Source organism: Mobula hypostoma, chromosome 7 (assembly GCF_963921235.1).
Source record: "Mobula hypostoma chromosome 7, sMobHyp1.1, whole genome shotgun sequence".
Taxonomy (NCBI): domain Eukaryota; kingdom Metazoa; phylum Chordata; class Chondrichthyes; order Myliobatiformes; family Myliobatidae; genus Mobula; species Mobula hypostoma.
The window spans coordinates 140,995,704-141,239,496 of record NC_086103.1 but is presented as its reverse complement, the minus strand read 5'-3'; the positions used below and the strand labels follow the sequence as shown (position 1 = coordinate 141,239,496).

General features: G+C 40.6%; 2 protein-coding genes across 3 annotated transcripts; one reads left to right on the top strand and one right to left on the bottom strand.

The window, feature by feature from the left end:
* Window positions 1-3,351: 3,351 nt before the first annotated feature.
* cenpj (centromere protein J) lies at window positions 3,352-67,667 on the top strand. 2 transcript variants are annotated; one of them, XM_063054155.1, is made up of 18 exons: window positions 3,352-3,475; window positions 8,016-8,502; window positions 10,324-10,444; window positions 14,256-14,354; window positions 14,612-14,777; window positions 15,513-15,627; window positions 18,077-19,697; window positions 22,263-22,395; window positions 27,455-27,620; window positions 34,185-34,421; window positions 34,523-34,609; window positions 43,921-43,999; window positions 44,756-44,883; window positions 52,777-52,839; window positions 54,772-54,912; window positions 64,263-64,347; window positions 65,350-65,470; window positions 67,316-67,667. In XM_063054155.1, exons 2-18 carry the CDS (start codon window positions 8,095-8,097, stop codon window positions 67,509-67,511), a joined length of 3,966 nt encoding a protein of 1,321 aa, XP_062910225.1. In that variant the 5' UTR covers window positions 3,352-3,475; window positions 8,016-8,094; the 3' UTR covers window positions 67,512-67,667. The 2 variants fall into 2 exon arrangements, with proteins under 2 accessions (XP_062910225.1, XP_062910226.1); XM_063054156.1 differs by having other exon boundaries at window positions 3,441-3,529.
* A 2,294-nt stretch (window positions 67,668-69,961) lies between these two features.
* rnf17 (ring finger protein 17) lies at window positions 69,962-220,559 on the bottom strand. The gene is made up of 34 exons (XM_063054906.1): window positions 220,490-220,559; window positions 206,616-206,680; window positions 193,933-194,001; window positions 183,767-183,867; window positions 178,300-178,468; window positions 177,503-177,576; window positions 176,260-176,331; window positions 167,308-167,648; window positions 166,196-166,357; window positions 165,131-165,314; window positions 153,986-154,154; window positions 151,781-151,971; window positions 147,899-148,046; window positions 145,979-146,129; window positions 143,234-143,349; window positions 137,401-137,518; window positions 136,824-136,944; window positions 135,403-135,654; window positions 134,488-134,638; window positions 126,539-126,654; window positions 126,235-126,325; window positions 122,340-122,455; window positions 113,870-114,069; window positions 112,573-112,736; window positions 107,970-108,089; window positions 104,787-104,867; window positions 103,873-103,998; window positions 93,122-93,184; window positions 92,711-92,827; window positions 88,168-88,324; window positions 80,326-80,461; window positions 78,993-79,182; window positions 71,753-71,844; window positions 69,962-70,407 (listed from the first exon to the last, which is right to left on the bottom strand). Exons 1-34 carry the CDS (start codon window positions 220,557-220,559, stop codon window positions 70,380-70,382), a joined length of 4,521 nt encoding a protein of 1,506 aa, XP_062910976.1. The 3' UTR covers window positions 69,962-70,379.
* Window positions 220,560-243,793: the final 23,234 nt, after the last annotated feature.

Genomic DNA, 243,793 nt, shown 5'->3' with positions numbered 1-243,793 from the left:
TATGTTATTAACATTTTTTTCTCCTCTCAGCATCAAAGAATAATTTGCATATATGCCAAATCCCTCAGATACTGTATGATAAAGGTGGTGAATGCTTAGAATGATGGTTGGGCTATCAGTCAAAAGGATTGGTTTGGATTGGTCTGATTGGAACTGCATGCTTCTTGACAAATAGTTTAATTCATTACATCCTTGGCTAGATGGAAGGGACACATGTGGCCTGATGAGTCATTCAATATAACTAGATAATACTAGTATTTAACACTTTTAATTCTCATTTAGTGCTTTCAAAGCCACGTTAGTAGTCTTCTTGTTGTATTTTATCCAGCACATAAATTGGGGAAGATGGCATAACTAATTATCTCTTAATTAGAACTTCATTTCTCAAGATTTGCATACTAAATTTGTCCATCTTATTCATCATTGCTTCATATTTAATTAATGATCTATTAGGTAATTTACCCAGTCACATGAGCCTGGTGACTGCAGAGTGCCTGGCGATTGAAGTAATTGAATGCACAAATTTAAGTAATCATCCTTCCACTTTCTAGTTCTAATTTTTATTAAGAATTTCTACATTTATCAAATTGCTCCACATTTTTAATAGCCTTTATTTTCCAAGTCTGTAACACAAACAATTAATTACAAGTCCCACCACAGTTAACATTATGTAGTAACAAAACAAAAATCACTTGAGTACATTGTTTATTTGTAGATTAGTAAAAGCCATTACAATGCCAGGCATCTATGGACTTGATTTCCTACACCCACTGAAATCATGTTGCCTCATATACAAGTAAAACTCCTCAAATACCAAATTGTACATTGACCCTACTACATTGGTGATTAGTAGAATTTGGGGGTGGGGGAGGTGAGGTGAGGTGGATGAAGGCTAATGAGAATGTAGAATTTTAAAAAAATGCAATTAACATAGGATTAGTGAAAATTAGACACAGTGGGCCCTGTCTTGTGCTGTAAACCTCTGTGACTCAAAATCATCATGTATTACAAGTTGACTCCATTTTTCAAATATTTTTATCATTTGAATTAGCTTTCTTTTGTACAACTGGCAGCCATAAAATATTTAATGTTCCAATTGATAAATTATATAGGGCTTTGTCATTGCATGGTCAATACTTGTATTGCCATTAAGCTAAGACTGTATCACCTCCATTTCTTTTCTGTTGTGGATGAAGCTAGAAATTTTTTTTTAAAGAAAGCATAAATTTCTTTTTATACATTGACTTTTCCTTAGTTCTTGGATGAAAAGTCAACACATTTATGAAATCAGGAGTATAAAGGCTAGACTCTGAGGCAAAGAAAGAAATCTGCTGAGAAAAATTAGCAGGTCGAGCAGCATTTCTGGAGGCAAAGGAAGAGAATGTCAGATGAAATTATCTCCTTAATATGTATGCCATACAAATGATATAACTCCATCTAAAATAAACACTAATTACCAATCACAAACAAGAGAAAATCTGCAGATGCTGAAAGTCCAAGCAACACACACAAAATACTGGAGGAACTCAGCAGGCCAGGCAGCATCAATGAAAAAGAGTACAGCCAATGTCTCAGGCCGAGGCTTATCAGGTCTCCTGATATAGGATTTCAACTTGAAACGTCGATGACAATTCATTTCCTCCCACAGATACTGCTAGACCTGTTAATTTCTTCCTGCTGGTTATTTATGTGCCCCTAATTAATGATCATAAGACTATCTGACACATCAAATCTGCTCCTCTATATGGCCATGATTCACTTTCCTTCTGAATCCCACTTTCTTGCCTTCTCCCCATAACCTTTGATGCCCTTACTAATCAAGAACCCATCAGCCTCCACTTTAAATATACCCAAAGGATAAAGCCTCCACAGCTTTCTGTAGCAATGAAGTCCACAGGTTTACCAACATCCAGCTATAAAGAAACTCCTCCTTATCTCTGTTCTAAAGGGATGTCCTCCCATTCTGAGACTGTGCCCTCTGGTACTAGACTCCCCCACCAAAGGAAACATCCTCTCCATATCCACTCTAACTATGCCTTTCAATATTCAGAACCCTCTTCATTCTTCTAACGTCTAGTTAGTACAGGCCCAGAACCATCAAACATCCCCATATATATCTTCTGGGCCTTCTCCAATATCTGCCCATCCTTTCTTAGATATGTGGCCCAGAACTGCTCACAGTACTACAAATGCATTCTGACCTATGCTTTATAAAGCCTCAGTATTACATTCTTGTTATCATCTTCTGGACCTCTTGAAATGAATGCATTGTCTTCCTTACTATTGACTCAACATTCAAGTTAACCTTTCTGGAATCCTGCACTAGCACTCCTAAGTCCCTTTGCACTTCCATTTCTGAACTTGCTCCGGTTAAGAAAATAGTTTGTGCCTTTTTTCCTTTCACCAAAGTGCATAGCCGTAAACTTTCCTGTACTGTATTTAATCTGCCATTTATTTGCTTATTTTCTAACCTGTCCAAGTCCTTCTACAGACTCCCTGGTTTCTCAACATTACCTGCCCCTCCATCCATCTTCGTATTCCCTGCAAACTTGTCCACAAAGCCATCAATTCCGTCATTCACAAACAAGGGAAAATCTGCGGGTGCCGGAAATCCGAGTAACACACACAATATGCTGGAGGAACAAAATGCCGGGTAGCATCTATGGAAAAAAGTACAGTCGACGTTTCCGACCGACACCTCTCGGCAGGACTGGAGGAAAAAGAGCTGAAGAGTAGATTTAAAAGGTGGTGGTGGTGGGAGAGAAACAGCAGGTGATAGGTGTAGTAAGAGGGTTTCACTGAACTCTCGACGGAGGGTCGATTTAAACTTCTTCAGGGAAGGAATTCCATTATTCACATCATTGGTGGTATCTAACGTGAAAAGCAGCACCGATTCCGACGGAACTCCTGGATGAACCGGCAGCCAAACAGAAAGGACCACCCCTTTATTCCCACTCTAGTTCCTGCCAGTCAGCCAATCTTCTGTCCATGATAGTATCTTTCCTATAATATAACACGGTTTTAAAAAAATCTTGTATCGGGGCCTTACGTGCGGTACCCTGTCTGAAAAATTAGGTAAACAACATCCATTAACTCTCCTTTGTCTATCCTGCCTGTATTAACTCAAAGAATTGCAACAGAATTAAGGAAACCATACTGACTTCGATTATTTTATCGTGATTCTAATTAATAAAAAGTCATCTGAATGTCTCCAATATATGTAACAGAGGGATTCAACTTTCGGAAAAAGCTGCTCTCGTAAGGACTGTAGTTCCTACAGCGTATCGGACTACAATCCCAGAATGCCCATCGTCCTTGCGCATGCGGAGTGATGACCGCGGTTTAACGCTTCAAAATGGCGGTAGTTTTGAGAAATGTTTGGAAGAGTTGGGAATATCGTTAAACGCCTTTTCTAGGGCGTGTTGGTTAGGTGGCGGCTACGGGCTTGCTTCGGAAAAGTTACGGAGAATTAAGGGTAACGATTTAATGTTCAAATTGTATTAAGCATGGAATGGGGTAGTGCAAACAGGTTTGTTTTGATGATGAAAATGTCTCTTTTTTTGTTTCTGTTTTATCCTGATTGATGGTAGATTTTGTTAACTGCATTTTCTAAATATTCCAACCTTGAACTTTCGTTGATGTCATGAGGAATATTCGCAGATTTTAGACCGGAGAGAGACCTTGAAGTTGTGTGTTTATAAAACAACCAAGAGGTAGTTGGATGGAAAAGCTGGACAATCACAGACCAAAAACTTCATCACTGCTGAAAAATATTTGATGGCTAGACATAACTACAACATTGCAAAAAAGCAAAATTAAAAACACCAAACAAACTTATGACTGCTGGAAGTCTAAACTATGAGAACGATTGCTGGATTACTAAGATTGAGAACAGGTCCGACTTCATTACTTCCAGTGGTTCAGTTTTTAAATACGATTTGCAGATCGGGATCCTTTGTTACTGACGTTGTTTATGTAGACGTATTTTTAAAAAAAAATATGCTTCTTTTCATGAATGTTTTGAAATGGTGCGTTGGTATACTTAAGGACCAGAAAAGCAAAACACCGTGGTTGTAGAAATCCTGCTCAAGACAGGTTTTGAAGGGGGAGAGAATTTCCTCGTAGGCGAAGCTAGAACTAGGGTCACTTTTTAAAAAAGTTTTTTCCCCAATGAGATTTTAGAGTCTTAAAAGCTTTTTTAAAGGGGGAGGAGGAATTTGAGTTTTTCAATATTCAAGTGGAGAAATGTAAGTTTTTTTTGGGTGGGGAGAGGTAAGCAGAAATATGATGTTGATAATCACAAGAGTAACACATACAAAATGCTGGAGGAACTCAGCAGGTCAGACAGCCTCTGTGGAAAGGAATAAACAATCGAAGTTTCTGGTCTGAAAACCTACCCATTCACTTCCTCCCTCGCCTCCATTCAGGGCCTCAAACAGTCCTTCCAGGTGAGGCAGCACTACACCTGCTAATCTATTCTGGTTGGCTATTGTATCTGGTGCTCGCAGTATGGCCTCCTCTACATTGGAGAGACCATGTGTACATTGGGGGGACTGATTTGTCCAGCATCTTCACTCCATCCATAACAAGTAAGCTTTCCCAGTGGCCAGTCATTTTAATTCTACTCCCCATTCCCATTCTGATATGTTGGTCTATGGCAGTCTCTACTGCACAATGAGGCCACTCTCAAGTTAGAGGAACAATGCCTCCTATTCCATCCAAGCTGAAGGCATGAACATTGATTTCTCTAACATCTGCTAATTTTCTCCCCTCCCCCTTCCCTCTTCTTTCATTCCCTAGTCTGACTCCTCTGTTACCTCATCTATTCTCCTCACATGCCTGTTACGTTCTTTGGACCGAGACCCTTCGTAGTCCTGATGAAGGGTCTCAGGCCAAAACGTCGACTGTTTACTCTTTTCCGTAGATGCCGCTTGACCTGCTGAGTTCCTTCAGTATTTAGTGTGTGTTGATTTGGATTTCCAGAATCTGCAGATTTTCTTGTGTTTGTAACCTCCTCCTGGTGCCCTTCCTCCTTCCCTTTCTCTCATGGTCCAGTCGCCTCTCCTATCAGATTCCTTCTTCAGTCCTTTACCTTTTCCCCCTATCACCTCCCTGCTTATCTCTTCAACACCCGTTCCTCACCCACCTGGCTTCACCTATCACCTCCTTGTACTCTTTCCCTTTCCTTTCCAGTCCTAATGAAGGATCTCGGCCTGAAATGTTGACTGTTTATTCCTTTCCATAGATGCTGCCTGACCTGCTAAGTTTCCCCAGCATTTTTTTAACATGAAGTTAATGTTACAGTCACAGTACTTGTGATCTTATTAAAGCACAACAAACCTAATGGCCTATGTTTTTGTTTGAAATAGCACCTGCTAGGGATGCCATCAAAAGTGGAGATGAAGGCTGCTTTATAAAACTAAGAATGGGATCTATGACTTTCTAAAAAGAGACATATTCAGGATTTAAAAAAAACAAATCAAGCTAACCCTTAAATCATTGGATAGACCCAACTGGAGCATAGTGGTCCTGTTGGGCACCACTTTGCTGGAAACAATTAGCAGGGGTTCAGGAAAATCAGCAGCGGGGGGGGGGGGAAATGAAAATCATGGGACTGCTTCCTTGAGGGTAGCATGGATTTTTGCTGTTGTATGATATATGGGTTATGTATAAGGAAATTACTAAAATGGCACGAGATTTAAAAAAGATATATAGAAAGATTAGAAGCTAGAATGATTCATATTAGAACAGTTAAAAGGTAAATTTGATTAAAAATATTTACTATATATATAATATATATTTTTATTTGTGTATCACATGCTCCTTTTTTCACAGTGGAGCCCAAAAAAAGGGAAAATTGTAAAGCATGGTAAAACTATAAATTCAAAAACTGAAATGTCAGCATTTCAAAAGTATTCATCCGTTCTTGCTCGGCGCTTAGTTCAACCATCTCTCACAGCTGTTACAGATGAGTCTCTATTACCTTTGCACAATGTGATGAAGCAACATTTGCCCATTCTTTTTTGCTCAGGCTGTAGTAGGTTTATTGGAGAGTGGCGGTGGACAGCATCTTGAGGTCTTGCCAGAGATGTTTGGTCAGGTTAAGGTCAGTACTGTGGGCCACTTAAGGACATCAATTTTCTTCATTTGAAGCTACTTCATGGTTGTTCTGGCAGAGTGCTTTGGGTTGTTGCCCTGCTAAAAGACAAACTTCCTCCCCACGTTAAGCATTCTGCCAGAGGCTAGCAGGTTTTTTTAAAATCTAGGATCTCCCTGTATTTAGCAGCATTTGTCTTCCCATCAATCCAGACCAGATTTCCAGTCCCTGCTGCTGAAAAGCATCCTCATAGCATGATGTTATCCCCACCATACTTTACAGTAGGGATGGTGTTACCTGGCTGATGTGCAGTATTAAATTTATGCCACATGTACCATTAGTATTGAGGCCAAAAATTTCCACTTTGGTCTCACCTGACCACAAGACCTTCATCCACATCTTTACAGTATCTTCTAAGCAATATTTTGTAAAGTATATTTAGGCAAGGATATGCTTTTTTAAAAGTAGTACTTGTGTAAATCTAATACTGTGCATCAGCCAGTTAATACCATCCCTACTGTGAAGTATGGTGGAGATAGGTCATGTTCTGGGGATGCTTTTCAGCAGCAGGGACTGGAAATCTGGTCAGGATTGTTGGGAAAATGAATGCTGCTAAATACAGAGAGATCCTGGACAAAAACCTGCTACCCTCTGCCAAGAAGCTTAAACTGGGGAGGAAGTTCATCTTTCAGCAGGACAACAGGCCAACAGCTCAAAGCACACTGCCAGAGCAACCATAGACTGGCTTCAAATGAAGAAAATTGATACCTCTCAGAAGCTCAGTAAGAGTCCTGATTGATCATCTATGGCAATACCATAAGGTTGCTGTCCACTGCCGCTCATCAACTAACGCTCATCATGGCTTGAGCAATTTTGCAAGGAGGAATGGGCAAATATTGCTCCACCGCATTGTGCAAAGCAAATAGAGATCTAGTCAGAAAGACTCCTGCTTGTAATAGCTGCGAGGGGTAGTTTAGCTAAGTACTGAGCAAATGGGATCAATAATTTTGAAGTGCTGACATATCACCTTTTGAATTTTTCACACTTCACAATTTTCGCTGTTTTTTGGTCTCTACTGTGAGGGGAAAAGGAGCATGTCATTTGCAAATACAAATTCTCAGTTAAATCAATCAAAATCCCTGGTTGTAATACTCATTGAACAAGGGATTGGGGGCTGAATACTTTTTCAAGGCATGTATACAGTATAAAGAGAGAATTCACTGTTCAACCACTAGAGCTTTTCCAGTTTCTTGAAGAAATTGACAAGAGTTTCTCAATTAGATTTTTCTAAATCTAGAATGTTTTGAGAATGACCAGAGAAAGATAACTTGGTCTGGTTGAGGAATCTATCTCAAATGATCAACAATTTTAAATCCTCAAGTTCAGTGCTAACAAGGGCACGCTAGAACAGTGTCTAAGCTGAGGATGAGTAAGAATGGATTATGAAGTTGATTTTGTGAGCTCTTGGGAACTGGATTTCTTGGGGCTTGAGGAAGCAAGTGGTGATGTAGTGAGGGGTGTGGGTCTATCAGGTAGGTGCCTTATACAGAACTGCTATTAGCTAGATAAAGTAGGCATTCCTCTCCAAGAAACATCAAATATAGTTGCAGCATTTATTCAAGATGAAACAATGTTTCAGGTTAATGTAATTTCTGTAATTTTTAAAGATCTATAGTGCTTTTGCTTTCTTTATTTTACCTCATTCTTTGCACTTTATTGTGTTTACAGTAATGTTATGTTTTTGCACACTTCTTGCACAAAACATATTTCACATCACACAGGTCCACGATGATAAATCTGTTCTTTATTCAGCATGAGATAAAACATCTAAGTTGCTTGTTTGAAAATTTCAAAATGGTTTTTGAAACTTGGTTTGGATTTTAATTTTGAATTGATGAGTATACTTTAACTTTTGCAGGTAATTATTTCTCCTTGTGCAAAATAGTGAAATGCTTCAGAGGAAGATCTGAAGTTTTCTGCATGATCCGGGGAGTTTGATGGAGACTTCTGAAATGTCTACGATTGTTAATGATCCGGGGCAAAATTTCTTGGCTGAGTGGACAACAAATGTTACTCGTGCAGGAGTAATATTGAATCCTCCATTTTGCTTCAGTGATGTGTACAGCTCTCTTCAGGAGTGCAGAAGTATAAATGACTCATTCACTACTGAGTTTGCTCCACTTCAATACTCAAACAACAGCAGCTGCTTCAGCTTAGATTCCCTTTTGGAGGCAGACACACAGAAAGGATCTGAACAACCTGGTTTTGATAAGAATGGTTCATTGTCTTCAGATCTTCACTCAAATTCTTCCCAAAATGGTTTATTATCGTGTAACAATGTGGCAGGGAAGCAAGCCACTGAGAAAATTATTTATAACGTTGCACTTGTGCAAAGACTTGAACAGGTTTGTACGTTAAAATCTATTTAATCCATATCTGTATATTGCCGGAAAATGTGGGCAGAGAAATATCAGTTGGAATTTAATCTGAATGAGTGAGGTGTGGCACTTGAGGTGTCAGATATAAAAGGAAAGTTTTGCAGTAAGAAGCATTGGAGCATTGATGTACTCGGGTTGCAAGTCCATAGCTCCCTTAAAGAGGTAACGTGAGTAGACTGAGTGGTAAAGAAGGCTTGTCTTCACTAGTCAGGGTGTTTAGTATAAAAAAATTAGACACCATATTGACACAAAGTGCTGGAGGAACTCAGCACAACTGGCCTGATGAAGGATCTTGGCCTGAAGCATTGTCTATTCCCTTCCATCGAATGCTGCCTGACCTCCAGCATTTTGTATGTGTTGCTTTGGAGTATTGTGTGCAGTTCTGCTCACTGGATTACAGGAAGTATGAAGAGGCTCTGGAAAGGGTGCATAAGAAAATTGCCAGGATGTGACATAAACTCGGATTGTTATTTCTCGGGAGTCCCAAGAGCTGATGGGTAACCTGATAGGAGTACATATAGTTATGAGAAACATAGACAAGGTAGATGGTCAGCACCTTTCTCCATGGTGGAAATGTCAAATATTAGAGGGCATAACTTTAAGGTGAGAGTGGAAAGCTTAAAGGAGATTTAAGTGGCAATTTTTTTTTTGTCCAGAGAGTGGTAGGTGCCCAAAACACATTGCTGGGGGAAGGTATATGGATACATGAGAAGGCAGGGAATGGAGGGATATAGACCATACGCAGGCAGATGTGCAGTTTAATTTGGCATTATGGTCTATATCCTACAATGCACAGACATGCAGTATAGCACAGGAACAAACAAAGATGAACGTATTGCATTAGGAAATGAATTTCTGTAACTTTGTCCTCTTTAGCTATAACTTTGAAGTATGAGTCATTGTTGCTCATGCTTAAAAATCCCATACTGGAAGTGTGACATTGTGGTGCCATTTTTCTGTTGGTACCCAGTGAAGGTCCTGTCCAGTGTCATGATTATTGAAAAACTCTTGACAATGCTAGAAGATCCCATCAATATCTAAGTCAATGATTGTCCCACAACTGGTGTAACTAAAATGAGTGATTATTTATCAGATTGGTATATATATGCAAATTAGCTGTCAAATATTCTGTACTACAGCAAGTGCTGTCTGTAAAATATTGTCCATAAAGAATTTTGGTATAACTTGTCACAAAAGGTGCTTTATTCATGTTCTTTTTCTGTTTCTCTGAAACAATTTCTGTTAGCATATGATCGTGGCAAGTAATCCTATTTAGTTATCCAGCAACTCTCTTAATTAAGCATTATATTTATTAATATTGTTAAGAGTATTCTTGAAATTTGTCAACGAGTGAAAGGAAAATGGAACAAAAAAAAATGCTCAGTCGATCCAAAGAACTTTACAGCACAGTGCAAAGTCATTATGAAAACCAGCACTGCTAAATAATCTATTTTCCAGTAAATATTTGGGTTACTAACAGTCTGAAGGTGGTGGTATTGGAAATAAGTGTGCTGAACACATTGCACTATTATTAATTTATGTGTATTAATCAATATTTGTATGTCTGGAGCAAGAGATCTATTTCATATTTTCTGATGATTCTGCTTTTCTGCTCTTAATTTCTTTCCTTGCTTTTCACTCAATTTGATTTGATAGTCTTTTAGGACAATCTTCAACCAGATTACTACAATCATAGGCAGTCAATTATTTAAAGTTAAGAGCAATAAATTTCTTGTCTTCAATATTTCAAACAATGGTAATTAGATGCTAATTTGTAATTCTTTGAAGTTAAAAGAGTGGCAACAGGAAAGGCAAGAGCAACTGAAGAAACAACATCTGGAGCAGCTCCAGCAACTGGTAAATGAGCAACAAACACTACTGGGTCTTATTGGTACACAAGGATATGCAGGTAGGGAAAAAAAGTTTTCACTTTATTATGTTTATTTTTAGGTATGTTTTCCTTGCTAAGTAATATTGATTGTTTTCAGAAACATATCATTTGATTAATCAGCTTTAAATCTGTATTGCAATTAACACTGGAACTTACTGTTAACAAAATATTACAATGGAAAGAATAAAAATCAGTATATATGGTAATAGTTAATAATCCACTAAACAAAATGATGATTAAGAGAAATTTCATAGGGTGTAGGTGTTTGGAATTCTTCATCATAAAATGTTATAGAGATGGAGTTACTGACGACATCCAAGGTGGAGATTGTCTGACATTTAAACAGAGGAACTGGGTAATATGGGTGGTGGCCAAAAGATGTTAAGGCAAAGACTGGATCAACAATTTTTGTATTCATTGGTGGATTTGGTTTGAATTCGCTGTTGAACAGCAATGACCAATGGTAGGCTTTCAGTTTCCACCTGCAATGTCATGTTTTGATTAAAAGGTGTCAGTAGACTGTGTCTGTATTTTACGTTTTTTAGGTTTTATGCACAGTATAAAAACTATCAGCATTGTGGACGTGTTACGGCATTAGATTTTGATCAGTGCCAATCTCGGCAAACTCATCAATGAATTTCTCTGCTGCTTTGTGAATATTCAGCAGGCTGGTTGCAGGAATTTAAGAAAAGGCACGGCATTAAATTTTTAAAGCATCTGCTGATCACAATTACCTTCAATTTTCAGTTCTTTGTGAATAGATCTCTGCTTATTTCATGATCAACATGCCGTTAATCATACTGGCATATGTTCAAAGTTCAGAAGTTCAAAGTAAATTTTTTTTATCAAAGCACATGTATGTCACCATATACAACCCTGAGCTTCATTTTTCTATGGACATACTCAGCAAATCTGTAGAATAGTAACTAACAGGATCAATGAAAGATCAACCAGAGTGTAGAAGACAAACTGTACAAATACAAGTATAAATTAATAGCAATAAATAACAAGACATGAGATAAAGAGTCCTTAAAGTGAGACCATTGGCTGTGAGAACATCTCTATAATGGGCCAAGTGAGTATCCCCTTTTATTCAAAGGCCTGTTGGTTGCAGGGTAGTAACTGTTCTTGTACCTGGTGGTGGGAGTCCTGAGTGTCTTGTACTTTCTACCTGATGGCAGCAACAAGAAGAGAGCATGGCCTGGGTGGTGGGGATCTCTGGATGCTGCTTTCCTGTGACAATGCTTTGTGTAGATGTGCTCAATGGTTGGGAGGGCTTTACTTGTGATGTGCTGGGCCGAGTCCACTACCTTTTGTAGGATTTTGCCTTCAAAGGCTGTGATGCAGCCAGTCAATACACTCCCCAGTACACATCTATAGAAGTTTGCCAAAGTTTTAGATGCTTTCTTCTCAATTGCACTTAGGTGCTGGGTCCAGGACAGATCCTCTGAAATATAGTCCAATACTGATGAACTGACTCGTTCAGTACATATTTGAGATATTCATTTTTCACTTTATGCAGTGTTTTTCTATTTTTTGTCACCTTCTATTCGTTACGTATGTGAGGTCACTTCTCAGAACTATCCGCAGTGCATGGAGACCTGCGCATCACTTGGGAACCCTACCAGCACCTTGTGGAGTTTTCCATTTGTGGCTTGTCAGCGTTTTAAAAAAAAAAGGTTTCAGAGGTTTTCGGATTTTGGAGTTTCAGATGAGGGGTATTCAACCTGGGCAACAAAAATGCCATACAATTAGTGATTGGAAACTGTTGCGCAATACGTCTATTTCATAAAACCATTGCAGTTGGCATATTCAATCAGCTGGGACACTGTTGCAGGTCTGTTATTTTTAGTACTGCTGGACTATAAACACCCACAAATCTTCTAATCAGATTGCAGTTAAACCACTGACTGAAATCTGAGATGATAAGCTATTTGGGGAAAACAACCCATTTTAAGGCAAACCCAGTATTTTAAGCCAACAAACATCTGTACACAATATGAGCTGGAATGAACAAATCCCTTCCTCCGTGGTGAAGTTGTCCCTAGCTGCACAAGTGTTCTTGTTAGGATCACAACCAATTATTCTAGCAATGATTTAAATCTAGTATCACTAGGATGAATTAACTGTTAGTATATTTATTCAGAAATTGCTTGAATATTCCCATTATAACAGTGAGTACTAATATTCTTGTTTTGACAGACATTTGCAATTTCTTGAGGAAGCTAATATTCTTTAACAATTAGACTTTCTTGTTTTGAATGCCAGCAAAATTGAATAAATGATATAATGGCATCATGATTAGAAAATAGATTTGGCATTATTAAAGGGTGGAGATGATGGTGGTTTTCAGCTGGAGAAAGGATGAGGTATTTATTATGTACTTTAATGTACTTTAGTGAACTTGGTAACGAGCACTATTTCAAAATTTCGGTGTTGTAAACAATGAAGTCTGTGATGACCAAGGTGAGATACGTAGATTGGTGGAATGAGTAGTATAAAATTTAATACAATTCAGTTTTGAGCGAGGACTGAGGAAACTTTATAAAATAAGTGTAATTCCAAATTGAATGCAGAATCAAAAGAGAACCGAGTGTACATTACGTTTTTGTTATCTTTGAGGTATAGGGCCATAGGTAACAACTAGCACTTCTCCTTTGGACCTAATGTATCCCAAAATGAGCAAAAAAAGCCTAGTAATGTTCTTATAATATACATTAGTAAGCACCTAAACACCTAAAAGTGAGTTCATTGATGATTACTGGTTTAACTATTAGCTGGCTTTAGTTTTAAGCCAACAGATCATAATTAGTTCCAATGAACCATTTTAGTCTTCTCGCTTTTAAAAGTGATAAGTTCACATTTGAAGCTATAGCAAAAGTAATTCTCAAGCATGTCAAAAGGCAAGAATAAGATAACATTTTTCTTTAGATGAAACTTCTGTCTTTTAAACAGATCTTGAACACATTGTCTCTACAACAGCAAATCCACAGTTCTTTTTATTGTTACCTGTTCTGATTTTTGAATTGCACGATCTTTCATGTGATGTCCAATTATCTATGCATCTATCCACTTGGTAGCTTGCCATAGCCTTTTGAATTCACCTTAGATGTGACTGGAAATAGAAAGATAAATAATAAGTTGAATGAGGTAGATCTGGAATGAGTAGCTCTACTATTTTGAAGTGTTAGCATATCAGTTAATTATTTTATAGGGTATTATCTACCTATAAAATGGATCCATTAAGCCAAGTAATGCAAATAATAGAGATCATTCTTCATTTAGTACATTAAGCACGAGTGACTAAATATATGATTTGCAATTTGATGTTTGCTGATTAGCTTAACTAGGGGCTTTCCAGTAGACTGACTAAAGGTTCTTGCTGTTCAATCATTATCTTCCAAAGGCTCAATCCCTTGAATAATGAAAAAAACAGAATCCTTTAACCAACTTATTAAACACAATATTTCAAGATTTTCCAGTTATATTGTGTAACTTGTATTATTGATTCTTAAGTTTTTCTGTTTGCACTGGTAGTAGGTAATGTAGAGAAACATTGAATTCTATTGGAAAGCTGAGGTGATGGTGCATATTTGTGTTCAAATAATTCTTGTTAACTTGAATTTTTCATAATCTTTGATTTAAGGCAAGCAACAGATGGAATACATAAATTACAGTTGGACAGCACATTAAAGATCATGTTCATGGAATTCAAAAATCAAAACGTAGTGAGAAAAAATATCTAAATTTCTAATCTTTTGTTCTTTGACAGTATAATAATCAGAATAAACATTAAATATTTAGCTTTCTTGCTCTGTTTTTATTTTAGAGATTTTAAGTAGCTTAGATGATGTTGAAAAAAAAATTCCAGTTAAAGTAGTTCTGCAACAAGATGGACATGTGGCACAAGAGAATCCTGTCCTTGAGGGTAAGCAAATATACCAATCATTAGCCTTAAAGTTTGGCATAAATACTTATTGTCCCAAGATGTGTAATCTATGTTCTTGCATACTTGGTACTCGTCAATTGGTTCAAAAAGTTGGTAATTAAGTTAGAATGGTATTTTAGCCTTAAGAATAAATACATGATATTTAATACTAACATTTAAGTACAAGTACATGTTTTTTTAAAAAAAACTAACATTGCATATACTTACAAAATACATTTGTATAAATTTTTTTGAAGGTGAGACTGGAGTTCACATCGAAGACAGTGCTGCATCAACATGTTCAAGAGAACCTTTAAATAAACATCAAAGTAATAAAGATTCTACAAGGCCAACATCTGTTCAAAGCCCACCTGAAAAATCTTATTCTTATGATGCACCATCATTTACAACTCTTGAAGAAAGGTAAATGAAAACTTGGGAGAAAATTGATGGCATGAACATTGACTTCTCTAACTTCCGCTAATGTCCCACCTCCCCCTTGTACCCCATCTATTATTTATTTATATACACACATTCTTTCTCTCTCTCTCCTTTTTCTCCCTCTGTCCCTCTGACTATACCCCTTGCCCATCCTCTGGGTCCCCCCCCCCCCGCTTTTCCTTCTCCCTGGGCCTCCTGTCCCATGATCCTCTCATATCCCTTTTGCCAATCAACTGTCCAGCTCTTGGCTCCATCCCTCCCCCTCCTGTCTTCTATCATTTTGGATCTCCCCCTCCCCCTCCCACTTTCAAATCTCTTACTAGCTCTTCCTTCAGTTAGTCCTGACGAAGGGTCTCGGCCCGAAATGTCGACTGTACCTCTTCCTAGAGATGCTGCCTGGCCTGCTGCATTCACCAGCAACTTTGATGTGTGTTGCTTGAATTTCCAGCTTCTGCAGAACTCCTTGTGTTTACTTGGGAGAGCATGCCAAGTTTAAAATGAAAAGCAGTATTGTTAGTCATGTTAATAAACTGCCTGTCCTAAGCTTAGTTTTCAATGCAAATATAAAATTATTAATAGTTGTGCATTTTTTTTGAGGAATATAATTGAACTATTTTCAGTATCATGTAAGCAGGCATAAAACCTCTCCAAATTATGAACCTCTTTTTTTAAAATTGAAAATGCAACAATTCTATGAATATTATTTCTCCATAATAGACCCATTAAGCCTGGTGTAACTGGAGAAAAGGAAACCTTTGAAGAATTCCTGGAGAAGCAGATGAAAATGGAAGAACAGAGACTGCAACAACAACTTGAACTGAAACAGTTATCGGTTTGTGTTTGAAACAATAAATCTAGCACTCATAAAATGTAATATTTGAGATTTGTGATACCATAATTAATGTCACAGGAACAACAGCTGAATCTTGAATAATCTATTATTTCAAAGTTAGATGTACTCTGATTATCACATAATTCTGCAAAAGGTTTTTAGTAAGCATGGCAAGCTATTGTACTGCAGATTCAGTTCACTTAGGAAACTATTTAGAGAATGGGATATCGTAGCAATGTCTCAATGAACACAGAGTAACTTCCCCAGAAAATTAAGCAATTTGTGGGTCGTTAATATATTACATTCACGGAGCTCAACAGATATTTACAGAAAAATGATCACTAAACTTGATTGATAGGGACATGATTACTTCCAATCAGTTTTGCTTTCACTTGTCACCACATGCAGCTTTAAACTGTCCAAGTGATTAGATTGGGAAACTTGGCATACTTCTTTACTTAAAAACTTGCCTTTCACTAGAAGATTTCGGCTCAAGTTGCTGTGTCCAGTAGGTGAATATAGCACAATTAGAGACATCATCTTTCATGATTAAAAACGTTAAACCTAAAACCCAGCTGATTCTCGGTTCATCGTTGAACACAAGCTGACCATATATCAGTGAAAGAAATTTGTTTGCTTCTTTCAATGTCCATGCTAACATTAAAGCCTGGGTGTTAAGCTTATCTGATCATTATTGCGCTGGTATTTAAGGAACATAGATTGGCATTTCTGAAGAGCTTCAGCGGATGTTTTCCCTTAGGCGGTTTAGACAACCGCTTCCAAACCCATGACTTTGAAATACTGTTCCTTTCTCTTTTCTGAATTACACTTCAAAGTTCAAAGTAAAGTGGAATACTTGCAACACTGTTAGGAACTTTCAAAGAATGCAGCAACTCAGGTTGTCAGCTTAATGCTATCTTATCAAAGGCAGAATTGCCCAAATACATCCTGATCTTTCTGGTGGTACCTTCATCTCTTGAATATAAAATATTAAAATTAGACAAATGTTGATGTATGTGAAATGACAATTAAAGAAGCAGATAGAATGTTAAAAATTGGTTTTGGTAACGTCTCACAGAAGCCTACCATGTTAATCAGGGTAGACTTTGTTATTTTCTTTCTCCAGCTTATTAAACAGCTTTACAAATTATGTACTATTTTGAAATCATCATACAGGGAACAGCAAAGATGAATCATCAGTTAAACTAATCTTACTATATTCATTTGAGAGGAATGCTTGCCAGGAAGCTGTGAGAATTTATTAAGGAGCTGTGGTATTGCTATTGATATAGTTCTGTTTGTGAAAATGGAGAGTACTTCAATTTAGCTTAAAAGTTCAAAAATTGTACACTTATAGATGAGACATGAAGGACTTAAACACTTGGAGATGCCCTCCTAACTACTGTCTACCTGGAGTAAAAAAAATTAGACAAGGTGATCTTTCAGGTTGGAGAATTCGAAAATAAGTTAATCCTGCTGTAGAAAGTTGTCTGATGTTTAAATTCCTTGATTTATTTTAAGATTAGATGTAATGTTTTTGCTTAATCTACTTAATCTTTCTACTCCTGAGAAGCTGCACATGAAAATGTGAAACCGCATTTCAGCAGAAAGTAAATTATTTATTTCATTTGTAAAATTCAAGATTATTTTATTGCTTATTTTTCCTTTATCTTTATTTCTTAATCCAATATTGCATTTCCCTTTAATTTCTTTTTCTCTACATAATTTGACTGGTTTAAAAACAGAAAGTGCCAGAAATATTCAGTTCAGCCAGTATCTGTGGAGAGCAAGCATCATTTCAGTGTAAGCAACGTTAATTCTGTTTCTATTTCCACAGATACTGCCTAATGTGCTGGATAATTACAGTATTTTCTTTCTTTTCAAGTTTCCAAAATTTGCAGTAATTTGCTTTTAAAATTGATAGATTGTTCCATTGTTGTTTTCCCCTATTTCTAAAATCTATTTGTTGGATGGGTGGTGGTGAGACATGGAGTATCATTGTCCCCATTAGCTCATATCTCCAGTAACTGAAGTGGCACAGATGTTTTGCAAATTGAAAAGTACATGGTGGAAGATGAGCTGTGCTGCAGATGCCCTTCTTCAGTCATTCTGGTCTAACTTTTGTGTTTTTCTTTTTATGTAACATTTTTGATATCTTCTCACAGCTGAGGAAAGATCTAGAAATGTGTTCTGTGTTTTGAAAGCCACTTGATTATAACAATTTTCACATATCAGGAAATGTTGTGGTGGGGGAGAAACTGATTCTTGAAACAATCATTACATTCTTAATTAGAAACGAGAAAATCTGCAGATGCTGGAAATCCAAGCAACACACAAAATGCTGGAGAAACTCAGCAGGCCAGGCAGCCTGGCCTACTGAGTTCTTTCAGCATTTTGTGTATTGCTCACATTCTTAATTAGTGTTGTTTTACATGTATTGTTATTATAGTTACCTCCAGTCTTCGCTGAGGATAAGGGCAACCAGAAAAGGAAGTTTTTGAAGTGTGGTGAAGGACTAGCAAGATTTTCAAAAATCAAGTCGAGTAATCTTGTAACAGTCAAAGCTGATAAAGAAAGAAACCTAACCAATCAGGATTCTGTAAGTTTAAAGAAGGCAAATTGTCAACAGATGCAGCGGAAGTTGACACTATTAAGCAAGGAAAACCATAATACTAGCTCTTCCTGGCTTGTCAACAAACCAAAGACAATTGGTAAAGGGAAGAGCAACTCTGCATTATGTCTTAAAAAAGTAGCTGCCTTAGGAACCTGCAGTGAAGGTGCTGTCTTCCAGTCACTTCATCAAGCTGAGGAGATAACAAATGCTTCAGAAGGTCATGTTCACAATGCCCCTAAAACTGAAACTATTAATGTGGTTCAGGATTATGAACAAATGAAAAAACAGATGAAACAGGGCAGTGAACTTTTGCTTGAACTTGCATCACCGTGTAAGGCTGAGAGATTGCAGAAAAAATCAGGAAATATACTTCCCACTTGTCCAATTGATGGAGCCTCAAATGAAATTGAGAACTCATTTGAGATATCATTTCAAAAAAAGATGGAGAACTGGAATAAGGAAAATGAGAAGGAAATTGTTGAATTGAATGAATTTGAATTTTTGGAGCAGGCAGCTGAAGAACTTTCCTTCTCTAGTAATTCTTCCTTTGTGTTAAAAATGGCACACCAAGATTGGCAATACAATAAAGACCATAGATTGTCCTCCACACCAATAAAACTTTCTCAAGATGATCAAATGTTTGAAAATTCAAATGACCCAAAAAATAACAGAAATGTGGATGATAGTGATATGAAGAATGTTTATCTGAAAAGTAATTATGTTGAAGCAGAGGGAAAGTTCACAAGTGTTTTTGATCCACTGATCAGCAATGAAGCTGTAGCTCAAAGTGTCAAATGTAATTCTGAAGAAGATCAGTGTAGTATTTGTGATACCACTTCAGATTCAAAGATGGATCTTGATTCTACACTGACAAATGAATCAGAGAAGCAGTCAGTGATTTTTAACAGTAACAAGGAAGATGATCCTAATTCTGTGTGTGGTAAACAACCAACAGACAGTCTCAATAAAGATAAGAAAATGGACATTGATCTTGACTTGTCATCTGATGATGATGATGATGTCAAAATGTTGACTGTGATAGAGAATGATAAACTTGAGTTGAGCCAGAAAGAAGATTCCTCTCTGTTTAATTCAGAAGGAAACTTACCATTGCAGCAAGAAAAGGTTGAGTTTGACGATGACCAAACATGGACTGACCAAGAAGAAGGTGGATTTAATAAACTTGAAGATATTTCAATAGAGCCTGTTCATACTTCTGTATTAGTGACTCAAAAATTCTCTTCTGGTGAAGTTACTGAGGACAAATGTTTGAGAAGAAAAACTGCTTCTGCCAAGAAAGGAGATGTTGAAGGTGAAAAAAAACTGAAGTTTGGAGAATCACCACCTACATCTGATCTAATAGCAAGATTATTTCCTTCACTGAAACCCAAGGCAAAGCCTGCATTGCTTCAAGAGCTGGAACAGAAATCTAAAACAGTGAATGAAAAACCATTAGGTATGGTACATATGTATATTTTTATTTTAATATGTTAATTAGCATGTTATCATTGTTTGAGAAACTTGTCAAAAACTATGCCCTTCCAGGCATATCAGATTTAGAGAAAATATTTTTGATTTTCAACTGTCAAGACTGGATTGAAAAATCATTTCCTAACTGCCACTGGTTTTAAATGTTGCTCATCTTGTTCAATTCCCTTTTAATAGTTAGAGGGAAAATGCTGTTTATTTTGCTTAAGAACTTTATGATCTGTACTCTTTGAGGATACATTAGTCAAAGCTGATGGCATAAGGGATAGAATAAACATTTAAAGCTGTGAATGATAAATCATTATGTTTATTTGATTATGATTTAAAAAGGATCTGCCAGTAATTGAATCTTTTATTTTTCTTGATATTCACTGGTTGCAGTTCTTTCAGTCTTGTCTCCTAGCAAGTTATAGTTGTATGCATCGAAATAAGCCATTTGGGCCAATGGATCTCGGCATCATCTTACATTAATCCCATCTTCCAGTGTTTGGCCTGTAGCCTTCTATATCTTGGGTACTCATCTAATCATTTCTCAAATTCTGTCAGCAACTCTACTTTCACCACACTCTCCGCTAGTGTATTCCAGGTACTTGCCATTGAAAATAGTTCCCCTGAATATCTATCTCAATACCTTAAATCAATGTCCTCTAGTTTTATTCATCTCTAAAATAGGAAAAGTTTCCTGCTGTCAATGTCCTCTAGTTTTGTTCATCTCTAAAATAGGAAAAGTTTCCTGCTGTTTACATAACTATATATCTCATTTTATATCTCAATAAAGTACCTTCTTAACTTTCTCTCTAGTGTCTCCTCGTTACTTAAATGTTGCATCCCAGTCAGCAACTTGGTTAATTTTCTCTGCACTTCACCATCACTTACACTTTCTTACAGAGTAGTAACTAGAAATGCATGCAGTAGTTTGACTGAGTATTCCACGATCACTCATTTAAAAGTGAAGAATATGAATGAGGTGAATATAGAAAATAAGACATGTACAAAATCTGTGCATTCAGAACAGGTTAGAAAGCGTCTAACAAAAGATAGCAGAAATAGGTATGTCGAGATAGACAGTTTAAAAACCTAGTATTACCCATCTTAATCATATTGAGTTGCATGCAGCTTGTATCAGTGTATTGGAAGATGGCAAGGTGAATCCTCAAGGCTGTTAAGAGATTGGGTTGAAAAACAGAGGATACTTTGGATGTAAGAGTATTGCTGATTAATAATGTAGCTTGGCAGTTACCATTATGTCAGCCTTTCCAATTGAAAGCAACTTTTATTTGGATCCGATTACGATCGCACAGCCAAAATGAACCTGTAAGCATAAGGATTAGGAAAATTTCAGAAATTGGCAAAATAAAAAAAAATGACAGTAAAGCTTTTATAGATACGCACAAAAAAGATTAGTAAAAGCTGATATGGATCTTATACATAATAAGTAGTAATTATGATAGGGAATAAAAAAGTAGCAGAGAAATTAAACAAGAACTCTGTGTTTGTCTTAGAAGGCAGCTTGGAAAACCTCCCAGAATAGTGGAGAATGTTCGGTCTAATGAATGGAGTGGGGAAAAAAGTGATTGCAAATCTTATGCAGAGAGGTTAGATGGGCTAGATTAGGGGTTCCCAACCGTTTTAATAATGCAGTGGAGCTTTACCATTAACTGTGGACCATGGTTGGGAACTTCTGGGCTAGATACATGGATATTTTTTTCTGGTGGGAGTGGTATTGAATTTTTTTGATTTCTCTAACCAAGAGGTGGTGATGTTTATGACATTTAATTTGGATACATATTTTAATAAAAATGATATTGAGAGAGAAAAGATTGGTGCAGGAAGGTGGCAACCATGATTTTATTGAATGGTAGAGCAGAGACGAGTTTGAAAGACTTTTTTATTTTGGTTGTTTTACTCCACTACAGTCTACAATACTTGGAGCTCTGTATTGACCATGGAAGATTGCTGAAAAAAAGAAAACCTTTTGCCTTGTGTTACCACATATTTCTTTGTCAAAGGCCACAGCCAAGACAAACACATCCATTTTGCTTTTATTCTTCGACAAATTTCAAACTTTTATTTCTTTTCTGCATAGCAAAATATGTTGGGTCAAATTATTAGAATGAGTTTTACTGAACTACTATTTTACAGAAATATGGGAGAGTATATATTATTATAGTACCTGCATTGTTGGAGATTGCTGTTTTCTCAACCATCTTTAAGACAGTGCTGTGTATCTTTGGTTAGTTAAAAGTAACAAAAACCTTAACCAGTCACAAAGGAAACCTTTTTATTAGTAATTGTTATGTACATGAGTAATACTATACAACATTTAGCAGTATGTATATGTACATAGGAAGATGCCATGTATGTCTTTACCCTGCATGATTTAATGTTCAACTTGCAAAAATCATTTGATAGGATTGAAATGGAAATGAAGTTTCCTGCTTGCATTATAGGTCTTTGGCAACATTGAGGTTAAAGTTTTTCAAATTAGACATCGAGCAAATAAAATCATTAAACACATTGTGCTGCTTGCTAGGTAATTGTATCCAGTCCAAGTTGATGAAGGATAAGCTATTAGAATTGGAATCTGAAATTAACCAATTTCGAGCAGAAAATTCTACACTGGCTAAACTCCGAGATGATAAGGAAAAAGCTATGATGGAATTTAGGTAAGCATACATGGTTCTTTTTAGTGGAAGCACTGGGGCCATCTTTTTCTGAGTCCTAACCGAAATAAAGCTCTTTTGTCATGCGACATCAAAAGTTCAAAGAATAAAGCAAACTAATTTGCACCAATTTGTTACAAGTTCTGTTACGTGTGACAAATGTAGTACAACTTGACTGGCTAGCGATTGTGTGTCCGTTTTTCTTTTGTGATTCCTCTTTAAGAACCCCATTTCTGTTCAGGTCTGCATTTAGAAAGAACTCCACAGGTTAACAGAGGCTCAACGTTTAGGGTGAAATATTTATAACCCTCTTAAAGCTGTGAGTCTACCATGTATAACTTTTGATCTAACTGTTTCCAATATTTATTTATGGAGCTGTAGTAAGAATTTGAAGATGCATTGAACTGATCAAATTAGCCATTATCTTACTGAATGGCATAAGAAGCCTGGTGCTGTACAGACTACCGTCCCTATTTCTGGTTACCTTAAGGCTTTCGTTGAACATGGAATTGGGCTGCTGATTCACTGAGTTTGTGCTGACCATTAAATATGCAGCTACACTAATCCTATGTTATGTTGCCATCAACATAAAGTTACCATCAGGGCAATGTACAGTGGCCAATTAACTTACCAACCTACACATATGTAGTATTAGAGAGGAAACCAGAGCACATAGAATGAAGGTTCAAGCTCCACAAGATCACTGAACCCGGAACACTGCAGCTGTGTCGCAGCAGCTGAACCACTTCCATCACTGTCCATCAAATGTGTTCTTTTGAGCTGCAACCCACTAAACTATCCAAGATTTTGAAATTCAAACTCTGTTTAATAATGAGCTATTGTCAATTCCTCTTTCTTACTTGCACTATATGATTTTGTATGTTTTAATTTATCATATTCCTGTGAGTTCTATAGTTTTCTGGCAAAGAGAATTTCTTGGTAATCTCTAAATAAGTTCTTGATGTCTGTCACCACCTTTATTTTTATAATCCCAAAATCTCTCTTAATATATTCCATATTTGGGCTCACCTTCATTTTTCTCTTTATTGTTTTCCGCTTAGTTTTTTTTTGTGTGGGTTTATTTACCTCTTCTGACCATGCATGTATTGCATGTTATTGCAGGAAAAATCATGTTCTTCTGTTAATGGCTTTATCTTAGGGTGGATAGCTTGTAAGCTTAAAGCTTGAGTTTCTGAATTTTAAAAGCAGATTGACAAATTTTTTTTTTACCAATTATTTTTAATACTATTTGTGGCTTAAATTTACAGGAAAAGTCCATTCTATGATTCTAATTCGGTGTTAATCCCTAATTAACAAAACTTTATCGCAAACACAATATTATGAAAAAAAACCCTCAAAAATCCATATTCCAACATGTTCTATAGTTATCAAATATCCTTGTGTAAATACAGTATATAAACTTTTTCCTGTTCTGCCACTGGTCTGGATATTTCTAAACTTGATATAAATGAATTTTGAAATGAAAATACCCAAAATGACATTTTAGTCAAACTTTTATCTGGATGGACTTAAAAGAAGATAGTTTTTAAAAAAGTTACTAATCATGGGGATCTTGAATGTGACTCTGACATTTGTTAGCCTAGTTTTTTTGTTTAGAGCTATTACTTCAATATTTTCTGGATGAAAATAATGAAAGCACCAAGGTGGGTAATGTAATTTTTTTTGGCATGATCGTCTCAGAACTTATGATTTGTAACTCAGAGGATCTGAATAAACTGTTCATGGATAGTAGAATAATTTACTTGAATCCATTCATTCAACTGCATAAAATCAACCATGTTCCCCTGCTCTTTCCCGCATGTGCTCTATTAATCAAGTTTTTATCATATTTTAAAAGATGCATTAATCACAATTCTCTCAAATTTTGCAAGGATCTTTTAAATAGTAAATTCTTTTTCTATCTTCTAAATCCTTCATTATTTTGCACTAAACTTCCTTTTGCTTTTTCTACTGTAGTGAAAGTAATCTCAAAATATCAATTTTGCTTTTAATTATGGTTCATAATCCTGCACTACTTTTCAATGCATGCTATAGTTCCAGTACCCTTCCCAAAATGGGAAGAGCGTTTGTGCTACATTTGTAGCCCAGCAACTTGCGTAAATACTGTAATTCTCTTTGCTTTTGAAACCTTGTTAAACTTGAATCTTGTTTGCTAATGTTGTGATGCTTTGTGGAGCATGTTACCATAAGCTCATCCAAATCTCTACTATTTACATTCTAATTCTCATCAAGATTTATTTGCCAATGATCTTTCTGGTCTCAGCGGCATCCCCTGTCTGCCATTTCAATAACACAACTATTCAAAATTCTCATTGTCTATCAGTTCCCCTGAAGCCATGCCCTTGCCCTTTGCAACTTTCTCCAGCCCTTGAACACTTTCTCTAAAAGATCTCTGTAGTCGTCCATTTCTGGTCTTTTAAACATCGATGATAGAACATCAAACATGGAACAGTGCAGCACAGGAACAGCCCCTTCAGCCTACAGTGTTGTGTTGAACCAGCTAAGAAGCGAATTTAAAAAAACAAACTGTAAACTAATTCCTCCTATCTAGGCAATATCCATATCCCTTCATCTTCCTCACATTCATGTGCCTATCTAAAAGTCTCTTAAAAGCCTGTAATGTATTTGCCTCTACCAGCAAATCAGGCAGCGCATTCCAGGCATCCACCACCCTGAGTTTAAAAAAAAACAAACAAACAACTTACCCCTCACACCCCCTCTGAACCTACCCCACCCACCTTCAATACATGCCTCTGGTATAAGATCCTGGGGAAAAGATACTCCCTTATAATCTTAAACCTCTATCAGATCTCCCTTCAGCCTCTGCCACTCCAAAGAAACCAACCCAAGTTTGTCCAGCCTCATGATGGTACAGGGCCTCTCCAAAGTCTCTACATCTTTCCTATAGTGGGGGGACTAGAACTGTATGTAATACTCCAGATGGTGCCCTAACCGGAGTTTTTTTTATAATGTTGCAACATAATCTCTTGACAAATAAAAGCAAGTATTCCATAAGCATTAACCGCCCTATCGACCTGTGTATTCATTTCTATGGAGCTATGAACGTGGTCCCCAAGGTTTCTCTGCTCAGGAACACTGTTAAGGATTTAGTCCTACAGATTAAGGAAATGTGTAAAAATGTCATGGAGAATTTCAACTTCCCTAATATAAACTAGGACATTCATAGTTCAAGGGGTTTAGATGGGGCAGAATTTAAGTATATCCAGGAGGGCTTCTTAAATCAATAACACCTCTTCAAAAGTCTCATCTATAACTACTTCAGCCTCCCAGATGATCCTGAGTACATTCAACTCCAGCTCCAACTCCTTGACCTGGTCAATCAAGAGCTGAAGTTGGGTGCACTCCCATAGATGTAATCATCAGGAAAACCGTAAGGTATCCTGAATTCCCACATCTGAAAGGAGAAGCATTCCATGCTGACTAGTCTGTACAAAAAAAAAAGTTGCCTCTTTGTGTCTGTGCCTTTGCCTGTTCTTGCAGAAGCCTGTTAGGTCAAAGTTTTCCCATTCCATCACTAGCACACCCTGACAATGGCTGCTCTGCTTGACCATACCTTCCTTTTATATGTTGCTGACTTTAGGTCTCTGGTGCTTACATATATTTCACTGTTAATGGTCATATCTTTGGTGCCTTAACCTTGGGGTCTGGAACTCCTTCTGTAGTCAACACTTTCTTCTTCAAGTCAAGTTGCTTTTTATTGTCATTTTGACCATAAACTGCTAGTACAGTACACAGTAGAAACAAAACAACATTCCTCCAGGACCATGGTGCTACATGAAACAACACAAAACTGCACTAGACTAAGTGAGACAACACAAGGCTACACTAGACTATGTAAAAACAACAGAAAACCTACACTAGACTACAGACCTAAAGTGCACAAAACAGTGCAGGGCAGTACAATAAATAATAAACAAGACAATAAGCACAGTAGAGGATAAATTATAATATAATAAATGATGTAGATGTCAGTCTAGACTCTGGGTATTAAGGAGTCTGATGGCTTGGGAGAAGAAACTGTTGCACAGTCTGGTCATGACAGCCCGAATGCTTCAGTACCTTTTGCCAGATGGCAGGAGGGAGAAGAGTTTATATGAGGGATGCGTGGGGTCCTTCACAATGCTGTTGGCAGTGTGTGGTGTAAATGTCTAATGGTGGGAAGAGAGACCCCAATGATCTTAGTTGACCTCACTATCTGCTGCAGGGTCTTGCGATCCGAGACGGTGTAATTCCCGAACCAGGCAGTGATGCAGCTGTTCAGGATTCTTAACCTCTATATATGCTCTCTCAAGTTTTTCTTAAAACCCACCTGACAATGCTTTTCATTACCCAACACTTTGTGGACTGGTATCAAATTTAGTTACGTACGACTCGTATTAAGCACTTTCTGATATTTTGCTGTGTTAAGGGTACTGGCCTGTGTTTTTACCAAAATGTTTAATTGAATTTCATCTTCCATTAATCAATCCATTCTTCTGAAGTCTTTTCACTTTTTGCAAACATGTTAGCAGTAAGTTTTGATATTGACCTGTATCCAAATCAGATTGATGATATTATTAGATCTAGGATCCTTTTCCGAGTAGAACATTTGTAACCTGCCTGTATGAAAGCACAGTTGTACATTTCGAAGAGTGCTAATGAGCATTTTCAATTCTGACTTCCGGTGCTGTTTGTGTGAAGTTTCTATCTTCTCCATGTTGTATGGGTATTCTCTGGGTGCTCTGGTTTCCTCCCACATCTCATTGAAGTGTAAGCTCCTAGGTTAATTGGCCAGTCTATATTGCCTCTAGTCTGTACATAAAACCTGGGTTGCTGATGCTGTAATAGCAATACAATACCATGCCACTCAACCCTTCTCCACATTTTGAAAATTTCACAGACATCCAGATTAAAAATAAGAATCTAGCAAATTAATTTGTAGTATAAGGTTCAAAGTCAGATTCCATTGACTGTTCTTATCCATTTTGAAGTCTATGATACTAAATTTAAAAATATGCTTAAGATATTATTTAATTTGTAGGAAAGAAATTGCAGACTTTGAACGTAAGAAAGCTGAGGAGCTGACTCAATTAGAAGAATACAAAAAAGAGGAATTAAAACGACTACAAAAGGAGCGAATGGTTTTTGAAAAATATGCTGCAATAGCAAGAGCTATTCCGGACAAAAAGGAAAGAGAAGAAATTAAGGTGACATTGTTAACTCTTTGTTACAAATTCAGATGCACTTTTCATTGTTTAGGTTGATTTTACTGAGTTCTGCTTGGCGAATACCCTTAAGGAAGGAATTTGCAGTATAAAAAATTTACTTTGTCCTTTTCCTTTGATCAGTTTTCTAAGAGCTTAAGTGTATTTGTACTTGCTACATACTGCCAAGTGTAAGGATAGGATTTCCTGTAGAAACATTGCCCATGAACCAAGAAAAACTATAGAAATTAACTACAGATGGGGGAAATACATTATAGTTTGCAAACTAACATGATGTTGAAATATTGAAAAGGGGTCAGACATCAATAGTTAAAAACAAATAAGCAGGCTTTAATGCTACAATTGTACAGTGCTCTGATTTAAAATTGATGTGGAGTTGTGTTGCTTAAAAAAACAGTTTTGAAGTCCTGGAGTTTGCAGCCCCTTGGTAGAATAAAGAATGCCGTATCCAAAAATAAATCAATACCCTTGATTTTAAGAATAACATTTTGACCACATTGGCATTAAGTTATTGGCTCTTATTTAAAAAGGAAATGTTTTAGAATGAAATATTTGCGGGTTAGTGGAATTCAGGTAAGTTTTCATTGGAAATTCGTTTGTACTTAAAAGACCCAAGGATGCAAGAATGAATGGGTTGTGAATGATTTAAACAAGAAAAATAAATAATGAGCAGGTGTCATGAATAACAAATATGGATTGCTCAATACTTGAAATAATCTTCTGGGAAATGTAATAGAGTTAAAAATTAATGGTAAGATGGTTAATGGGACATACCTGGATGAAAGATGATCACACAGTGGACATCTTGTCTGTATTAAATATTTTAAATTTACTGAAAGTAAAATGTATCAAGTTGTTTAACGACTGCATGATTTTAAACTATACGCAAAATTGTTTAAGTTCAACATCAGGATGGCTTTGTCAAAGGCAGGTGATGCCTTATGAGTCTGATTGAATTTTTTGAGGATGTGACTAAACACATTGTTGGAGGTAGAGCAGTAGATGTAGTGTATATGGATTTCCGCAAGGCACTTGATAAGGTACCCCATGCAAGGCTTATTGAGAAAGTAAGGAGGCATGGGATCCAAGGGGACATTGCTTTGTGGATCCAGAATTGGCATGCCCACAGAAGGCAAAGAGTGGTTGTAGACAGGTCATATTCTGCATGGAGGTCGGTGACCAGTGGTGTGCCTCAGGGATCTGTTCTGGGACCCCTTCTCTTCGTGATTTTTATAAATGACCTGGATGAGGAAGTGGAGGGATGGTTTAGTAAATTTGTTGATGACACAAAGGTTGGGGGTGTTGTGGATAGTGTGGAGGGCTGTCAGAGGTTACAGCAGGACATTGATAGGATGCAAAACTGGGCTGAGAAGTGGGAGATGGAGTTGAACCGATAAGTATGAGGTGGTTCATTTTGGTAGGTCAAATATGATGTCAGAATATAGTATTAATGTTAAGACTCTTAGCAGTGTGGAGGATCAGAGGGATCTTGGGGTCCAAGTCCATAGGACACTTAAAGCTACTGCTCAGGTTAACTCTGTGGTTAAGAAGGCATATGGTGCATTGGCCTTCATCAATCGTGGGGTTGATGATGAGTAAGATCTGTAAAGTTGTGTTATTTTCACACAAACCTCTTTTTAAGTTGAGTCATAGAAAAATACAGCACAAACAGGCCCTTCGGCCCATCTAGCCCATGCCAAACCATTTAAACTGCCTCCTCCCATCGACCTGCACCTGGACCATAGCCTTCCATGCCCCTACTATCCACGTAGCTATCCAAACTTCTCTTAAACATTGAAATCGAGTTTACTGGGCTGGCTGGTGGTGCAATGACATCAGCACCAGACTCTGAAACGAAGGTTCCCAGGTTCGATCCAGTCGGGGCTGCTCCCAAGTATGCTTTCTGTCTGTGCCGGGTTGAGTGTCGAGATCGCAACCTGACCTCGTAAAATAAAGGGAAAAATACTGCAAAATGTCTGTGTGAGGAGTGGCGTGCTACACAGTCTCTCTTTCGCTCTGCGCTTTGTAAAGGCTTGAAAAAAGACATTGTCCTGCCAACATCACGCACGCAGGCGCACACGCCAAAAAAAAATCGAGCTTGCACCATTTGTTTAACACTCTCATGACCCTCTGAGTGAAGGAGTTTCCCCTCATGTTGCCCTTAAATTTTTCACTTTTCACCTTTCACTCTTAACCCATGACCTCTAGTTGTAGACCCACTCAACCTCAATGGGAAATGCCTGCTGGCATTTACTCTTATTTATACCCCTCATAATTTTGTATATCCTATCAAATCTCCCCTCTCTCTTCTACGTTCCAAGGATAAAGTCCTAACCTATTTGATCTTTCCTTTATACTCAGGTCCTCCAGACCTGACAATATCCTTGTAAACTTTCTCTGTACTCTTTCAATCTTACTTGCATCTTTCCTGTAGGTAGGTGACCAAAACTGCACACAATATTCCAAATTAGGCCTTGCCAATGTCATATACAACTTCAACATAACATCCCATCTCCTGTACTCAATACATTAATTTATGAAGGCCAGTGTGCTAAAAGCTTCCTTTATCACCCTATCTACCTACGTTGCCACTTTCATTGAATTTTGGACCTGTGTTCCCAGATCCCTTTATTCTATCACTTTCTTCAGTGCCCTACCATTCATTGTGCAAGACCTACCCTGGTTGGTCCTGCTGAAGTGCAACACCTCCCATTAACTTCCATCTGCCATTTTTCAGTCCATTTTTTCTAGCTGGACCATATCCCACTACAAATGCTGATGGTCTTCCTCACTGTTCACAACACCCTCAATCTTAGTGTCATCTGCAAATTTACTGATCCAGTTAACCACACTATCATCCAGATCATTGATATTGATGCCCAACAGTGGACCTGGCACCAATCCCTGCAGCACTCCATTAGTCATAGGCGTCCAGTCAGTGAGTCAACCATCTACCACCATTCTCTGGCTTCTCACACAAAGCCAAAGTCTAATTCAATTTACTACCTCATCTTCAATGCCAAGCAATTGAGCCTTCCTGACCAGCCTCCCATGCGAGACCTTGTCAAAAGCCTCGCTAAATTCTGTGTAGACAATATCTACTGCCTTGTCTTCAACTTTCCTGGTAACTTCTTCAAAAAAAACCCACTAAGATTGGTTAGACATGATCTACCATGCATGAATTCATGCTGACTATCCTTAATCAGTCCATGTCTATCCAAATACTCATTATCCAGTCCCTTACAATACTTTCCAATAACTTTCCCACTACTAATGTCAGTCTCACTAGCCTGTAGTTTTCTAGTTTATTCTTAGAGCCTTTCATAAATAGCAGAACAGCATTAGCTGTGCTCCAATCCTCCAGTACCTCACCTGTCACTAAAGATGATTTAAATATCTCTGGGACCACTGCAATTTCTGCACGCCTTCCACATGGTTCAAGGGGACACCATGTTGGGCCTTGGGGTCTTGTCCACCCTAATTTGCCTCAAGACAGCAAGCACCTCCTCTTCTGTAATGTGCATAGGGTCGATGATCTCACAGCTGCTTTGCCTCACTTCTACAGACTCTTGTGTCCGACTTCCGAGTAAATACAGATGCAACAAATCTATTTAAGATCTTTTCCCAACTCTTTAGACTCCTTGTATAGATTACCATTCTGATCTTCCAGAGGACCAATTTTGTCCCTTGCAATCCTTTTGCTCTTAACTTATCTGCAGAATCCTTAGGATTCTCTTCCACCTTGTCTGCGAGGGCCTCCTCGTGCCTTTTTTTTTAAGTCCTCCTGATTTCTTAAGTGTTCTCTTGTATTTTTTATACTCTATAAGTATTTTATTTATTACTACCTGCCTATACCTACAATGCCAGGGTCTTAATATCTCTCTAATCAATGTTCCCTAAACCTGTTATCCTTGCTTTTTTTTATTCTGGCAGGCAGATACAAACTTTGTACTCTCAAAAATTTCAGTTTTGAAAGCCTCCCGCTTACCAAGTGCACCTATGCCAGAAAAACAGTCTGTTCCAATCCACACTTGCCTTCTCCAATTTAGAATCTCATCACACGGACCATATCTATCCTTTTCCATATTTACTTTGGAAATAATGATATTATGATCACTAGATGCAAGGTGCTCCCCTACACAAACTTCTGTCACCTGCCCTGTCTTATTCTCTAATAGCAGATCAAGTATTGCGCACACTTTTGTTGGAAGTTCTATGTACAGATTAAGGAAACTTCCCTGAATACACTTGACAAACTCTATCTCATCTAGCCCTTTCACTGTATGGGAGTCCCAGTCAATATGTGGAAAGTTAAAATCACCTACTGTAGCAATCTTGTGTTTCTTCCAACAGTCTGCGATCACTCTACAAATTTGTTCCTGTAAATCCCACAGACTGTTGGCTTGTCTATAATATAGCCCCATTAATGTGGTCATATTTTTCTTATTTCTGATTTCCCTTCATAAAGTCTCACTAGACAAGTTCTTCACTCTATCCTGACTGAGCACTACCATGACATTTACCCTGACTAGTAATGCCACCTCTCTCTCTTTAATCCCTCCTGCTCTGATGCATCTAAAAAAAAAATGGAATCCTGGAATACTGAATTGCCAGTCCTGTCCCTCCTGCAACCAGGTCACACTAATGACTACAATATCATAATTCCATGTGTTGATCCATCCCCTGAACTCATCTGCCTTTTCTAAAATAGTACTTGCATTGAAGTACATGCAGCTCAGACCATGGTCAATCTTTTGATTCCTGACTTTGTCTGAGGTCGTAACAGCATCTGTATCCACAACCTCTCCACTATCTGTTCTGGCACTGTGGTTCCCACCCCCCTGCAATTTTAGTTCAATCTCTCCATGCAGCACTGGTAGGATGTTAGTCCTCCTCCAGTTCGGGTACAAACTGTCTCCCTTGTAGAGGTCCCAACTTCCGTGGAAGAGCGTCTAATGATCCAAAAATCTGCCGCCCTCCTCCCTATACTAACTACTTAACCACATATTAAACTGTATGATCTTCTTATTTCTGGTCTCACGAGTATAGGTAGCAATCCTGAGATCACAACCCTGGAGGTCCTTCCTTTAACTTAGCACTTCACTCCCTAAACCCACTTTGTAGAACTTCGTCCCTCTTCCTACCTATGTCTTTCGTACCTATATGGATCATGATCTCTGGCTGCTCGCCTCCCACTTAAGGATGTTTTGGACCCTGACACCCAGGAGGCACCCTGCCATCCGGGAATCTCATTCTTGTCCACAGAACCTCCTTTCTGTTTCCCTAACTAACGAATCTCCATCACCAGAGCTTGCCTCTTCTCCCCCTTTCCCTTCAGACTCCGTGCCAGAGACCGGACCACTGTGACTTCACTCTGCTAGGTCATCTCTTTCCCCCCACCGCCGCCTCTTCCCCCTTCACCCCCCCAATAGTATCCAAAATGGTATACCTATTTGTGCCTATTGTTGAAGGGGATGGCCACAGAGTATTCTGCACTGCATGTTTAACCCCTTTCCCTTTCCTTACTGTCACCCAGTCTCCTGTGTCTTGCTCCTTGAGTGTAATTAGTGCTCTATATGTCCTATCTATCACCCCATAGCCTCCTGAATGATCTGGCATTCATCTAGTTCCAACTCCTTAACACAGAGTGTTAGAAGCTGCAGTTGGATGTACTTCTTACAGGTGAAGTCGTCAGGGACACTGGAGTTCTCTCTGCCTTCCTACATTCTGCAAGAGGAGTATTCAATTATCCAGCCAGGCATCCCTACTGTTCTAATTGTGCAAATATAAAGTAGGAAGCAATAAATAAACTGGGGGAGGGGAATACATCTACAGCTTTTTTTACCTTCTCTCACTCGAGCCTCAAAGAGCTAAAGCCTCAAATAACCATTCTAAAACTGTCCACTCTAACAGTGGCTGCTCTGCTTACCTCTGCCTTATTTTTATTCTTGCCAATCAATCTTAATTGTTGATTGGCTGCTGCTGAAACTCTAGACTATTGCAAGATGATGGCTTGTGTACTCAATCAACGAACTTGAATGAGCTATGTCTTCTCATGCTGATTGCCACAGTTCAAAGTATATGTTCTTAAAATCTAAGGTATTAGTTTTCTTTTTTGGCAAAGGGCACTATAATTTTCTCTATACTTATGCAGTTCCAAATCTTATTCCAAAAGTATATTCCAGCCAATGTTCAGCAGTAACTTGGCACTCTGAGACTATTTTAAAAAAAAAGGATAAATCATATTATTTAAAGCAATTAATAACAATTCATCTCAGTTGAAAGAGGATTTGAGTAGAGACTACTTTCTCAGAGTATGGGGAGAATATGGAACTTATTATGCGAATAGTGGAGAATAATTCATTTTAAGAGCAGACTGGCAAATATAACTGGGTACCATGTAGAGGGTTTGAGTTTAAATGCCAGCATGGATTAGTAAGGTTCAATGAATTGTTTAGGTGCTTTGTGTTCTATATAATAATGTTTTGGCTACAATCATGCTCATTCAAAGGACTTAAGAATTATTTTTGTTTTTTTTGTGCTTAGGTTCTTAAGCAGCAGATAATAGACTTGCAAGAAGAATTGAAACGGAAGGAATTAAGGTGGTCAAGCACTTACACAAGGCTTCGAAATCAGATCGATGCACTTACCAAGGAAAATCAAGAGCTTCGAGATGAAGTTAAAGTAATGGAAAAACTTCGATTAGAAACCTGGAAGAAAGCTGAGATGGCAACTGAGAAGAAAACTGGAAACTCACTTCCACAGCTTATGAAAACTGATGGGGTAAGTCCTTTTGTAATTTATATTTTTACATGATGGCAACATTCCTGTTATTACCCATGGGACATGTGCATCTTGATTTTACAACTGTTATTTTGTAATAGATTCCATTAGAAGCTAGGAAAAAGGAAACTGATTCCTTGTTCAAAGACAGAAATGGAGGAAATAAAAGTTCATACAGAATTGAACAGGTAATAAACTTTTTTCAGATGTTAAGGAGATTTTGGAGTCTATTAGTGGAATTATGTTTGATTTGGGTTTGATATGCATCACTCTCACTTACAAATCTTATACTTATTTGAGCTAGCACTTAGCTCCAAAAAAAAACTGCAAATGGAACGTTGGCCTCTATCTTAAGAAGGTTGGAAAATGAAAATGATACTGCTCTTGTATGAATGTTTTGTTGGAATTTTTGAAATCCTGGTTGGGTTATATTAGAAGGACTGTTTATTGATTTAACATTTTGATCTTCAGTAATGTGGAGTTAAGACATTTAAATGGAAATGAATATAAATTAAATGTGACGTAACTGAATTATGAATAGACCCATTAATGGCTAAGTTTCTCAAATGCTTCAGGGCCATTCTTACCCAGAGAAGGCATAGATATTACTTACCTCTGAATCCATTTCTTTCCTTAGCAATTGTCTGAGACTGAACTAGACATGTAGAGAACTGTTATGTGACCTTATTCAATTTCTGATGAGCTTGTATCTATACTGTATGTTCATTCATATCAAGCCATGTTTGCCAATCACCCTTTGACCTATATTGGTTTCCATTTCCCCTTCAATTCAGATTTAACATCCTTTATGTTTTCAGATTCCACCAAGAAGCTTATATGTAGTTCGATAGATCAACAAGATATTTGCTCCTCATTCTGGTCTTTGAGTATTCATAATTCAAATCACTCTATCGTTGATGGTTGTAACTTAAGTTGCTCTGGAAGTGCCTCACTAAGACTGCCTTCTTTTAAGATTCAAAGCTATGTCAAAGAGTCTTCTGTTTTTGTCTTGTATGACTTTTTAATTTTGTCAATCATGAAAAGCATTTACACTTAATTCTAATATCTATTTTAGCTTAATGTAAAATGAAAGTTGATGTAGCAGATCCAGTATTATTTGCCTGCCTCTTCGTTGGTTATGTGGAACAGTCTGTGCTCCAAACCTATTCTGGTACTGCTCCTCAACTTTTCCTTCGGTACATTGATGACTACATTGGTGCTGCTTCCTGCACCCACGCTGAGCTCGTCAATTTCATCGACTTTACTTCAAACTTCCACCCAGCCCTCAAATTAACTTAGTCTATCTCAGATACTTCTCTCCCCTTTCTCGATCTCTCGGTCTCCATCTCTGGAGAAAGACTGTCCACTGACATCTTCTACAAGCCCAATGACTCTCATAACTACCTCGACTACACCTCTTCCCACCCTGCCACATGCAAAAATGCCATTCCCTATTCCCAGTTCTTCCGTCTCTGCCGCATCTGCTCCCAGGATGAGGCTTTCTGTTCCAGGACATCTCGAATGTCTTCTTTCTTTAAGGATCGTGGTTTCTCTTCGGCCGTCATCAATGATGCCCTCACCCACATCTCCTTCATTTCCCGCACTTCGGCCCTCACTCCATCCTCCCGCCACCACAACAGGGACAGAGTTCCCCTTGTCCTCACCTACCACACCACCAGCCTCTGGATCCAGCACATTATCCTTTGCAACTTCTGCCACCTTCAACAGGACCCCACCACAAAGCACATCTTTCCCTCTCCACCCCTCTCCGCTTTCTGCAGGGATCAGTCCCTCCGCGACTCCCTGATCCACACGATCCTCCCCATGGATCTCCCACCCGGCACTTATCCCTTTAAGTGTAAGTGCTACACCTGTCCCTACACCTCCTCTCTTGCCACCATTCAGGGCCCCAAACAGTCCTTCCAGGTGAGGCAACACTTCACTTCTGAGTCTGTTGGGGTCATCTATCGCATCCGGTGCTCCCAGTGCGGCCTCCTGTATATTGGTGAAACCCGACGCAAACTGGGGGACAGCTTCATTGAGCACCTCCGCTCTGTCCGCCACAACAGACAGGATCTCCCTGTAGCCACCCACTTCAACTCTGCTTCCCATTCCCATTCGGATATGGCCTCCTCTACTGCCATGATGAGGCTAAACTCAGGTTGGAGGAGCAACACCTTATATACCGTCTGGGTAGTCTCCAGTTCCTTGGTATGAACATAGAATTCTCCACTTCTGGTAATTCCCTCCCCCCTCCCCCCTCCCTTCCCCTATCCCTATGTCACTCTACCCCCTCCCCCAGCTGCCTATCACCTCCTTCATGGTTCCACCTCCTTCTACTACCCATTGTGTTTTCCCCTGTTCCTCCTTCACCTTTCCTGCCTATCACCTCCCTGCTTCCCCTCCCCCACCCCTTTATCTTTCCCCTTACTTGGTTTTCATCTGGAACCTACCAGCCTTCTCCTTCCCACCCTCCCCCCACCTTCTTTATAGGGTCTCTGCCCCTTCCCCCTACAGTCCTGACGAAGGGTTCCGGCCCGAAACGTTGACTGATCGTTTCCACGGATGCTGCCCGACCTGCTGAGTTCCTCCATCGTGTTGTGAGTGTTGCTTTGACCCCAGCATCTGCAGAGTGTTTTGTGTTTACAGTATTATTTGTGGCTTGGCCATTCCATCAGTTAAGTTTAAGAACATTCAGGACATTTTCAGCATCTATGGAGAGAGTTAACATTTCAGATTGATGACTTCCTGTCTGAACTACAATAAGATGGAAAACCAACACATTTTAAGCTGCAGAAGGGCAGGGAGAACAAAGAGAATGGTTATGATATAGTGAAAGTGTATCTTCAAATGGTAGCGGTGCAATTGAAAGAAGTTAGAGATTAAAGATGTGATGAAAAGGTATGGGGGTTGTGGGATGGTGGCAGAAATAAAATGATGAAAATAAGAGGTGTGCAAAATGCAGATGCTGAAAATGTGGGGGAAAATAATTGCAGGAAATACCCAACAATACAGGCGGCATCTGTGGACAGAGAAAAGCAGTTAATATTAAAAATGATTACCTTTCATCAAAAGTGGCAAGGTCTGACAACCTAAAATTCCTGGTTACCTGAAACTGTTGAATTCAGTATTGAATACTGAGGGTTGTAACGTGCCTAGTTAAAAAATATGTTGCCATTCCTTAAGCTGCTGATGTGAGGATGTTCTCTGATGGCAGTGTAGAGTTGTATCAGGAGAATACTTGGTGCCCTCTTGTTTGGTGCAGCATTGTCTCACAATACGTGAAAATATTTGAACTGTTGGGTCAACAGAAAAAGTAATTGGCTGCAATTTGCTAACATTGCGGACTTGTATGAATCTAGGACAAAGAAGTGGGCAGGAAATTCATTGTGCGCCCTACCTACCCTGTAAACTGCCTTTTCCAAAAGCTCCCTTCTGGGAAGCACTATAGGGCTATTAAAACAAAACAAATTCACTCCATCTTAAATGTTTCTTCCCAAGCAGTTAATCTGATCAACCATTATAGTTGCCCATCCCCCTCTACCTCAGACACTGCATCATATACACTGTAAACCACATTTTATAATGCTGTTTACATTGTAAATATATGCTGGTATTTTTATATTCATGCACATTTATTCCATAACCTCTAACCTTTTAAATATAATTCTTTATAATTGTTGCATGTCATTCAAACACACCACAGCAAGTTCCTAATACATACATGTAGCAGAGCTTTGGAAGTTGATCCTTGCACTGGACTTCATGGACTGTTACAGTGGGAGTAACAAAAATTGTAGGAGTTAAATGGAAACCCAGAATTGCTCTTGCAGGCAGAACTACCCCATTTTTTTTTTGAAAAGTGGTCACTCTGTTTCTTGTAGTTTCTTTGCTTGTCATGCCAGATTGATAATGAAGCTTACTATAGCTTAATCCAGTGATTTTTGGCTGACCAGCCTTTCCAGTTTGTTCAAGAACTTGTAAACTACTATGTTAACTGAGGATTTTTTTCTTTCGTCGCCACAAGCACCTGCTGGGTAATCCAGAGTTTTTCAGATTTAAAATAAATACTTTTGTATTAGGGCCAGCAGTGTTCCCCTGTCTTCACTCATCTACATCCATCTGTATCTCTTACGGACAGCAAAGGTGATTAACAAACTTTTGTCGCCCTTTCACATTCTAGCTATTATTTATGTAATCCAGTCTCTCTCATTTCGATCTTATCAGACATTCCCTGTTCTCTTCAACCTTATTGCAATTCAAAATGTGCGAGCTTTTTTAAACTTTATCTACCTCTGATGAAAAGTCATGGCCCAAATGCTTTCTTGAATATGCTGCTCAACCTGTTGAGCATTTTCAGCATCTGCAGTTTTTTCATTTGCTTTTTGACCATTTATCAGGTTGGCTGAGATGTAATGTGCATGGTTGCTACATGAGAAAATCAAAACTTGAATAGAATTATCAACTTGCACTCACAAATCTACTTGGGTAAGTCTTTGCAGGTTTCCATTAGTACTGGAGACTTTTTGTAAAGCTACAACATGTACCATGATGCATGCTCAGACATCCCACCCTGCAAAAACTCATTTCAGGGAGGTGGCACCATCAATTTGCGGGAGACTTCCGGGAGAGGTGGGATGTGTGCAATAGAGTAGCTCCTTAGCAGCTGGCCAGCTAGTTTAAATAACGTTAGCTATGCTAATGAATGAATGACACCTGTTAAACTCACCTCAACATGTCTTTTACAGTCTTAACTCACCATGGACAATAGAAAAGTCACTGTTGCAAACAGTGCAGCGACCAACACTGTCACTATTTTGACCCCTATTAGGCAGGGGTACATGGGTGTAGTCTGGGGTGACGTACGTTTTATTTTTTTTGGAACACTGCCATGGCGCGCTCTCGCTTGCTCTCTCGCTTCCTCGCGTGCTCTCGCTTGCTTCCTCTCTCACTCGCTCTCAGAAAAATTGATTTCTGTGATATTGTATATAATTTGCAGGCATCAGGGAGCCACTATTAATATGCGGGAGACTCCCGGAACTTCCGGGAGAGGTGGGATGTCTGCATGCTTAACAATGGAAATGTAAACAATCCTACCAATGAGTTAAGTCTTAAGTTTTTTTTGCATTTGCCACATGTAGTTTTGAATGAAGGTGAACAATTAGTGAACATTAAATGAACATTTCTTCCCTGATGATGAAACACTGTGCACATGCAAATAGGACTGAAGCTTCCACAATTATCTTTGGACAACAATGTTTCCTTGAGAATCTCACATTTGGTCAGTCAAGATAGTTGGCTGCATACTCATTTCTATCTCCAAAGGTTATGTGTTTGAGTTCTATACACATTTGGGCTGATTGTTTAGTGCAGGAAACACTGCAATTTCAAACATGCATTTTCCAGCTGGGATATTAAACCTATCTCAGGTAGACATCTTTTGATCCTATGGGTCTGTTTTGCAAAACAGAATTTATCTCTTTTGTCCCATCTTCCTCTCTTATGGCTACCATCGGGTGGGAACTGCAGGAATCTTGTGTTCCATGCTGCCAGGTGAGGGAGCAATTGTTGTTCTGCAACCACCTGCTTCATTTGCTTTGGAGCTAAATTGATCCTGCAGCCTGTGGACTCCTGTTTGGGGACTCTGCATCATGTTAGGTATTATTTGTGTACTTTTTTATTATTTGCATGATTTGTCCTCCTTTTGCATATTGGATGTTTGTCAGTCTTTGTTATGTGTGTTTTCTTTGTGGATTTTATTGTAGTTCTTTGTTCTCCTGTGGGAGTCTGCAAGAAAATGAATCTCAAGGTCTACTTCCAGGTCCCTCGGGTCGGCTGACTTGGGGCTCTTGGCTGTCCCGTGATCTAAATTTAAGTTCAGGGGTGACCGTGCCTTTGCTGTTGTAGCCCCTAGACTGTGGAACAACATTCCCTTCCCTATCAGATCTGCCCCATCCCTTGTCCAGGCTCAAAACTTACCTTTATTCACTAGCATTTGATTCTTCCTGATGTGGCTGATTTTTGGCTTGTGCCTAGGTTCATGTGTTGCTTATTTTGTGCCTATAAGCTGTGTGCCTTGTTGTTTATGCCTGTGTTTCTTGATCTTAGCTACCTGTTATGGTTTGTATAGCACTTTGGTCAACATTGGGTTGTTTTCAAATGTGCTTTATAAATAAACTTGACTTGACTATACAGGTGCCCCCCGCTTTTCGAACGTTCGCTTTACGAAACATCACTGTTACGAAAGACCTACATTAGTTCCCTGTTTTCGCTAACAGAAGGTGTTTTCACTGTTACGAAAAAAGGCAGCATGCAAAAAAGCAGTGCACGATAAAAGGCAACGCACGCCCTGAGCAGCCGCACCGTCCCCGAATTGGGAACCGCATTCTCGCCGGCATTGCTTAAACACATGCCTGTGAGCATCCGTTAGCAAGATGAGTTCTAAGGTATCGGAAAAGCCTAAAAGAGTTCGTAAGGGTGTTATACTTAGCGTAAAACTAGACATAATTAAGCATTTCGATCGTGGTGAACGAAGTAAGGACAAAGTGAGTTTGGCTTGTGGAAGTTGATGAAGATGATGTTGAAGAGGTTTTGGCATCCCATGACCAAGAACTGATAGATGAAGAGCTGATGCAATTGGAAGGGGAAAGGATAACAATCGAAACCAATGCAGTAGTGATTGGACCGAAAGTGAAGTCGTCCAGGAACTGAACGTGATGCAACTGCATGAGATTTTTGCTGCAATGATTGCAGAAAAGTATGACTTTAATTTTGAAAGGGTACGTCGGTTTAGGGGATATTTGCAGGATAGTTTGAGTGCTTACCAAGAACTGTATGATAGAAAAATGCGCGAGGCTAGCAGTCAAGCAAGCCTTCAGCAGACGACAAACCTCGACCTTCGACATCGAGGCAGGCAGACATAGAAGAAGATGACCTGCCTGCCCTGATGGAAACAGACGACACCTCAGTGTCCCACCACCCCAACCCCCAGGCCGCGGACAGATACTGATTCGCGGAGAATGCGGCGGTAGCCAGAATGCACCCAGCACATCTTTAAGAGAAAAACCGAAATAAGCTAATTAAATAGGTGCCGCCCGGCATGTAAATGTTGGCCCAGATCAGAGGCGACGCAATCGGCTCTGATCTGGGCCGACATTTACATGCCAGGTGGCACCTAATTAATTAGCTTGTTTATTTCGGCTTTTCTCTTAAAGATGTGCTGGGCATGTCCCGGCAACCGCTGTACCCCTGCATGCTTTGCGTATCGGTTGGCGGCCCCGAGGGTGGGGGCCACTGCACCACCCCAACCTCCGACAACTCAGCCGAACACACCATCATCAGTGTGCTCTGCGCTGTCTTCCTGATTTGGTAAGTGATACTACACTGTACATACATTATTTCTACTTTAGGCTGTGTATTTTTATGCGTTATTTGGTATGATTTGGCAACTTCATAGCTTAAAGGTTACTGGAGAGAGTGTTTTTGCCAAGAGTGCTTGCGCCGTGTTTTTGCCGAGAGCGCTTGCATGAGATTTTTGTTACGGAGAACAGTGCAGGCAATGATTGTAGAGAATTATTTCTACTTTATATAGGCTGTGTATTTATCATGTCATTCCTGCTTTACATTATTATATGTTACTGTTATTTTAGGTTTTATGTGTTATTTGGCATGATTTGGTAGGTTTATTTTTGGGTCTGTGAATGCTCACAAATTTTTCCCATATAAATAAATGGTAATTGCTTCTTCGCTTTACGACCTTCCGGCTTACGAACCGTTTCATAGGAACACTCTACCTTCGGATGGCGGGGGAAACCTGTATAGTATACCTACTTGAAAGATAAATTTACTTTGAACTTTGACCTCTTAACCAATATCTTGAGATGAGCAAATTAATATTTCATTGATACTTGTTGGAGTCGTCGTCGTCGTCTTCTCCTCCGTCTTGTTTTATGGCGGTTGGCACCCAGCTTAATGGTGCATTACCGCCACCTTCTGCTCCAGAGTGTGCAATAGACTTGCGTTCTAAATCCCTTCACCCAATCTCACACACACATACCCTAACCTACACTTTATCCTCCCGTCTTTGGCTATCCTAGTATCCTGTTCCTGCTTATCTGTCATATCCTATATGGAAAAAAAAAACCTGTACCCCTTAAGAAAGCTAAAAATACCCTGACCTGTGCTCTCTCACCCATGCCCAGCAACCCTTTTAATGTGAATTCCTGCACCCCCAATTCCCTTAGATTAATTCTAATCATCTCTCTCTGTATCCCATACTTCCTGCAACTCAGAACTATGTGTTCTACTGACTCCTCTTCCTGACATTCCTCACACAATCCTGTCTGGTGTTTCCCTATCATTTTCAATGTTTTGTTTAACGCACAGTGTCCCAGCCTTAACCGAGTCCACACAGTTTCCTCTCTTCTGTATCCACTACCTACCCTAGTACCTGCAACACTTTTCTGTATTTGATATAAATGCCTCCCTGTACCCTCCCTGTCCCATCTTTCTTGCCATATTTAGTTGATTTTTTTCCCAGATTACACACTTAACCTCTGCTTTACTGATACTAATGTGCATTTCTGTATTTTCTTTCTTTAACACCCTCTTTGCCAGCTCATCCACCCCCTCATTCCCCTTCACCCCTACATGTGCTGGAACCCATAGAAATTTTACCCGACCTCCCTGATTTGCAATCCTTGTGACTGACTTGAAGGACTTCATAAAGTACATCTTGCCGACTGTTTGAATGAAAAGACCTTAAATGTGCTAGAACAGAGGATGAATCTGAGCATATCAACACTTTGACTTGTCTAGCTTTCTCCACCCATTGCAACCAACACTGCCATATCTCCACTGTATACACCCCTAACTTATTAGATGTTCTTCTGCTGATTCCAATTTCTTTTGCTGGTATAGCCACCCCAAACCCTGTCACTCCTGTTTGGGTTCCTTAGCACCATCCGTATAAATCTGAGTATAATCACCATACTTTCCATCACATGGCAGTTATTGGAGTCTCTGTACAGAAATCAGCTGCCCTATTTCTTTCATTCATAAAATTACTCTTTAGAAGTAGTTCATAATGCTCAGACTATGAAACTGCAAGTTTGCTAAATCTGACATGACTAATCCCAGTCTTAAACTGGTTCAATTAAAGCTACATGACAACATAAAGTGATTGAGTGGAATGTGGGGAGTACAACAGCTTTAGTCTTTAACAATATGACTGCAATACTCAAATCCTGTGTTCAAACTGGCATCCACCTTCAGTATGCAAGGGTAATAAGAATAGATCCAACCTTGTCAATATTGACCCTATCAACATTCCTCTCATCAGTTACATAGTGATGTAACAATACTAGAATAGCACAGAGAGATTAATTGTTGGTATATCTTAAGCTTAATTCTGATTCTGATATGCTGATTGAGCCACTTTTATAGTTTTGATTGTTGTTCATTTAATTTTGGAGTAATAACATGCTGTTTACTATTGCAGTCTTCCCCAAGAAATATTAAAGTGAGCCATGCTGTGAAACTCTCAGCTCCTGGAATGACCAGAAATGGCTTGAAGGAAAGTGAGTTTGGATGAATTGGTTATTTTTATCATTTGCTGTGTCACCAAGATGATCTGTAAAGCCACAACAGAACATAGTTGAATTTTAAACTTTCATTTTAAAGAACAGGTTCTGAGTTCTATGTGCCAAAATTACAAAGTTCACTGCTGTTTATATTCAGGCCACATGCTAAGCATTCACCCAGTCCAGTAACAATAGAATGTTGTATTGATTTAAATACTAAAGGTAATTGCTGCATGTCATCCAAGTTGTACTAACTTTGGGGTGGGGGGAATTTCCCCTTGTGTGTTATTTATTTCAAAATAAACTGATGTGAATTGAGTGGGATCTGGGATCAGCCATGATGGCATGGTGTAGCAGGCTTGATGGGCTGAAAAGCCTAATTCTGCTCTTGTGTCTTGTGGCGAAAAGCTAATGAAAGGAACTCTGCGATTTATTTCAAGACTATACCTTTGCTGTAGTGCCCAGATTTTGAAAACTGGTTAAAAATCAAACTTAGATGATAGTTTGGTACTGTGCACAATGCTGTTTACTTTCAACTTTTGGAACTTTATTGTGCTACAAAAGAATGCAAAAGCCTGGTGGAGAAATGCAGGCAGATTTAATTGATCTGGAATTCCAGTAAACACCTAAAATGCTTTCAAAGGTAATTGCCCTTCCCCAGATGCCGGAGAATCTTTGAACTTGTAGGAATAGCAGTGTTATTGTTTTAATGCTACAATAAAAACACAATGATCATTTTGTTTATTGATGCAGGTTCAGTGTCTTTAGTGAATAATGTTGAAAACACTAAAATGAATAATACTGCGGTGCCTGGAATGAATCTTTCAATGTCTTATGAAAATGTTCTAAATGAAGAGCAGGTCTCATCGCCAGCTAGTTCAGTAAGTCTGTAATGAAGTGTGTATTTAATAAATTATATATAATTTAAGGCTAAAAGTTCAAAGCAACTAAACAGTAATGCTTAGATTGTGGAGCTTTGATACTTTTTAGGAACCAAGATAAGGATGTAATTTGATATTGTTGACCTGCGCAATCATCCAATTGATTTTTTCCAGTGAGTCACCAAACCATTAAGCTTTAAGAATTCCAAGGTAAGTAACTTGGCCTAAGTTGTCCGTGGCTGAAGTAGCCGGAGGAACATTGTAATGAGCCATGAGTATTCCAGTTTAGAGATTCAACCCAGTTTTCATCCTGCCGTTGCTACCCATTTCATATTCATAGTCATAGTCATACTTTATTGATCCGGGAGAAATTGGTTTTCGTTACAGTTGATAACCTAAATAATAGTAATAGAACCATAAATAGTTAAATAGTAATATGTAAATTATGCCAGTAAATTATGAAATAAGCCCAGGACCAGCCTATTGGCTCAAGGTGTCTGACCCTCCAAGGGAGGAGTTGTAAAGTTTGATGGCCACAGGCCGGAATGACTTCCTATGATGCTCTGCAAGCTTTGCAAGCATCAGCGCTTGGGTCTGATTTCCTCCCCCTCTTTGATTCTGTCATCCAGGCAGCCAGCCTGTTATCCATATCACTTACCTAAGTGCCCAGCAGGCAGACTATACAACAAGACCAAGCTTCACAACATTAGCAAAATGTTAAACCAACTAAGGAACTCAACTGTTCATTTAATGGCTACATTAATTCACGCTATTACAGAACTTCTCTTTATGCCACCCATTGACTTCCCAGACCTTCTCTGCTACCTACACCAATCTGCTTTATCCTTTCTTCTCTGTTTGATAAAGAGCCTCTGGCCAGAAGCATTTATCTGTTCCTCTTTCCACAGATGATGCCTGACCAAAGTCTTTACATCATTTTCTGTTCTATTTTCAAATTTCATTACGTTTGCTGACAATCTCCACCCTTATCTCATTTTCATGTAGTCAGTTCTTTGACTTTCAATTTCTGGATTTCTCCAGCTCCCTTTGAAAACTTCAACCTGCCCTCACCCCTTTGCCTCCTGGCCAGAGCAAGGTTAATCCTGAACAATCCCCTCCCAATAGACTGCATTCAAATAGATCATCCTTTACAAATTACCCTAGTGGAATTTTAGCTTTCCTTCAAATCCCCTTTCAGAATTCTGAAATACCATTCTCTTCATAGCTCTCCAGCCATCTCTAGTCCTTCCCTTCCCATGCCACTTTCCCATTCAGCTGCAGGAGATGAAAAATTTAGATTTCAACTTTATTTCACTGAGATAATGGCTAATATCTAACCCTATAAACTACAAACGTAGTATACTGCTTGATTTGTTTTGGCTATGTTGGTGCTCCAGTCTGAACACTCACACGTAGGTATCACACTGTACTTCCACGGAGAAATCTATTTCTGCTGCATAGTATTCTCCAGGGAACTGGGTGCAAACTCAAGTCTTCCCTGCTGTATACATTGCTCAGCTGGGAGCTTGGCTTGAATCCCAGTCCTCCACTAACACACTGCTAGCTATATTTCTCAGCTCAATGCGCAACTGCTGTTGTGAAGGACTAGTGGAGAGGCTGCTCGTAGCTGTTTCCTGGTTCATTCAGTGAATGAAATCCATTACTCTTAAATGCAACCTGTTCAAAAAGCCTTTGAGCTGCACAAATCATTGAAGGCTTAAAAACAAACAAGTAAAATAACATACAAAATGCTGGAGGAACTCAGCAGGTCAAGCAGCATCTATGGAGGGGAATCAACACATGACATTTTGGGCCAAAGCCTTTCATCAGGACTGGAAAGGAAGGGGGAAGAAGCCAGAATAAGAAAGTAGGGGGAGAGGGATGAAATATGAAGATGGGAGATAATAGGTGGAAGAGGTAAAGGGCTGAAAAAGAAAGAATCTGATGGGAGAGGATAGTGGACCCCCATGAAAAAAAGGGAAGGAGGAGGGACACAAGACTTGGGAATGGAAAAAGAGAGAAGGGAGGGGGAGAGATTACCAGAAGCTAGAGATATTGTTCATGCCATCAGGTTGAGGTGACTTGGATAGAATGAGGTGTTGCTCCTCCAACCTGAGTGTGGTCTCATGGCAGTGAAGGAGGACATGGACTGACAGATTGGAACAGGAATGGGAAGCCAAATTGAAATGGGTGGCCACTAGGAAATCCCATGTTTGCAGTGGATGTAGCAAAGGTGCTCAATGAAGCAGTCCCCCAATCTCTGGGGCTCACTGATGTAGAGGAGGCTGCACTGGATAAAATGGATATGCTGACAAACTCCCAGGTGAAGTGTTGCCTTAATTGGTGGTGAAGGAGGAGGTGTAGGTGCGGGTGTATTACTTGTCATGCTTTCAAGAATAAGTGCCAGGAGGGAGTAATATAACATTTGTTGTTATTTGTGGGAAAAAATTGAAAACTTCAACCCATGTACACAAATGCTTCATATCAAAGTTCAAGGAATATTTATTATCACAGTACATATACTATATACAACCTCGAGGAGAGCTAAGGTACCGGTGACCCCTGTTTCCATCCAGGGGGTCAGTGTGGACATGGCGGAGGATTACAGATACCTGGGGATACGAATTGACAATAAACTGGACTGGTCTAAGAACACTGAGGTTGTCTACAAGAAGGGCCAGAGTCGTCTCTATTTCCTGAGGAGACTGAGGTCCTTTAACATCTGCTGGACAATGCTGAGGATGTTCTACGAGTCTGTGGTGGCCAGTGCGATCATGTTTGCTGTTGTGTGCTGGGGCAGCAGGCTGAGGGTAGCAGACACCAACAGAATCAACAAGCTCATTCGTAAGGCCAGTGATGTTGTGGGGATGGAACTGGACTCTCTGACGGTGGTGTCTGAAAAGAGGATGCTGTCCAAGTTGCATGCCATCTTGGACGATGTCTCCCATCCACTACATAATGTACTGGTTGGGCACAGGAGTACATTCAGCCAGAGACTCATTCCACCGAGATGCAATACAGAGCGTCATAGGAAGTCATTCCTGCCTGTGGCCATCAGACTTTACAACTCCTCCCTTGGAGGGTCAGACACCTTGAGCCAATAGGCTGGTCCTGGACTTATTTCATAATTTACTGGCATAATTTACATATTACTATTTAACTATGGTTCTATTACTATTTATTATTTATGGTGCAACTGTAACGAAAAGCAATTTCCCCCGGGATCAATAAAGTATGACTATGAGATTCGTCTCCTTGCTGGCAGCTACAAAAAAAGAAACCCAATAACGTGTCTTAAAAAAAAAAAGACCATCAAACACCCAGTTTGCAGGAAAAAGAAACTAAACCATGCAACCAACAAAAATGAGCAATATCATTCAGAACTAAAGTTCACAAAGGTGAGTCCACAGTTACGAAGCCAGTTCATCACTGCAGCTGATTCAAAAGCCCATTAGTTGCAGGTCACAGCCTCAGTTCAGTGCAGAGATGAGTATTCCTCATGTAGCAGTGAGCTGAACCCCCACCTCTGGCCCCGACATCCAGACCTTTCCTTTCCATTCCTCACTCTCTGACCTGGGCCCACCACCTCAATTCAGCTCGTACTTGACCTTTTCAATTCACCCTGGCGCTTAAACTGGTCAAACCTTGGAGTCATTCCTTGCTTTCAGAAGTGGGCCCTGCTGCTTCAATATGCTGTTAGGCCTGAGCCCCATTGCCTTGATTCGGCCTGTACCCGACCTATCCAATTCGGTTTAGTGCTTTAATCAACTAAACCTCAGGTCTCTCCTCGCCCTCGAGCCCAGACTTGGGCCCTGCCACCTCTATTCTGCCTCGTGTCAATTCTGATGCTTCGAATTGCCTCCAAGTCCGCTCAAGCAATGGCCGATGGCTCATTCTCTGCTCTTAGGCCTGGGCCCCACTGCCTCAATTTGGCTCATACATGCCACACTGCAATTGTCCTGCACCTTCAAGACTTCAGTTCATGCCACAAAAATGTCAGGTCGTGCAGGTGGTTCAAAAGGTTAACTCTGAAAAGGAAGTTGCAGGAGATGGTGATCACAATTCTATCTCCTTTACCATAGCATTGGAGAGAGATAGGAACAGACAAGTTAGGGAAACGTTTAATTGGAGTAAGGGGAACTATGAGGCTATCAGGCAGGAACTTGAGAGCATAAATTGGAAACAGATGTTCTCAGGGAAACGTACTGAAGAAATGTGGCAAATGTTCAAGGGATATTTGCGTGGGGTTTTGAGTAGGTACATTCCAATGAGACATGGAAAGGGTGGTAGGGTACAAGATCCGTGGTGCGCAGAGGCTGTTGTAAATCTAGTCAAGAAGAAAAGAGCTTATGAAAGGTTCAAAAAACTAGGTAATGATATGAATCTAGAAGATTATAAAGCTAGCAGGAAGGAGCTTAAGAAAGAAATTAGGAGAGCCAGAAACGGCCATGAGAAGGCCTTTGGTGGACAGGATTAAGGAAAACCCCAAGGCATTCTACAAGTATGTGAAGAGCAAGAAGATGAGACGTGAGAGAATAGGACCAATCAAGTGTGACAATGGAAGAGTGTGTATGGAACCGGAGGAAATAGCGGAGGTACTTAATGAATACTTTGCTTTAGTATTCAGTACGGAAAAGGATCTTGGCGATTGTAGGGATGACTTGCAGTGGACTGAAAAGCTTGTGAATGTACATATTAAGAAAGAGGACGTGCTGGAGCTTTTGGAAAGTATCAAGTTGTATAAGTCACTGGGACTGGATGGGATGTATCCCAGGCTACTGTGGGAGGTGAGGGAGGAGATTACTATGCCTCTGGCAATGATCTTTGCATCATCAATGAGGATGAGAGAGGTTCCAGAGGATTGGAGGGTTGTGGATATTGTTCCCTTATTCAAGAAAGGGAGTAGGGATAGCCCAGGAAATTACAGGCCAGTGAGTCTTACTTCGCTGGTTGGTAAGTTGATGGAGAAGATTCTGAGAGGCAGGATTTGTGAACATTTGGAGAGGCATAATATGATTAGGAATAGTCAGCATGGCTTTGTCAAAGGCAGGTCGTGCCTTACAAGCCTGATTGAATTTTTTTGAGGATGTAACTAAGCACATTAATGAAGGTAAAGCTGTAGATGTAGTGTATATGGATGTTAGCAAGGTATTGAGCAAGGTATTGGACAAGGTATCCCGTGCAAGGCTTATTGAGAAAGTAAGGAGGCATGGGATCCAAGGGGACATTACTTTGCGGATCCAGACTGGCTGGCCCACAGAAGGCAAAGAGCGGTTGTGGACGGGTCATATTCTGCATGGAGTCCAATGACCAGCGATGTGCCTCAAGGATCTGTTCTGGTATCCCTACTCTTCATGATTTTTATAAATGACCTACATGAGGAAGTGGAGGGATGGGTTAGTAAATTTGCTGATGACGCAAAGGTTGGGTGTGTTGTGGATAGTGTGGAGGGTTGTCAGAGGTTTCAATGGGACATTGATAGGATGTAAAACTGGGCTGAGAAGTGGCAGATGGAGTTCAACCCAGATAAGTGTGAGGTGGTTCATTTTGGTAGGTCAAATATGGTGGCAGAATATAGTATTAATGGTAAGACTCTTGACAATGTGGAGGATCAGAGGGATCTTGGGGTTTGAGTCCATAGGACACTCAAGGCTGCTGCACAGGTTGACTCTGTGGTTAGGAAGGCATACGGTGCATTGGCCTTCATCAACCGTGGGATTAAATTTGAGCCGAGAGGTAATGTTGCAGCTATATAGGATCCCAGTCAGACCCCACTTGGAGTACTGTGCTCAATTCTGGTCACCTCACTATAGGAAGGACGTGGAAACCATAGAAAGGGTGCAGAGGAGATCTACAATGATGTTGCCTGGATTGGAAGCATGCCTTATGAGAATAGGTTGAGTGAACTCGGCCTTTTCTCCTTGGAGCAATGGAGGATGAGAGGTGACTTGCCAGAGATAATGAGAGGCATTGATTGTGTGGATAGTCAGAGGCTTTTCCCCAGGGCTAAAATGGCTAGCATGAGAGGGCATAGTTTTAAGGTGCTTGGAAGTAGGTACTGAGGAGATGTCAGGGGTAAGTTTGTTACGCAGAGAGTGGTGAGTGCATGGAATGGGCTGCTGGCGGTGGCTGTGGAGGCGGAAATGATCGGGTTTTTTAAGAGACTCCTAGATGGCTACATGGAACCTATGGGTAAAGCCTAGGTAGTTCTAAGGTAGGGATATTTTCGGCACAGCTTTGTGGGCCAAAGGGCCTGTATTGTGCTGTATGTTTTCTGTGTTTCTATTGATTGCAATGATTGTATACAAGAAAAAGTGGTATTAATAAAGTAATTTAAATTTTGTTTGTTTTGTGTTGTGCTTCACCTAATCAATCTTAAACTGGAATCTTGATTCGTAAATCACCTAACTCTGGTTTAAACCATACCTTTTTACTAGAGTTGCCAACCAGTGGTAATAGTTTCTCTCAACCTGTTCTATGAGATCCATTTTAATATTTTGTAAACGAAATCAGCTGTGACTTACTAACTATGTAGGATTATGTCATAGTTTTTCCTAAGGTCCTGAGCAGTTCACGGAACCCCAGATGATGTACTAGGTTGTGTATAACTAGTTCCTTGGCTTCCATCTCCATTTTGCATCAGACTGGGACATTTTATCTTTACTATTTCCTATCCTTCTTCATTATTTTAAAGAAAGACTGCTTTAGAATTCTAGATATTAGTTAATGAAGATATATATAACTTTGGAAATATCTTGGGTAGTTTTAAAGTTATCAAGCAACACATAACAAAAGCTCTTTGGCCCATCTAGTCCAGGCAAGCCTGTTCTTCTTCCTAGTCCCATTTACCTTCACATGGACCATCTTACCTCTCTCATCCATGTACCTATCCACACTTCTTAAATGTTACAATTGACCTCGCATCTACCACTCTGTTTCACACTTGCACCACCCTCTGAACGAAGAAGTTCCACCTCAGATTCCTCTTAAAATATTTCACCTTTCACGTCAAACCTATGACATCTAGTTCAATTCTCACCCAACCTAAGGGGAAAAGGTCTGTGAGCATTCACCTTATCTAATCCCTCATAATTTTGTATCCCTCTAAGAACTTCCTTCATTCTCCTGTGCTCCAATTTAAAAAAAAACTGCTAACCTATTCAATCTTTCCCCATGCAACACACACAACATGCTGGAGGAACTCAGCAGGCCAGGTAGCATCTATGGAAAAGAGTGTAGTTCATGTTTTGGGCCGAGACCCTTCAGCAGGACTGGTCAGAAGAAAAGAGATTGTGCTCTTTTCCATAGATGCTGCCTGGCCTGTTGAGTTCCTCTAGCATTTTGTGTGAGTTGCTTGGGTTTCCAGCATCTGCAGATTTTCTCCTGTTTACGATTGGCAACCTTTCCCCACTACTTCTGTGAGCATTTTCTTGGTAGAAAGCTGAGAAGTAGGGTAAACGATGAATGGAAAGAATGAGTTGTGTGGGAAGCAATAGAGTGAATTGGAATCTTGCAACTCTTACTCACAGCATAGGATGTTTAACAGTACCCAGACTTGCACTTGTGCTATCTTTGAAATGGGCAAGTTGTTATTAATTTTACTTCATTGTGTACAAATAATAGACATTCTTAAAATTTTGCTAATATTCAATAAAGAAGTTTACTAACTCACTGGAAAAACAACCTAGTTTGCTTTCCTCCCCCCCTTGTCACTGACTTAAAAAAGACATTTGCTCTTTCCATGTGCAAAACCGTTGGGACATCTTGCAGATTTGTGACCATTTTAAACATGCAGATATGCTGACTCAGCTAATTTGTACTTCGAGGAATCTGTTAGTAGATTTCGCTTGAGTAAATACATTATAATTTGATTGTTTATCTGAAATTTTAAAGTGTCTGGAATTTAATGGGGCCAAGGACGAAATTCAAGAGGAGATTAAATACCCAGATGGAAAGGTGAGATTTCATTCTTTTCATTTATCAGTTTTTGTACTTCCTGTTATTATCATTTTTCTCTCTTTCTAACAAGCCATGCATTGAATAAATGAAATATTTTAAAACACCATCCATTCATTTCTGTGTTCAAAGTTTAATGCAGTCCAGATTGTAATTGGTCAGTATTAGAATTGATTTATTTTTGTAAAGCTGTCAAGCAGCCAGCATAGTCAAAGATTCCACCCACCCAGAGCATTTTCTCTCATCATCTCTCCCATCGCATAGAAGGTACAAAAGCTTAAAAGTTCGTACCACCAGGATCAATGACAACTTCTACCATGTTATTATAAGATTATTGAATGCTTACCTAGTATGATAAAATGGGACTTTTGATCTTGCAATCTATGTTGTTATGATCTTGCATCTTATTGTCTACTTGCACTATACTTCCTCTATAGCTGTTTGTTTTGCATTGTTATCGTTTACCTTGTACTACCTCAATGCACTGTGTAATGAATTGATCTGTATGAACAGTGTGCAGGACAAGCTTTTCACTGTACCTAGGTACATATGATAATCAAACACCAATTCCACTGTATCTCAACATGCAATAAATGGATCTGTATTCGATCAGTTTTCTGGTGACCTCAATCTAACTAACCTAGTCACTATGGTGAGGCCACATCCACTACAGTTAATCATACAATGACTTACCTCTGAACTTCTAAATAGGGAGAGATGTCCTACAAGCCAGATGAACATTGCCTAACTAACAGTCAAACTTGTATCTGTTCAGCTATTCTTGGGAATGTGCAATTGTAACAAAACCCAGAGGTGGTGGCACAGTGGAAGACTGTTACGTGATAATCTACTGACAATAGATCCCATGAAGTCTTTTGATGTCAGGCCCAACCATTGGCAAGGTGCTCACCAGAGACAAACTGAAGTACAGCAGTTAATTATCTAGAATTGTTGGGTGGGGGGGAGGGAATAAATCAAAATTTGGAAACAGTAATCTCAAAATTTAAGGTGTCACAACATCCTCTGCTGCTCTTAGCAGCCACTCTATATTGATAACTCTTAAGTGCCTTCTGAAATGGCTCAGCAAGCTATCTGTTGTACCATGACTGCTGCACTTTCAAAGAGCTAAATTGATCACCTGATGTTGGCCTAGTTATGAAGTTTAGATATGGCAAAATCAGACCCCTAAGTATGATGACTGCTGCCCCACAGAGGGTAATGCAGTTGGCTCTGTCCAGTGTGATTGAGCATGACTTCTAATTTCTTAACAAATTTGGCAGCTCAATACTGCCCACCCATGATGTGCTCGGGCCTGGGGAATCTGCACTCTATCATTAAAGTCAGACCAGAATATCCATCCTGGTTCAATACAGAGTGCAAAAGGGCATGCCTGCTCTATCAGTTATATTTAAGATGTTGAATTTTAGAAATTTCAACATGGGCTTGTGTGTACAAACAGCATGCACTATGAACGTCTGCATGCTAAGCATTTCTACGTTTACTCAAGATGGATCAACTATTTCCCACTTCTGACTGGATGTGGTTATGAATGTTTCATGCTGATTTTTAAAAGAAGTACTTGAATGCTGAGCAAGTCCATTGTGGATTATGGGAATACTTTTAGAACTGATGTTTTTTGTCTGTTTACGTAACATTAAACTTACTATCCTGCAAGATCCAGTAATTAAATCCTCTTTAATCAGATTTGATTTGACTGATAAATATGTATATAATGAAGGGTGACAGGCTTGTGTATAATCAAAGATACTTGCATTTTTAGCATGGTGGCATTGTTGAAGCTCCCAAGTTATCCTGGAGATTCAGAAAGCCAGAATATTTTAAGAATTTTTAAAAAAACTATTGCTCTTTACAAATCCTACATTGGTATTTCCTATTCTTATTAAAATTGTATTATTTGAATGTATTTTATAGGTTGAGCAAGTGCTGAGAAGTGGACATCATATAATCATTTTCTGTAATGGTACAAGGAAAGAAGTTAGTGCTGATGGGAAGATCATTAAAGTAACCTTCTTCAATGGAGACATAAAGCAGATTATGTCAGACCAGACTGTAGTAAGCAATATCATTTTCAAAATTATATAAAATTGAACATTTTGGAAAAAGTTTAAAGTCTGTAAGCAATTGTTTCCTATTCTGCTGGTAGCATTTTAAAAAGTTGTTGCAACGTGAATTTTAAATTACCCATGTCGTTAAAATTCAGGAGCATTACATCCTACATACAGGCCTTTTGGCCCAATAAGGTCATCCCAACTATTGTGCCCATCTAGCTAGTCTCAATTTCTGGTTTTTGGCCCATATCCCTCTAAGCCCCATCCAAGTGCTTCTATCCAAAAGATACTATTGTACTTGCCTCAACCATTTCTGGCAGCTCATTCCATAAACTTATCACTGTGTATTTGGGGGGGGGAGTTGCCCTCAGGATCCTTTTAACCCTTTATCCATACACCTTAAATCTGTAACCCGTAGTGTTGGAGTCTTGGGGTAAAGACTGTTACCATCCACATTATAGATGCCTCTCATGATTTTAAACATTTCTGTAAGGTTATTCCTCATTCTCCTATGTTCCAAGGAATAAAAGCCTAGCCTAGCCAATCTTTCCCTTTAACTTGAGACCTCCAATGTTGGCAACATCCTCAAATATTTTCTGGACTCTTTCCTGTTTAATCACATCTTTCTCATAACAGGGAAACCAAAACAGTACACTGTATACCAGGTGCAGCCTCATCAACCACTTGTACAACTGCAACATAATGTCCCACATTCCATACTGTATGGCCTGACTGATGAAGGCCAGCCTGCTATGTGCATTTTTCCACCATTGTTCATAGTGTTAAGTCAAAAAGGCATCAGTTCAGACTTGTCTATGTTGAAATCCGTTTGCATCTGCTCGGCCCACTTAACTGATCAAGATCTCCTTAATCTACAATAATTTTCACTATCAATACTACCTCCTAATTTTGTGTCATCCACATACTTACTCATTATGCATTAGTGTCCAATTCATCATTATGATCTATACTTTTAAAAGATGGTATTCCAAGTACCACTGCATAAATAAACATTTGGGTACAAACGCAAACCTTATTGATTTTAAAGATAATATTTAAAGGTCTTGGTGTTTACATTCTAATAAGACCAAATCTTTATCTGTTTATAAAGGGTGAATATATCCAAAAACAAAACTTTAATTTTAAACTTTAATTGTTTCAACTGTTCCTTTTTCCAAGATTTACAATTTGTTGTTGCCCATAAGTTTCTTGATTTTTTTGTAATAATTGATCAAATTGACTATGGTACAATGTCTCAACTGCAAGATTTATAAATTTAAACCCTGAGGAAACAATGGTCATAATATGATAGGATTCTCCCTGCAATTTGAGGGAGAAGCTAAAGAAAGATATATCAGTATTATAGATGAATAAAGGGAATTACAGAGGCATGAGAGAGGAGTCAGCCAAAGTTAATTGGAAGGGAACACTAGAAGGGATGATGGAAGAGAAGCAAAGGTTGGAGTTTCTGAGAGCAATTCAAAAGGCACAGGGTAGATATTTCATAAAGTAGTAGTATTCTAAATGCAGCATGATGCAACTGTGGCTGAAGTCAAAGCCAACATAAAAGCCCAAGAAAGGGCAGATAATAGCAAAAATTTGTGGGAAGTTAGAGGATTGGGAAGCTTTTTAAAAACCAACAAAAGACAACTGAAAGAACCATGGGAGGGGAGGAAATATAAAGGTAAGCTGGCCAATAATGTCACAAGTGATACCAAAATATTTTTTAGATATATAGAGTAAAAGAGAAGTGAGAGTAGATGGTTGAGTCTTGGAAAATGACAGTGGGGAGATAGTAACAGGAGATAAGGAATTGATGGATGAACTGAATAAGTATTTTGCATCATTCTTCACTGTGGAAGACTACTTGTAGCATGTCGGAAATTTGAGATGGTCAATGGCAGAAGTGAGTGCAATTGTTATTACTAGGGAAATGGTGCTTGGGGAAACTGAAAGGTGTTAAGGTAGAGAAGCCACCTGGACCTAATAGACTACACCACAGGGTTCAAAAAGAGGTAGCTGAAGAGATTGTGGAGGTATTAGTAATGATTTTCAAAAATCAATAGATTCTGGCATAGCTCTGGAGGACTGGAAAATTGCAAATTTTACTCCAGTCTTCAAGAAGGTAGGGAAACTGAAGAAAGGAATTTGTAGGCCAGTTGGCCTGACGTCAGTGATTGGAAAGATGTTTAAGATGGTGCTGGTGAAGGTCAGTGACTACTTGCTGGTGGCAAATAAAACAGATTAGGTTCAATTTAATGTCAGAGAAATGTATACAATATATATCCTGAAATTCTTTTTTTTCACAAGCATCCATGGAAACAGACAAGTGCTCCAAAGAATGAATGAAAGTTAGATGTTAGAACTCCAAAGCAGCCCCCCCGCTCCCCCTCCCATGCATAAGCAGCAGCAAAGCAATGACCCACCCCTGCCATCAGCAAAAAAGCATCTGCACCCTCCACTGGGCTCTCAAGCGTGTGGCAAAGCATCAATAAAAACACAGACTTGCAGTACCCCAAAGACTATTCGTTCACGTGGTAAATCGATATACCACAGACACTCTCCTTTCCTAATAAAGGAAAAAGGGCTGTCCTCACTTCACAGCAAGAGGGGAGACATAACAAAACAATTTGCCAACTTAATGGTGTTAAGTCTGTTGCATCACTTTTCCTGAGTTCTGTGCCCAAAGATTTCAGGTCTCTGGGCACATAACCAGCAGCCAGCTCACTGCTTATGATCTTCTGTCTCCCACGACACACCAGTTTTCTGTGGCAGCACTGACCTAGAATCCGCCTGCCTCCAGAGCCACGAAAATCCGGCACCCTGAAGGTGCGCTAGTCTTCTAGACCACGTCCTTGGCATATTGAAAAACGGCCAGTCGTGAGGCCCCGAGAGCGGGTCCCATTCCTGCAAAGAACCCAAGTCAACATGCAACTCCAGGTCAGGGTCTTCAAAAGAACCCTGAAAAGGAAAAAAGAGATATTAAAGTTAGAAATAGAGCTGTTTCTGAAGGTGCAAGTAAAGGAGTTGCCGTTAGGTGCCATCATCCTCAGCTCTGCCCTTGAATACTTTATGAATCAGTTTTTCTGGTAAAAGATCACTGCAAACAATAGACTGTAACTTCCTGTCAGAGTTGAGCTTTTGAACTACTTGTACAATCTGGCATTTTTGTGGTGGAGAACGGTCATGGCATGGTGTATGTGGGCTGAATCAAGGCGGCGGAGTCCAAGCCGGAGAGCGGGGAATGGATGCTGTGGACTTGGCAATTTGATTTGGCAGAACTGAGGTGAGGAGAGTGGAGGCGATGCAGAGTCAAGACGGTGGGGCGCGAACCCGGGCCTGAGAGTGAGGAAAGACCTGAGGTTTGATTTATTTAAGTGTCGAGCTGAATTGGAAATGTTGGGTACGGGCTGAATCGAGGAGTTGGGGCATCGGCCTGAGAGCGTATTGAAACGACAGGGCCTGGTCTGAGAGCAAGGAAGTTGGAGGATTTGAGCGCTGGGCCAGATTGCAGAAGGTCAGGGTGTCCGGGCTGGAGGCATGAGATCGGCTGTTTCAATCACTGCTCTGCAAGGTTTACTTGTGTCTGAACCAAGCTGTGGCTTGCAACTATCAAAGTATAGACTCACTTTTGTAAACTTCAGTTCTGATTGCAATTTGCTTACTTTTATTGTTTGCACATTTTTTCCTCCTGCACATTGGGTATTTGATGGCCTTTTTTTTAAAATGGGTTCTATTGGGTTTCTTTGTTTTGTAGCTGCCTGCAAGAAAACTAATGTCAAGGTTGTATAAAGTATACATAGTTTGACAATAAATGTACTTTGATCTTCGATGTTGGAGTCGATTGTTAAGGATGTGGTTTTGGGGTACTTTGAGTCTTATGACAAAATAGGTCAAAGTCAGCATGATTTCCTCAAGGGAAAATCCTGCGTGAGAAATCTATTGGAATTAGAACATAGAACAGTACAGGCCCGTCGGCTCACAATGTTGTGCCGACCCTCAAACCCTGCCTCCCATATAAGCCCCCACCTTAAATTCCTCCATATACCTGTCTAGTAGTCTCTTAAACTTCACTAGTGTATCTGCCTCCACCACTGACTCAGGCAGTGCATTCCACACACCAACCACTCTCTGAGTAAAAAACCCTCCTCTAATATCCCCCTTGAACTTCTCACCCCTTACCTTAAAGCCATGTCCTCTTGTATTGAGCAGTGGTGCCCTGGGGAAGAGGCGCTGGCTGTCCGCTCTATCTATTCCTCTTATTATCTTGTACAACTCTATCATGTCTCCTCTCATCCTCCTCCTCTCCAAAGAGTAAAGCCCTAGCTCCTTTAATCTCTGATCATAATGCATACTCTCTAAACTAGGCAGCATCCTGGTAAATCTCCTCTGTACCCTTTCCACTGCTTCCACATCCTTTCTATAGTGAGGCGACTAAAACTGGACACAGTTCTCCAAGTGTGGCCTAACCAGAGTTTTATAGAGCTGCATCATTACATCGCGACTCTTAAACTCTATCCCTCGACTTATGAAAGCTAGCACCCCATAAGCTTTCTTAACTACCCTATCCATCTGTGAGGCAACTTTCAGGGATCTGTGGACATGTACCCCCAGATCCCTTTGCTCCTCCACACTACCAAGTATCCTGCCATTTACTTTGTACTCTGCCTTGGAGTTTGTCCTTCCAAAGTGTACCACTTCACACTTCTCCGGGTTGAACTCCATCTGCCACTTCTGCATCCTATCAATGTCTCTCTGCAAACTTCGACAATCCTCTACACTACCTACAACACCACCAACCTTTGTGTCGTTTGCAAACTTGCCAACCCACCCTTCTACCCCCACATCCAGGTCGTTAATAAAAATCATGAAAAGTAGAGGTCCCAGAATAGATCCTTGTGGGACACCACTAGTCACAATCCTCCAATCTGAATGTACTCCCTCCACCACCACCCTCTGCCTTCTGCAGGCAAGCCAATTCTGAATCCACCTGGCCAAACTTCCCTGGATCCCATGCCTTCTGGCCTTCCGAATAAGCCTACCGTGTGGAACCTTGCCAAATGCCTTACTAAAATCCATATAGATCACATCCACTGCTCTATACCCTCATCGATATGCCTGGTCACCTCCTCAAAGAACTCTATCAGGCTTGTTAGACACGATCTGCTCTTCACAAAGCCATGCTGACTGTCCCTGATCAGACTATGATTCTCTAAATGCCCAGAGACCCTATCTCTAAGAATCTTTTCCAACAGCTTTCCCACCACAGACGTAAGGCTCACTGGTCTATAATTACCTGCACTATCCCTACTACCTTTTTTGAACAAGGGGACAACATTCGCCTCCCTTCAATCCTCCGGTACCATTCCTGTGGACAACGAGGACATAAAGATCCTAGCCAGAGGCTCAGCCATCTCTTCCCTCACCTCGTGCAGCAGCCTGGGGAATATTCCGTCAGGCCCCGGGGACTTATCCATCCTAATAACTCCGACACTTAACAAACTCTGCCCCATCTAAACCCTTGGAACTAATCAGGTGCCAATCAATATTAGGGAAGTTAAAGTCACTCATGATAACAACCCTGTTATTTTTGCACTTTTCCAAAATCTGCCTCCCAATCTGCTCCTCTGTATCTCTGCTGCTACTAGGGGGTCTATAGAATACCCCCAGTAGAGTAACTGCTCCCTTCCTGTTCCTGACTTCCACCCATACTGACTCAAAAGAGGATCCTACTACATTACCCACCCTTTCTGTAGCTGTAATAGTATCCCTGACCAGTAATGCCACCCTTCCTCCCCTTTTTCCGCCCTCTCTATCCCTTTTAAAGCACTGAAATCCAGGAATATTGAGAATCCATTCCTGCCTTGGTGCCAGCCAAGTCTCTGTAATGGCCACTACATCATAATTCCATGTATGTATCCAAGCTCTCAATCACCTTTGTTCCTGATGCTTCTTGCAATGAGGTACACACATTTCAGCCCTTCTACCTTACTGTCTTTACACCGTTTATTCTGCTTCTCTTTCCTCAAAGCCTCTATGTTAGATCTGGCTTTACTCCATGCACTTCTTTCACTGCTCTATTGTTCTGGGTCCCATGCCCCTTGCAAATTAGTTTAAACCCTCCCAAACCATGCTAGCAAACCTACCTGCAAGGATATTGCTCCCCCTCGAGTTCAGGTGCAACCCATCCAATCTGTACAGGTCCCACCTTTCCCAGAAGAGATCCCAATGATCCAAAAATCTAAAACCCTGCTCCCTGCACCAACTCCTCAGCCACGCATTCAACTGCCATCTCCTCCAATTCTTACCATCACTGTCACGTAGCACTGGCAGCAATCCTGAGAACGCCACCCTTGAGGTCCTGTTCTTCAGCCTTTTGCCTAGTTCCCGAAACTCACACTTCAGGACCTCATTCCTCTTCCTGCCTATGTCGTTGGTCCCAACATGTATCACGACTTCTGGTCGCTTTCCCTCTTGTACCAGGATGTTGTGCACCCGGTCAGAGACATCCTGGACCGTGGCACCCGGGAGGCAACAAACCATGCGGGTGTCCTTCTCACGTCCACAAAATCTCCTGTCTGCTCCCCTGACTATAGAGCCTCCAATGACGACAGCTCTCCTCTTCTCCAACCCACCCTTCTGCACCACAGGATCAGACTCAATGCCGGAGGCCCTGCCACCATGGCTCACACCTGGTCGGTCGTCCCCGCCAACAGTATCCAGGATGGTAAATTTATTCAGGGGAATGGCTACAGGGGTGTTCTGCACTACCTGTCTGCTCACCTTCGCTTTCCCCCCTCTGACTGTCACCCAACGACCTACTTCCGACAGCCTAGGTGTGACTACCTCCCTATAGTTCTCATCTATGACTGCCTCATTCTCCCTTATGAGTCGAAAGTCATCCAGCTGCTGCTCCAGATTCCTTACATGGTCTTCCAGATTGCCCAGCCGTATGCACTTCTGGCAGACGTGACTCTGGGGGAAGAGGGGCATTCCCCCAAGAAGAAAGAACAATCAGGATAGACAAAGGAGAATTGGTGGTTGTTGTGTACTTTGATTTTTCAGAAGGCCTCCGATAAGTTGCCACACAAGGCTGCAAAACAAGATGAGATCCTAGGATATTACAGGAAAGATACTGGCATGGATAGAGCATTGGTTGATTGGCAAGAGGCTAATGACCATTGGTGTACCACGGGTCTGTGTTCGGACTGCTTCCTTTTACGTTTTATGCCAACTACTTGGATGATGAAATTGGTGTTGTGGCCAAGTTTGTGAACAAAACAAAGATGGGTAGGGGCAGGTACAGTGGTATGGGAAAGTTTGGGCACCCCTGGTCAAAATTTCTGTTACTGCGAATAGCTGAGTGAGTAAAAGATGAACTGATTTCCAAAAGGCACAAAGTTAAGGATGACATATTTCTTTAATATTTTAAGCAAGAAAACTTGTTTATTTCCATCTTTTACAGTTTCAAAATAAAAAAGGAAAAGGGCTCGAAGCAAAAGTTTGGGCACCCTGCATGGTCAATACTTAGTAGCACCCCCTTTGGCAAGTATCACAGCTTGTAAATGCTTTCTGTAGCCAGCTAAGAGTCTTTCAATTCTTGTTTAGGGGATTTTCTCCCATTCTTCCTTGCAAAAGGCTTCTAGTTCTGTGGATTCTTGGGCTGTCTTGCATGCACTGCTCTTTTGAGGTCTATCCACAAATTCTCGATGATGTTTTAGGTCAGGGGACTGTGAGGACCATGGCAAAACCTTCAGCTTGCACCTCTTGAGGTAGTCCATTGTGGATTTTGAGATGTGTTTAGGTTCATTATCCTGTTGTAGAAGCCATCCTCTTTTCATCTTCGGCTTTTTTTTTACAGCGGTGTGATGTTTGCTTCCAGAATTTGCTGGTATTTAATTGAATTCATTCTTCCCTCCACCAGTAAATGTTCCCCGTGCCACTGGCTGCAACACAAGCCCAAAGCATGATCGATCCACCCTGTCTGTGCGTAACAGTTGGAGAGGGATCCTTTTCATGAAATTCTGCATCTTTAACTTTGTGCCTTTTGGAAATCGGTTCATTTTTTATTCGCTTAGGTATTCACAGTACTGTAACAGAAATTTTGACCGGGGTGCCCAAACTTTTGCATGCCACTGTAGATTTAGGGAATCAGAGGGGCTGCAGAAGTACTTGGATTAGAAGAATGGGCAAAGAGGTGGCAGATGGAATAGTGTTGGAAAGTGTATGGTCATGCACTTTGGTAGAAGGAATAAAGGTGTAGACTATTTTCTAAATGGGGAGAAAATACAAAATCAGGTGCAAAGAGATTTGGGAGACCTCGAGCAGATTTCCTAAAAGGTTATAGATCGTAGATTACTGAAGTTGCCTTCATTCAACTTGCTAAACATGTTATCTTTGGACTTGATTACTCCAGTATTCCTTTTGCTTTCTATGTTCCGTAAAATTTGCCAAGCAACGCAGGGTTTCCTTTGACCCACCTCTCAACCTTCACCTGCAATCATTCTCAACTACACTGACCCTGTTAAGCAACACCAGTTGTAAAATTTTCATCCTCTTCATTCTGACCCCTGGTTCTAATCTCATTGGAATTGGAGGATTGCAGATAAAAGGTTTAATGTTCAGTGTCTCCAGCATCCATATTTTAGTGGACACAGCTCAGCCAATCATGAAAACACACCTCCACTCTGCAGACTCTGTCTACACTAAGCCTATCCAAGATCTCACCTACTTCAGTTATACTCTTTTCTTCCTCTCTCCCATTGTCTAGAAGATACAAGTTTGAAAGCATACCACCAGCTTCAAAGATCGCTTTTACAAATGCTATCTTGCTGTTGTAAGACTGGATATTTCCCTGATACATTAAGATGCGCTCTTGACCTCAATCTCTTGTTATGACTGCACATTACTGTCTATGCCCTGCATTTTCTCTGTGTTGTAACTCTAAATTCTGTACTGTTATTGTTTTATCTTGTACTTCCTCAATGCACTGCTGTAATGAATTGATCTGTACGGATGACATGCAAGATTTTCATTCATACTTCAGTATGTGACAGAAATAAATCAATTTACTTATTTAGTTATTACTTAATTGGTGACTTTGCCTCCCTCAACTGCTAAGGCACTGTCTTCTAGGACTTGTCCCCAAGACGTCTTCCCCTTTCTACCTTTTGAGACATTGCTCAAAGATAGGTTTTGTATAACAACTCTACTGTAATAGGGGAAGAATTTTGGTAGTTATTCAGTCCTTGTTTGAGATATTAATCCTATTTAAATGGGTCTTAAAATTATGTTTTAATCATCCACCAAATATTTTTCAGCTTTTCCATAACCTTAATATATTTTTAAAAACAGATATACTATTATGCAGATGCCCAGACAACACACACAACTTACCCTGATGGTCTTGAAGTTTTGCAGTTCCCAAATAATCAACTAGGTGAGTGACACTGACTGCTTAGATTTTAAGCAAGATGTACTTTAAAGCAGGGGTACCAACATTTTTTTATGCCATGGACCAATACCATTAAGCAAGTAGTGTGTGGACAGCAGGTTGAGAACCATCGCTCTAATGGAAGCAGAGTCTGAAGCAGACCAGTACAAAGGTGGAAAAGGTAGTCAATGATGGCATGGATGTTCAAACAAAAACTTAGCTGTTAAGACCACCAATTTCCGAGAACAAAGGTATTTTTACTTGCACATTTAATATGCCACTCTCTAGTCCAAAACATGCCCTTCAACTTTGTTTTATAATTAAAAATTATTTTTGTAGTATTGAAATTAGACATTACTGTATGCAACTTGTTTGAAATGTTTAGTTGTCCATGAAGCATCTTACAATGCTCCTGTTGAGGTCAATACAAGTACTGATATAAACACAATTTGGGAAAAAAGACCAGAGTATGATTCATTCTTTGATACATCATATCATTTTTTTTCCTGAGGGGTAATGTACTCTGCAGTGCTCATTTCTTTAGCAAACATCAGAAGAAACTATATTCTCTTTGCTTATCTTGGGAAATAATTGAATTTTTGCAGTTACTACTGAAATTGGTAACTTAGCAGTACCCCTGTCCCAACTATTTTGTGCTCTAACCATTTGACACATATTTGCATGATTTACAATTTGTATTTTATGGACAACATTTTGTGTAGTTGAGGGATTTTAGTTTCCACTTCTAGCAATAATTTAGATGGAATTTCAGTCAGTTGAAAAATGGGTGGTGAATGAAGAATTGAAAGCAAGACATTGAGTACAGTTTAGATAGATATAGTACAGGTTGAGTATTATAATGAAATGTGAAAGAGCAGAGTTCCTGGGGATTAGAAAGTCAACAATGAAATATTTATTGTAAATTATTGTAGTCAAATTATTTCAATGAATTAATTGGAATTCTAAAGCATTTTACAGATATTGACATGTGTATATTAATAATTTTAGAGAAACATTATCCAGATGGCAGAAAGGAAATCACCTTTCCAGACCAGACCATTAAATACTTGTTTGCAGATGGTCACGAGGAGAATGTGTTTCCTGATGGAACAATAATACGCATGCAGCTGTAAGTAAACTACCTTAAGTAATCTGCATCAATTTCAGCGATTCATCTAAATAACGAGTTAGTTTTTTTAAAACATTGTAATCTATGTGACAGCACTTCCTGGGTTACCAGTAATGAACATTCATTAAAAAATTTTCTTCCTAGCTTTTGATTATTCTTGCACAATTTAATAGGTTATTACCAAGGATGCATACACTAACAACATTAACAGGTGTAAACACAGATAAATATCACCACCTCTTCTAAATAGTATTGAAAATTTTAATATTCATCTGGATGTCAGCAACTCCCAGGATGGATAAGTAAACTGGTACAAATTTTAAAATGTGAAATCACCTGATTTCCACTGAGCAGAAGGCTAATAATTCCTTGTGAATATAAGCAGTTTATTCTCTCCCCTGCCTTTCCCCAAAGAATAATAAATCTTCAGTGAGTTGTACAAATTTGGCAATTTACTGAATATCTAATTCTACTCTGACTATAAATGAAGTATCTGGCTTCAAGCTGTACTTGAAGACACAAAGACTAAAATATAGTAGAACTGTTAATCTGGCACATTTGGGATATTGGTGGTGCTGGATTAGCAGATTTTCTGAACTATTTGATGTTATTTTCTCCTGAATGCATTCTTCACTTTGTTGTAACAAATTTCCAGCATAGTCTGGTTAGCAATAGTCAGCATGGCTTTGTGGGGGGCAGGCTGTTCCTCAGGAGCCATATTGGATTCTTTTGAGGAAGTGACAAACCAAATTGAAGGTAGAGCAATGGATATGTTTATATTTATTTTAGTCAGGCATTTCCTAAGGTTTATCATTCGGAAGGCATGGGATCCAGGGGAAGGTCAGGTGTGAAGGCAGAATACAGGGTTAACATAGCACATTTAGCAGTGTGAAACAACATGGGGATCCCTTTAAGTTGCTGTGCAAATCCTATAGAAGGGTCTTGTTCCAAAATATCAACTGTTTATTCATTTCTATAGATGCTGTCCGCCCTGCCACATTCCTCCCAACATTTTGTGTAAGATGCACAAGCTGATAAGGTGGTTAGTAAGGCATATGGTGTGTTCACTTTCATTAGTTGGGGGATTGAGTTCAAGATCTGCAAGGTTGTGTAGCTCTATTTAACTTTGGTTAAGCTACTCCTAGAGTACTGAGAGTTCGCATCCACTTATCATATGAAGGATGTGGTGGAGATTTGCCAGGATGCTGTCTACATTTGAAGGTATGTCGTGAGGAAAGGTTGAGCAAGCTAGGATTTTTCTCTTTAGAGTGAAGGATAAGATGCGACTTGATGGACATGTACAAGATGATAAGAGGCATTGGTTGTGGACAGGCAGCTACTTTTTCCCCAGAGTGGAAATGGCTAATACTAGGAACATAACTTTAAGGTGTTTGACATCTTTCTTCCCACCCCCATCATACTTTCCTCCAGAGGTAATTTTTTTAAAATATCGTGGTAGGTGCATGGAATGTGCTGCCAGGCGTGATGGTAGGACATTTCAGAGACTTGGATAGGCACATAGATGAAAAGAAATGGAGGGGGAATTGAAGGATTAGATTGATCTTAGTGTAGCTTAGAAAGTCAACAACTTCTATACTTGCTCTTCTGTTTAGTGTTTTATAGTATTCCAGTGATCAAAGTGCTATCTTTTGAGTGAGGTATAATAGCTCAAGAACACAATTTTCCTCTATCCTAGTGCCTATCAATCAATTCCAAGCCAAATTTTGGTCATTTGCTGGAGATAGTTTACCATATTTTTGTGCATGTGCTATGGTGAGTGTTTGTTTGAAAATTAAGCACATAAGTAAACGTTATTTTAAAACCAAGATTTTCCCTCTTGTGCAGTGATGGTACCAAGATAATTGAATTTAATAATGGACAAAGGGAAATACACACACCAAGCTACAAAAGACGCGAGTATCCTGATGGAACTGTTAAAACAGTACATCTAAATGGACAGCAAGAAACAAAGTACAGCTCTGGAAGAGTAAGAATAAAAGATAAGGAAGGCAATGTAATCATGGACAGTAAACCCCACTGATTAAGTATTGTTTTAAATGTAGTCAACACTTAAAATTACAATCAGTTATCGTAAAGAATTTGACTGCTAGTATTTTTCTTGTAAATACTTCTATGAAAATGTCAACCATGAGCTTGGTGTTTAAATGTTTATAAAATGGATTTATTGAATTATTTATGTATGTTACTTAAGGTAAAACATTAAATGATAAAATGAACCAAATATTTAGAGTCTGCAGTAATCCTGATTTGAAGAGCATTCAGTGTCTACTAAGGCACAATTTTACACTAACAACTTTTAAAAAGCTATGGTCTTTTAATTTTAATACCAGAACAAAAAATGTGCATTCAAAATGCACAGAATTGCATTTATCATTTCTAACAATTTTGTGTTGACACATTTTCCAGTTGTTGCATCCTGCTTAGTGCTCATAGCGTGTGTGTGATAGATGACAAACAACTATCAGACAATCTAATTCAACAATCTAGCTGATGTGGTAAACTGGATCAGCAAATTAGTGGCTGACACCAAGACTGAGAGCAAGGAAGGCTATTAAAGCTTGCAGTGGGGTTTAAACCAGCTGGAAAAATGGCAGGGGAATTTAATGCAGACAGTTGAGAAATTTTACACTTTGGAAAGACAAACCAGGGTGTAACTTGTACAGTAGGGCCCTGAGGAGTATGGAACAGAGGGATCTGAGAATACAGATCCATAATTCCCTGAAAGTGGTATCACAATTAGATAGGGTTGTAAAGTGAATTTTGGACAAACTGGCCTTCATAAATCAAAGTATTGTTGAAGTTGAATTTAAGAAATTGGTGAGGCCTGATTTGGAGTTTTGTATGCAGTTCCAGTCACCTATCTACAGGAAAGATGTAAGATTAAAAGAGAGCAGAGAAAATTTACAAGGATCATGCCAGGACTTGAGGACCTGAGTTATAGGGAAAGGTTGAATAGGTTAGGACTGTATTCTCAAGAGTGCAAGAGATTGAGAGGTATAGATAGAGTAAATACAAGCAGAAGAGGAAAAAGCCTCCTTGGATTTAGCCTGAGGTTGGGTGAGACTAGAACTCGAGGTCATGGACTAAGGGTGAAATGTTTGAGGAATATGAAGAGGAAACTTCACTCAGGGTGGTGAGAGGATGGAAAGAGTTGTTAGAAGAAGTAGTAATATGGGTTTGATTTTTGACATTTAAGAGATGTTTGGATAAATGGGGGGGTACAACAGGCTCTGCTGCAGGTTGATGGGGCTAGGCAGAATGACAGTTCAGACTAGATGGGCCAAAGGGACTGTGCTGTAGTACTCTACGAAGCCACATATAGCTTATTTTTCCTCTCTAGAAAAAACAATTCACAACTATGCATAGCTTAAGTCATGTTGTAGCTTTGATGCATTGTAATTTAACTGGGATTATCACAAGGATTAACATTCAACAATAATCAGTGAGGCACAGAGAGAATCTGAATTTTACTGTATTTATTGGTTAAGTTCACAAGCATATGGAATTACACAATTGAGTACCCATGTGCAGAGCCACTTGGTTTCCCTGACCCTCCATGAACATTCAGAGAAAAGGTAATACCCAAGAAAGGGAGTTTACACTGGCCCGGTGTACTTGATGCCGATGTAATCTCCACATTTCTGACAATAGGGTCTTCTACTTCTGCAATTGCTGGTCTGCAAAATTATCGCTGCCTGTGCTCCCAAAATCCTCCTTTCCCATTCTTTTCCTTATTAGATCAATCTAGTTCATAAGGTTACCTGACTGATCCATGTCAGCTTCTCACTGGAAGTTGCTCAAGGCTTTATGGGTCTTTCCTCTAACCTTGTGCCCAAGGTAACTTTTGTTCTGCCCAAGTCAGACTGGTTCAAAACAGTCCAACCAAACCCTGGCCCCATGACCAGATCACAGACTGTTCCTCTACAAGTCTGCTATTTTACATAATAAACAATTTATGAGAATGGTCTCAGATTTAGCAGATCATTAGCAGAAACTGTGTCCACATTCAATTGCTCTGATTAAGCTAGAACTGAGCAGGAATAAATACACGATACAATACACAAACTGGCCACCTCCATCCTGCAATCACACGGCAATATCAAAGACTTTAGACTTGTCTTTTTCCACCATCCTTGCCTCATTCCTGTTCACTGATATGTAGAGTGTAGTTCTGGCCAATAGGATGATTCTGAATCACACACACTAGCCTCTTGGTTTGGTAGACAAGTTCCAATAGTAATTACCTCAACTCTGGAATTTTTTGTTGGCTGAACAGCTTCCACTTTTTTCTTGCCAGATGTTTAAATCTGTGCCAGTGCAATACCAAGACCTTTTGCCCTATCAGCTGAGTGCAAGTTGTTTATATTATATTCTGAAAGGCTCCTCTGTATTTTAATGGCTAATAGCTGTCAATCAACTTGTTTTTTTTTCAACTTCTGTATCCACCTTATTAAAAATATTTAACAGTGTTTTGGGACATACCCAAAGGTCTGATTTAGAAACAAATTCAGCATGAAAGATAAAATACTGTTATAATCCTTCAGGAAACAAAATTTTATTGGAAAGATACACTTCCGTCAAAACTGATAGAAACACAAAAATTTACAACTGAAAGCTTTCAGCAATATTTTGATAATTTTGTAGTAGTATTCTAAGCAAAATGTTATCAATGTAACACTTGCCAATCATAAACAAAAGGCAAATTTAGTCAATCTACCATGAATAATTTGCAGATTTAGATAAGTTTCAACACTTAAAGGAACATATAGACATACTCAGCAACATTTCAGAAGTTTGATATCAATTTAGCTTCAACCAAAAAGAGTTTACAATTAACAAAGTTATCAAAAAAATAGAACAGTCAAACTGCAGGTTGTTGACAGTAGTTTCAAATCTGTTCAGTATCGTGTTGGTACCTGTTACATAGAGATTCACTGTAAATTTTCCCCTCAAAGTTGCAAACATACTACAGTCATATTTATGAAGAAACATTTCGGAATTGTTTCTTATATACAGTTCTCTAATACATTTTGCAAAAGTATAGAATTATGTAAATTTAGATCTCAGTGACAAGTTTTTCTGTCTGGCCGCCAGTGACTAGTGGTGTTCCACAAGGGTCAATATTGGGACCGCTTCTTTTCACATTATATGTCAATAATTTGGATAATAATAATTGCTCTGTGGTCAAGTTTTTGAACAATATGAAGATAGGTGGAGGAGTCGATCATGTTGATGAAGCAGGGAGTCTAAAGGAAGAATTAGATCAGGAGAAAAGGCAAAGATGTGGCAGATGGAAAATAGTGTAGGGAAGTGTACAGTTATGCATTTTGGTAAAAGGAATAAAGGGGTAGACTATTTTCCAAACGGGGAGAAAATTCAAAAATCAGAGTGCAGATGGACTTGGGAGTCCTTGTGCAGGATTCCCTAAAGATTAAGTTGCAGCTTGAATCAGTGGTAAGGAAGGCAATTGCAATGTTAGCATTCGTTTCAAGAGGACTACAATAGAAACACAAGGATCAGATGCTGAGACTTTATAAAGCATTGATCAGACCACAGTTGGGGTATTGTGAGCAGTTATGGGCCCCTTAATCTAAAAAGATATGCAGGCATTGGAGCAGGTCCAGAGGAGGTTCACAAGAATGATTCTGGGAATGAAAAGGTTAATTAGCTGGTGAAGAGGAGGGAAGAAATCTCACAAACCTATCCAATATTGAAAGACCCAGACTGGATGTGGAGAGGATGTTTCCTATAGTGGGTATTTCTAGCACCACATGGCACAGCCCCAGAATAGAGGGACGTCCATTTAGAATAAAGATGAGAAGGAATTTCTTTAGCCAGAGGATGGTGTATCTGTGGGATTCACTGACATGGACTACTGTGGAAGCCAAGTCATTGAGTATACTCAAAGCAGATTTTGACAGGTAGTCAAGGCATCAAAATTTGTGTGGAGAAGGCATGAGGATGTGGTTTAGAGGGATAATGAATCAGCCAAGATCGAATGGCAGAGCAGAACTGATTAGCTGAGTAGTCTAATTCTGTTCCTATGTCTTATGGTCTTATTTATTTTCTGGAACACTGGGAAAGAGTATTTAGATTGAACATACTGACAAGGGTTTTTATCTTTACTCAACTAAATTCATGGCTCAGTAAAAGGGCCCAAGTTTCATTATGGCACCATGATGAAATTAACTTAAACAAGGGACTGAGATGGAGATGAACTACCATAATATTCAATAATCTTAACAGAAAACTAAGTCTTACATATCTAAGTCTGCCAAACCCCTTTCCAGAAGAGAAAGATGAATCAAAGATCCTTCTTCATACAAGAATACTGAGACTTCTGGATGTAAACTCTGAAGAATATTTTAAATGTCAAGAATTAGTTACTGAAGAAAATAAAACAATTTAGCTTAAACAATGTTAAAATGCTACTGCAGTTTTATTCACATTATGAATAAAATTGTAAATCATTTACACTGTAAAGAACTAGAGACACTAAATACATTAGGTTAAATGAGGCACGTTTTCTCTATTTTGGGAATTTTTCATGCATCTGAATTTCCAATGTAGATCTTTTTGAACACAGTTTCATTTGTCTACTATCTTTTATATTGTGAAATACCAGGGGATGTGTTGTTTGGTCAACGACATCTCTGAATGGTTGCAGAACATTCATGAGGGGGAGGGTGAACAGCTAAAAGTTGTTGTACACATTGGTCTAAACATAGTTAGAACAAGGGAATGAGGCCCTGCAGAATGAGTATAGGGAGTTAGATTACTTCCAATGTTATATGCTAGCAATGTCAGAAATACAAAAACAGGCCAGATGAATCTGCCTGAGAAGCAGGTGCAGGAGTAGGGATTAAAGTTCTTGGACCATTGGTATTGAGCAACCTGTACGAGGGACGGGTTGCACTTCATCAGAGACTCCATCCATAACTTTGCAGGGAAATTTACTTGTGCTACATGGGAGGGTTTCAGCAGCAGCAAGTCGTCGGATAAAAGCAATAGCAGAAAGAGCATGTTTACTCATCAAGAGAGCCAGAAGCACAGTAAAAAGGAGGGAAAGGAATACTTATTGAAACTGCAAAACAGGTGAACTAGGAGCATGGATTGACTGGGATGTTAATGCCACAACAAAAACACAGCTGAGAAAAGGGATCAATATTCCAGGATACCAATGCTACAGATGTGACAACACTACAGATAAGCGAGGAGGAGTGTTGCCTTTTTCCCATGAGAGGGTAGAACAGTAGTACTTAGAGATAATGTTTGTGGGGGATTGTCCAGTAGGCCAAATGGGTGAAACTTAGAAACAAGGGCAGGGTTACTCTAGTGGGTGTATAATATTATAATATAGACCCACTATAGTAACCCTGCCCAACCACCGGGCCGCGAGCTGATACGGGGCCACAAAGCATATGCTACTGGCCGTGAGGAAACCATATGATTTGGTGATATGAAACGATATGAATCAGCTGCACCTTTCCTCATTCCATCACGCACCGTTGAACTCGAACACCCCCACCCCGATGGACGGTCCGCAAGAATATTGTTAATATTAAACCTGTCCGCGGTGCAAAAAAGGTTGGGGACCCCTGGTCTATATTATAGACCTTCCCCAATAGTCGGGAGGAACTATAGGAGTAGTGTGTAGAAAATTGCTGATAGTTGTAAGAATAATAGGGTTGTTTTAGTGGGAGACTAATTTTCCCTGGGCCACCTACAGTGTTAAGGACACAGATGGTACAATTTGCGATATGTGTCCAGGAAAGTTTTCCAAGTCTATATGTAAAAGGCCCTACCCAAAAGTGTGCAATAATGGACCTATTAGGGATAAAGCAGGGCAATTAACTTAAGTAGCAGCTAGGGAGCACTCTATTAGTCTTAGGTTAGCGATGGTAAAGGGTTGGATACGTCCACAGGTTTGGCTCCTAAACTGGATCTAGGCTAACCCTGGGGGAGTTGAGCAGGAGGTCAAATTGGGCAAGTCTAGTTGACAGGAAAGGAACAAGTGGACTGCAGGATCCTTTTAAGAGTGTTCCTGTTTGGGTGAAAGATAAACCTGACAAATTTAGGGAACCTGATGAGAGATAGAGACTCTGATCAAGAAAAGAAACATATATCGAATTTGGGGATGTGTGGATCCCTTGATGAAGATATAAAACAATTAAAACACACTTATGAGGAAAATCAGGAGGTCAAAGAGTGGATATGAGGTGGATCTATCAGATAAGGTCAAGGAGGATCCCAAAAGGTTCAATAGCTAAAAAATAAATTCTGCAGATGCTGGAAATCCAGAGTAATACACAAGTAGGGTAGCACCGGGCTGAGACCCTTCATCAGGAATCAATAGCTATATTAAGAGTAAAAACATTATGGTTGGGTCCACTCTCTCCAGAGTCACTTTAAATATACAGGGTCCCCCACCCAAGTCCTGAGCAACAGGAGACGGGTACCACTTGGGCACACAGAATTTGAACAGGAAGATGAGGGGTCACAAGGCTACGTACATGGAAATAGTGCTTGACAGATCTTTGAGATTTTTTGAATAGCTGACCAAAAGAGTAGGCAAGTGGGTGCTGTCTATTTGGACTTCAGCAAGGTCTTTGACAAGGTCCCACAAGAAAGCAGCTCTGAAAGGTCAGGTTCTATAAAATCCAGAGAGAGCTAGTTAGGTGAATTCAAAGTTTGCTTGGAGGTAGGAAGCAGAGGGTGGTGGTTGAAGGTTGTTTCTCTGAATGGAGGCCAGGGACTCATGCCATGTTGCAGGGAGCAGTATTGGGACCCTTGTTACTTGTTATTTATAGAAACTATACAGATGCAAATGCACAAGGCTTGATCAGCAAACTTGCAGATTACACAAAATTAGGAGTTGCTAATAAAGATTATTGCAGACTACTGGGGGATCTTGATCAATTAGGAAAGTGGACTAAGGAGTGGAAAATGGGTTTCAATACAGATGTGTGTGAGGTAATGCATTCTGGAAAAGCAAATCAGCATAGGTTTTATACATGAATGGCAGGACACAAGGGAGTGTAATGGAACAGGAGGACTTGTGTACAAGTGCAGAGTTCATTGAAAGCAGTGTCACAGGTACAGGGTGGTGGAAAGGATAGTTAGTATGTTGGCCTTTATCAACCAGGGCACTGAGTACAGGAGTTGGGACATTAGGTTACAGTTGTACGAGTCATTGCAAAGGTTGCACTTGGAGCATTGAGTACAATTTTGCTCACCCTTTTACAAGAAAGACACAAAAGTTTTATAAGGATCACACATCAAAGTTGCTGGTGAACGGAGCAGGCCAGGCAGCATCTCTAGGAAGAGGTACAGTCCATGTTTCAGGTCGAGACCCTTCGTCAGGATGCTGCCTGGCCTGCTGCGTTCACCAGCAACTTTGATGTGTGTTGCTTGAATTTCCAGCATCTGCAGAATTGCTCATGTTTGTGAGTTTTATAAGGATGTTGCCTAGACTAGAGGGCTCCCTAAGGAAGAGGTTAGCTAAGGCTAAGTCTTTATTCTTTGGAACATAGGAGAATGAGAGGTGACTTTATAGAGCCCATGTCTATGAAGATTCTCAGTTATCCAGGTCATTGTATATCAAGCAGGAGTAAATCAAGGCAACTGGACTTGTGGTGTTATGTTGTCTAGTAGATGTTTCACCTCTCATCCAAGAGGCTTCTTCAGTTTTGATCCATGGTGAGTAGTTTTCCAGCTTATAAACTCTGAGTTGTTTAAAGGTATAGCAATTACATTGGGGGGGGGGTCAAGAGTTGCAGAGATAATGACAGGGTCATTAGTTTTACCTTTGCATGAATGGAGGTGTGAACTGTTGTGGAGACACCAGGGTGGAGATGTTAGGACTGTGTTGTAAGTAGCTGATAGGTGGTGTCGTTCCCACCCCCCCTGTTCAGGGATGGGGTTTCCAGTTTAACAAAGATGGCTTCTTTACCCCTCTTTCAAACCACCTGTACTCCCTGTCCAAAATGTGCACATTATCAAAGGAGTGTCTTTTGTCCCTTAGGTGTAGATATACAGCCAAGTCTTGACCTGAGGTGTTAGCCATCCTACGTTGGGCCATCTGTGTGTGAAGTGGTTGTTTTGTCTCGCCAATATACAGATCTGTACAGTTCTCATTGCATTGGATAGCATATACCATTTTGCTTTCTTTATGTTTGGGTGTGGGATCCTTGGGGTGGACAAGTTTCTGTCTGTAGGTTTGAAAATCCCAGGGTTTTGGTGTTTGTTGAAAATCACTGAGTTTCTCTGAAGCTCCAGCTCTCTATGGGATGACTATGTATTTCTGTCTGCTTTGCTCCTTTCCTCTGTCTGTTGGGCTGATGTCCCTGCTAGTTTTTGGTGCTGTCTTGATGAAGGCCCAGTCAGGGTAGCTGCAAGCTTTCAGGGCTTCTCTCAAAATCTTGTTTTTAGCTGTAATGTTGGTGGGCACATTCTCGGCATGGTGATGTAGTGTTCTGATAACCCCCAACTTATCCCTGAACAGAGGGGCTGGGGTACAACACCAGCTATCAGCTCCTTACAATGCAATCTTAACATCTGTACCCAGGCATCTCTGCAACAGCTGACACCTCCATTCATTCAAAGACTAAAGATCCTCTCAGCACCTCTACAAATCTTAACGACCCACACGTGATCGCTATACAGGTCGACCTTCTACAATCCGGCACCATCAGGACCCAAGCAGTGCCAGATTAGTGAAAATGCCGAATTACAGAAGGATCACATTAAGCAATAGCTAACCGCCTCATCATACCTTTAAAATATCATGTAAATCAGTACAAGTTAGATAATAATGAAACATAAATATTAAATGAGTAGCAAGTGAAATTTTAATTAATATACTGTACAGGCACAGATAAAATAAAGGGTACAGGTAAATGTATAGGAATTAACTTATACAGAACATTTGAGCACTTACGCTTCTAAAATGAGACGTTTAATATACCTTCAGGCAAAGTTACATGTCTACAAGTGTGGGGTTGTCAGCATCATCAACATCTTCATCTTGAAAAATGAGGGAAGCATGAGGAACTGGTGCTGAAACTGGCACAACAGTTTCTTCCAAAACTGTTGATGTTGGTGGCAGCACACCTGGGCGAGCAGAAGCAGAAGTTGGAGAACGGAGGTCTTCTATACGTCACATTTCACGTGACCGCCAGGCGGCCGGGGAGTTGGCGCTGGGCTCTTCCTTCTTCCCTCGCAGTTACTGAGGGAATCCTCGTTAGTTTCTTTTCCTCCACTTAATAATATGCTTAAATTCAGCGGGTCGCCACGTCAGATCTGAGGTTGTAGGTAGAAGAGAACGGAGGGCAGTACGCGACTGCCAGCAGGCAGGTGCGAAAGCGGACTGACCCAGCGCACGGCAGCTCCCCTGCTGCTGGCGTGTGCCGGGTGGGCGCGCCTCACGCAAATATTAATAAATGCAGGAAAATAAGCAGGAATCGCCTGTGCTTACAAGAGTGCGCCAACACGTGAACAGATCTGGTGCAACCAAAACAATGCGCAGCAGATTGGCATGGTGGCCCGGGAAATCAGAAATTACAGTTGCGCGGAAAATTTGAAATCAGTGCCAGATTATCTAAGGAACCGGATTATAGGTAGCTGGATTAGTAAAGGTTAACCGTACCTTTAAGCAACTCAAGAATTTATAAGGTGGAAACTATGCACCATAGATTCAAACTGAAGAAGCCTCTCGGATGAATGGTGAAATGTGTACCAGACGACAAAACAAGTCCAGTTGCCTTGATTTACTACTGCTTGATATAGTAAATCATGGTATTACAGGGAAGATACTCACATGGATAGAAAATTGGCTGACTGGCAGAAGTCAAACAGTTGGAATAAACAGGCCTTTTCCTGGATGGTTGCAAGTGGTGTTTCGCAGGGGTCAGTATAAGTTACAAATCTGATCTGGATGATGGAACTGATAGCTTTGTAGGCAAATTTGGAAATGATACAAAGGAGGGGCAGGTAGTGTTCAGGAAACAAGGAATTTGCAGGGGATAGATTAGGAGAATGGGCAAAGAAGGGCAGATGTAATACAGTGTAGGGAAGTGTATGGTCATGTATTTTAGTAGAAGGAATAAAGGCATAGACTATTTTAAATAAAAGAGCAAGTTCAGAGATCAGAGGTACAAAGGGATTTGGGAGTCCTAGTGCTGGCTTCTCTAAAGATCAACTTGCAAGTTAAGTTGGTAGTAAGGAAGGTAAATGCAACATACAAAAAAAGCTAGGATGTAAAGCAGAGACTTTAAAAGGCAATAGTCAGACCACGTTTGGAGACTTGTGAGCAGTTTTAGGCCTCTTATCTAAGACAAGATGTGTTGGTATTGAAGAGGGTTCAGAGGAGGTTTATGAGAATGATTCCAGAAATGATAAGACAACTGAAACCACAGCTTCACTTTATGACAGTGGTCCCCAACCACCGGGCCGCAGAGCATGTGCTACCGGGCCGCGAGGAAACGATATGATTTGGCGATATGAGTCAGCTGCACCTTTCCTCATTCCCTGTCACGCACTGTTGAGCCATTACCCGCATGTCATTCATGTCAACACGGGAAGGAGATCAACTCCTAGAGCTTGCAAATGACGGCGGGCTGAAAAGTCTGTTTGACATAACATCTCTGCCGGCATTCTGGATCAAAGTCAAGGCTCAATATCCTGAGATAGCCACGAAAGCACTGAAAACGTTGCTTCCATTTCCAACATATCTCTGTGATGAACGTAACAAAAACTAAATTGCGGATTAGACTGGACATAAGGAACCTCGTTCGAGTATCGCTGTCCCCCATCACCCCTCGATAGGACCGTCTTGTTGCAGGAAAGCAAGCTCAGGGCTCCCACTGATTCAGCGATATTGGTGCGTTGCAATGATTTTATAAGTTCATACGGGGAAAATATGTGCTGTGTTTAATATCCAAACGTTACTTAAAGTGTTATGATGCTATTGACTTATATAACCATATAACAATTACAGCACGGAAACAGGCCATCTCTCCCCTTCTAGTCCGTGCCGAACGCTACCCTCACCTCGTCCCACCGACCTGCACTCAGCCCATAACCCTCCATTACTTCCCTGTCCATATACCTATTCAATTTAACTTTAAATGATAATATCGAACCTGCTTCTGACATGGTCATTGTAGTCTTTCTCTGGGTAAACACAACGTATTTGACTGCTACTCTTGTCCTTTGGCAACCATTCCGCCCACCCGCCGCCCCCCCCCACCCCCGCCGTCGGCCGGTCCGCAAGAATATTGTCAACATGAAACCGGTCCGCACTGCAAAAAAGGTTGGGGATCCCTGCTTTGTGAGACTCAAGTACATTATTCTGCACATCCTTCAAATAAATCACCTATTTCCCCTCCCAAAGAAATTATATACATGCAAGCTTACCTTGCCAGTTTAACTGTAGTGGGCAGAAAGTGAAACTGCTTTGTGAATTATAAAGTACTCTTTATATTTTAAATAAACTACTTACCACCAAGAATGCTGTAAGTTGATTCCTCTTTACTATGTCAACCATTATCCATACAGCTTGCATGGACCACTCTGGGCTATAAGGAAGTCGGTCCTCATCATTCATTATAGCTGGCGGTTTAAATCCTGCCAACTTTACTTTGACGGCCTGCGCAGGATGCTTCACCAAGTGTGCAGGGATCTGGCGAAGCCTGACGTTTTAAGAAATTAGATTATTTAGTGCCTATATGCAACACCAAAGGATGGAAATCAAGGTCTTCCCATTTTATCAGCAGAACAGGAACTATGAAGTTGGGTCATGGAAGAAATGAATCACTAGGGTTGCATCAAGATGGACTCGAGAGACAAGACTCGCAGCCACAAATTGCCATCTTAGTTCTTGTTTCCAGTATTTGTTTCAGTTAATGAGAAGTTTCAGAGACCCCTCAGAATGCTTACACCTTTCTTCCACTAGCAGTGGAAGTCCTGAGGATCTATTATTGCAATACTTATGTGGATCTCCACTTTGAACTGTCTTCCTTAATATGACAGCACTGATTCTAATAACTGTAGGTGCGTCCGGGAGGGAGCGGTGCCACTGTAGTGTAGAGGTTAATGCAATCGCTTTACAGCACCAGCGATCACTGATCAGGGTGTGATTCCTGTCACCGTCTGTGAAGAGTTTGCATACCGTCCCCATGACTGTAGGGGTTTCCTCTGGGTGCTTCAGTTTCCCACATTCCAAATGTTAGTGTGTTGCGAGCTTGCTATGTTGGCACCAGAAGTGTGGTGATGGGACAAATGGCCTGATTGTGGTCCCAGCACACCACTCAGACTACGTTGATTGTTGACACAAAATGACACATTTCACTACTCTATATTTTGATGTACATGTGACAAAAAAAGCTAATCACTTTAAAGGCTGATAGCGTATAAATCATGATTTCAAGGGACCACACAGATTCTTGTGTCTAGATCATCTGAATATTAAACATGAAAGCTATTTTTGTTTTAAAAACTTCCAGGTGGAGGAAAATGAAGCACATGTTATGGTTACAGTACATCTCCCTGCAGTAATCTCAGCACTATACTGGATTTTGTATGTACTTTTATCTTGCTGTGGAGAGTGAGAAGAAGAGGACAACACAAGCTTTTAACAGATCTACATACATGATTGGGAAAGACAGGATTCCATTTTGGCTTCCCTCCAAAACCTATGGACCATGGTCGCTGTCAGTTCTATACAAGAACTCACTTAATTTAAAATGCTCCTTTATTTGGATAGGGGTAGAAGAAGAATATTTATAAGGAATTATAGTTGTACGTGAAATCTTACACTTATTAAGTTTAGTTACCTAGTATGTGGAAGCAAAGCAGTGGAGCCAAAGTCAACATGCTGTACAAGAATCATCAATGGATGAAGTTTATCTACGGATAGTACTTTTGCTCTGTACCATCGTCCATCGCTATATTCAGCAAGGCAAGGCATTTCTGTGAAGAAAATTTCATGTTTCAAACCAATAGGCAGATTTAACAAAGAACATTGGAAAAAAAATCTAGCTTTTATTGCAATTGGATTTTATCAATTGTGTCACAAGAATACTCATGTCAGGGCCTCAAGTATGGAGTCAGAGTAGAAGGTTATTCTTTGTCTTGTAGAAACATTGGTATGGAATTCTGATTTAGATGGTACAGTTTTTCAATGCCAGTCTGTAAGTGTGAGTTATGGATCTTGTAGGTGATCAGTAGCTCTAGACACCAACAAATTTCTGAAGTATTTAAAGCAAAGGCTCACTGTTACCTTAACATTACATTTGGAAAGTCAGCATTAATGTGCCCAGTCTATGATCTTAAAATCTGACAGCAACTTCAGCAAAGAACATGAAAAAGAATTGTGAAGGAACTTAGTGGGTAGAAAAGCATTTGTTGGCAGGGGCAGTGGAGGGAGGGGTGGGGAAGCAAAATCCTCTATCAGGTCCCCCTGCTGTAAGGAAAACCTTTCCAGTTCCTCTTTGTAATTTAAACACATCCCAAGCAACATTCTAGCAAACTTCCTCTGCATATCCTGCCCCTTCCCCACAGTGTAGTTAAGGCCACCACTATTCCTTCACCCCCTGTGCAATTATGTCCCTCTTAAATGGTTTATGGGATATAATTTGAGATTTCCTGCGCTCATTTTCTTTATTCTAATTCAGTTCAGGTTTACCAACAACTCTTTGGTGGTAAGCTGAACATTCAATTAAAGTGTAGTGTTTGATAACTGCAGTCTGGTTATGGTTTGACTATTTAAGCAATTAGAGTAGTGAGAAAATGTTGCAATTATCTACAAGGCCAAATTGGCAGTAATCAGGAATATGGGCAGGAATTTAAAATCCCACTTGCTTTGAAGGAGTACACAGACCCTTAATATTATGGAGCTAAACTTAATACGTTCCCCTTACTATGGATCTGTTGAAGTTGGTTTATTTATTAATTAAAGAAAGGAGATGCATTCATGGAAAACATCTTGTAAGATGAAATTTGTCTTAAGAACATGACCAAAATGGCTACAACATATTTTGTTAATGAGCTATTTCTTATGGCAAAAAACATCAGTAAATCAAATTACTCCAAAGAGTCAGACAGTATAGCAAAACTTCTTAAATCAGACATTTTTAAATCAAGAAATTCCTATATAGCACATTGTAGAGCTTGCTATTAAAATCCATATTATTGTAGATTTCTACAACATTGCAGTATTGTATACTGACCGATATCCTTGCATACAGGTTTGCTAGAACTGTTTGGGAACATTTAAACTAATCTGGCAGGGGATGGAAGCAGGAGTGATAGGCTGAGGAAGGGCCAGTTGGTATACAAGGAGATGCAGTGTGTAGTGAGACTGTGAGGAAGGACAGGCAGATGACAGGGCAAAACGGCAGTGGGATGAGCCGAAATGTAATGTAGTGGCAAAATCAAAAAGGGCGATGCAAACAGGACTGAAGGTGTTAAAATTTGAATGCACACATTATACAGAATAAGGTGGATGATCTTGTAGTTCAGTTAGATTGGCAGGTATGATGTTGTGGGCATCACTGAGATGTGGTTGAAAGAAGATCATAGATGGGAGCTTAACATTCAAGGATACAGCTGGTATTGAAAGGACAGGCAGGTAGGCAGAGTGGGGGTGGAGAGGTGGCTCTATAGGTTTAAAAAAAATAAAAGCCTCAGGAAGAGGTGACTTAGGTTTGGAAGATGTGGAATTCTTGTGGATAGAGTTAAGAAATTACAAGGATACAAAATCATAGATATTGTTAAATTAGTAAAAAAATATATAATAAATGAAAATAGTAATTCTCCTCATCAGTTTATGAAGAGAAAAGAAAAAACATTGAATTTTAAATGAAGAGAAGAAAAATCCACTACACCATAAAAAAAAACAAAAAAAAGGGGACTGGGCAGCCTATGTTGAGGATACCACCAAAAGAAAAGAAAGACTTTCTGATCAAATCTAAAACCTCGAAAAAAAGCTTGAAAGAGTAATAAATCAAATTAAATGAAAATATTGGATAAAAGGTCACCAGATTTGCTCAAATTCAAAGGATGTATCAAAAGTCCGACTTCTTATTTTCTCTAAACTTAAACAGGACATAATGGAGGAAAGCCAGTAAAAGACTGTAGGTGGATTAGAATCCTTCCACTTCAATAAAATGGCTCTACTAGCCAACAAAGTTGAAAAGGCTATCATACATTGAGCGGAAACAGGAATATTTCCTGCTTCCGATGGAATCCCAAAAATTGCCATAAGCAAATTAGATTATAGATCCAGATCCAAAGTTTTTGATAGTATTTTAAAAATATCTCTCCAAAAGTTAGCTAGCTTTATACAAGACCAATACATATGAGTTAAAGTGGTCCGCTCAGTATTACATTTGTCACAAATAGGATTGATATTGGAGAAAATACGCACTGGTTTATCCTTTGACATATGGGCCCAATGCACTACCTTGAACTGTATCAAGAAATGATGGGCACAGATAGATGAGTTGTTAACCAAATGAAAAATTTTACTCCAATGATTATCTGAAAATGACTCTTGAAATTCCAATTCCCAAGCGTGTTTAATTTTAACATTCGTGGAGTTCACTAACTGTTTATAGATTATAGCTATCAACCCTTTTTGAAATGGTTTAAACTGAAAGAGAGCATCTGTCATATTAGGTGGATAAGCAGAGGGGTAATTTGGCAACAAACCACATAAAAAATTCCTAATTTGTAAATATCTAAAAAAGTGTACATTAGATAAATCATATATATCCACTAACTGAGGAAAAAGACATTAAACAGTCCCCTAAAAAAAAATCTGAAAAAGTTATTATTCCTTTGGTTTTCCAAATTAAAAAGGCCTTATCTAAAATTGATGGTTTAAAAAAATAATTTAGATATTACTAGAAAGAATAAAATTATTTAACTCAAAATCTATGAAACTGAAACCAAATTCTTAATGTATGTTTAATAATGGGATTAAAATCTTGTCTACTAATCTTAGAAAACAAAAAGGGAAGAGGAGCTCCCAGTAAAGAGGTCAAAGAGAATCCTTTCACCGAATTTACCTCTAAGTCCAACCATGAAGGACATTCATGTATATCTGAATAGTGAACCCAAAAAATAATGTATCGAATATTAATTGCCCAATAGTACATTCTAAAGTTAGGCAAAGCCATACCACCATCCTTTCTTAATTTCTGCAATAAGGGTTTACTCAATCTAGGATTTTTATTGTTCCAAATATAAAGTAAGATTATAGAATCTATTCTGTCAAAGAACTTTTTAAGGAACAAAGGAAGGAAATGCCTGAAATATATATAAAAATTTCTGTAAAACTATCATTTTAATAGCATTAATTCGACCTATTAATGATAATGTCATAGGCGGCCATTTAGAAAGCATTTGTTTGGTGTAAACAATTAATGGAAAAAAATTATATCTACAGAGATCCTTAAAATTTTTAGTAATTTTAATACCAAGATAGATAAAGTAATTTTTAGCAATACTAAAAGGTACTTGATGATTTGGATCTGAGTAATTATTAGTAGGGAATAACTCACTTTTATGTAAATTTAATTTATACCCAGTAAAACAACAGAATTCAGAAAATATAGATAACATAGAAGGAATAGATTTCTTAGGATCTGAAATATAAACTAACATCTGCATATAACGAAACCTTGTGTATTTTGTCCCCTCTCTTAATACCCTGAACAGTGTTAGAATCTCTAAGAGCAATAACAAGGGGGTTCTCAGGCCAAGTTGAATAATAAAAGGGCTAAGAGGGCATTGCTGTTGAGTACCCCTATGTAATCTAAAATAGGGAGATTTTTGATTATTAGTTATAACAGCAGCCATAGGAACATGATAGATCAGTTTAATCCAGGAAATAAATCACAGGCCAAGATTAAATCTTTCCAAAACCTCAAATAAGTAAAACCACTCCACCCTATCAAAGGCTTTCTCTGCGTCAAGAGAAACAACACATTCAGATTCTTTAGATGGAGAAGAGTGAATAATATTTAATAATCTTCGAATGTTTGGACCAGCTGAAAAAATGGGCTGAAAAATGGCAGATGGAGTTTAATGCAGACAAGTGTGAGGTATTGCACGTTGGAAGGACAAACCAAGGTAGAACATACAGGGTTAATGGTAAGGCACTGAGGAGTGCAGTGGAACAGAGGGATCTGGGAATACAGATACAAAATTCCCTAAAAGTGGCATCACAGGTAGATAGGGTCGTAAAGAGAGCTTTTGGTACATTGGCCTTTATTAATCGAAGTATTGAGTATAAGAGCTGGAATGTTATTATGAGGTTGTATAAGGCATTGGTGAGACCGAATCTGGAGTATTGTGTTCAGTTTTGGTCACCAAATTACAGGAAAGATATAAATAAGGTTGAAAGAGTGCAGAGAAGGTTTACAAGGATGTTGCCAGGACTTGAGAAACTCAGTTACAGAGAAAGGTTGAATAGGTTAGGACTTTATTCCCTGGAACGTAGAAGAATGAGGGGAGATTTGATAGAGGTATATAAAATTATGATGGGTATAGATAGAGTGAATGCAAGCAGGCTTTTTCCACTGAGGCAAGGGGAGAAAAAAACCAGAGGACATGGGTTAAAGGTGAGGGGGGGGGCATGTTTAAAGGGAACATTAGGAGGGGCTTCTTCACAAAGAGAGTGGTGGGAGTATGGAATGAGCTGCCAGACGAGGTGGCAAATGCGGGTTCTTTTTTAACATTTAAGAATAAATTGGACAGATACATGGATGGGAGGTATATGGAGGGATATGGTCCATGTGCAGGTCAGTGGGACTAGGCAGAAAATGGTTTGGCACAGCCAAGAAGGGCCAAAAGGCCTGTTTCTGTGCTGTAGTTCTATGGTTCTATGGTTAAAATGTGAATATCTATTTTTAATAAATCCAGTTTGGTCATTGGAAATAACAGTAGGTAAAATATTTTGACAATGTTTATCCTAATCTTGGTTTATATTGTTACTGATATATATATATTTGAGATAATTCTCCTCTTGATTGTATTTATGCTCCTTTTAAATCAATAAAAAGATTAATAAAGAAAGAAAAGAAGGATACAAAAAAAAACCCACAAGGCTTCCAAACAGTAGCCAAGGGTATGGGATACAAATTACAAGAGGAGACAGACAAGGCATGTAATAAGGGCAAGGTTACAATAGTCCTAGGAGATTTCAACATGCAGATATATTTGGGAAATCAAATTGGTGAAGGTTGTCGTTAAGCCCACTAGGGAAAAGGCAATTCTGGATTGGGGGTTGTGTAATGAACCAGAAGAGATTAGGGAACTTAAGGTAAAGGAACCCTAAGGAGACAGTCATTGTAATATGATAAAATTCACCTGTAGTTCGAGAGGGAGAAGCTAAAGTTAGATGTATCAACATTATAGTGGAGTAAAGGAAGTTGAGAAATGGCTGCAGTTTCTGGGAGCAATTCAGAAGATGCAGGATAGAAACATTCCAAAGATAAGTTATTCTAGAGGGAGGATGACACAACTATAACTAACAATGGAAGTCAAAGACAGCATAAAAGCAAAGAAGACTGCATATAATCAAGCAAAAAAAAGTTGCTAATGAGTTGGGAAGCTTATAAATACCAACAGAAAGCAACTAAATAAAGCTATGTGAAGAGAAAAGATGAAATATAAAGGTAAGCTAGTCAATAGTAAGAGGATAACAAAGTTTTTTCAGGTGCACTGTATTAAAGAGCAAAAGAGAGGCGAAAGTAAATAATGAACCACTGCAAAATGATGCTGGGGATGTAGTCATGGGGGACAAAGAAATGATGGATGAAGTTAGTAAGTATTTTGCAACAGTCTTCACTAGAAGACACGAGCAATATGCCAGATGTTCGAGTCAGTGGGCAGAAGTGAATGAAGTTGCAATATTTAAGGAGAAGGTGCTTGGGAAGCTAAAAGGTCACCTGGACCAGATGGACTGTATCCCAGAGCTCTGAAAAGAGGTAGCTGAAGAAATTGTGGAGACATTAGTAATGATCCTTCAAGAATCAATAGATTGTGGAATGGTTCCTGAGAGCTGGAAAATTGCAAAAGTCACTCCACTGTTCAAGGAGGGAGGGAGGCAGAAGAAAGAAAATTATAAGCCAGTTAGCCTGACTTTAGCGGTTGGGAAGATGTTGGAGTCCATTATTAAGGATGAGGTTTTGGGATACTTGGAGGCACATGATTTTAAAAAAAGGCCAAAGTCAACATGATTTCCTTGAGGGGAAATCCTTGCCTGTCAAATCTGTTGCAATTCTTTGAGGAAATAACAGGCAGGGTAGACAAAGGACAGTCAGTGAATGTTGTTTACTTGGATTTTCAGAAGGCCTTTGTCAAGGCGCCACACATGGGGCTACTTAACAAAATAAGAGCTAGGTGTATTACAAGAAAGATACTAGCATGGATAGAGCAGTGGCTGACTGGCAGCAAGCAAAGAGTGGGAACAAAGGGAGCCTCTTGTTGTTGGCTGTCAACGACTAGTGGTGTGCCGCAGGGTTGATGTTGGGACCACTTCTTTTCACATCGTATTTTAATGATCTGGATGATGGAATTGATGGCCTTATGCCCAAGTTTGCAGACAATATGAAGGTAGGTGGAAGAGCAGGTAGTGTTGAAGAAGCAGAGAGGTTGCAGAAGGAATTGAACAGATTGGGAGAATCAGCAAAGAAGTGGCACATGAAATATAGTTAGTGAAGTGTATGGTTGTGCACTTTGGTAGAAGGGATGAAGACCTAGATTATTTTCTAAACAGGGAGAAAATTCAATTAGAGGAGCAGAGAGAATTGTGAGTCCTTGTGCAGGTTAATTTGCAGTCTGAGTTGGTGGTAAGGAAGGCAAATGCAATGTTAGCATTCACTTCGAGGGGACTAGAATATAAAAGCAAGGATATAATACTGAGGCTTTATAAAGCATTGGACAGACCACACTGAGGATTGCTGGCAGGTTTGGGCCTCTTATCTATGAAAAGACATGGTGGCATTGGAGAGGGCCCAGAAAAGGTTCATGAGAACGTTTCCATAAATTAAAGTATTTACACATGACGAATGATTCTGGGAATGAAAGGGTTCATGTTTGAAGAGCGTTCGATGACTCTGGGCCTGTACTCGTCGGAGTTTAGAAGAATGAGGGGATATCCCATTGAAACCTGTCTAATATAGAAAGGCTTAGATACAGTAAATGTGGAGAGGATGTTTCCTGTAGCGGGTGAGTCTAAGACTAGGGGGTACAGCCTCAGAATAGAGAAACGTCCATTTAGAAACGAGATGAGCAGGAATTTCTTTAGCCAGAGGGTGGTGAATCTGTGGAAATCATTGCTGTGTAGGCCAAGTCACTGAATATATTTAAAGTGGAAGTTGATAGTTTCTTGATTAGTCAGGGCATCAAACTCAGTCACACACAGACGGGGAGGTGATTATTAGACACCCCAGTTACACTCAGGGCAACTCACAAACACCCTTACGGGGAGAAGGGAAGAGAATGGAGTTGAGAGGGATAATAAATCCAGCATGTTGAAATGGCAGAGCAGACTCGATGGGCCAAATGGCCAATTTTTTTGCTCCTGTCTTATGGTCTTATTTGAATACCATGTTAAACTTATATTTTATCAGAGTACCAAATGAAATGAATCTAGTTGTCTATACCTGATCTGAAATCTGTGAGTAAAGGAAGTGCTTCTGCATTTGGATTAAGCTCTCTCAGAGATTGCTCAAGTTCATCTTTGGATTCAGAGTTTATGCCACTATCATCAGTATCACTATATGATCCAACGTCCTTCCTTGCATCAAGAGAGATATACACCTTTATAAAAAAAATGCATAAAATTAGAACTCAAAATCATGCCATTCATTTCAAAGGCTTAACTAAGTGTTTATTCTGCAGGTGAATTAGTCCCAAAGTTTTGTTTTCAGGAGTTTGGGGTGGGCGGGGGGGGAAGAGGATAGAGTGCTAGAGAAAAAGTCATTATAGAAAAAGTCAGGACCTTGCATGGAGTAATGAAAGGATATGATAAGCACAAGACAGTTATGAGTTATTCCGATATTTTTAACACATTTCTAGCAGGCTACATACAGGGATGTAGATTAATTGCAGTTTTATTTAATGCTGATCATGGACTGACAAATGTGACTATGCAGATTATCTCAACATTTCTGACAGAAACAGCCCACAGTATTTTCACAAGCAACACTGAAAATTGAGAAGTGAGGTGGGTAGTTGGAAGAGGCAGCTGGACCTTTAGAAGAGGAGCTTGGGATTAAACTAGCAATATCAATTGTCTACTGCACAGAAGAAAATCACACAAGTCTTAACTGATTGGAATTTTGGAAAGTGTCAAGTAGAAAAATCATAAATATTTTCAAAATACAAACTCCAATTCATCATTCATCAGTGACAAGGATTATAAAACATTAAAGCAGAATATTTTGTAATACTTAACTAAAAGTAAGTAGGAATATTAGAGTCCTCGGTCATTTATACATATTTATTTTATGTATCTATGTATGTAGTAGTAAGCATTTGGTTCATGATGACAGATGAGAAAAGTTCGTTATCTCCACTGTTGCTTTTATTGCAACAAGCACAACAACATACTGAACGCAATGAGCCAGGGAGAGATCATACACAGACGGGGAGGTGATTACTACACACCCCAGTTACACTCAGGACGACTCACAAACACCCAAGCGAACAACTGTATAGCCTGAGCTAAAATGTAACAATAAAAGAAATTGAACACCTTACTGTAATTCCAAGAACACATTTTAAAACAAGAACAAGTGCTGGCTGCTAGGAATGCTGAGGTGAGCTGCCAACCACGCCACTGGAGAACCACAATGTCCCCACCTGAGGGGTCAACCATCCTCCGCAACCCCAGAGTCCACAAATTCCAAAACTCCCGGTGGTGGTCAACTTCACCACCTAGGGCACTGGGTGGGGGGCACTGTTTGGTAAGGCAAGAGGCAGGGCACCCAGAGCGTCACTTCCTTCCTTCCTCCTCGCTGGGTCTGTGGTGGCCAGCAGCTGATAAGGCGCCAGCTGGTCCCGGTGCAGCACGACTACCTTCCACTGCTCAGGCAACCGCCCAGATATACCACATTGGAGGTGCGGTCAAGCATCTTAACTGGCCCCTTCCTATGGCTTCCAAGCTTGGGGGATACTCCCTTCTTCCGGTTGGAGCAGCAGACCCATATTCGATCCCACACAGTAAAGCCCCGTCCCCGGCTGTGCTTTGGACTTGCCAAGCCATATCGTGAACCTGAGGTGCCGCAGGCACTCAAACCTGGCCTCCCTAGGAATCTCTGGCCTGAGAGGAGGGCCAAACACCAGATCCACCAGCGTGTGCAGCTCCTGCTTGAACATGAACACAGTTGGCTCTCTTGAACTGCTGTCTGGTATGGCCACACTACTAGGGGTAGGTGGCGATCCCAATCGTACTGGTGCTGGCTAAAGAGGATGGCAGGCTACATAGTCAGGGTGTGGTTGAAGTGCTCCACCAGCCCGTCACTTTGTGGGTGTGGGGGGGGGGGTTCACACTTCGGTGATTCCGAACCACCTGCACCTCAAAGTTGTGCCCCTGGTTGCTGTGGAGCTCCTCAGGGGTGCCAAGAGCCCCTCCACGATTCTCTCATCAGTGGCGGTAGCACTCTTGTCCAGGACTGCATACGCCTCTAGCCACTTTGTGAAGTAATCCATGACCGTGAGAACGTAGTGGTTCCCGCCATCGGTGTGGGTGAAGAGGCCCAGGATGTCTACCCCTACACGCTGCACTGGCACCCTAGATTGGCTGCCTGGTCCTTTCTGTTCGCAGCAGTGCACGAACTGCTCCACATCCTGCCTGCACTCAGGCCAAAATGTGTTTGCGTAGCTTGTTCAATGTCTTTGCTACCCTGAAACGACCGGCTCCCACCAGCCTGTGCACTGACCGCAGCACCGTGGTGCAGAGCCCCTATGGGACCACCAGCTGCAGGAGATGTCTGCCGTCATGGGAAAACTACCACCGTCGGAACAGCAACCCGTCACGCACCTCCACAGTGCCCCACTGAGAGTACAGGGTTTTGGTCTCTGGATCCAGGGCAGAAACCTCTGCCCACTCCGGCCACCATCCCCTACCCGGGCCAGCGTGGGATCACTCACCTGCTCGCTGCACAGCTGCTGCTGGTCGATGTTGGGGAGGTTCCCACTGGCTGCTACTTGAAGCGTTGCCACCACCGCTTGCCCCTGGCTTTGAACCTTGAGGCGGCAACAGTAGCGTCGCTCAGTGGCCTCACAGGGACGGCGAGAGAGGGCATCAGTAATGCCATGATGCCTTCCGGCAAGGTGCTGTATCTTGAAAACATAGTCCTGCAGAGACTCCAGCCACCACACCAGCTGCCCCTCGGTACTGCAGAAGCTCAATAACCAGGTCAGTATCGCATGGTCCGTGCGAAGCAGGAGCTGTTGGCCGAAGAGGCGGGGCAGAAGTGAGGGAAGGGCCTGGAAGGCTACCGGCAGGTGACACAATAGTTCTGTTTAGGGTGGCTGAAGTATGCCACAACGTGTTCTCCTTGGTCCCCTTCCTGTGACCGCACTGTGTCAAATTCCCCGCTGCTGGCATCTGTGTCGATAATGAGGATCAGGGTACATATGACCAGGCCCTTCCCTCACTTCTGCCCCGCCTCTTCGGCCATCGGCTCCTGCTTCGCACGGACCATGCGATACTGACCTGGTTATTGAGCTTCTGCAGTACCGAGGGGCAGCTGGTGTGGTGACTGGAGTCTCTGCAAGGACTATGTTTTCAAGATACAGCACCTTGCCGGAAGGCATCATGGGTACATATGCCAGCACTGGGGCCTGGGTGAGCGTAGCTCGGAGTTAGTTGAAGGCGGCAGTGCAGGTGTCAGTTTAGGTGAAGGGCTTCCCCTTCTGGTGAGCTGGTGCAGGGAACTGCCAAGGGTGGGAAAGTCCTTAATAAACCAGTGGTAGTATGATGCCAGCCCCAGGAAGCTGAGAAGCTTGGAGTCATCGTGAAGGGATGGGCCACTCCTCGACTGCTGCCACCGTCTCAGGGTCTGACACCACTCCTTCTGCACTCACCAAGTGCCCCAGGAACTTGTTAGGTGGCGCACCAGACAGCATTTTGTGGGGTTGAAGCACGGGTTTACCTGGCAGATGGTGGGGAGGACCTCTTCCAAGTTCCACAGAAATCATACAAATAGTTGACACGACGACTCTATGGAACGTGAGCCAGCATCTTCTGAATATGGCCAGGGTGTTCCACAGGCCAGATGCCGTTATCCGGAAGTGCCAAAGCCCTTGACCAATGGAATGCTGTTACCCGGAAGTGCCACAGCCCTTGACCAATGGAATGCCGTTACCTGGAAGTGCCACAGCCCTTGACCAATGGAATGCCGTTACCTGGAAGTGCCACAGCCCTTGACCAATGGAATGCCGTTACCCGGAAGTGCCACAGCCCTTGACCAATGGAATGCCGTTACTTGGAAGTGCCACAGCCCTTAACCAATGGAATGCCGTTACCTGGAAGTGCCATAGCTCTTGACCAATGGAATGCTGTTACCCAGAAGTGCCACAGCCCTTGACCAATGGTGAAGGCAGCCCTGGGACAGTTCAACCAGCCAGTAGCCGCTCGGTAGATCGAGAGAGCTGAATGAGGTTGAACCCGCAAGACAGTCCAGGACATTGTGAATTCAGGGCAGCGGGTAGGCAGTGATAAAGCGGTAGTCTACACAGAACTGTCATGATTCATCTTTCTTCCTGACCAACACCGCTGGGGCTGGGCAGAGAACTCAATGGTGTCAGCTGCTGCCATCTTTGATCCGCTGCTCCATGTGTTCCCTCATCTTACCCCTTCTGAAGTCTACCATCAGTTCTTTGGTCTTACTGATGTTCAGTGCAAGGTTGCTACTGCAACACCACTCAACCAGCTGATATAGCTCGCTCCTGTGTGCCTTCTATCAATTAAGTTGGCTTTTATTAAGCCATGTGTTCCCATATATCTTTTAATGGTATGAATGATATAGGAAAACAAAAAAATTGTTTCAATTAAAAAGTATTAAACCTGTTGTCTTCAAGTACGAAAATAGTGCTTGTGCTTTTTAAAATGGTTCATCTTTGTGCAATTTAAGTTTATTCTGTGGAAGCCAGGAAATTTATTTTAAAAAGCTGATTCAATGAAAAGTGCTTACATACCTGAATGGGAGTTTCTATGTGCTTTACAGTTACTGGGAAAATCTTTCCAGGCAATGGCAATTGTGGATAATCATATTCAGGTAACATATTTGTTTCAAACTGTGAGGAGAGTAAACCCTATGAAAACAGATTTCCAATACATTAGATTATTCCTTTCCTCCTACGAGATTCCCATTACACTGAGCATTTTCTAGACACATCATCTTGCTCTTGTGGAAGACTAGTGCATGTACTAGAGCTCCAATGGTCAGAGTTCAATTTCCAAACTAAAATTATTTACCCCAGTTATTGCACATTTAAAGGTAAGCCTTAAATAACTTTTAATTGGGCTGCAATTGAATAGCGGTGATAAAGGACATAGTCAAAAAGGATAACTACTCAATATTTCATTGATATTTAGTAACTTCTTACTTTAAATGTCAAATCCCAGTTCTCTTCAGAAATATTTTCATTATTTAAACCAGATGAATCTTTCTGTGGAGGAATGACATATTATATAGTGTGCTGTTATGAAGTACATATAAAATAACCTTCAAACTTTTCTTTGCTGTAAATAATAACAAACAATATAAATACAACACAGGAATAAACTGAATTTAAGCTCAAGGTAACAGTTCCTTGCTGATAGTCAGTGAGTGTGCCCAGGAAAAAGTAGATCGCTTCAACTGGCTCTACAATTTTTACTTCTGGCTCTTTCTTTAATCCTTCCACTTTCTAGATTACAAACTATAAACGTCTATGATTTGGATTTTAGAAACACTTGCAAATTCTAGCATCAGCGAGCTTCCAGAAATCAGTCATCAGTCTTGTCATTATGACAAATGCAGTTTTAAACTAGAGAATCTAGTTTTATAATACAGGTTTCCCCCGCCATCCGAAGGTAGAGTGTTCCTATGAAACGGTTCATAAACCGGAATGTCGTAAAGCTAAGAAGCAATTACCATTTATTTATATGGGAAAAATTTGTGAGTGTTCGCAGACCCAGAAATAACCTACCAAATCATGCCAAATAACACATAAAACCTAAAATAACAGTAACATATAGTAAAAGCAGGAATGATATGATAAATACACAGCCTACATAAAGCAGAAATACTTCTCTACAACGATTGCCTGCACAGATCTCCATAGCGAAAATCTCATGCAAGCGCCATCGGCAAAAACACTGCGCAGCACTCTCAGCAGAAAATCTCACACAGGCGCTGTTAGCAAAAATACTCTCTCCAGTAACCTTTAAGCTATGAAGCTGCCAAACCATAGCAAATAACGCATAAAAATACACAGCCGATATAAAGTAGAAATAACGTATGTACAGTGTAGTACCACTTACTGGAATCGGGAAGACAGCACCGAGCACGCTGATGATGGTGTATTAGGCTGAGTCGTTGGAGGTTGGGGTGGTGCAGTGGCCTCCACCCTCCAGGCCACCGACCCGATACATTGCCGCGAAGCATGCAGGGGTACAGCAGCAGCAGCCGGGAGGCACACAGCACATCTTTAAGAAAAAAACCGAAATAAACATGCTAATTAATTAGGTGCCGCCCGGCTCGTAACTGTCAGCCCAGATCAGAATCCACTGCATCGCCTCTGATCTGGGCCGACAATTACGTGCTGGGCAGCACCTAATTAATCAGCATGTTTATTTTAGCTTTTTCCTTAAAGATGTGCTATGTGCCTCCCAGCTACTGCTGCATTCTCCGCTAATCGGAATCTGTCCGCGGTCCGGGGGTTGGGGTGGTGGGACACTGGGGTGTCATCTCATCGTCGATCAGGGCAGGCAGCTCATCTTCTCCAATGACTGCCTGCCTCAATGTCAAAGGTCGAGGTTTGTTGTCTGCTGTGGCTGATGTGGAAGGCTTGAAAAATGACAGTATGCTTGACTGCTGAGCCTCGTGCATTTTTCTATCATACAGTTCTTTGTAAGCACTCAAATATCCTGCAAATATGCCCTAAACCTACGTAGCGTTTCAAAATTAAAGTCGTACTTTATCACTACAGCGAAAATCTCACGCAGTTGCTTCACGTTCAGTTACTGGACGACTTCACTTTCGGTCCATTCGCTACTGCATTCGGTTTCAATTGTTATCCTTTCCTCTTCCAATTGCATCAGCTCTTCATCTATCAGTTCTTGGTCATGGGATGCCAAAACCTCTTCAACATTATCTTCATCAACTTCCACAAGCCAAACTCACTTTGTCCTTACTTCGTTCACCACGATCGAAATGCTTAATTATGTCTAGTTTTACACTAAGTGTAACACCCTTACGAGCTCTCTCAGGCTTTTCTGATACCTTCAAACTCATCTTGCAAACGGCTGCTCACAGGCACGTGTTTAAGTAATGCCGGTGAGAATGCCGTTCTGAATCCGGGGGAGAGAGGCTGCTCGGGGCGCGCACTGCTTTTTTTTCGCATGCTGCCTTTTTTTGTAACAGTGAAAACATCTTCTGTTAGTGAAAACAGGGAACTAACGTAGGTCTTTCGTAACAGTGAGGTTTCGTAAAGTGAACGTTCAAAAAGCAGGGGACACCTGTATGTAAAATATCTTGGTTACAGAAAAGTACAAGCGTCACACCTTGGGTGAAATTATTTTCAGCAGTTTTTAAAATCTATTCAATGTAAACTTTCAGCACTCAGTCCAGCACACTTTATGTTGTGGATTCAAAAGACGCTATAGCACAGAAACAGACCCTTCAGCTCATCTAGTCCAAGCCAAACTATTAATCTGCTGACACCCATCGACCTGCACCCAGACCGTAGCCTTCCAAACTCCTCCCATCCACATACCTACCAAATTTCTCTTAAATGTTGACATCAAACCCAGATCCACAACTTCTGCTGGTGTACTCACCACCTCAAGTTCCACTACATCCCCGATCTTGGAGTCATCCACAAATTTGCAGATCTAGTTTACATCAGCCAGATCATTGATATAGATGATAAAGAGTAACGGACCCATCACTGATCTCTGCTACACTCCAATCAGAGATGTAGCCATATACTACAACTCTCTGGCTTCTTCCGTGAAAGCAATGTTTAATCCAATTTACCACTTCAGCCTGAATGCAAAGCGACTGAACTTTCTTGATCAACCTTCCATATGGGACCTTGTCAAAGGCCTTGCTAAAGTCCATTATATAAACATCCACTGCCTGCCTTTAACTTTCCTGGCAACTTCCTCAAAAAACTCCACAAGTCTCATTAGACATGACCTACCACACAGAAAGCCTTGTTGGCTTTCTCTAATTACTCCCTGTCTATTCAAATACTTATATGTCCAGTCCCTTAGAATAACTTCCAATAACATACCCACTACTGATGTCAGGCTCATCAGCCTGTAATTCTCAAAGCCTTTTTAACAACAGAACAATATTAGCATGCAACTTCCCTCTGAGCAATGTACTTTAAAATCAACCTAATGATCTACAGATCTCATGATCATCCGAAGGACTCAGCGGACCAGACAGGTATGGCACTCTTAAGAAGATGAAGGTTCATCATTTATAGTCAGAAGAGAGGTGGGGGGAGGGGAAGACTCCAAGCCAGGCTGAAATGCAGAGATGCAGAGTAACCAGGTCTCTTTCACCTAGCATCTTCTTGGGAAATGTGCAGTTGCCGGAGAACAAAGCTGAGGACCTGAGGGCAAGATTGCTCTATCAGTTTGAAATGAGTGTCTGTTCTATTCTATGTCTGGCCAAGACACAGCTTCATCCTAGCACACCAGAAACAAGGATTAGACCCAAAGGCTTCCCAATTCACATAAAGGACAAAACTGCTGATTTGGAAAAGGCAAAAGAAGGTGGTGAGTGTTTCATGACAAACTCTTGGAGGTTTTCTCAAACTCACGTTCCCATGACTTAACGATCAAAAGCCATCCGTTCTACTTACCTAGGGAGTTCTCATCCGTGATCCTAACCAGTTTACATACCACCAATGGATGACTATAATTAAGCGCTCACAATACTGCATGATGCTGTCTCCAACCAAGAAGCGGTCCATCCCGACATATTTCAGATCATAGTTGGAGACTACAACCAGGCTTATTTGAAGAAAATACTGTCGCAGGAGGCAGAGGAACAGTTACGGGATTGCTTCACATCAATGGACAAGATCATGTTCAGGGACTCATCTAGAGATCTGAGTGAATACACCATGATTGTAACAGATTTTATTAAAACAGTGGTAGATGAGGGTGTCCATACAAAATCAATCAGTCTTCCCCAATCAGAAGTCTGGTGACTAAGTTACGAGAGGTCCAGGTATGATCTCCAGAAAGCCATTTCATTGGTGAAGGGGCAATTCCAGACTAAACCTGAATCAACAAGGATGCTTGACAGTTGTGGCAGGGCTTGAATACCATCAACTCTTAAAGGTGTCAGGCAACATAAGAGACTGCAGGCTTCATTTCCAGATGAGTTCAATGCCTTTTATGCTCGCTTAGACTGTCAAAACATGGAGGAACCATAATGAACACCCACACAACCTGATGATCTTATGATTTCAGTCTCTGAAGCTGACAAGCGAGCATCCTTCAGGAGGGTAAACCCATGAAAAGCATCTGGCCCATTGGAGTACCTGGCCAAGTACTAAAGAACCTGTGCCGATCAACTGGCTGGTGGTGTTCCAGAAGACCCTCAGATATAGGAGCAGAAGTAGGCCATTCGGCCTATCAAGTCTGCTCTGCCATTCAATCATGGGCTGAGCCAATTCTTCCAGTCATCACCACTCCCCTGCCTTCTCCCCATACCCTTCGATGCCCTGGTTAATCAAGAACCTATCCATCTTTGCCCTAAATGCACCCAAAGACTTGGCCTTCACAGCCGCTCGTGGCAACAAATTCCACAGATTTACCACCCTCTGACTAAAGTAATTTCTCTGTATCTCTGTTCTAAATGGACTTCCTTCAATCCTGAAGTCATGTCCTCTTGTCCTAGAATCCCCTACCATGGGAAATAACTTTGCCATATCTAATCTGTTCAGGCCTTTTAACATTCTGAATGTTTCTATGAGATCCCCCCTCATTCCCCTGATCTCCAGGAATACAAGAGCTGCCAGACATTCCTCATATGGTAACCCTTTCATTCCTGGAATCAATCTTGTGAATCTTCTCTGAACCCTCTCCAATGTCAGTATATCCTTTCTAAAATAAGTCGTCCAAAACTGCACACAATACTCCAAGTGTAGTCTCATGAGTGCCTTACAGAGCCTCAACATCACATACCCGCTCTTATATTCCTTACCTCTAGAAATGAATGCCAACATTGCATTCGCCTTCTTCACCACCGACTCAACTTGGAAGGTAAGGTATCCTGCACAAGGCCTCCTAAGTCCCTTTGCATCTCTGCATTTTGAATTCTCTCCCCATCTAAATAATAGTCTGCCTGTTTATTTCTTCCACCAAAGTGCATGACCATACACTTTCCAACATTGTATTTCATTTGCCACTTCTTTGCCCATTCCTCTAAACTATCTAAGTCTCTCCGTTTCCTCAATAGTACCCGCTGGTGACCAGCAGCCAGCCAGAATAGGATCCCTTTATTCCCACTCTCTGTTTTCTGCTGATCAGCCAATGCTCCACCCATGCTAGTAACTCCTCTATAATTCCATGGGCTCTTATCTTGCTAAGCAGCCTCATGTGTGGCACCTTGTCAAAGGCCTCGTGAAAATCTAAGTACACCACATCTACTGCATCTCCTTTGTCTACTCTGCTTGTAATTTCCTCAAAAAATTGCAGTAAGTTAGTCAGGCAGGATTTTCCTTTCAGGAAACGATGCTGGCTTTGGCCTATCCTGTCATGTGCCTCGCGGTACCCTGTAATCTCAACCCTAACAATCGATTCCAACAACTTCCCAACCACTGATGTCAGGCTAACAGGTCTACAGTTTCCTTTCTGCTGCCTCCCACCCTTCTTAAATAGTGGAGTAACATTTGCCATTTTCCAGTCACCTGGTACAATGCCAGAATCTATCAAATCTTGAAAGATCATTGTTAATGCCTCTGCAATCTCTCCAGCTACTTCCTTCAGAACCCGAGGGTGCATTCCATCAGGTCCAGGAGATTTATTCACCCTCAGACCATTAAGCTTCCTGAACACCTTCACAATCATAATTTTCACTGCACAAACTTCACTTCCCTGACACTCTTGAATGTCCAGTATACTGCAGATGTTTTCCACTGACCACTGATGCAAAATACGCATTCAGTTCTTCTGCCATCTCTGCGTGTCTCATTACAATATCTCCAACGTCATTTTCTATTGGGCCTATATCTACCCCCAACTCTTTTTTACCCTTTATATACTTAAAAAAAGATTTTAGTATCTTCTTTGATATTAGTCGCCAGCTTCCTTTCATAATTCATCTTTTCTTTCTTAATGACCTTCTTAGTTTCCTTCTGCAAGTTTTTAAAAGCTTCCCAATCCTCTATCTTCCCACTAGTTTGGGCTTCCTTATATGCCCTCTGTTTTGCTTTTACTTTGGCTCTGACTTCACTTGTCAGCCACAGTAGTGTCCTTCTTCTATTCAAAATTTATTTCTTATTTGGAATATATCTGTCTTGCAATTCCCTCATTTTTCGCAGAAACTCCAGCCATTGCTGCTCTACTGTCCTTCCTACTAGTGTCCCTTTCCAGTCAACCTTGGCTAGTTTCCCTCTCATGCCATTGTAATTTCCTTTATTCCACTGAAATACAGACACATTGGAATTTAGTTTCTCCTTCTCAAATTTCAAAATGAACTCGATCATATTGTGATCACTGTTCCCTCAGGGTTCCTTAACTTTAAGCTCTCTTATCACTTCCGGATCATTGCACAACACCCAAGTGTCCCCTAGTGGGCTCAACAACAAGCTGTTCCAAAAAGCCATCCCTTAGACATTCTACAAATTCTCTCTCTTGAGGTCCAGTACTGGCCTGGTTTTCTCCAATCTACTTTCATGTTAAAATCCCCAATGATAATCATGAAATTGCCCTTCTGACACACCTTTTCTATCTCCTGCTGTATTCCACATCCTGGCTGCTGTTTGGAGGCCTATATACAACTGCCATTAGGATCCTTTTACCCTTGTCATTTCTTAACTCAACCCACAGAGACTCTACACCTTCCAATCCTATGTTATCCCTTTCTAATGATTTAATATTATTTCTTATACACCGGGCCACACCACCCTCTCTGCCTACTATCCTACCTTTCCGATACACCGTGTATCCTTGTACATTCAGCTCTCTATGGCAGCCATCCTTTAGCCAAATTTCAGAGATGGCCACAACGCCATACTTGCCAATCTGTAGCTGAATTTCAAGAGCCTCCATTTTATTTCTTATGCTGCGTGCATTCACATTTTCAGTCCAGTATTTGTTGCTTTCTATTTTAACTGCACCACACCTCTATTGCCCTGTAACTCATCCCACTGGCTGTGATTATGCCTCATCTCCTGCCTGTCCTTTCTATCATATGTTGCATACCATCTTTGATCTATTTCTGTTTTCCCCTTCCTCAGCCCTATCACTCCGGTTTCCATCCCCTACCAAATTAGTTTAAACACTAACAGCTCCATTAAACCTGCCTGCTAGGATATTGGACCCCTCTGTGTTCAGGTGTAACCCGTCCTTTTTGTACAGGTCGTACCTCCCCCAAAAGAAGCCCCAATGAACCAGGAACCCAAAGTCCAGCCCCCTACACCAGTCTCTCAGCCATGCATTAGTATGCCTGATCTTGCTATTCTTGAGCTCATTAGCCTGTGGCACAGGCAGCAATCCTGAAATTACTACCTTGGAGGTCCTGTTTTTCAGCTTCCTATCCAACTCCCTGAATTCTCTCTTCAGGACCCTCTCCCTTTTCGACCTATGTCATTGGTACCAATGTGTACCAGGACTTCCGGTTGTTCACAGTGTCCCTTCAGAATACTCTGTATCCGATCTGAGACATCCCGTATCCTGGCACCTGGGAGACAACACACCATGCAGGTATCTCTATTGGGCTGACAGAACCTCCTGCCTGTTCCCCTCACTATGGAATCCCCAATGGCTATCGCATTCCTCATCTTCTTCCAAGACACTCTTCAAGTGTGCACTCAGACCTTTAACTTTTTGCTTCGGCAGTGTGTGGAACCTACCTATTTCAGGGGAACATCGACTCAGATCATGAGAAACCTGTGTCAGGCATTTTCATGCCTTACAAGGCGCAGATTGGAAATAGCCTACCTATTTCAAGCAGGCTTCAATTATACCAGTGCCCAAGAAGAGCATGGTGATCTGCCTCACAGACTATCGCACAGTAGCACTTACATCCACAGTGATGAAGTAGTTTGAGAAGTCGGTGATGAACTGTACCAACTCCTGCCTGAGAAGTAACTTCGATCTGCTCTAAATTGTCTACCAGAGCAACAGCAGATGCCATCTCATTGGCGCTTCTCTCAAATCCAAAACATCTGGATAGCAAAAAGGCTCTTTATTGATTACAACTCAGCATTCAATATCATCTCCTCAAAACTAAACAACAAGCTCCAAGACCTGGACACAACTGGAACCTGGATTTCCTCACTTGCATATGCCAATCAGTTCAGATTGGCAACATCTCCTCCACAATCTCCATCAGAACAGGGGCATCACAAGACTGTGTGCTTAGTCCCTGCTCTACTTTCTTTATGCCTATGAGAATATGGCTAAGCACAGCTCCAATGGCATATTCAAATTTGCTGATGACACCACTGTCATTGGCCAAATCAAAGGTAGTGAGGAATCAGCATATAGGAGGAAGATTGAAAATCTGGCCAACTGGTATCATAACAACAACCTCTCAGTCAATGTCAGCAAGACCAAGGAACTGATTATCAACTTCAGGGGAAGGAAACCAGAGGTCCATAAGCCAGTCCACAAAGGAGGATCAGAGGTGGAGAGGGTTAGCAACTTTAAATTCTAGATGTTATTACTTCGGAAGACCTGTCTTAGGCCCTGCACGCATGTGGAATTATGAAGAAAGCACGGCAGTGCTTCTACTTCCTCAGCAGATGGCAGAGATTCAGCATGATGCCTAAAACTTTAACAAACTTCTATAGATGTGTGGTGAAGATTATATTCACTGGCTGCATCACAGCCTGGTATGAAAACACCGATGCTCTCTGAAAGAAATATTCTACAAAACTTGGCTATCATGGGTAAAGCCCTCCCAACCATTGAGCATATCCACATGAAACTCCTTCACAGAAAAGCAGCACCCATCATCAAGGACCCCCACCATCCAGGACATACTCTCTTCTTGCTGCTGCCATCAGGAAGAAGGTACAAAGAGCCTCAGGAATTTGAATACCAGGTTCAGAAGTTATTAGCTCTCAACCATCAGGCTCTTGAACAAAAAGGGATAACTTCGCCCTATCATTGAACTGTTTCCACAACCTATGGACTCACTTTTAAGGATTCTTCATCTTATCTTCTTGATATTTATTGCTTATTTATTATTATTTCTTTATGCATTTGCAGAGTTTGTTGTCTTCTGCATGCTCGTTGAAAGCCCAATGTGGGCAGTCTTTCATTGATTCTGTTATGCCTATTATTCTGTAGACTTATTGAGTATGCCCACAAGAAAATGAATCTTAAGGGTTATAAAGAAGAAACAATAATAATCCCATTAACGTGGCCATCCCTTTCTTATTCCTCAGATCCACCCACAGAGCCTCAGTAGACGAGCTCTCCAGTCTGCCCTGCCTGAGCACAGTTGTGACATCTTCCCTAATGACACCTCTCCCCCACCCCTTAGCCCTTCCAGCTCTATCATGTCTAAAACAGAACCCTGGAACATTTGAGCTGCCATTCCTGTGTCTAAGTCTCACTAATGGCGACGTCATAATTCCACATGCTGATCCATTCTCTAAATTCATCTGCCTTTCTTACAAATAATCCTTGCACTGAAATATACACACTTGAGAACACAAGTCCCACCATGCTCAATCTTTTGATTAGGATCCTATCGTGCTTTAGAATTTTTAAGTCTCTCAGCCGATGCTCACATGCAAGATGAAAATGCTTCCACGAGAGGTGCACTGATCGTTTTATTTCTCTTTAAAATTGCTGGGTATAAAGAGGAACTAGTGGGTGAACGAGTGGTCACTACAAATATTGTTGCTGGAAAGAAAAGCTAATGGAATAGAACAACATACTGAGATTGATAAGAATAGTTAGCTAACTAAAAATAGGGAGCAAGTATAATATGGTCTTTTTCTGGTTAGCAACATGGAGTGCTGAGGCTTCAGCTTTATACAATTTATACAAATGACTTGGATGAAGGCACCAAAGGTATACTTGCTAAATTTGCTGATGGGAAAGTTAAGGAATTTTGGTTGTGAAGTTTTTAAATCAGTAAACAAAAAAAGTGTAGATGGGTTAAGTGTGTGGTTGAGATAAACAAGTGGAAAACTATGTGGAAAAATATGAAATTAATCATTTTGCAGGAAACATTTAAAAAAGTTAACTAATTGATAAACCAGAACTTTGAGATGCAGAGGGATCTGGCTGGCCTGGTATACGATTTACAAAAGGCAAATATGCAGGTGCAGCAAATAATTAAGGAAACTGGATTTTGGGCTGGCTGGTGGTGTAGTGGCATCAGCACTGGACCAAGGCAGATGGTCCCAATTTCAAACCCAGCCGGGTCCCAGCCTGGGCAGCAGCAGTATCTGCGTGGAAGAAAGGCCTGGCAATCTACTTCCATGTCTTGCCATGAAAACCCTTTGGACCCTATGTCCGCGAGGTCATGAAGAGTCGGACTCAACTTAATGACTGAACAACAAACCAAATTTTATTATTTATCACAAGCAGATGCTGAAGTATGTGCATTGATGAGCCATACTTCTGAAGTACTGTGTACAATAGCAGCCTCTCTATTCACAAATGTTAATGCACTGGGAACACTTCAGTAAAAAGTTACTAGACCAAAAGCTGGAATGAGTGGGTTACTTTATGTGGGAAGTTTGATCATGCTAGGCTTGCATCCACTGGGATGCAGACGATTGAGAGGAACTTGACTGAGAATTTCAAAAACATGTTTCTACATCAAGAATTACTGAACATACATGATGATTAAAAGAAATGACTGATAAGAGTTGAAGATCAGAATTTTGCACGACTATTTTGGGAATCTAACAATGAGATATGGTTAAATTTGTGGTTTTACCTTTAATGTTAAAGCAGCTTTTTTAGTTTGAACAGCATGGTTATAATGAATCATGAAGGAGGAAACAGACATTCCGTCCAAGCGAAGATCAACTGATAGCACTGGTGTGCTATTTCTTGAAGATTCCTAGAATACAATTTTGAACAAATCATTTCTCAACCTATTAAACTCAAGAGAACATACAACCAATACCTATGCAATCTATTGTAACACCACTCTCTGAACCTCTGCTGTTCTGACGAATTTGCTCTACCACTGATGAGAAAAGTGCGGTTTGACACACTCCAATTTCTTTACCACAGGCTTCGGAAATCAGCCTACATTAAGATGTACATCTTTCTCATTTCAATTTTGTTATTTAGAAATACATTATTGCCTCACCTGGATCAACCTTTATCGTCACTTATAAACATCTTTAATTAAATCTAACAGGATATTTTATAATCATTTAATTTTCTTAAATGTTCAATTCATGCACATTAAGTAATCAAAAAAAAAGAGGCAAAAGTTTATAAATTTGATTTAGGAGATACATTTAAAAAAATTTAATCACGGTCTTCACCAAAAGAGTTAATACAATTAAAGTTTAAGAAACTTTAAAGTGTCCATGATACCTGGAGCCCAGCTGGCTTCACTGCAATAAAAAAACATATTCTAGTGTTATAGAAACATAACAAGAAAAAGTCTATTAAAATGTAAGAGATCCTTTGCAGATGGCACTCCAAAACTGCATCAGATTCCTACATCTTTCATTTAATTGAAATATTATCAGTATTTCACAAATGTCTGTCAACTTCACATCCATTTACATTTTTGAAGATTATGTCACCAAATGTAAAAATTACAATACCAAACACTTAGCTTCAATAAGGGTGTTTGCACAAAACTGTTGTATTCGGCTACAATATAATTACCATGATTTCCACCTCTAGTATTCTTTGTACAAGTAATTCTACCAAAGTATCAATAGCATCGTCCTGCCAGTTGTTTCCTACCTGCAAACAAAGACGATTAAAATGTCAAAGCAGTTTAATCCATTTGCCTGCAATTCTAAATAGCAAGCATTTCCTTCAATTTCGATGTTTTTGAAATATATCCTCTAAAGTGCACATTTCACCATCGTTTTTTTTTTATTAATTTACTCTTTCCATTCAGTTTGTCTTTGGAAGTTGCTTAATTAAACAGGAAAAAATGCAGGGTTTCTATCAAAGAGGTAACTATCAAACACTTCTTTACCACTCCCTCCCCCACACTCTCCTTCCTGCATGGATCACTCCCTCCAAGATTCATCTGTCCATTTATCCCTCTCCACTAATTGCCTTCCTGGCATTTATCCCTAAAAACGTAAGAGTTACACCTGACCATTCACTTCCTCCCTCACCTCTATTCAGGGTCCCAAACAATTCTTCCAGCTGAGGCAACACTTGAATCTGTGGGCGTTGTCTACTGTATTTGGTGCTCACGGGTGGCCTGCTATACATTGGTGAGACCCAATGCAGACTGGGGGACCGCTTTGTCGAGCACCTTCACTCCCTCCACAAAAAGCAGGATTTCCCAGTGGTCAACCATTTCATTTCCAGCCTCCATTCCCATTCTGGCATGTCAGACCACCGCCTGCTATTCTGCTACCATGAGGCCACTCCCAGGTTGGAGAACAACACCTTCTTCTCCATCTGGGTAGCCTCCAATCTGATGGCACGAACATCAATTTCTCCAACTTCCAGTAATTCCACCCTCCCCCTTCCCTCTGCTTCATCTCCTCACTCTGGCTCTCCATCTTACCTCTTCTCACCTGCCCAATACCCCTCCACCCCTTTCTCCAATGTTCTGCTCTCCTCTCCTACCAGATTCCTTCTTTTCTGACCCTTTACCTTTTCCACTTGTCACCTCACAGCTTCTTACCTCATCCTACCTCATCCCCCTTCCCCACACACCTGGCTTCACCTATCCCTCCCCCTCCTACTTTCTTATTCAGGCATCTACCCCCTTCATTTCCAGTCCTCTAGAATGGTCTCAGCCTGAAACATTGACTGCTTATTCCTTTCCATAGATGTTGCTTGATCTGCTGAGATCCTCTAGCATTTTTTTGTGTGTTGCTCTGGATTTCCAGCATCTGCAAAAGCTATTGTGTTTAAAAAGTGTTTGTATATTTATTTTCTGATTTTGATTTCACTTCCAAATATTATTTAGGATATATTTTCTTTTACAGTTACTGTTTTTGAGCATCTCAGCAATGATTCTTCAATGTGAATGGTCAAAGCTCGTCCTTGACTTGCTCAGACACCATGGATCTTCTAAAGGAGGACACCTTGCAAAAAGGTGTCTTTGAAAACAAAAAAAAACAGTTCTGTGTTTTGATTTACAACCCCATCCTATTACGGCAATTTTTGGATTGCCAATGGTAGAACATAGATCTTTATCTTCTTCAGCCTGTCGGATGATTACATTTGTTACTTTAATGGCCAGAAGATCTATTTTATTGAACTGGAAGGAGACCAATCCTCCTACTACATTTCAATGGGTTTTCCAAACTATATTATGCTTAAATTTAGAAAAAATTAGAAGTGATATTTTTGATCCTTTGGTTAAATTTGAAGAGACTTGGAAACCATTTATTCAACATTTTCACATGGTGTAATTTGACCTTTCCGAATCCTTCTTATTAACTTAGAATATATGAACAGAGGAGCGGAGTTGACGACATTACTGAACATGTTCAATTTGAGATATTGGTCTAGCCTTGTTTTGTTCCGTTTTCTTTTTTGGGTTTAGTATTTAGTTCTTTTTTTTTGTTTCTTTTTGGGGTTTTTCTTTGTATTTTTTTTATTTCTTTTTTCTCTATGATTAATTACATCATGAGTTTGGAAGTCTACTATACCTGTGTTATCTGAAATAGTTTCTGTATATGTTTATTAACAGTAAGATTATTCCAATCTCTTTGTATCAACATTGTTATTTTGTTTATAACTTTGGAAAAATTAATAAAAAGATTTAAAAAGAAAGAAAGAAAACAAAAATCTCCAATTTAATGCCATAAAAACTATGTAGACAGTGAATGGCAGGCATTGTTCCCCCCTCACCAAATGTAAAACACTTTCAAGAGTTGAACACCACAGTAACAAGCACCTCAGCAACGTTGACCAAGGGGCCTATTTATGCTAATCACATTTTCCTGCATATGGCCCATATTCCTCTTTCACCTTCCCATCCAGGTATGAGACAAAATGCTTTATAAACACTGATTGTACCTGCTCTACCACTCCTCTAACATCTAGCTCCATATGCCCATCGACCTTTGGGTGAAAAACATGCCCCTCAGATCTCCTTTCCCCTCTCACCTTAAATCTATTTTATCTAGTTTTAGACTCACCTACCGTGTCTACTCTTTCTATGTCCTTCATAATTGTATTAACCTCTACAAGGTTACCTCTCAGCCTCCTATTCTCCAGTGAGAACACTCCCGACCTCTCCAATCTCTCCTTGTAACGAAAGCCCTCCATTCCTGGCAACATCCTGGTGAAACTCTGTGTTACAACATTCTAGCATTGCAGCATCCTTTGCATTATGTGCTGACCGTCAATTAAGTTTTTAAAGCTTATTCATTTTGCAAGATCTGAGGTGTCAGTGGCTTTAGGGGAGATGCATATTTACGTGAATTGCTTTGTCTTAAATAGTGTTGAGCTTTGAACATTACTGAGATAACAGAAATGTTTTGAGGCTTCAAGAGGACTCTTACCACAGATATTGGTTTCTAATGTGCTCTTGGAGCCCAAGCATTTGTTGCTGGCCCAGCCAAGTCACCCCAAGACGCTGACAGCAGAGGGTCTTGGTAATGGCAATATCACTGAACATCAAATGTTATACTGTTTTGTTGGAGATTACACTGTCTACAGTTTAGTAGTACAAAATGTCATTTGGCACTTAGACTGCTCTGATGATTGGTTATCAATCTGAAATGTTGACGCCACCCCCCACACCCCACAGATGCTGCATGGCCTGCTGAGTATTCCCAGCATTTTCTGTTTTATCATTTCAAGTTTTATAGTTGTGTAACTTCAGCTGAGAACCACACAGTCAATGTAACATTGGAAACTTACCGGTGTCACTCCATAAAGCTGAAACGGTAGGCAAAGCTCTGGAATATCATGGTACATAAGCACAGGATAAACATGGCACTGTGGGATTGTTTCAGAATATCCACGGTCAACATAGTGCACCTAGGTTCAAAACAATGGCTGTATTATACATTTCACAGCAAATGGTTTGACATCATGATCAATGGAAAACTCTTAAGGGTAAAGGAACTTTCTGAAGTTATGATTTTGTATTTATCACAATTTTAACCAAAGAGATCACAAAAATAGGTAGAAGTAGATAATTATATTCTATTAAAGTTATTCCAAGAAAGCCCCCACCATTTTAAATACATGGTCTCACTATTATTATTACTACTTCCTTTCTTTATATATTTGCACATTGGTTGTCTGTCCATCTTTGTAGTTTTTCATTGACTCTATTGTATTCCTTTGATCTACTGTGAATGCCCACAAGAAAATGAAATTCAGATAATTTAGATACTTAGATAATTTACTTTCAACCATGAAATATTGAATATGCAGTGCTGCTGCTTAGGCAGGTAAATAGACAGGACATGAGAAGTGCAATGCCTACTGGAGAAAAGAGCATAAAATATTGGGACATCATTTAAAAAAAGACATTTTACAATCACAGCATTGTACACCAAGAAACAGGCTCCTTTGGCCCACCTCAACCCTGAATCCTATCTATGCAAATCCTTTCTGCACGTTGGACCTATATCCTTTAATATCTTTCCTGTCCAAGTACCTGTGCAAATACAATTTAAACATTGCATTTGATATGAACTGGAGAATGTTCAGGGAAGCTGTTACCTATGGCAACCATTTTAACATCGAGGAATATATGGATTCTGTAACCAGCTTACTGCAGAGGCTTGTGCTTGGCTGAGGGATTGTGATGCTGCTTTTAGATCGGGGATGCAACAGCTTTCACGAAAGCAAGAACTGTGCTTCCCCGTTCCATCAGGAAGGCAGATGGGAGCATGCTCACAGAATTTACAGCCACTTCTACACTACCAGAGAGATGAGGCGCATGTGACAGGGAATTCAGAGGATCACAGACTAGAAGTCTACCCTACACGTCAGTGACCATGATGCTTCACTCCTGAGGTTGAGTGTCTTTTACACCCAGTTTGAAGTCACCTCTCCCAACAGGGGAGCAGACACTCTGCCTGAAGCTGAGGTGAGGAAGACCCTGGCCAGAGTCAACCCACGCAAAGCTGTGGGGCCTGATCATATACCAGGTCAGGTACTGAAAGACTGCACAGTCCAGCTGATGAATATATTCAACATCTCTCTGGAACAGTCCATTGGCCCCTGGGTTTTCAAGATGGCAACCATCATTCCAGTGCCAAAGAAGGTGACAGTAACCTGCCTAAATGACTATCATCTGGTGGCATTAACATCAACTATTATGAAATACTTTAGAGTGGCTGGTTACGGAGCACATTAAAGCCTTTCTCCCAGCTACATTGCACCCTTTTTAGTTTGCTGATTGCTCAAATCGATCCACTGACAATGTAATAGCCTCTGCCCTCCACTCTGTCCTGTCCCACCTGGAAAATAGGGTCTCACATGCCAGATTCCTGTTTATAGACTTCAGTTCGGCATTTAGCACCATCGTACCCCAGAAACTGGTGGGGAATCTGTCCTCGCTGGGTCTCAACACCTCCCTCTGCAATGGATACTGGACTTCTTAACAGCAAGGCCAGTCAGTCTGTGTGGGCAGCAACGTCTCTAGTTCCATTACACTGAGCACTGGGGTTCCCCAGGGCTGTGTGCTCAGCCCACTGCTGTTCACCATCTCCATCTGGTATGGGAGCAGTCGAGTAGTGGCCTCAAAATGCCTACAAAGGACTGTGAGAACAGCTGAGAGGATCATAGGGATCTCCGGGCATCCATAAGGGATATTTATCAGGAGTGCTGCACACACAGGACCTTTAGTATTAAGGACATCCTCACAACCCCATCCATCCAACATCTGCTTTCACTTTCTACCATCAGACAGGAGACTACGATGCATAAAACCAAGAATGGATAGGATGGGAAACAGTTTCTTTCCCCAGGCCACTGGGCTTCTGATCTCCCTACTGCATCGTATTTGAAGCGTCACTGGTTGATCTGTTCTGTACTTTGCAATATTTAATATTAATGCAGTTTAGTTTGTTACTTTATGTGTGATTCATCTGTAGATTTTATCCCTACCCTCACAAGTTATCATGTGTTATGTGTACTACTGTGCTTTACGCCCTGGTTCGACGAAACATTGTCTCTTTTCTATATACATTATATGGTTATATACGTTATATACAAGTACAGTGCCTTAAAGAAGTATTCACCATCCCCTTGGAAGTTTTCATGTTTTATTGTTTTACAATATTGAATCACACTGGATTTAATTTGGCTTTTTTTGACACTGATCAACAGAAAAAGACTCTTTCATGTCAAAGTGAAAACAGATCTCTACAAAGTGATCTAAGTTAATTACAAATATAAAATGCAAAATAATTGACTGCATAAGTATTCACCCCTTTAATATGATATACCAAATCATAACAACTGGTGCAGCCAACTGGTTATACAAACGTTTGTAGAAGTTACATAATTAGTGAAATGGGAATCACCGTGTGCAGTCAAGATGTTTCAATTGATTGTAGTAAAAATACACCTGTATCTGGAAGGTCCAAATGCTGACGAGTCAGTATCCTGTCAAAAACTGCACCATGTAGACAAAAGAACACTCTAAGCAACTCCACAAAAACTTTATTGAAGAGTACAAGTCAGGAGATGGATACAAGAAATTTTCCAAGTCACTGATTACTCCTTGGAGTACAGCTAAGCAAATCATCAAGAAATGGAAAGAATATGGCTCAGCTGTAAATCTGCCTAGAGCAGGCCATCCTCAAAACCTGAGTAACCATGCAAGAAGGGGACTAGCGAGGGAGGCACTATGACAACCCAGGAAGAGTTACAAGCTTCAGTGGCTGAGATGGGAGAGACTGTGCATACAACTATTGCCTGGGTGCTTCACCAGTCACAGCTTTATGGGAGAATGGCAAATAGAAAACCACTGCTGAAAAAAAAAAACTCACATGAAATCTCAGCTCGTTTGCCAGAAGGTATGTGGGAGATTCTGAAGACAGCTGGAAGAAGATTCTATAGTCTGATAAAGCCAAAATTGAGATTCCTGGCCATTAGACTAAACACTGTGTTTGGTATAAGCCAAACTCCATACATCAAAAACAAACCATCCCTACCATGAAGCATGGTGATGGCTGCATCATGCTGTGGGGATCCTTCACTGCAGCAGGCCCTGGAAGGCTTGTGAAGGTAGAGGGTAAAATGAATGCAGCAAAATACAGGGAAATCCTGGAGGAAAACCTGATTCAGTCTGCAAGAGAACTGCAACTTGGGAGATTTGTTTCCGAGCAAGACAATAACCCCAACCATAAAGCCAAAGCTACACAGGAATGGCTTTAAAAACAACAAAGTTAATGTCCTGGAGTGGCCAAGTCAGAGTCCAGACTCAATCCAATTGAGTGTTTGTGGCTGAACTTGAAAAGGGCTGTTCACTCATGACCCCCATGCAACATGACGGAGCTTGAGCAGTTTTGTAAAGAAGAATGGGGAAAAGTTGCAGTGTCCAGATGTGCAAAGCTGATAGAGACCTATCCACACAGACTCAAGGCTGCAATTGCTGCCAAAGGTGCATCTACTAAATACTGACTTGAAGGGGGTGAGTAATTATGCAATTAATTATTTTGTGTTTAATAACTATAATAAATTTAGACCAATTTATAGAAATCTGTTTTCACTTTAACATGGAAGAGTCTGTTCTGTTGATCAGTGTCAAAAAAGCCAAATTAAATCCACTGTGTTTCAATGTGGTATAACAATAAAACAACTTCCAAAGGGGGTGGGTGGAATACTTTTTATAGGTACTGCATATAGTTAAATAACAATAAACATGACTTGACTTGATTTATATTTGCCTTTATCAGCTGCTCAGCCAACTCCTTATAGATAGCTACCAACCTGTGTGTGAAAACTTGCACCTCAGATCTCCCTTAAATTTCTCCACTCACCTTAAACTCATGCCATTAAGTTCTAGATCTCCCCACAAGGAGAAAAGGACTGACTAGTCTATGTTCCTCATAATTTTGTGACCCTCTTGAGGACATTCCTGCATTCCAGTGAGAATAAATCCATCCTATCCAGTCTCTCCGAACTACAGCTCTCCATTCTAGCTAATATCTTGGTGAATCACTCCTGCACTTTCTATTGGTACTAGTTATCATTTTGGGCAGTGATAAAAACTTGCGGCCTGAAATAACAATTGTTTATTTCCCTCTATAGATGCTGAACCTCTCAAGTATTTTGTGTATTTCTACAACTTTACAGAGCTTTGGTGAGATATGGAGTTCTGGAAAACCCCAGCAATATAAACTCAGTAACAAATTACTATTCTTTCCCCACATACTATTAAAAGCATCACTAGAAGTTTACAGTGTTTCAGTAAAAACGAGTCTAATTATCAATATTAATTTTGTCTGCCTCAATAACTAAATAGTTATTGCATAGGCAAATATTGAGTGCATCTTACCTTGACAGATCCCCCGAGCACTTTCAAAATCCTTCCTCTATACCAGAGTGTATCACAGCCCTTAACAATACAGCCTTCACCTTTGCTGTAGCAATATGGCTTCAGAAATGGTAAAGCTTTAAAACTAGTCTGCATAGCACTAGTCAACATGGTGAATTGATCTTCTGCATTCAAAATATTACAATAGTTAACAATTGTCAATTTGCATATAGCTTATAAAAAGTTTCATAAGACTGAATACTTGAGCTACAAAATCGTGGCATTTCTCACATTACATTGGAACACAGAAGCAGACTATTCAGACTGCAGTCTTTCCAGGATCTCAGAGCACACCAAACCAAATTCTCCCTCCGCACCCTCCTGTTATCACCCTACATACGATTCCCTCATGTTGTGCCCGATTCTCACGCCATACTCCTATACTAAGGGCAACTTACAGTTGACAATTAATCTAGCTGCATATCCTTAGGATATTAAAAGATACCAAGGTACAGAAGGGAAACTCATGCAATCACAGGAAGAATGCACAAACTTCAGACAGAGAGCAGCTAAAGTCAGAATTGAACCCAGACTGCTGGAACTGTGGGCATCACTTTAAGCTGGGGAAATGAACCTCAAGTGAACATCAAAGCAAAAACTCAGATGCCACCAGTGGGCTCTGTGCAGGAAAGTCAATTACACTTTCACCAAAATTTTAATGTAAGCACTTGCCCATGACCGAGTCCATCTTTAGCAATTGCAAAAGGTGCACAAAAATTTGAGATAGTGAAATATCTAGCAATTGATCCCTGTACTTGATTATACTTAATTAACAGTTTGTAATGGCTTTGATCATGATGTCCTTCAGCAACTTAGCCAACATGTAGCAGCATCAATTTTGTACTAATCTTAGGACCATCAACCCCAAAATAGTATGAATTGTAAAAGAACTATTCAGCTACTTTGGAAGAGTCACAACAAAAGACTATTCCCATCATCAGCTCCTTTGGCTTCTGCTACTCACACCTTTGAACTCAGCATCTTAAGAATTGTTGAGTTAGTTCCCTTCTGGCTTCTCTTAAAAAATCATTACCAAGTGATTGTAACCCAAGAGGTTTCATATTAGCACTTGTCTGCTATTTTCCACATCATTGCTGGCTTACTGAAATCTAAAGCCTGATATATGTACAATATTTTATTCAAAATTTAAACATTAAAAATGAAAGTAAATTGTCAAAAAATTGTGCAAAACAGCAACTGGAAAATCCTATCAAGTTGTGCACATTTTAGTGTGCAAATCTGATGGTCTTTTACTTACTGAGTGATACTGGCATCCCATAGATGGTTCCATCATCACCAATACCAGTTACTTCAACATTGAAAACATTCACATTGGGTATAATAGGTGATTTGTACACTTTTTTGGATTGGCAATATTCACGATTGAGTGCCAAATACTCAGGTGCTGGGTCCATTGCTTCATGCTTGTCGTTTTGCTTCAGCCCATTCTGTATCTCTCTATAAACAGGAGCAGTTAAACATAAAATAAGCAATTTATTGGTCACATGTTAAGATCTAAAAATCAATGCAAAACTTACAGGGGAAACATGTACATGTACAGCCTCCAAATTAGTAACTATTAACTAATGGCTGAAATTCTCTAGTCTGGAACTTGAGACTTAAGAGAAAATCTGGACCACAGGAGTTTCTCTCTGATCATCTGTCATCTGAGCAGCAGAGCAGTACAAACACTCCCCCCGGTTATGTAAGGATTCTAAGAACTACTGGTAACCTGCAAGTTGAAAATGCTGTCAAATGTTGGCTGATTGTGCAAAAGTTGTAGAGTTTAGTACATGCCTTAGTTTTAGACCCCAGTTTGGACATTACTTAAATTAATCAGTACAGGTCTCAAAACAGATTCAAAGCATACTGGACCACAGAATGCTGGACCAGAGAGTTCAAACCTATTTTGCAAATATGCAGCTACATCCACCTATAAGCATACCTAAAATAAGCACATATTTACCAATTCAAAGTAATGCTGTACATTTACAGAAAGTGTTTATTTACCAAAACCTATCTAATTACAGGTAATAGTTTTCTCCCCCTCTTATAAATGAAAACAGACACTCATTGAGGCCTTCTGGTCAAGTGAGTGAAATTGTTGGCTAGGGCTTGTGATTCTAAAGAGACATGGTGATGTTTATCCTTTGCATACCAAGTCTCAAATTTACATAGTCACTCTGTAAAACAGGAATGTGGTGTGACAACTAACATTCTAATCCACTGCAGCATTTCAGAGTTCAGAAACAGTAATCAATTATGTTTAGTTCTCCTAGCATGAATGGGGAATTCATCTCTCTAATCCTTCACTAGATCATTCCTGTCACCGGATCAGAGACTTCATTAATTTCAATCCTCAAAAATGAGGTGAGTAAGGTGAATTACTTTATCTGAACGTGTGCATTGATTACTTAAAAAGTTGAATAATAATATTTTCAATACCTGCGGAACATTTCAATGCCAGAGACATTTAAAAGCTATTTTAAAGAAAGCTACCCCTCACCCACCTCCTGTCAAAAATCGTAAGGAGAATTTCAAAGTCGGTGGCTCAGCCCCCCAGATTCCAGGCTGCTGAGAGCCAAAAACTAACCTTCATATCCTATACAATAAATGTATGCAGTCAGTGATTTCAGGTAGCAGTGCAGAGAGTGATGAACCCAGTTCATTCACATCCATCATCCATAAAACTATTCTATGTAAAATTCACTATGTGTTGGCCTCATTGCTGTGATTTGATTTTGCATCTACCTTACAACTTTAAATACTTCAAACAAATGGAAAAGTAAAACCAGTAAAATATCAGTAAAGGCTAATGCTTCAGAGATTAAACTTGTATATGAACTATTGATGCTTGCCAATAATAAAATCTAATAAATACAATGAATTTGAAGTATTCTAAGATTAGATCTTAGCAAGCACCAATTAATATAAAAGAACCATTGGAGTTGAAGTCAAAGAGCTACAACTTTAAGCTACATGGAGCATTTGGCAAAAACATACAAAAAGACCTGTATTTTTTGACAGAAACCTTAAGAGATCATCTACTTGTCAACAGCCTTGCTTTCAGATGAAATGCATTGTCTAAAACTATGATTATTTAGCAGGTTGTGGTGAAATTATGCACGTTAGGAAGACAAGAAAATATTTCAATACATTATGTCATATGCTTCCTAACCTCTATGTTATAAATGTTTTTACCATGCTTTTAAAAGCTAAAACAAAACCGATTAACTACCTTTCACAAAACAATGTCAGAAGGAGAGAAGGGCAGGATTAAAGTGTGAAGATGCACAAAGAATGAACCCCAGTTAAATATTTAATGGTAATTTCTTCCTTCAACATTCTTCATAACCATCAGTCCATATAATGGAACAGAAAATTAAAAGGGAATCCCCATTGCCAAGAATGAACTGTCTGGAGAACTGCTTCTCCAGTTAATCTAAAATCTCCAGATCAATCAAGGATTGCTAGAAACTTCAATCTTTCACATATAATGAATCAATAAGTAGCCCAAGTTAATCAGGGACCAACTGTGAAATGGTGCATGGTCATTGCTATCCATGTGTTTAAAATTAAGCAAGAGTTTTGTTTGCATCTGTGAAGTGTGAGTAACATTCCACCTTTCTGTATTCAATGTCATCAAGCCAAACAAAGAGCAGAAATAGAACGATTTCCAGGTACCACAGGCATGCTTCAGCTACTGCATGATAGAGATGAGTGATTCAGTATATATTGCAGAATTGGAGATTAACTAAAATCTGGGTGGGATTGGGAATTGTGAGAAGGCTCTAAGATCCATTTTCTGAGGTGAATCCCATCCAAAGCAAGTGCCAAAAACAAGATCTTGCAAACAACATCAGCCAGATCCATCAAAAAAATGCTCCATTTCAGCTTCCTTCCAAAGTCCCTACCACAAAGCCAGTCTTCAGCTAATTCAAATTATTCCACGTGATTAAAAGAAATGGCTAATTGCACGAGACAGTAAAGTTGGAATCAACATTCTAGCTACAATTTTGAAAGATTGCACCTCCAGAGGTAGCTGTGAATCTACCCAAGGTGTTGAAACGACATTGGAACATAAGCATCCATCTGACATGTGGAAAATCACCCAGATACATCCTCAGTCAAAACTAAGTAGTAATAAGATGACATTATTCCTTCAAGATTTGCAACACTTTGAAACTCTTCCTCAGTGAGCAGTAGAAGCAGAATCAATGAAATTTTTAAAAAAGTTATTGGTGGATGTACTGAATTCTTCATATACCAACCCCCCCATTCCCACCCCAAACAGGCTATCTAGTGCATTGAGTTTGTGTCAGCTCTCAGAATAATCCCATTTTCCCAGTAAGCAAGGAATGGAAGATTACTAGGTGTATGCAGAAGTGCAGTATTGAGGTTACAGTTCATCAGCCATGATCCTATTCAATTGAAGTGCAGGTCTGCGAAGCTGAGTGGCCAACTCCCATTAATGCTTATGTACAAATAGTACCAAACCATAAAAAGGTAAGACAAACCCAACACACCTAATTTCTGCCTAAACAGGTTACTTTTAATTGAGGCGATGAAAGGTGTCACCTATAAAGCTTGCTCACTGTTGCTTGGTTTGGATTTTGCCGTAATCATATACAGTGGATTCCAGTTAATTGGGACAACTCTTTAAGAACAAAAACTAAATCAAGAAAATAGCCATGATTCCCTTCGTTTATTTAGGACATTATGCTGCTTAGCTAGGGCAGGAGACTGCTGCCGAACAGTTTCTAATTCCCGTCAGTTGGGTGTACTTGCGTAGCCGTCAAGACAGTACACCAAACTTACAGTGAACAGTTTCTAAGTAACATCATTTAAGTGTGTTTGAGTTCAAGAAGCAGTGATTTTTATCACTGATTATATTGGAAAATGCATTGTATTTTCTATGTATTACAGTATTTACTCAAACGCACACATTGTATTTTCTATATTTACTATGTAACCACTGCTAGCTCAGTAGAAGGTATTCACAATGTAGCCATGACTTTTGACCTGTTCACTATTAATTCATGAAGAGAACTAGAATGAAACCAGGTAGAAAGATAACGGTGGCGAGTAAGGTGATGAAATATGTGGCAGTATGTCAACACAAGACTAATTAAGAAATAACTGTGGTTAGGGATGAGGGGACATATGGTCTAAAATGTAAACTAGGACATAATTAAGTTGGGGAGTAAAACAATAGTGGAAAGTTGAGAGCGGATATATTGATGATATGTAATCACAGGCCGACTGAATATGATAATGTAGCTAAGATAGGAAATTGCTATAAAAAATGCTGTATACAAGCCTTGATGGGCAGTCAGCTACTAGCTTTCTGATTGTCTCAGCTTTGATTTGCAAATTAAAGTTTAAAACGTCTTGACGAGTTTTCTGCGTCTCCTTGTCGTTTGTGAGAAACGAGAAACCATGACAATAGCTGGTAAGATACAAGCAGCAAGACAATTCAGAAATGTTTTGCTCACCGCAGTTTCAAGTATTCAGGCTTAGAGATGCAGAAACGGCCAGGAGTGAACATGAAATGATTTCACTACTTCACATTAGGAATTAAAAGGGTATTGACAATCATCTTTAATGCTACAATGGAACTGAAGTTTTGGAGGATACAATCATCTAGCATTGTTGGAAAGCAGTCCATTGTCTGCACTGGGTGCTGAATGTTCATTTACAATCTAAAGAACATGGCAAATGAATTCTAATAATGGTAACTATTAGGAACATTTATAGTTTTACAGTACAGTATTAGTATCAATAGTGTTCTGATTTATTCTGTACTTCATTTAAGTACATAAATTATTACCCAGTTAAAAGGTAGTTTGCCTTTTTTAATACCTTTTTAACTATTTTCATGAAACTCTGGCTAATTGGGACTGCCGCTTAATTGAGCCAAAGTGTACCGGTCCAATTAACTGGAGTCCACTGTGTTTTCAGGCCTCATTGTAGTCATGGACAAATGAGCTGAATTCAGAATTGGGTTTATTATCACTGATACGTCTTTTTTTTTGTTTTGTGGCAGCAGTGAAGTGTAAGACAAAAAATTGACTGTAAACTACAATTAAAAATAAAAATAAATAAATAGTGCAAAAGAGCAATAGTAAGGTGGTGTTCATGGGATCGTGGACTGTTCAGAAATCCTAAAATGTTGAGTGTGCATCCTCAGGATAAGCACCTTTTCCTCGATGGTAGTAATAAGAAGGGGGCATGTCCCGGATGGTGAGCGGCCGTAACGATGAGTGACGCCTCCTTGATGGATCACCCTTTGAAGCTGTCCTCAGTGGTGGGGAGATGTGTCCATGATCTAGCTAGCTGAGTTTACAACCCTCTGCAGCCTCTCTCAACCCCACGAATTGGACCCTTCATACCAGGTGGAGATGCAACCAGTCCTAATGAAGTACATAGCCCTGGCCTGGTACAGTAACACCAATGCCTTTGAGCGGAAAACCCTACAAAAGGTAGTGGATTCGGCCCAGTACTACATCACGGTAAAACCTTCCCAATCAGAGCACATCTACATGAAATGTTGCTGTAAAAAAATCCAAAGATCCTCACCACCCAGGCTATGCTCTTTTTCTTGCTGCTGCCATTAGGTCGAAGGTACATTGTTTATTGTTATTTATTTATTATCTGCCTTTGTAATTATTTTACAGTTCCTGATGTTTAAAGTTTACAGATTCTGTTTACAGTTACTTTTCTATAGATTTGCTAAGTATGCCCACAGAAAAAGAATCTCAGGGTTGCATGTGGTGACATGTATGTACTCTGACAACGAATGTTACTTTGAACTTGTCACTGCAGCAATATGTCAGGCCCAGGATAGATCCTCTATACTCTTGGCATCAACGTAGCATTTGCCAAGCTTGGCATCAAGGAACACTGGCACAACTGAAGGAAATAAGAATAAACACGTAAAATGGTTGTAAACTTTATTTCCAGCAGATGTTCTTGGTTAATTCAGCCCCAATATTCCATTGCAAGACTTCCTATGCCCAGTGTTGTGTACCTCACAATCCTCAGGTGTTGGATCAAAGACCTTCCTCCCACTAGGAATGTTTGCCAGTGGCTGTACACATGTAATTCCATTTGAAAGTCCTCAGAAAATGAACCAGTCCATACACACCTATTCAAGCATGGGTTAACAAGCAGCAAAAATGATCATGTCAAACAAATACTGGGTAATCCTTGACATTCAATGAAATTATCCTCATATCTCCAAAAATTCAACTAAAGCAGCTGAATAAGTACCGTGGGTACAAGAGCGGATCGGGGCTGAATAACCTCTAGCACGACTTGCCTCCTGATATTCCAAAAACTTTTCACCATCTAAAACAGGGGTTCCCAACCTGGTGTCCACAGGCCCCTTGGTTAATGGTAGGGGCCCATGGCACAAAAAGGTTGGGAACCTCTGATCTAAAAGATCCAAGTCAGCAGCTTGATAGAAGGCTCTCTACTTGCCTAGAAGAGTGCAGTGCCACTAACTCTCAAAATGTTCAGCACTATCCAGGAAAAAGCAGCTCTCCTGACTGGGAACCCCAGACCATCCTAAACTTTCATTATATCTATCCTGATCATGCTGCAGCTGCTGCTCCATCTGAAAATTAGTTGGAGCTGCTGACCCAACCTCTCCAACTGCATGTCCCAAATCTACAGTCACAATAGCCAAGAGGGACAAAGGAACGGCAAGATTATTGCCAGCAGCTAATCCCCTAGATGCAGTCGATCCTTATTTGGAAATATACTGCCAGTTCCTCATTGACAGTGGGGCAGTATACAATGACATGCAAAAGTTTGGGCACCCCCGGTCAAAATTTCTGTTACTGTGAATAGTTGAGTAGATGATGAACTGATCTCCAAAAGTCATAAAGTTAAAGACGAAACATTCTTTTCAACATTTTAAGCAAGATTAGTGTATTATTTTTGTTTTGTACAATTTTAGAGTGGAAAAAAAAGGAAAGAAGCACCATGCAAAAGTTTGGGCACTCTAAGGGATTTGAGCTCTCAGATAACTTTTACCAAGGTATCAGACCTTAACTAGCTTGTTAGGGCTATGGCTTGTTCACAGTCATCATTAGGAAAGGCTAGGTGATACAAATTTCAAAGCTTTATAAATACCCTGACTCCTCAAACCTTGTCCCAACAATCAGCAGCCATGGGCTCCTCTGAGCAGCTGCCTAGCACTCTGAAAATTAAAATAAATGATGCCAACAAAACAGGAGAAGGCTATAAGAAGATAGCAAAGTGTTTCCAGGTAGCCGTTTACTCAGTTCGTAATGTAATTAAGAAATGGCAGTTAACATGAACAGTGGAGGTCAAGTTGAGGTCTGGAAGACCAAGAAAACTTTCCGAGAGAACTGCTCGTAGGATTGCTAGAAAGGCAAATCAAAACCCCCGTTTGACTGCAAAAGACCTTCAGGAAGATTTAGCAGACTCTGGAGTGGTGGTGCACTGTTCTACTGTGCAGCGACACCCGCACAAATATGACCTTCATGAAAGAGTAATCAGAACAAAACCTTTCCTGCGTCCTCACCACAAAACTCAGCGTCAGAAGTTTGCAGAGGAAAATCTAAAACAAGCCTGATGCATTTTGGAAACGAGTCCTGTGGACTGATGAAATTAAAATAGAATTTTTTGGCCGCGATGAAGAAAGGTATGTTTGGAGAAAAAAGGGTGCAGAATTTCATGAAAAGAACACCTCTCCAACTGCTAAGCACGGGGGGGCGGATTGATCATGCTTTGCGCCTGTGATGCAGCCAGTGGCACAGGGAACATTTCACTGGTAGAGGGAAGAATGAATACAATTAAATACCAGCAAATTCTGGAAGCAAACATCACACCGTCTGTGAAAAAGCTGAAGATGAAAAGAGGATGGCTTCTACAACAGGATAATGATCCTAAACATACCTCAAAATCCACAATGGACTACCTCAAGAGGTGCAAGCTGAAGGTTTTGCCATGGTCCTCACAGTCCCCTGACCTACACATAATCAAAAATCTGTGGAAAGATCTCAAAAGAGCAGTGCATGCAAGATGGCTCAACAATCTCACAGAACTAGAAGCCTTTTGCAAGGATGAATGGGCGAAAATCCCCCAAACAAGAAATGAAAGACTCTTAGCTGGCTACAGAAAGTGTTTACAAGCTGTGATACTTGCCAAAGAGGGTGTTACTAAGTAAGGACCCAAATTTTTGCTTCGTGCCCTTTTCTTTTGTTATTTTGAAACTGTAAAAGATGGAAATAAAAAAGTAATCTTGCTTAAAATATTAAAGAAATGTGTCATCTTTAACTTTATGCCTTTTGGAAATCAGGTAATCTTTTACTTGCTTAGCCATTCACAGTAACAGAAATTTTGACCGGGGTGCCCAAACTTTTGCATGACAATACTTCTAGAGTAACTTCACTAGAAGGTCTGAAGCATTTCAAGAAAGTAGCTCACTACCAATTTCAAGGGTGATGAACACTCGTCCTGCCAGATCATGAATAAATTAAAACAAAACACCTCTCGATTTCAAAATCTGCCAGATGTTGCATCAGCAAAACCAGATGAAAACATTTTTTGTTAAGTATTTTTCCCCATCATTTTGAATTAAAATACCAACTTATTGTTTTATACCATTTTATGCATTGGAGGAAATTGAAATTAAGGCTAATTATTCTTGTAGACAAAACATTCATGTAAAAGTATAATTAATGAGGGGTAATTACATTTTCTGAGGCAAGGCCAGGCCTTTCTTGATCAAGTACTGTGCTACATTGATGAACTGTCCAATTTCATCCTTTCTATACAGCTTCACCGGTAGAGGCGACTTGGAAGAAGATTCCTAAAAGTGATATTTTATATAAAATTACTATGAATTGATAAAGTGGTATCATATCTGCTAATCCAATTTCATGGCTGTCACAGGGGTTTACATAGTTGAGTACAGCTCTAGAATTTACTGCCAATTATTCAAAAGCATTCGCTAATAATCTAGCTTCTCCCCCCTACATCAAGATCAAAGGTTGCCATCTTGTTTGTTATTGCTATTTGTCTCAAATGATAACAATGGATGGAATCAATGCTAAATTTACTGAGTAGAGAGCAAAACTACCACCAATAGTACAACACTATTATGAATCATTTAGAACTAGCATCTTTATTGTTGATTAAAACAAATATTTTTGAAATCTTATGTGGCATACTGTAATGCAAAAGAGCACAATACTGTGTTGATATATAACTGATATATAACTATATAATACTGATATATAACTGCGATAAATATTGGCTTCTACCGTCAGTCAGTACTAGCCTCAGGAATTCAAAGTTAAGAGACCGAGTGAAGAGTGTACCACTTCAATCAAGAAATCTTAGCTGTCAGATCTGACTGTTAGGTAAAATGTTCTTCTGTCTCCATAAAAATGCCTCTATCAAATGTTTGTTTAATCCCTGTGATGACCACATTTTATGAGTATTATTTACCTCATTTGTCCCATTTCTGGGCAAGGCAGCAGGCAACAGCCCATCTGGAGTCTCCTATTGTCCCAGGCCAGTCTATCTGGAGACTGCTCATCCCTGCCCATGACAATTATACAAAAACCCAAATCTTTCCAATAATCCAAAGTAACTGAATTTCCCTTCCCTTATGTAATCAAAGGGAAAAAAGACTGGTAAGAGGATATAAACAGTGCTTGATGTGAAGGGATATGTAATCTAGGGTGCACTTACAGCACATATTTCAAAACCGTCTAGCACTCTTAAAGATTATAATGCAAGTACACCAAATCAGCCTGATTTTTTCACTGATTACCCAATGAAATAACCCAGTTCTTTTCCAAATACTGGATATATTTCTCCTGATTGCGTAAAATAAATTTTTATATATTTGGCAGTCCTTGGTGTTACCGTATGACATGGGAGCAGAATTAGACCTTTTGGCCAATTGAGCCTGCTCCACCACTCCATCGGGTAAAAGGGGCCCGAGTCACCCCAACCACAAACTGTTCCAGCTGCTACCATCCAGGAAACAGTACCGCAGCATAAAAGCCAGGACCAACAGACTCTCGTACAGCTTTTTCCACCAGGCCATCAGACTGATTAACTCATGCTGACACAACTGTATTTCTATGTTATATTGACTATCCTGTTTTACATATTATTTATTATAAATTACTATAAATTGCACTTTTAGATGCAGACACAACAGAGATTTTCACTCCTCAAGTACATGAAGGATGCAAGTAATAAAGTCAATTCAATCAATTCAATTTATTAACCCCCCTCAAACCACTGACCTGCCTTTTCCCCATAACTTTGTAAAGTCCTGACTAATCAAGAACCTATCAACATCCATTTAAAATATACCCAATGACTTGACCTCCACAGTTGTCTGTGACAATGAATTGCACAGATTCACTATCCACTGGCTTAAGAAATTCAGCTGCATCTCCAAATGGACATTTGCTTACAGTGAGTGCCTTGGATGCAGACAACACCAGCTGTTTGTAATCTGCGATGACCAGATAACAACTTTTTCTGGTGTATTTAATAAAAAGGATTTTAATTTTCTTTCACCCTGCAACCAATCTAGCAGTTAGTCAGCTTCAGCAAAAATACCAGCATCATAAAATGTATTCTGCATTCTTCTACTTTCTAAATCATGTAGGAGATCTTTGTTTTACTCCCAAGCATAGTATCCTGTGGCATTAAAAACAAAACTAATTCAACCCATCCCTTGTACATTCCCAATTTATATTACCCCCTTAAAATAATTTTCCTTTTGTAGTGTTTCATCTTATAATGGCTAGTTCTAAATTGATGATATATATATCGTAACTCTAAATTTCAGATCTTACTTGTATAGGCCCTTCCAAAAAAACCCAGTCTTAACTCCACTGTCAAAAACTTAACAGTTACGCAGAAAAGCTTGCAGAAATGAGAAGGGGTTCACGGATGGGGAAAGATGTCACTTTCTCCACCTGGTCTTGAAAGAAATGCCATTTCCCCCATCTCTTCTGCACTCCCCCCCCCCCACCCTATTCTACTATTTCGGCGTGATTCCTGTGAGTGAGCCTTGAGTTAACCAGAGCCAAATGATTAAATCAGAAACCAACTTGTAAATGGATGGATCACACAATTACTCATGGTGTTCCTTCTACTTACTCTAAAGATGAAGCTGAAGTCACCAAATAGAAGAGTAAAGCAAGGATTAGAGAAAAGTATATATTTTTAAAATTTGTTGCTACTTTTATGTTGGAGGAAAGGGTTTAAAAACCGTGTTAATCAAAGTAGAACCACAAGAAAGAGGGCAGATGATGGAATGGATCAACACACACAAAATGCTGGAGGAACTTTGCAGTTCAGGGAGCATCAGTGGAAGGAAATTAAAGGCTGATGTTTGGCAGAGATTTAAAAGAAAGAGGGAAGAAGCCAGAATAAAAGGGTGGGGGTGGTGGAAAAAGCATGTGCTGGAGATAGGTGAATCCTGGTGAGTAGGTGGCAGAGGGAGGAAGGAGTAGGACTTGTGTGAGAAAATGGAGGTGAAAGGTGGAAGAGGCAAAGGGCTGAAAATGATAGAATCTGATGTAAAGAACAGTGCACTGTGGAATAAAGGGAAGGAGGTGGGAACCAGAGGAAAGAAGGTGCAAGTGATGGGCAGAAGATGGTAAAGGGATAATGGGTCAGAAAAATAAGGAAAGATTAGGAAGTAAGAGGTAATCAGAAGTAAGGAGGTGGTTACTGGAAATTAGAAAATTTGATGTTGATATAATCACGTTCAAGACCATTTAAGTGTTGTTACTTTAATCTGCGTCTAGCTTCAACTTAGCAGCCGAGGAGGTCATGGACAGACATGTCAATGTGGGAATAGGAAGTGGAACTAAAACAGCTGGCCTCCAGGAGATTCTGGCTGTTAGGTCAGGCAGAGCGAAGGTGCTCGACCAAGCGATCCCCTAAATCGTGTTGGGTGTCAATGTAGAGGAGGCCACACTGAGAGCACCGCTGGAATAAATGACACTGAAACGATTCAGATGTGAAGTATTGCCTCACCTAGAAGGACTAATAAGGGAATTTTAAAATCTACTGCCCTAAAGAATCATCTTTATTGGTTTCATGTATTCAACACAAGTACCAAATTAATTGAAGGAATCCGTTAGTCTTGCGAGACCATGGATCTGCGCCTGGAAAGTCTTCACTCTTCAGGGCGCAGGCCTAGGCAAGGTTGTATGGAAGACCAGCAGTTGCCCATGCTGCAAGTCTCCCCTCTCCACGACACCGATGTTGTCCAAGGGAAGGGCAAGGGCTGATATAGCTTTGGGACCATTGTCATCGCAGAGCACTGTGTGGTTAAGTGCCTTGCTCAAGGACACAACACACTGCCTCGGCTAGAGCTCGAACTCACGACCTTCAGGTCGCTAGTCCAATGCCTTAACCACTTGGCCACATGCCAAACTAATACTTTTTCATAATTACAATTTTAACCTTTTTTCCTGCAAATGCACACTGTACATTATTCAAAACTAAATTATTACATTGCAGGTTGACTTGAACATAAACTACGTTAGTAGTGCACATAAGCTACATTCAAAAATATTGAACATCATTTTTTATGGATGAACTGACCTCGATTTTGATAAGAACTGAACTTCCAATCAAAGTATCTTCCAAGAAATCACATGATGTCGCTGCCCACTTTAAGCTCCCTCCAGCTGGTCTAGAATAATAAAACTAAACATTATTTTCAGCATTGGGATGGGCACTTAATTTTTTTTTACACAAAAGTAAAACTTAACTTCATGGTTTTAAAAATAGAAATGATTACATATTTTGCAATGACAGACACACAAAACATTAAAAACTCCAAAAAAAATTTTTGAACATTCATCCAAGTAACAAAATGGCAATAGTCACAGGATCTTAAATTTACCTTATGGATGATAAACAACATTCAAGTGCCAGAGGTTCAAACTGAAATTCTTCTTTTAGCTGCTTTAACTCGCATCTGTTTACCATTTCTTTATTCCCAAAGTCATAGCAGAACACCTGGGTAAAAACAACTTGCTTCAAGCGAATGTACCAATTATTATACATGAAGCAATAAACCAGGATTTTATAAATATCACACCCCAAGTACAATAATTCTCCTCTATGAAACAGCCAAACATCAAGTACAGGTCCACCCTGGTATACAAATGCCCAACTTCAGGAGAGATGAATGAGTTTTGTTGCCTTTTAAGAATGCAGGCTGCCATTTTCACCATAGGAAGCCCTGAGAGTTGCTTTGAAAATTGACAAGCAATCATTTCAATTGATATTCGTGCATATGTTTTCCACCGATACTTCTAGCCCATTGAAACCAGCCATTGGGCATGGGACATCCCTATTATTAGTCATAGAATCATAAAACACTATAGTTCAGAAACTAGCCCTTTGGCCCATCTAGTCCATTCCAAACTATTAATCCACCTAGTCCATTGACCTGTACCCAGATCATAGACCTACATACCCCCTCCCATCCATGTACCTATCTAAATTCCTCTTATATGTTGAAATCGAGCCCAAATCCACCACTTCCACTGGCAGCTCATTCCACTCTCACCACAGTGAAAATGCACCCCCTCAAGGTCCCCTTAAACATTTATCTTCCACCCTAAGCTTATAACCTCTAGTTCTAGTCTTCCTCAACCTCAGTGGAAAATACCTGCTTGTGTTGCACACTTGGGCACAAAAGGGACTTCCAGGCATGCAGAAGCTTAAAATAATGTCTTTATTTTCCTTTCTGGAAATACAGCAACACAAGTGCATTGGCTTACTATGCATGCTGCTGGGCCGTCTCCACCTACTCCATCACGTGCGCCCTATTGTGCCCCCAGGACCCCTCAGCTGCCCCAAGTGCCTGTATAAGCTTTGCCCCTTGTAACCATCGATTAACCTCCTAAAATATTACCGTTGCTAGTGCAACTGAACATTAATCAAATTGTGAATGAACAAAATAACAAACCAAAGCAATAAAAATAATATGAACATAATATAAGAAAATCAGGGGGTATCCAGTATCCATTAATATGCTCCACATTACTACGGGTCCCACACTTGCATTTACACTATCTATACCCCTCATACTACTACTCAGGTCCAGAAGTCTTGGCAACATCCTTATAAATTTTTTCTACACTCTTTCAATCTTATTGACATCTTTCCTGTAGGTAGGTGACCAGAACTCCACGCAATACTCCAAATGTGGTCCGATGCTTCCGGGATGCTGCATCGGCAAGTTGGCGGCGCTGGAAGTTTACCGTCTGCGTGAGATGATGGGACTTTTGAGAGACTCTGAGACTTTTACTGTGCCATGGTCTGTTCTTATCAAATTACTGTATTGCTTTGCACTGTTGTAACTATATGTTATAATTATGTGGTTTTTGTTAGTTTTTAAGTCGGTTTGTCATGTGTTTTCGTGATATCATTCTGGAAAAACATTTTTATCATTTCTTAATGCATGCATTACTAAATGACAATAAAAGGGGACTGCGTGTCCTCATAATCATAATTAGGCCTCGCCAAAATCTTATTCAACTTCAACATAACATCCCACCTCCTGTACTCAATAGTTTGTTTATGAAGGCTAATGTGCCAAAAGATTTCTTTACAACCCTCTCTACCTGTGATGCCACTTCCAATGAATTATGACCCCAGATCCCTCTGTTCTACCACACTCCTCACTGTTCATTGTGTAAATCCTATCCTGGTTTGACATCTCAAAGTGTAACACTGCACACTTAGAATAAAGAAAACTTACTGCAGGCCCTTTGGCCCACAACGCTGTGCCGAACATGTACTTACTTTAGAAACTACCTAGGGTTACCCATTGCCCCCTATTTTTCTAAGCTCCACGTACCTATCCAGAAGTCTCTTAAAAGACCCTATTGTATCCGCCTCTACCACCATCACTAGCAGCCCATTCCATGCACTCACCACTCTCTGCGTAAAAAACTTACCTGACATCTTCTCTGTACCTATTTCTAAGCACCTTAAAACTGTGCCCTCTCATGTTAGCCATTTCAGCCCTGAGAAAAAGCCTCTGACTATCCACATGATCAATGCCTCTCATCATCTTATACACCTCTATTAGGTCACCTCTCATCCTCCACCACTCCAAGGAGAAAAGACCGAGTTCACTCAACCTATTCTCATAAGGCATGCTCCCCAATCCAGGCAACATCTTTGTAAATCTCCTCCCTTTCTATAGTTTCCACATCCTTCCTGTAATAAGGTGAGCAGAACTGAGTGCAGTACTCCAAGTGGGATCTGACCACATTCCTATATAGCTGTAACATTACCTCTCAGCTCTTAAACTCAATCCCACTGTTGATGCACCATATGCCTTCTTAACCACAGAGTCAACCTGCATAGCAGCTTTGAGTGTCCTATGGACTCAGACCCCAAGATCCCTCTGATCCTCCACACTGCCAAAAGTCTTACCATTAATAGATTCTGCCTTCATAATTGACCTACCAAAATGAACCATTTCACACTTAACTGGGTTGAACTCCACCTACCACTTCTCAGACCAGTTTTGCACCCTATCAATGGCCCGCTGTAACCTCTGACAGCCCTCCACACAATCCACAACACCCCTAACCTTTGTGTCATCAGCATATTTATGAACCCATCCCTCCACTTCCTCATCCAGGTCATTTATAAAAAAAATCACAAAGAGTAAGGGTCCCAGAACAGGTCCCTGAGGCACACCACTGGTCACCGGCCTCCCTGCAGAATATGACCCCTCTACAACCACTCTTTGCCTTCTATGGGCAAGCCAATACTGGATCCGCAAAGCAAGGTCTCCTTGGATCCCATGCTTCCTTACTTTCTCAATAAGCCTGCATGGGGTACTTTATCAAATACCTTCATCAATGTGCTTAGTCACATCCTCAAAAACTTCAATCAGGCTCGTAAGGCATGACCTGCCTTTGACAAAATCATGCTGACTATTCCTAATCATATTATGCTTCTCCAAATGTTCATAAATCCCGCCTTTCAGGATCTTTTCCATCAACTTACCAACCATTGAAGTAAGACTCACTGGTCTATAATTTCCTGGGCAATCTCTACTCCCTTTCTTGAATAAGGGAACAACATCCGCAACCCTCCAATCCTGCGGAACCTCTGCCATCCCATTGATGATGCAAAGATCATCACCAGAGGCTCAGCAATCTCCTCCCTCGCCTCCCACAGTAGCCTGGGGTACATCTCGTCTGGTCCCAGTGACTTATCTATCTTGATGCTCTCCAAAAGCTCCAGCACATCTCTTCTTAATACCTACAGGCTCAAGCTTTTCAGTCCACTGCAAGTCATCCCTACAATCGCCAAGGTCCTTTTCCATAGTGAATACTGAAGCAAAGTATTCATTAAGTACCTCTGCTATCTCCTCCGGTTCCATACACACTTTTCCTCTGTCACACTTGATTGGTCCTATTCTCTCACATCTTATCCTCTTGCTCTTCACATACTGTAGAATGCCTTGGGGTTTTCTTTAATCCCTCTCATGGCCCCTTCTGGCTCTCCTAATTTAATTCCTAAGCTCCTTCCTGCTAGCCTTATAATCTTCTAGATCTCTATCATTACCTAGTTTTATGTATTTATGTAAGCATTGTTGCATTAAATTCCATCTACTACTTTTTAGCCCATTTTTCCAGCTGCTCCAGAACCTGCTGCAACCTTTGATAGACCTTCTTGCTGTCCACTATGCCCCCAATCTTAGTGCCATCTGCAAAGTTACTAATTCAGTTTACCAGATTGTTGATAAAAATGACAAACAATAATGGACCCAGCACTGATCCTAGCATCATGCCACTTGTCACAGGCCTTCAGTCAGTGAGGCAACCATCTACTATCACTCGCTGGCTTGTTCCGCAAAGCCAAAGTCTAAATCAATTTACTAACCTCATCCTGAATGCCAAGCAACTGAACCTCCTTGACCACTCTCCTAAACGGGACTCTGTTAAATGCCTTGCCTTGCCTTCATCAACTTTCAAGGTAATTTCCTTGAAAAGCTCCAAGACTGATTAAGACACGACCTACCATGCACAAAGCCATGTTGACAATTCCTAATCAGTCCCTGCCTTTCCAAATACTTGCATATCTGGTTTCTTAGAATACCTTCAAATAACTTACCCACTACTGATGTCAGCTCACTGGCCTATCATATCCTTGCTTATATATAGAGCCCTTCTTAATCAATATCACACCATTAGCTATTTTCCATCCTCCGACACCTCACCCATTGCTAAGAACATTTTAAGTATCTCTGCTACAGCGTCTGCAATTTCTGCATTAGCCTACCACAGGGTCTGAGGGAATACCTTGTCAGGTCCTGGGGATTAGGATTTATCCACCCTAATTTGCCTCAAATAGAAAACATCTCTACCTTGATAATCTGAATAGTCCATGACCTCACCTTCTCCTTCACCTCATCTGCTAGAGCAACCTCATGTCTTCTTTTAGCCCTCCTGATTTCCTAAAGTGTTCTCTTGCACTTCTGATACTTCTCAAATACATCATTTGTTTCTTCTTGCCTTTACCCTCTATGCTCCTCCTTTTTCTTAACCAGGGCCTCAAGATCTCTCAAAAACCAAGGTTCCCTAAACCTGTTATCCTTGCCTTTTAATTTGACAGGAACATAAACTCTAAGTTTCACTTTGGTCTTTCTTCAATTTAGAATCTCAAACAAAGGAGATTCTTCATAATTATCTTGATAGTTATGATCATGAGATGCAAAGTGTTCCCCTAGTCAAACTTCTGTCACCTACCCTGTCGCATTCCCTGACAAGAGGTGCATTACACACTCCCTCTAGTTGGGACCTCTATATTGATTAAGGAAACTTTCCTGAGCACATTTGACAAACTCTATCTCATCCAGCCCTTTTATAGGTTGGAAATCGGCGGGAGGAGAAGATGGCAGTGCGCGCAGCTCTCCGGTGAAATTATATCGTATCTGCGACACTGGTACCTAGGAGGCCATATACCACCTGGGAATTTTCTGCTCATCCACAGAACCTCTGTCTGTTCCTCTAGCCATTGAATCCCCTACACTATAGCTCATCTCTTCTCCCCCACCACCTTTTTCCTTCTGAGTCACAGAGACAGATTCTGTGCCAGAGACCTGACCGTTGTGTCTTTCCTTTGCTAGGTCATTCCCTACCATTATGTACCATTGCAATTAGGTTGGGGAAGAAAATAAATAAACGTTTGTGTTAATTTGCTTTTATCAACAATTCAAGAATGGCTTTAAATTCAAGAACTTTCAAAGTTCTAAGTAAATTTATCAACAAGTTTATTACAATACTGTGGAGGTAAGGTTAGAGTTGACATAGAGTGATCATGTATTTTCTGACTTAAGGGCCAAATTGAATTATGGACGTTTACAAAAATGGAACCTGCATCTGGAATGCCACCATAGTTTATAAAAGGTAGGGTATATTCAAAGAAGACAGTATTTCTAATTCTTTCCCCATAACTAAAGAAGGAACCACTCGACTAATTTTGTGGTCTCATATGGGATAATCTTTTAAAATTACATCCTCAGTGTATGTGCCAAATCAGCGCCATGTTGGATACAAAGGAAGTAGAATGTCCGCCCTAAAGGATCGATGCAAGTTTCAATGCTGAATCACATTCATTAAAAATAAAATTCATACGTTGGCATTCCTGTTGAAAGCTAATGCATATTATTTTGTTATATTTTCTTTCAAAAGTCAAAGCACGAATATCTGCCATTGTTCTTCAGAGCTGGTGAGTAGAATAATCAATTGTACTAAGCAATTATTTAGTCTAAGACTGCCCAACATGAAAAGTTTCACTTCAAGTTACATTAAAGAAATATTTCAAAGCAAGATTTATTAATTTCTAGAAAAATAAATCTTTTAATTCTCAGCTTCCAGACATTTTATATAGTGTTGAAAATAATTTGTGCAATTTAGATAACAAAGTATGAAACTGGCTTTAAATTCAAGAACTTTCAAAGTTTAAGTAAATTTATTATCAAAGTGCATATGTGTAATCATACATCATGAGATTCATTTTCTACAGGAAAAATAAAGAAATACAATAGAAATGCAAAGGAGGATACAGGAGTGAGATAGATTGGCTGGTAGAGTGGTGTCTCAACAACAACCTTGTACTCAACATAACCTAAGACAAAGGAACTGATCGTGAACTTCAGGAAGGGGACACAGCCCTCATTGAGGGTCAGCACTGGAAAGGGTGAGCAGTTTCGAGTTGCTGGATGTCAACATCTTTGAAAATCTATCCTCAGCCCAACATATTGATGCAATTACGAAGAAGGCAGGCCGGCAGCTATGTTTCATTAGGAGTAAGGGGAGATTTGGTATGTCACCAAAGACTAGCAAATTTCTAAAGATTTATCATGGAGTGGATTCTAACTGGGTTTCATCATTGTCTGACACCAGCTTATCCAGCATCAAAAACATCTTCAAAGGATGATACATCAAAAAAGCAGCATCCATCATTAAGGGACCCCCCCGCCCCCCACAAGACATGGTCTCTTTTTAGTACTAGCATAGAGGTGGTACAGGAGCCTGAAGACACACACTCAATATTTTAGTAAAAGCTTCTTTCCCTTTGGCATCAGATTTCTGAATGAGCAATGAACCAACCCGTAAATACTAGTTCACTACTTTTGCACTGATTTTTTAAATAAATATACAGTATATATTTTTCTTATTGTAATTTATAGTATTTTGCACTGCAATGCTGTGCAAAACAACTAATTTCACAACACGTCAGTGATACTAAACCCAATTCAGATTTACAAAAAAATCATACATAAACAAAGACCTGCAAATAATAATTATTATAATCAATGTGCAAAAGATGAAAAACAGCACAAATAAAAAACTAATACTGAGAACGAGCTGTAATACTGAAAGCGAGTCTGTAAGTTGTAGAATCAGTTCAGAGTTGTGGTAAGTGAAGTCATTCACGCAAGTTCAGAATCCTGATAGTTACAGGATAATATGGCCAAGTGGTTAAGGTATTGGACTAGCGACCTGAAGGTCGTGAGTTTGGGCCCCAGCCGAGGCAATGTGTTGTGTCCTTGAGCAAGGCACTTAACCACACATTGCTCTGTGACGACACTGGTGCCAAGCTGTATGGGTCCTAATGCCCTTCCCTTGGACAACATTGGTGTCATGGAGATGGGAGACTTGCAGCTTGGGCAACTGCTGGTCTTCCATACAACCTTGCCCAGGCCTGCACCCTGGAGAGTGAAGACTTTCCAGGCGCAGATCCATGGTCTCGCAAGACTAACGGATGCCTTTTAATCTATTCCTGAACCTGGTGGTGTCGGACTTGAGGGTTTTGTACCTCCTGGCGATGACAGTGGCTAGAAAGGAGCATTGTTTGGATGGTGGGTGTTTTTGATAAAGAATGCTGCTTTCTTGTGGCAATGCTCCATGTAAATATACTCAATGCTGGTGACGGCTTTGCCTGTGATGGACTGGGCTATAACCATTATTTTCTGTAGTCTTTCAGACAGGTTTTATACTGCAAACCTCAAAAGTTTATGAAATAGATAGCATATATGAATGACTGTGGACAGAATCAGAAGCATTAGCTCTAAATGGTAGTCTTTGAGAAACAACAGAAGTTTCTAGACTGCTGTAGTTTTAACCTACAACTCCTTAAAAACTCAAATATTTTACACATACATTAGAGTCAATGCAGAGCAGAAATTCATGGCCAGCAGGTTGATTTATCCAAACTGTCCAAGGTTTCATGCCCCCCACCAATGTGCAATGTTCTGATGCTAAAAAATAAACTAAAAGGTCCTTGTACAGTGTCATCATAAATAATTACCTCCACCATCTTGTCTGAAATCACCCTGGTGACTTTTGCCCTTCGCCACTCTTTGGTTTCAGAAATCAAGAGCACACAGTCCCTATTTTCCTCCCACTCAACTGTATCAGGTTCAGATGATGAATACACATCTTTCATTTCCTTCTGCAAACTGAAACATATCGTCATTCCATCAATTTTACATTTTTTTGTTTCATGTGCTGACATAATGCTTGTGTTTCTTCTGCAAATTTTGTTGATATTGAATAAATACCGAGCAGGGAACAGAGAAATATGAACCACATATTAGCAGATGGGTTTAGTTTAGATTGGCATCATGGTCAGTGCAGAAATTATGGAAGAGGGCCTGTTCCATATATTCTATGTGTTCTGTAAGTTACCAAGCTTTCAAAACAGATGAGGGACGCTAATGCTTTCAGAATTCCACATTCAGGGCTGTTACAGCAACAAACTAGGATCAAGACTTTGGGAACAACTTGAATGCAAAATGGAGTGGCTAAAATAGTGGGATGAAGAGCACCAAAATATTTAACCAGGTGATTCTGGAATTATGATTTTGAGCTATACAAAATGGTGCAATAAGTGTCAGAAATCCAGAGATGGACTAATATCCAACAAACTCTGGCTTCACATGGGCAAAATAACCCCGCTTTAATACTTGTGGAAAATAAGAGTCCTTGTTAAATTGAGGTCTCAGATGCAGAGCCTTATAACAATGACCACACTTGCAGACAGGACTACAACAGAACTTTATTAACCATGGAGATTACCTCCGAGGATTAAAATAAAGCTGAATATATTTTAAATTATGGACTGGGGTGTCATAGGTACCAACATTTCTAGCTCATCCCCAAATGGTCTTTAGACAATGCAACTGGGAGGGACAAAAAGGCAAAAAAACATTAAAACACTTACTCTTTCAGTAGATGCTGAGACCGTACTGTTTGAACAAATATGCTGCTGGGAGATGCCACAAACGTGACCTTCACATCAACACGCTGACCCAAATCAGGAATACTGTTACTTGGTCCTTTCACCAGCAAATCTGTCCCTTCAAACAGCTGAGATTTCATGACATCCTGGCAAACATCTAGTTCTTTACGTTCATGTATTTGTTTGAAATTCAGATTGCTGTTACTATGCGCTTCAACAGTATCTGTGGAACAGCTTTGAAAACATCAAAATGGTAAAAAAAAACTTTGTTTAATAAAAACATAGAAAACCCACAACAAAGATATTTAAAGTCAGTGGTAAACACCAGTTGCAGAAATTAAGGCAATAGCACTGAGGGACCTCCAAAACACTGGAGAATCACAGCACTGTTCTTTCAAAATAACAGTTTGCTAGTCACCCTTCAAGAAGGAATATCATCATTTATCTTGTTAATGTCCTACTGCCTACTGGACCTGAAAACCCAGGAATCAGAATGCACATACTTGATGCACATTTTGAAGGGATTCTTCTTTTTTTTCGAAATTAAATGTCACCGGTTGAGATACATTAAAGTTTACTGCACAGCAGGATACTGAATATTTTGATCGACAATCTTCTGCTGGGAAATTTAGTCAAACCAACCCCAAAGGATAGTCTATTTTCAAAAATGATTTGCACCAGAAAATTATCTTTGCCTTGGTTGGCCTGATATTGCAAAGTACACTTGGGGCCAGTGACTAAAAACATGATTGCTAGACTGGAATAAAAGTGGTCAAAAGTATACAGTGTATGGAGTTGGTAAAGGTGAGAAATGGTCATTCCTTTATTTTTCAAGGGTAATTTGGCAGGGGAGAAAGCATGGTCAAATGAGGATTATGAGCTCCTAGATGCTTGAGTATTCCTCCTACAACCACTTGCTACCCCTCAGCGAAATGAGTCATGCAAATTACTTAAGAAGAATTACCACTGGGAGGCTTCTACCGGACATGATGCACTGGAACAAGCTCGGACATCCAAGCATGTATTGTATCTCATTGGACAGCACAGTTCAAGTCAGGCTTCTCTGTGCATTGTCCCATTCGATACATGTAAGTTTCCAAAGGAAAAAGCAGATCAAATAGCTTGCAACAAACCCGCTACTCAAAAAAAAAAGAATCAATTGCTCATCACACCAAAATATGAATTATTCTAAATTTCTAGGCACCTGACTAACTTTCTACTTTCAAGCAGTAACTATTGAATATAATGCAATACTCAATTTAGTACAAGCTCCAACACTCATCTAACTCCTTAAAATACAACAGCCATTTTCAATTTCAAAGTGACTCATCAAGTTCAAAATAACTACCAGTTAACAATATAAATGTACAAATATGTGTTTAAAAATAATCAAAGATGCTTACTTTTTTACAAAGCTTGCCAGGTTTTCTTCAACCAAGATATTGTTTATACAGCATTTGATTTCATCGGCTTGCATTGTTGAATCAAATAAGTAAACTGATAACGTGTTTCCTATAGACTCATCTATTGTACAAGGGAGACAAATGTAATAAAGCATCTAGAGCCAAGATCAAATGTTGTACAAGTTTGATGTTTAATATTTGAAATTATTTTCTTTACCTGTTAAAATAATTTCTAAAACAATTAGCTTATCTACTCTAGTAGATCTTCGGAGTTTAAAATAAGTCAAACCTTTAACTAAAAATCATCTCAATTATGGTACAACTTGCTCAGTACAATACGCCTTACCACATTGTGGAAGTACCAACAAAGACCAAAGGCCAATAAGCAGCTGGATAAGAGGCAGTGTGGGGAGTATGTATGTATTGGATTTTGATGGTCAGTAATTAAGTATGACATTCACCATGGGAAGCAGGTAATTAATCATACGTGAAAGGTGAGTTTGATGGAGCAGATCAGGAAGCAGCAGAGAGCCAATGTCCTAACACAAGAAAACATTTTCCTTCGGCAATCACTTACAAATTATACACCACATGCACTTGTTCAGTGTCAGATGTTTAAATCTTTCTTTCGCACTATCATTCCAACCTTCTGTGGTATTGACAGGTTCAACATTAGACAGCCTACAGTGCAAAGCCTGAAATACAATAAATGTGACATTATTTCAGTTTCTGAAAACTAAACAATGGCAGCAATCAATATAGTCCTTCCATATTTAAATTACCACATGCTCATACTGAGCTGACACCTTTAACAATTACCATTCATCATTAATATTGAGATATTAAAGACAAACTTTATTTAAATGACATCCAAGTCACTAGATATTGATTATTTCTTCTGATGACAGAAGACAGGAGAACCCACCAAATTCAAAGCACTACAAGATCTCAATGGCCATCTTAGTAGATATTCCAGACTTGCTTTTATCATCTTTAATAAGCCACACAGTACTGAACTGAAATGCAAATCTATTTATCTAGTTGTGAGTCATATTCAAAAATAAACAATTTAACCATAAACTGAAGATGAAAACTCAAATGACAGGAGCTGAGAATGCACTACTGTTAACACTAACATAAATACAACACTCTCCCATAGATTTCAAGGATCAAACAGCATACTTCAGGTTAACAGGCTTTTACCATTCTAATTTCTAACTTATGACTCCCATTTCCTTATGTCACAAAGTCACCCCAAAACTGAGGTGATAATTACTTATACACAACTCTCTCCACCACTGCAATTCTGAACTTACAGCTGCCAGCATTGTCAAGTCTACTTATGCCAATTTTCCATCACCAAATGATATATATTGTATCTCACATTTTTAAATCAACCCTTGCCATTCAGAGTCTTAAACATAGATCCCAAGGTACAAGCCAAAATTATGAACAGAAATGGATTAAACTGAGCTGTACGGTAGCTTCTAAAGTTTATATTTCACTACCTTGTTCAAAATATGAAAACCTTAACACCCAAGCAGGAGTTTAAGGTTTCTCAAAGAGGATAGGTCACTTAATAAACATAATTTATCTTTACTAACAAAAAGCACACAAAGACATGAACTACAATGTATCTTCCAAGTTTTCTTGGTTAAAATCAAGTGTCACGAAAATGAAGTGTATAATACAACATCAAATACATCCAAACACTATTGAGTGTCTAAGACAGGAAACCCTTGTGAGTGTCTGAAATAACTGTTGGTACGTATTATGTTAATATTAAAAGTCCCTAACCCACAACCCTGGGGGCGGCACGGCAGGCTAGGGGTTAGCACAACGCTTTACAGTATCAGTTTGAGGAGTATGTACGTATGTTCTCCCCGTGACCCTGGTGCTCTGGTCCTCCCCCACTCCCCCAGTCCAAAGATGTACTGCTTGGTAGGTTAATTGGTCATTGTAAATTGCCCTGTGATTAAACTAGGGTTAAATCAGTGGGCTGCTGGGTGGAGCATCTCAGTTGGTTGTAAGGGCCTATTCCACACTGTATGATATTGTATTTGTTAAATAGGGTACTGTGCACAATTCTGATTTGATGGAGACAGCCGTGAGAAGCACAGAGGAACATCTGGAGAAACTTCTGAAATGCCTGGTTCGCTGCCACTGCTACTGTGCGATCAAAAATCTCAGGAGGGAAGGCCCCAACTCCTCGGCTTTGCCTGCTGCTGGCAGCCGGGGCTGGGGTTGAGGCGCTTGGCAAAGATGGTGCTCTGTGTCGAAGGCTCGAAGTTTTCGGACGACTCAGAGTTGGACTATGGTCAGGCATGGCAGGGAGAGTTTTCTTCTTTCTCCCGTCTGCGTGAGATGTGGGACTTTCGAGAGACTTTGAACTTTTTTTTTACCGTGCCCATGGCCTGTTCTTCATCAAGTTACGGTATTGCTTGCACTCCTGTAACTATATGTTATAATTATGTGGTTTTTGTCAGTTTTTCAGTCTTGGTCTGTCCTGTGTTTCTGTGATATCACACCGGAGGAATATTGTATCATTTCTTAATGCATGCATTACTAAATAACAATAAAAGAGGACTGCGTGTCCTCATAATCTAATCTAATCTCTAAATAAATACTCTTCCAAAAGCTCAATCCTATTTTTTAATCCACTCCAATAGTTTACCTATCACTGACTCAAGAGTCACTAGCCTGCAATTCCCAGGATTATCTTTGTTACCTTCTTGAGCAACGGAATAATACTGGTCACTCTACTCCTGTGGCCAGGGAGGGCACGAAGCTGCCGCAATCTCTTCTTTTGATCATGAAGTAACCATGGGGTATTTGGGTATATCCAGGCCCTGGAAACTTATATTCCTAATGTTTTTCAAAAGATCCAGCATATCCTCTTTCTTAATGTCAACTTGTCCAGCATTTCAGCCTGTTTTATGTTATCCTTACAACAAGGTCCCTCTCACTGGTGAATACTGAAGCAAAATATCCATTAAGGACTTCCCCGACATCCTCCAACTCTCAGCACATTTTCAGTTTTATTAGTCATCCCACCTTCACTCTAGTCATCCTCCTATTCTTCATGTACATGTAGAACAGTTGAGATTTTCCTTAATCCTACTTGCTAAGGCCTTGTCATATCCCCTTCTAGCTCTCTTCTTAAGCTTCTTCTTGGCTACTTTTACCTCTCCAGAGCCCTCTCTGATCAATGCTCCTTAAATTTTAAGTGTTCTCCTTTCTTTGTCTTAACTAGATGTTTCACATCTCTTAACAACCATTCACCCTACCATTCCTTTCTACTGTCCTCCTGACATCCTCCCTCTCTACAGCTGTGATATTATGCCTTTCCTCAATCTCTTTTACTTCCCTCCCCATCTCTTTTGAAGCATCGGAACAATGGATTATCCAGCAGCCATTCCTCCTCTCGTAACAGCTGAGTCTCTGTAATGGGCATAACATCTAAGTCCCATGTACTGGATCCATGCTCCAAGTTCATCACCCTTGTTCCTGACACTTCTTGTTTAAAACAAACACACTTTAACCCATCCAACTGATTGCAATTATGCCTTATCCACTGCCTATTCTTCCTCAGTCTCTCTAAATGTTGCATCTACCTTTAGAACCAACTGCTCCGTCCTCTGACCTATTCCCATCCGCCTGCCAACATAGTTTAAACCCTCCACAATAACCCTAGTAAACCTGTCCACGAAGGTATTAGTACCCCAAGTTCAAATGTAACCCATCCCTTTTGTACAGGTCATAGCTTCCTTAGAAGAGATCCCAATGATCCACCAATGTGAAATACTGCCTCCTGCACCAATTCAGGCAGTAATTTTACCTCATTGGCACCAGAGATTACTACCTCTGAGTTTCTGCTTTTCAGCTTCCTAAGCTTGTTCCCTATATTTTCCCTTCAGGATCTCATCCTTTTTCCTACCCATAGCATTGTGTAAAAGTCTTAGGCACTGTAGATTTTTAAAATATAAATATTGTTTCAGATGTTTATTTTTGTCTTCTGCATTAGTGTATCAGTAGAAATGAGCAAATTTTAGATTTCTAAACATTCATTTTCTAAAAAAATTAAAAGTTAAAAGATTTTTTTTTATTTTGTGAAATAAAGTAACATTAGTAATAGACCAGCTTTCAAATAAAAACATGATCACTTTGTAGGTATACAGCCCAGTGCATGATTAAACAAAGATAACAAACAGGTGCTAATGATCAATGACATAATGAGTTGAATGAACTAATTAACTGAAACAGAAACAAAGGACAACCAAATTAAAAGTGAGAGGGTGACAGACGTGACAGTTTAACCTTCAAATCATTAATTCTTACACCATGGCAAGAGTGAGCAAAGTAACAAGGCACAAGCTGGTCACTCTGCATCAGTAAGGTCTCTCCCAAGCTGAAATTTCACTGTGAACAGGAGTTTCTAAATGTGCTGTCCAAGCTCTTCTGAAGAAACACAATGAAACAGGCAAGATTGAGGACCAAAAACGCAGCGGTCAGCCACAAAAACTGAATGCAGCAGATGAGATATATCAAACTGACGTCCCTTCTAAATCGGAAGTCGTTCAGCACTAAAACCCAAGTACACCTCTACATTCTGGTGAAGTCATGTCAGAGGTGTCTTCATGGAAAAGCTGTTGCCTAAAAGCCATTCCTCTGATGGAAACAGAGCCATGAGACTCACCTACACACAAAAACACAAGCACTGGGGTGCTGAACAATGGCAGCAAGTGTTCTGGACTGATGAGTCAAAATTTGATATTTTTAGCTCAAGTAGGAGGCAGCTTGTCTGTCGAAGAGCTGTACAGCACTACATGGGTGAGCGTTTGTAGCTAACAGTGAAGTTCAGCAGAAACTCCCTGCAGATTTGGGGCTGCATTTCAGTAAGTGTAGTTGGTGACCTGGTCAGAATTAATGGAATTCTCAGTGCTGAGAAGTACAAGCAGATTCCCATCCATCCCGCAATACCATCAGGGAGGCGTCTGATCAGTCCCAACTTCATTCTGCCTCAGGACAATGACCCCAAACCCATGGCCAGGGTCATAAAGAACTATTTTCAGCGAAAAGAACAAGGAGTTCTGCAACAGACGGCATGGCCTCGAGAGATTTCAACATCACTGACGTTGTCTAGGATAACCTGGAGAGACAGAAGCAAGCGAGATAGCCAAAATCTTCAGAAGAACTGTGGCAAGTTCTCCAAGATACTTGGAATACTCTACTGACAAGTCCAGCTCCATCAGTATCCAGCAACTCACTAGTGGGTAGACCTACAGTACTTGATGTCCTCGATAACCAGCAGTCTTGGAACTGTGAAAAAGAAAAGGGCGAACAATCACACTATTAGCTGGACCCAGAGAGGCTGCTGTGTCCAAGCGCACTGCAAGAGCTATAGCTACAGCTACCAATATGTACCACGACTTCTGGGTGCTCACCCTCCCTTTCAGAATGCTGTGGACCTGACAGAACATGTTCCTGACCCAGACACCTGGGAGTCAACATACTCATGTCTCAATAACCTTCTGCCTGTTCTCAGTCTATTGAATACCCTATCACCCCAACTCTCCTCTTCTCCTCCCTCCCCTTCTGAGTCACTGCAGCTTTCCCCTAGTAATTGCAATACCTCCCCCCTCACAACAGTATCCAAAGCTGTAAAATGGCTGTGTGGAACAGCCACAGGGGTACTCTGCACTATCTGCCTATTTCCTTTCCCTCTTTGACAGTCAGATATTGCCTCCTGCAAATTAGGGGTGAGTGCCTCCCTGTAGTTCCAATCTATTGCTTCTTGATTCTCCCGAATGATCGCGCAGCTCCAGTTCCCTAACATGCTCAGAAAGGAATTGCACCTAGATGTAGCAATCAGGGGACTGGAGGTCTCCAGCATCTCTCACATCTTGCAAGAGGGGCACACCACTGCCTAGGGATCCATTCTCGCGGCATTAGTTGGACACTGTAAAAGAAACAGAGACCTCACCTAGCGTCAGCCTTCTTGCATCAGGCTATTTAGCCAAAGCTTCAGTTCCCCACTCTAACTCTGACCATTCACACTATAGCTACTCTCACAATGGCCATTCTGCTTAAGCCTAACTTTTTATTAAGTTTTTCACATCCAAAACGAGGAAAAGGATTAGCCTTAATGTTTTTGCCAACCAATCATTTTATATCAGGTACTTCATCCAGAGTTTTCCATCCATATCTAAGTTATTAAATCTCATGATCCAATGACACAGAGATCAATTTCTGCGAGTTTGTCTCTAATTTTTGGCTCCTTGCTTTTCAAAATGCTGTTAAGTGTTTATAATTGCGGGTAAAGACTAAAAGAAACCTACAGTCTGAAACTTTTTGGGAAGTTTTGCTAAACAACCTACTTTAAAAATTAGTACATTAAGGGCAACACATACCTGTATCGGTAAAGTCAGGAAGTTCTGTTTTAATTTTCGTATTTTTGTCACTGGTATTCTCACAGTGTTGCCATAATCTACATATATGACATCAACTTCTCTAGGTCCAGGCAATCCTGAAAAAAGAAACTAAGTCTTCTAAACTTTGAGATGTTTTCAGGAAAAGAGACAAAAGTTGTTACTAGAGTAACAAATGAAAGTGTAGCTAAAATACCAAAACATTTCAAAAGCAAATTTTGGACTTTAAAAAAAAAATAAAAATTAGCATTCAATTGCATACCATCAATTCATTACTTTACATAAGAAAAATGTGGTACAGAGCAAAGTTAGCATTTTTGTTTTAAAATAAAAAAACTGAGGTCAAAGAAACCAAAAGAAAAATTAAGAAGCCCCAAGGGTTACAGCAAGTTGGCTATTTATGATAAGGAACTTGAGAAAACAGAATGAAATAACTGGGAGAGCTCATTCTTTAGCAAGGGTAGAAACAAATGAGATTAATCTGCAGAAGTACTCTAAATTTTCAGTTGTGTGACTGGAGAAGAGCACCAAGTAGACATGAAAACAAAAGGGACCCAAAATCAATTCTCAACAGATGGGGAAGTAATAGCAGAGCTCAGTAATGTGGAAAAGTGTGAGCAAGGGCATAAATTATAACATTCTAAATGTATATGAAATGTGGATAGCTGACAAACAGATGAGTCTTAATGTGGTAAAAATTGAATATGGATAATAAAAATGAGTTGTGAGAAAGAATTTTGATACCGAATTTCAATAGAGACAGGCAAGGAGCCAGATGGTGGCACCTAGGAAGGTTGACAGATGATATTTGACTTAGCTTGAAGGAGATCTCCACCATCGTAGGTTTAAAAGTTAAAGAAATTTTTCAGCTGAGGATATTTGGCTTCAAGTGACTAGCAGTGTGCCTATGGACTCCATTTTTATCATCTTGATTAAGATCAGTGGTTCCCAAGGTGGGCGATATCACTCCCCTACCCCCAGGGGGAAGTGTGAATTTCTAAGGGGGCAATAAAGGTAAGGGGGGGCAGTGGAAGGGTGCTCATTAGCAAGGAGGGCAGCTGAGACAGTACAGGCTTAATTTAAGAAATTAATTACTTAATACAAGCATTTGATCCTAGGTGCCTCACAATGATTAATCTCTTGCTAACTAACCCTTCTCTTTGACATTATAGCTGATGAAAAGCAAAGTGACACTTCTGTATTTGGCATATCATGAGAAACTTGGACAAAAGAAATAGTTATTTCCGGGCCTGGCCCATGCATTAATGCCATTCACTCCTGTAGTACAATGTTAGCTAGTATGATTCCCATACTCTAATCCATACAGTGATGAAATTCCTGTGAATTAGGACATGGCTTTCAATGGGGTAAAGTTCAGAATCTGCCCTTTTGAATGGTCTTGACCGCATTTCTCTAGCTCATGGCCTAACCACGATATCACTGCCCTACTTTATGTACTTAAATGCTGAGAGTCAGGTTTTGCCTGAGCTACGATGACATCATAATTTTCCCCTTTATTGATCAGAGTGCTTGAGGATAGACTTAAACAACAGGTGATTGACTGATCGTGGTCATTAATCCTCAAGGAAAATGGAAGAAGCAGACCAAATGAAAGACTAGACAGTATAGTGTGGAGCATCTTAAATATGTATTTATACCAGCACCAAGCAACCAATGTGTCTGTTGGGTGAGAAGGCTTTTTCAAATGAAGCAATGAAACCATCCAGACTTTTGAACATTTGAAGAGAATACACTCTGATAAAGCAAACAAGAATATAGCTTATTTTCCAATCACTATATGAAAGCTTTCAGAAACTAAAAACATTGCAAAACATTTGCCAGCACTTCACAATGAAATAGTGATGGTCCGCATGCTTCATACAACATTTCTTTGCTCATTGCTAAATCTCTAAAGCCCCATACAATTGGAGAAAAACTGATTCTACCAGGAGTAAGGAATGTTCTGAGTACAGTTTTGCATAAGTCACAAGACCCAAAATTAGATCTTTATTCCCTGAAACATAGGAGAATGAGAGGAGGTCCCATCACATCGACTAGCACCTCCATACCCCTCAATCCATGTACTTATCCAAACTTCTCTTAAACGTTGCAATCAAGCCTGCATCCACCACAGATACCTGTGTGCAAATAGATTTTCTGTTTGGCTTAGCTTATTCCTACCTTTCTCAAGATATTTCACAACTTTCAAGTGATGTCTCATATATACATTGAAAGGATTGCCTGGAGCGGCCACTGGATCTTTTCATTCAGTCATATAACTACTAATATCTTAAAAGATAAAGGATTGACACTCTCAGATACACATTCTCTTCCAAAATTGGAAATTCTGGCTTCAGAAGTAAAGGAAAAAAAACGTTTTTGAGCTTCCTAAACGCGGTAGAAACATAATCTAGATACATTCTTGATTCTGGTCCTGAGTGCATATTTAAGTAGCAGTGAGAATATCATGAGAAACTAATCAGTGTCTTAAAAAACAGTAATGGAAATTCCGGGTATGTGAAAGATTCCCAATTATGGATGTTACGGAGTTAACTGTTATTATCTGCACCACACCCAGAGAAAATAAGCACAATATTTTATGTTACCCGTTGACTTATATTGCATGCCTAATAAAAGTTCAATTTAAAGAAAAATGTTTCTCGTTTGATATAGCAGGAAAAAAGGTATTTAACAATTCCTTAAATAGTTACTTCAGATTATACTGACCACTAATCTGACATCTGTACCAGCCTCCATCATCAAATAGAGCTGCATATGCTTCTCCTACTACTGGGCACAATATCTCCAAATTAACATCTTTTCTATTGTAGAATTCAACCATGTTTTTTGTAAGAGTGAGAAGATCCTCATTATCCACCTGGAAATGAGAACAGAAAATGAGAATCAACTACAAAAATACCCTCATGAAAATACATTGACCATTCAGAAATGATCTTTAATGAACAAGTTCATAGACTGGCATTCAAAATAGTAAACAGTCCATACAGCATTGGTGGTAACAAATTCATCCTGGTTAGACAGATGTCAAAAAGAAAAACAGGCTGTCATTTTTACAATGAACTATCTGACTACAATCCAAACACTTCCACATCCACACCCACACCCAGTACTTCATGAGTTATTTTCCTACCAGGTTGTGCCCTTTCTTCCTGCATAAGCGCTAAAACATGAGGATCTAGTACAGAAAGTCATTTAAAGGTCAAGAAATAGATGAGAAACAGGTAGACTGGTCTATGCTCAAATTAGTCACACCGTCACTGACTTTATCAGCAATTGTGTCGAGCACTGTGCACTAAGATGGGGACAATATGGGTGTTCCCAAACCAAAAATGATGGATGATCTGGGATATACACTTCCTGCTGAAGTAGAGGACCACAGCATTAAGATCAGGTGACCCTGACCTTTACAAAAAAGTTGCGTAATGACCTCAAAATACAGTCCCAGACAAGCCGTCAGTTAATACAAGACTTGCGTGCTATAATGGGCTACAGGACGAAGTCAGGCAGCATTGCCAACAACAATCCCTTTTCGATGAGCTTAATACATTCCACGTACACTTTACACAGAAGGAGATTAGAATGTTACCACCCACCCTGACAGCCTCCAATGCACCTAAACCCACAGTCACAGTTGCAGTGTAAGATCAGCCTTCCAAAGAGTGAACCCATAGAAAGCATCTAGCTCAGATGGTGTCCCTACCCATGTCCTTAGATTCTGCAAAGATCAGCTGGCAGGGATTTTTGCAGACATTTTTAGCGGTCCCCTCTTCAAAATGAGGTTCCCACCTTCTTTAAGAAGACTACTATCAGCCCAGAACCTAAGAAAATCAAGGTAACAAGCCTGAATGACTACCCCCTAGTGGTTCTGACATCCACCAAAATGAAGTGCTTTGAGAGCCTGGTCATGGTGGATTCACTTCAGCCTCCCAGACAACCTCAACAGACTGAATTTGCCTTCCACCAAAACAGGCTGGCTGCAAATGGCATTTCCCTGGCCAAAACATCCATCACTGGAGCATCTGGACAGTACAACTCCAAGTAAACTCATCTCACCCGGGACTCAACATCTCCCTTTGCAACTAAATCCTTGACTTCCTGACCAACAGATAGCAATCAAGGATAGACAGCAACACCTCCACCACAAATACCCTCAATGTTGGTGCACCAAGGCTGTGTCCTTAGCCCCTTACTCACAACTGCATGGCAGATTCTGCCTAGTGGACAGTGAGCCTTGTGACATGGTGTCATAACAACAATCTTTCTTTCGATGTCAGCAAAACAAGAGCTGGTCATTGACTTCAGGAAAGGTGGTGTTGCACATACTCCCACTTACATCAACAACGCTAAGGTCAAAAGGGTTGAGAATTTCAAGTTCCTAGGAGTTGACATTACCAGTAGCCTGTTCTAGTCCAAACACATTGACACCATGGCCAAGAAAGCTCACCAAGGCCTCTACTCAGGAAGTTGCAGAAATTTGCTACGATTATTAGACCATCACCAATTTTCATCAATGCTCCACAGAAGCATCTTATTCAGATGGATCATACTTGGCATGGAAAAAGCTCTGCCCATGACCACAAGAAACTGCACAGAGTTGAGGAAATATACAAAACATTTTATATTTACCAACTGAATGTAGAAATCCAGTGGACTATTGACATGAGTTACCATTATCGGAATCTCTTTTAAGAAGTGTGGTATAACTGGTGGACAATACTGCATTGATAACTGGTTGGTTTCCAATGTTGATGTAACAGAACATTCACTAACAAACCTAGGAAGAAAGAATGTTACTTATCTTAAAGGAATATTCACCATCTAATCCAAGGCAGATAATTGATTTTGTTTTAGATATTTCAGCAAATGCAGGCATTTGACGTATTAACTACTCAAATTTGGGAATAATTTATTGCATGTTAACAACTCAGATTTATCTGACACATTTTTGATACAATTTTCTCACCATGGAGAATGCTGGCATATATGCTTAGAATCCTATGCAATATACATATAATTACACATTAGACAGCAATGCCATTACTTGAAACTAGACAGTTTTTGCAGCTGTGATATTATCAGCATGGTTACAACTACTTTGACAAAAACCTAAGTGGTGCCAATTTAGCAATGCAATGAGTTAACAAACTGGTCTGACTGAAATTTAAGATAGTTTAGTTGGGACGTTAATAATCTGTTGATTGCAAGGGTTTTACATAAAATGAAACACTGAGACTAACACTATGGGTCCAAACAAAGGACTTACAACTAGGAAAGCACACGATATACAAAATGGAAACTGTCCAACGCAATTTCCAACCTCATAGTCCAACATGTCACTCCTTCTACTTACACCATCAAGCAAGAGGCTCAGACTGTATAAATAACTGTGAACAATATAGCAATAACAGCAACCAGATACAGCTAAGGAGGTACCCGTCTAGTGAAACAATAATCTAGGATTTCATCGCAGGTAAGCAGCATGTAACAGCATAAAGACAAACCAGGTGATCTCACAAGCACAGGAGCAAAAAGCTTTATTGATCCTGCATTTTGTGGCAATATAAAGAATGTTTTCATCCATAACAACGGCAGTAAGACAACAGAGCTATAGGAATTTTAACCATCCACACCTTAGGAGCCAGTTTCTAACCAAGTCAAATCACTCCACGCCGTAATCACAAAATAAAAGCCAGTGTGTACCAAAAATGCCGCAGAGCTGAAGATCTGCACTCCATAACAAGCACTAGTTAATCAAGCATTTGGACTAGTTAAAGCACTTACTAATCAATTAGAAAATTGCCTACAAGCAGGACAAATATACTCTAGCCATAATCAATAACTGAAAGTTATCACTGACAGGACCATCAAGTGAAACTCAAAATAAAAGTCTCTAATAACATCATAATAATAACACGTACTGGCAGATCACAGTACGTGTGCTTGCAACACTGTGTGTCCGTCAGAGTGATCAGCAGCACTGGGGCTCCACAGGGGACTGTCTTATCTCCCCTTCTCTTCACCATTTACACCTCGGACTTCAACTACTGCACAGAGTCTTGCCATCTTCAGAAGTTTTCAGATGACTCTGCCATAGTTGGATGCATCAGCAAGGGAGATAAGGCTGAGAACAGGGCTACGGTAGGAAACTTTGTCACATGGTGTGAGCAGAATTACCTGCAGCTTAATGTGAAAAAGACTAAGGAGCTGGTGGTAGACCTGAGGAGAGCTAAGGTACCGGTGACCCCTGTTTCCATCTAGGGGGTCAGTGTGGACATGGTGGAGGATTACAAATACCTGGGGATACGAACTGACAATAAACTGGACTGGTCAAAGAACACTGAGGCTGTCTACAAGAGGGGCCAGAGCCGTCTCTATTTCCTGAGGAGACTGAGGTCCTTTAACATCTGCCGGACGATGCTGAGGATGTTCTACGAGTCTGTGGTGGCCAGTGCTATCATGTTTGCTGTTGTGTGCTGGGGCAGCAGGCTGAGGGTGGCAGACATCAACAGAATCAAACTCATTCGTAAGGCCAGTGATGTTGTGGGGATGGAACTGGACTCTCTCACGATGGTGTCTGAAAAGAGGATGCTGTCTACATTGCATGCCATCTTGGTCAATGTCTCCCATCCACTACATAATGTACTGGGTGGGCACAGGAGTACATTCAGCCAGAGACTCATCCCACCGAGATGCAGCACTGAGCGTCATAGGAAGTCATTTCTGCCTGTGGCCATCAAACTTTACAACTCCTCCCTTGGAGGGTCAGACATCCTGAGCCAATAGGCTGGTCCTAGACTTATTTCATAATTTACTGGCATAATTTACATATTACTATTTATGGTTCTATTACTAGTTATTACTTATGGAGCAACTGTAACAAAAACCAATTTCCCCCGGGATTAATAAAGTATGACTATGACTAATATTATTAGAAATTGATAATATTTCAAGATGAATGTTTCATCAGTTTTGATGAAAGGTCATTAATCTGAAACATTAACCATTTCTCTCTTCTATTTCCATTTTTTTTCAGCTTTCAAACTATTTTGCTTTTGTATATTTAGTGAATCTCAGTTTAGGTTGCATCAAAGAAATCTGTTTCTCATTACATCTTTGGGTCAAATGCCAAAGGATATCCCTGAAGGAGTGTCCTAGACCCAACTAATTTCAATTGCTTTAAATTACCTCCCCTCTAATAGAAGCAGGTATTTTCACTACTGACTGCATAATTCCAATGACAACCTTTCAGAAAACGTAACTTGGCCAGAGTTGGGCTGCTATTCATACAAATAGTGGGCAACAATCATCTCCCACCGGTTCAACATTCAACAAAATTGTATTGGCCAAGACTCTGATTTCAACAATTTAGGGGGTCACATTTTAAATCACTTCAGGTAAAAACTGGCTTGATGAAAGAATTCCTTAAAGATATTTGACAATACTTCTGTTCTTGCAAATACAGAAACTCTACTACTCAGGACAAGAACAGCAGATGCTCAGCTTGACATTCTTGCAAATTCCAGGCTCCACCAAACTCTGTACGTAATACAAAGTTTGAAATATATCATTAATTCCATTATGCTTGGTCAAAATCCTACAGCCTTCTACCCAACAAAGGAAAAATACCAGAGTGCAATCAAGCTGGCGGCAGACTCCACTTTCCTGAGGGCCATTAGCAATGAAATATAAATATCCTACTTCCCATGTTGAAGACAGTATGAGCCTTTTGGAAATTAAACTTGCATACAGCAGTCAACACCTGTGTTCTTCTGATTAATGTTAAATAATACGGGGGCGGGGTGGGAATTGTGAATATTCAGAGCAGCGGAGATGGAGTATGGGCTTATGTGTGGCATTCCAAGTTCTACTTCTTATCTACAATTTTTCTTTTTTCTTTTTAAAAACACAGAGCTGCACCTTGTGGCCAGAATAACCACAATTTTACAAATGGGTCTGAGACTACACGATTAAAGTATTTAGTCCTGGTGGCATTACCAGGTCAGAGTAATGCCATTAAAACTATGCCCTTATTTTCTTCATCTCAAATGCAGGTAAATTAATATGCTAAGGACTATTATGCATCAAGAGTGAAAACCATCGATCCTTGCACTGATCTTGCTAGTAAATTGATGTTTAAAAAAGATCTCATTCCACTGCCCTTTGCCAACATTGGACACAAAAGTGATTCATCAATCATTCTGCAATTAAGGGAATTAATACAATTTTGCAATAATCAGAAGAACACAAAGCACTTGTTTAGGTACTGACTGCTGGTTGTAAGTTTAGTTCCAGAAGATTCATACTGTCTTCAACATGGAAAATAGAATATTTATATTTACTTATTTTTGCTATCAATCACATTAGTTTACAATACAGTACTGCATCAGTTAGATAACGGTAACATTGTAGTAAATCTGCTGAACATTCCTGCAAAATAGCAAATAGGCTTTAATAACAAATTTTTTTAAAAAATCAAAGACATTTAGATATATATTCTCAAAGACATACCAGGCCAGTTTTAAGAATACCAGAGCATCCCTCAACGATACAGGAAAATCATTCTCCATATTATCCAGAGGAGGCTTTTTCAAATCCACGAGTAGTCTGTCTCCATCCTCTCCCAAAACAATCATCTGTACAGTCTTATTATACACAATTCGAGTAAACTGATTCTTAACTTCCACATTCCAAATGTTACTCTATCAAAGTGATTAACAAAAATTGATTAATTTAGGTTATTATAAATTTTTATGCAAAAAATCAAATGCTGGAAATTGAAAATAAATGCTAGCGATTAAGCTGCAGACTGAACAAAGGGTGAATCTGTGATAGGATGAAGACGAGTTGTTGGGTGACATTGTTTTTGATGCTAATTAACAGATGAGTGAGTGAAGTTGAAGAAAGCAAAAAAAAACATCGTACTAAAACTATGAAATGCAGACCATCATAAGTGATGAAGACATGAAATAAAAGAAAATGCTGGAAATTCCCAAACCAGGCAGCTTCTATAGAAAGAGAAAATATTGAGGTGTTGTTAAAAGTGGATGATCGTGTATCAGAGCTGGCAAGTTCTGACACAAAGAGAAGGCAGGTAATCTCAAACATTTCTAAACAGAAGATAAAGTGTGGTTCCTCAAACTAACACTGGGCGTCACCAAAGGCATGGCTTTTCCTCTACCACAGCTGGCAAGGAACTCAACTTTGTCGGAGCTACATGCTGAAGTTATGCTCATTACTGCTCTCCTCCCAGAGAACAAGGATAGGTGTTTCTCCTGATCCTCACCTTCCATCCCAGCAGCTCCATATTCAACAGAACATTATTCATAATGTTCACATATTTAATGAAATTCCAACACTAACACAATTTCCCCACCTCTTCCTACATCTATAGGAACCACCTCTCAGCTCCCCCCCCCCCCAGTTAGTCACTTTGTTCTCAACACCAGTTTTCTGTTTTTCAAGGTCTAAAGTGTCATTGACCCAAACTATTAACTGCTTCCCTCAACAGGCTCTGCTCAATCTGCTGAGTACCTCCAGCAGGTTCTGTTCTGTTTTAAATGTTAAATATCTAAAAATGGTGCCTTTTTACTGAATTTTTAGTTATGAACTTTGCTGTTCACATTCCAAATGAAACATTTTCTAAATTGCATTGAGGCTCACTGTTGTCTGAAAACCAATAAAGGGGAAAGCTGACCTGGAGTACCTACAGTGAAAAGTAATTTGATTTTCAGGAAAAGCTGACACATACAACTTGTCAACTAGCCAATCTAATTTCTGACACCATGCTTATGTTCCCACTAACTTGATTAGCCAGAGCACTGGCAAATCTCACTACAACAATATTTGATTTTACTAAGTTGCACAGATCTTACCTCTCCAAAATTGGGCTTACTGCCTCAAAAATAATTTCACTCCTGCTCTCTCTCTCCAGCTACACATTCAACTACATTGCTCTTTTTCTGTAGTTGCATGTAACATTGGTAATAGCCAAGTATCATTTTCAAGGTCTTACTTTTTAAGTTTCTACTTAAGGTCTACTGTAAGCTATCGGAAATGAATTCCCACTCACAACCCAACTTTCCAAGTTATTCTGCTACTCCTACCCATATTTTCTGAAAATCTGTATATGGGAATGCTAAGTTAGTATCCTCAAAATCATCTTGAAGGAGCTAACGAAAAAGTCACCATGAAGCCAATTTCAGAAATTTATTCCCAAAGGCAAGAACCAGACCGATGAGAAAGAAAAACTCAAAAATACTTTTCACTTTATACCATGGGTTATCTCTAGCCCATTTTTCCAAGTGCACCTAACATACAGTATGCACAATGACATGACAGCTACCAACTAAATAAAACTATCCTGTATGAAGTTGCAATGTAACTACAGAACCCAATTCTCCCAAAAAGAAAATCAAAACTAAAAATGAAAAGATTAGTTGCACTGCTAATATTTAAGAGAACAAAATAAGGAAAATTTACATTACACAAGGAAAAGCCAGTTATGATTAAATGTCCTTTAATCCAAAGAACTATGCCTGCTAATCCTGCTAATCTGTATTGATTATAGTTACGTACATTTTACATTAAACAGCACTTAAAAGCTCCAAATGAACAGGTCAAAGCAAAATTGTTCATCTTGTACGGGCAAGTTAAAAAACTGCAGTTTATAAAAAATCATCTGCAATACATCTGGTTTAAGAACACATCACTTACAAGATTTGCAGGCACAATATCTTTCAATGAGCATTTGATTGCTAATGGAGGTATATTACTTAATGGTCCTTTCAGCTGAGGGTTTAATTTTTGTACGTGCATGCTGAAGTCACTGACGTATATGCAAACATGCTCACCATCCTCCAACTTCTTCACAGGACTGTCAGCCCTGCGAATAACAGAAGTAAAGCTACTTATTTGATAATACATTTAAAATACTAAGGGACAAGATTTTAAGATCATGGGAACAGAATATAAAAACAATGAGATAATGCTGAGCCTTTATAAGACATTGGTCAGGCCGCACTTAAGAATATTGTCAACAGTTTAGGGCCCCTTATCTCAGAAAGCATGTGTTGTCATTGGACAGAGTCCAGAGGTGGTTCACAACAATGACTCTGGGGATGAAGGGGTTACATGTGAGAAGTATTTGGCAGCTTTGGTCCTGTACTCACTAGAATTTAGAAGGATCTGGGGGGGGGGGGCGCGGAATCTCACTGAAACCTACTGAATGTTAAAAAGGACTAGATAGGGTGGATGTTTCCTATGGTGGGGGTATCCAGAACTAGAGGGCACAGCTTCAAAATTGAGGGGCGACCCTTCAGAACAAAAGAAAGGAGGAATTCTTTTTAGCCAGAGTGGTAAATTTGTGGAATGCTCTGCCACAGACTGTGGTAGAGGTCAAGTCCATATGTATATTAAAAGCAGAAGTGGATTGTTTCCTGATCGGTCAGGGCATCATTGGATATGATGAAAAGGCAGGTGTTTGAGATTGAGTGGGATCTGTGATCAGCCATGATGGAATGGCAGAGCAGACTTAATGGGCTGAATGGCCTAATTCTGCTCCAATGTCTTATGGTCTAAGATTGATGTTCAGTTGGAAAGGTAGGGTGTGAGTAGGGGGACATAGTATAAGAATGGAGAGATCCTGTCTCACAAATGAGTATGTTCAAAGGAAATTTTAAGGACATTGATGGAGGCAGGACAGTAGACATAGACTTTCACCGGGCTTTTGATGGTCCCAGAAGGTAGAATCCAAGTTGTGTTGAAAAGTGGATCAAAATTTGACTTGGTGATAGGAGGCAGACAACAGTGGAAGAGGGCTATTTTTCTGATGTGAAGTCTGTAATAGGTGGTGTACCACAGGGACCATTGCTGAAACATCCAATTGTCTTGTGTACATAAATAACTTGGATGAGAATGTAAGTGGACAGATTTCCGAATGGATAATGAATTCATGAATACAACCTCTTTTTCCCCCTTATTGCACTACTAATTTAATTTTTGATATATACTTATTGTCATTTATAACTTTTTAAAATGATATATTGCAATATCTTGCTGCTGCAAAACAAAAAGAAAAAAATTCATGACATATGCCAATGATATTAACGCTGATTCTGATTTAAGTGTGAGGTACAGTGTATTGGGACATCAAATACTGGCAGGATATATACAGTAGATGACAGAGACCTTGGGAGTGTTGGTGCAGAGTTCCATGAAAATGATATCCGTGGATAGGGCAGCAAAGAAGGCATTTGGCATGCTTGCTTTCAGAGGCTGAGGCATTCAGTATAGGAGTTGAGTTCGGAAGGCATGTTGCAGCTACACGAAACATTGGTTATGTAGTTCTCCAAATGCTGCTCAAAGATTTGGTCACCACTCTACAGGATTGGGTAGCAGTGGAAAATGCAGAAGATATTCACCCCCAAGCTCTTGCCTAGAATGGTAGGCTTTAGTTACAATGAGAGATTGAACAGACTGGATTTATTTTCCCTGGTGCCTACAAGGCCGAGGGGCGACCACGCAGTTTACAAGGTTATGGAGGGCATGGATGTGGCAGACAAATCCCTTCCTCACAGGGTAGGGGAGTTGAAAGCTAAAGGGCATATGTTTAAGTTGGGAATGGGGAAAAAATAAAAGGGTATCTGAGTGGTAGGTAGGGTGGTGGTTATATTGAACAAGCAGATAGAGGTACTTGCCAAGGATTGGCCATGGGTCTGAAACATGGCGTTTGCATAATTAGAGATCAAGTCAGTGTGGAGCAGTCAGGCCAAAGGCTCCATTTTGGTGCAGTATGATCCAATGACACAAAAAACACAACACACACACAAAATCCTCCTAGGGGCTGACAAATTAGCAAACCTTGCATGCAACAATTGTTCTATCATTAAGTCTTACATTTGATTATTGGTCATTCAAGTCCAATGATTGATTCAATTGTTACTATGCAGAAAAGTTTAAAATGTCATTATTTGGTTATATAGTAACCCAGCAAAGACAAATATAAGCAAATTAAACTTTACTTCTCCTGATTTTTCCCCCCAAACTTGCTTTCCCTTCCACCCCTCCTCGCCCCGTCTCCCTCCCTGGCATTAACCAAAACTCTTCTTCTGCAGAATAGTGGTGTTCAGTGTAATTATTACTCTGTAATGAGCTACAACACCACCACAGACCACTAGCCTCACATTTTAGCTTAAGAAAAGCATCACTTTAATTGGAAAGAAAAATATTCTGCCCAAATAAGATAGTTCTGCTTCTTATAGCTCTACAAATACCAGATACCCTCTAATATGTTATTTAATTTTCAGTTGCTCATAAACCTGTATTCAGAGAATACAAAGAGATGAGCCCTTTAAACCCAGATCATTGTTGGAAAGAGATATGGTAGCAGCCAATTACATGCCGAGTACCAAAAGAACCTACTGAAATACTATAGACGTTTCGGCTAATTTTCCTTTCAAGAAGAATAAACATTTTTTTTCCTCCCTCAAATCAGAAAACTCAGCACAGAACAGAGATGGTATGTATGGTTTAACTAAGCATCACCTTATTAATAGGCAATGTGGGAAACCCACAGAGTTGAAGGTTTAAATTTAACCTTGGCTGTAAAGCAGTAATAAACAGTGTTTGATTGAGTCTTTCCTGTACATATTAAAAATTGATACTATTTATACTTTATTGTCGACAAACAATTGGTACTAGAACGTACAATCATCACAGCGGTATCTGATTCCGCACTTCACACTCCCTGGATTACAAATATTAAATATTAAAAAGTTAAATTAGTAAATATTAAAAATTAAAATTATAAATCATAAATAGAAAATAGAAAAATGGGAAGTAAGGTAGTGCAAAAAAACCAAGAGGCAGGTCCGGATATTTGGAGGGTACGGCCCAGATCGGGGTCAGGATCCGTTCAGCAGTCTTATCACAGTTGGAAAGAAGCTGTTCCCAAATCTGGCCGTATGAGTCTTCAAGCTCCTGAACCTTCTCCTGGAAGGAAGAGGGACGAAAAGTCTGTTGGCTGGGTGGGCCGTGTCCTTGATTATTCTGGCAGCACTGCTCCGACAGCATGCGGTGTAAAGTGGGTCCACGGACGGAAGATTGGTTTGTGTGATGTGCTGCGCCGTGTTCACGATCTTCTGCAGCTTCTTTCGGTCTTGGACAGGACAACTTCCATACCAGGTTGTGGTGCACCCTAGAAGAATGTTTTCTACGGTGCATCTATAAAAATTAGTGAGGGTTTTAGGGGACAGGCCAAATTTCTTTAGTTTTCTCAGGAAGTAAAGGAGCTGGTGGGCCCTCTTGGCAGTGAGCTCTGCTTGGTTGGACCAAGTCAGGTCATTTGTGATATTGACCCCGAGGAACTTAAAAGCTGTTGACCTGTTCCACTTGCGCACCACCGATGTAAGTTGGGTCGTGAGGTCCGCCACTCCTTCTGAAGTCAACAACCAATTCCTTCGTCTTGCTGACGTTGAGGGATAGGTTATTTTCTTCGCACCATGCCACCAGGTTCTTAAATTTCCTCTTTGTACTCAAACTCGTCATTACCCGAGATACGGCCTACAATTATTGTGTCATCAGCAAACTTAATTATATATTGAGTTTGATGGAAACTTGTCTACACAATCATGGGTGTACAGTGAGTACAGCAGGGGACTGAGTACACAGCCTTGTGGGGCACCGGTGCTCAGAGTGATTGTAGAGGAGAGCTTGTCCCCTATTTTTACATCCTGGGTCCTCTCTGTGAGGAAGTTGAAGATCCAGCTGCAGATCTGAGTGCTAAGGCCCAGGTTCTGGAGCTTAGGAATCGATTTATTTGAAATGATGGTATTAAAGGCAGAGCTGTAGTCAACGAAAAGGAGCCTTATGTATGCGTCTTTATTCTCATGTTCTAAGGAGGAATATAGGGCCAGAGAGATGGCATCTGCCATTGCCCTGTTACTCCGGTAGGTGAATTGCAAAGTGTCGAGGTTGACCGGTAGGCTGAGGTTGATGTGTGCCATAACCAATCTCTCGAAGCACTTCATAGTAATTGATGTCAGAGCCACAGGTCGACAGTCATTCAGGCATGCCACCTTGCTCTTCTCCGGCACTGGGATTATCGTTGCCTTCTTAAAACACAAGGGGATCTTAGACTGAAGCAAGAGCAGTTGAAGATGTCAGCAAACACTCCAGATAGCTCGCTTGCACAGGTCCGGAGAACCCGTCCCGGGACGCCATCTGGGCCCGTCGCCTTCCTTGGATTTATCTTCAGGAAGGCCCTTCTAACGTCCTCCTCAGTGACGATGAATCTCGATGCCACCAGGTCTGGTTCATCCAGAGGGAACGGGACGCTCCTCTTCTGTTCAAATCTTGCTTAGAATACGTTAAGTTCGTCAGGAAGAGAAGCGCCACAGTTATTGATATTCCCAGCCTTTTCTTTGCACCCAGTGATCTCATTTAGACCCTGCCATAGTCTACTGGCATCCCTTTGGTTAGCCTGGGCTTCCAACTTGGCTCGATATTACCTCTTGGTGCCCTTAATGGCTTTCCGGAGTTCATACCTGAATTCTGTGTAGCGACTGGTATCCCCGGATCTAAAAGCCGCAGCTCTAGCCTTTAAAAGGGACTTGACCTCATAATCCATCCAAGGTTTCTGGTTAGGGAATACCCAGATCGTCTTGCGAGACACACAGTCCTCCATGCATTTCCAAATAAAGTCCATGACAGCTGAGGCATACTCATCGAGGTTAGCTGCTGAGTCCTTGAATACTAACTAGTCCACCGATTCAAAGCAGTCATGGAGGACCTCATCCGTTTCCTCCGTCCAACGTGACACTACTTTTGACACCGTGACCTCCCGCTTCAGTTTTTGTTTGTAAGCCGGGAGGAGGAGTACGGCCTGATGGTCCAATCTTCCGAAGTGAGGTCGTGGGACGGTAGGCATCCTTGACTGCTGTGTAGCAGTGGTCAAGTATATTCAGGCCTCTAGTGGGGCAGGAGACATGTTGGTATAACTTTGGCAGTGCCTTTCTGAGGTTGGCCTGGTTAAAGTCCCCGGCTGTAATGAGCAAAGCCTCCGGATACCTGGTCTCAAGTTCACTGATGTTGGCATACAGTATGTTCAGAGCACTCCACGTCCGCCTAGGGGGGAAATGTAGACTGCTGTCAGTATGACCGAGGTGAATTCCCATGGCAGATAGTAGGGACGACACTTCACCGACAGGTGTTCCAGGTCCGGGCTGCAGGAGCTTGTCAGTGCCACTGTGTCCGAGCACCATGCAGTGTTGATCAGTAGGCAGACACCACCTCCCCTCGTCTTGCCCAAAGACGCCGTGCGGTCCATCCGATGTATCGAAAATCCCTCCGGTTGAATGGCACAGTCAGGGGTGGCAGGGGAGAGCCAGGTCTCGGTGAAACAGAATACACAGCAGTTCTGCATCTCCCTGCAGAAGGTGAGTCTCCCTTTAAGATCATCCACCTTGTTCTCTATGGCTTGCACATTAGCTAGTAGGATGGTGGGCATAGGGACCCTGAAGCCCCTCAGCTTCAATCTGACCAGCAGCCCAGCTCTTTTCCCATGCTTCTTCAGTAAGTAGTGCATCTTTCCAGGTCTCCATCGATGCAGTGTGTTGTTGTCAGCTCTTTGAGGTAGGTGGACACATCCCGGGCAATTGATCGGTGGGTCGCATCGTCGTGCGCTCTGGGTTGGGCTGGGCAACGGGGGAGGCTCCGCTGCCAGGGACCCGGGCTGTTGACTGGGTCGGGCCCCAAAGCCGACACTTAATCCCGGATGGCTGGGCTCCTGGCTGAAACAAGTCCTTAAGCTGGGTCACGGTTGCGGAGGCCTCTGCTCCAGTCGAGCCTCGGGCTTGATTTCCGAGGTCAGCAGTGGAGGCCTCACTTCCGGCAACTGTGCATGGCCACCAACGGGGCTTTATGGTGGTCCCTCCGGGGAAGCGTCTGGGGCACCTTGAGGTCTCTGCTGTCACTTCTGTGTGGTTGTCTGCTCCGGAGAGGTGCTGGTCGGAATGGGCCATATCTCCAAGCGCTCAGGCACGGTAGCAGACTGCGGGTCTCTGGGAACGTGGTGGGCCTCGTTGGTCATGTCCAGGTGCAGTCCGGAGTTTAAGAAGCAGTTCTGGCGCGGTGGTCTCCAGCTGGGTCAGTAGCTTCGCCAAGGTGTTGTTGATCTTTATCTTGCTAAATTGAAGGTTTAGAAGGGTTTCTCGGTTATAGGATAGTGGAGAGGGCAGTTTGCTCGGGAGAGCACACGCAAAGTCGCCAGTTACCGGCGCCATCTTTAACTATTTGATTAAATAATGAAGGTACTGGCTCATCAGGGCCCATAAATATGTTTTCAATTTATTCCACCACAGGACGCTCATTTCACTGGGATGACCTACAGTCATTGTCCATTCCTTACACCTCCTGAATTGAGAAGGCAGTTTAGAGTCAACCATGCTGGTAGGTCCATGGCAGAAGTCCAAAGCATAAAAAGGTTGGGAACCCCTGGTCTGGAGTCACAAATAGCCACATCAGGTAAGGGTGAGTTTTCTTCACCCCCCAGAAAACAAGGTTTTACAAAGCAGTAGCATGGACATAGAAACATAGAAAATAGGTGCAGGAGTAGGCCATTCGGCCCTTCGAGCCTGCACCGCCATTTATTATGATCAACCGAATGCCAGAATAGAACAATACAGCAAAAGGCAAGACTTTCAGCTCACAATGTTGAGTCATTTTTGATGCCAATTTATACCATGTCCTAATCCTGTTTATTATCCTAATTCCTCCACTCACTTCATATTCAGGTGTCTACCTAAAATCATCAAACTCCATCAAGCTGCCTGATTCCACTACTACCATTGGTAACCCACTCCAGGTACCTACTGCTGTTAAAAAACTTGCTCATCACCTTTAAACTACACCTCCCCACCCCTACCTTAAAAGTACATCCTCTGGTCTTTGACGTTTCTACACTGGGGAGAAACATTCTGGTTGTCTACCCTATATATGCCTCTCATTTAAAAAAAAACACACTCAGGTCTCCTTCCAGCACTCTAAGGAGAATAATCCATTTGCCCAACCTGTTCTTATAGCTCATACCCTCTAATCCGGCAGCATCTTGGTAAACCACTTCAGTACCCTTTCCACAATCTCCACATCCTTCCTATAATGGGATGGACCAGTACTGAATGTAATACTCAGTGTGGACTGAGTGAAGTTTAATATAATAGCATGACTATTTTACCCTCATACTTAACACCTCTACTGCTGCAGGCAAGCATGCCATGCACTTTTACCATCTTATCCATTTGTGTAGTCTCCTTCAGTCAACTATGGACCTGGACCTCAAGAGCCCTCTGTAACTCGGTCCTATTAAGGGAACTAACATTAATTGTATACTATCTTCTTCCATTTGACTTCCCAAAGTACAAAACCTCATATTTGCCCAGATTAAACTCCACTGTCATTCTCTGCCCATGTCCGTAACTAACCTATATTCCACTGTATTTTTTGTTTGTCTTTTATAGTGTCTACAACTAGACCAACCTTGGTGTCATTGCAAACTTGCTAATCCACCCACTTACCTTTTCAACAAAATCATTGGTATACATCACAAAGAGCATTGATCCCTGTACGAGAATAGCAGCCTTCCACCCCTAATCTCAAGGTGTGTGGGAAAGAGCTCCCAATCCAAACTTCTAATTTACCCTAGATCTGATACACCTTTATCCTCTGAATTAGCCCACTGTAATAGAACATCAGATGTTTTTTTGAAGTCCACGTTAACAGATAATGTCCACTGTCTCACCCTCATCAAGCTATTTTGTCACCTCAAAAACTCAAATTAAGTTTGTAAGGCATGGCCTGCCCCACACAAAATTATGCCAACAGTCCCTAAGCAGGCAATTTGTTTCCAAATGTGTATTGTTCCTATACCTTAATATCCTCTCCAATAATTTTCATACCACTAATGTGAGGTTCACTGGCCCCATTTCCATTCTTGAACAAAAGAACAACCTATAGCCAGTGAGAACACAAAGATCCTTGTTAAAGCCCAAGCAATCCCCTCATTTGCTTTTTTCAATATTCTGGGCTATATGCCATCAGGCCCTGGGGTCTTATCCACCTTAATACTTTTCCAAAGACAAACACTATCCCTCTTTATTGTCAAGATGTCTCAGCACATTAGCATGTCCCATTCTAATTGTACTACTGTCCAATTTTTTCTCCTCAGTAAATACCAACACAAAGTATTTATTTAGTATCTCAGCCACTTGCTCCAACCTCGAGCAAGAGTGGACCTATCCTCTCCTTAGTTACATTCTTTTCCTTAGCGCAAATATAAAGTACCTGGGATCATCTTTGACTGTTCACCAAGGACATTTCATCGCCTCTTTTGGCTATCCTAATCACCTGCTTGAGCACTTTATTGTATCTTTATATTAAAGAAGGCCCTAGTCTGACCTTAGCTCATAAACTTAGATACGCTTCAGCTTCCTGACTAAATTTAGGACCTCTCAGGTCATCCAAGGATCCCTTATTTTACCATTCGAGTCCTTAATCCTTATAAGAACAAGGCAATCGTGATCTTAGACTTTAAACAACTCCTCTGTCAGATGTAAACATGTCTACAGCAGCTGCTCCCAATCAATTCCTCTTAGCTCCTGACTAATCCTGTAAATTGGCTACAGGCCAATTTAGTACATTCCCAAAAGGTCCAGTTTTATTATTACTCATAGCTATCTAAAAATACAATGAGTGGTGGTCACTATTCACAAAATGTTCATCATTAGGTCTGTCACCTGGCCTAACTCATTTCCCCAAATTAGATCTAGTATGTTCTGTCCTTAATTGGACTCTCCACATATTGTTTGAATAAACTCTATTGGATGCACTGTAGAAATTCCACCCCAACTAAGCTTCTTATATTAAGGATATTCCAGTCAATACTGGATAAGTTAAAAGTCCAGTAAATATGACCACCCTGTTGTTTCTGCAACTTTTCATGGTGTGTCCCATATCTGTTCATCCACCTCTTGATGGCTATTGGGAGACCTATAGTATAATCCCATCAGTGTGTTGCACTTTTACCATTTCTGAGCTCTACCAAACTGCATCTACAGATAACCCCTCCAGCATGTCCTCTCCCAGTACTGCTGTGACATTCTGAATACTTTCTCTATTATGTGTAGAGCAATAACACACAGGAACACTTAACAGCCAGTCTTGTCCCTCACAGTGCAGTAATGGCAACATTGATCCAGGCTCCAAGCTCATTCTCCTTACCTATAAAACTCCTACTATTGGGATGAACATATTTCATCTCAACAGCCCCACCATGTTTATTCGCCTGCTCCTGGGTGTCCTTTCTTTCAGTCTGATTTATCATACCATCTTTCTTGCCCTCAACTCTGTTGCTCTGGTTCCCTTCCCTCTGCCACTCTAATTTAAATCCTCCTGAGTAGCGCTAAAAAACTTCCTGGTGAGGAAATTGGTTCCCTTCAGTTCAGTTATTTTTACAGATCCCACCTGCCCAGGAAGTGAGCCCAATGATCCACAAATCCAAACACTCCTTCCTTCATCAGTTCCTTAACTGGAAATGGAAATGCACCTATTTCTCGCATCACAAGCGCATGGCACTGAGATTACAGCACTGGAAGTTGTGCTTTTCAACTTTCCAACTAATTCGCTGAAATAATTTTACAGGACCTCATTCTCTGGCTTCTGACTATGTCATTGGTACTATATGGATCACAACCTCTACCTGCCCACCTTCCCCATGATGTCCCAGCTCTTACTCTATATCAAGGTCAACAAAAGCAAGCATCCCATATGCTTTCTTCACCATCTTATCCATCTGTGCTGTCACTTTTAGGATCTACAAACTTGTACACTAAGATTCCCCACTGTAGTTTCAGTGAATGGAAGGATGCTACATATTTTGATGCAAATAAAGATACAAAATGCTGGAAATATTTAAGTGGAGCAGCACCTGAAATATCAATGCCCTGAAACATTTAACTCCCGTTTTCTCTTCATTAGATGTTCAGCAATTCCTGTTCCATTTTCACATTTTGAGTATTTTCAGTATTTAACTTTTGAATTTTTAAAAACAGTTATTCTGTTTCGTTGTCTAGGAAAAACCCACCCAAGTAAAATGATATTCTGGCATGTTGAGGATTTGATAGTTCCAGACTAGCAGATTTTCAGGGTTATTAGCTTTTATTTCTATTAATACTTTGATGGAACTTGAACTCATTTTCAGATGTTAGACAGTATTACAATACATTTTATAGTGAACTTTAAAATGAGCTCTGAAACAGTACTCCCCATAAGGAGAACAGCTTCTCTCTCAGTGTTACCAGTTGCCATGCACTTGAATGAACCTATGGTATGATAAGATGGTCTCTTGGCCTCCATCTACTTCATTATGATCTTGCATTTTATCATTTATCTGCAGCGCACTATGTGGTAGTTTTTACAATAAAACTGCATTACAAAACATCAAAAATCAGGTTTGCTTCTAGTTCTGTGCCAAGTTAAGAGATTTGAGACACCACAAAAAAAAAAGTTTGAGATGCCAGTGCCGGAAAGTAACAAAATTAATGGATAGGTAACTTGTAACCTTCACTGCAAAATATATACAAATAAATAATAACCATTGTACAAATGGACTGGGCTTGTTAATCATATCCTTGATGTTGCTAACACTCTGGTCCAAGCTCGCAAATTAGCTGCAAAGGGTTGCTGGTACCCTATAGATCTACATCCACATGGCCACCAAGGGAAAATCTGAGAGTATCTGGCATTCAGTTTCAAAACAAACAAAAAAAAACTGCAGGAAAACTCATAGCCAAGTGAAGACATAAATACCCCAGAAGTAAAAGGATTTCCGTGTGTCCAAAGTCCAATAAAAACACTTGGATCATTACAAGGTCAGTTATTTTGTAATTTGTAGAATTATCAAATTTTTTTTTCTCTCCTGATGGAACTAGTTTTGTGATAGTTCCTCTGCGCCATGCATGAAAAATATCACTTTTAACAATAATTCTTTCACCTGCATGAGAAAGGAAAATGTTACAGGCAATAAAATTTAATAGAGAGCAATAATATCTGGTAATGTAAAAAAATGGAAGTTAATAAAACATATCAAAAACCATAGTAGCCAATGCCAAAAAAAAATTGGACCAGAAGTAATTTATACAATGGACTAGAACTCTAACCACTCCCTTGTAATTATCACTGATCCAATAACTTGCTGTTAAAAAGAAAGTGAATTTGAGAAAACTAAATTCCCAGAGACTTACCTGTTAAATAGTTTCAAAAAGGTGGCACTCACTCTATAGCCAGACCGAATGTTTAAATCTACAAGTATTTTCGCATTTAGTACACTATGTCAACATTCAATAAATTTATTCCAAATTGTTCACAGTATATGATTGAAAAGGCAAAGTAAACTGTTCTCTGATCAAACTGTGCTCTACAAGTGTAGCTTTAAAAAATATTTAAATTAGTAGATTTTAAAAATGGAAATTAAGTAACTGTAATCATTCTTATTAAATAGTTTTGCAATGCATTATATTTTTGCAAAGAAAAAATCTAACTAGGTTTTATATTAAGGCACTTATTAGCAACCAATATTTAGTAATCCTAGAAGAAGTGCCTTCCAACTATCTAGTCAGAAGTTGACTAATCATGACTTTCCACTGATACCATACAGAATTCTGTACATGAAAAATCTTCTTTGCCTCAGGGTTTGCAAAGTTTAAAGCAATGAAACATTGTCCAACTGCTACTCGGCTTCATATACAGTACAAGCAACTTCCGCTGTACAGCAGGATTCTCAGATCCAGCTGTGATATCCAACATAAATGTTTATTGGCTATCTCATAAGTTTAAGAAAATGTTTTGAATTATAAAGAACAATAGTTCAGTTACCGAGTTCCAGAACAGCTGTGGGGCATATTTTCATATCCATACGACTGTAGAGGTTGTCAGCTTCTGCAGCCAAAAGAGCAGCCATCTTTTTCTCTGAAGATTTTTGCACATAGAAGTGACATGGATTTACCACATGACTGACTGAAACCAATCCCTGAAAACCTGAATGGCCACAGATGGAAGAAAATTGAATAGGAAACCAAACATTTTAATGAAGCAAATATAGAGTACACACACTTACAACCTACATCATGACAACAGTAGCTGAGCTCTGAAACATGTTTTCACAGTAATTTTAACCATCTTCAATCTTATGGTGTTCCTCTACTCTTCAAGATATTGTTAAATGTAGAGCTTGCAAGATTGTTCATACCAACATCTGTACACCACAAATCTCCTACATAATTCTCCTACGTGTCTCATGGAATCTAGCAATTGGCACTTGGTCTCTCTGCCAGATATCTCAAATTTTGCAAATGATTATTTCTAAAGCATCTGAAGTCTTGCCAAGAACAGCAAGTTAGTCCTATTTTCTCCTAAATTAAAGAAATTTAAATGATTTCTTGAGATTATCACTTTAAATGTTAACCACTTACATGGATTAGAAATTTGACAAAGGATCTACAGAGAAGAAATAACAGTCTGTACCAGCATTCCTACTTCCAGTTTCATTCCATTCCAGTTACCAGAGCTACCATTCTTTACAGTAAACCCCATTCTTACAAATTGGAACAATTGCAACTTCAGTTGCTGGGCAGTATAGTTTAGCCTTTAATTTGGTTATATTGATTAATACTTTAAGCAGTATAACACTGGAGATCTACAATTCAATTTTGTTTACATTTAACTATATCCTCCTGTTTTAATTATTTAAAAAAGCTTGCCACCACACTAACATATTGAAACTTCAAGTCAACCTGGTGGTTGACGTATTTCCATTTACATACAAGAAACCCTTATTCATAATCCAGTGAAGGCAGCTCAAAGTTCTGTTCGCACAAGAATAAATCAATTTCGGGACCAATTTCCCCATATTTTACTAAAGGTCCAATGAAAGGAAATTGACGTCGTTTCTTAAGACTATTTAAAAAATAAACAGCAGTAATACATACTTGGCGTGTAATCTTCAAATTTTTCTTCAACGTCTGTACCTCTTGTAAGGCATAATTGGCTTTGATTGTGTAATAAAGATTTTTCCTCGAATATTGAGCCATTTTCCAGCTGAGGCAAAAACATGCCTAATTCATTCACATTACAGCCCATCACAGAATCACCATTTACCATCTGAGAAACAACTATGACTCGTTCATTCACATTGCAGTCCATTACAGAATCCATCTTTATTTCAGACGCTTCATTTTTGTAACTTGCAAGATCTTGTCCTTCTCCAAGTTGACAGGGTTGTCTTACAATTTTTTCAATAACACCATTTTCTGTCTGTGAAGCAGGAGACCTGTATGTAAAAATATCAATTAACATTTATTAAGGAAGGTTGCATTTGCCTCAAGGATATAACGAAGATTTACAAGATTAGCTATTAGAATGAGAGGGCTGTCATGAAAAAAGATTAAAAAGGGCATGATTTCTCAGTTTAGTAGAATACAATATAAACATTTTAGAAAGTTTAGACCACAAGACATAGGAGCAGAGTTAGGCCATTCTGCACATCAAGTTTGTTCCTCCATTCCATCATGGCTGATTTATTATCCCTCTCAACCCCATTCACCTTCCTTCTCCCCGTAACCTTTGATGCCCTGATTAATCAAGAAACTATCATCTTCTGCTTTCAATATACCCAATGAACTGGTCTACACAGCTGTCAGTGGCACTGAATTCCACAGATTCACTATCCTCTGGCTGAAGACGTTTTCCTTATCTCTGTTCTAAATGGATGTTAATTCTAAAGATGTGCCATCAGGTCCTAGACTTCCCCACTATAAGAAATATCCTCTCCACATCCACTATATCTAGGCCTTTCAATATTCGATGGGTTTCAGTGAGATCCCCCCTCATTCTTCTAAACTCCAGCAAGTACAAGCTCAAATGCTCCTCATACACTACCCATAATTCCTGGGATCATTATTATAACCCCCCCCCCCAGACCCTCTCCAACATCCTTTCTTAAATAAGGGGCCAAAACTGCTCACAATATCCAAGTGTGGTCTTTATAGAGCCTCAACATCACATCCTTGTTTTTGTATTCTAGTCCTCTTGAAATGAATGCAAATATTGCATTTGCCTTCCTTGCCACTGAGCTTGGTAGGGCTAGCATTGAGAAACTATACCCAAGTACAGAATCAAGAATTAGGCCAGTTTCATAGGGTAAAGTGTTGGGTGTTTAGAACTGGGAAGAAATTTCTTAACTTGGAGGATTGTTAATTTATCTGGGATTCTGGGTGTCCAATTGTCAAGTATATTCAAATCAGAGATTGACAGGCTTTGAATACTTTTGAGAGGATCGAGGGATGTCAGGATCAAGTAAGAAAGCGAAATACTTTGAACATTCAGCTATGATCCTTACAGATTTAAGGAGCCATATGATTTATTCTACTCTAAAGGAGGTTAAACCATTCCCGCAACTGGGATCTAAAAAAGTTAAAGTCCAAGAATGCAACAATAACCAAATGCTCCTTAAAACATTTTATCACTAAACAGGAACACAGCATTTATGACTGCACAGTGCACATACAAAATATTTAGTCAAACTTTGGTAAACTGTCAGGAACGAGAGCATTCTGTTCATTTCTATAAAATCATCCATTTGCCCTTCTCGTGAAGCTCCAGCTCTGGGAGGATTACGGAGAGATCAAACTGTAGATAAAAAACTATTTTGTTGTTCTTGTTGATGCTACAAAGATGTTATGCTTACCAATGATAAATTGGCAAAAATAGTATACATTCAGTTATATGCTTGAGCCACAAAACAAAGTAAAACGTTGCATTTATTGTAGCACCTCACCAGATCTCAGAGATAGCTTCAGCCCTTTAACTGACTGGACAGGCTCATGATTATATAGGCAGTAAATTAGATAAACTGTTTGTTAACCTGTTTCTGGCAGAGTTACTTAAGGTACAAAGGTTCATTTATTATCAAAGTATACAATTCTGAAATTCTTCTCTGGTCGCCATGAAACTAAGGAGGAAAGAAAGGCAGCACAATCATCAACCTCCAAACCGCAGCTTCCCACACAAAAAAAACTAACAAAATCCGAACAAGCACATCGACCCCCAAATCCCCCTCCCCACAAAAAAAAATGAGAAAGATCGGCCAAAATAAACACAATATTAAAAAAAAGCTAACACTGAAAAAAGTCTGTAGTCCAAGTCCACATCCAAAATGAAGAAAACTAGGACAACACTCTCCAGGCATAATGGCACACAGAGTGCTGGAACACCAAATCACCTCCAATAGCAAATCACAGACTCTAATAGTTTCAGAATCACATTCAAGATGAAAAACAAATGTAAAAGAGACAAAAGAAGTGAAATATATGGTTTCATGATCTATCTAGAAGATGTTGACTGAAGGAGTGTTGTATGCAGTCATCACCTTGAGAAGAATAACAGATCTAATTCCCAGCTTTTCCTTAGCATCACAAAACCATTTATCTCTATGAGGACAACCAGAACAGACTTATCGTATTTAAAGAATGGACAACTTAATAATGTGTTAAATTCCTGGAGTGGCACTTGAACTTTCAATATTTTGCTCTGGTACTAAAGCATTTATAAATTTTGCTTCCCACTGCCTTTACCTCCCATTCATCCCTAAATAAAAAAAACCTGCAATGCAATTTTAAATCCCATCTCATACTCACCCACCTGACCATTTAAGATGTTCACACAATATCAACTGGATCTACGTAGTTAATCAATCACAGTCGAAAACCCTTTTTCCAACTGACATTATTTTCTTCAAAGCTCTAATCTTTATCTTTCTGGTGTCCACAAACTTCACACATTATGAAAAATACAGAGGCCATATTTTACCCTGTATTAATGGCATGTCTCAAATAGCCTCTAACAACCAAGTCCAGCTTCTGGCCTTTACACATGACTTAACTACTAAGCCCAGCAGAACCATTTCTGCTGACAGGAGAAGGGGAAAAGGTGGGTTACTGGTGCCTTAAACCTAGTCACACTGAGCAGACGGGGCTCGTCATCTGTGGTTGGCAGTTCATCTAAGAGAAGGAAAACTCTGATCACAAACCTCCGCTGCTTTTCGGCTGTACCCACTCATGGGGAATCTGTTGGGAGTAAACCCAGAAGAAAAGCCCAGAGCTGGAGTCCTTAAGGCAGTGCTACGTTGAGTTCACCGCTGACTGGCAACTACTGTGATGCCACTGGTACCAAACTGTATCAGTTTCTGCTGTTCCTTTGGATTCATCAGCTGTGTAGAGAGTGGGAGCCTGCTGTAAGGGCAACAGCTTGCTCTCCATATCGTACTGCCCTGCATATTGACAGCACCAACAATGTAGACAGCTGGGACGCAACGTCCATGGTAGACCCCAATCAACAGAGGGCCTCTCCGATCACCTTGTTACAATTGTACTATTGGTCCCCTAATACTCAGTGGGAATTAGAAGAACAAATATGCAGAGATTGCAGAAAGTTGCAAGAACAATAGGGTTGTTATCAAAGGTTCAAAGGTCCAATTTAATGTCAGAGAAATGTATACAATATACACCCTGAAATGCTTTTTCTTCACAAACATCCGCAAAAACAGAGACGTGCCCCAAAACATACAAACCCCAACGTCTCCGCTCCCATGCATAAGTGGTAGCGAGCAACAAACCCCAACCACCCCCCACCGGAAAAAATTAAAGCAGGCTTCAGCACCATCACCAAGCACTCAAGCGTGAGCAAAGCAATAGCAAAGACACAGACTTGCAGTTACCCCAAAGACTTCACATTAACCCGGAATAATAAGTGAGAAAAAGGTGTCTCCATTTTCCCAGCGAGCGGGGAGACAGAACAAACAACTCACTGATTTACGATGTTAAAAAATCCGTTATGTTGCTTTTTTTGAGCTCAGTGCCTGAAAATCACAAAGATCTCAGGTCTTCAGGCCCACAGCAGATATCCTGCCTCCCCTAATGACATACGGGTCTCCTGTTATGACACCGACGCTTGATCTGTCCGTCTCCAGAGCCCAGAGATCTTAAGCTTCCGTATTTGAGCCGGACTCACAGGACAAACCCTTGGCATGCCAAACAATGGCCAGTCCTGAAACTCCGAGAACCGGTCCCATTCCCGCAAAGAACCAAAGTCAGTGTGTAACTCCAGGTCAGGGTCTTCAAAAGAACCCTGAAAGGTTAAACTAAAGATATTAAAGATGGAAGTAGAGCTGTTTCCAAAGATGCAAGCAAAGGAGTTGCTATTTAGCGCCATTTTAACTTTGCCTCCATAGGAAATTTTATATTTCCAAATATATATCGAGACTGTTATGGTACTCAGGGGTTTATATGGGGTGGAATTCAAGTGTGCTTTGGAAAGTTTCCTCAGGCTATATATAGAGTGCCCCACTAAGGAGAGTGTAAAGCTTGGGAAAGAGGGCAGGACAACTGACAGAACTGTCATTGGGGGAGCACTTTGGGACCAGTGACCATTGTTCTACTAGTTTTAAAATAGTCATAAAAAGGGGCAGATCTGGCCCATAAGTTACAAATTTAAACTGGGGCAAGGCAAGTTTTGACAGCGTTGAACAAGAAGTTGTAGAAGTTGATTGGAGTAGGCTGTTTGCAAGCAACAGGATTTCTGGCAAGGAGGCTTTTTGAAGTGGGAATGAGAGTTCAAGGTCTGCATCTTCCCGTAGAGTGAAAAGCAAGGCTGGCAGGAGCAAGGAATATTGAAGGTTACTGAAGCACTGGTCATGGAAAAAAAAGAGGTATGGGCATAGGCAGCTGGGATCAAGTGAATTATGATAGTACAAGGGATGCAGTAATATACTTAGGGAAATCAAAGGGGGAAAAGGAGGGGGACATGAAATAGCTTTTAGCAGAAATATTTCATATACCTTCATACATAGATAATCCAGAGAGATATTTTGAAGTACATTAAGGAAATAACAGTGACTACAGAAACAGAAGGCCTGCTTAGACAAAATGGACATGTCTGTGTGGAGGTGCAGGAGATGCGGGAGGTCCTCAATGAACATTTCTTGTTTTTAAATCATGGAGAAAGACATGAAAACTTTGGAACTTGAGACAGATAATGGGGGCATCTTGGGGATAGTCATATTACAGCAGAAATGCTGGATATCCTTAAATGTATGAAGACGGATAAATCTCAAAGGTTTGATCAAGAACACTGGCTGAGATATAGGCATCATTGTTAGTAATGAGTAATGTTGCCGGAATACTGGAGGGTGGCTAATGTTCTGCCTTTACTTACCTGCGAACTATAGACTTGACAATCCAAGCGATACAGAGGATTCCAGTTAATTGGGACCAGTACATTTTGGCTGCATTAAACCGTTTCACCAATTCGCCAGTTTCATGGAAATAACAATGGCATCTTTCATACAAGTTTCAAGTGCACAAAAAGAAATCACTGACGCTGAGAAATGGCAGTGTCACTAACAGATTCCACTTTAACATTGCAGGGACACTCATTCCAACCATCTCTGAAAAGCCAGTTAAGAGTCTTGGCAAGGGGTTCAAGAGCAGCCTGAAAGACACACCATCAATCCAAGCAACTTGTCAAGAGCAGTAGGTCTGACTGAAAGCAGCTGACCGGTCAGGACAAATTCAAGGCGTGGATACACCAGCATGGCAACCTACCAAGGATTCTTTGGCTGCTGCTTGTCTACGAAGTTCCAATTTCCACTGTTGAGAACCTAGAGAGAAAGGTCAGCTTTCTCTAGAGGTGGCTGGGATTGACCAGGACTCTCAGCAGTATCGCCCTCTATGGAAAGAACACCAAGCTGCGGCTGCCTTTGAAATCCTTGCAGGAAGAGTTCAAGGTGACAAGAGCCAGAGAGGTGATGCAATAGAGAATCCAGGGACCCAAAGGCAGGAGTCATTGTGAAGACCAGGAGAAAGTAGAGAGTGGAAGAGGCCGTGCAGCATGTTGAATCTCGCTGGGCCACAATGTCCTGGTGTAAGTGGTGACTCAAGGAAGAGCTGGCCTGGGAAGCTTCTCAGTCCCCAGGTACACACAGATCCATCAGAGTAGTCAGCATGTAGCAGCAGGGAGCTTGGACCAAGAGAGTGGCATGGTCTGATCTCTGGTCTGCAGAGCCACATCAAATCAAGTTCCTTGTCCTGGTGGCGTATGACATCTTGCCCAGCCCATCCAACCTGCATAGCTGGGGGAAGGTTGATACCCTAGAATCTAGGCTAGGGCCTAGATTGTCTTTTGCGTTCCAGGAGAGAAATCTTGGAGTACATCCTGAGCTGCTGCCCCAAAGTCCTTGGAGAGGGCTGATACCGCTGAAGACATGACCAGGTATTAAGGACCCTTGAAGAAGCAATCTTCTTAAGAATAAGTAATAGCAAACAAGCCCAACCCTGCAATTAAACCATTATCTTTGTGAGAGCTAGAGAGCAACCAGAAGCAAAAGCAAAGCCACCCACAGGGATTCTGGCACTCGCACACAACTAACCTGAAGAAACACCTAAAGTTCCGAAAGCACGTCAACACCTCGAGACCAGACATCCTCCCGGTCTCAGACGCAGCAAAACCCATCACCCTGCTGGAGCTGACAGAGCTGCAGGAAGAGCATCTGGAGGAGACCCATGAGAGGAAGTTTGCCAGATACGACGAACTGGTCAGTGACTGTCGGAGGCAGATGGAAAGCAAAGTGCATGCCCACTGAAGTGGGCTGCCAGGGCTTCGCGGGACAGTCTCTTCACAGAGCCCTCAGCACACTGGGTATTGCTGGTACAAGGCAGAGAGCCATCTGCAATATCACTTGGGCAGCAGAGAAAGCCTCAAGGTCTGAATGAAGAGAGCAAAACCATGGTAATCTGCAGTACACTCTACCTCAACACAAGTTGTGGTTTGATGAATCCCAGCTGGGTTGCCTGGTCGAAGGTGTCTTATCTTGAAAGACCTAAAACACCCAATGACCCCAAGTTACATCACTGATGATACATTTAGAGCATCATGAGATATATTCTTCAAAAAAAAACATTAAGACGCAAGGTCAAAGTGCTTCACATATAACGTAAAGATAAATCAATATAGTTAAAAAAATAAGAGACAAAATTAAAAATAAGACAAACATTATAGACAATAAAATGTAATGAAACATACTAAATTGTATAAATGTAATCAACATCAGCAGACATAAAAGTAATGCTATAAGTAGGCCAAATTTTAAAAAGTAGGTTTTTAGAAGCGTTTTGAAACATTCCACAGTACTAGCTTGGTATATCACAGTCAGCAGAGTATTCCAAATTGTTGGTGTGTAAAAGTAAAAGGCCGGCATCACCAGTCCTTGTATGTTTGGCTCTAAGAACACCAGGTAAACCAGTGTTAGTGGATCTAAGATTATGATTAAGGTTGTAAGGGAATTCAGATCCTTATATACATTAAGAGTACTTTAAAATTGATCCTAAAGGACACAGGTAGCTAGTAATAATAATGCCAAAACTGGTGAAATGCACCAAGATTTTTTTTGATTAAGATTCTTGTTGATTCATTTTGAACGAGCTGTGGCTGATTTATATCTTTCTTAGGCAGTCCTGAAAAAATGCATTACAGACGTCTAATCTAAACAATTAAATAGATACAAAAAAAAGACAAACCACCGTTTAACTGAGTAGCAAATTATGTATTTAAACCTGTTTTTAGAGCAACTGTAAATGGACAAAGGGCTGTACAGGGTGTCCAGGGAGGGGTAACACCTCTGGTGAAAGGGTAATTTACATCAGTCAATTAATTTACATCAACATATACTTGGGACATGCATGTAAACCACAGCACCAAGTCGAAACCCACATGAGCACAGGGAGAATGTACAAATTCCACACAGAGAGCAGCTGAGGTTCAGATCAAACCTGCGACTCCGATCCATGAGGCACAGCACCACCTGCTGCATCACAGTACTTACCAATATTGTGGCCTTTCTCTTTGTACAAACCCTCATTAACAATGCAATTGGCCCTGTATAAAGGGAAATTATAAAGCACATACTTTCCTCCAAAAATTTCCAAGATATAGTGATATTATATTATTTTCTTTTTCTGCTGGCTGTTAATCCTTTTAAATTCTTGTTAGTCAAGAGCTGCTGTTTAAAATCAGAATTGGCTTGCTTCTGCCTTCGTACTGGGAACTATATTCTTCCGATATCTTCATCAGTAATTTCCATTATTTACAACTAAAGACCAAAGGTCAAATCTAGTTCAATCAGGCAAAGTAAATGACAATGGGGGAGGGGGAGGGTCCTGGGAACCATGGTTTATAGATAGCAAATTTAACACAAAACCATAAAGCAACATAAATAATCAATATACAAAAGTTTAAACTGAAGTCAAAAACGATCATATAAACTGTTGTGTCTGTGCAACTACAGATCAATTAAAATAAAAGCACGCATGCAGGAGACGGCTTTAACTGGTGCATTCATATTGCAGCTACAGAGACACACACAGAGCAAGACAGAGTGTTGGGGGGGGAGAGAGATGGAGTGGGGGCAGACAGAGAGACAGACACACACATACACACAGGCAGAGAAAGAGAGACAGCTCACAGTCTCACTCCTTGGATTGGGGAAATCAAGAAATAGAGGACATGGAGTAGGTTTAGAATGACAGAGGAGATTTAATCTGAACATGAAGGGTAAGTTTTTCCACCCAAAGAGTGCACTACAGGGCACAGCTGCTAAAGGAAGTGGATAAAGCCGGTACATTAACATTAAAAAAATTGAACGATACATGGATAGGAAAAATTGAGGGATATGGGCCACAATCCAACTAATGGGATTAGCTTCAATGGAAGTCTTAGATGACCTGAATTATTGGACCAGAGAGCCTGTTTGTGCTCTACAACTCCACATTAGATTCATGGCACACAATAAGAAATGAACAAATATATTCAAAAACAATTGAACATCTTACTTTTCTGTTCCCGTTTCAACTTTTCCTAAGTTTTCAAGAGACATTATTAAAGGTGCAGGCTGGAATTGAAACCTGAAGTAAAAATAGGAAAATAGAGTGAATCTGAAACAATTATTTTCCTCCACTCTCAGATGAAAGTTAAGTATTACGACATAACTCAACTTTTGACAAGTGACCTCTTCTGCAAAAGCATACATGCACTATATGTTGACATAAATGTACAGCATTTGGAGGCAAGACTTTGGACATGTTTCTTCTTGCTAGTCATGTTTTATAATTGTAAAAAATAAATGTATCATATTTTAAAAGTGCTACAAGAATACACGTGAAATTTGAAGATGGCAGTAAGTTTATTTTCAGCCATCCAGCTGGAAAGTCAGAAGCAAAGACATCGCTTGCACCATTTGTCAAGTGGGGTGCCGTGCACAATCTTGATTTGATGGAGACGGACGTGAGAGCACAGAGGAACATCTGCAGAAACTTCTGAAATGCCTGCTTCGCTGGGGCTGTTACTGTGTGGTCCAGAATCTCCGGAGGAGAAGGCGCGAGTCCTCGGCTTTGCTTGTTGCTCGGCGGCTGGGGCGGGGTCGAAGCGCTCGGCAGGGGATGGTGCTCGGAGAGGCTGGTCGGAGGCTCGAAGTTTTCGGACGGACTCAGAGTCCGCTGCGGTCAGGTGCTTCCAATGGTGCTGCATCGGCAAGTTGTCAGCGCTTGGAGGTTCTGCCGCCTGCGTGAGATGATGAGTCTATCGGGACTTCGGCACTTTCTTTTACCCTGCCCATGGTCTGCTCTTTATCAAATTATGGTATTGCTTTGCCCTGTTGTAACTATGTTATAATTATGTGGTTTTGTCAGTTTTAGTCTTGGTTGGTCCTGTGTTTTCTTGTGCTATCATTCTGGAGGAACATTGTATCATTTTTTAATGCATGCATTTCTAAATGACAATAAACGAAACTTGGTAACTTGGTAAGATGAGTTTTCAGTATTTGGAACACTTAAGAGACAACCCCAAGATCTAACTATGGATGGTGCCAGAAGGTTGTTGATAAGCTTGATGCAGAAGTCTCTAAGATTGCCATACTGAAACAGAAATATTGTCATTCTTGATATTATGTCATTCTTCAGTAATTGCTATGGTGATATTCCACAACTGACAAATTAACATAATTATAAAACTACAATTCAAATATTGTGCTTTTTTGCTTCAGACCAAAAAAAATTAAGAACAAACTAAAATACCCACCTGAGACCAATTCTAGATTCTAGCATTTCAACCATATTTTTTGCTTGGTCCAAGCTTTTCAAATTTTCAATTCCCTGAAGTTTAAAAACAAGGGAAAAAATGCTGGGAATGAGCATGATAATCCGTAATACTACACAGAAATTGTAGGTTATGAACACAAGAGATTCTTCAGATGCTGGAAATCCTGAGCAACAGGCAGAAAATGTTGGAGGAACTCAGATCAGGCAACTTATGGAGAGAAATAAAATTAAAATTAAAAATAAGAAAATCAACATTTCAGGCCAAGACCCAAGATATTTTCACCAGGACTGGAAAGGAAGGGGGCAGAAGCAAGAATAAGAAGGAGAAAGGGAAGGAAGGGAGTAAAAGTTGGTAGGTGATAGGTGAGGGGGAAGGGTTTATGGTGCTTTGACCAGAGATGCTTCAGAGATCCATGACAAAAGGAAATTTCATAACATTTGTATGATAGCCATTTTCACTCTCTAATAATATTCATATTCTAAAAATGGATCTTCTACAATTAATCTCCATCATTAATTCTTATCCAAGCTATTAAAACACTTCTCCACAGGAGGCAGTTAGACTAAATTAAAATCAAATCATTTACTTAAATAAATGTTCCTTCAAGAAATTTAACATAATCACTCCAGTAACAGACAAAAAAATTAAAGCAAAATACATTATTCAAAGTACTGACTGGTACTGCAATTGGCAATTATTTAACAAATTAAATGCAGAACCAATGATAGTCTAATCAGAAACATTCCGTGAAATATTTCAGCTGATTTCAAAAATACCTTTTTGTTTTGCAGTCTACATGAGAGAAATTCATGTTTGGTCTTCACTTCGTTTTGCATGGCAGAATCTAAAGCACAGATCTTCTCTTCAAGTATTTTTTGTATTTTACCAATTGCAACAAGATATTCTTGAACTATGAATTCTAGCTCTTTTAACAATTCATCTTTCCTAAAAAATGTAAAGATACCAAAATAGATTTTTATTAAGTCACAACTATTTTTGTATTTTCAGTACAGGCACCTTCCACATTACAACTGTTCAGATTATCGAAAAACTTGAGACCCCCAGTTATCACAGAATGTATGTAAAATGTAAATACATCAATACAAATTTTTTTTCCCAACTCAAGTTCTTGAAGCATGCACAGATGATGCAACTTTGCAATGTGGATGATTGCCTTACCGACCATTTTCTACAGACAGAACTACATACTCTGTTATGTGAAGGTCATCTGGACATCATTTAAAGTTTCCAAAAAGGGAACACATTAAAGAGAATTGTGAAGACATCATAGATTTATAATTCCAATTGTCAACCAATGTTTTTACTTCAATCAACTCACTTAATCTGCTAGTGTGCCGATCTGAATCAGCAGTATTTTAAAAAAAAATCTTCTCATTAATAAAAGTCTTACGTTTAAATGACTGATAATATTCTCGCCTTTCCCTTCATCAATTCTACAAAGGATAGTCAGGCAAGACACCAAGAAAACATTGTTGAACCTAGTAGTTAAATTGAGTGAGCTAGATGCCAGCCATCAGGATCTTTGAACATTGAGGTAAAGTTGGGAGTTCAACATACATTTATTATCAAACGAAGCATACAGTATACAACCATGAGATTTGTCTTCTTGCAGGCACCCACAAAACAAAGCACAAAAAAACTTGTTTAAAGAAAAAAGCCACACAAGACCATCAAACATCCAATGTGTGAAAAAAAGAAATCGTGTAAACAATAAAAAGTGAACAAATAACATTAACCGCAGAGTTGCCGAAAGTGAGCCCACAGCCACAGAGGCGAATGAAGCCAGTCCAGAAGCCCAATGGCTTCATGCCAGATCTGCAGAATCGGTTCAGTGCTGTGCCAATAGTTGCACGCCACAGCTGGAGAGTCAGTTCAGCACTGAAGCGCCTTAATCAAGTCACACACACAGAGTAAAAAAAAGTAAACAAAAACACAAGGAACATGAATTGCAGAGCCCCCAAAAGTAAGTCCATAGCTATAGAGCGTGTTCAGCGCTGAGGTGAGTGAAACCCGTCCAGAGTCTGATGGCTGCAGGGCAACAGCTACTCCCGAACCCAGCCAAGTGGGACCTTCACCTTCCTGCATCTTCCTCCCACTGGCAGCAGCGAAGAGACTGTCAAAACGCAGGCACACAGTGCTGAACACCTGCTCGTTTTCCACTCTCAACCTCAATGATTTTAATCTTGCTCGATGCTTTAATCAGCACAGAGTAATGGAGCTGACCAGGGGTTTGTGTTCCACCATTAGGAATCAACGCAGCATACACCCCAGCTCTGGCCATAGCTGCACTCTCTGCTCTCAGCCACACCAAATCCCCCAAGAGTTCAGAGAACTGCCGGATGTTTAGTTGGCTCAAAAATATATCTTTAAAAGGGATATTACAGGCTGCAATCGGTCGTAGTTCAGAAGTATATTTAGAATAAGTATCTAGTAGTTATGAGAGCTATCGCAGGATGTCACCCTGGTCACTGGCACCATCTAGTCGGATTAACACTTCTTCCTTTGAAATTCCTGGGCTCCCATATCCCATGCTCTTTAAACTTGCTAGAAAAATTCTAACACTTCTCTAATATAAGAAAGTGATTTAGAAGTCTGTTGAAATTAACAGTATAAAATCCAATGGTCTGTCATATATGCTAGCCTGATTCCAAATCCCAAAAGATGCCAGATTATTAGAGTTTTACGACAGTTCTATGGTCCTTAATGGCTTCAGGTATTGCTATGTAGCAGCAATCATTCAGGAAAATCTTGAAGAATGAAGAAAAATGTACTGAGAAAGTAACAAGAGAAAGCAAAGCATGCAAATGAAGGTTTGTGAATTTAGTACATGGGAATTTGACCACGTAGACATGAGAAAACCAATTTTTACAGAAGGGCAAGGATGATTTGATTCAAAACAAATCTACCAAAATGCAACAACTGCTCAGTATACTCAATATATCACTTAGTAAAATTGCTTCATTCTACTTTGACCCAAGAAATATATTTTATAAAATGCAGGACAATGGTTAAAATTTGGTCTGTAATCCAAAGAAATCCTACATATCCCAAATTATACATGCCAGGATTACGGTAATCTTGATTACACAGTGGGACATCTTAGCTTTCAACTTTATTTAGATTTGTTAGGTTCATTCTGCAACAACCATAAAACCATGAACCCACCAAAAGAATACGCTTTCTTCATTTCAGAAAACTACTAACCCTTTTCTTTAATCAAAAGTTAATTAAATTCTAAACCATTATCTTCAGATCCAACTCCAGTGATGTGAATACATTATCTAAAACAGGGGTCCCCAACCTTTTTTGCACTGCGGACCGGTTTATTATTGACAATATTCTTGCGGACCAGCCAACTGGGGGTGGGGGGTGGGGTGCCAACGGACAAGAGTAGCTGTCAAATACGTTGGGTTTGCCCAAAGTAAGACTACAATGACCATGAAGCCTTGCGCGGGCACCAGTGCACATGCGTGCCTTGCGCATGTGTGTACGTGCCCATTTTTTTCTACAAATCGTCTTTTGCGATTCTAGTCGGGGGCGGGGGGGTCGGTGTTGATCACGACCGGAATACAGTACTGTATAGGTGATAAGTGGCTAATACACTCAATTTCGTTTCTAAAAGGATTTATCTAATGAACTTAATATTAAACACACAGCGCATATTTTCCATGCATGAATATAGTGATAAGTCAATTATCAGGAGAGGATAGGGGAACTTGAAGTAAGTGTTGAACGAACTTCCAGTAGAAGTGGTAGAGGCAGGTTCGATTTTGTCATTTAAAGAATAATTGGATAGGTATATGGACAGGAAAGGAATGGAGGGTTATGGGCTGAGTGCAGGTCAGTGGGACTAGGTGAGAGTAGCGTTCGGCACAGACTAGAAGGGCAGAGATGGTCTGTTTCCGTGCTGTAATTGTTATATAAGTCACTTAAAAGTCAATAGCATCGTAACATTTTAAGTAACGTTTGGATATTAAACACACAGCACATATTTTCCCCGTATGAACATATAAGATCATTGCAACAAACCAATATCGCTGAATCAGTGGGAACCCTGGGCTTGTTTCCCTGCAACAACACGGTCCTATCAAGGGGTGATGGGAGACACCGATACTCGAAGGAGGTTCCTTATGTCCAGTCTATTCCGCAATTTAGTTTTCGTTTCATTCATTGCAGAGATATGTTGGAAACGGAGGCAATGTTTTCAGTGCTTCCGTAGCTATCTCAGGATATTCAGCCTTGACTTTGATCCAAAATGCCGGCAGAGATGTTCTATCAAACATACTTTTCAGCCCGCCATCATTTGCGAGCTCGAGGAGTTGATCTCCTTCCCGCGCTGACATGGATGACGCGCGGGTAATGACCTCGCGTGCGTTCAAGTTCAACAGTGGGCGTGATGGGAATGAGGAAAGGTGCAGCTGACTCATATTGCCAAATCATATCGTTTCCTCGCGGCCCGGTAGCACATGCTTTGTGGCCCGGTGGTTGGGGACCGCTGATCTAAAATGAATATCTACATCTACATCATCTACATTATTTACATCTACATCAACAAATTCATAAACATTTTCTATAACCATTTGCTTGTAAATAAAAATACCTTTTATCCTTAGAGCTTTCATAATTTTATGCTCCCCCAAATACAGTCACTGTAAGGGAGACAGTGCAGAGGATATTTACAGTCACAGTGCCAAGATTGGAAAAATATAGCTGCACTGGGGTTGTTTAAATTGGAGTAAATAAGAAGGGGGAGGGGTGAATTAATTGAGGTGAATAAATTGACAAGACTGATATCCCTAGTGTGGAGCCTAAAATCAGGGACTACTGATGTAAAATACAGAAAAATGTAAGGGAATTTAGGATTTTTCCTAGATGCTGTGGCATGGGTCTGAAACTAGCTGGTTAAAGGAGCGGTAGGTACAGATTTACCCACCACTCTGCATGGTTATGGGTTCAAGAAGCCTTTTGGTAAAGTAAAGTGAAGTATCTTAGAAGAACCAAAGTTAAAATATAGAAAACTCTACATACAATTTGCATAGGAACACCAATGAGCTAACACCCAATAGTATTTTCACAGTGGGAAACTTTTCTTCCAACAAGAGTTCAAAAAGAAATCCAGGTATGCTCTGAAGCAGCAAAGAATCTTGTACGTCTAAGGGAAGGAAAAAGTAAATGAGCACCACAGTTTATTATCATCACCCAAAAGGCCTTTGACAGTGCAGTACTTTCTCTGTTACACAATACTTATATATTCATTTTAGATGATGTATTCACATCACTGGAGTTGGATCTGAAGCAAAACAAAAGATTGCTACTATACAGTCGGCTCAGCAAAAAAACATGATCTTCTGGCAAAATGATCTGGGTCTACCCAACTAATCATCTGCCATTTTTCTGATTGCGTACCAATATGTAAATACTCAAAACATCTCCTTTAAACATTTCAATGAGAATCTTAGAAGAAGGTGCTTTAGAAAGGCAACAAGGCTTAGGTAAAGGATCCCAAAGTTTAGGGTTTTGATATTGCCAAAGGTGAAGCAATTGAACCTGGGGGTGGCCAATCATAGATGATGTAAAGCCAGGAGGAGGACATACAAGGGTCTGAAAAGGATGGGCATTTTAAAATTAAGGCATTGCTTAACCAGGTATCTGCAGGTCCCAGGTCATGAGTAGCTGATGACTTAATGCCATACTTAAAAGGCAGAATGTGAAAATGAAGCCCAATAGTTAACAACCATGATGATGAGATTTTAATCGATGAGTTGAGATAGACAAGAGTTGTCACAGAATGGGAACCATGTAGTGAGGCAAGGATGTATGAATCAAAACTCATCATGTCACAAAGATATGGTTCAGCTGCAAGTGAAAGAGATAAGTCAGCGTTTAGGGAATGGAGTCTGTGAGATACAGGGATGATGGCTTCAGTCCCCCTCTGTTTAGATTGAGGACTTTTCTGCCTGTTGATAAACAATTTAGTGACAAACGGAGGGAGCCAGGAATGATAACAATGACAGAGCTGAATGTTGTCATGCTGTACAGTGGAAAATAACTTCCTGTGCAAGGGACCAGCACTTGGATGAAAATGGAAAGATAGGACTTGATTTTCATAAATTTTAAATAAACACCCAGATCTTTTCTTAAAACTGTATAATTAATCAAAGCTACACTTCCAATTTACTTAATTTTAAAGAAACCATTGCACACAGTTATCTCAAAGATTACCTGTTCCCAGCAAATTGCTCTATTTGTTCAAACCCTTCATGAATTTCACTTCTAATTCCTTTATGTTCTTTGTCAATTGAAATGCCAATGCCTGCCACTCTCTGCACAAAACAAAAGTATGATTTAAACTATAAGCACTGAAGCAACTGATGAGTCAGAAGAATAAAATTCAGCCACTACCAAGGAGACAAAAAATTATATATGATTTCTATACATATAAAGCATTTGGTAACTTTTATGTAAACCTACGGAACTTTATACAAATAAAATACTAATTTGTTAGTCAAAGCAATGAAAAGAACAAATACTATAACAGCTCATTATTGCTCAGTTATCACTAGTGCACACAATCCAAAATGATAAGATTATACTATTAAAATTATTTTTTAAGTTCACCTAAACCTGGTCCATGAGATAAAAAGACATGCTTAATTACACCTCGAATTTAAACCGATATTCATTTATCTTAGTAAAGTAAATGAAACATAACTTTTTTTAAAAAGACTATAGTACAAGGCAAACAGCAAGTCATTAATGAACTTGGGGGGGGGCGGGGAAGAATCTGAATACATCTCTATACAAGTAAATCACTAATTTTAACCACAATACAATTTCATTACAAAATTAGCTTGTTTGGCACCCAATATTAACTTCTATTATTTTCGTTTCAGATTTTCTTCTCATCACCTGAACTAGTGGTCGCCAACCCACTGGCCAGTGGAAAGCGGCCAGTGTGTGAGTGGGCCAGTGAAGGAGTGGAGCTTTGAGGCTTTGACTCGAGAGATTCTGGCAGTTTTGGCAGTTGGTCTGTGCAATCAAGTCAATCAAGATTTGAATAGATCAGCAGAAAGCCGTTGATTAGACAATCAAGATTTGAATAGCTCAGACTCAGCAGAAAGCAGCTGATTGGGCAATCATGGTCAGGTGACCAAACATTTTGAAAAGTTCAAACAGATAAATAGAGGGATAGCTCAAGCGAAGCAGCCAGTGAAGCTTTGACTTGAGAGGCAGAGGACGAACTAGCTCGCAGTTAGTTTTTACAATGTCTCCTGAGATGGTGATGTGCCTCTCATGTGAGATGTGGCAGTCTTGGGGAAACTCCCCTCTCCCGCAGAGTCACATCTGCCAGAAGTGCATACGGCTGGGTGACCTGGAAGACCGTGTAAGGAATCTGGAGCAGCAGCTGGATGACCTTCAACTCATAAGGGAGAATGAGAAAGTCATAGATGAGAGCTACAGGGAGGTAGTCACACCTAGGCTGTCGAAAGCAGGTCGTTGGGTGACAGTCAGAGGGGGGAAAGCAAAGGTGAGCAGACAGGTAGTGCAGAGCACCTCATAGCCATTCCCCTGAATAATAAGTTTACCGTCCTGGATACTGTTGGCGGGGATGACCGACCAGGTGTGAGCCACGGTGGCAGGGCCTCCGGTACTGAGTCTGACCCCGTGGTGCAGAAGAATGGGACGGAGAAGAGGAGCGCTGTTGTCATTGGAGACTCTATAGTCAGGGGAGCAGACAGGAGATTTTGTGGACGTGAGAAGGACACCCGCATGGTTTGTTGCCTCCCGGGTGCCAAGGTCCGGGATGTCTCTGACCGGGTGCACGACATCCTGGTACGAGAGGGAAAGCAACCAGAAGTTGTGATATATGTTGGGGCCAACGACATAGGCAGGAAGAGGAATGAGGTCCTGAAGTGTGAGTTTCGGGAACTAGGCAGAAGGCTGAAGAACAGGGCCTCAAGGGTAGCGTTCTCAGGATTGCTGCCAGTGCTACGTGACAGTGATGGTAGGAATTGGAGGAGATGGCAGTTGAATGCGTGGCTGAGGAGTTGGTGCAGGGAGCAAGGTTTTAGATTTTTAGATCATTGGGATCTCTTCTGGGTAAGGTGGGACCTGTACAGATTGGATGGGTTGCACCTGAACTTGAGGGGGAGCAATATCCTTGCAGGTAGGTTTGCTAGCATGGTTCGGGAGGGTTTAAACTAATTTGCAAGGAGGATGGGACTCAGAGCGATACAGCAGTGAAAGAAGTGCATGGAGTAAAGCCAGATCTAACATACAGAGAGGCTTTGAGGAAAGAGAAGCAGAATAAACGGTGTAAAGACAGTAAGGTATAAGGGCTGAAGTGTGTATACCTCAATGCAAGAAGCATCAGGAACAAAGGTGATGAACTGAGAGCTTGGATACATACATGGAATTATGATGCGTTAGCCATTACAGAGACTTGGCTGGCACCAGGGCAGGAATGGATTCTCAATATTCCTGGATTTCAGTCCTTTAAAAGGGATAGAGAGGGCGGAAAAAGGGGAGGAGGGGTGGCATACTGGTCAGGGATACTATTACAGCTACAGAAAGGGTGGGTAATGTAGCAGGATCCTCTTTTGAGTCAATACGGGTGGAAGTCAGGAACAGGAAGGGAGCAGTTACACTACTGGGGGTATTCTATAGATCCCCTGATAGCAGCAGAGATACAGAGAAGCAGATTGGGAGGCAGATTTTGGAAAGGTGCAAAAATAACAGGGTTATCATCATGGGTGACTTTAACTTCCCTAATATTGATTGGCACCTGATTAGTTCCAAGGGTTTAGATGGGGCAGAGTTTGTTAAGTGTGTCCAGGATGGATTCCTGTCACAGTATGTGGACCAGGGGGAATGCCATACTAGATCTAGTACCAGGTAATAAACCGGGTCAGGCCACAGATCTCTCAGTGTGTGAGCATCTGGGGGACAGTGACCACCGCTCCCTGGCCTTTAGCATTATCATGGAAAAGGACAGAATCAGAAAGGACAGGAAAAATTTTAATTGGGGAAAGGCAAATTATGAGGCTATAAGGCTAGAACTTGCTGGTGTTAATTGGGATGATGTTTTTCCAGGGAAATGGACTATGGACATGTGGTCGATGTTTAGAGATCTCTTGCGGGATGTTAGGGATAAATTTGTCCCGGTGAGGAAGATAAAGAATGGGAGGGTGAAGGAACCATGGGTGACTAGTGAGGTGGAAAATCTAGTCAGGTGGAAGAAGGCAGCATACATGAGGTTGAGGCAGCAAGGATCAGATGGGTCTATTGAGGAATATAGGGAAGCAAGAAAGGAGCTTAAGAAGGGGGCATGAGAAGGCCTTGGTGAGTAGGGTAAAGGAAAACCCCAAGGCATTCTTCAATTATGTGAAGAAAAAAAGGATGGCAGGAGTGAAGGTAGGACTGATTAGAGGTAAAGATGGGAAGATGTGTCTGGAAGCTGTGGAAGTGAGCGAGGTCCTCAATGAATACTTCTCTTCAGTATTCACCAATGAGAGGGAACTTGATGATGGTGAGGACAATATGAGTGAGGTTGATGTTCTGGAGCATGTTGATATTGAGGAAGAGGAGGTGTTGGAGTTGTTAAAATACATTAGGACAGATAAGTCCCCGGGGCCTGACGGAATATTCCCCAGGCTGCTCCACGAGGCAAGAGAAGAGATTGCTGAGCCTCTAGCTAGGGTCTTTATGTCCTTGTTGTCCACGGGAATGGTACCGGAGAATTGGAGGAAGGTGAATGTTGTCCCCATGTTCAAAAAAGGTAGTAGGGATAGTCCAGGTAATTATAGACCAGTGAGCCTTAGGTCTGTGGTGGGAAAGCTGTTGGAAAAGATTCTTAGAGATAGGATCTATAGGCATTTAGAAAATCATGGTCTGATCAGGGACAGTCAGCGTGGCTTTGTGAAGGGCAGATTGTGTCTAACAAGCCTGATAGAGTTCTTTGAGGAGGTGACCAGGCATATAGATGAGGGTAGTGCAGTGGATGTGACCTATATGGATTTTAGTAAGGCATTTGACAAGGTTCCACACGGTAGGCTTATTCAGAAAGTTACAAGGCATGGGATCCAGGGAAGTTTGCCCAGGTTGATTCAGAATTGGCTTGCCTGCAGAAGGCAGAGGGTGGTGGTGGAGGGAGTACTTTCAGATTGGAGGATTGTGACTAGTGGTGTCCCACAAGGATCTGTTCTGGGACCTCTACTTTTCGTGATTTTTATTAATGACCTGGATGTGGGGGTAGAAGGGTGGGTTGGCAAGTTTGCAGATGACACAAAGGTTGGTGGTGTTGTAGATAGTGTAGAGGATTGCCAAAGATTGCAGAGAGACATTGATAGGATGCAGAAGTGGGCTGAGAAGTGGCAGATGGAGTTCAACCCAGAGAAGTGTGAGGTGGTACACTTTGGAAGGATAAACTCCAAGGCAGAGTACAAAGTAAATGGCAGGATACTTGGTAGTGTGGAGGAGCAGAGGGATCTCAGGGTACATGTCTACAGATCCCTGAAAGTTGCCTCACAGGTGGATAGGGTAGTTAAGAAAGCTTATGGGGTGTTAGCTTTCATAAGTGAAGATAGAGTTTAAGAGTCGCGATGTAATGATGCAGTTCTATAAAACTCTGGTTAGGCCACACTTGGAGTACTGTGTCCAGTTCTGGTCACCTCACTATAGGAAGGATGTGGAAGCATTGGAAAGGGTACAGAGGAGATTTACCAGGATGCTGCCTGGTTTAGGAAGTATGCATTATGATCAGAGATTAAGGGAGCTAGAGCTTTACTCTTTGGAGAGGAGGAGGATGAGAGGAGACATTAAGAGGAATACATAGAGTGGATAGCCAGCGCCTCTTCCCCAGGGCACCACTGCTCAATACAAGAGGACATGACTTTAAGGTAAGGGGTGGGAAGTTCAAGGGGGATATTAGAGGAAGGTTTTTTTTACTCAGAGTGGTTGGTGCGTGGAATGCACTGCCTGAGTCAGTGGTGGAGGCAGATACACTAGTGAAGTTTAAGAGACTACTAGACAGGTATATGGAGGAATTTAAGGTGGGGGCTTATATGGGAGGCAGGGTTTGAGGGTCGGCAAAACATTGTGGGCTGAAGGGCCTGTACTGTGCTGTACTATTCTATGTTCTAACCCGTCATCCGGTCGATCTTTGAGACTTTCCCAGTAGATCCCCAAAAAAATCAAAAATAAATACACAAATACTGTTGTAATGTGAGCATTATAAAAATAAGTATACTAATTAGGATAATGATAATATAGCAATACTTTCGCTACTGAAAGCTGTTTGTAAAGAGGGATTGTTTCTGGGTTGTGGGGTTTTCGTTCTGTTCTTTCTGCCCAGTGCGCATCTGTGTAGCTCCCCCGCCATGCACCGCATTTTCAGCGTAGCTTGTGCTGCAAAGTGACCAATTAGATTAGATAGGAGCACAGACTGTCGCAAACATCAATATACAGCAGTGGTCCCCAACCTCTGGGCCGCGGACCAATACATTGCCGCGAAGAATGCAGTGGTGCAGCGGTAGTTGGAACGTACCCAGCACATCTTTAAGAAAAAAAGCTGAAATAAACAAGCTAATTAATTAGGTGCCGCCCGGCACGTAAACATCGCCCCAGATCAGAGGCAAATTAATTAGCTTGTTTATTTCGGCTTTTTTTCTTAAAGATGTGCTGGGTGCATTCCGACTACCGCTACACCACTGCATTCTTCGCGGAGCAGTATCGGTCCGTGGCCCAGAGGTTGGGGCCACTGAATACGGAACTCGCTCGTGATATCCTGATAGCATGGCAGAGGCTCCACAAAAGGCGGCGAAAATGTACAAATTCCATCCAGAATGGGAAGAGGAATTTCTATTTACCTTGGTGAAAGCCAAGTGTGTATGCATGTTGTGCCACCAAACACAAGCACTGACTAAAAGAGGGAATCTGGAGCAGCACCACAACACCAACCACCAGAAATTTAAAGACACCTACCCCCCAAAGAGCGCAATTCATGCCAGGAAAGTTGAGGAGCTGAAATCGGGTTTGAAGGCCCAGCAATCGTTTTTCACAAAACATGCTGCTTAAAATAAGGCTGCTATTGAAGCATCATTTTGTGTAAATCACCTTTTGGCTAAACACAAGAAGCCTTTTACAGATGGCGATTTATTCAAGGAAGCAATGGCCATTACTGCAGGGACTGTTTTTAATGACTTTAAAAACAAAATCGACATCACAACTGCAATACATAATATACCGCTTGGCCCTGCAACAGTGACAGGGCAGAGTCACTGTCAGAGGACGTGGATCGACAAGTGTTAAAGGACTTGTCACTCTGTGACTATTTTTCACTACAGTTCAATGAATCCCAGGATGTAATGCAAATAGCTCAACTTGTTGTATTTGTCAGAATGGCTTTCCAGGATTTTACAACAAAGAAGGACTTCCTCACTCCTTTGCAATTAAAGGAGAGAACGAGAGGTAAGGATATTTACAATGAGTTTAAAAAATGTCAGTGAAAATGACATCCCCATTCATAAACTGGTGGTAATTACTACTGATGGGGCCCCAGCAATGCATGGTGTGTGCATTGGTTTTATAGCACTAAAAGTCAGTGCCTACTTTGGGTCAACTTATCTATGTGAAATTGCATTTTCACAGATGAAAATTATTAAGTACAGGAGCTGTCTTACTGACAGACACCTCACAGACTGTCTCAGACTGGCTGTCTGTAGTTATCAGCCAAATTTCAGGGAACTAGCAGAAAGTATTCAGCCCCAGTCATCACACTGAGTGCAATAGTCGATTTTTATTCATTTATTTTTTGTGTTGAAATAAAATTAAATAATGAAACTTAGAATTAAAGGTGTGAAGTATTGTAATATTCTTAAAGAAAGACAGCTATGGCCTGTTTGATATGCTAGTTACAGTGTTTTTTTGTTTGAATTTATTTGAAAGTTCGACAAAAGTATGTTGTGTAATTCAAATACAATTAGCCCAAATAAAAGGCCTCAAATTGGAAGTACAATCTGAGCTGTTTTTTGTCTAAACGATTTAGTAGGTAGATTTTGCCTTTCAGTAAGGTCGAGGTAGGGTATCTTGGGCTTAAAAAGGTTGGTGACCACTAACCTGAACAATAAATTTGCAATTCAGAATTAATTTCACTTTAACAAACATTGCTTCCTTTACCATAAATGATCTTCCTTTACCCTCACAACAGGCAAGAATTAAGATAATTATGCTGAAGCTTCTTCCCCATCTCAAACATTTAATTTCAAAAACTTGCATTTAAACAGCATCTTTCACATTATTTTCGGACACATTGAAAATGCCAATAAGATATATCTGAAGTATTGTTCTTCTTGTAGGGAATGCAAACTGCAACATCATTACGTCAAGTCAGTTCCACTTGGAAATGTTAATAAGGGATAAAAATTCATCAGTCACCAGGAATAATTTTCCTTCTCTTTCAAAATACTGCATCAGAATCTTTTACATACATCTTATTGAGCAATCTTAGCTTGTTTTTGAAAAGCTGTATCGTTGGCAATGTAAATTTCTCTGAGACTTGCACTAGATGGTAGCAAAGATTTTGCAAAGTTTCTGGAGCTTGAGCCTTTATCTCAAAACTCAATACTAATGAACAATAATGAAACCTCAATAGACATAATATCCTACCCATGCAGGGTAAACATTCAGAACCAATGCAAGCTTGGAAAGAAATAGGCTCTGATTCTCAAGTATCGTGCAGCTCCATTTGAATTGTAGCACATTATTCCATTCTATTCAGCACCACTCCATTCAGCACACCTGAATTATTCCATTGTCCAGACAGGCGTAAATTCATACACAGAATGCTTTACTTTAAACTCAGAAGACTCTTGATCCACCAATTTACTTTACTGCCACCATGGCACCCTTCACCTGCTGGACTTCACTGTGAACTGTAATACAAACTGAACATTTGACCACAATTCAGCACCCAGTTCCATTTTTATGTGACCAAAATCTACAATGAACTTCCTTTTACAGTGACTGTCAGGCTAGCCCGAAACTCCATTCATTCACCTCCCATTGCTTGCCAGTATCATCCACAAATAAGGACGTAGCTTTTGTGGTATAACAGTGTTTCTTTTTCCAATTGTCACCCTCAGTTCCATAAAGAATGCATTTTATTTTATCATAGAAATTAAGACTAAAAGCTAATGGAAAACTAAGACAAACACTTAAATTTTCAGCTGAAGCCCATTTCCATCCAACTACAAGCTTACTCCAAACCTTAAAAGTCAAAATACTACTGCTATGATGAAACCAAACTCAGGCTGAAAGAGCAACACCTCATATTTCATCCAGGCAGCTTCCAACCTGATGCATGAACTTCAATTTCTCCAACTTCTAGTAATTTGTTTTCACCCCCCCCACCTTTCCATCCCCATTCCTACTACCCCTTTCACCTCTTCCCTCTCCACTCTCATTACTTGACAATCAACTTCCTTTGGTTCTTCTCCTTTCCTTTACTCCTTAGTCCACTGTTCTCTCCTACCAGATGCCTTCTTCTTCAGCCCTTTACCTTGTCCACTTTTCCTCTCAGCTTTGCATCATCCCTTTCCCCACCACAGTTTCCCCTTCACCTGCCAAGCTTGTACTCCTCCTCCCCTCCCCCCATCTTATTCTATTTCTGCCCCTTTCCTTTCCTACTGAAGGATCTTGCCCAGAACATTGACTGCTTAGGCATGTCTAGTCCAATAGTATAATTGTCCTGTCGTCCATCCTTCCTGATTGATTAGTCCTCAACCAATCAGGTTTTCGCTGTGCCATCTTGTTTACAATTGAATTCCAGTTCTTTCTTAAACCATTTGTTAAAATCCTTTTTCTCTAGTTTTATTCAAATGGCTTCTTTCACCAGGCAGTCCCGAAAGCCATTGACACAACACAGTAGTTTTGTGCCGAGGTCAAGCCTGTAGCCATTGTGAATGCATATCTGCTATCGTTAATTTCTTTGGGTAACTCAAACAGATACACTTCCTATGCTTGAAGCACCAATGGTTTTTGGGACTGCTTGGTCAAGGAAGCCAATGAAATAAAACTAGATAAAATGAATTTTAACAAAAATGAAGGCCTTTGCACTAAGAACTGAAATTCAATTGTAGACAAGGTGGGACAGTGGAAACCTGATTGGTTGAGAGCTAAACAATCAGGAAGGACGAACGACAGGGGTATACATACCACTGGACTAGACGTGCCTAGGCATCCTCCCTGACGAACATAGCAGAGTTTGTCATCAAAACGATGGTTAAAATCGCTGGAAGCCCAAGAAGAGTTCATTCGTCATATATGCTGGGAGTGCACTAGATCCTTTTTCCAGATGCTACATTAATGCAATTTCTCCCTCATATCCAAAATATAGGCTTGAATATCAGACTTGGTGTACCCTCAAGGTCAACAGAACATTAAAATGTAATACACTAAGGTGAAGTTGGGTGGGATGAAGAGAAAACAAAGAAGCCCAAATTGCAATAGAAAACAGAAAATGCTGGAAACACTAAGATGATCACTATTTGCCTCTTAACAGATGCTGCTTGACCTGTTGAGTATTTCCACCATACTCTGCCATTTTTTTCCCTAAAATTCTGTTTATGGCAAGTGCCGGGAGGGAGGGGATCAGAAAGGAGCATGAAAAGCAACATCCTTTAGACAGTAAAGATGCCACTGCATTTTATTATAATTTTAAATGTCTAATGTTAATTTTAAATGTATTAAATGTCTAATGTTAAAAAGCTAAAATAGAAATAAAAAACACTATAGGTTTTTAAATTACCTAATGATATACACACCTTCAGATCAATTGCATTGAAACTTGAGCTCTTTAAAAAGCATAGCAAATCTGCAGCATAATTCTCAAAAAACTGTCTACATACATGCTTACTTGCAGCACTTTGTATATTATAAAATATCTTAATGATACCAGAAGACCATAAGACATATCAGCAGAATTAGGCCATTCAGTCCATCAAGTCTGCTCAACCATTTCATCATGACTGATCCAATTTTCCTCTCAGCCCCAATCTCTTGCCTTCTCCACAAATACCTTCATGCCCTGACAAATCAAGGATCTATCAATCTCTGTCTGGAAATCCAAGCAACACACACGAAATGTTGGAGGAACTCAGCAGGCCAGGCAGCGTCAATGGAAAAGAGTAAACAGTCGACGTTTTGCGCTGAGACCCTTCATCAGGCCTGCGTTCTCGGCCTGAAACATCAACCGTTTACTCTTTTCCATAGATGCCTCCTGGCCTGCTGAGTTCCTCCAACATTTTGTGCGTGTTATTTAAATTTTACTTCTCGGTTAAACAAGATATAATTTACAATAGTGATAGAACATATAAAGAAACATAACTTACCTGAACTAAGTTATTCAACTGGCCTCGTTCACACACTTTACAAAGTCTATCATTAATTACACTGCTTTCCTGAGAAAGAAAAATCCAAATATGTAATAAGAGTAACCATTCTTCAAATTAAATTAACAATATACTACAATTTTAAGAATACCACTTAGACAAAATAAACTAAATGTATATTTGTTTAAGTTCTTAAACTTGATCAAATAATATCTTATTAGGAAGCTGGTACAAGATATTTGTCGAGGACTAAAATATTATAGAATCTGAAAATCTGAAATAATTGAAAATATTCAGGTCAGGCAGAATTTGTGAATAGAACAAGCTAAAATTTCAATAATAAATTTTTACCAGGACTGAGAAAAAAATAGAAATACAGCAATTAATGAGGGGCTGAGTAGAAGTGGGGGGAATAAGGGGAAGAGGGGACCAATTGGGTGGGGAAGAGAAGAAGGAAGTCAAAGTGGGATGAAGAATTAATATGACAGGCAACTGGGGGAGCACACAAAGCTATCACCCTATCTGCACTCAGTTTCTCCAATGTGGGGAGATCACGTTATGAGCACCTAATGCAATTAATAAATTGGATGCATTACAAGTATATCAATTATTGGATTCTTCACAGAGAAGCAGGGTATTATACATGGGAAGTTCTACCTCTCACAAGATCAAAGCTTAAATTTATAAAGCTGATTTGTCCTCTCTTCACACATGCTGTTCTTCCTGTACTTTATTCTAGATTTCCAACATCAATACCATTTTACTTTTTCATCATTGTTCTCTGCGATTATTTTACAACTTCACTCATGCCAATCAAACATTTGAACTTAAGGCAAGATTCTCTCTCTTTTTCCACTGCCACTTGACTGGAATATTTTGTTCACAAGCTTGGTCACCTTGCAACATCTCAGTAATACCTACTAGATCAATTTATGCCATTAATTTTTCTGCCTTCAAATACAGCATTTTGAACTCAAACTTATTATTTTGGTTTTTGTGATTAAGCTCACAAAATCAGCTCTGTGTCAGCAAGCGGTGGAAGGTTGATTAGAAGTCCGACCAGTGGTGTACTGTAGGAATCGGTGCTTGGACCCTTTGTTCAGATATATTAATAACCTTGACTATGGATCATTTGGGAGGCTGAAGGTTGATAGACAAGAGTTACAGGGTAGCAGTCATAATTAGTTTGCAAGATGCAAGTAGCTGGATGACCATCAAGACACAGAAATGGAATAGATAGTCAGTGTAGTGTATCCTGTGGCCATTCCCCTTAAACAACAAGTATACCACTTTGGATACTCTATGCGCGCACGTGCGCGCGTGTGTGTGTGGGGGGGGGGCGGGGTAACAACCTAATAGGAAAAGGCACAACAGCCAGGTCTCTGGCACAGAGTCTGTTTCTGTGACTCGGGGGTGGGGGGGGGTAGAGAGAAGGTTAAGAATGATTAATTGACCCACGGGAACAAACTAGAGATGCTGTGGATGAGAATGAGACTCCTAGATGGTAGGCATTCTTAAGGGGCTCCTGAAGAATGAAAATAGGGAGTGAAAAATCAATTTGAAAAGCAAAACCCTGGGGTGGTAATCTCTGGATTGCTGCATTTGCCAAATGCCTATGAGGGTAAGAATAGGAAAATGAACATGTGGCTGTAAAGTTGGTGCAAGAGACAGAGTTCCAGATTTATGGATTATTGAGATCTCTTCTGGAAAAAGTATGCCCTGAACAAAAGGACCAGATTCCACCAAACTCAAAAGGGGCCAATGTCCTTATGGGCAGGTTTGCTAGAACTCTATGGGACGGTTTAAACCAGGTCAGCAGAGGGATGGGGACCAGAGTGTTAGGTTACAATATGCAAAGAGACTGTGAGGAAGGACAGGCAGTAGATAGGGCATAAATGTAGTTAGCTGGATGGGTTGAAATGCAAGCAGTATTAATAAGAGTAATGAACCTCAGAACATGGAATTATGAAGTTATGGCCATTACAGAGAATTGACTGATGCAAAGGCAGGATTGGCTGCTTGATATTCAGTGGTTTGGATGTTTCAGAAGTTCAGGGCGCAGGTGAAAAAGGCGGGGAAAGGGAATGACATTGAAAATCAGGGATAGTATCATAACTGCAGAAAGGGAGGAAACCATGGAGAGATCATCTAAGTTAGTGTTGGAAGTCAGAAACAGGAAGGGAGCAATCATCTATTGGGAGTATTCTATAAGGTCCCTAAAAGCTACCAGGACCCTGAGGAGCAGGTAAGTAGACAGATTTTGCAAAGGTCCAAAAATAAGTTTTGTTGTCATGGGTGACTTCAACTTTCCTACACTGATTGGCACCTCCTTAGTACAAAAGATTTAGATGGGGCAGAATTTATTGTGTGTGTCCAGGAAGGATTCCTGACATAGTATGTAGACAGGTCAATTCAAGGAAAGGCCATACAGGATGCAGTACTGGACAATGAACCTGGTCAGACGATAGATCTCTTAGTAGGACAGCACTTCAAAGGTGGTGATCACATATCACCAACCTTTAGCCAAAGACAAGCAGACAATATGGGAAAGTATTTAATTGGTGATGGGCTCAGGAAAATGCCACTAGAGAAATGTGGACGTTGCTTAGGGACCACTTGTATGGAATTTTCAGTAAGTTTGTCCCACTGAGACAAGGATGGTAAAGAGAAGGAAATTTGGTTGTCAAGAGAGGTGAACCAGTGAGCCTTACATCAGTGGTGGACAAACTACTGGAGAGGATTCTTAAAAACAGAATTTACGAGCATTTGGAGAAGCATGGTCTGATTAGAGAGAGTCAGCATGGCTTTGTACGAGTTCGAAGAATAAAAGGAACACAAAAACAAAAGAAAGTGATCTCAGACTGTATTGTATTAGTAAGAGCAATAGTAGCCTAGGAAAGATTGGGGCACATTAGGGACAAAAATACCAGATGATTGAAAAGGAGAAAATTGGTACTTAAATTTAAGAACGACAGCAAGGATGAGCCAAATCATTACTGGGATGTGAGCCTAACATTACTACTGAGAAAATCATTGGAAAAAGTCTAATAAGGATTAAACTACACTTAGAAAGGCAGGGATTAAAGATATTAAGCTAGAATCATTAATAAAGAAATCCAGTCTGACCAATTGTTTTGAAAGTTTTTTGAACAGGTAACAAAATGCATCGATGATGGTAATGCAGTCTGGACCTTCAGTAAGGTGTACAACAAGGTACCAGTGGAAAGCGAGTTCAAGAGATTAGACTTCACAGGATCAGATGCAAGTTGGCAAACTGGATCCAAAATTGGCTTAGTAAGAGTGACAGTGAAATACTGAAGTTTGAGATTAGAAGCTTGTAAACAGTGGTAATCTACAGGGATTAATAATACATATTATACACACACACATCCATTTTTTTGACCAAAATATTGGTACTGTTGATCATGAGAAGGATAATTATAGATGCTACACAAGTTGGTAAAATTAGCAGAGAAGTGGCAGATGAGATTTAATCCCGCTCAGTGTAAGGTGACGCACTTTGGAAGGATAAAGGTAGAGCATACACAAAGAATGGTAGGGCTCCAGAAAGCATAGAGGAACACAGGGACAGTATACAGGTACATTGAAGCACAGATAGACAAGGTGAAGCAGCATATAGAATATCCCCTTCATTAACCTTGGCACAGAATGCAAGATCAAGGTTGCCATGGTACACACTGGACTACTGTGTAGAGTTTTGGTTGCCACACTAAGAAAATGCTTGGCAGTGTATGCTGAAAATTCACCAGAGTGTTGCCTGGGTTGCAGTGTTTCAATTATGAGACTCAATAGGCTGACTTTCTTTTCTTGTGACAGAGGAGACTGGAGAAAAATATACAAAATTATGAGGAGCATAGATAGGTCGAATACCTTAACAGGCATCTAAAACTAGAGGATGTAAATTTAAGGGGCAGAAGGATTAAAAGTATTTTTTTCACTCAGAGATTGGCTGGAATCCTTTCTTTTCTTTCTCAATCTTTTTATTAATTTCAACATGATACATATTACAAAAAATAAGTACAGAGCGATTGGGGTTGTATTAATAATAATTGTTATAAAGGTATACAGTCAAGTAATACATAGTTAGTAAACCTCCCAAAATCTCACAAATTAGCAATAGAATATATAACAAGTATACATAAAAATACAAAAATATCATTAAAAAACAGAAAAAGAAAAAAAATCCCATTAGAAAAAACTAATCTACCCAAACTAAAAGAAAACTAAGAAAAAAAGGGCTTTTATGATTCCTCAGATAGAACCAATAGTGTTGCCACTTCCGCTCCTCTCCCCATATATTGAAATCACAAAATAGATTTGGAAAAGGTCAAATTACATCATGTGGAAATATCGAATAAATGGTTTCCAAGTCTCATCAAATTTAATAGATGGATCATAAATGACACATAATTTTTTCTAGATTTAAACAAGACATAGTTTGAGAAAACCAATGAAATGTAGTAGGAGGATAAATCTCTTTCCAATTCAATAGTATAGATCTTCTCGCCATTAGAGTAACAAAAGCAATCATCCGACAAGCTGAAGAGGTCAAATGATGTTTTTCTATCATTGGTAAACCAAAGGTGGCAGTAATAGGATGAGGTTGTAAATCAATATTCAAGACAGTTGAAATAATATCAAAAATATTGTCCCAATATTTCTTCAATAAAGGGCAAGACCAAAACATATGAGTTCATGAGGCTATCTCAGAAAGACATCTATCACATACAGGGTTTAAATGAGAGTAATAACGAGCTAATTTATCCTTAGACATATGAGCCCTATGTACAACTTTAAACTGTATCAATGCGTGTTTAGCACATATAGAGGAAGAGTTAACTAGTTGGAAAATTTTTTGCCATTTCTCAGTAGGTAAGGTAAGCTTAAGTTCCCTTTCCCAATCATTCTTAATTGTATTCGAAACATCTGGATTTATTTTCATTATCATATTATAAATAATTGCTATTGAACCTTTCTGAAAAACATTTAAATCCAAAAATTTTTCCATTACATCAGTAGAACATTAAATCGGAAAGGTAGTAAGAACAGTATTTAAAAAGTTTCTAGTCTGTAAATATCTAAATAAAAAGGGATCTAGGTAAATTATATTTAGATAATTGTTCAAAAGACATAAAACAATTATCTAAAAATAAATCAAACGTATTATACCTTTTGTTTTCCAGACCAGATAGGCTTCATCCAAAAAAGAGGGATGAAAAAGAAAGTTGGATACAATAGGGCTTGCTAAAATAAATTGATTCAATCCAAAAAAATTTCCGAAACTGAAACCATATTCGAAAAGTATATTTAACTATTGGTTTATCCATTTGTTTGTCCAATTTAGAAAAGTCAAAAGGAAGCGGGTCCCTAGAATAGAACCCAATGAAAATCCTGAAACAGAATTACATTCAAGATTAACCCACTGTGGACCTGAAACGGTGTCCCAATTCCATGTCCAAAATTTTAAACAACGAATATTAATTGCCCAGTAATAAGATCTAAAGTTCGGCAATGTTAAGCCACCCACCTTTTTGGGCTTCTGTAAGTATCTTTTACCTAGTCTAGGATTTTTATTCTGCCATATATATAAGGAAATTTTTGAATCAACATTATCAAAAAAAGATTTTGGAATAAAAATTGGCAGTGCTTGAAATAAATATAGAAACTTAGGTAAAATAATCATCTTAACAGTGTTGATCCGACCAATTAATGACAAAAACATTGGTGACCATTTAGTAAACAAACCTCTAATCTGATCAAATAAGGGTAAAAAATTAACCTTTAATAAATCCTTATGCTTCTTAGTAATTTTAACTCCTAAATAGGTAAAGTGATCAGTAACTAATCTAAATGGTAAACATTTATAATTTGGAACCATCGTATTTAATGGAAAAAGTTCACTCTTATTAAGATTCAGTTTGCAACCAGAAAATTTACTAAACTTATCCAACAAGGACAGAGTTGCAGGAATGGATTTTTCTGGGTCAGAAATGTATAATAATAAATCTGCATATAATGATAACTTATGTCTCTCTTTCCCATGAGTAATACCAAAAATACTTGGTGAATCTCGAATAGCAATTGCTAAAGGTTCTAAAACAATATCAAATAATAAAGGACTTAAACGACAACCCTGCCTAGTGCCACGAAATAATCAAAAAAAGGGAGCTCTTTGATTATTAGTTAAAACTGAAGCTAAAGGAGTATGATATATCAGTTTAATCCAGGATATAAATATCGGACTAAAATTAAACTTCTCAAGCGTAGTAAATAAATATGGCCATTCAACTCTGTCAAAAGCTTTATCAGCATCTAATGAAATAACACATTCTGGACTTCTCAGTGAAGGAGTATAAACAATGTTCATTAGTCTCCTGATATTAAAAGATGAATAACGATTTTTAATAAATCCAGTTTGATCCGCAGAAATAATTTGAGGTAATACCTTTTCTAACCTAGATGCTAATATTTTAGAAAAAAATTTTTGAACCAACATTCAATAAGGATATCGGTCTATATGATGCACATTCAGTAGGATCCTTATTTTTTTAAATTAAGGAAATTGTGGCTTCATAAAATGAATATGATAGTTTACTTATAATAATTGCATCTTTAAAAACTCTGCACAACTGGGGAGAAAGAATAGAAACAAAAACTTTAAAAATTCTGCTGTATAGCCATCTGGGCCAGGTGATTTGCCAGAATTCATTGGGGAAATAGCACCCATTATTTCTTCATTCGTAATAGGTGTTTCTAACTTTAAACATTCTTCAGGTGTTAATTTCGGAAAGTTCAATTTCCTTAAAAAGTCATGCATCTCCCTAGGATCATGAGGAAATTCTGACTGATATAAAGATGTATAAAATTCTTGAAAAGATTTATTAATCTCATCATGATCAACTGTTAAAGTATCATTAGGTTTACGAATCTTAATAATTTGATGTTTAACCAGTTTTAATTGATTGGCTAATAATTTACCAGATTTATCACTATGTATATAAAACTCACTTCTTGTTTTCATTAGTTGGTTTTCTATTGACGATGTTAAGAGTAAACTATGCTCCATTTGAAGTTCAACTCTCTGTTTGTAAAGCTCCTCATTAGGAGCAGTGGCATATTGTTTATCAATATCTTTAACCTTATCAATCAACACAAGTATTTCATCTTAGTGCGTATTTTCAGTTCAACCGAGTAGGAAGTGATCTGACCACGGATATAGGCTTTAAAACTGTCCCAGATAACCCCACTGGGAATTTCGTCCGTAGCATTAGTTAAAAGGCTGGAATCCACAAAGCAGGATGTTGAGTGCGTGATGGAGGTGGGTGCTCTCAATATTGAAGTATCTAGAAGAGCCCTTGACTACCACAGCGCAAGATGACACAGACCAAATGATGATAAATGGAAGTAATGCAGTTGATAACAGCAAGCAATGCAACATGTGAGTGGAAAGAAATTGAAACTCTGCATCAGGGCTGAGAGTGGAGAGGCAAGATTGCCAACGTCAAGAGAAGGAGAGCGGTGAGAAAGGATAAGAGGAACTGGTGGACTGAGGAAAGGTCTGAGATGACAGACAGATAGTCATAGTCATACTTTATTGATCCCGAGGGAAATTTGGTTTCGTTACAATTGCACCAACCGAGAACAGAGTATAAATATAGAAATATAAAACCATAAATAATTAAATACTAATATGTAAATTATGCCAGGAAGTAAGTCCAGGACCAGCCTATTGGCTCAGGGTGTCTGACCCTCCAAGGGACGAGTTGTAAAGTTTGATGGCCACAGGCAGGAATGACTTCCTATGATGCTCTGTGTTGCATCTCGGTGGAACGAGTCTCCGGCTGAATGTACTCCTGTGCCCAACCAGTACATTATGTAGTGGATGGGAGACACTGTCCAAGATGGCATGCAACTTGGACAGCATCCTCTTTTCAGATGCCACTGTCAGAGAGTCCAGTTCCATCCCCACAACATCACTGACCTTACGAATCAGTTTGTTGATTCTGTTGGTGTCTGCTACCCTCAGCCTGCTGCCCCAGCACACGAAAGCAAACATGCTAGCACCGGCCACCACAGACTCGTAGAACATCCTCAGCATCATCCTGCAGATGTTAAAGGACCTCAGTCTCCTCAGGAAATAGAGACGGCTCTGACCCTTCTTGTAGACAGCCTCGGTGTTCTTTGACCAGTCCAGCTTATTGTCAATTTGTATCCCTAGGTATTTGTAATCCTCCACCATGTCCACACTGACCCACTGGATAGAAACAGGGGTCACCGGTGCCTTAGCCCTCCTCAGGTCCACCACCAGCTCCTTAGTCTTTTTCACATTAAGCTGCAGATAATTCTGCTGACACCATGGGACAAAGTTTCCTACCGTAGCCCTGTACTCAGCCTCATCTCCCTTGCTGATGCATCCAACTATGGCAGAGTCATCAGAAAACTTCTGAAGATGGTAAGACTCTGTGCAGTAGTTGAAGTCCGAGGTGTAACTGGTGAAGAGAAAGGGAGACAAGACAGTCCCCTGTGGAGCCCCAGTGCTGCTGATCACTCTGTCTGACACACAGTGTTGCAAGCACACGTACTGTGGTCTGCCAGTCAGGTAATCAATAATCCATGACACCAGGAAAGCATCTACCTGCATCGCTGTCAGCTTCTCCCCCAGCAGAGCAGGGCGGATGGTGTTGAACGCACTGCAGAAGTCAAAAAACATGACCCTCACAGTGTTCGCAGGCCTGTCCAGGTGGGCGTAGACACGGTTCAGCAGGTAGACGATGGCATCCTCAACTCCTAGTCAGGGCTGGTAGACGAACTGGAGGGGATCTAAGTGTGGCCTGACCATAGGCCGGAGCAGCTCCAGAACAAGTCTCTCCAGGGTCTTCATGATGTGGGAGGTCAATGCCACCGGTCTGTAGTCATTGAGGCCGCTGGGGCGCAGCGTCTTCGGCACAGGGACGAGGCAGGACGTCTTCCACAACACAGGAACCCTCTGGAGCCTCAGGCTCAGGTTGAATACATGGCGAAGTACTCCACATAGCTGAGGGGCACAAGCTTTGAGCACCCTGGTGCTGACACCATCCGGGCCTGCAGCCTTGCTTGGGTTGAGACTTTTCAACTGTCTTCTCACCTGTTCAGCTGTGAAGCCCATCATGGAGGTTTTGTGTGGGGGAGGGGTATAGTCATGAGAGCAGGGTGGGGGACTGTGAGGAGGGGTAGGAGGGGAGAGTGGAATATGTGTTGGTTGGGGGCCAACAACAGATGAATCATGTGGGGGATGGGCAGGGGCCACAATATCAAATCTGTTAAAGAACAGGTTAAGTTCGTTGGCCCTGTCCACACTGCCTTCGGTTCCTCTGTTGCTAGTTTGCTGGAACCCAGTGATGGTCCTCATCCCACTCCAGACCTCTCTCATGTTGTTCTGCTGGAGTTTCCACTCAAGCTTCCTCCTATACCTGTCTTTAGCCTCCTTGATCCTGGCTTTCAGGTCCCTCTGTATTGCCCTCAGCTCCTCCCTATTTCCACCTCTGAACGCCCTCTTTTTAGCGTTCAGGATGTCCTTAATGTCCTTTGTTACCCATGGCTTGTTATTGAATAACAAGGGACAGTTCTTGCCGGAACATTGCAGTCCACACAGAAGTTGATGTAATCAGTGATGCACTCTGTGAGCCCATCACTATCCTCTCCATGTGGCTCACAGAGTGCCTGCCAGTCTGTCACCTCAAAACAACCCCGGAGCCCCTCATAAACCTCCTCCATTTCCTCACTGTCTTTGAGGTTGCAGGTTTACTCTTCACCAGAGGCATGTAGCAGGGTTTTTTGTTGGGTTTGTGGAACAATCTATGTTCCGTGCCTATTCTGGTATCTGTCCCCCACTTTTCCTTCGCTATATCGACGACTGCATTGGCGCTGCTTCCTGCACGCATGCAGAACTCGTTGACTTTATTAACTTTGCCTCCAACTTTCACCCTGCCCTCAAGTTTACCTGGTCCATTTCCGACCCCTCCCTCCCCTTTCTAGATCTTTCTGTCTCTGTCTCTGGAGACAGCTTATCCACTGATGTCTACTATACGCCTACTGACTCTCACAGCTATCTGGACTATTCCTCTTCTCACCCTGTCTCTTGCAAAAACGCCATCCCCTTCTCGCAATTCCTCCGTCTCCGCCGCATCTGCTCTCAGGATGAGGCTTTTCATTCTAGGACGAGGGAGATGTCTTCATTTTTTAAAGAAAGGGGCTTCCCTTCCTCCACTATCAACTCTGCTCTTAAACGCATCTCCTCCATTTCACGTACATCTGCTCTCACTCCATCCTCCCACCACCCCACTAGGAATAGGGTTCCCCTGGTCCTCACCTACCACCCCACCAGCCTCCGGGTCCAACATATTATTCTCCGTAACTTCCGCCACCTCCAACGGGATCCCACCACTAAGCACATCTTTCCCTCCCCCCCTCTCTCTGCATTCCGCAGGGATCGCTCCCTACACAACTCCCTTGTCCATTCGTCCCCCCCATCCCTCCCCACTGATCTCCCTCCTGGCACTTATCCGTGTAAGCGGAACAAGTGCTACACATGCCCTTACACTTCCTCCCTTACCACCATTCAGGGCCCCAAACAGTCCTTCCAGGTGAGGCATCACTTCACCTGTGAGTCGACTGGGGTAATATACTGCGTCCGGTGCTCCCGATGTGGCCTTTTATATATTGGTGAGACCCGACGCAGACTGGGAGACCGCTTTGCTGAACATCTACGCTCTGTCCGCCAGAGAAAGCAGGATCTCCCAGTGGCCACACATTTTAATTCCACATCCCATTCCCATTCTGACATGTCTATCCACGGCCTCCTCTACTGTAAAGATGAAGCCACACTCAGGTTGGAGGAACAACACCTTATATTCCGTCTGGGTAGCCTCCAACCTGATGGCATGAACATTGACTTCTCTAACTTCTGCTAGGCCCCACCTCCCCCTCGTACCCCAGCTGTTACTCATTTTTATGCACACATTCTTTCTTTTCTCACTCTCCTTTTTCTCCCTCTGTCCCTCTGAATATACCTCTTGCCCATCCTCTGGGTCACCCCCCCCCCCGTCTTTCTTCCCGGACCTCCTGTCCCATGATCCTCTCGTATCCCCTTTTGCCTATCACCTGTCCAGCTCTCGGCTCTATCCCTCCCCCTCCTGTCTTCTCCTATCATTTTGCATCTCCCCCTCCCCCTCCAGCTTTCAAATACCTTACTCACTCTTCCTTCAGTTAGTCCTGACGAAGGGTCTCGGCCTGAAACGTCGACTGCGCCTCTTCCTATAGATGCTGCTTGGCCTGCTGCGTTCACCAGCAACTTTGATGTATGTTGCTTGAATTTCCAGCATCTGCAGAATTCCTGTTGTTTGCGTTTAAGATGCACCAGGTTGAGGTAGTGCTGGGTATGGGAGATGAGTTGGAGTTCTGCAGCAGCTGGGGTGAGGAGAGTATGAACATGGGAGACCGCTGTTGGAAGCAGACAAGTGGGAACACGGAAGTGCTATAAGCGTTGGATTTGGATAAGAAGGTGAAGATTAGATTAGATTAGATTATGAAGACACGCAGTCCTCTTTTATTGTCATTTGGTAATGCATGCATTAAGAAATGATACAATATTTCCTCCGATGTGGTATCGCAAAGCACAGGACAGACCAAGACTGAAAAAACTAACAAAACCACATAATTCTAACATATAGTTACAACAGTGCAACAATACTATATCTTGATGAAGAACAGTCCATGAGCACAGTAAAAAGTTCAAAGTCTCTCAAATGTCCCACATCTCACGCAGATGGGAGAAGGAAGAAAAACTCTCCCTGCCATGCCCGACCACAGTCCGACTCTGAGTTGTCCGAAAACTTCGAGCCTCCGATCAGCTCTCCGACACAGAGTACCGAGCATCATCTCTATCCGAGCGATTCGACCTCAATCTCAGTCGCCAACAGCAGGCAAAGCCGGGGATTTTGAGGCCTTCCCTCCGGAAGATTCATGATCGCGCAGCAACGACAGCAGCAAACGGGCGTTTCAGAAATTTCTCCAGATGTTCCTCTGTGCTTTCACGTCTATCTCCATCAAATCAGAACTGTCCATGGCCCCTATTTAACGGATCCCTTTTTTGTAGAAGTCGGTGTCTTGGACCTCCAGAAAGTGGTCCACAGCAGGGGTGATTGACAAATTCGCGACCTAAGGTAGAAGGACTGTGTGGAGCACTTTCTGGAGGTTCAAGATGCCGACTTCTACAAAGAAGGGATCCGTACGCTCCACAACTGCTGGACTAAGTGTAAATGTAGGAGGGGACTATGTTGAAAAATAAATGTGCTAGGTTTTCTAAAATTGACTCCTTCTACCTTAGGCCATGAACTTATCAATCACCCCTCGTAAAAGGCCTGTTTTTGTGCTGTGGAATTCCGATTCCAAAATTAACACTTCTAACTTAATGTGCTTATGCATTAATATAAACTAAAGAAAATAACATTTCAAGAAGCTAAAGAAAGTCTCAGGATCTAGATGTCTTTCCAAGTGAAATGGAACGACTCATCTCAGCATTCAACTATAATATTTAATCTTCAATTTAATGTAAACAATACTATTCAACAGCTACTACTAACGTACAGGGACCGAAAAGATATGTTCAGTCATAAATATCTTACCCATTCAAAGAAGATAGCACCTAACTCCTCTGTTGTATTCTTGCATTTCTGCTGTAACTTTGTTTCTAAAAATTAAAAATATTAAGCAATTCTTAATATTTTTACTAATTCTTAATATATTTAAGGCAATTAGAAATTTTAAAAAGAAAAAGCATGCAGCATCTTGGAAAGTGACACAGTTAACTATTCTGGGTCCATGAGTTGTTGCATGGAGAATTTTAAACAATTTGCATTTATTAATGGTAATCATTCACTCAGTGATACAGGAAAGAACTTGTATTGTTTTTGCACTCCAATGAGAGAAATACAAATGTAGATGCTTGAGGAAAAGGTTTTCACATATTATTGAAATAACTAAATTTATTTAGCATTTGGACTGCCCAATACTTATTCAGTGTTGCCACCCAGAAGAGTGACTATAAGGGGGTGGGGCACTAGAGGTGCTTACAAACACACACACCATGAGCGATTCATATTCTTAGAGTACTCGAGTTTTATTTTTGTTATTCTTTAACAGTTACAAGGATCCGAAATTATTGTGGGGATGTCTCAGACCAAAGAGCACAAAATTGAAGGACATTCCTTCAGAACAGAGAAGAGGAGGATTTCCTTTAACCAGAAGGCAATGAATCTGTGGAATTCACTGCTAGAGGGTTGTAAAGGCCAAGTCATTGGGTATATTTAAAGTGGATCTTGATAGATTCTTGATTAGTAAAGTGTCAAAGATTATGGGAGAAGACAGAAGAATGGTGTTGAAAGGGATAATAAATGGAATGAATAAATAACAGACTTGATGGGCTGAATTGCCTAATTTTGCTCCTATATTTTATATTTTAATTTTACATTTGTTTTATTAAGCCCAACCCTGATGTCATCCTTGTCATAAGGCCAAATTAATATTGATATCATCTTTAAGCTTTTGAAGCAATGTAACAGCTCTTTAAATCACATTTATCAATGTTTTCCTTGATTAAATAATTTGAAGCTAACAGCATAATAATTAAGATAACATAACAACTAGGAGTAGGGGATTCATGTCTGCTTAGCCATCTAGATCGTCTCCATGTTCCAGCCAGATCTCCGCAATTTTTCATTCCCCATCTATCCATCCCAGTCCTGAATACACGGTTCAAAACTGAGATAGAGAATGTGTAAAATTATCATTGTTCAGTAAAGAGTTTCATCCTCCCCTCCACTACAGTGCTAGTTTACTTTCATTAACTGCCACACCACACTTTACCAACTGGACGTGACTTTCAGATATACCTCAATATTCTGCTCACATTCGGCAGATAAGTTTGTCAAAACAGTGTGTTTATTTAAATGAGAGAGTGTGATTGCACAAAGTGATAAAAGCCCAAAAGGATAATCAGGAGATAAACAGTTGAGCAAGAACCTTTCATTCCTCAGTTGAATCTCAGGCGAACTCATTGTGGCACAGCTTGATGGATACAACTAAAAATATTCCTGTTCCACCCTACTACAGCTGAGAATCACAACTGCATCCAAGGTCTGTGCAGTTAGTAAAGATGTTTTAATGCGATTGAACAATCTATTGCTGCTTAAAACCGATGGAAATAATGTCTCTTGTGGCCATACTTCTCGTCATTGGATTTCTCGAAGAAAACATGGCTGTCGCTTGGGGCATTCCACAAGCAATACTGATTATATTGCTGGCAAACGTAGTCTCTAGTAAATAAAACTGATGATTTCTGAGTTGGGGTGCAGTATCAAATGGACAGTAGGATTGCCTGCGTCCTCTGCTTCACTGAATCCTGGTTAACCCCTTCCGTACCAGACAAAGCCATTCAGATTGACAGGTTCACTATACACCGTCAAGATAGGGCTGTTAAGGCTCTCAAAAGAAGAGGTGGAGGTGTATATTTCACGATCGACTGCTTGGTGCACAAATGTGACAGTGATGTCCCAATTCTGCTCACCAGACCTGGAAAATCTCACAATGAAGTGTTGGCCATTTTACCTGCAGCAGGAAAATTCAGTGATCATTTTGATAGCAGTGTACATTACACTTCAGGCCAATGTTAAACAGGCTCCAGATCAGTCTTCCTCAACCTTTTTGCCCTGGAGGAGACTTTGAAATAATTTTCAGGTCTCGAGGAAATCCTGCGTAAAAATTATTACATCAGCAGCTCACGATACGTTAGTGCGATCAGTAAGTTGTAGATATAATAATCTAAAAATGATTGACAATGTTCTTTTGAGAATGAACTTTTAGCTAACCTTTCTTGAATAAAAAACAGGTAGTCAAGCTTAGCTTACTTTTCTTGAAATTTATCTTTTTTCCCCTTTCATAAATTTTAAAAACTCATTAGGCAAACATAAATTTCTGTTAAGAAAATTGGCTTAAGCCAAAATGGGATTTAATTTTTCTAAAGGTAGACTAGGTAGATTTAATCTAACTAAAGCTTACAATTTGACTTTAATTAAAAGCTCTACTGCTTGTTTTGAGATTCCAATAACAGTTTAAAATAATCAGCACTTTTATGTGTCATATGGTGGTGATTTGTAGTTAAGTGTCTTTTCAATTTTGCTGGAGCCATTCAACACACACAAGGGTTTCGGCCCGAAACACTGACTGTATTTTTTTTTCTTTAGATGCTGCCTGGCCTGCTGAGTTCCTCCAGCATTTTGTGTGTATTGCTTGGAGTTCCAGCATCTGCAGATTTTCTCTTTTTTGTTGGAGCCATTGCTGCACTTGTCACTTGTTTGCGGCAGACTAGGCACAATGGAACGGGTTAATAAAATATATAAAAAAAAGAATGACATAATAAATAACTGAAAGAAAAAAAATGCAAAAAAATACAAAAACTTCACAATACAATTCACTTCTAACATACACAATGCACCTTTTGCAATGTTTACAACAGCAAAGCAGCAGGCCAGCAGCTGAGTCGCGCCGTGTAAAAATTCCTTCTTTACAATAATTTCCCTCCAATTTTCTACTACACTGGTAGAGTTTGTTCACTCCCCCAGGTCAATCAGCAGCGCGCAAGGGGAAGTTGGGGGAGGAAAGTCGGGAGGGAGAGGCTGATGTCACAGCCCAAGTTGGGTGAGTCCATTCAATGCTCAGAAAACACACTCACACTCATCAGCCTACCGTCCTTCCCTCCGTGCAATACAGCGCTCACCATCGGCTTATCAACTTCCCCTCTGTGCAATACAGTGCTGACCAATTGTCAACGGCTTCTCCCATCTCACATCAAAAACTGAGAATAAACCCGGTCCTACTGCGCACTGCTATACTGGGCTGAGCAACTCTAATGAGATTGTGAATGGGCCTGCTCAGTCACTGCTCACCACAGTGTGTGCTAACATCATGCATTGTACAAAGTTAAAAAAAAATGTTTAAAAAAAAATCACGATTTCTCAGGGAGCCCCGATTGAGAAACCCTGCTCTAGATGACCTGAGCAGTGTGATCAACATGCACAAAATAGCACACCCCAACACCTTCACCATCATTTTGAGGAATTTTAGCCTGGCCAGCTTGAAAATGTTACCAAATAATTATCAACAAATCCAGAGGAAACAATACCATGAACCACTGTTACTCCCCCAGAGTGCTTACCGGTGCTATTCTATGCCCACACTTCAGAAAGTCTGATCATATGGTTGTATTTCTACTCTGAGTATAGGCAGAGACTGAAAACTGCAGCACCAATAGTGAGGACCAAGAAGGTATGGAAAAGGGAAGCACAGGAGTGCTTAAAGGACTGCATTCAAGGATTCATCTTCAGATCTGGATGAGTGCGCCGCAGTTGTTACCGACTTCATTAAAGCCTATGTGGATGAGTGTGTACCTATGAAAACTTGCTGTACATTCCCAAACCAAAAGCCGTGGATGAACCAGGAGATACGTTGTCTGCTGAAGGTGAGCTCTGTGGCATTTAAGTCCCATAACCCAGGTCTGTACAAGAAAACCAGGTATGATTTGTGGAGGGCTACTTCAAGAGCAAAGAAACAATTCTGAGTGAGGTGAAGACAACACTGGACGCACGTCAACTCAGGCAGGGTTTGCAGGACATTAGCCCCTACAAAACAAACCCAACAGCTTGAATGGCAGTGATGCTTCACTACCAAAGAAGCTCAATGCCTGCTTTGAAAGTGTGAACATAACTACTCTGTGACGATCCTTGCTGAACCCCAAACACCTGCCTTCTCACCATATCCTTTGATGTCCCGGCCAATCAGGAAACTATCAACTTCCACTTTAAATATACCGACAGACTTAGCCTCCACCGCAGTCTGTAGCAGAGCATTCCACAGGTTCACCACTCTCTGGCTAAAAAAAAAACCTCCTTACCTCTGTTCTAAAAGGTCCCCCTTCAGTTTTGAAGCTGAGCCCTCTAGTTCTGGATAGCCGCACCATTGGAAACATCCTCTCCACATCCACCCAATCTAGTCCTTTCAACATTTATTAATTTTCAATTGAGGTCCGCCCACCAGCATTTTTCTAAATTCCAGTGAGTACAGGCCCAAAGCTGCCAAACGCTCCTCATGATAACCCCTTCATTCCCAGAATCGTCGTGAACCTCCTCTACTCTCTCTCCAATAACACACCCTTTCTGAAATATGGGGCCCAAAACTGTTGACAATACTTTGTGTGGCTTGACTAGTGTCTTATGAAGCCTTAGCATTAGTTCCTTGCTTTTATATTCTATTCCCCTTGAAATAGGTACAATAGGTACATTTAATATCAGAGAAATATATACACTATATATCCTGAAAGTATGTTTCTTCACAAACATCCACGAAAAGAGGAGTGCCAGCATTGCATTTGCCTCTTTACCACAGATTAACCTTCTGAGTCTTGCCTGAAGACTTCCAAGTCCCTCTGCATCTCTGATGTTTGAACCATCGGCCTATTTGGATAATAGTCTGCACTATTGTTCCTTTTTACCAAAATGCATTATCGTACATTTCCTAACACTGTATTCCATCTGCCACTTTTTGTCCCATTCTTCCAATTTGTCCAAGCCCTGCTGCAATCACATTGCTTTCTCAGTACTACCTACCCCTCCACCTATCTTCGTATCATCCACAAAGCCATTAATTCCACTACCTCAATCACTGACAAGCAATGTGACAAGTAGCAATTCAAATAGTGACCCCTGAGGAACACCACTAGTCACTGTCAGTCAAAAAGGCCCCCTTTATACCCACCCTCTGCCTCCTATCAACCATTGATCTATCCATGCCAGTATCTTTCCTGTAACACCATAGGAGTTTATCTTGTTAAGCAGCCTCATGTGTGGTACCTTATCAAATGCCTTCTGAAAATCCACATAATTGACATCCACTGTCTCTCCTTTGTCCACTCTGATTGTTATTTCTTCAAAGAACTCTAACAGACTTGTCAGGCAAGGTTTAGCTTTACAAAAATCATACTGACTTGGACTTATTTTATCATTAGTCTCCAAGTACCCCGAAACCTCATTCTTGATAATAGACTCCAACACTTTCCCAACCACTGAGGTTAAGCTAACTGACCTATAATTTGTTTTTTTGCCTTCCTCTCTTCTTATAGCGTGGAGTGACAATCTCCACTTGCAATCTTCCTGTCCTCTGGGACCATGCCAGAGTCAAGCGATTCTTAAAAGATCATGATCAATGCATCCATTATCTCTTCAGCAACTTCTCTCAGGACTCTGGTAGTGCATCCGGTCCAAGTGACTTATCCACCTTAAGACCTTTGAGCTTGCCTCACACTTTTTCCTTTGTAATAGCAATGGCACTCATTCCTGCTCCGACACTCATGGACCTCTGGCACACTGCTCGTGACTTCCACAGTGAAGACTGATGCAAAGTACCTATTAAGTTCTTCTGTTTTTTTTTATCCTTCATTACTACCTCACCAGCATCATTTCCCATTGGTCCAATATCAACCCTCACCTCCCTTTTATTCTTTATATAAATGAAAAAACTTTTAGTATCTTGCTTCATACTAATGACTAATTTACCCTCATATTCCATCTTCTCCTTTCTTGTAGCTTTTAAATTGACTTTTGTTGGATTTTAAAAGCTTTCCAATCATCCAACTTCCCACTCACTTTTCCTTAGCTTTTATGCAGCCCTTAACTTCCTTTGTCAGTCACAGTTGCCTGCTCCTGCTATTTGAGAAGTTCTTCTGTGGGACATATCTATCTTGCAACTTGTGAACTATTCCCAGAAACTTCAGCCACCTCTGTTCTGCTGTCATTTCTACCAGTATCCCACTCCAATCCACCTGGGCAAGTTCCTCTCTCATGCCTCTGTAATTCCCTTTATTCCATTGCAATATCAATATATGAGACTTATGCTTCTCCCTCTCAACCTGCAGTATGAATTCAATCATATTATGATCACTGACTCCTAAGGGGTCCTTTACATTAAGCTTCCTAATAAGATTTGGGTTATTACACAACACACAATCTAAGATAGCCTTTCCCCGAGTAGGCTCAAGCACAAGCTGCTTTAAAAAGCTATCTTGTGGGCATTCAACAAACTCCCTCTCTTGACGAAGGGTCTCGGCCTGAAACGTCGACTGCACCTCTTCCTACAGATGCTGCCTGGCCTGCTGCGTTCACCAGCAACTTTGATGTGTGTTGCTTGAATTTCCAGCATCTGCAGAATTCCTGTTGTTTGCGTTTAAACTCCCTCGCTTGCTGATTTTCCCAATCCCCTTGCTTATTGACGTCCCACATCACAATTGTGTCATTACCGTCTTCCAGCTCCCTTTGCAATCTCAACCCTACATCTAGGCCACTATCTGGAGGCCTATATACGATTCCATAATGTTTTTTTTACCCTTGCAGTTTCTTAACTCCACCCACAAAGATTCAACATTCTTTGACCTTGTGTCACCTCTTTCTAAAAACGTAATTCCATCGCTTACCAAGAGCCACACCACTGCCTATGCCTTCCTGCCTGACCCTTCAATACAAAGTATATCCTTTGATGTTAAGCTCCCCCCATAGCTTTCTTTCAGCTATGACTCAGTGATGTCCATATGTAAATGTACCATGAGGGCATCCACCTTACTCCAAATGCTATGTGCATTTAAATACAGCACCTTCAGTCTCACGTTCTTCACTCTTTTGAATTTTGCCTTTGTTGTACAATTTAACTCTGTGTTGTCTGCATTTGTACCCGATCAATGACCTTTTTTTTCTTAAATTCAGGTTACATCCATCATCTACTTGTAAACCTGCTGGCTCATCCTCAGCTCTAGCATACTGATTCCCATCCCCATGCCATATTAGATTAAAACACTCCCAACAGCTCTAGTAAATCTGCCCGCAAGAATATTGGTCCCCCTCGAATTCAAGTGCAACCGTTTCCTTGTATGGGTCACACCTGCCCCAGAAGAGGTCCCAGTTATCCAGAAATGTGAATCCCTGCCCCCCCCTCCCATTCTTCAGCCACATTCCAGACCGTTCCGGCTGACCGGAAGTGCACTAAGAGCGGTAAGCGTAAAGGAGTTGGGTGCTTACTGTTCTGGTTTACAACAGATGGTGCAATCTGGGTCATATTACGATCGAGAAACATGTTTGTATACCGGATATTGAACTTTTACCGTTGGACTTCGGCCATATTCCACCGAGATTCAACACTGGGCGGCACAGGAGGTCGTTCCTGCCTGTGGCCACCGAACTTGAAGCTCCTCCCATGGAAGGTCAGACACCCTGAGCCAATAGACTGGTCCTGGACTTTTTTCCATCTGGCATAGTTTGTATTTTGCTGTTTGATTGTTTGTGGTTTTTGTATTGCTATATTTATGCTCTATTCTTGGTTGGTGCGGCTGTAACGAAACCCAATTTCCCTCGGGATCAATAAAGTATATCTATCTATCTGCCACCTTATTCTATTCCTATCTTCACTGTCACGTGGCAAAGGCAGCAATCTCGAGATTACTACACTTGAGGTCCTGCTTCTCAGCTTCCTTCCTAACTCCCTATATTCTTTTCTCAGGATCTCCTCTCTTTTTCTACCTATGTCATTGGTACCAAAATGTACCATGACTCCTGGCTGCTCACCTTCCCTTTTCAGGATATTGTGGACGCATTTAGAAACAGTACGAACCCTGGCACCTGGGAGGCAAACTACCATCTGTTTCATTTTCGCATCCACAGAATCCCCTATGTCTCCCTGATTATAGAGTCCCCTATTACTGCTACCATCCTCGCCAGTTCCCTACCCTTCTGAGCCACAGGGCCAGACTCAGTGCTAAAGACATGGCCACTGTGGCTTCCCCCAGGTAGATCAACACCTCCCCCCCCCCAACACAGTACTCAAAATGGAGTACTTATTATTGAGTGGGATGGCCACAGGAGTGCTCTCCACTATCTGACCTTCTCCCTTCTCTCTCCTGAGGGTCACCCATTTATCTGTCTCCGGCAGCCTTGGGGTGACTACCTCCCTGTAGCTCCTGTCCATCAAAGCCAGAGGTCATCGAGCTGCAGCTCCAGTATCCTAACACATTCTCTAGGGAGCTGTATTTCTATATACAGTTGAATTCAGAAGTTTACATATACCTTGGCCAAATACATTTAAACTCAGTTTTTCACAATTCTTGACATTTAATCCAGAAAACATTCCTTGTCTTAGGTCAGTTAGGATCACTATGTTAAGAATGTGAACTGTCAGAATAATAGTAGAGAGAATGATTTATTTCAGCTTTTATTTCTTTCATCACATTCCCAGTGGGTTAGAAGTTTACATACATTTTGTTAGTATTTGGTAGCATTGCCTTTAAATTGTTTAACTTGGGTTAGATGTTTTGGTTTGCCTTCCACAAGCTTCTCACGGTAAATTGCTGGAATTTTTGTTCCATTCCTCCAGACAGAACTGGTGTAACTGAGTCAGGTTTGTAGGCCTCCTTGCTCGCACACACTTTTTCAGTTCTGCCCACAAATTTTCTATCGGATTGAGGTCAGGGCTTTGTGATGGCCGCTCCAATACCTCGACTTTGTTGTTCTTAAGCAATTTTGTCACAACTTTGGGGGTATGCTTGGGGGTCATTGTTCGTTTGGAAGACCCATTTGTGACCGAGCTTTAACTTCCTGGCTGATGTCTTGAGATGTTGCTTCAATATATCCACATAATTTTACATCTTCATGATACCATCTATTTTGTGAAGTGCACCAGTTCCTCTTGCAGCAAAGCACCCCCACAACATGATGTTGCCACCCCCACGCTTCACGGTTGAGATGGTGTTCTTTGGCTTGCAAGCCTCACCCTTTTTCCTCCAAACATAACCATGGTCATTATGGCCAAACAGTTCAATTTTTGTTTGATCAGACCAGAGGACATTTCTCCAAAAAGTAAGATCTTTGTCCCCATGTGCACTTGCAAACTGTAGTCTGGCTTTTTTATGGTGGTTTTGGAGCAGTGGCTTCTTCCTTGCTGAGCAGCCTTTCAGGTTATGTCGATATAGGACTCGTTTTACTGTGAATATAGATACTTGTCTACCTGTTTCCTCCAGCATCTTCACAAGGTCCTTTGCTGTTGTTCTGGGATTGATTTGCACTTTTTGCACCAAAGTTCATGCGTCTCCTTCCTGAGCGGTATGATGGCTGCGTGGTCCCATGGCGTTTATACTTGCGTACTATTGTTTGTACAGATGAACGTGGAACCTTCAGGCGTTTGGAAATTGCTCCCAAGGATGATCCAGACTTGTGGAGGTCGACAATTTTTTTTCCCCTGAGGTCTTGGCTGATTTCTTTTGATTTTGTTTGTAAACTTCTGACCCACTGGAATTGTGATATAATCAATTAAAAGTGAAATAATCTGTCTGTAAACAATTGTTGGAAAAATTACTCATATCATGCACAAAGTAGATGTCCTCAATGTCTTGCCAATACTATAGATTGCTAATATGAAATCTGTGGAGTGGTTAAACAATGAGTTTTAATGACTTCAACCTAAGTGTATGTAAACTTCTGTCTTCAACTGTATCTGGTGCAGATGTGGCCATCGGGGAGGCTGGAAGTCTCCTGGAAATCCCACACCCGACATCCAGAACAGAACACTTGCTCTGTAGACATACCCCCTATTCTCGAGTTAAATAAGAAAAAGAAATAAGGAATGAACTTATCCACTTACCTTGCCTCTGCCCGTTCTCAATGAGGCCTCGTCAAGCCAAAGCCTTACTACTCTGACTCCGATGTTGATCGCCAAGCTGGGCGGTACCTCTCTTTTATAAAGACTAGGTTTTTAAAATCTCTTCGCAGATATCAGACTGTCTACCAGGAGGGTGAACCTTCACAACATGGTAGGCCCTGATGGAGTATCTGGTAAGACTCTGGAAACTTGTGCCAACCAACTGCCGGGAGCATTCAAGGACATTTTCAACCTCACTGCTATGGTCGGAAGTTCCCAACTACTTCAAAAGGGCAACAATTATACCAGTGTCCAAGAGGAGTAGTGTGAGCTACCTTAATGACTATTCTTCAGTAGCATTCACATCTACAGTGTGACAAAACGCTTTGGGAGGTTGGTCACGGCTAGAACCAACTCCCGCCGCAGCAAGAACCTGGACCCAATGCAATTTGCCTATCACCACAACAGATCTACAGCAGACACTATTTCAATGGCTCTTCACACAGCCTTAGATCACCTGGACAATACAAACATCTATGTTAGGATGCTGTTCATTGACTTTAGTTCAGCATTTAACACCATCATTCCCAGTCTTGATCAATAAGCTGCAGAACCTGGGCCTCTGTACCACCCTCTACAATTGGATTCGACTTCCTAACCAGAATACTACAATCTGTGCGGATTGGTAATGATATCCCCTCCTCGCTGACAATCAACACTAGCGCACCTCAGGGGTGTGTGCTTAGCCCACTGCTCTACGCTCTCTATCCCCATAACTGTGTGGCCAGGAATAGCTCAAATGCCATCTATAAATTTGCTAATGATGCAACCATTGTCGGCAGAATCTCAGATGGAGGGGAAGGGGACATACAGGAACAAGATATACCGGCTAGTTGAGTGGTATCGCAGCAATGGCCTTGTACTCAATGTCAGTAAGATGAAAGATCTAACTGTGGACTTCAGGATGAGTAAGTTGAGGGAACACGAACTGATCCTCACAGAGGGATCAGAAGTGGAGAGAGCAAGCAGCTGGGTGTCAAGATCTCTGAGGATCTAACTGGTCCTAACATATTGATGCAGCTATAAAGAAGGCAACACAGCAGCTATATTTCATAAAAGTTGCTGGTGAACGCAGCAGGCCAGGCAGCATCTCTAGGAAGAGGTACAGTCTATGTTTCGGGCCAAGACCCTTCGTCGGAACTAACTGAAAGAAGAGCTAGTAAGAGATTGAAAGTGGGAGGAGGAGGGGGAGATCTGAAATGAAAGAAGACAGGAAGGGGAGGGATGGAGCCAAGAGCTGGATAGTTGATTGGCAAAAGGGATATGAGAGGATCATGGGACAGGAGGCCTAGGGAGAAAGAAAAGGGGGAGGGGGGGAAAAAGCTCAGAGGATGGGCAAGGGGTATAGTGAGAGGGACAGAGGGAGAAAAAGGAGAGAGAGAAAAAAATGTGTACATAAATAGTGGAGGAGGAGGTGGGGCATTAGTGGAAGTCCAGCTATCCAGCTCTTGACTACATCCCTCCCCCTCCTGTCTTCTCCTATCATTTCAGATCTCCCCCTCCCACTTTCAATCTCTTACTAGCTCTTCTTTCAGTTAGTCCTGACTAAGGGTCTCGGCCCAAAACGTCGACTGCACCTCTTCCTAGAGATGCTGCCTGGCCTGCTGCGTTCACCAGCAACTTTTATGTGTGTTGCTTAAAATTCCAGCATCTGCAGATTTCCTTGTGTTTGAGCTATATTTCATTAAGACTTCGAAGAGATTTGGTTTGTCATCTAAAACACTCAAACTTCTGCAAGTGTACCGTGGAGAGCATTCTGACAGGCTGCATCACTGTCTGGTATGGGTCGGGGGGGGGGGGTACTGCACAGGACCGAAAGAAGCTCCAGAAAGTTGTAAAATCAGCCAGGCCTATCTTAGGTACTAGCCTCCGTAGTACCCAAGATATCTTCAAGGAGCGGTGCCTCAGAAAGGCGGCGTCCATTATTAAGGAGCCCCTTCACCCAAGACATGCCCTCGCCCCACTGTTACCATCAGGTGGGAGGTACAGAAACCTGAAGGTACATGCTCAGCATTTCAGGAACAGCTTCTTCCCTTCTGCCATCTGATTCTTAAACGGAAGTTGAACCCATAAACACTACCTCACATTTTAAAATATAATTTCTGCTTTTGCACTATTTTTAATTTAACTATTTAATGTACATATATACTTACTGCAATGAATGACTTTTATTATTTTTTCTATATTATCATGTAATGCATCGTACTGCTGCTGCTAAGTTAACAAATTTCACCACATATGCTGGTGATATTAAACCTGATTCTTACTCAGTTTGGGTGAAGTTATTCGAGGGAATGAGCAGAAAAATGAAGACAACAAACTTTCAGCCCTGATCTTACCTAGCAATAGAACATACAAACAGGTTTGTGAAGAGATTATGTAATTGGTCACTGTACATTAGCTAATTTTTAGGCATTCCCAGCAGCCGATTCTTGAAGGACTTCTACTGAGAGACACTAAAACCTGCAGATACTGGAAATCTAATAAAAACAGAAAATGCTGGAGATATCCAGTAAAATAGCCAGCATCTGCTGAGAAAGAAAGTTAATATTTCAAGTCAATTACCCTTAACAAGTTGAAGGGTCTCCGACCCAACAGATTAACATTTTTTCTCCTCAGATACTATTTTACATATCAACTTGTTTTTAAAAATCACTTTTAAGTGAAATAATTTCAAAATCGCAGATAGCTTGGCAAAAGCCCTGTAGGAATTGTAACTTGGGTTCCCCATCTGTGTGTGTGCAAATAATGAATGGAGTTGTCAATTGTCTTGAGTGCCTCCTCAATTTTTTTGAATACTAAAAAAAAGCCCAAAATCACATCTATAAGCTCAGTATCAAATACCCATAGAGAAATTGACAAAGGTCAGAAGATGAACTTTTGCCATTACAAAGCTGTTTTAAACACATTCCTTCGAGGCAAAACAATTCAAGAGAATCACAGCGAAACAAAGTAAAAACCACTAGTGGCGAAAGACCAAGACGAACCCATTGTTTTTCCTGCAGAACTCACAAAAGTAGGGTAACGTTTTGCAGGCGTCCTGTCTACACGTGGGCTATTTTACATATTTGGGAACTACCACAAGGTGCAGAAACGCAACGCAACGCAACTGGATGAACTGCATTGCAGCCTGTTGTTCAGTTTTCCCAAGTACGCATTCGATTGGGTCACCAAACATTACGGAAGGTTTTGTGTTAACAGGAATTGTTGGCAGCCGAAAGAACAACAGAGCTGTTATACCCCTCTTCGGCGAAGCCATGTTTATGAGTTAGGGAATAACCACCGATAGACTAATAAAGCAACTTCTTTCTTTGCCCTGAAGGTTATTTACCTAAATCACAACTTTAGTTTATTTTTCCCAAGCCAAGTTGCATTTTGCTTTGCATTTATGCGTTTTTAACCGAGGCAGTTGATAACATTGAGCTTGGTAGTCGGTCAATCACCTGCTAACTTGAACGGAGAAGCATAATCGTGCCGGAACTTTGTTATTTAATGTTAAATAAATGGCAAATCATTACTCCCTGATCAATCGAGTGACGAAACTGGTTGAATTAGGGTGCTGCATTCGGACCCCTGGACAATAAGAGAACGTTTGCAAACCTATAATCAGCCGACCCAGCTGCGCAAAGATGACCCTGACACACTTTGGCAAAAGAGATCTCAGAGAAGTAAGTACCCCTTTTAAAAACCACAAGCCGCTGACTTTGGTACATACCAAGCAGCTGCAACCGTCTCTGACGCAATGAGCGAGCAGCCCTCGCAACCCCTCCGGCACCCTCCGCCATTCCGTTCACACGCCAGCCACATGACACATGATTCCCGCCCGTTCGCCCCTTCCGCACTTGCGCAGTGGTGTTGAGTCGTGGCCGCAAATCTCAGTTTTCAATTAAACTGCGGGTCGGGTGGCTGTGAAAGAACTGTGGAGGAGCGGAACAAAGCTTTTAGCTAGGCGGTGTTCAGCTTTCATTCAATATAAAAGACCTCAAGCTATAGTGAGAAGGGCAATGAAAATATATCGGAGAACGTACTGTGATAGCATTAGGAAAGAGATCCAGGTAGGGGAAGTTTGGGCACGATGCAGAAAATAGGGGTGGGAGCGTGGTTAGAAAACTGGATGCATTCCCTATTTTGTTTGTGGAGAGTAAGTTGGAGTCACTAGCTAACTGTAGAACTACGCCCTGATTGTGCACTTCTGTGCTCTGATTCGTTCCCGGTCTTGACATCTATTAAAACGGGTATTTAAAATTGTAGGCCAGACGTTCTTCTTGAGATTGGACTACATCTATAGAGGCTGCAGGGTCTAGGACTGTATACATTTTGCGTGGTTCCTGCCCTGTTAAGGTTGAAGAAAATGAGGTGGCAGACATTCTTCCAAAGCAATCACTTAAAATTAAAGATAATAAATGTAGTGGTACCTTTTGCATAAAGGGATGAAAGTCATAATTAAATAAGTCTATTCAATCACTGTAGCAACAAAGTTGGGATAAGGAAAAGGAAGGACAGCATTTATACAAAACTCAGAAGATGCTGGGAATTCAATTGGGCATAAAAGAAGGGGAAAAGTTACACTTGCATGTTTACGTATTGGACATACTAAATTGAATAATTGTTCAGAATTAATATGCATGATAAGGGTACGTATGGAAGGCACTTGTCAAGAAACTGCAGCATATGTTGTTTGAATGCATTTCCTATGAGGTGCAAGGGAAACATCTAATTGCTAAATTAAGATCTTTAGGAGAGACAGTTTAACATGGGAAGTTTGTCTGGATATTACTGCCTTCGTAATGTATATAATTGTGTATTTGACCTTGTGACAAGCATAGGGACTTCAAGATATTATTTGAGATTTTTGGGGTTGGAGAATTTAGTGGCTATACTTCCTGTCTCTTTGCTCCACACTCCAACTCAGTAGGTGGCGACAAAGCACATTATGTCGGTCTGCCCACTGCCAGTAAACTTTACAAGAAGAATAAGAACTATGTCTGATGTATCTGTTTTAATTTGCATTTGGATTCTTAGAGAGAATGTACTAGAGAGAAGAAAAAAACTCATTCTTATTATGGTCACTAGCCTGGGTAAGGGCACGGAGACACATACACAGCAGAGAAGTGAGTCAAACTCTCGGAGAGAGAGAGTGAGAGAAGAAGAGATTCTTGTAGTCCAAATAAATAAAATAATACATAAACAAACAGTAAAATAGAGCAATACTTGCAGTACCTAATCTGCTTACCTAATAAAGCCCCCCCTCCCCCAAGACATTCAAATTCTCTAAACCAGGGAACTTTGAGAGATGGCTCATATACAATTTCAATCGGGCATCAGAAGAGCATCAAGCAAGCACACTGACATACTGTATGGGTGACAAAACAGATGACATCATGGGAGGATTAGGACTGACAGACGCTCAGAAAAAGGAGTACAAAACAGTGTAAGACAAATTCAAAGGATATTTCATATATATAAATGATCTGGATGATGGGGTGGTAAATTGGATTAGTAAGTATGCAGATGATACTAACATAGGTGGTGTTGTGGATAATGAAGTAGGTTTTCAAAGCTTGCAGAGAGATTTAGGCCAGTTAGAAGAGTGGGCTGGAAGATGGCAGATGGAATTTAATGCTGGTAAATGTGAGGTGCTACATTTCGGTAGGACTAATCAAAATAGGACATACAGGATAATTGGTAGGGCATTGAAGAATGCAGTAGAACAGAGGGATCTAGGAATAACGGTGCGTAGTTCCCTGAAGGTGGAATCTCATGTGGATAGGGTGGTGAAGAAAGCTTTTGGTATGCTGGCCTTTATAAATCAGAGCATTGAGTATAGGAGTTGGGATGTAATGTTGAAATTGTACAAGGCATGGGTAAGGCCAAATTTGGAGTATTGTGTACAGTTCTGGTCACCGAATTATAAGAAAGATGTCAACAAAGTAGAGTGTACAGAGAAGATTTACTAGAATGTTACCTGGGTTTCATCTCCTAAGTTACAGAGAAAGGTTGAACAAGTTGGGTCTTTATTCTTTGGAGTGTAGAAGGTTGGGGGGGGGACTTAATAGAGGTATTTAAAATTATGAGGGGGATAGATCGAGTTGACGTGGATAGGCTTTTTCCATTGAGAGTGGGGGAGATTCAAACAAGAGGATGTGAGAGTTAAAGGGCAAAAGTTTAGGGGTAACATGAGGGGGAACTTCTTTACTCAGAGCGTGGTAGCTGTGTGGAACGAGCTTCTGGCAGAAGTCGTTGAGGCAGGTTCGATGTTGTCATTTAAAGTTAAATTGGATAAGCTATATGGACTGGAAAGGAATGGAGGGTTATGGGCTGAGTGCAGGTTGGTGGGACTAGGTGAGAGTAAGAGTTCAGCACGGACTAGAAGGGCTGAGGTGGCCTGTTTCTGTGCTGTAATTGTTATATGGTTATTTCACAGAAAAGCAAAATGTGATTTATGAGAGAGCAAAGTTCAACGCCAGAAAACAGGAGCCAGATGAAAGTGTAAGTGACTTCATCACAGCATTGTATGCCCTGTCAGACATCTGTGCATATGGAAATCTGAGACAGAATTATTAGGATTGTTGTTGGGCTACTGGACACCAAATTATCAGAGAAAGTTCAGTTGCAGGCAAATCTCACACTAGAGAAAGCTCTTACTATGGTCAGGCAGAGTGAGAATGTTTGTCAGCAAGAGGCAGAACTCAGGCATGAAAATGATGCTGAGGTAAAGCTGGAAGCTGTATAGAAAGAAAGGTACAAACAAGGTGCAGTCAGAAAGACTACAGAAAGAGATGACAGCAAAGCTCAGCTCAAACAAAACAGTCAAACAGACAAAGAGCAGGTAAAATGTCCAACTGCAGGAGATGCGAAAAGTTTCCATTCCACGTCAAAGCTCTGTACAGCAAAAGAAGTGAAATGCTACCGACGCAATAGAGTTGGTCATTATAAAAGCCAGAGTTACTCAACAGCATTTTTTCAGGAGGTCCAAGAAGACCAGATGCAGATGAAAAGAGAACTTTCCTTGGGGCTCTAGATTGAAGTAGACAAGGCTGGTGTACTGTGGTTCAGTTGCAAAATGAGGCAGTAACGTTCAAAATGGACACTGTGGCAAATGTCATAGCCATCCCTGAATGTCTGTTCACAAAAACTGGTGAAGAAAATAGGCATTAGGCCAAACTCCACAGAAAAAGACCTCATGGGGCCCGATAAACATCTAAAAATGAGAAACAGTTAAACGACGATGTCTATGCCACAGAATTCCCAGACTTTCCATGGCAAATTGCAGGCACAGAAATCTTTGAGCTGAAAAGAGACAAATATCTTCTCACTGTGGATTACTGCTCATGGAATGCTGAGGTGCTCAAACTGCCCTCTACATCCTCAGCAGCAGGTATGCAGCACCTGAAAGTTGTATTCATTTACAGGTTTCCCCCGCCGTCCGAAGGTAGAGTGTTCCGGTGAAATGGTTCGTAAGCCAGAATGTCGTAAAGTGAAGAAGCAATTATCATTTATTTATATGGGAAAAATTTGTGAGCGTTCGCAGACCCAAAAAATAACCTACCAAATCATGCCAAATAACACAAAAAACCTAAAATAACAGTAACATATAGTAAAAGCAGGAATGATATGATAAATACACAGCCTATATAAAGAAGAAATTCTTTTCTGCAATCATTGCTGCACTGTCCACCGTAGCGAAAATCTCACACAAGTGCTCTCGACAGAAACACTCGGCGCAAGTGCTCTCGACAGAAACACTCTCCAGTAACCTTTAAGCTATGAAGCTGCCAAATCATACCAAATAACACATAAAAATACACAGCCTATATAAAGTAGAAATAATGTATGTACAGTGTAGTATCACTTACCGGAATCAGGAAGACAGCGAGCACACTGATGATGGTGTGTTAGGCTGAGTTGTTGGAGGTTGGGGTGATGGGACACTGGGGTGTCATCTCATTGTCGTCTGTTTCCATCAGGGCAGGCAGGTCATCTTCTTCTATGTCTGTCTGCCTTGATGTTGAAGGTCAAGGTTCGTCATCTGCTGTGGCTGATGTGGAAGGCTTGAAAAATGACAGTATGCTTGACTGCTTAGCCTCACGCATTTTTCTATCATACAGTTCTTTGTAAGTACTCAAACCATCCTGCAAATATGCTCTAAACCTACGCACCCTTTCAAAATTAAGGTCGTACTTTTCTGCAATCATTGTCAATTGCAGCGAAAATCTCACGCAGTTGCTTCACGTTCAGTTCCTGGACGACTTCACTTTCGGTCCATTCACTACTGCATTCGGTTTTGATTGTTATCCTTTCCTCTTCCAATTGCATCAGCTCTTCATCTATCAGTTCTTGGTCATGGGATGCCAAAACATCTTCACATCATCTTTGTCAACTTCCACAAGCCAAACTTACTTTGTCCTTACTTCACACATCAAAGTTGCTGGTGAATGCAGCAGGCCAGGCAGCATCTCTAGGAAGAGGTACAGTCGACGTTTCAGGCCGAGACGTCGGAAGGAAGAGTTAGTAAGAGGTTTGAAAGTGGGAGGGGGAGGGAGAGATCCAAAATGATAGGAGGGGGAGGGATGGAGCCAAGAGCTGGACAGGTGATTGGCAAAGGGGATATGAGAGGATCATGGGACAGGGGGTCCAGGGAGAAAGACGGGGGGGGTGGGAACCAGAGGATGGGCAAGGGGTATAGTCAGAGGGACACTTCGTTCACCACGATCGAAATGCTTAATTACGTCCAGTTTTACGCTGTCTAACACCCTTACAAGCTCTTTTAGGCTTTTCCGATACCTTAGAACACATCTTGCTAACGGCTGCTCACAGGCGCGTGTTTAAGCAATGCCGGCTAGAATGCAGTTCCGGGGGAGGAGCTTGACTGCTCGGGGTGCGCGCTGCCTTTTTTCACATGCTGTCTTTCTTCGTAACAATGAAAACACCTTCTGTTAGTGAAAACAGGTAACTAATGTAGGTCTTTCATAACAGTGAGGTATCATAAAGCAAATGTTCGAAAGCGGGGGACACTTGTGTCAGACAAGGGTTCACAATTCAGCTGCTCAGAATTCAAAGCCTTTGCTAGGGACTGTGAGTTTAAACACCAGACAGGCAGTCCATGGCACCCACAGCCAAATGGAGAAGTGCAAACTGTTAAGAGTCTCCTACTGAAGGCAAAAAACCCCTACAAAGCACTGCTAGCTTATCGCTACACACCTCTTGTGAATGGCTACAGTCCATCAGAGCTGTCAGTGGGCAAGAAACTGAGAACAAGCTTGCCTGTTCTTCCTTCCCTTCTCCCACCTCACTTACCAGACTTAGACAAAGTGAGAAATTTTGAGGCAACACAGTGTGAGAAAATGAAGAATGTGCAAGATCTCAGACACAGAGCAAAGTATTTGTCACTGCTCAGGAGTGGTGAAGCTGTTCGGGTTTCAGACCAATTCACCCACAGAACGATAGTCCAGCAGCATTCATCACGATTGTTTGTGATCAGAACATCACAAGGTGAAATCAGGTGGAACGGGCGTGCGTTTGTGCAACTTCAAAGTCCACGAAAAGTAGAGAAAGAAATGGAGTGGCCTGATGATGAGGATCACTCTCCTAAGGTGGACACACCTTTTCAAGAATCTCCATCCTGTCCAACACTTCCAGAAACCTATACCAGATGGGGTAGTTTATCTGTCACATCACAGAGATATACTCCATAGCCTAGTAGCTTGGTGCAAGTGACTAATGAGGCAGAATAATCCTCTCACTTCACCAGAGTCTTCAGGTAGTCTACCCTGACGTCCATTAGGTTTAGTGTTTTTAAAAAGAGCTCTAATATTGAAAACATATCAAGAAATGAGATTGTTCTTCAAAAAAAAAAGGAATTGGTGACAAAAGGAGGAAAACAAAGAGAAACTCAGTTAAAATGTTGCTAATTTTTTTTGTTTTTGTAAGGAGCATAAGTTACATGCTATGGGAAAGTGAAATGAATCACTCGATTTCAGTGACTATAATTGCAAAACAGTTCTATGGACGAGAAGTACATACCTATTTTTCCTTTTGTTTCAAGAAGGGTAGTTAATAGTGGTACTCCTATGTCATTCAGTTAGCCACTTCTACATGGGAGGGAGGAGTTCACATACTCCTGAGTATGTTATCAATAAAACTCAGTTGAGGGTTACCAATAAAACTCATTTGAGGGTTATCAATAAAGCTCAGTTGAATATCCTGCAAGGGTGGCGTCCTAGTGTGCTCTGCACTATCCCTCAATATCAAAAAATAACAATGCAGAATAAATGGAAACAACTGTAGAGAGTGTAGTGCTGGTAGACAATGAGGTACAATGTCATAATCGGGTAGATTGTGAGGTCAGGAGTCCATCTCATCATTCTAAGGAAACACTCAATTATCCTATAACAGTGAGGTAGAAGCTGCCCTTGAGCCTGGAGGCATATACTTTCAGGCTTTTGTGTCTTATGCCTGATTGGGGGAGGGCTGTAGAGAAAAGAAGAAGAGAGAATATCTGGCATGGTTGAGAATTTTGGTTACGCTGACTGTTTTACTGAAGCAGCAAGAACTGTAGACAGAATTCATGAAGGGGAGGCTGGCTACTGCGAGATACTGAGCTGTGTCCACAACTCCGCAGTTTCTTGCAGTCACAGGCAGGGCAGTCGCCATACCAAGCTGTGGTGCATCTGGATACTTTCTGATACATTGATTAAAAAAATATTGAGGGTCAAAGGGGACATGCCAAATTTCTTCACCCTCCTACGGAAGTAAAAGCACTGATGAGCTTTTTTGGCTGTGGTGGCTACACAGTTGGACCAGGAGAGGCTATTTGTGATGTTCACTCCTAGCCTGTCCAGGTCTAACCACAGGACAGGCTAGAGACTTGAAGCTTTCAGCCCTCTTGATCTCAGCGTAACAGCACTACCCTTTACCCTTCCAGAAGTCAATGACCATCACTTTTGCTGACATTAAGGGGAAGTTTTTTTTTCATTATCCATTGTCACTAGGTTCTCTATTCCCCTTCTTGTACTCCAACATTATTTTATTTATGGCCCACGCTTTTGTTATCATCTGCAAACTTGTAGATGATTTAGACCAAAATTTGGCCAGGCATTTGTGAGTGTATTGGGATTTGAGTGGGGGGCTGAGGAAGCAGCAAGGATTAGCAACAGGACTTGTGAGTCCTGGTTCAGGATTCCGTTACGATCAACTTACAAGTTGAGTCTATACTGAAGAAGATAAATGCAGTTGGCAGTCACTTTGAAAGGAACAGAATATAAAAGCAAGGATGTACTTCTGAAGTTTAATGTTTTAGTCACACTGTATTTGGAATATTATGAGCAGTTTTGGGTCCCATATCTAAGTAAGAGTGTGCTGCCCCTCCCAGACAGAGTCCAGAGGAAGTTCGAAACTTCACAAGTATGATCCCAGCAGTGACAGGCTTACCTTATGAGAGGCATTTGATAGCTCATTGGAGCTCAGAATGATAAGGGGGAGATTCCATTGAAATCTATTGAACATTGAAAGGCCTGGACAGAGTGGATATGGAGAGGATGCTTCCATTATTAGGAGTGTCTGGGATCCAAGGGCACAGCCTCAGGATGAAGGGAGATCCCTTTTAAAACTGAGGAGGTATTTCATCAGTCAAAGGCGAGGGGGGTGAATCTGTGAAATTCATGCCACAAAGGGCTGTACAGGCCAGGTCATTGGGTATATTAAAGGCAGAAAAACAGACTCACTGAGTTTCTCCAGCATCTTGTATGTTGCTCCAGATTCCAGTAACTGGAAGCTGTTGGAGTTTCACTCTTCAAGGCAGATAGCAAGTTCAAAATCATGCTCCTGACTTGTAAAAAGTGGAAAGGCTTTGGGGGTGTCTTGGTAGATGAACCACTTTCAAGAAAATAAGCAGAATCTTTTGAAATTTCAAGGATAGGTGTTGCATTTTCATTGGATACAGTCATTGCCAAGCACCTTTGTGGCACAAGTATAGTTATGCTTTATCAGCCTAATTATCAATGTTACCCCGGTCTCTCTGGATGCAGGCGGATGAATACTTCATTTGTTAATGAGTAGCAAATGCAATTGAATGTTTTCAGTCATCAGCAAACATCCTCACTTCTCAGTTTATGGTGGAGAGGAGGTCATTGATGAAGATAGTTACAGTTACAACACTGCCTTGAGAACTCCAGCAGTGATGTCCTCTGGGTTAGGAGGATCGACCTTTGACAACCACAATCCTAATCCTTTGTGTGACATGTGACTCCAACCATTGGAGTGCTTTTTCTTTGATGCCCATTGACCTCACTTTTAATTGGGATGGCCACTTCATTAAGGGTGGTCATTCTCCTATTGAAGCTGGGCGTTCCTGACAAAACAAAAAATGGGCATTTGCAAATGTGGAAAATATCTTTCATTACTTTTCTAATGGACATGGAATATATTGGGGTAAAATATTTGCAGATTAAATTGGTCTTGTTTTTTTGTGGGGATAGGACATGCTTGAGTCATCTTCCACACTGTTATGTAGATGTCAGTTTTGCTATCATACAGGAATGGCTTAGCTAGAAGTGTTCTAGAGGGGAAGCCTTCAGTGCCATGGCCTGTGATGATACTGCGCTCTACAAAGTTTGTTGACATATTGTGCAGTGTCCATGAATAGATACAATCACAAGGAAGACTTTCTTAGTAGCTTTTAGGAGATTTGGTATGCCACCAAGTATCTAACAAACTTCATGAGATGCTCTGTTTGAAGTATGCTGACAGGTTCCATTATAACCTGGTACAAAAATTTCAACACAAGGGATCGCAAAAGACTGCGGAGAGTGGTGAACGGAACTCAGTCCATCACTGGTACAGCCTTCCCTATCGTTGAAAGCATTTATGTGAGGTGCTGCCACAAGAAGGCAGCATCTGCCATCAAGGATCCTCAGCATCTGTGTCATGTCCGCTTCTTGCTGCTACCTTTGGGCAAAAGGTACAGAAGCTTGATATCCAACAAAAGCAGGTTCAGGAGCAGAAACTTTCCTACATCCATCAGGTTATTGAACTGACCTGCACAACCCTTATTCTACCTCTGCAATAGAACACAATGGACATATCTTGCCTGATAATGGATGTGTCTTTTTTTGCACTGTCTTATTTTGCACAGTCCTTTTTCTTCACTGCCTAATTTACGTATAATTTATGTTCTGTGTGTTGCTGTCTGAATCTGTGTGCCTGTAATGCTACTACAAGCAGGATTTTTTTTACATTCTAGCTTATTGCACTTGCATATGTCAGTAAACTTGACTTCACAAATCAGCCCAATTGTTTTTCAAGATGATAGAAAATTTTGATGAACATACTGAAATAAACTTCCTGACCAATGGATCAAAACTAAAAGTCCTGGGTTTAAATCATCAGCAGATTATCTGCCATCCAAATGAAAGTTGTTTTACATTCAGCTTTGCTTAAATGTGGAAAGCTCAATCTGAAGAAGTAATTTCATGATTTTAGAAAAGATTTGTAAATAAATGAATATGAGGAATTTACAGGGTTACAGATTAGGCATAAGTAGCAACAACAGTGCAAGTGTTTTTTTAAACTGTGCACAGGCAAATGAGCCACGTTATCTCCTCTTGTGTCAGATTCAATATACCTGATGAAGAGAGCATTCACACCATAAACATTAATCCAATTACATGATAATTTCCTTGGACTTTTGTGCTGCTTGGCTGATAATTATGCCAAAGCTGCAAATAGTTTATTATCATGGTGTTTCAGTGAGCCAAAACACTCAGTCCCTAATGGTCAGCTGAAACCAATCTCAGGCTGACTTTCACTGATTGGTTGCTGTCCTAATCAAGGATTCAATTGTTCTGGAGTAACCCATTTAAATAGTCATACCGGGGAGTGTGAGTTTGTGTTGAGTATTGAGACTGGGCATAGAAATGATCATCTTCTTAAAGCTGTGTTGCAGGATTGTTAGGAGCATCCCAAGAAGAGTGTTTTTAGTTTTGGGTGGCTGGGTTCTTATGTTAATTTTTTTTTGATTCATGCAATATGTCCTACTGTAGCTTTCTCATTAACCCAACCTTATTTTTTCCCCAATAACTTTAGTTGATTTTAGGTTACATGCATTAATAAAGTCTAAGGATTCTGTTATGCCTGAGAGTCTGTTGGTCCATCAATGTATTAAGGAAGATTTTTATGATATGTTAACCATTTTTACTGATGGATCAAAGGATGATTTAACTGGAAATGTTGGTGTGCCTGAATTACAAGTAATAATAATGAGATGTCTTACTAACCACTTATCAGTATGTAGCGGAATTGGTTGCCATCATTTTGGATTTACAGTGGGTGGAGGAAATGTATCCTTGCAAAGTTGTAATTTGTTCAGATTCCTTTTCAGTTTTGCCGAGTCTTAAAACAGGTCATTCCAGCAGTAAGTCAGATATATTGTTAGAAGCTCATCAAATTTTATTTCATATTCAAAGTATTAGTTTGCACACCTGGTCCTTATGGGTCCCTGCACATAGAGGTGTTTAGGGGAATGAGCAGGTTGATTGTTTAGCTGAAAAAGCTGTTAAAAGTTCAACCGTGTATATAGATCTTCCACTTAGCAAATCAGAAACTAAGGGGTTGGTAGGATCAAGAATTAGGAAGGTGATGGCAAGACCTGTGAGATAATACACATAAGGGGAGACACCTTCATTAAAATACATAAAGCTGTTGTGTTTATAGGAGAAGGGGGTAAAACAAGAAGGGAAAGAATTGTATTGACTTGGAACTGGACAAGCTATGCTTAATTATTCCTTGTATCTTGTTGGAAAACACAATTCTGTGTTGTCTAAATTTTGTCATCATTGTGAAATGGTTGAACATGTATTATTAGTGTGAAAGAGATCAAATGTAGGCTTTATTACAATCTTTGGGATTTGATAGTTTTCATTTTAAAAAGTAAGTTATGGGAGTGACTTTAATTCAGAGCATAGTCTTCCACTACTTACAATCTACAGGGCTTTTGGGGGTAATTTTTCTTTCATTTGAAAAAGAAGTCGGGTTTTATTTCCCATTTCTCTACACCACACTCCAGTACAGTTGGTGGCAGTAATGCACCTTTAAGTTGGGCTCCTGTCTGCTATTAAAAGTTAAAAGAAGTGTGAGTTTGTGTTGAGTTTTGAAGCTGGTATAGTTTTACTGAATAAAGGGTTATTTTGAATTTCAGCTTGTTCTGTTGTCTGGGGTCTCATCAATAGCTATAGGCCAGTGAGCACAAAAAATTGGCAATGAGGTACTGTATTGTATTGTCATAACAATTTCAGCAGAAGACTGGTGTGCAATTCTCCAACAGCAGCAAGCTCGATTTGAGGCAGCACAGCTGAAGTTAATCAAAGTGTTAACCAGCATGTTATCAGTGTGAATAACCTGCTCAAACACTATCAAACACTGAACAGAACTCATGTGAGTCAGTTGTTGCATCCATTTCCAACTTCTAGTTCGTTGCTGCTTTGGGAGTTGCATTTGAAAATTGGGTACTGCTGAACATGAGTGCTATTTCAACTTCATTCTGCCTACAAACCTGCGGGACTTATAATTTGATGAATCTGTCTGACAGCTAATAAGCATTTTTGGAAAGCAGTCATCTCTCTTCAGCATTCACTACCCTTGGCTAAGACTTGTTAAACAAGACACTGATGACTTTATCACAAATCCCAGATTCATCAATCACAAATGTGAACAGTTCAAGCTGGATACCATGACTGAATCATAGGTCAGATGTCTGATAGTTGTTGACTTCAGGCACCTGGCGATGCAGATATCGGCAAACAGCTCCTGGCCAGACTGGAGCAAGACCCTGATATGACTCAACACGCAATCACTCAAGAACACCACTGTTTGATCAACCTGAACCTTGGTTGAACAGACAGAGGTCGATTCAGTGTCTGATGAGCCAGATATTATCACTCCAAGCAGCTAACCACAGTTTATTGGAACTATGGTCTGTGGCATTAGGCAAGAAACAGCCAATACAAGAAACATGTTTGCAGCAAATGCCATTGACATGGTCACAAAGAAGGCTTTTGCTGTCCTTCACTATGTCCAAGGCCAGTGGAACACAAGGATAAAAAGTTTCAAAAGCAATCAGATTTTACAAAGAATTTAATGGTCACATTTACCGTGGACTTCACTTCCAGGAGCTAGTACGTCATCATACTTATCAACAATCAGTTGGTCAATCTCCAACTCAACATAGTGTAAGACATCACCATTATTTCCAAATGCATGTGGTGGTGGAAACTTGGGCCAGATCATCTCATCATTCTACCTACAGTGCGTTGGGTGGAACCTTCCAGCTGATTGGCGAACTGCATTGCATGGTGATGCTGAACAGTAATCGAGTCAATGGTGTGTGCTACCTAATAGACCATCCAGGTCTGAATGTCCTTGGAATTGACTGGATGGATAAGCTTGATCTTTGGAGAATCCCTCTGAATGAAATCTGTATGAAAGACTTTGGCTATTCAAATCATGTCAGCTGATATCATAACACCATCAGTATGTGAGATCATATAATGACAACCGCAACAATGTTATGCAGCAGTGTTTCTTGAAGGTTTGGGTTGCTGCACCAAACTGCAAGCAGAATTCCATCTTCATCCAGATGCAAAACCAGTTTTCTGCCCCGAGAGACCAGTACCATACACAGCCTTCCCAATCATGGAGCAAGCGTTAGATCACCTGTGATGAGCAGGTGTGATTAAAGCTATCAACTACTCGCATTGGGCAGCTCCAATAGTCATTATCAAGAAAACCAATGGTACAGTGAGGTCCAGACTTCTCAACTGGTCTCAATGCAGCTCTAGAGACACACTGGTTCCCATTACCGGTACCAGCAGATCCCTTTGCAAAATTGAATGGAGGTCACTATTTTGCAAAGTTTGACTTGCCTGAAGCCTACTTCCAAGTAGAAGTAGCAGAAAATTCACAGAAGCTTCTCACCATTACAACACACGGTAGTGTGTTGGTTGTCTGTCTTATCCAACAATGACAGTGAAACGTGGGAGAGAGTTTTTTTTAAGTGGGAAAGCTATTGCACTGGGACAGTTCCACTCTTTTGACCTCGGAAGTCCAGGTCCAATGGTACAAGTAGTCGTCACAAACTGAGGTCTTCCTTGGTTAACCATGACTTCTTCCGTGCCTTATATTGCCTTTCGCTCTCCAAGAAGTGTTGCAGAACTGCCTTCTTGGCTATCAGATCTCACTGTTGATCTCATTTGAGGATGTTCTATGAGTCTGTGGTGGCCTGTGCTATCATGTTTGCTGTTGTGTGCTGGGGCAGCAGGCTGAGGGTAGCAGACACCAACAGAATCAACAAACTCATTCGTAAGGCCAGTGAAGTTGTGGGGATGGAACTGGACTCTCTGACGGTGGTGTCTGAAAAGAGGATGCTGTCCAAGTTGCATGCCATCTTGGACAACGTCTTCCATCCACTACATAATGTACTGGGTGGACACAGGAGTACATTCAGCCAGAGACTCATTCCACCGAGATGCAACACAGAGCATCATAGAAGGTCATTCCTGCCTGTGGCCATCAAACTTTACAACTCGTCCCTTGGAAGGTCAGACACCCTGAGCCAATAGGCTGGTCCTGGACTTATTTCCTGGAATAATTTACTTTTTACTATTTAACTATTTATGGTTTATTACCATTTATTATTTATGGTGCAACTGTAACGAAAACCTATTTTCCCCGGGATCAGTAAAGTATGACTATGACTATGACTATTGGCCAGTCTGCCAGAGCTTACTTCACATGCGAGGACAGATGTGACGGCTACCCTCACCTGTTTGGCCTGCAAGTCTAGGTGGTGTACTAGAGTGTGGACGCTGTCTCATACTTGGAGCCACGATTGAGAGCTGAGTGTCCAGTGGGGACCAAAGCTGAATGAGATGTCACAGAACGGAAAAGACGAACTCCTTCACCAGAAGTGCTATCCCTCCCTGAACACCACATGCATAGCAGTGTGCACTGGATACATTCCTCCTTTAATAATCATTAGGAACTAATAGACAGTTTTGTAGGACTCTAGTAGCTGTTTTGGTTGGTTCTATTCACAGGTATTCATGTGCTGTATGGTTGAATGATAATTCAATTTGAACTTAGTATTGACAGTGTTCTAATTTGTTCTGTATTTTGTTTAAATACATAATTGGTTACTCAGTTAAATGATAGTTTGTCTTTTTGAAACTTCAGCTAATTGGGACAGTTGCATAATTGGGCCAAAATGTACTGGTTCTGATGTGTCCCAATTAACTGGAATCCTCTGTGTATATAAATTGCGCAGTGTTGAGTGTCTGAATTGGTCACATCGCTGCTTGCCATGGAAGCACCATTGTCCAGAATGGAAAAAGGCTACAGAAAGTGGTATTACATTCCTGTCCGTCACAGGCAAAACCTTCCCCACCATTGAATACAATTACACGGAGTGCAGTCACAAGAAAGCCCCATCCATCATCAAAGACCCCCACCATCCTGTCAATATCCTCTCTTCCCTACTACCGTCGGGCAGGAGGTACAGAAAGTTTAGGTCCCACATCACCAGGTTCAAGAACAATTATGAACCTACAACCATCAGGCTCTTAAACCAGAGTGGATAACTTCAATTCCCACTATTCTGAACTGATTCTACAGCTTTCAGACTAATTCTCAAGGACTACTTGCAACTCGTGTTCTCACTTGCAGTTTATCTTTTGAACGTTGGTAGTTAGGGTTTATCTGTTTATGTATAATTTTTCATAAATTCTATTGCAAATCTTTTCCTGTAAATGTTTGCAGAAAAATGAATTTCAAGGCAGCATTTTTATGGCAACATACTGTATATGTACTTTGATAATAAATTTACTTTGAGCTATATATGGTGTTGGTTCCCTTACCTAAAACAAATCATCTGGTAACATTGGGGACAGTCCAAAGGAGACCGGGTTAATTCCTTGGAGGAGAGGCGCTAGACAGTTTGAGTTTGTATTCCAAGGAGGTTTGAAGAATGAAGTGTGACCTAATTCAAACTTGAAATCCCAAAGTGGTTTGATGGGGTAGATGTTGAGCTATTTTCTCTAGTAGGAGAGTCACAAACAAGAGGACATGGTTACAAAGTAAGACTCATAGAAATTTATTTTCTCAATTCTACAGCATCTCAGGAATTCTCCGTCGTCGAGAGTTATGCAGGTTTGTTCATTCCTGGAATGGCCATCTGTTGGTTGAGACGACCATGAATTTTGAATTATAGCTGCTTACATTGTTGCTGTAGCACTGTCTGTGGTTGACCAGACCAACGCAAGAATGGCGGTCTTCATTACAAAGGTCGCAACTATGAATGGTTTCAGCTCTGCAGGAGCTATAGCGTTCCTTTCTTTGGGCCTGCTTGTCCTCTGCTATTTTCAGGAATTTTTCTTTGCCTGACTTAAGGTGTTGTTTCAGGGTGCTTCTCCACCTGGTGCAGCTGGCTGCAAGTTCCTCCCAGGTCTTAATGATGATGTTCAGCACCCTCATGTCCCACTTGCAGATATCCTTGTAGTACAGTTGTCTGAAGCCAGCTCACCGTAGAGAATGTCTTACGGAATGTGGCCCAGCCAGCACAGCCTATGCTGCCTGAGCAGGACGTACATGCTCGGGGGGCCGGACAAGAGAGAGAACCTCAGCATTTGTCTCTCCAGAAGATCCCAAGACACCTTAAATGGAAGGTGTTGAGCCTTCTCTCCTGCTTAGTGTATGTTTTCCAGATTTCACTGCCATACAGCAGTGTGCTGGTGATGCAAGCGTTGAACATTGCCATCTTTGTTTTGACTGTGAGTTTGTTTTCCCAAACTCGCATGGTGAGGTGGACAAGAGTTGATGCTGCCCTCCCAAAGTGCTTGTCAATTTCTGTGTTCAAGGAGGGGTTGTCACTGACGATGGACCCCAGGTATGTGAGCTGAAGAACAAGTCCAGTTTGTGGTTATCAGTGGTAAAGCCTGGGTTGCCAACAGATTTTGCCTCCAGGTTTGTTTTACCAGGCTGATAGACCAAATTCCTTGCAAGCCTGGGAGGTGATTCCTCAAGCACTGGAGGAGTTGCAGATTGTGGGTTACGACTGCTGTATCATCAGCAAACTGCATGTCTTTAATCATAATCTCACGCACCTTGGCTCTGGCTCTTAGGCTGGTGAGGTTTAAAAGCCTGCCTCTGTTGCAATGCCGAATGTGTGCCTCAGGAGAAAGTTGGGACAAGAACACAGCCTTGCTTGCTTATGTCAAAGGGCTCTGAAAAGCTGCTGTTGTACTGCACAGTCCCTTTCATGTTGTTGATGAAGGATCCAAATGGAGATAAATATTTGAAAGATCAAAGAATTAACCTGGCATAGAAGAGGAGTTGAAGCTAGAATAGATCAGGCATGATCACATTGAATGGTGAGGTATGCTTGAGGGCAAGTGGCCTATTCCTGTCTCTATTTTATTGTGTACTTCTAGGATGAAGGCAAATTAGTCTGTTAGGAATGATTTTAGCCACAAGATGGCAGTATTGTGAAACTTCATTGCTCTTAAACCTGCCACATGTTGCTTGAATTTCCAGCATCTGCAGAATTCCTCGTGTTTCATATCCAGAATATCCTTGAATAGTATTTCAGAACCAAGTATAAGTATGTACTTATTTTTTACTTAATAACGATGACTGATATACAGATGTTTACAAGTTTCAAAAATACTAACAAAAGGCCTGCTAACTGTATGAGGAAAATGAAGTGCATACTTTCTTCCCAAGAGGACATAGTGGAAAGGATGCACAAGCAAGGCTGAAAAAACAGTACTTGAAATATAAAATATTAGCAGGAATATGGCTGGTTTTTATCCAGCTATCTTGGTAAAACTCAACTGCATAATTTTCTACTTGTTTTTGCTTGATTCAATTTGGTCATGAAGGCACTGGCTGGCAATATTAACTTGTCCATTGTGTTTGGGTCTGCTTGTGCATTGTCTTATTAATAAACAATTGTAGTTCATCCATCATCATCATACTCAGTTACTGGAGTACCTAACCAGGCTGTAGTATAGGGTTGACCTAGCCCAATCTTTGATCAGAGATCATAATTAACTGGAATTTCCACCCCAATTACCACAAACTCCCTCTCCCCCTCTCCCAATAAAAATTGTGGCGGAAGCAAAAACTACAATTTAGCTTGTCTGTTTGTTAATATTATGTTTGAAGGTGTGGACAATGACATAACATTTCTCTTGCATTACTTTAATTGTGATTGCCTTCCTTTTATAAATATAAATCATTTTCAAAAGTTTTTGTGTGCTTCTTGAGAAAAATCAACTTGGCTCTTGATCAATCATATTTTTCACGTTAGATCTCATGGCATATACTGCTAAATTCTCTGACATTGGGCAAAGTTTTATATAATTCATTTGCTACAGATTAAGTATTGATTAGATTAGTAAAGTGAATTTAAAATCAAATGAGAAAGAAAAGATTGATAGGTGTTTAGGGAGCTTCGAGGGAAAATTAAGGGCTTAAATTATTCATGAACTACTATGGGTGCTTTTCCTTAACTGTTATGAACTGTACATTTGATATGTTTATTTTGCACGGTATAAACCTCTTTTTTACAGTTTTTTTGTTGCATTGTAGAAACTTAAAAAAAATTAATTAAAAAATTATTCATGAACTGGAGTCTCTTCAGTCTAACAGTTTTGAATGACAGGAAGACACTGTATAAAAGCATGATAAGGGAGCTATATGTTATTGTGTTTTCCAATTTCACAACTGGAAAATGTATTGGTTACATGGATTATATTGAGTGGTTTTGTCTACATTCATAATGCGAGAGATAATGGATTATGGCCACACTTGAAAGAAACATCCTCATTCTGTTTGTAATATGCACGGGCAGAACAGGTTTTAAGATGATTATCACAAGTCTTAGTGAGTGACCCATCAATTGTGATTAACTTTTAAAGTGTCTGAAACAATTCTCTTTGGGGGGGGGCCAAAGGAACATGTCACAGAGTAACTAAACACTCCATCTGCTTAGATTTCCCAGTTGAAGAGATGAGTAAAATCACTGCACACTAAATGCTGGAGAACTCAGCAGGGCAGGCAGCATCTGTGGAACTGAATAAACAGACGACGTCTTGGGCCAAAACTCTTCATAACTGGAAAGGAACGAGGAAGATGCATGAATAAAAAAGCAGGGGAAGTGGAAGGAGGATAGCTGGAAAGTGATGGGTGAAGCCAGGAGAGTTGGAAAGATAAAGGCTGGAGAAGAAGGAAAAGATGTAAGAGGAAGGTGTACCCTAGGAGAAAGGGAAGGAGGCAGGTACCCAGGGAGAAGTGATAGGCAGGTGAGAAGAGTTAAAAAGGCCAGACTGGGGAAAAGAAGAAGAGGGTAGAGCGAGGGAATTTTTTTTTTAACTGGAAGGAGAAATCGATATTAATGCCATCAGGTTGGAGGCTACCCAGATAGAGTATAAAGTGTTGCTCCTCCAACCTTCTGGGGGGTGGGAGTGGGGGGCTCACCTTGGCACAAGAGGATGCCGTGAACCGACATGTCATTACGGGAACGGGAATCAGAATTAAAATGTTCGGCCAGAATCAGAATCAGGTTTATTATCAGCAGCGTGTGACGTGAAATTTGTTAACTTAGTAGCAGCAGTTCAATGCAATACATAATATAGAAGAAAAAATAATAAAGTAAATCGTATTCAGTATACTTTATACAGTATATGTTTATTGAACAGATTAAAAATCGTGCAAAAAACAGAAATGCTATATATTTTTTGAAAAAAGTGAGGTAGTGTCCAAGGGTTCAATGTCCATTTAGGAATCAGATGGCAGAGAGGAAGAAGTTGTTCCTGAATCCCTGAGTGTGTGCCTTCAGGCTTCTGTACCTCCTACCTGATGGTAACAGTGAGAAAAGGGCATGCCCTGGGTGCTGGAGGTCCTTAATAATGGACACTGCCTTTCTGAGACACTGCTCCCTGAAGATGTCCTGGGTACGTTGTAGGCTAGTACCCAAGATGGAGCTGACTAGATTTACGACCCTCTGCAGCTTCTTTCAGTCCTGTGCAGTAACGCCCCCCCTCCATACCAGACAGTGATGCAGCCTGTTAGAATGCTCTCCACGGTACATCTATAGAAGCTTTTGAGTGTATTTGTTGACATACTAAATCTCTTTAAACTCCTAATAAAGTATAGCCACTGTCTTGCCTTGTTTGTAACTGCATCGATATGTTGGGACCAGGTTAGGTCCTCAGAGATCTTGACACCCAGGAACTTGAAACTGCTCATCCTCTCCACTTCTGATCCCTCTATGAGGATTGGCATGTGTTCCTTCATCTTACCCTTCCTGAAGTCCACAATCAGCTCTTTGATCTTACTGACATTGAGTGCCAGGTTGTTGCTGTGGCACTACTCCACTAGTTGGCATATCTCACTCCTGTACACCCTCTCATCACCATCTGAAATTCTACCAACATGGTTGTATCATTGTGTATTTGAGCTATGCCTAGCCACATAGTCATGGGGTCCTCTTATGCCTAGATGAGGCCACCCTCAGGGTGGAGGCATTACCATATTTACAGCACAAATAACCTTTGTTTTAAAAGAAATCTGTGCCTATCTTTGAATGTGAACATGTAGAAAGCTTCACTGACCTCCAATAAATTATTGCATTTGCTCAATATCTGGTGTGAAAATAAGAATTATCTGTATTTCAGGGTCCAAACTGAAAATGATTTGTAAAAAGTAGATTTTGTAACAACTATTAGGTTTCTTTTGCCTGATTGAATAGTCTTATGCATCATTTAGATAGCCTAAAAATTTCCAAATAGCATATTGATGTTAAACATGGAAAAGCACACAGGACTTGAATGCATTGTGATCCATTTATTTAGTAGTTTGAACAGAAGGTGCAATTAACAAGGTAAGTCTTGAGCAATGAAGTGCAAAGCTTACCAAAGGAATCTTGCAGTTATTAGAAATTTGAATTTAATGGCTTCTCAATTTTAATTTATTTCTCTGCAGAGCTCTGCCACAACACACATCACTCATCACCTAGTGAAGTAAATGATACTGTCATTTTGTGTGCGTGTCATTTTCCAGCAGTAACCTATTCTCTAGTGTTTAATTTTTCCTTACAAGAACGTATTTCATTTTTCCCAGTAAGATCAGCAAGGCATGAAATGAACAAAGGAAGTTATCTCTGTGCTGCAATTAAAGCAATGCTGCAATGGCCATAGATTTCCCAGCATTAGATCCATAGTCTGCACTTGCCGTGGAGGTACATTAGTATTCCACACCTAACCTTGTCAGCATCATTAACAATAATCTTGCTTTCTGAACTGCTCTGGAGCTGAGTGACACTGCCCTTGACATTAGTAGACCCTTGCAATGTAACTGAGACAAGTAAAATAACTTCATGAAATTATCCTGGAAAAGCATTGCCTGAGGCCATAAAATGGCTCCTGTCATTGTCAACTAACAGTTTCAAAGATTTTCTGGAGCTTCCAAAAGCTATAAAATGTTAACTGAATAATTAAAATTTTAGTTCAGAATTGGGTTTAATATCACCAGCATATGTCATGAAATTTGTTAACTTTGCGGCAGCAAGGGATAAAATAAAAGCTGAATTGCAGTGTGTATATAAAATTGTTAAATTAAGATAAGTATTTCAAAAACCAGAATTAAAAAAAAAGTAGCGAGGTAGTGTTCATGAGTTCAATGGTCATTTAGAAATTGGATGGCAGAGAAATCGTATAGCTATTTTAAAAGTTATCAAATTAAAGTAACCCAAAAAATCAGAAATTTTTCTAACCTTATTCCTTGCAGCTATAACTTTATGATCAGTTAACTGGCTTGTGTATAACCTGCTTCCTGATCCTACAACAAATTTCTGGTTTCTACTTCCACTTCCTGAACAGGTAGAGATGAACGAGGCTTCTCCCACCTCCGTTCAAACCAATTTTTACAGGAGTACCATTGAGAATGTCCTGATCAGCTGTATGACCATCTGGTACAGGAGTTGCAAGGCATCTAACAGCAAGATACTACAAAGGATTGTGAGGACTGCTGAGAGGACCATCGGGGTCTCTCGTCCACCCATCTGAGATATTTATCTAGAGCACTTCATATGCAAGGCCCTTAGCATTGTCAAGGATCCCTCCCATCTGTCCCAAAGTCTCTTTAACCCCCTACCACCAGGCAGGAGGTACTGCAGCATTAGGACAAGGACTGTTAGGATGGGAAATAACTCCCTCCCCAGGCAGTGAGATACTGAACTCCCCGCCATCACCCAGGTCATCATTTCTGAAGCACCAGGAGCATTATACTGTTTTCTTTCAGGCTTTGTCATTTAGCACAAAGTGCACTTATGACACATCTAAATGGCAATTTTATTATTTGTTAATTTATTTGTGGTGATACTACTTTGTTGTGTGTGAGTTATGGGTATTGTGCACCTTGGTCTGAAGGAATTTTGTTTCATTTTGCAGTATACATGCACACAGTTGAATGGCAATAAACTTGAACAAAATGCTGGAGAATTCCAAAATACTCCTGCTTCTCCATTAGAGTATGCGCAGAGCCCAGAATCGGCGCACAATCACGATACCAGAAGAGCTTAAGATCCATATTCAGGTGAGTAATCATAATTGAAAGTAGTTAAAAATGTAAGCAAAGTAGGTAAAGCAAATCCATGCAGAACATCCAGCAAAACTGAGCAATCTGAGTCATAATGTCCCTATGCATTGGTTTTGGTTTATTAACGGCACATGTAACAAGATACAGTGAAAAGCTTGTTGTGCACACTATCTATACAGATCAATCATTACATAGTGCATTGAACTAGAATCAAGTAAAACTATAAAAAGCAGAATAAAGTGTAAAAGTTATTGATAAAGTGCAGTGCAGATAAGTGATATAAGTGTAAGATCGCTTAGAAATTAGATTGTGAGGCCGTCCATCTTATTGTGTAAGACAGCCGTTCAAAAGTCCCTGGCTCCTTGGGAGCCGTGTTAAGGAACAGGAGATGCAGCTCGATGACCTTCGTCTGGTCATGGGAGATGGATAAGTGGTTAACAGTCAGGAGAGGAAAGGGCAAGAGTCAGAGGCTAGAGAGCACCCGTGTGGCTGTACTCCTTGACAATAAGTACTCCTGTTTGAGAACTGTTGGGGGGACGGCCTACCTAGGGGAAGCAACAGTGGCCGCACCTCTGGCACAGAGTCTGGCCCTGTGGCTCAGAAGGGTAGGGAAAGGAAGAGGATGGCAGCAATGATAGGGGACTCTATAGTTAGGGGGTCAGACAGGTGATTCTGTGGATGCAGGAAAGAAGCACGGATGGTAGTTTGCCTCCCAGGTGTCAGGGTCCGGGATGATTCTGATCGCGTCCACAATATCCTGAAGTGGGAAGTATGTATTGGTACCAACGACATAGGCAGGAAAAGGGAGGAGGTCCTGAAAGCAGACCACAGGGAGTTAGGAAGGAAGTTGAGGAGCAGGACCACAAAGGTAGTCATCTTGGAGTTACTGCCTATGCCATGTGACAGTGAGTATAGGAATAGAGTGAGGTGGAGGATAAATGCGTGGCTGAAGAATTGGAGCAGGGGACAGGGTTTCAGATTTCTGGATCATTGGGACCTCTTTTGGGGTAGGAGTGACCTGTACAAAAAGGATGGATTGCACTTGAATCCCAGGGGGACCAATATCTTGGCGGGGAGGTTTGCTAAGGCTATTGGAGAGAGTTTAAACTAGGATTGCTGGGGGGTGGGAACCAAACTGAAGAGATGGAGGAAGAGGTGGTTGACTCACAAATAGAGAAAGCTTAGAGACAGTGCGAGAGGGAGGATAGGCAGGTGATAGAGAAAAGACTTGCTCAGACTGATGGTTTGAGATGTGTCTATTTTAATTCAAGGACTATTATGAACAAAGTGGATGAGCTTAGAGTGTGGATCATTGCTTGGAGCTATGATGTTGTGGCCATTACAGAGACTTGGATGGCTCAGGGGCAGAAAT

Coding starts and splice junctions, on each gene's coding strand:
- cenpj (XM_063054155.1), top strand. CDS start 8,095: ATGGAGACTTCTGAAATGTCTACGATTGTTAATGATCCGGGGCAAAAT. Junction 22,396..27,454: donor AAAGCTATGATGGAATTTAG/GTAAGCATACAT, acceptor TTTAATTTGTAG/GAAAGAAATTGCAGACTTTG. Junction 52,840..54,771: donor TTAAATACCCAGATGGAAAG/GTGAGATTTCAT, acceptor TGTATTTTATAG/GTTGAGCAAGTGCTGAGAAG.
- rnf17 (XM_063054906.1), bottom strand. CDS start 220,559: ATGGCGGAGGGTGCCGGAGGGGTTGCGAGGGCTGCTCGCTCATTGCGT. Junction 114,070..122,339: donor CTGGCCTTGCCTCAGAAAAT/GTAATTACCCCT, acceptor TCCTGTTTATAG/AGAGATACAGAATGGGCTGA. Junction 104,868..107,969: donor AGCTTTATGGAGTGACACCG/GTAAGTTTCCAA, acceptor CTTTGTTTGCAG/GTAGGAAACAACTGGCAGGA.